The sequence below is a fragment of the Aotus nancymaae genome, unplaced genomic scaffold (assembly GCF_030222135.1).
Source record: "Aotus nancymaae isolate 86718 unplaced genomic scaffold, 86718_ANA_hifiasm-v0.15.2.pri h1tg000040l, whole genome shotgun sequence".
In the NCBI taxonomy this organism is placed as follows: Eukaryota; Metazoa; Chordata; class Mammalia; order Primates; family Aotidae; genus Aotus; species Aotus nancymaae.
The window spans coordinates 53199003-53466235 of NW_026988454.1; the positions used below are offsets into that span (position 1 = coordinate 53199003).

Sequence of the window (267233 nt, forward strand, 5' to 3'; positions counted from 1 at the left end):
CCTCATGTAAAGAAATATTTCCTAGAGACTTCATCAACCTGACTTAGAAATTCGGCAGCAAAATGTAGCACCTGCATATCAAAAATGGAGTTAGTAATGATATCACTTGATGCAATGTTTAGAAAAAATAGTCAATTAAAGCAATAGGAATGCAACCAGAATGCTCTGCAGGAAGCATCATGTAATTCTGACTTCACAATGACATGAAATTTTAAATGACAACTGTGCTGAATCAGGGAGCAGCAAACCCAAGCCAAGTTTAAATTTAGTAACACTGAAAATAACTTTCTCCATAGCAGATTATCTATGAATTAAAGGTGACCAACCACTTGTTTTTCTGTTCTGTTTAGAGATAATCAAGTACTCACTGTCTGCAGCATTGGTGTCTTCTCTTCTCAACGGCATTTCTGGCAGCTACCCCAAGAGTCGCCTGGAAATTAAAGAGAGAATCTACTACATATATTCCTTTGAAAGTTTTCACCATATATGTTGAAAATTTTCTGAATGAGCACAAGGATTTGAAGGTAAGTGAATTTGTGGGGTAACACACATTCTTGCATAACTCTTAGTAACATCAAAAGTAATGATTATTTAAATAAAATATAAGAAAGTGAAAGTAACTATTAAATGTAGGAAAAAATATCCATGTATGTGTAGTTTCACAGTAAAAAGGGGAAATAAATAAAACATAATATTTAAAAATTGTTATATGTCATGTAAATGTAAATACAGGAAGATTAAAGTAGAGACCTTTACATTTGATAATCAGTATTACATTAAAAAGTGTAACATACTGTGGTTCTCAAAGTTTAACGTGCATGGGAGTCACATGAAGTTGGCAAGAGGGATCCTTAAAATGCTGATCCCTAGGGATAGTTCACAGAAACGTAGATCCACAAGGGATGGGATGTGGCCTAAGATATGTATTTTTACATTTACCCACTCCCAGGTCATCCTGATGCCTGTGTGTCTTAGGCCTTTGAGAAACACTGAAATTGACATTCAATACAATCTATTTCTCATTTTCAAACTTTATACTAAACATGATCTGTTATGTTGCTTGTGTCCTATAGTCATAAGAATAAATAAGGAAGGGGTAATTTTGTTACAGAAATGCTAAATTGATGCTCCCTTTTGACACCCCTAATTTGAGTTATTAATTTTCATTAATATTCCCTTTTAAAGTTCATTATGATGAGCTAATTTCCAGACTTCACTATCTCTCTTTCAGAGTGATAGCCCTGTCATTGTTCTCTTTAGCTGTCGCTCTGTTCTGTGTATTGTTTCAATTTATTGAGATTTTTAGGGTTATTGTATCTAATAATAAGAAATTTCTAAAAGATGAAAAGAATGAGTAATTACTAGGATTGGCAAAGTATTTCTAAATTTTGAGGATCGTATCTTTTTCTCTTCATTTTGAAAGGCCAGCCTTAGATTTCAAAAAAACAAATCTGCTTAATACCTCTTTCCATTACATTTTTTCTTAGCAAATAAGAACTTACAAATCATGTGATATATTATGGATACTTACATGCACATTTGGTGAATATCACTTTATTGTATTTCTGTTTCCTCTATGTAATTTAGCAACTTCATTTTTATAATTTGTAATTTTAAGTTTACAAAAGACTTTTTTTTTTTAATTCCAGTGAATGTATTTAGGAGGGACATATTCAGATCTTAAATTGTGATGATTTTTTTAAAGGTTCAATCTGATATTATCTTTATAGTGAAGAATGAAGTTTTTAATTAAAATCCTTTGATTGGATTTCAGGCTTATAGACATTTTTGTCTCTATTAGTCTTTGCGTACACTTGTTCACATTGTGTAGAATTTTTTATCCATAATGTATCAAAAGGCAACCATAAACCTTTCATCAAAAAGAAGTATATCTTAATAGTGCCGATTAGCTACACATGTTAGCTGTTAGTTTTATGCATAGAGAATTGAATATGGTCATACGCATAAAATAATGGAGTACTTTTTTCAAGTAATCAAAATTAAAAATTTACAGAATTGGGTTAACTATAATAATGAAGTTTCACTTGCACTTGTTATTACACTTGTGCTCGTTAGTAAGATTGTCATACCCGAATGTAGCCTAAAATTTGTAGTTCACAAGTTTATATTGGATAAAGTCTCCAAATAAAATTTCATAAAGCTTTAGTGGAAATAATCTGCATATTTCAATTTCAGACAAACATATCTTTCCTTTTCTCTCTCTTTATTTTTTCTTTTTATTATTTTTTCTGGAAAAAGGAAGAGGTAGAGAAAAATTAATTGTGTCTTAAAGTGAATCGTATTCATTATCATTAGTGTATTTATCAGACTATGTTTTTACATTGCAATTTCTTGAAGAGAACTCACAATGTAGTTTCGGAGAACCTGAACAAGACAGTCTCAATATGCAGGAACCAAAACATGCATCAAAAGAATAAATTGCAGAAAATATATAGAATCATAGAAACATAAAGTTTCAGAGCAGAAATGGACCACTGAGACCTTCTAGTCTGGTCCCCTCATGTATAATCACATTTTCTCTTCCAAACCTGCCATACAAAGTCTAACGCAATAGCAGTAAAAAACAATCTGATTAGGGATGACATCAACAAAGAGAAGCTAAGTGAATGTTTTTCAGTATTGATTTCTTCAGTAAGAAAAGTAGGGGAAAATTTTCCTCCAAGATGAAGACTGAAGATTTAGGTACCTAAGTACTTAAAGTTGAATTTAAAATTATCTTAGTTATCAGGGGATAATCTTTTATGTCATTAATCTGGAAATGAAAATAGCAAATTTAGGTTTAATTCAGGGTTGACTAGCTTTATCTGAATATGTGATATTGAGAGGGAAGAATAACAAAAAGCAACATATACAGCTTTAGAACAGCAGAGCCACATGGGGCCATCAGTATAGGAGAAAGTAGAATTAAATACATAAGTTATTGGGAGCATTGGTGTTATTATGAAACAATATAATAATGAAATCTGTAAGATATGCAAAATGATCAAAATGTGTTTATTATTCTCAACTTAAGGAGTTGGGAAGTCATTAAAGTTTATATAGTAAAATTATTGACATAAAGAAATGTTCATATTATATTGTAAATGAAAGCAAGAAGTTGCAAATCCATAATATAATGGGGTCCCATTTTATATTATTTTAAATACAGATGCACTGGGAGAAAGTTGAAATCAATCAAAACAATATTTACTCAAAACAATATTGATGGTTATCCTCAGTCGATAAAATTATGATTGATATTTATCATTTCTCAGGGTTTGTGATACTTTTTTTCTAAAGTACATATTATTGATGTAGCTTCAAAAAATATGTATTATTAATGTCAGTTTAAAATATTTCTAAAGGGCCAGGAAAATATCCAGTTATCTGAAAAATTCACTTTTATAGATCCATAAGGGAGTCCTGTTAATGATTGTTTAAAAGAACCTTAAAGCGAGGTTCTTGTATCTTTTAGAACTAAACTTGAGTATGAGAACACTATGTCCAATTAGATCAAAATAATTTTTAGACATAATTCTTCATTTGTGGATTATTGTAGTGGAACAAAATTTTCCATGTTTTCTTCTTCATTAAACACGGATCATTTCAAATTATGACAATTAATTCCTTGGAAAGATTCTTTATTTCTTGTAACAATAAGACAATGTACTTTCAAGAATTCTCTAACTATAATAGTTTGTTCCATTTGGAGGATAATGTTATATGTTTGGTTGCATTAGTGTTAATATGTCTTTGTTCTTTAATTCTCTAGTGTAACATACAGTTAGTTTCACCATTATTACGACCAGCTGCAGTTGGCCTATGATTTCATTCATTCTCTCTGAATCCAAAGTAATTAGCTCTTTAGTTTAATGACAATATTTGTTAATGGGTTTTTAGGGCCAAATTCTGCTGTTAGAGAGTGGGTGGTATATTTGAAGATAAAATCTGGCCCTTATGTTGTAAGCATAAGCTGTGTAATTTTATTTCAAAATGATGGTTTACAGAGTTTGGGGTAGGAAAACTAACTGTTCATTTGCCTGAAGTATCTCATTTTCAAGAAACAAAATAAAAGTGACAGTTTATGTAGATGAACAGCAAACCCACTGAAAGTTCCCTGATACAGCTATCCTGCATGTGTTATTCTATAGCTAGAATGCAGAACAAAATAATTATCAAATAGACTTTAGATACATTCTTTTATGTGACAGGATACACATCGAGTTTTTTAAGTGTAGAGCAACAGTTTTGATCCCTCTATTTTTGAAGGACTTGCTGAAGTGGAAAGAATCATTGCCTGGGAGTCACTGGGGTGTTCAAAGTCTGACTCAGATTCCTAGTAGTGGCATGACTTTAAGAAAATATATTCACCTTTGCCTGAACCTGTTTCTTCATCCTAAAATGAGACTTTTACACCAGATGATCCCAGAGGGCCCTTCCAGCCCTAAAATGATAAGTCTAACTTGCTTTAAAAGAACACTAAAAGGATGGTTGGGAAGACACAGTGACTTGAGCTAACTGAACAAACAAAACATCAAATCTACTAGAAGGTACTTGGGGACATTTTGGCCTTAAGAATTTTCCTTCAACACCTTGTTACTTTTATCCTGGAGTAGAGAAATATTTGAAAGGTTTTATGTAGAAGCTAAGCCCATGCTATTGGAAGTTTCAAAAAGATGAATTTTGACAAAACATGAAAAAAGCCTCCAAAACTAGTAACAGTTGAGATATCCAACAATGAATATGATGCCATGGTAGATAATGAATTCACCATCCCTTATGGGTACCAAAGGTTTCATGACCTGCCACACTGCCCTTCTAGGTGTAAAGGCTAGAGGCAATTTTCTGAGCATTACAGGAACCTGGGAAATATTGTTATGAAGAACCCTTCTTGAAGCAACCATTAGAGCCCTTCTTGAAGCAACTATTTTCTATCCAGCCAATAAGTGATTATAGAAACTACTGCAAAAAAACTGATTGTGTGCACTCAATATTTAACTCTAGCACTAAATCTAAGATAAATATGGAGATCAGGGTGACATAATAGAATATAAAAGTATAATGTCCTGACAATGTAGAACTAAAACAACTAAGAAAAATTAGGAAAGACATCAGAAAGAAGTTGATGTATATGTATATATATATATATATATATAAAATAAGTTATTTGATTATTCTCAATATCAAGGAATCAATGGATAGTTTATAAACTGACAATCAAACTATAGAAGTATAAGCAGATTTAAGAGTACAAAAACGATACCAAAAAAGGGGATATTTTTATTGCCGAAAAATAACTGGTAAAAAATGTGAGGAAAGAGAGAACTTTTCTTTCACTCATAATAGGAAAATAGTAAATATTTTAAAGAGATAAATGATCAAGGTTATGAGGTTATAGAAATGATAGACTTTATTATATTAACCTATAAACATTATGAATTAAAAGAAAATTTATATTTTTTAAAGTTACAAATATTAAGCAAGCAAAATGGACCACATCATGAAATATTTTTTCAAATCATTTAATGGAAAATGTAAAATATTATGACAGTATGTTTTTGTTATATCTTCTACATCAATAATTATAAAAAAACACATTTATTTAAAATATTTTCAAATTGTATCATAATATGAAACCCAATTGTAAGTTATACAAGTATACAACCAAAAGAAGCTAATTCAAAACTTTAAAAGTGAAAGTGTAGGCAAAGGTGTTCTGGGAAAATGCTATCTAAAGAAATTAGGAATTAAAAATCTTTTTTAAAATATATTTTATTGCATTTTAGGTTTTGGGTTACATGTGAAGAACATGCAAGTTTGTTGCATAGGTACATACATGGCAATGTGGTTTGCTGCCTTCAGATGAATCACCTATATCTGGCATTTCTCCCCATGTTATCCCTCCCCAACTCTGCACCCTCAACTGTCCCTCTCCTAGTTGCCCCCCACAGACCTCAGTGTGTGATGCTCCCCTCCCTGTGTCCATGTGTTCTCACTGTTCAACACTTGCCTATGAGTGAGAACATGAGGTGTTTGATTTTCTGTTCTTGTGTCAGTTTGCTGAGAATGATGGTTTCCAGGTTCAACCCTGTCCCTACAAAGGACACGAACTCATTGTCTTTTATGGCTGCATAGTATTCCATGGTGTATATGTGCCACATTTTCCCTGTCCAGTCTATTAGTGATGGGCATTTGGATTGGTTCCAAGTCTTTGCTATTGTAAACAGTGCTGCAATGAACATTTGTGTGCATGTGTCCCAAAAGCATTTATTAACACAAAAGAGGGACTCTATAATAAATGCTGATAGGTATAATATGTAATGAAGGTATATGATCATGAATAAATAATAGCTTTAAGAACTACCATAGGAGTTCGTTCAGCAAATATACTTCTGAAAACATGCCAAGAAATAGAAATAGTCCAATTTTTAGGTGGTGGACTAAGTTTAAAAACTCAACTGCTGTATTATGAAGCCAAATATTTATATTGAAATTTATTTTCAAGAAATGATATTTCTATATCAAAGATAATTAAAACTACTTATTAACCAAAAAATAGGTCCTTGACCAGTCACAAAATTTTTTTCATTATCAACAAGAAGAGATTCCAAGTAGCTTCCCTTTTGAAAAGAAAGAAAGCAAGCTTCCAGTAAGGCTGTAAAAGTATGCATAAAACTTATTTGATTTGAAGAAAAATTGAATGTTTGAACTCCCCCTACCCCACACAGCTATTCTACACAGCAGGATATAAATTTCAGAGTTTTTGCAGTCAAGAGGTTTCTGCTGAGCAGAAATTCTTGTTCAATTTAGAAATGCAGATGATAATAATTTTCCTATCCTTCTCGCAGCAGGTTTCCTGCCTTCATTTTGCAGATTCCTAAGCTCAGTCAAAAACAAGTAGGGGATCTTTGACAACCTGACAAAAACAAGCAATGGGGAAAGGATTCCCTATTTAATAAAGTGTTGAGAAAACTGACTAGTCATATGCAGAAAACTGAAACTGGAACCCTTCCTTACACCTTATGCAAAAATTAACTCACAATGAATTTAATATTTAAATGTAAGACCTAAAACCTTAAAAGCCCTAGAAGAAAACCTAGGCAATACCATTCAGGACATAGGTGTGGGCAAAGACTTCTTGATTAAAACACCAAAAGCAATGACAACAAAAGCCAAAATTGACAAATGGTATCTAATTAAATTAAAGAGCTTCTGCACAGCAAAAGAAACTATCATCAGAGTGAACAAGGAACCTACAAAATAGGATAAAATTTTTGCAATCTATCCCTCTGACAAAGGGCTAATATCCAAAATCTACAAAGGACTGAAACAAATTTACAGGAAAAACAAACAAACAAACAACCCTGTCAAAAAGTGGGCAAAGGATATGAACAGACACTGCTCAAAAGAAGACATTTATGCAGCCAACAAACCTATGAAAAAAAGCTCATCATCACTGGTCATTAGAGAAATGCAAATCAAAACCACGTTGAGATACCATCTCACACCAGTTAGAATGGCAATCATTAAAAAGTCAGGAAACAACAGATGCTGGAGAGGATGCGGAGAAATAGGAACACTTTTACACTGTTGACGGGGGTGTAAATTAGTTCAACCATTGTGGAAGGCAGTGTGGTGATTCCTCAAATATCTAGAACCAGAAATACCATTTGATCCAGCAATCCCTTTACTGGGTATATACCCAAAAATATATAAATCATTCTACTATAAAGACACATGCACATGTATGTTTATTGCAGCATTGTCCACAATAGCAAAGACTTGGAACCAACCCAAATGCACATCAATGATAGACTGGATAAAGAAAATGTGGCACATATACACCATGGAATACTATGCAGCCATTAATAAGGATGAGTTCATGTCCTTTGCGGGGACATGGATGAAACATTCTCAGTAAACCAACACAGGAACAAAAAACCAAACACCACATGTTCTCACTCATAAGTGGGACTTGAACAATGAGAACACATGGACACAGGGAAGAGAACATCACACATTGGACCTGTCGGGGAGTGGGGGACTAGGGGAGGGATAGCATTAGGAGAAATACCTAATGTAGATGATGGATTGATGAGTGCAGCAAACTACCATGGCATGTGTATACCTATGCAACAAACCTGCATGTCTGCACATGTACCCCAAAACTTAAAGTAAAATTTTTTTAAAAAAGTAGGGAACTTTAGTTCCAGGTAACGCATTCTTCAAACATAGTCCCATTAACCCAACTTTGTTATCATGCAAAACCACTTACATTTACTAGTGAAATGGAATACAGTTGAATTGCTTTCTAATGTAATACCTATTTGTGATAAATGCAAAGTGGTTTATGATGGCAAATTTTATAGAGCATGAAAAATTATGAGAAAAGAAGCTTATATTTTCTAACCTAAAATTATGAAGAAATGTCATATATGTTGGGATGGAATACTATTAAAAGGAAAAAATACTCAAAAATGAAAATTTAATACCTGGCCTTTATTACATATACCTCAGCAAAATAAATTTAAATCAAACTATTATATTTTATAGTAACATTTTTCCTGGATTGCACATTCTAATTTACATAAATTAATTTATTTCATTCTACTGGATCTCAACCATGTGGCCCAAAATTTCCTTACGTTGTTTGGGAAAACAAAGATTGCTCAAATACAGCTTTTGTCTGCTGATACAAGAATAATCTTTTCTGTATAAATGCAATTTAAACTATCTAAACCACACATTACTACAGAATAGGTCACTAAGACATTGAACTTAACCTTCGAATAAGTAAATTCTAGATGATAGTTTCCTCAGGTTGATGAAAGTCATTTGATAAGATGATTGTTGTAGCCAACATTTTACAGCTACAAACCGTTCTATCTTCATTCCTTGCTCAGTAACTCACTTTGTTCTTCCATTCATTGCTCTTCCTTCATGAGTTGGGTACATATACACTGTGCCATAGCAACCACATTTCTATCATGCCTCATCAACATTGCCAAATTTAATGATTGATTTTAATAACAGAAAAAGTAAGTTTCCAGCCAGCTCAATAGGAACTTTAGAAACAATAGTGGCTTGATGTGTGTGAGTGTTCTGAGGCAGGAGAGATGTACATTTGTTATGCATTGTATAGTGATTTCAGCTGAGAATCAAGACCCATTCCTATATACATTGTCATTCAATGCATTCTTCATTTATTCATTCATTCAACAGGCATGTGGTTAATAACTACTTTGTGGTAGGCTGTTCTAAGACCTGAGATACATCATTGAATAAAGCAAATGAAAAGCTCTATTTTTGTGGCCTTGTTGAGGAGTGACAGCAATAAAAACAATCATAACAAATAAATGAATTATGTGGTACTATGGGCTGCAATAACGTATAAAAGAAAGAAAACCTACATAAAAATAAAATGGATGAGAAACAATATGACAAGATATGGAAAGTGAGATCAGATCCTATACTTTGTTCCAGCTCTTCTGGCTGATGTTTTCAATGTTCATTCTGGTTGTCTTAAAAACAGAGTAAGTGAATTAGATTTGGAGGGTGGAGTCTTTATTAAATGAGTGTCGCACAAATTTTCAATGTTTAATGATCAGCTTCTCTACATTGATATTCATATTTAAGATACTTACAAGTTATCTCCAGGCAATACTGTGGGATTTCCAAAAGGGTCTAACAATGAAGAATTTTAAATTTAAATTTATTTTCTTTTTCCTGATAGTTTAGAACACATGGAGTAATTTAAAATTATTATAGTATCACTCTAACTGTAATCCTTGTCAGTCATGTTAAGCAAAGCCTAATTAGTTCAAAAAGACACAAACATCGGGTAAAAATATGTTAACTTTTAGAATCTACCTGGATTTTGAAGGTATATCATTATGAAACCATTAGATAAAATTCTTACTTGATTATCAGAAAAATTAGGACTGAACTTTAAATTTGAATACATATTTTTATGTATTTTATGTATCTTTTTAAAATTATCTATTTTGTAGGTAATTTTCAGTAAAATTTAGTAAATTTAGAACCCGTGGAATAATTTTAAATTATTATAGTATCACTATAAATGTAATCCCGGTCAGTGGTGTTAAGCAAAGTCCAATTAGTTCAAAAAGACTCAAATGTCAGGTAAGAGTATTTTAACTTTTAGAATTTACTTTGATTTTGAAGGTATGTCATTATGGAACCATTAAATAAAATTGTTACTTGATTATCAGAAAAATAAGGACTGAAATTTAAATTTGAATACATATTTTATGTACTTAATGAATTTATTAATTTACCCATAGTAATTTTATAGGTACTTTCAGTAAAATTTAGGTAATAATAGTAAAATGATGCCACTTTTAGACTTATTTTTATGTTAATTACCATGTAAATTCCTACCTACCAATGCTGTAGAGTCACAGACGGATTGAGCTGGAAGTAATTCCAGAATTTCTACTCCAACTGCCTTTGTTTGTCAGGTGAGAAAACTGAGTTTCAGAGAGGGAAAGTAATCTGGGCAGGTTAGATGGTGTGTGCAAATCCCACAAGTCAGTTAATAGTAGAACTGGGATGGAAAGGAAACCTATTATTTTAAATCACAACCCAATATGTTCTTTAGTACTTGACTCTACTTGAGATTTTTCATTGCCTACTATCAAAATAATGTTTCCCTTAAAATTAAGGAGAGTTGACCATATCTTTGCATTTCTTAAAGTTTTCTGATTACTGAGTGTACCTAAGCTCCCTGAAATAGCCTTGCTTATTTAAAAACATCTTCAGCACAACTGAAATTAAACTTAAAAAAAATGAGAATGATCTTATCTATAGCCATGCCACCTTAAACGTGTCCAATTTCATCGGATCTTGGAAGCTAAGCAGGGTCAGAGCTGGTTAGTATTTGGACTGAAGAAATGATCTTTGGAGATTTTTTTCTTTGATTTTAAATTAAATTATTTATGAAGCCATGAAATGACTTACCTATTAATCAATATATATGGCACAAATAAAATACAACAATATTGTTTTTCAATGAATTTTGAAAGAAGAAAATACTAAGTAATAAAGTGCTGAGTTTAGAAAAAAATTTAAGTAACGTCTGTGCCCTGGGTTCCTCAGAGTCCTTAAGAAGTGATAGTCACATGAAGACTCTCTGAACCCTCATATGGGAAAATTACATAACTCACTGGAAAATTTCAGTAGATTTAATAGAGCAGAGAGGTAATATATTCAAAATACAAAGAAAAGTATAAAAGACTGTCTGCTAAGTCAGGGAGTTTCATATGCAAAAAATTAAACAATTAAAGCCGTATCAGTTTATTTTCCAAGACAGTTCTGAGTTTAAGCATTATAATACATCTTAAAATATTATACATTTGGTGCTTAGAAATGGATTCTAAATTTCCTTGAAATGAAAGATAAAACCATGGCTTTATATAATGGTAAAATGAAGCTTTCTCATTGCACAGAATAGAATTTTCATATGTGTTTTCAGGCACACCATTTATTAAACCAATATGATTTGAATTATAAGGAAATTTAAAAATATGTATAATATTAGATACAGGGATCTAAATGATTTGATAAAGATGATTATGGAAACAACTTTAAACACCTAGAGTCCTGAAGAGTTAATAAGTTCTTTGTGACTTTTCAAGGTTTTGATGGTTTTTCTGAGAGCAAATGAAGTAGAAAAATAAATAATTCACCCAGCTTTTACTTTGGTTGTTGTACATTTGTAAATCATACAAAACTAAGAAGCTAAAAACTGGATCTTCTATCTGTTCCAATATGCGTGGCACTGTTCAATTAAAGTCTTCTATTAATAAGTAAAGCTAATTGAAAATCATAGTTTAAAACTGCATCTGGTTCATATTAATGTGATGCCCAATCATTAGCATTCTAGCATTAGACATTTTAGACTAATTGTTTATTATTTCCAATAATAACAAAAAATGCTTAAAAATACAAAGCTAATATATTTCAGATTATCAATGAAAGAAAAACTGTGAAAATAACTAATTTATGCTTATTTTTGATGGATTGAATTCATTTTGTCTGAAGCCCTTAGTGATGTCCTTGGAAATGTCTATCCCTCTCCTTTCCCTCTCCCGCTTTCCCCTGTGAATATGTATGTGATTTAGAAGGCTACATTTTTTTGCATATTATTTTCCCAAAGGAACTTTTTTTTCATTTTTAATCAGTTCATAGTTGAATTGTCCTCTGATCAACAAGGGGATTAGTTGGCCACACATCCTCTCTACATAAACCTGTGTAGTCCAAGAGTGTTGTATTTCGCCTCTTAGACTGAGTAAAATCAAATATACCTTTGGCTTTCATTGTTTTTCACACATTATGTAAATTGGTAAGAATAAAAATAATGTTATTGGAAGTACAGCTTGACAGACAATATAATGTAATGTAATATCCAAATACTTATGAGGTAGCAATAGTGCCTTGGGGCACCACATTTATTGTGAATGAGGATTTGCATTTACACATTTTTCTCTACAGTTTAGATTGCATACTAAATTGCTCTGTGGAAAGTAGAATTGTTTTAAAACATTCTACTTAACCACTCTAAGGGTAACAAAGAAATGCCAAATCCAGTTTCAATCAAATTTGGGAAGTAAAGTACAGAGGCACAAGAAGTCACATTACACAAGAGTTAACAATAAATAGAAATTTCTGTATGGATTGACATGACCATTATAAATTATCCTTCTATATTTCATATATAAGTAAATTCAGTGTGTTCAGAAGTTTAAGCAAAAAAATAGATCAGAAAAAGTTTAATTAGTGATTTAACAACAAAAGTATAATTCCTAATGATTTAGGCTTTGTACATAGGAAAGTTATGTGTTTGATTCTGAACAGGGATCAAATAATACAACTGATTCTAGGCTACTCAGTGCATGGTATTTTTCATTTCTTTTGGGTAGGCTGTTTAAATACCAGCTGTTTAAATGCCAGTTCACTCCTAGCTCATCATAAAACCATATCATTCTTTCAAAACCTGGCACCTACTGATGAGCTTAGTAGCCTTTCAACTTAGTTTTTCAGTTTTCCAAAAGAAGCAAAATTTTTAACATTGAGGTTTTGAGAACTGTTTAGTTTCTGGAGAGAATTATTCATACCAATATGTGTTTGTGTAAATACCAAAGACATTTGTCACTGAAACCAGAACTACTTAGTTGTTCAGGTAACAAAATGAAAATATTCTTTTCCACTTTGTTTTGCACCTTAGCATTGAGAGTCATCACTTATGGGAAACAAGATATTTAAATACTTATGTAGACCAGGCGCAGTGGCTCACGCCTGTAATCCCAGCACTTTGGGAGACCAAGGCAGGCGGATCACTTGACACCAAGAGTTCGAGACTGGCCAACATGGGGAAACCCTGTCTCTACTAAAAATACAAAAATTAGCTGGGTTTGGTGGCAGGCACCTGTAATTCCAGCTACTCAAAAGACTGAGGCAGGAGAATAGCTTGAACCTAGGAGGCAGAGGTTGCAGTGAGCAAGATCGTGCCACTGCACTCCAGCCTGAGCAACGCAGCAAGACTGCCTCTCAAAAAAAATAAAAGAAAGAAAGAAAGAAAAGATAAATATGAATGCGGTTTAATGTTTGTTACAATCATACAAGATGATAACTTACATATTTAGGTTAATATTAAACTCATTTTAATGCAAAAAGAATGAGGGAAGTGAGCCCTACTTTTTCCAGGTCAGTGGTAGAGCCATCTGTGGCTGAGTTTTCTGATAACATACAAGGTAGTATAGAATAGTGATTATGAATATGAGCTCTGGAATCAGATGGCCTAAATTCAAGTCCCCAGTTCTACTACTTACTAGCTGTGGGACCCTGGACACCTTCAGTTTGCTAAGTCTCAATTTCTTCATCTGTAAAATGCAGATTATAACATTGCCAACATCTTAGGATTATTAGAATTTTAAAAAGATGATTCATGTAAAGTACATTGTAAGGCTCAATAGATACAGACTATTCTCATTTCTGCTATGCCATATGGTCACTCCTGTCATCTCAAAACTGAAATCTTGCCATGAACACTTTGAACCCTGATTGCTGCTTCATTTTCATTATCTTCATTGACTTGAAAATGAAGAAACTGTTAATATACAACTTTATATAATTATATAACTGTATATGAATAGTATAAACATATACATATGCATATAATGAGTGGTGAAAATATTCAAGTAAGATTGTTAAATAGAATACTTTTATTCTCAGGATAGTGGTTGCTTTAAACCTGCAGCTTTGGAAAAGGATTAAAATGGCAACCTAATGACTTTGTCATCATAACCACATAAAAGGTCTGGCAAGATTTGTAAATTTGGGCACATGGGCATGGTTGGCAAGACCTTTGAGTTGAAATTGAACTCACCCAACAAGTTGTTGCATGAAAACATTGCCTGGAAATGTTTTTATCTTACTACATGGTCGTTGGCTTTCCAGCTAAACCCGTCAGTGAATGGAGAACATGGCCAGTTAGAATAGTATGAATAGTTGAATTCATAGTATGAATATGAATAGTTAGAATCTCCTGAGGCAGGAGATTCTGTTCGTCCAAATTGTTGAGCAGCTGGAGCAAGTGAGTCATGCTAACTGACACTGGACAGCTGTCCATCAGCTCATAATCATGAGAAGAGCTTCATGAAGCAGCAACTGGCTTCGGCACCACAGCATTATCAGAGAAATGCAACTGCCTGAAATAACCCAAGCTTTTCTCCCATCCTTGTCTACCCTGAGAGACCTTTAACCTGCTCTGGGAAGCCATAAATCCTTCCCCAACTAAAACCATGCAACCTTCCATCAAGGAAAGTATTCTCTAGGAGTTTTCTTGCACTTTCAGCTTTTCTTTCTTTCTTTCTTTCTTCCTTCCTTTTTTTTGGAGGATGATTCTATTTGCTATCTCTGGGTTTTTTTTCCTGAAGGTTTTATTAGTCAGAATAAGAAGTTCATAAGAAATGATTTTGATGAAATAAACTAGCCTGCCTGCACACATTAGTTTATTCTCTAGTTCATTTTTTTTCAACTTCCTGTATATAGTAAAGCAACGAATATGCAATGGGAAGATGTAAGTGTGTCTATATGTGTGTCTACTGGAGTGTAAACATATTGATGAGTGGAATTGTTCTTTTAGCAAAGATTAAAGGAATGCCTCCTGATTGGCATCAATGAAGCTTTGTTTACTATTTTGGGACCACAGAGTATAAAAAAATTAACAGCTTGTATCATAACTGAAGGTGCATGCATTTATGATATGCTGGTTTTATTTGTGCATTGTTGCACTGGGCTTTGCCAGATTGCTGAGAAGAGACTGCTGCAAGTTAACAAGTCACAGGGCTGCCTGAATGATTTGATTTACTCCAGGGTCTAGCCAGTGCATTCTGCTTTATTTGTTAACCTAGCAGAACATTATTTATTAATGAGCTCTTCATGCTTTATTAAGCCTAATGTCAAAACACCTCTCTGGGACTTTACTAGGCGTGTTTCCTCTTTGTGGTAAGGCTTCCAAAGAAAATGAAAAATTATTCAGTAGAGCCGCAGTTAAAACCCAGCAGATATCAGTTCAATTTTCCGTGATCCTGTCAGATGGTATTTCTGAATCTTTGTGAAAGATCAGAATATGATGCAGTATGGAACTGAAATTAAAGTCCTTCAGATGTCAGTAATTAGATCTAACCAAAATGAAACAAAGCTTCTGTGGCCCCAGAAGATGGGTAGACGCTTCGCAGGCTACATATAACCAATTCAATAGGAGGGGAAAAGTACAGATGCCGTCTGTAATGAGGAGGTATAGGCTTATGCAGATATCACAGTGATTTAAGATTAATAACAAAATGAAATAACTAAAGATAGCTGCGGCATAGGGGGAACGGACTCTATTCTGAATATACCATTCAGTCTGCTGGCATTTTGCAGTAGGGGCCTGTGCGAAAGGAGGGGAAGCCTTGATGGCCAAGGAGGACAACCAATAGGTATGACAACATACAAAAGGCAAAAGGCAAAAGGCATAGAACTGTCAACTGAGGATTCTCCTGGCTTCCTGGGGGAGAAGTGGGACTCAATGGGGCAGAAGGGTCATATCCATAGGGAAATCCAGGCAGCAGGGGGATATCAAAGGGTAGGTGAGTATTGACATCCTGGTTTAAGGCATCATGACATACTCATCAATCACTTGCAGGGAGAACCAGAAATGGAACTGTAAGGTTTGAATGAAGCACCCGAGGTTCGAATGAGGCAACTGAGGCCAGTTACTGGAATAAAGAAATTTAATCGGCTCCTGGGCGAGTTTCTGCGGTCCGACAGGAGGGGCCGGAGAAGTCGCGCGGACTCGTCTCAGAGGTGGGGTTTTATAGGGAGTAGAGGCGTTTGATTGATTGTGGGAGAGCAGGATGTGGACGTGACAAGCTGCTATTGGCAGGTAGGCGGGATTTCCGATGAGCGGCCGCCCAGGGGGAGTGGGACCTGGACGGGACAAAATGCTATTGGGCAGGTTCTGGCGGGGCTTCTTTTGAATTTTGGCGGGGTTTTCCAATGGCGGACTAGGTGCTGAGTGCAGAGCCTAGTGTTGCGTGCAGATTTGAGTGCTGAGTGCAAAAGTGGGCAAAGAAAGTTACGTTGCAGAGCTAGGTGCTGAGTGTGGGGCTTGGTGCTGGGCGTGGAGTGGTGACGTAATTTCTAGGCGTGGAGAGGGGTGCGCATGTCTGAGCTCCCGGTGAGGCAACTGGCCTTACAGGAACACCGGGGTTTGGAGTCCCACACAAGAAGACTTGATTTCTCTGTCCTGAGTTTTTATCAAAAAGCTACAGGACAGAAACCAAGATTTAGAAATAATAGGGAGTAAATTACTCTAGCTCAGTAGTCGGTGCAAATATCCAGGACTCATCTCTGTCACAGAATACATGAGGTCTATTGGTAGTGAGATCCAACAGCAAGTCATGCTAGATGCTGGACTGAGGCTGTGTCTGCCCTTTCTACTGGCCACCAGATTTCCATATGTCATGATTAGCTTAAGAGTTGAAAGCATCAGTGATTCCTGTGCTGGGGCCTAGAGAAATGGGGCTCAGAAATAGTGTCTGAAAAGAGAGTTGTCTATATTACAATTTCTCAGTCTTGCACTCTACCTTTTGTAAAACCTTAAATTCTGTGTGGCATATAACTCAGTATTTAATTATGTAGATTTTGTTACTGTCCTTTCTAATTGTTTCTGACATGTAGTTAAGGAGTAATTATGAGCTCCTATCATGTGCTGGACACACAGGGAATTAAAAACGTGTCTCAGTGACAAATCTTACGAGAAACTTACAACAGAGTAAGGAAATATACATGTCCAAATGTAAGGCTATTATAAGTTAAAAAGTTGTCAAGGTCATGAAAGATTTTAAAACACTGAGGAACTGATACACTCTAAAGGAGACTAGGGAGATGTGACAGTTAAATGCAATGTGGGATCCTGAACTGGCTCCTAGAAGAGAAAAAGTACATTACTGGAAAAACTGGTGAAATTCAAATAAATTCTAATGTTTAGTTAAAAGTATTGTGAGATATTAACATTGGGAGAAGCTGGCTAAAGGGTATAATAAGAACTCTGCAACTTGTCTGCAAGTCTACATTTATTTCAAATTAAAAGTTTAAAAAGCGATAAATGCTATAGGGAAGATGCAGATGACTATCTTTGGATGTTCGGAGAAAGAAAGCTTTACTTCAGTTGGTGAAATAAAGCTTCAAAAAGAGGCAGTTAGATATCCAAAGGTAAGATAAGAGACATTTCCTGGGAGATAAAGCAGGAATGAAGGCTTAAAAACAGGAAAAGGGAAAACTACTCCAGGAAAGACAAACAGAATAAGTAAAATGAAGAGCATTGTAGGCCTTTAGAAAGAACTTAAGATCCAATTTATAGGTAAAGAGAGAGGCAGGAACATGCAGGAAGATTAGTAAGCAATTTGACTTGCCAGAGTTCACTATATATGAACTGAGACTGAGTGGAGATCAAAGATGAATTGGGAAGAACTTAAGATCCAATTTATAGGTAAAGAGAGAGGCAGGAACCTGCAGGAAGATTAGTAAGCAATTTGACTTGCCAGAGTTCACTATATATGAACTGAGACTGAGTGGAGATCAAAGATGAATTGGGGATTGTAGAGAGAAAATTGTGAAAGATTTTGAATACCAAGTAAGGAGTTTTTCATGCCTCTTCTATGCAGCAAGATAGCCCTGCATGTGTTTCACCTTGTTCTCTAGAAGACTATGGATGGGTATGATAAATCCAGGATTGTATCTTATCTTGAGATACCTGCAGACAGGTATACAGGAGGAAATATCTTAAATTGGAATGTTACAAAGAAAAGAGAGGAAGCTGTAGAGAATGCTTTAATCTGAAAGCCAGAAGGCAATACTGTGCCTGGGAGAAAGGTTAAAAGTGATAATGGATAGGAGGCAGGAAATACTAGACAGAGAAGGGCAGAGTCCCCGGTGAAACCCCACCCTAAAGTCTGGATCTGTGGCCCAAAGTGAGAACATACATTCCTGTTTTCCCACCCAAATGTTGCCCTTTCCAAAACCAGCCTTGCCTGCGCCATCCCCATTCTGTACACATAAAAACCCCGGGCTCTAGTGGCAGCAGAGCAGCAAAGAAACAGAGAAGAGAAGAAGCAGGCAGGCGTCAGAAAGGAGAAACAGCTTGACTTCAAAGGGACGGCTTGATGGTAGGACTTCAAAGAAGAGTTAGGCCAGGGATGGCAGAACTTCAGGGAAAGGCCACCTTCCCACTCCATCCCTTTTCCAGTTCCCCATCCCACTGAGACCCACTTTCATTGGCAATAAAATCCTCTGCATTTACCATCTTCAATTGGATCGTGTGACCTGATTCTTCCTGTATGCTGAACAAGAGCTCGGGATACAGAGGACTGTCACATTGAGCTGTTAAACACTCAAGCCATCTACAGACAGCAAAGCTAAAAGGGCACACTATGACACATGCCCTCTGGGGCTCCGAGGGTCATGGATAACCTGCTAGATGCTGCCACAGGGCTGCACAGAGTTCTATTCCCGTCAGCACCCAGAAGCACTCACCCCAGCCCCTGCACTCGTTCAACTGCATGCTCTCCCTCCCATGAGGGGTTGAGAGCCACAGGCTGAGTAAAGGAGCCACCCCTTTCACGAGTACCTCAAAGGGGTCAAGGGAGCTATCCCATTTCAAAAGAACTTATTAACTAGAATGAAGGCTCTTACTAATCTACTGCAACAAGCAAGTTAAGAGTGTTTAAACACAGGCAATATATTTAGTTAACTGCCTTAAAATTTTTCAAGAGATAAAATGGAGAGAGCTTTCTTTGATGGAATTACAAAAGTAAACATGTCTAAGTTAACAAGAGGACTATTAAAATGCTAAATAATACTGGGAATTCTCTAAATATATAAAAGCATTTACAGTCTAATTAATGCTGTTTTTAATAGGGAATGTAAACTGCAACTCATGTTTTGTTTTCCCCATCAAAATCTATAGAATATGAATGTTGGCTTCATGGTGGTAGGGTTCAAAAGGAGAAGTGATAAATTAGAGGGGTGCTCATTACTCTGGAGCACCAAGTGAGAAAAGAGCAATGAAACATCAACATCATTATGTATCCATGCATCTCCCAACTGAACAGCAGAAGCTCTCCATAGAGAAAATATATAAAGAATTTGGAATATCCACCATCACTATACTACAACTTTGCAGTAGGCCAGCTTGCCCTCATTGAGGAAAGCTCTGTGTATCCTAGAGAGGAGACTCCCTGTGGTGATAATGATTCTATTAACTCCCAGTCAGTTACTAAGAAGCCTGGTTATAAGTGAACAGCATATCTGTTAGCAAACAGGGACTCCATTAACACAAACCCCTTTAATAAGGGATCTAGGAGAGACTGTTAGAGACCACGCCCACAGCCATGCTTGAAATATTGCACTCTGGTTGCCAGTTCTCACAAAATCATTCCAAAATGTGACAGTATGTCTTTCTATCATATTTCCCACCCAGTTGTAGAACAATGTGGGGCACATAACATGTGTACATGTTACTTGAGGGTATTTTTCCTATTCATTATTTTTTAGCCATTAGCAATTACCTTGCATGATCTTTCAATAATTCCAAAGCCTCTGAGCATTCAGAGTCTATTTTGAATCCTATTTGATTCTTCTTGCTTAGTCTGTTAGGCCAAATATTTTCTGAACCACTACAGTGTCATAAATGGAAACAATTTTCTGGTCCTTCTATGTAATTCAGGAATATATTAATGAAAGCTGGTTTTAACACATTTTTCCCTGACATATATAAAGTTAAATGCTTGCCTTGGTAAATGGAGTCTTTATATTAATAGAATGTGGCATAATTTTAGGAAATATATTCATGAGTCTCATAAAAAATTCCTAAAGTTACTAAAAAGAAAAATCATTTATATAGCCATCATATAAAATGTTTGTATAATTTTACCTTTAATTTTATTATTGTGAAATGGCTTTTAGAATGAGTCATAAGAACCAGTGGCTCTCTGGAAATAAAACTTATGGATGTCATGAAACTGAGGAATAACTCACACAGTGGAAGTCAGGATCAAGACTCAGAAAGAGGCCGGGCGCGGTGACTCAAGCCTGTAATCCCAGAACTTTGGGAGGCCGAGGCGGGTGGATCACGAGGTCAAGAGATCGAGACCATCCTGGTCAACATGGTGAAACCCCGTCTCTACTAATACAAAAAATTAGCTGGGCACGGTGGCGCGTGCCTGTAATCCCAGCTACTCAGGAGGCTGAGGCAGGAGAATTGCCTGAACCCAGGAGGCGGAGGTTGCGGTGAGCCGAGATCGCGCCATTGCACTCCAGCCTGGGTAACAAGAGCGAAACTCCGTCTCAAAAAAAAAAAAAAAAAAAAAAAAAAGACTCAGAAAGATCTGTTTGTCTACAAAACTGGGCTAAATCTGAGGAAATAAGATGAAATGGGAATAAATGTCAAGTCCCATTCTCCAATTAAAAAATTAAAAACTAAATTGGGAGGAACTTGGAAAAAAACATGTATGAAAGATTCTGGGCATTCATTTAATAATTAATTCAGTATAAGTTAGAGATGTGATGTAATTGCCTAAAAGCTCATAGGATGTTAGATTATATTTGCAGTAAGAATGTGTCCAGCATGACAGCCTCCCTTATTCTAGGTTGGTCACACCTACAGCCATGCCGAAAGTAGTACATTATGTTTTGAAAGCTGCAATTTACTGAAGCAGAGACAAAATGTGTTCAGAGTAGCTCACCTAGGATTATAAAAGGGTTGAGGAGTACCCTGAAGGAAATGGGAACCTGTAGCCTGGAGGAGGTAAGGTATAGTGGGGGACTGAAAATGGTCTTCAATATTTGAAGGCTGACTTGGAGAATATGGAATTCAGACATAGGATAGAACAGGGAGAAAAGTATGGGATGTTATGTAAATCTTGTCTCAGTTTGCATGGGGATTTTATAATAACTATGGCCAAAATGCCTAGCAAGTAGCAATGGTCCTGAGTTGGGCAAAGACCAATCACTGCTCATTGCAAATGCTGAGCCGGCTATCTCTAAATGTAGTTTGTCTGGAACAGAGTGCCTTGTCTTTGGTACCTTCTAAACCTAGATCTGAATACACAGAAGTGGTCCAGACCTTAATTGGGTATAGTACATGCTCTTATGAATAAATCAGAGAGTCCTTTTGTCTCCTGGAAATGTAATGAATATCAGTTTAACATTCATAGTAAGCCATTGAATGAAGCCACTGTTAATCCAGTTCATATTAGTGAAGTTCACATTGCCACTGCTTAAGCTGGAGAATTGCTAACAGTTTTCTTGTCCATTTTTTCAGAAACCACAGCAGCTGCTACAATAACTAAAATAAGCTAAAATCCCTTAAGACATGAATTGTGATCACAGATTTTTTAATGCATTTTTTGTCCATATAACTGAGGTCCAAGTCTACAACAGGCTTTTGCTTTCAAATTATGCAATGAAAATGTAGAATATACCTAGAGGGGCATACAAATGAATGGAGTTACAAAATCACTACTGCTCATATGGAATTTTTATTTCCTAATTTCAGTTTGTAATTACTACTAGTAATGAATGTTTTGTCTAGGTGTTTTTGCAACCTTTCCATTTATTTCATTTGGTTCATTCACAATAGAGTATTTATGTTTTTTGCCTTAGACGACATATCAATTTTGTTACTTGGGCCTTCAACAAAAATATCAAAGGCTGTGAACAACCTGGTATGGTGTCAGAATTCTATTTGAATAATAAGTTTCATAGATTTTTTTAAAAAGCCCAAGATACATTGAAAGTTCACCTTATGCTATTGCCTGAGAATTTTCTCTTTATACATTACCCTGAAAGGACAACAAACTTGAACTTCATGCTACTGTTCACCAACATACATAAGTATTCATATGTGTTTGTATTTTCACTTCCTTTCTTCCCTCTCCCACTTCTCCCATTTCTTTCTTCCCCCTTCTGACTTCCAATCATTCACCCAAGATATTTGAAGTTGTATTCTTTAACTGACATAGGCGATTTATTTCTAACCAACTTAAATTAATAATTAATTGCATGCTAGCTCCTACTATGATGGATAGCAAAATAAAAATTGGAACAGTTACAAGTAATTTTCATCTTCTGCTTAATGGCTTTCCTTTTATTACAATAAGAATCCAGAATTTGAATACCAAATTATTTATTCTAACACTGCTTAATAAGTTGGTGAAAAGATAAACAATACTCAATAGAAAAGCCGAAAGAATACAGGAAGGAAAAATGTAGGAAGAGGAAACTTTAAAAAAATAGAAAATTGGATCAGAGGAAAATAATCTTGAAAATTATGCATGGGAACATTGTTAAAAAAAAAAGAAGAAGGTTAGAAAAAATAAACAAGTTTCTTTTTCAGTAATAAAAAAGGAACTCAAAATGCATATTTTAAAAAAATTTAAAATATATAATTAGTAATTTCCAAAATAAAAACAGTGCCAAAATTTAGCATGTGCTTAATGAAACTTTGCTTAATTGGATTGAATTGACTGCAGAAAATGTACAATCTCACTGACAGTGCAGAATGTGGAAAAATATTATACCCGTTTTAGTTTGGCAATGATGAAGTGATTCTGAAAACCTCTCTACAGCCCAGATTCCAACAGCCCCCACACCTTATAATTCCAGTTTAATTGAACTGCTGTTTACATGCCAGCAGTTGCTATAATCCCTTGTGGATTTAATTCCTATTCTCCTTGTTTGGCTTTGGCTAAACTCCTTGCCTTCATTGTCCAGGACTATTTAGTGAGCTTATAGTGTAGCCTTGTAAGCACTATATTTAGGAATAAGCACATAACCCAAGACAATCCCTAAACCTTAAAAAAGCCGATTAAAATAATAATACCTTTTTGCACCATGATTTACAGTGAACAAAACACCTTGCATAAAATTGTATAAAGATGTTAAAGCAGGCATTATCATCTCCTCCTCAAAACTGAAAGAGCTAAAGCTTAGAGAAGTCAAAAGACTCATCCAGGGTCACTGAGTAAGTAAAGGAGGCCAGATTGTTTCTTTCCTACAATACAACGCTAAGAAACATATCTGTAGCTTTTATTAATGTATGGACTGGTCAGATTCAGCGTCAACACAGCAATTTGAGAGGATGGGGTCTCCTGGTGGGTTGCACACTCGCCCCTGCAATGATCCTTTCTTAAGTTCTCATAAGCAAATGATTCTTTGTACTATTCTCCCGCGGGAGGAAGCATTTGGCCTTGATCTTATTGGTGGTCACAAAGATTGAATGATACCATTGGCATTTAGTACTCAGGGTCAAGGGACAATAATTGTCCAGGTGAATGATCAGTGCCCACAATGAAGAGTTCTCCAACCCCAAATATGGACAGTGGCCATGTTGAAAGCACTTTGGGGGTGAAATACAAATAGTGAATTATGATATTTTTAAAAATTAGGCCCTCATAAACTAAAATTGATGATTGTCAGAATTTATCGAGAACTTGCCTAAGAATGGGCCACCACCACTCAGAAGCCCCCGCACATCCATACACAACATGGGAGTGTCCCCAGTTTTTAGAAAGAGCACATTATTGGTGTCTCAATGAAGAATTTTTCAGTTGGTTAGGGTTTTTAATTGCTACTATTTCTAGTTTTAATTTATCATTATCTATTTAGGTTATTATGAGCTATTTGGTTAACCCTGAAGTGTTTAGTAGTCCCTACTTTGGTGAATGATATTTTTGGCCTAACTTAGAGTAACTATACTATAGTAAGACATGGTATATATTGTGGTTCAAAGAAGGATCACTCTTCCTTGCATCACTAGAGTAGATATATGCGCAAACTTCCTTTCAGAATTACACAGCATAGCACAATACAGAGTAGTATAGTACAGCACAGTATAAAACATATGGTATAGAATGGTATCATTGCATAGTAGTAAGATACATTAACAGTATAGTATAGTAGTACTATAGATAATACAGTATAATGTAGCAACAGTATAGTGTAATACAGTAAGGTATTATGTATCACCAAGATTTTTTTTTTCCATTGGAAAGTGGTAAAAGACAAATGGGTGGTTGGGGGCAGGGAGGTCTTTTTTCCAACCAAAGTCAGTTAAAAGAGAGAGAGTGAGAGAGAGCTCCTGTGTTAGAGATAGAGCAGCATAACCTGAATTTGGACTTTTCACTGAGAATGCTTGGCATAAAACAGTAGGAATGAGCTATCTTCACCATGACTGTCCTTAGGGGCATCCACTAGGCTGCTCTAATGCTGCTCTTTATGCTTTTCTATTTCTAATGAAGTGCTGTGAGACACTGTAGCAGAGATAGTATTGTTTTTTGTTTCAATATCAACTGGTACCTTTTGTCTACAGTGAAAAATGTTTTGTCTATAATACTTACACCTTGTCTCTGGTTTTATTGTTGAAAACCACCTGACTTGCGCTCCTTTTCTTTTCAACATTTTTTATTAAGAAAATATTTGGAAGGAAACAATAATACTTAATTGCAGAATTACAAAAGGGCAGCTTATACAGCTAAATTTTAAGATACTCTAAGGGACAAAGAAATAAAGCCACTGATGCTAGGTATGAAAAATGTGTGACGAATGGAAGTATGCAATGTGATTTACTTGGCTGGCTACTATGTAGGAGAATAAATTCTATAATCTTGCCAAAACCTAAGGGAAATGTGAATTGAATAGCAATAAATAACCTTATTGGAAACAGTTGAATGTGTTATACTGTATCCTCTAGCCTTAATACATGAAAATGTCTCATTGATTGCAGCATCAGACCCAAGTAGACTGAAGATGGGGCAATTTTTAATGTACTCCACAATGTCCCTTCTGTTCCCTGCCACAGCCTTCTCAAACTTGATGAGTTAGAAGGTCAGGTTAAGCTACGTATGCTACTCCAAGCTTTTCAGCCTCTTTCAGGATTAAATAAAACATAGCAAATGTTTTACTCTGTTCCTTTTCATTTTGCTGTTCGGAAGCCATTCTTATGTTTATAAATACTGTATAAACCCATTTAGTAACATTATAATTTAGTTTAGTAACATTTTAATTTCTCTTATTCGACTAATGTTTTAAAGGTATGACCACTTTAGTACATTTTCTTTTTCAACCCTCACAGTATTGCTGTGTGCTAAAAGAGGGTATTATTTTTCCTGCATGTTTACAGTTGAGAACATTCAGGCTTAGAGTATTATGCAACTTGTTCAATCATATGTAGCAAGTAAGTGGCCAGTCTGGGGCCAGATATCTGGTTTCTACATCCCAAAACTGAATTAATAAGAATATTTTCATGTGAATGATTATAATTTATGATAGTTTTATTTCTGTTGAAATGTCTAATAATATCATATTTTTATTACTGAGCAATGTTATAGACTAATAAAATGCAATTTGCTTGCTTCATTCAGACAGTTTCTCATTTATTTAAAAAATGTGAGTATCAAGAGGAAAAAAGAAAAACAGATACAAAAACTGCCCTCAAGGAGTTCACAATCCAGAGGGAAAGTAAATAAATAAATATGTTCACTGCAATACCATAACAATTTGTGTGGTACAATAAAAAATGCATTTGGTCTTTGTCCTTCCTCCACCCCAATAAAGCTCCTAATAACTGTTAGAATTTCCTGAGTGATAGGAGTGTCTTTTTGTCTGTTAATTAGATGACTCAAGAGTGAAGAGGGGGTGGGAAGATCTAGAAAAATAAATACAAATAGAGAACCCAGAAACACATGCAGGAATTAGAGCAGGGGTCCCCAAACCCCTGGTACCAGCCCATGGCCTGTTAGGAACCAGGCCACACAGCAGGAGGTGAGTGGTGGGGTGGGGATGTGGGATGGGGAAAAAAGTCTTGGCGATACATAATACCTTACTATATTATACTATACTGTTGCTATATTATATTGTACTATATATAGTACTACTATACTGTTAATATACCTTGCTACTATGTAATATAATTGTACCATTCTATACCATATGTCTTATGCTGTGCTGTACTATACTACTCTGTATTTTACTGTGCTGTGTAATTCTGAAGGGAAGTTTGTGCATATATCTACTCTAGTAACAGGGTAGATGCATATGTCTACTCTAGTTTGTTGGGTGGGGAATTCCTAATAAGTGTTAGAATTTCCTGAGTGATAGGAATGTCTTTTTGTCTGTTAATTAGATGACTCAAGAGTGAAGAGGGTGTGGGAAGGTCTAGAAAAATGGATTCAAAATAGAGAACTCAGAAATACATGCAGGAATTAGAGCAAGGGTCCCCAGCCCCCTGGTACCAGTCTGTGGTCTGTTAGGAACCAGGCTACTCAGCAGGAGGTGAGTGATGGGGTTTGGGGTGGGAACATGAGCATTACCTCCTGAGCTCTGCCTCCTGTCAGATCCATGCCAGCATTAGATTCTCATAGGAGCATGCTCTTGTGAACTGCACATGTGAGGGATCTAGGTTGCCTGTTATTCATGAGCATCTAATGACAGATGATCTGAAATAGAACAGTTTCCTCCCAAAACCATACTTCATGACTACCCCAAGTCTGTTAAAAAATTGATCCCTTTCACAAAACAGGTCCCTGGTGCCAAAAAGTTTGGGGACTACCAAATTAGAGGGTTAACACTTTCTGCTCCACTAATTGATGTCCAGGAAGGAGAGAAGGGCTGATGATTGAGTTAAATCATCAGTGACCAATGATCTCATCAACTGTGTCTATGAAATGTAACTCCAGGCCGGGCGCAGTGGCTCACGCCTGTAATCTCAGCACTTTGGGAGGCCGAGGCGGGTGGATCACGAGGTCAAGAGATCGAGACCATCCTGGTCAACATGGTGAAACCCCGTCTCTACTAAAAATACAAAAAATTAGCTGGGCATGGTGACACATGCCTGTAATCCCAGCTACTCAGGAGGCTGAGGCAGGAGAATTGCCTGAACCCAGGAGGCGGAGGTTGCAGTGAGCCGAGATTGCGCCATTGCACTCCAGCCTGGGTAACAAGAGTGAAACTCCGTCTCAAAAAAAAAAAAGAAATGTAATTCCAGTTAAAAACTTTGAGACATAAAGACAAGAACCTTCCAGAATGGTGGATGTGTTGATACACTGCGAGGGTAGAGTGCCTGGAGAGGGAATGGAAGCTCCGTGTCCCCCAGCTCCCTATACCTTGCCCTATGCCTCTCTTCCATTTGGCTTCTCCTGAGTTGCATCTTTAATAATAAGCTGGTAATTGTAAGTACAGTCTAATGTTTTCCTGAGTTCCATGAGTCATTCTAGCAAATAATTATACCTAAAGACCAGTTATCAAAAACTCTAAATTTGTAATCAAATCAGACAGAAATCCAGGTACCCAGAGGACCCAGGATTTGAAATTGCATCTGAAGTGGGGCAGTCTTGCAGAACTGAGCCCTTAACTTGTGGGGTCTGCACTAATTCTAAGTAGTTAGTATCAAAATGGAATTAAATTGTTGGAAACCCAGTTTGTGTTAGAAAATTATAGAATTAGGTGTTGTTTGGAAAAAAACAGCAACGTTCACCATGCCCTCAACAAAAAGCCTTGAGCATGGTTCAAGGCACAAGGAGTATACATGGCCAGCATGAAACACTTTTGATTACCATGCATTTATGTTTCTACGAGGTATGTTGTGTACTTACCAAGAACTGGAAGAGTTTGTTCCAAGGCTACTTGTGCCAATAGTATTCTCGGTATAGTTGTATATTTTAGTTAAATGTTTAATAGGTTCTAGAAATATAAGTACAAAATGAAAGAGTAGTTTCTACGAAAATTAAATAAATTTTTTGGAAAGACTCAATAAAGGCAAGTTGCAAAAAAGATCTATCAAAATGGACAAGACAACTCAAAGATTAAAGAAAAAATAATTCTAGAAAGTTTAAAAATAAAGTGTATTTTATACTATAAGAGTAAATCTTACTAGAGTATAAAAAAAACCAAAAAATGACATTAAAACATATGTATAGAGCTTTCAAAAAAATTATACAAATATGAAGTTTTAGATTTAAAAACTGAAAGGAATCAACCCTAAAAATTCTTCAGCAGTGTCTATAGTATTATTTTGAAGATATGAACCTGGAATTTGTAGATGGTTAAATATGGGTTGTGATTTAGCAAGGAAGAAAATAAAGAGTACCAATATCTCCAAGGCCTCTGTTCCATTCCATTGGTCTATATCTCTATTTTGGTACTAGTATCATACTGTTTTGATTACTGTAGCCTTGTAGTATAGTTTGAAGTTAGGTAGCATGATGCCTCCAGCTTTGTTCTTTTTACTTAGGATTGCCTTGGCTATGCAGGCTCTCTTTTGGTTCCATATGAAGTTTAACGTGGTTTTTTCCAGTTCTGTAAAGAGGGTTATTGGTAGCTTAATGGGGATAGTGTTGAATCTGTACATTACTTTGGGCAGTATGGCCATTTTCACAATATTGATTCTTCCTAACCATGAGTATGGAATGTTTTTCCATCTGTTTGTGTCCTCTCTTATTTCATTGAGCAGTGGTTTGTAGTTCTCCTTGAAGAGGTCCTTCAAATCCTTTCTTAGTTATATTCCTAGGTATTTTATTCTCTTTGTAGAAATTGTGAATGGGAGTTCGCTCTTGATTTGGCTCTCTTTTAGTCTGGTATTTGTGTATAGGAATGCTTGTGATTTCTGCACATTGATTTTGTATCCTGAGACTTTGCTGAAGTTCTTATCAGTTTAAGGAAATTTTGGGCTAAGACAATGGGGTCTTCTAAATATACAATCATGTCATCTGCAAATAGAGATAATTTGACTTCCTTCTTTCCTGATTGAATCCCCTTTATTTCTTTTTCTCACCTGATTGCTCTGGCTAGAACTTCCAATACTATATTGAATAGGAGTGGTGAGAGAAGGCATCCTTGTCTTGTGCCAGATTTCAAAGGGAATGCTTCCAGATTTTGCCCATTTAGTATAATGTTGGCTGTGGATTTGTCATAAATAGCTTTTATTGTGTTGAGATATGTTCCATCAATACCTAGTTTATTGAGAGTTTTTAGCATAAAGGGCGGTTGAATTTTGTTGAAGGCCTTCTCTGCATCTATTGAGATAATCGTGGTTTTTGTCTTTGGTTGTGTTTATGTGGTGGTTTACATTTATAGACTGTGTTTGTTGAACCAGCCTTGCATCTCTGGGTTGAAGCCTACTTGATCCTGATGGATAAGCTTTTTGATGTGCTGTTGCAATTGGTTTGCCAGTATTTTATTGAAGATTCATCTGATCTTTGACAAACCTAACCAAAACAAGCAATGGGGAAAGGATTCCCTGTTATATAAATGGTGTTGGGATAACTGGCTAGCCATATGCAGAAAGCAGAAACAGGACCCCTTCCTGACACTTTACACTAAAATTAACTTCAGATGGATTAAAGACTTAAACATAAGACCTAACACCATAAAAACCCTAGAAGAAAACCTAGGTGAAATCATTCAGGACATAGGCATCGGCAAGGACTTCATGACTAAAACACCAAAAGCAATGGCAACAAAAGCCAAAATAGACAAATGGGATCTAATTAAACTCCAGAGCTTCTGTACAGCAAAACAAACAGTCGTTAGAGTGAACTGGCAACCAACAGAATGGGAAAAAATGTTTGCAATCTACCCATCTGACAAAGGGCTAATATCCAGAATCTACAAAGAACTAAAACAGATTTACAAGAAAAAAGGAAACAAACCCATTCAAAATTAGGCAAAGGATATGAACAGACACTTTTCTTTTTTCTTTTTTTTTTTTTTTTTGGAGATGGAGTTTTGCTCTTGTTACCCAGGCCGGAGTGCAATGGCACAATCTCGGTTCACCGCAACCTCTGCCTCCTGGGTTCAGGCAATTCTCCTGCCTCAGCCTCCTGAGTAGCTGGGATTACAGGTACACGCCACCATGCCCAGCTAATTTTTTGTATTTTTAGTAGAGACGGGGTTTCACCATGTTGACCAGGATGGTCTCGATCTCTTGACCTTGTGATCCACCCGCCTCGGCCTCCCAAAGTGCTGGGATTACAGGCATGAGCCACCGCGCCCGGCATGAACAGACACTTTTCAAAAGAAGACATATATGAGGCCAACAAACATATGAAAAAATGCTCATCATCACTGGTCATTAGAGAAATGCATATCAAAACCACAATGAGATACCATCTCACGCCAGTTAGAATGGCGATCATTAAAAAGTCAGGAAACAACAGATGCTAGAGAGGATGTGGAGAAATAGGAACACTTTTACACTGTTGGTGGGAGTGTAAATTAGTTCAACCATTGTGGAAGACAGTGTGGCGATTCCTCAAGGACCTAGAATAGAAATTCCATTTGATCCAGCAATCCCATTACTGTGTATATACCCAAAGGACTCTAAATTGTTCTATTATAAAGACACATGCACACATATGTTCATTGCAGCACTGTTTGCAATAGCAAAGACCTGGAACCAACCCAAATGTCCATCAATGATAGACTGGACAAAGAAATTGTGGCGTGGAATACTATGCAGCCATAAAAAATGATGAGTTTGTGTCCTTTATAGGGACATGGATGAATCTGGAAACCATCATTCTCAACAAACTGACACAAGAACAGAAAATCAAACACCACATGTTCTCACTCATAGGCTAGTGTTAAACAATGAGAACACATGGACACAGGGAGGGGAGCATCACACACTGGGGTCTGTTGTGGGGCTAGGGGAGGGACAGCAGTGGGTGGGGAAGTTGGGGAGGGATAACATGGGGAGAAATGCCAGATATAGGTGACGGGGGGATGGAGGCAGCAAACCACCTTGCCATGTATGTACCTATGCAACAATCCTGCACGATCTGCACATGTACCCTAGAACCTAAAGTACAATAAAAAAATATATATATATGTATACACACACATATATATATAAAGAGTACTAATATCCAGTCCTACATTCAAAAGATGATTCATGTGTATGTTGGGACTTAGAAACTGATACCTCAAAATGTGGCATTTTGACATGCAGAACTGAAGAAGCCTCAAGATCACTCTGACCTTCTACCCAACCACTGTCTCTCCCAAAGCCTTTATCTGCCTGAGATCCAGACCCACCAAAAGGAATAATTGTTATTTTTCCCTTCCCTGTAAGACCAAGAATGTAACCACACCTGAACAAAGCTTTTCACAAGAAAACGTACAAGCTAATCTCTGTTCCTTATCCATTCATTCTCCCTAGTAATCCCCTTACAGAATTCCTCTTCTCTCCACTCCCATAACCTGTTTTGCCAGGATGGTATACAAGCTTCCAAACCCTGTTGTAGGGTGGGGAATCACTCTGTGTTTCTCCCAACGTGCACATTAATAAATTTGTGTGCCTTTTCTTTTATTGTAACTGCCCAATGGGTTCTTCTCGCCTGCTACACAGAAAATCCAATCACACTAAGACAGTGGTAGAGAAAATGTTTAATTATTGCTAAGCCAGCCAAACAAAAGGACAGGAGACCTTTCTCAAATCTGCCTCCCCAAAAGCTCACAGGCTAGGATTTGTAAGGATAATTTGGCAGAGAGGGGCTAGGGAATGGGTGCAGTTGATGGTTGAGGATGAAATCAGAGTGTTCAAACTGTCTTTGTGTGCTGAGTCAGTTTCAGGGGAGAGGGAGTAGTCACAGGACCAGTTGATTTAGTTCCTTGGTATGAGTTCCTTGATATGACTTCGTTCCTTGATGTGCATTCAGGTGGTCACCAGAATGCAAAAGCCTGAACAATATCTCAAAGGCCAATCTTAGACACTGTTTTACAATAGTGATGTTATCTAAAGGAGCAATTGGGGAAGTTACAAATCTTGTGACCTCCAGAAAATGGGAGTTATCATTTAATTATGCCTACATCTTAGTAGAATTCAGGGTTCCCAAATACTCCTAACCTTGTGGCCTTTCATTAGTCTTACAAAGGTGGTTCAGTCTCCAAGCAAGGAGGCAGTTAATTTTAGGAAGGAACTGTTACCATCTTTGTGTTAAAGCCAGTTAGCTTGTGAGGTTAGAAGCCAGATGGAGTCAGTTAGGTTAGATTTCCCTCACTGTTATAATTTTTAAAACTACAAAGGCAGTTTCACAGTTTATCTTTTTTAAGTGCAGCAAACCTTTAAAGGGAGAAGGGGAGGTTTCCCTGGGCCCCTACATGTTTTAAGTTAAAGTGAAATGTACAAATATACAAAGTATTAATTATCGATTTCCCACCTTAGCCACTTTTGCAGTTAACTAACCAGCCACCAGTTCTGATTAAAAACAAGAGTTGGCCATGCCTCAGCTATTCTGTTTTTGGTTAAAAAATTCGAAGTTATAGCCTGAAAGCCTAGAAGATAATGTCAAAATTTAAATTATTTGCAACACCATTTTGTCAGAAGGGAATTATGACTTCAGTTTTCATTTGAGGAGAGTTAATCAAATTTTATTGAGTATATTACTCTCATATTTATTTTGAAATAAAAAGCATAGCCCTCAAATTTTTTTCTTTTCTTCTCCCAAATTATTTATAGAAAAATAGAGCTCTCTGTACCAAATGTCTGCTTCATTACTCTTCCTCCAGTCGGGCTTCCCCTAACTATTCTAGACTGCGTAGGAATGTGCTCTAGGCTCATAATTTCCTAAAAGAGAATTCTGTGACTTTGTTCATTTACCTGTAAATGAGCCTGACAACCAACCTATTGGGATTTTAATTTTCCACGCATCAAACCTTAGTCTCACCTGCTGCAGTTTCAAACTCCACTTGTTTAATTTGTTCAAATATTCATTGACTTTTTCTATGTAACAGGAACCCTCTGGGTATTTGAAATACAAAGATTCCTACCTTCATGGTACTTATATTTTAAAGGGTTGAGGAGAAGATAATCAGAAAATAGCAATAAATACAACAGGAAAATTAGTTATCTAGTATATTAGAAAAAGGAAAGTACAATGGGAGGAAAGCAGCAGGATAAGGGGGGTCAGGAGGACCAAGGATTGGAGAATGGGGTTGCATGGTTTTTAAAAAATTTTTATAAAGACGAGATCTTGCTATGTTGCCCAGGCTGGTCTCAAACTCCTGGTCTCAAGCAACCCTACTTCTCAGCCTTGCAAATTGCTAGGATTACAGGTGTGACCCATTGTGCCTGGTCTTTTAAATTTTTTTGAAAAACTTTTTTATAGGGGTTGCAGTTTTAAATAGAGTAGTCAAGATGGCCTCCTATGTGGTTTGGCTGTGTCCCCACCCAAATCTCATCTTGAATTGTAGTTCCCATAATCCCCATGTGTCATGAAAGAGAACCTATGGGAGGTAATTGAATCATGGGGCAGCTCCCCTCATGCTGCTATTTTTGTTCTAGTGACTGATTTCTCACAAGATCTGATGGTTTTATAAGGGACTTTTCTCCCTTTTGCTTGGCACTTCTTGCAGGTGCCATGTAAAAAAAAGACATGTTTGCTTCCACTTCTCCCATGATTGTAAGTTTCCTGAGGTCCCCCTAGTCATGCTGAACTGTGAGTCAAACCTCTTTCCTTTATAAATTACTCAGTCACAGATATGTCTTTATTAGCAGCATGAGAACAGACCAGCGCAACCTCATTGAGAAGCTGATGTTTAGGCAAAGACTTGAAGAACGTGAGAAATGCAGCCATGTGAAGGAATACTACAGAGGGAGCAGTGAATGCAGAAACTCTAAGGTCAAAGGTGCCTAGCATATTTGAATATAGCAAGGCAGAAAGTGTACCTGGATGAGGTCAGATAGGTAACTGTTAAGAAAACAGTCTGACTACCCTTCTAAGGATGGCAGGACAAGAGAGGGCCAATGGTAAGAGTAGGGAGACTAGTAAACGACTATTGGAATAACAAGTAGGAGATGATGGTTTCTCACTCCTGGGTGATATCAGAGGAGATAATGAGGAGTGGCCGGTTCTAGACATATTTAGAAGGTAGAAACAACAAGATTTCTTTACTATCTGTGAAAAAGAGGGGTCAAGGATGACTGCAAGGTTTTTGTATCTGACAACTAGAAGAATTGAGTTGCCATCAAGTGAGATAGAGGAAATAGTTTGAGGAGCAGATTTGTGGAGAAAGATCAAATTTCGTACTGGACCTATTAAGCTGGGATTTTTATTAGACATCCAAGTGGAAATGTCAAGTCAGCAATTGCATGTATGAGTCTAAAGTTCAGAAGAAGAGTCATCAGTTTATAGACTGCTGTTTTCATAGAGGAGCCGATAATCAGCCAGTCAACTGGAGTTTCACGAGAGAATTAAGCCCTCTCTCCTTGAAACATCTCTTGTATGTAATAAATTAAGTTCTCTCTTACATTTACAGAATAGTACTGGTTATGGAGTATCCTTGAGAAAATTGATAATCTTTGTGTGTGTGTGTTCTCTGAGGTACAGATGAGGAAGCCCAAATGAGAAATGCTACTTGCATGCCTAAAGAAACTTGTTATTTTGTCTCTTTCTCAAATTTTTTAAAATTCTCATTCTTAAGATAATTGGAATCTTAAAATATTTGAAGTCATCTTATAAAACCTTAAATAGAAGACCAGGTGTGGTGGTTCACACCTGTAATCCCAGCACTTTGGGAGGCCAAGGCGGGCGAATCACAAGATCAGGAGTTCGAGACCAGCCTGTCCAACATGGTGAAACCCATCTCTACTAAAAATACAGAAAATTAGCTGGGCGTGGTGGCAGGTGCCTGTAATCCCAGCTACTCAGGAAGCCGAGGTGGGAGAATCACTTGAACCTGGGAGGCAGAGGTTGCAGTGAGCCAAGATTGTGCCACTGCACTCCAGCCCAGGCAACAATGCAAGACTCCATGTCAAAACAAAACAAAACAAAACAAAACAAAACAAAAACCTAAACAGAATACCATAAATCGTTGTTTCTCAAAATGTCCACAATTTCATTTGGTGTTTCCAAAAAGGTATGTATGTGAGGGTTGGGGGCTAAGGGAGCTCAGACATGTATAGTGTCTGGAAAGTAAAATTAGAATTAAATATTTTACCAACTCAGAAATCTCCTCCACAAAGGTATAGAACAAGAAAATACTTTTATTAATGAATATGTATTAAACCAAAATGTGATACACATCACAGGTAATTCACTGTGATAGCCACTAAGATATTGCAAAGACAAAAAGGAATCTCACTGCCTTGTATAGCTGAGCATTTACAAACCCATTACATATGTTTTCAAGATAAACAATAGCTCTCAAATGAGAGGACTGAGGACTTGCTAACACCTTTTGTCACACATAGTGTGGTAATTGGGGTGATCATCTGCGTTTGCTTATTGTCTTTAACCAAAAGAAAACAAATGTCATTTTTTTTGGAGACAAAGTTTCACTCTTGTTGCCCAAGCTGGAGTGCAGTGGTGCCATCCCAGCTCACTACAAATTCTGCCTCCCGTGTTCAAGTGATTCTCATGCCTTAGCCTCGTGAGTAACTGGGATTACAGGCATGCTCTACCACACCTGGATAATTTTGTTTTAGTAGAGACGAGGTTACACCATGTTGGTCAGACTGGTCTCTAACTCCTGATCTCAGGTGACCTGCCCACCTCAGCCTCCCAAAGTGCTGGAAATACAGGCGTGAGCCACCATGCCTTGCCCAAAACTCATATCTTTATGAAAGGAGGTAGCTTTGCAAATTGGAGCAAGGTACCCATTGAAGTTAAGCTCCTACTTTGCCACAAAACTGGAAGATAAGAGATGCTATCTTTTATGGTGTTTGCGTTTCAACAAGATGCTTCTCGTGTTCTTATAGAAAACATTTTTGGGACATAAAGGTGACAAAAGACCTATCTAGTTCTCAAACAGGTTTATAGACTTTTTTTTTTAAAGGAGAAAGTATTTATTAATAAAATGGTAAGTTTTATAAAGTAGATGTTCTTTAAAAAAAAGGCATGGGGGGTAAAGTATCTCTTCCCTTATTTTCAACAGGAAGATTTTGACTCTTATTTTTAATTTTTATTTGTCCTTATAATGGTTAACTCTGGATGTAAAATAAAGATAAACTTTTTTTACTATGGGACTTCTCAGAGCCCTTAATGTGCTTGCGTGTATTACCAAATACCAAAGGAGAAATATGTTTAGCAACATTTCTCAAACTTACTTCAGCACAGAACTTTTTTAATGGAGCATTTCTTAGGAAAAATATTCCACAAATTCACATACTGGAAAATGCCATATTGACCAAACAGAGACCTAATTCCAGAAAGAGTGGGAGTATTTATTTTGTTCCAGTACATTATCCTGTGTTGGCATCCTGTATGGCCATAAAAACTTAAGTTGTTTTTGCAGTCAAATTTGTAGTTTCTTGTTTTCCCTATTTATTTCGGTGTATGGTATGCTATTTTAATGTTCCTAGTTTTATATTTGGCTAAAACATAAACATTCTATATTTCTATTTTATCACTTTGATAATAATGGCATCAATATTTTATGACTCTAATATTTTCACCCCTACCACTATTCCCTCAGTCCTACTTCTAGACAGTTACCCTATGTCTTGGAGGTGCCTTGGTATCTATTTGAAAATCGTATGTAGTATTTAAAGTTTGTAAAATATTTGTGATTCTAAAAACAATCCTTTATAGACCAATTTACTGCTCAAGGGCACTGAGTCTCTAGGTAGCTACACCCAGTAATAGAGGTGTGTGTGTATATGTCATAAACAGATGTTTGGTCATCATGAGAATTAGGCATACATCAATTATCTAACAAACTTATTTAAAAAAAAAACTTGTACTAAGTAGCAGATATTTCCATTAATCTCTAACTCTTACTTATAACCACAAGATTTACAAAGTAAAGTCCACAATCAATATAGAAATCTTCCAACTATGCACAATTATTTCTTTAGCTTACTTAATTGTGCATTGAATTTTGTGAATTTAGAGTTTTCTCATAATTTCTTCATACAACCTAGCCAATCACTTTCTGTTACAGCTCTGCTGATGTGTAGAACAGAAGGTGCTAACTGTCCCTTATACTTATTCCCTATTTTTCTGCATTAACTCTGATGTTCCTTTGGATTGATCTTGGAAATTCTGATGATTGTGTAGTATCTCGCAGAGGTTCTCTATTTCTTGTATTTCCATGTTGACCTCTCTAGCAAGATTGGGGACATTTTCACTGATTATATTCTCAAATATGTTTTCCAAGTTGCTTACTCTCTCTCTTTTCTCTCCAGAATGCCAGAGTCATAGGTTTCGTTACTTTATATAATACCATATATCTCAAAGGTATTGCTCATTTTTTAAAGATCCCTTTTTCTTTATTTTTGTCTGACTGTATTGATTTGAAGGATCAATCTTTGAGCTCTGAAATTCTTTCCTCTGCCTGGTCTAGTCTGTTAGTAAGGCTTCCAACTCTATTTTGAAATTTCTCTAGTGAACTTTTCCATTCCAAAAGTTCAATTTACTTGTTTCTTAATATGGTTATGTTATCTTTCAAATCTCAGCTCATTCTAACTTCCTTGGATTGAATTTCAACTTTCTCTTGGATCTCCTTGAGCTTCCTTGCCATCCAGATTCTGAATTCTATGTCCGTCAACTTAGACATTTAAATTTGGTTAGGATCCACTGCTAGGGAGCTAGTGTGATCATTTGGAGGCAACAAAACACTCTGACTTTTTGAATTGCTGGAGTTCTTGTGCTGATTTTTTCTCATCTGAGGGAGCTGGCATTTCCATTTTTTTGAAATAATGTCCTTTGCAGCAACATAGATACAGCTGGAGGCCATTATCCCAAGCAAATTAACACAGAAAAATAAAACCAAATATCACATGTTCTCATTTATAAGTGGGTGCTAAATCTTGAGTACACACAAAGATGGGAACAGTAGACACTGAGGACTCCAAAAGGAGGGAGGGAGGGAGGAAGGGAGTGGGTAAGGGCTGAAAAACTTCCTATTGGGTACATATTCCCCGTCTGGGTGTTGGGATCAATAGAAGCCCAAAATTCAGCATTATACAATATATCATTGTAACAAACCTGCATATCTATCCCCATAATCTAAATAAAAATGGAAATTATAATAAATATACAATGATATTTGTTTAATTGACAAATGATTATAAAATTCACCTGGGGCCGGGCGCGGTGGCTCAAGCCTGTAATCCCAGCACTTTGGGAGGCCGAGGCGGGTGGATCACGAGGTCAAGAGATCGAGACCATCCTGGTCAACATGGTGAAACCCCGTCTCTACTAATACAAAAAATTAGCTGGGCACGGTGGCGCGTGCCTGTAATCCCAGCTACTCAGGAGGCTGAGGCAGGAGAATTGCCTGAACCCAGGAGGCGGAGGTTGCGGTGAGCCGAGATCGCGCCATTGCGCTCCAGCCTGGGTATCAAGAGCGAAACTCCGTCTCAAAAAAAAAAAAAAAAAAAAAAAAAAAATTCACCTGGAGGATAAATGTGTAAGAATAGTTGGAAAATGTTTTATACTGCAATGAATTATTGTAGAGTATATGGGAAGCCATCATAACCTAAGAGATATTAAAATGTTTTTAAGGTGCAGTTATTAAATTCATATGGGACTGACAACAAATCAAACATAAAGATCAATAATACAGAATATATAGTCTTGAACAGGACCAAATATGTGCAAGAACTTGGTAAGTGATTTTGGGCAGTTCATTCATTTGTCTATTCAAAAAATAAAATACTCATTAAAAAAAAAATACTGTTTCATGGAAAAGAGAGGTCACTTCTCATTTTAACTAAAAATGGCTAGTTCTTGACCAGCTGGTTGGATCCGTAGGAACTTGGGCTTTCTCAAACCTCCAGCTAAACTTAGCTTTTCAAGGGAACAACTACAAAAAACACAACCTTGCATCTTTACTTCTTTGTATTTCAATAGAATGTTTTTCCTCAGTCATTACTCTTTTCACTCAATGTTTCATTTTTTTTTTTTTTTTTTTTTTTTTTTTTTTTTTTGAGACGGAGTTTCGCTCGTTACCCAGGCTGGAGTGCAATGGCGCGATCTCGGCTCACCGCAACCTCCGCCTCCTGGGTTCAGGCAATTCTCCTGCCTCAGTCTCCTGAGTAGCTGGGATTACAGGCACGCGCCACCATGCCCAGCTAATTTTTTGTATTAGTAGAGACGGGGTTTCACCATGTTGACCAGGATGGTCTCGATCTCTTGACCTCGTGATCCACCCGCCTCGGCCTCCCAAAGTGCTGGGATTACAGGCTCATTTTTTTTTAATTTACAAACTTGCCCAGACTTTAGTTTTTCCTTCCTAAGGACACCAAATCCCCTCCTTTAAAAACAAAATCTTTCAAAACAACATTAAACAAAACAGTTACTTCAAAAAATAAACATGTAGTAGCTTATTGTCATCATACATGTTAAATTCCATATCAAGTAACTGTTACTTTCTAGGCTAAGATGCTACTTCTACGGAATTTTAGGTGAATTTTTTTTTTTTTTTTTTTTTTTTTTGGAGCCCCAGCCTGTCTAAGAGGTGCTTACAATGGTGCTAATAATTGAGTTTTAGGCAAGTAATGGAGGAGACTTCATGAGGGCCACTCCCTGGTTATTTGGTTTTCTCTTTAGAATTGGGCAGCATATTATCCATTTGCCCTTTCAAAGAGTAAATACAAAGAAATGAAATAAGCTAAAAGAAGCTACCATAAGGATGTAATATCTCATTCTTTTCCAAAAGCTCCACTCAGTGGAAGGACCGTTTTGGAAAGATCTTTTTGCTTTTTTGCTCAACCCCCTCTCCCTGCACCCCAATTCATGGGCATAACAGAAAATCCTAAGAACAAACTGGCAAAACTAGAGAATATAGACCCCCATATTAACTCCCCTAATTTAACGTGGATCTTACTGTTACAGTCTCGCCAATGCACCACAATGTAGCAGTCTCACTCTGTGAGGTATCACCTGTAGTTCTTCAACTCACAACCAAGACAATTAAGAAGTATGGACACAAAGGGTGAGATTGGAGCGAAAGTTTAATAAGCGAAAGAAGAAAGCTCTCTGCTGTGGAGAGGAGGCCTGGAAGAGGGTTGCTGATTTTACAGTTGAACACAAAATCTTTTATAAGAAACTGAAGTGGGCTGGGCATCTTATTTGCATAAGGCACCATTTTCTGGTAGCTCCTCCCCTGTCCTTTTAGTGCACATACAGGCCCTTAAGCTTGAGTTACTCCATGTTGCTTTGCTCCCCTTACTGCACATATGTTAGAGGATGGAACTTTCCATTGAGGGCATGTCTTGGGCAAGCCCCTCTGTCCCAGTTCCCTTATCTGTGTCTACAGCTTGATCTTTCAGGATGTTCTTTTGTTTGAAAGAATTCGACCAAAGACCCACCTTATCTGCCTGCTTGACCAGTTTCTCCCTTTCTCCTCTCTCCAACTGAAGTTCACTCTATCCTTCCTGAGGACATACAACTATAAATTCTATTCCTTCAGTTTATCTACCTAATTGCATATTTATTAACAAATGGTACTATCAATTCTGCCCCTTGTGTGATTTCTCCCCTCTCAGCATGGACCAGAGGCCGTAAACCCACAGGATTATAAAACAGACAAAATTCTGGTCCTGGACACAGGTGTGTTTAGTGTGGCTTGTGCAATGTTGTAACATTTTTTTTTAATTTGTATTCCTTTATTGGGGCAGGCATACTCCAAGCCTGACCTCACCACTCTCTGTTGGCTTACAACAGCCTAATGCACACATTTACCTGCTTAGTGACTTGGGCAGTGAGGAGCTATAGCTCTTCAGTTTGACTCATATTCATGTATATCTTTTTCTCCAGTATACAGGATTTCTTTGCGTCTAGCTGCAACTTCCCGTCACCAAAATGATCATTTTCCCCTTTCTCAGATGGCCTGACCTAGAAAACTACAGAAGATCTCTTGACTGTGGAACTTGGTCATCTTTGGGGAAACAGCTCCCTCTGAATCTGCTGACATCAGCCAAACAGCAGTTCCTTAATGGCTGTCTGGACTTAATAATTACTTAAAAATCTCATGTAAAGTGGTGGAATGTGGTATCTAAACATCAAGGTTATGTGTCCCATCCACTTTCTTTGTATCTTTCAGTGGTGTCTATTGAAGTAGGTCAGCTGAAGAATGACAAGGTTCATACATGTGGAAACAAGAGCATTATTTCTCATAAAGGGTTGCAGCCTGCAAGGTGACTGTTCTAACAGGCTGAGAGGCACAACCTCTAGCCAGAAGCCAGAAACAGACTGCTTTGAGAGTGGGATGAATAAGACAAGGATTTATGCTGAATGAGGTGGCTAAATATACATACTCAATAAAATATTGGAGGAGTCATAAATATTCATGTAAGGAGAAACCTGCCGATGTGCAACTGAGTTTCATGCCTCTCCATGGGACCCCATCCAGTTGGAAGGAGGCTTAGAATTTTATTTTTATTTATGAAGTGATCACAATTATTTAATATTATTCAGCTAAAGGGAGTTAGCTTTTAGGAAATTAATTTCTTTGGGTCTTTCTTGCATCCAAATGCCAGATTTAGTCAATGAAAAAGATATCTGTGTCAAATCAGTTGAAATTAGAGGATTGATTTCTGAGTTTTTCAGCCTGAATAACTTGTTTCTCTCAGTATGATTCTGTTCTGTCCAAAAGATAAACTTTAGGTATCTTGATGAATACATGCCTCCTCCTAAAGTATGTACATAAGGTACCTAGTGACAGTATGTTCCTTGCAATTATTTTTATATGCCCATTTATCAACTTACTTTATAATTTAGGAGATCTGAATGCTTCAATGGGATGTGAAACAGTTATTCAGACACCATTCAGAATATATGACTTGGAAGCTGCCCCAAGGAATAGATTTCTGATTTGTACCTGTCCAAAGCAATGTATAACATAATCTAATATTGCTTATTGTTAGTGTGAAGACGTGTGGAGGAAATTTCACTCATGGTGGTGATATTGATTAGTCAAAAAGTACTTGTCTCTTTAGGATAATAGTACTGATAGTTAACATTTTTAACTGTTTATTATGTGACAGGCATTACAGTACTATTTTGTTTAACCCTTAAAAACCCCACAGTTTAGGTGCTGTTTATTTTGCTATTAAATAAATAAGAAAATTAAGCCACAAAGAAATTTATAATGAATTTGTTCAAGGTCAGTGCCAGGGTTCATACCAGGGAGAATGATGCCAGAGTCTAGTGTCTAAACCTTCATGTGACACTGCTTCATCTACCACAGCCATTGTAGTTCCCCAGACACACCAAACTGTGTTCTGTGAGGTTTTCTCTTTATCAATAATAACCTTTACTCACCAGGTCCATCTTTTGGCATGTTACATATCCTTTAAAATATGGTTCATATCACCTCATCTATAAGGACTTCCCTGACTTTTCTAACAGAATTATTATAGCTCTTTTCTTCAGCTCCCATAACACTGTGAGTGTGTGTGTGTGTGTGTGTGTGTGTCTGTTTGTCTGTCTATGTGTTTGTCTTCCACCAGTGCTGCTTAAGTCAAGAAGCAGGTAGCTTTCATCACCAGGGTTCCACCCATTAGTGATTAATAGAAGCTTGCTAATTTAAAGTGCTCCATGAATGGGTAAACAGGATATTAACCACTTGGTCCTGGTTTAATAAAGACTGCTGTGATGATAACATGACAGAACCTGAAGAAGAAGAAAAAAAACCCACAGATACATACCCATGCTCTGATTAAGTTAAACTTTTAAAAAGGTGGGGGCAGGTGGGAGAAATGAGAAAAAAAAACTTAGATGATAATAACCTTCTATGAAATGCATGGTTATAGCAGTTGGAGAAAATAATAAAATCACATTCTGTTGCATAGAAGCTTGCAATATGACAGCTTTCAGAGAAACTGGTAGCCAATATATATTTTTTACTGATATTAGAGTATCTTATTTCTCTTTACTTTACAATCCTAGGGTAGAAGCTATGACTCTGGGACCAATTTTCTCCAAATCATATACTTCTGAGGTCTCTAGCTGTGGCCCTCCCTCTGAGGCAGTCTTCTAAATTTTCTAAAATGGAATGCCACCCTTGTTCCTGGGTCTTGCCTTTTTAATTGACACTGTAGAATTACAAGACAGTTGGCTCTTGTCTTGTAATTTTGACAAGACAAAGCTTTGTTTTGTAAGTTTGAATGTATCATTATTCAAAGTCCTCCAAAAAATCCAGGGTGGAAGAGGTGATTAAAAAAAAATTATCCTAAATATATATGCACCCAATACAGGAGCACCCAGATACATAAGGCAAGTTCTTCATGACTTACAAAGAGAATTAGACTCCCACACAATAATAGTGGGAGACTTTAACACTCCACTGTCAATATTAGACAGATCAACGAGACAGAAAATTAACAAGGATATCCAGGACTTGAACTCAGACCTGGAGCAAGCAAACCTAATAGACATTTACAGAACTCTCCACTCCAAATCCACAGAATATACATTCTTGTCAGCACCACATCACACCTACTCTAATATTGACCACATAATTGGAGTAAATCACTCCTCAGCAAATGCAAAAGAATGGAAATCATAACAAACACTCTCTCAGACCACAGTGCAATCAAGTTAGAACTCAGAATTCAGAAACCAACCCAGAACCACACAGCTTCATGGAAACTGAACAACTTTCTCTTGAATGTTGACTGGATAAACAATGAAATGAAGGCAGAAATAAAGACGTTCTTCGAAACCAACAAGAACGAAGACACCACATACCAGAATCTCTGGGACACATTTAAAGCAGTCTCTAGAGGAAAATATATAGCAAGAAGTGCCCACATGAGAAGCAAGGAGAGATCTAAAATTGACACTCTATTGTCAAAATTGAAAGAACTAGAGGAGCAAGATCAAAAAACCTCAAAACCTAGCAGAATACAAGAAATAACTAAGATCAGAGCAGAACTGAAGGAGATAGAGACACAAAAAAACCCTACAAAAAATCAATAAATCTAGGAGCTGGTTTTTTGAAAAGATCAACAAAATAGACCACTAGCCAGATTAATAAAAAAGGAAAGAGAGAATAACCAAATAGATGCAATAAAAAACGATAAAGGAGATATCACCACAGATTCCACAGAAATTCAAACCATCATCAGAGATTATTACAAACAACTCTATGCACATAAACTAGGAAACCTGGAAGTAATGGATAAATTCCTGGACACTTGCCTCCTCCCAAGCCTAAACCAGGAAGAAGTCGAAACCCTGAATAGACCAATAACAAGGTCTGAAGTCGAGGCAGCAAATAAGAGCCTACCACCCAAAACAAGCCCAGGTCTAGATGGGTTCACAGCCGAATTCTACCAGACATACAAAGAGGAGCTGGTACCATTCCTTCTGAAACTATTCCAAACAATCCAAAAAGAGGGAATCCTTCCCAAATCATTTTATGAGACCAACAACATCCTGATACCAAAACCCGGCAGAGACTCAACAAGAAAAGAAAACTACAGGCCAATATCCATGATGAACATAGATGCAAAAATCTTCAATAAAATACTGGCAAGCTGATTGCAACAGCACATCAAAAAACCATGATCAAGTAGGATTCATCCCGGGGATGCAAGGCTGGTTCAACATACACAAGTCTATAAACGTAATTCACCACATAAACAGAATCAAAGACAAAAACCACATGATTATCTCAATTGATGCAGAGAAGGCCTTCAACAAAATACAACAGCCCTTTATGCTAAAAACCCTCAATAAACTAGGTATTGACGGAACGTATCTCAAAATAATAAAAGCTATTTATGACAAACCAACAGCCAGTATCATACTGAATGGGCAAAAACTGGAAGCATTCCCTTTGAAATCTGGCACTAGACAAGGATGCCCTCTCTCACCACTCCTATTCAATAGAGTACTGGAAGTTCTAGCCAGAGCAATCAGGCAAGAAAAAGAAATAAAGGGAATTCAATTAGGAAAGGAGGAAGTCAAATTGTCTCTATTTGCAGACGACATGATTGTATATCTAGAAGACCCCATCATCTCAGCCCAATATCTCCTGAAACTGATAAGCAACTTCAGCAAATTCTCAGGATACAAAATCAATGTGCAAAAATCACAAGAATTCCTATAAACCAATAACAGACTTAAAGAGAGCCAAATCAAGAACGAACTGCCATTCACAATTGCTACAAAGAGAAAAAAATGCCTAGGAATACAACTAACAAGGAACATAAAGGACCTCTTCAAGGAGAACTACAAACCACTGCTCAATGAAATAAGAGAGGACACAAACAGATGGAGAAACATTCCATGTTCATGGTTAGGAAGAATCAATATCTTGAAAATGGCCATACTGCCCAAAGTATTTTACAGATTCAATGCTATCCCCATCAAGCTACCAAAGACCTTCTTCACAGAACTGGAAAAAAACACCTTAAACTTCATATGGAGCCAAAAGAGAGCCCACATAGCCAAGTCAATTCTAAGCAAAAAGAACAAAGTGGGAGGCATCACACTACCGACTTCAAACTATACTATAAGGCTACAGTAATCAAAACAGCATGGTACTGGTACCAAAACAGAGATATAGACCAATGGAACAGAACAGAGGCCTCAGAGGCAACACAACATATCTACAACCATCTGATCTTTGACAAACCTGATAAAAACAATCAATGGAGAAAGGATTCCCTGTTTAATAAATGGTGTTGGGAAAACTGGCTAGCCATATGCAGAAAGCAGAAACTGGACGCCTTCCTGACACCTGACACTAAAATTAACTACAGATGGATTAAAGACTTAAACATAAGACCTAACACCATAAAAACCATAGAAGAAAATCTAGGCAAAACCATTCAGGACATAGGCGTAGGCAAGGACTTCATGACCAAAACACCAAAAGCATTGTCAACAAAAGCCAAAATAGGCAAATGGGACCTAATCAAACTGCACAGCTTCTGCACGGCAAAAGAAACAGTCATTAGAGTGAATCAGCAACCAACAGAATGGGAAAAACTTTTTGCAGTTTACCCATCTGACAAAGGGCTGATATCCAGAATTTACAAAGAACTAAAACAGATTTACAAGAAAAAAACAAGCCCTTTCAAAAGTGGGCGAAGGATATGAACAGATACTTTACAAAAGAAGACATACATGAGGCCAACAAACATATGAAAAAATGTTCATGATCACTGATCATTAGAGGAATGCATATCAAAACTACATTGAGATACCATCTCACGCCAGTTAAAATGGTGATCATTAACAAATCTGGAGACAACAGATGCTAGAGAGGATGTGGAGAAATAGGAACACTTTTACACTGTTGGTGAGAGTGTAAATTAGTTCAACCATTGTGGAAGACAGTGTGGCGATTCCTCAAGGACCTAGAAATAGAAATTCCATTTGACCCATCAATCCCATTACTGGGTATATATCCAAAGGATTATAAATCGTTCTACTATAAGGACACATGCACACGAATGTTCATTGCAGCACAGTTTACAATAGCAAAGACCTGGAACCAACCCAAATGCCCATAGATGATAGACTGGACAGGGGAAATGTGGCACATATACACCATGGAATATTATGCAGCCATCAAAAACTATGAGTTTGTGTCCTTTGTAGGGACATGGATGAACCTGGAAACCATCATTCTCAGCAAACTGACACAAGAACAGAAAATCAAATACCGCGTGTTCTCATTCATAGGCAGGTGTTGAACAATGAGAACACATGGACACAGGGAGGGGAGCACTACACACTGGGGTCTGTTGGGGGAAATAGGGGAAGGACAGTGGGGGGTGGGGAGTTGGGGAGAGATAGCATGGGGAGAAATGCCAGATATAGGTGAAGGGGAGGAAGGCAGCAAATCACACTGCCATGTATGCACCTATGCAACAATCTTGCATGTTCTTCACATGTACCCCAAAACCTAAAATGCAATTTAAAAGAAAAGAAAACAAAAAACAAAAACAAGCTAGGCAAAAAAAAGTGGAATTCACTTTAAACAGACAGGCTTTGCCTTGTCCTTTGCCACTTAACAGCCTTGTAATGTTGAGAAAGATACCTCTCTGTGAGAGAGTTCCCTCATCTATAAAATGAGATAAAAGTTTTCTATATCTTGTAGTTATTAAGAGGATTAAATGAGTTCTGTTTGCAAAGTGCTTAGAACACTCAACCATCATCATCAAGTTACTTAGAAATCTATATGCATACATTAAATCTCAACAAAAATGCGTTCAAAAATTATTACAATTCTATGCCTTCCACTTACTAAAAGTGATAGAAAACCCTGTGAAAACATTTCTCCATGTTTTAAAACCCTGGTTCAACATAACATCCATTATGTTGCTTAATTTCATTATGTTGTTTCTTATATAAGGATTGCATGACAAATTCAACTTTAGTTAGTAACAGAAAAATATTTTCTCTCTTGAAGAACAGATAACTGTTTCTATAAAATATTAAAATGTATATATTACCTTTTGCTTTGGGGAACAATTTGCCAACAGAATACAAGGTAACAAACTTTAGTGGAAACTGAAATTTAAATGCCTGTGTTGACAAGATACATATGCCTTCATGATCGATTAAATGAAAATAGGATTAAATTTTGATCGCAGAAACTAAGGAGTGTAATCAAGCAATATGCCTCAAAGATGGTCAATAGCACCTAGAGTGAAGGTGGGCCAGGGCCACCGCAGTGGACAGGGCCAAACATTTCCTCAGAAAATAGTTCCCTCCACACACAGCCCAGAGTAATTGTCAAGCCCCAGCTTCTGACACTGCAAGGCACTAACGACATGGATATTTATTTGACTTCGCCTGAGGATTATCCTCACTCAATGCTGAAACCAAAATGAAGATAAAGTCTCTGCCACCTAGCCAGCATCCATTGTTTCCTCTTCAGAGCCTAGGAATTACCTGCCTCAACACTGCTTCTCATAGAATTTGATTCTCAGGTCATCTTTCCCTGGGCCTAACCTGATGTTTATTTCAGAAAAAATAAGTATAGTTTGTAATTACCTGTTCAACTATTTCTCTAATAAAGCAAGGGATCTATTTTCATGTGTTTTTTCTTCAAACAGAGTAAAAAGTCTAATTGTACAGTATTGTATGTTAATAGCCAATGAGGCAGAATCGAGTGACAATAATTATACATTTAAGTATATTTTTGCATTATAGTAATTATTACTCTGTAATTGAAAATAACATAAGGAGAGAAATCAAAAGAGAGCGCACACAAGTACATGGAAAATACATTGTGAAGAACTTCCCATAGAAGGAAAACTGTCAGGATATATCCAGTGGGATCCTTTTGTGAGTCTATGTTTTTCTTTGTCCCATGTTTTCTATACTTAATATTATTAGACCACCATTAAGTCTGTACCAAGGACATGTGTCAACAGTTGAAGTCATTTTCTCTTTGGCCACAGCTGCAGTTTGAGGTTATTCATGATGACCCCGTATTCAAAGGGCTGCAATAAAGTGACCTTCATCACCCAAGAATCTATTCAAACAACTAATATACATATTAAGTGGAAACCAGGACAGATGGCAATATCAGCCAGAGAAGCTCTTGTCATTGTTGGAGTCTGGTATTCTGTTTCAGTCTAGATGGTGTATTCATGCCAAAAAGTTATCTTCACGATAGCGAAGTTCTAAAAGACCGAGAGCTCCATGCACAGCTTTATGTTAAGATAGCAAAGAATATGTAATATCTAAATTTTTGGAGAAATATACATAGGGCCCATACAGAGACTTTGCTTAATTGGTGAAACCTTATTCACTTAAGGAAAATGAAAAGAATTATGCATAATGATGATTCTTTCACTCAGTTGACAAATACTTATCAGGGGCCTTCTAAATCCCTGGCACTGTATTCTGTTCTGAGGATGCCATCATAAGCAAGGTAGTCACGGTGCATTAACTACCTTCCAACCCCCAGTGAAATGACTTTTAAAAGGAGTTTTTTAAAGGCACACACATGTGCCAAAAAGCATGTACTAGGAGACAATAACAACAAATCATTTAAGCTGGAAAGCAGATGTAACAATAGAAGTAAATTTTTGGAAACCCCAAAATGCTGAATTCTAAAACCAGAAGAGGAGAAAGTCCAGGTGCAATCCGGTTTCCACCCAAACACTTCCAAAAACTCAGAAAATGGCCTCATTATGTGTCTCTGGAACTGTGAAGCAAGGGTGAGCTTAATAACAGGAAGATTAAAATCAACTAGACACTCTCCATCTCCCACTCTTCCATGTAGCTGGGACACTGAAGTTTTGTTCCATGACTAGGGAAAAACAGAATCAATGAACTTGGAATCATTAGGCAGAAGAGTAAACAAAGTACCAAACTGAAAATAGTGGATTTAGCTAAGAGTTTACCTACAGACTATTGAGACTCACAGCTTTCTTCCTCACTGGACTTAGAGAATCCTGGCAATCAGATTTTTGAAGAAGGATACTTAATCAGTTTTCTTTGGGGAATTTGGTCAGTTCTAAGTGAAAAACCTAATGATACTAAGATCAGGGATTCCATAAGGAAATAGCCCAACCAGATCACTCTAGAATGAGAGCACAATTGACCCATTTATTGCACACTCAAAACGTCTTTATTCAAAAATTAGTAGATAACAGTGGATCAATACATGTTTAAGAAAGGCATCTAATGTGACAAACAAAAACAGACAGTAACACGTCGCAGGAAGCAGAGACTATGTGAAGAGATAAGATATTGCCTCAGTGGAAAAAAGAGTATGGTATAAAAGAGGCACATTCAGAAAACAAAAGAAAAATATGTGTGGAAATTAAAATTATAATGGAAGAAATGAAAAACTAAATATAAAAGTAAAGTTAGAGTTGAGACATTTTTCCAGCAAATATAGCAAAATGATAAAGAGATGGAAAAGAGCAGAGATTTTTTAAGAATTAGTCCAAGGAAACTACTTCTGAATAATAATTCTCCAGTATGAGAATTTTTTTATTGGAGGAGAAAAACCATCAAAGGAATATTCTCAGAATTAGAGAACAGTTTCCCAACTGAGGGGACCATGGAGTGCCCAGCACACTGAATAAAAATAGACCATATTTATTTGGAAATTTTACAACATTGAGGACAAAGAAAAATCTTAACAAATTCTAGAGCAAAAATGCAAATGGCATAGAGTGGATAAAGTGTCAAATGGTGTCAGACTTCTCAATAGCAATACAGGGTAGCTACAAGATAATAAATGCCTTCAAAATTCAGAAGAAAAAATATTTCTAACCTAAATTTACACTAAATATTATTATTGATCATTTCAGAGGGCAGAAATATCTCACAATACCAGGTTTTTATATACAGAAAATTTTACTACATATACACCCTTTCTCGAGAAGCCCTTACAGCATGTACTTCACCAAACAGGAGAGAAACAACAATAAAACAAGCAGAATATATGTGATTTAAGGAATCAAGAAACATGAGATTTAATCCAAGAGAAAGCATGGAGAATCCTAGGATGATGTCTGTGCATCAGCTAGTTTTGAATGGAACAAGGCAGAAGATTCAAAGAGATTTCTACAAAAGAGGGAAATTGGCTGAGCGCAGTGGTTCATGCCTGTAATGGATCACCTGACATCAGGAATTCAAGACCAGCCTGGCCAAACAGGTGAAACTCTGTCTCTACTAAAAATACAAAAAATTAGCTGGGCATGGTGGCAGGTGCCTGTAATCCCAGCTACTTGGGAAGGCTGAAGTAGGAGAATCACTTGAGGGAGGCAGAGGTTGCAATGAGCTGAGATTGTACCATTGCACTCCAGCCTGGGCGACAGAGTGATTCTCTGTCCAAAAAAAAAAAAAAGAGGGAAATTAACATAATACTTAATGCTATGTGACTCAGATGAGAATGGTACTACATGGCAGTCATACTGTATCATTAATAGTTATAATAATCACTACTGACCCAACCATATTGAGAGAATAAGATGACAGAAAGTGTTGCGTGGTAAGTGTAGGGAGAGTGTGGAAAAAGAATGAAAGCCTTTTCTTCCACGAGTGACACAAGTAATCAATGCCTAAAGCCAAAATTTCAAGACCTACTTGAAAGTAATATAAGCATGATATTTACAAAGATAATAAAAAATGCCACAATATTCAGCTATAAGAATTTCAAGTAGTTGCTTCGGGGAGCTGAAAATGCTGTTGGAAGAGACAGGGAGCTCCTGTTTTCCATAATAGCCCTTGTAGCTCTGTCTCTTTAAGATACGATCATTTGTTACCTTGAAAAAATAAAGACCAAATTTTTTTTAAAAACTTGCTTAAACTTAGTTGTCTGGGAGTTTACGCCCCAACAGTGAGACAGATATGATGCAGTTGTATGAACATGTAACTACCAATTGTGCTAAATTCTGTGGCAGAGATTTTTTTTCAGAATTGTGTAAGCCCCTATAAAAAGAGATGTGGCTCAGTGTAGAAGGAGACCAAAAAATTTTCCCTGAGAGAGTGACATCCTGGCACCTTATGGGATAAGAGTTGACTTATGCCAGCTGAGCTTTCAGCTTCTGTGGCATCTGCTAGGCTGTATTAGTTAGCTTGGGCTGCCATAACAAAGCACAGGCATACCTTGAAGATATTGCAGGTTCCATTGCAGACCACCACAATAAAGTGAGTCACATGAATTTTTTTGGTTTTCCAGTATATATAACAGTTAAATTTACACAATGCTGTAATCAATTGAATGTGTAATAGCAGTATGTCTAAAAAATATACATACTTTAATTAAAGGTAATTTATTACTAACCATCATCTGACCTTCAGTGAGTCCTAAGCTTTTTGCTGGTGGAGGGTCCTGTCTCAATGCTGATGACAGCTGACTGGTCAGGTCTGTGGTTGCTGAAGGTTGGGTGGCTGTGGCAGTTTCTTAAAATAAGACAATAAAGTTTGCCACATAGATGGACTCTTCCTTTCATGAAAGATTTATCTGTAGCATGTGATGCTGTTTGATACACCTTTTACCCAGAGCAGAACTTCTTTCAAAACTCAAGTCAGTCTTCTCAACCCCTGTTGCTACTTTGTCAGCTACGTTTATGTAATGTTTTAAAATTTTTATTCTTATTTCATCAATGTTCACAGCATCTTCAGCAGGAGTTGATTTCATCTCAAAAATTCACTTTCTTTGCTCATTTGTAAGAAGCAACTCCTTATCTGTTTAAGTTTGATCATGATATTGCAGCAATTAAGTCACATCTTCAGGGTCCACTTCTGTTTCTAGTTCTCCTGTTAATTTCCACCATATCTGCAGTCACTTCCTCCACTGAAATCTTGAAACCCTCAAAGTCATCCATGAGGGCTGGAATCAACTTCTTGCAAAGTCTTATTGATGTTGATATTTTGAACTCCTCCCATGTATCATCATTGTTCTCAATGGCATATATAATGGTGACTCCTTGCCAGAAGATTTCTAATTTATTTTGCCCAGATTTATCAGAGGAATCACTAAATATGGCAGCTATAACTTTATGAAATATATTTCTTAATTAATAAGACTGGAAAGTCAAAATGACACTTTGATCCATGGACTGCAGAATGAATGTTGTGTTAGCAGGCATGAAAACAAGATTAACCTCCTTGTACATCACCATCAGAACTCTTGGGTGTCTAGGTGCATTGTCAATGGGCAGTGATCTTTTAGAAGGAATATTTTTGTCTGAATAGTAAATCTCAACGGTGGCCTTAAAACATTTAGTAAACAATGCTATAAACTGATATGCTGTAATCCAGGCTTTGTTGTTCCATTTATAGAGCACAGGCAGAGTAGATTTGGCATAATTCTTAAGGGCCCTAGTATGCTCAGAATAGTAAATGAGCATTGGCATCAATGTAAAATCATCAGCTACTATGGCTTCAAAATAAAGTCATTAGCCGCTAACAAGAGAGTCAGTCTAGTCTTTGAAGATTTGAAGCCAGGCATTGTCTTCTAACTATAGAAGTCCTAGATGGCATCTTTTTCCAATAGAAGGTTGTTTTTTCTGCATTTAAAATTTGTTGTTTGGCATGGCTACCTTCATTATTTATCTTAGCTAGGTCTTCCAGATAACTTGCTGCCACCTCTGTATCAACACTCGCTGCTTCACCTTGAATTTTATGTTATGGAGAGAGCTTCTGTTTATAAACCTAATGAACCAACCTCTGCTAGTTTTAACCTTTTCTCTTGCAGCTTCTTCACCCTTCTCAGCCTTCATAGAATTAAATAGTTAGGACCTTTCTCTAGATTAGGCTTTAACTTAGGGAAGGTTATGGCTGGTTTGATCTTCTCTCCTGACCAGTCAGACTTTCTCCACATTGGCAATGAGGCTGTTTCACTTTCTTATTATTCATGAGTTTGCTGGAGTAGCAATTTTTAATTTCCTTGAAGAACTTTTTCTGTTGCTTGCACAACTTGGCTAATTGTTTGGTGTAAGAGGACTAGTTTTTTAACCTATCTTGGCTTTTGACATGTCTTTCTCATTAAATTTAATCATTTTTAGCTTTTGATTTAAGGTGAAAGATATGACTCTTTCACTTGAATACTTAGAGGCCACTGTAGGGTTAGTAAGTGGCCAAATTTTAATACTAATATGTTTCACAGAATAGGGAGGCCCAAGGAGAGGAAGAGAGATGGGAGAATGGCCAGTGATTGGAGCAGTTAGAACACATAACATTTATTGATTAAGTTCTCTGCCTTATATGAGTGTGGTTCATGGTTCCTCAAAATAATTACAGTGGTAACATCAAAGATCACAGATCACAGCTTGAGGCAAAATAGGGAGACCCTGTCTCTACTAATAAAAGTTAGTTGGACAAGATGGTGTGTGTCTGTAGTCCCAGCCGCTCTGGAGGCCAAGGCAGGAGAATCACTTGAGCCTAGGAGTTTGAGCCTGCAGTGAGCTAGGATTACACCACTGCACTCCAGCCTCAGTGACAGAGCAAGACCCTTTCTCAAAAAAAGAAAAGAAAAAGACACTACTTCTCATAACAGATATAATAGTAATTAAAAAGTTTGATATATTGTAAGTATTACCCAATTAAGACACAGAGACAAGAAGTGAGCACATGATTTTAGAAAAATGGCGCAAATAAACTTGCTTGATGGAGGGTTGCCGTGAACCTTCCCTTTGTAAAAAATGTAATATCTGTGGAGTGCAATAAAGTGAAGCACAATAAAACGAGGTATGCCTGGTACCATAAACTGGGTGGCTTACACGATGAACATTTATTTCTCACAGATCTGGAAGTTGGAAGTCCAAGATCAGAGTGCCAGCAGGGTTAGGTTCTTGATGAGGCCCCTTATCCTGGCTTATGGACTTCTTTGCTGTGTCTTCACATGGCAGAAGGAGGGAGAGAAGGCTCTCTGGGGTCATTTTTATGAGATTACTAATTCTATTCATGAGGGTTCTACTTTCATGACCTAATTATTTCCCCAACGCTCCACACATTATATCGGGGACTAGGATTTTAACATATGCATTTGGGGGAGGAGCACAAACATTCAGCCCATAACATTCTACCCTTATCCTCTCAAAACTCATGCCTATTTCATGTACAAAATACATTCATTTCATTCCAACAGCCCCAGAAGTCTTAACTTGTTCCAGCTTCAATTCCTAAGTCTAAAGTCCAGGGCATCATCTAAATATCATATAAATCTGATTTGGGTGTCTCAAGGAATGATTCATCTTGAGGCAAAATTCTTCTCCAACTATGAACCAGTAAAACCAAACATGTTATATGCTTCCAAAACACAATGATGGGACAGGCACAGGAAATACATTCCCATTTCAAAAGACAGAAGTGGGGAAGAAGGAAGGGGTGACGAGTCCCAAGCAAGTCCAAAACCTATTAAGGCAAACTCCGTTAAGGTTTTAAGGCTGGAGAACAATCATCTTTAGCTCTATACTCAGCCCTCCAGACCCACTGGGTCAGCAATCCCACCTTTTGGCCCCACCGAGGTAGCAGTCCTGTCCCCATGGTTCTACCTGGCAGGAAATGAGCCTCCACAACTTTGGACAGAGATCTTATTGCCTATTGAAAACAAGGCAATGACCCCTCATTTTGAAACCAGGGAGGCAGCCATGATAATTTCTGAATCAGTTTGCCTTCATTCTTTTCTTGTAAAACAGACTATGTTCATAGCCAAATATCTCTATGGTCACATCCTGTAAAATCCAAGAAGTCTGATGCCTTCCTTCATTTCTTTCCTTCTCTTTCTCTTTTAGTTCAGATTGGCAATTGCTTTGCTGGGGTAGCTAATTAAATCCATGGTTCACACCCATACTAATCTCCATACTGAACAGTCTCTTGGCTGTATCTACAGTACTCTCTTGTGAACATGGTTTCTCATTTTTTTGCCTTATGGATAAGCTGAGGATCTTCTAAATCTCTCAGTTCTAGTTCCTTTTGCTTAATAATTCTGTCTTCAAGTTATTTTTCTCTCCTTACATTTTACTATAAGCAATGAGGAGGAACCAACTCACTGCCTAAACACTTTGCTTAGAAATCTTCTCAGCTAAATATCCTATTTCATTGCTTGCAAATTCTACTTTCCACGAGGCACTAGAACATGAACACAATTTAGGCAAGTTCTTTGCTGCTTTACAACAAAGCTCACTGATTTTTCATTGTTTAATAACATATTCCTCATTTTCAGCTGAGACCTTATCAGAATGACCATTTTTACTATCTGTGTATCTACCTACACTCTGTCCACAATTATTTGTTTATTCTCTAATAAGATGGAGGCTTCCTCTACATCTCTCCTTTTTCCTTCCTGAGCCCTCAAATAACTGCCTTTAAAAATCCCTTTATGACCATCTCAGTTTCTTCAAGCAAGCACTTCAAAATTCTTCCAACCTCTACTTACTACCCAATTCCCAAGTCACTTTCACATTTGTAGGTGTTTGTTACAATAGCCCCTCACTTCTCAGTACCAGTGTCTGCATTAGTCAGGACTCTCCCTCCAGAGAAACAGAACCAATAGGAGATTATATATCCATATAAAATGAGGAATTGGCTGTATTAGTCCATTTTCATGCTTCTAAGAAAGACATATCGGAAACTGGGCAATTTACAATGGAAAGAGTTTTAATGGACTCACAATTCCATGTAGGTGGGGAGGCCTCACAATCACGGTAAAAGGCAAAGGCATATCTCACATGGCAGCAGACAAGAGAAGAGAATGACAGCAGGCAAAAGGGATTTCCCTTTATAAAACTATTGATCTCATGAGACTTACTCACTACCATGAGAACAGTATAGTGGAGACAGCTCCCATGATTCAATATCTCCCACTGGGTCCCTCCCACAACTTGAGAGAATTATGGGAGCTACAATTCAAGATGAGATTTGGGTGGGAATACAGCCAAACCATATCATTGGCTTATGAGGTTATGGAGGTTGAGAAGTCCCATGATCTGCCATTTGCAATTAGAGACCCAGGAAAGATAGTGATGTTATTCCAGTCTGAGTCCAAAGGCCTGAGAACTAAAAGAGCCAATGGTGTAAATCTCAGTCCAAGGGCAGAAGAAGACCAATATCCCAGCTCAAGCAGGCAGGTAAGGGGACAAATCCTCTCCTACTCAATTTTTGTTCTATTTAGACCCTTAGCTAATTGGATAATGTTCACCCACATTGAGGAGGGCCATCTGTTTTACTGAGTTCACCAATTCAAATATGAATCTCATCTGGGAAGACCCTCACACACATACCCAGAAATTACATTTCATCTGAGCACCATGTGGCCCAGTCAAGGTGACATGTAAAATTAACCATCACAGGCTGGTATAAGTGGAGGGTGCCACCTGGAATGTGCTGTTTAATAATAATGACAAGCTTAGCCCCTGTAACCACATGTAGGATAATATTCACCTGAGATAATCTTTACTGTTTTTGTTCATGGAGATTCATTCCATTGATTCTATTGCAGGAATAACCACCTAGAATTACAGACTGGGAGAACCTAAAGGTCTTCAGAGCTCTAATCTTCTTATACTCTCCCTTTGCAGACAGGAAAACTTAGGCTCCAGGAGGTTTGGTAATCTGCTTAAGGTATCAGAGCTATTTAATTCCAGAGCCAAAACAAGAACTCAAATCTTCAAGTTTATTTTCTATGACTGTTCTCTATAATTATTTTCTTATAACATGACCTTTTAAAGAAAGTGGTTCTCTCAGCATTGCCCAACAACAGAAAACTTTAAATTTCTTTTTTCAATGATGAAAGAAAACATTGCAAAACATGATTACTTTTTCTACTTGAGTATTCCATTATTGTCTAAATTTAGTACTTGATAGCAGCTTAGGGATCTTCAATCTCTTCTTTATAAAATAAGTAATGTTCTATTTTATACTCATAAATAATTATGTGAAACACTAACAGTAATAACTTATTATATTTCTAAGAATTCCTATAAATATGGCAATATATATGACTTGCATAAATTCTCAATCTATTTTAAATAATGGCTTTGCATTTACTGTGAATATTTATATTTTAATAGTTTCAATCTTATGTTAAAAAACACATTATCATATCTTAAAATATAAAGCTAATGAAACATATAAGGAAATATCTCTCCTCCAGAAAAATTTTGCAATTCAAGATAGTCTGTGTGTGTGTGCACACACACACAGACACACACACACACACAGACAGACACACACACACACACACACACACACATCCCTAAGTTCCGTGATGAAGAATATTCATGAGTAAGGAAGTCTGCTTTTGCCAGAAAATAAAGCACTCTTTTAAAACTTTCGTACTGCTTTATCAGAACTCCTTGACATTTTAGTAATCTCTAAAATGGCCAAATCTACAGCATTTTGAAATCTTGGTGTAGGCCATGATGCCATGTTCTCTGCTCTTCTTCAGGATTCCCTACCACACCATTAGCAGCTTAATGCAAGGTTAGAGAACAAGACTATTATTACTAACAGAGCATGTTACAGGCTTTATTTTTTTAACCTGTGATAAGGAAGCTTTGTAATAACTAGGTCAGCCTATATTTCTGATTTTGAGATTCAATTTGGAAAATTCAAAAAAATACTTATGATATCCCAAAGAATAATTGAGAGTTGTGTAAACTTCATGGATTATTGTCTCTTCAGAACAGGAATTCTACATTTTCTTACAGAATATGTAAGAAAATAGCATATAGATGTAATGACCATTGGAAACTATATTAATCCACATTGTATCTATGAAATTTCATTCTGGGAAACATCAGATATCTATGGTTTGGGTGATTCAGGAAAACAATAACTTAAAAGTATATACTTTCTGATTTTTACAGTGTTCCCAGGGTCACACAGATAGAAAGAGGGATAGGATTCAGGTCTTGACACTGAATCTATGTTCTCTTCAGCAATGCTAACTCTGATAATGTGATGACTAGGATGAAGGTCTGGAAAGATCAAGAAACCCCTGAGGAACTACTTTTGGAAAAGTACATCAGCAGAAAAATTTAGCTACAGAGAGAGTTTTAACAGTTCTTCAAATCCAATACACATTTAAACTAGATATGGACATTGAAACTCTACATTACTGAGATCGAAATATTGCAAGAACCCCCAAGTTGGCAAAAGTTATTGCAGCCAAGTGTGACAGTGAATCCTTTAATTAAAGTACAGAAATTGAACGTGTCTGGTTGTTCTTGTCTTTGATAGGTTAGCTCTGAGGGATACTTGCTGTGAACTGAATTGTGTACCCCAAAATTCATATGTTGAAACCATACCTCAGCAATGTATTTGGACATAGAACTTTTAGGAAGTAGTTAAGGTTAAATGAAGTCATAAGGATATGGTCCTAATCTGATAAATTAGTAGCTTTATTAGAATAAAGAGAGGGATCTCTCCACAATCATACACTAAGGTAAGGCCATGTAAACACACAGTGAATAGATGCACATCAGTAAGCCAGGAAGAGAGCTCTCATGAGAACCCAACCATGCTGCCACCTTGATCTTAGACATACAAACCTCCAGAATAATGCGAAAACAAATATCTATTATTTAAGCCATTCAATCCATGGCATTTTGTTATGGCAGTCCAAGCAGAGAAAGACCTCCCGAGCATGCCATACATGGGGAGACTGGAGTGTTGAAGCAAGGTTTGCATTATGTGCAGTACAGTATCTTCAGAGTTAGAGAGCAGGATTGTGATGGTTAATATTAAGTGTCAACTTGATTGGATTGAAGGTTGCAAAGTATTGTTTCTGAGTGTATCTGGGTGTTTCTGGGTGTTGCCAGAGGAGATTAACATTTGAGTCAGTGGACTGAGAGAGGAAGACTCACCTCAGGAAAACCCACCCACATTAAGGTTGCCAGCACAACTAGAAAAAGCAAGCAGAAGAAGGTGGAAGAAGCTGACTTGCAGAGTCTTCCGGCCTTCATCTTTCTCCTGTGCCAGATGTTTCCTGCCCTCAAACATCAGACTCCAAGTTCTTCAGCTTTTTGGACTCTTGGTCTTACACTAGTGGTATGCCAGGGGTTCTCTGGCCTTCAGCTACAGACTGAAAACTGTACTGTCAGCTTCCCTGCTTTTGAGGTTTTGGCTGGCTTCCTGGCTTCTCAGCCTGCAGATAGCCTATTGTGGGACTTGAACTTGTGATTGTGTGAGTCAATTATCCTTAACAACAACAACAAAAAAAACCTGGCTAATACAGGGGTTTACAAGAGGCCAAATTTCAAAATCCAAGGAAATTTTGAGACTGCAGATCAGAGTCACTGACTAAGCAGTACTGAACCAGTATTTAGCATAGTAAGTAAAATAGGTTAATTTCCTTCTACAAGCAGTAAGATTTTAATTAAGTTGCTTAACTCCCTCATTCTAACTTGGGTACTTTATGAATCCTACAGCAGAGATAATAATGTCTTTATCACATAGTTGTTGTGAGGATGAAATGATTAGATATTAAATGATTAGTACTTGGCACAGTGTCTGGCATATGCTCACATGTCAGTGAATTGGTAACTACATATAGCTACCAAAGTTAGAGAATGTGAAATCTGAACTGCATTCATTTATTCATACCCCAAATATTTATTGCTTACTTTTTGCCAGGCAAGATTTTACGTGCTAAAGATACAGCAGTAAGCAAAACAGAAAAACAAATAAAAATTTTTAAAAACCCACCTTCATGGAGCTTACACACTGGAGTGATGAGGGTAATGACAAATCCAGGAGTTGGCAGGCTCCCAGCTATGCACCATATACTAAAAGGAAACTCATAAAGTTCTTGACTGGGAGTGGCTAGCTATATGGAAAAAGAGACAAAGAAAATGTATGCTGTCAAATAGCTTGTCAAATATATGATATTACTGTTTTTCTTTTTTTTTCAAAAGTGCATGAAGGACTCTTGTTTGACATGGCATTTTGTTAAAAGCTACTTGTCACCCTTTTTTTTTTTTTTTTTTTTTTTTTACCCTCTCAACCTAGCTTTCCCAACTCCAGGAAGAACCAGGAAGAGAAGCTATAACCCTTATTTTCTAAAAGCCTTTCTTCTCTCTCATCTTTCCCCTTTAAAAAGAAGGGCTTTTAAGGACATGGATGAATCTGGAAACCATCATTCTCAGCAAACTGACACAAGAACAGAAAACCAAACACCACATGTTCTCACTCATAGGCGGGTGTTGAACAATTAGAACACGTGGACACAGGGAGGGGAGCATCACACACTGCAGTCAGTTGGAGGGGATTAGGGGAGGGACGGCAGGGTGTGGAGAGGGTGGGGAGGAATAACGTGGGGAGAAATACCAGATATGGGTGATGGGGGGATGAAGGCAGCAAACCACCTTGCCATATATGTACCTATGCAACAATCCTGCATGATCTGCACATGTACCCCAGAACCTAAAGTACAATAAAAATTAAAAAAAAAAGAAGGGCTTTATATAAAGCCAGCCTCCTTAGCCTAAACAGAAATATACCTTGATCTGCCCATTGTCCTGTAATGTTTTGTTTGCTCTCCTGAAACTCATCTCTGAAAGATTTCAGCCTAACACAAAAGCAAACAGGTTTTAAAACACTTTTGAGAATTAAAACTTCACAATATCACACTTCCAAAAGGACCCCTGTCCAACTGCAGACTCCTTTTCTTAACCTTTGTGGAAGCCTGTCTAGGGCAGCTCTGGGAACCTTCTGGCATTGCTATGTGTGTGTTTTCCCTTGTCGCCATTCATCTTTCCTTCTGGACTCAGAAGGCAAGTTAAAGTAGTGAACTTTTGCTGCATAAATAGAGAGTACATTTTGCTTTGTTTTGCAGTCATTTATTATGTACTTTGTGATGTTTGTAATTATTTTCTAACCCATGTGCAGGGCTGATTAATAAATGGATTTGGTTATGAATAATAAACCAGCTTTCACATCTAAAAATTCATTCACCAAAAGAGGGTCTGTAGTGAGAAGATGACAAAACAGGTTGTTCTTTTGTTTCTTTAGAAATATCTCTTATTTTCCTTTATTATTTGGGCCTACCTTTGTTCATGTATATAGAATCCAGTCAGAACAGCTAAGGGAAGCACTGATATCAGTTGCCAATCATTGTATGCTTAAATAAAACAAAGCCAAAAAATGTTAAGAGTAAGTCTTTTTGCAAAATATCAATGAATAAGCAATTGTGGTAAATATATAACCACTAGAAACAATGCTGAAAGCAAACTGGACTTATTCCAAAAAATTTTCATGTTTAAACAAAGTTTTGAATTTCTTTTCCTCTTCACTTATAAATGTGTAAATATACCACTTTTTCTCAGCTATAAAAAAAATTCTTATTTAAGTAAATTTCCTTCTTTTAAGTTTACCATATGGATCATGGATAAAGTATAATTTTATAGAGTTTCTTGCTTTTATTGCACATTTATAAATTTATAGTACCAAATAAATATAGCCTTTCAAATAACAAACTCTTATGAAAGGAAATTCTTCTTTCATAACTAGAACACCTCTCACAGGACTAAGTTTTTTGTTAGTAAGATAAATTCCAGAAATTGATTTCAGAATAAAGACCTCAGTGTTTTTATTCTTGTGAAACCAATCAAGTGCTGACAAAGAGTGCTATAATCTGCCACCATAGTTTAGAAATAAGGCACATTTAAGAGTGTTCTTTATTGCCTTTTGAGAGTTAGATATTGCTAACCTTAGCCGCACTACCATAGAAGATACTTTGCATTAGCAGGAGCAGGGTGGTTAGATTCGTTTGAGCCCCACCTGCATGTCACATACACATTAAAAAATGTCAAACCTTTAGGAACATTGGAGCGATTATCATACCATGGCATTATGTTCCCATAGGTTTAAGTCTGAAATATACTGAATTTCAAAGATGAAAAGGTATGGCTATCATAATATATGTTTCCATCATTCTTCGTATCATTTATTTCCTATAAAATTGCAACCCATGTCAAAAGGCCTATTTCAAGGATTATTCTTGTGGATACAAAAATGTAGAATTATTTTGATGCATATTTGCCTCGTTGAATCTGGATGTTAAAATGTATGATACTTCCCATTCAAACTACAGTAGAATCACATTACAATTCTGAGGAAAAGAGAGGGAAATGGAATAGGAAAATACAAACTAATTTTCAAGCCCTGGTGAAAGGACTAAGATTGTGAAGGAAATGCAGGTTGCACAGATGACTGAAAACAGGAAATGGGTAGGGAGTTTGTTGCTAAAATGCAGAGCAGAAGAGGGCTTAAGAATGGGATTCCCAAGTTTAGCTTCAGAATCAGCTGGAGAGCAGACCAGTTCTTGGGAGTGACTCGCATCTAAGCTAAGACCACAGGAAAGAACTGGTATATAGGAAATAAAAATAGATTTATACCCCAGAGCCTTTCTCTATGCTTTTTAGAACACCTATACTGCATATGTTGAACACTTATACCTTGTCTTGTTTTGGGGAAGATAACGTGGGGTGAAGAAGTAGATTTTTTTAAAAAAATCATTTATCCTGAGTAGGCATTCAGTAAATGCTTTGTTGCCAATCTGACTCCATTTCTAGCCGCAGCCCCGAGGAGTTGAGTTGAATGATATCTATACCTGCAGGTAAGCATGCATGTAGATATAATGCTTGTAGTGAATGAAAAGCAAAATTAGTTCCTTCGAAAATGTTAGCTTGGCTCTGATTAAAGATAAAAATAAAAAGCTATAGCTTTCTGCAAATGATACAAGTGACTTTTTCTTACAAGGTACCCATTTATATTTTCGACGGCATTTGTCCTTCTTGAGAAAGTCCTTGTTTCAAGAACCACATTGCAACCGTGGATCATTTATGTATAACTTTGTAGATGATAGATATTTGAAATTACTGTGACAGGTGTGTTTACATTGTTTCTGCTGATCTGAGAAAAGGTGCATTGCCAGAAAAGAGTGTGGAGAACTCAAATTCCTCAGAATCAATTTGAAGCAGTCTTTTGAAATAAGAATTGCTATAAAGAAGCATTTTGGAAAGGGGTGGGGTGGGGAGAATGGTTCTTGAGATGAAAATACAGTTCAGTAAAACAAATTTATTATTTGATGAGGACTGCATATACACTGTGCTTTAATTTATTCATCATTATCATTGCCTTGAAGTTGTTTTTTGTTACCATTCATATTATGGCTTCAGGAGGCCCAGAAGAGAGCCAATAAAAATAATTCCATGTGTGTTACTAGTGAAATATTTCATTATTCTTCAAGATAAGGAATAAGAGACAAAAGAACACCAAAAGCTGAAGACTAAAAAATACAGAGAAAGAATGTCTTTTACATAGAATGTCCCATTAGTGCTAGCACTAATCTGTAAAACCAGTAGCAGTTATAAGTAATTTATGTGGGAATAAGAATTGTTTTTATGTTACTTTTGCTGTGGACGACAACATTCCATAAGCCCATTGTATTTTTAATCTTGACTTAAGAAAAGTACTGCTGTGGCAATTATTAAAATAAGAGTTCCACTTATCTTTGTGGAAGTTGCTTCTTCTCCTCCTCCTGTATCCTCCTCCCTCACATAGCTCCCTGGCCTAACTCCATCCCTCCTCCCCCTTAGCCAAAGGCATTTGTGAAATATAGAAGCAGTTATGTCATGCTGTTATTTGGGGTATTCTTAATAAATGTTTACTGTATTTCAGAGGTGGTCTGAGGAGGTAAGCTAATGCAATTTCACTTTGATTACTTATTTGAATTTTGGATGCAAAGAACCCTGAACCAATTCCCTGAATCTGTCATAATCATAATTCAGTTATCCACAGCTGCTTCATTAGATTTAAGTCTCTTTCAAAAGGATATTGATTATTCTACTTCTTTATTATTTAATAACAATATTCATAAGATGCCCTGTTCTCCATCTTCATTTCCTTGACCCACTAATGGGTACTGGTTTCAAATTTTCTTTTCCAATCACAATATCCTCTTTAAAGTTCTGTGATTATAGTGACACAGCAATATAAGGCAACACCTTCAGCCACTTCAGCTGTTATATATTGGATTTCAAAAATTCTTTCTGCCCCTTTCAATACACCTTTGCTGTTACCATTAGAAGTCTGTATCTATAACTCAAATCCTAGTGTGGCGTTCCAGAGCTTAACATCCTTCAATGCTCCTATTATCTACTTTGTACTTTTCTTTATAGAGATAGGTGGTATGAGAAAGGTCTTAAACCAAAATGAGAAATTCGTTCTAGCTAAATGAAATAACCAAATGGGAACATTAATGTTATCATATACTGAAGTAGGTAAGTTATTTTTAAGAAAAGCCAAAATAGACATATGGGACCTAATTAAGCTCCAGAGCTTCTGTACAGCCAAAGAAACAATCATTAGAGTGAACCGGCAACCAACAGAATGGGAAAAAATTTTTGCAATCTACCCATCTGACAAAGGGCTAATATCCGGAATCTACAAAGAACTAAAACAGATTTACAAGAAAAAAATAAACAAACCCATCCAAAAGTAGGTGAAGGATATGAACAGACACTTTACAAAAAAATACATATATGAGGCCAACAAATATATGAAAATATGCTCATCATCACTGATTATTAGAGAAATGCAAATCAAAACCACATTGAGATACCACCTCACGCCAGTTAGAATGGTGATCATTAAAAAATCTGGAGACAACAGATGCTGGAGAGGATGTGGAGAAATAGGAACACTTTTACACTGTTGTTGGGCATGTAAACTAGTTCAACCATTGTGGAAGACAGTGTGGTGCTTCCTCAAGGACCTAGAAATAGAAATTCCATTTGACCCAGCAATCCCATTACTGGGTACATACCCAAAGGATTATACATCGTTCTACTATAAAGACACATGCACATGTATGTTCATTGCAGCACTGTTTACCATAGCAAAGACCTAGAACCAACCCAAATGTCCATCGACAATAGACTAGACAAGAAAAATGTGGCACATATACACCATGGAATACTATGCAGCCATAAAAAATGATGAGTTGGTGTCCTTTTTAGGGACATGGACGAATCTGAAAACCATCATTCTCAGCAAACTGACACAAGAACAGAAAATCAAACACAGCATGTTCTCACTCATAGGTGCATGTTGAACAACGAGAACACATGGACACAGGGAGGGGAGCATCACACACTGGGGTCTGTTGAGGGGGGCCAAGGGAGGGACAGCTGGGTGGTGGGGAGGTCAGGGAGGGATAACACCCGGAGAAATGCTAGATGTAGGCGACAGGGGGATGGAGGCAGCAAACCACATTGCCATGTGTGTACCTATGCAATAATTCTGCATGATCTGCACATGTACCCCAGAACCTAAAGTACAATTAAAAAAAAATGTGGTGATATTTGACAGTTTGTATTATTGCCAAAAAGAAAAAGAAACACATTCATCATATATAAACTTCTCATTTAAATGATTCATTAATCTTTTTAACAAAGTTGTTTTGAGAATATTCTAAGCACTGGTCTAAACGATAGAGATTTAACTGTAAAAAGATAGACATGGTCTTAGAACTTACACTGCTTACACTCTGTTGGGGGTACAGGCCAGTAAAGAGGCAATCACATCACTCTGTGACAGGGACTTTGGTTGGAGAGAACAGAGTTGTAAGGATCTAGAGAAAGGACAGCTGGAAAAAGAATTATCAGAGAAATCTTCCTGAGGAAAGTGACATCCAAGCTGAGACTGAAGAGGAGAAATTAGCCAGACTGATTGCCTAGGCAGAGGAGCAAAGCGCAATGTATTTAAGGCATTGGAAGAAGCTCTGGATGAATGGATGGGTCAGGCAGGGTGAAGTGGGGACAGATGAAGTTGAAGAGCAATTAGGACCCCAGTCATGCAAGGTCACAATCAGGGGAAAGGGAAGTTTTGAGGGAGCCAGAGAGGTCTTTGAAGGTTGATTTGAGGTGCCTGTAGGTATCCAAGCAAGGTTTCCAGTACTCAGAGCCTGCATTGACAATAAACAAACCATTTGATTTGGTTTTTGTTTTTTGAGACAGTCTCGCTCTATCACCCAGGCTGGAGTGCAGTGGCGCCATCTCAGCTCACTGCAACCTCCGCCTCCTGGGTTCAAGCCATTCTTCTGCCTCAGCCTCCCAAATAGCTGGGACTGCAGGTCCCTGCCACCATGCCCAGCTAATTTTTGTGTTTTTAGTAGAGATTAGGTTTTGCCATGTTGGCAAGGCTGATTTTAGACTCCTGATCTCAGATGATCCACCCACCTCCGTCTCCCAAAGTGCTGGGATTACAGGCATGAACCACCGCAGCCGACCAGCTTTTGATTTTGAAATTTATAGTTTGGTAGCTACATTTAATTAAGAGGTAGCTAAATTTCTTGAGATTCCTTGGCTAGTTTATTAGAAATTTCTTTGATTTACTTCATATTACTAATTTATAATTGACTTAGTTCTACATTTGTAGCTCCCTTTCTCAAAAATTTTTAGAATATAAAAATGAGTAGTTACTTAACTCATCAATAAAATATTTTATGTGCTTAAAAATATTTTATTGATGAATTAATTACTCATTTTTAATTTCTTTGTACTTTTTTCAACTATAAGTTGACATAATTTAAAATGTTGTGGCTTGCCATAAGAAGTACAAAATTGAGAATATAAAATTGATTGTAGCATTATATTAGAAGAGTTGATTCTGTGAAAGTTTAATTCCTCATGCTTGTCAAAAGTTGTTAAAACATTGCTAGCCTTTTTTGAATATAAAATGTGGGCAGACATGTACTAATATATCAAAAAATGACACTTTGTCAAAGAAGGCTTTCATGGAAGAATGTTCTGAATAAAATGTTTTCTTTTAAAAAGAACCCGACCTGTTTAACATTCCAAAGCAAACACAAAAGAACACAAAATGCCTGAACTTACTGCCAGTCACAACAGTTAGTTTCATTTACCCTTTAATGCTTTTTTTTTATATTCTAAAAATAGCTCCCCAAAAGAATTAACAGTTTTATTCCATGATAATCCTGGCTTGAAGTAAAATAAAAGTAGCTCTGACCCTCGTCAAAATAGATTCTTTTCAGACTTACTAGCACTTCTAATAGTATGATGATAATATAGTTGGCTATGTCCACCGTTAGTCTCAATGTAATTATATGTGAAGCAACAATTCCCTTATCTATTAGGAACACTTGCTGCGGTTAACTGCATTTCACTGTCTGGCAGATGAAATACAGAATTAAAATTTCAAACTATTTCTCAAAGTTTTTCCCCCCGAGTCATTTTAAAATCTTTTAGCCTAGGGGAAGATGGTAGCTCAAAAGAATGAGAAACCAGATGGCATTTAAAGGCTTTAGCAAGATTTACCAGGCAGATGTGCCTGTATTCTTGCTATTCTACCTATTCTTGCTCCTCAAACAGGTCCTCTCTGGTATAATTGCTTTGCAATTGTTCCAATCCTTTAAACGTTCTCAGGATGTCCAGAGTTAAGATAATGTTTGATAGTTGAAATGTTAAATTGAAAATCAATAGATAATTGGCTTTGATTACTACCTAATACTGTCTTATCTAAATAGGCGGGATATTTGTATGTGTTACTCATACTCTTTGCAGAAGACACACTGAAGCATAGCTCTTGAGTGCGGATATCATTCATTGGAAGAAACAGAAACAGATGGCAGTTGTGGTAATTGAAATACAGCATAGCTTAAAGGCATCCTGGAATGCCACCGAATAATTCTAGTGTAAAAAGGAAAGAAATATTCTGCACAACTTACTTGATGTGTAAGCTGAGTCTGATTTTACAGCCTTATAGCCTGCTCACAATTAAAATGCCCCAAGGGTTATTGGTGGTATTTAAGGTAGAGATTGTGCAAGGTTTTGAGCTAATGTCAGAGAATGGTGGCAACAAATCTCCCCAACTATAGAGGTTTGTTGGAGAATAGAAAGCCCAGGTTTTAATAAAATATTAGAAAATTCTGCAAATATTAATATTTGTATGAAAGGACACTAAGACTGGTGACAACATATTTTAATTACTAATAGTCAAGCCAAATGTGTTACTTTTACCTTTTCATTAATTTACACTATTACTGCAAGGGAGAACTATTTTGTTGTTATTTGTGGTGGCGGGGGTTGCAAGCATCTCACAATTGGGAATGCCTTCTTAGTCCTCTGAGATGGGAGCTGAAGACAGTGAGGGGCAGCACTGTGAATTGAGGTTTTGAGTCTTGCCTCTATAACTTACAAATTATATGTATGAATTATGTATGCCTTAGTCGCTCCAAGCCTCACTTCATTCATCTGTAAAAATGGGCTGAATCCAACTTGATTAGGCATTTAGTTCAGTGCCTAATACATATTCAGCACCTAAAAAATGGTAGTAATCATCATTAATAGACAAATGTGCACAGATTAATAGATTTTTCCACCAAGCACACTAAGGATTGTAGGGCATTCACGGATATTACTTTTTACTGCACCAGGAAAACCCTTCCAAATAGATACGGGACTGTTTCAGGATATCCTCTGAATCTATAGACCAGGAAACATTGTTGTGCATCACTATCCACTGTTTAAACTGTTTGTTTAAATACAAGTTAAAAGCAGGTTTCCTTGCAAACACTTTCTGATCACGTTTATTGGACTAACTCATAAGAAATCTTATCACACTGATTGTTACACACTTACAAATCATTTGCTAAAACCAGTGTTCTCTCCTAAATATATTAAGGCAAAAATTAATTTCTAAAACTTACATTGCTTTAAAGTTTAAACAATCATATCTTTAACTATGAACTATTATTTCCTGGAAGGTTAAAGAATATATCCTATGTGCAAAGGAAATGTCAAGGACATATCAATATTTGATTTCATTACACATTAGCTATCCCAGAGACCCTGCAGTCCTACCTAATGTAAACAGCGCACTAGGAATCTACAACTGAAACCAACAAAAGATGCAGATTGATCCCGCTATATTTTAATATTAAATTTTACAGTACTTTTTGAACTATTTTATGAATTAATTAATTTCAAAATGGATGAGGCAGTAACATTAAACTTTAATTATGTTTAAATTAAATATAAGCATTTAAAATAACCATTTTAATTAAATACAAGGTACAGGCAGCTAATCATTAAAAGTGGAATTGGTAATTTGAGATTTATCATTCTGAAACCACTTGTACCACATTTCTAATGAGTTATTTCCTCTACTTAAATGAAGGACTAAATTTATTTCCCCAATGTGGCAGCTAGTAAAAGATAACCCTTTCTCAGGTCGTGGTTGTCAATTTGATGTTGAATCAGAGTAAAGAAATCTGTTTTGCTATACTCACTTTGATCCAAAACAGTGTTTACTATTTGCTAATTCATTTCCAACTTACAGTACTTTAGTTCTACAAACACCTAAGAAAAACCCCACTAGCTGAAATAGCATTTACTACTGCAACAGAAAATAGTTATATTTTGTAAAGGAAATTGATCCGTTGTACAGAGGAGACTCTGAGGAATAAAATCTAAATAATTTTGAGATTAAATTTTTTAAATTATATTACAACTTCAAGAATGATGACTAACACTCAACAAACTTCATTTTATAAATTATGGACATATACACTCTATACTTTATATTTGTAACAATATACATATATATACATATATATATAAATTTGTATGTTTTTTTAAAACCATCAGCTAGTTTTTCTAGTGCCATGTAATTATCATTTAGCATAAACTCTGACACTTAATAAATGTTTGTAAATAAGTGAATAAATGATAAGTGATAAATTTTATAGAATGTCTTTCAAGGGCTCTCTTTCAAAATCATTTTTTGCTAGATCTTACCTTCTACTTTAACCTTCTCCATTGAAAGGGCTGATAAAGCTGAAGTGCATCTCCTCACAGCTTTGAAGGTTGTGTATTTTTCTCTTATCTGTTGCTTTCCTGTATTCTGGAATTAGTACAAATGCTAAGAATCAAAAGAGAGCAGAACCTCTGGTGACTGAAAGGGCAATTCAAAGGCAAGTTTGCATGTTTTGTTCCTTGAACTAAATATCTGGAACTACCGATTGCCACATTTTTCTTCTGTTGTAAAAACTGAATCAATTGAAGGTACTACCTGTAAGAGACAAGCTCTATAGCATAATGAATGTTAAGTGTCCTCTTGAGTGTAGCATTTTAATTTGTTATAATTATAATAATGTCTATTTATTTGAAAACTTTGGAAATAATTCTAGTTTATTAAACAAATTGAGAAACAGAGTAGTTGTTATGTTTCATATTGAGGTCAGCTTGCTTGTGGATATGCCAAGAAGTTCTCACAAGCAATGGAGCCAGTTTTCTAGGCATGACTGATAGGTGCCATGTTCTAAAATAGCTGAATGTGCTTGTTTCTACTCACGCTCTGATTTCTCTAGAACTATGCGGCAGTATTGGGGTTGTGAGGTAAAAAACTGACAAGAACTCAACTGGAAGAAATTGGAAATAATTTATGAAAATATATTAATCAGAGAGGAGACACAATAGACTCAATAGCAGGCCATTAGCCAAGTGTATAAATTTTTAAGAACTTTTCCTTTACTTGAAAGAGGTGTGTGTGTCTGTGTGTGTGTGCACACTTTGTACCCTAAATATATTTGCATAAAACAGATCCAAGTAAAAGATCGATTTCTGGGCCGTTACAGACCAAAATAATCTTTTTGTCAACTGCAATTGGATATATATTAGTGAAATGATGCATTAGGATCCTATAATCTGTTTAGATATCATATGCACTCTTAATAGTAGCCTGAAATAGAAATTAAATATTACTTTAAAAAAGAGCTTGGCATTGCACTCTGTTTCATTTTTCTCATCTCTTTCTTTGTTTTTATCCTACTAATACAGCACTGTAGTTTTAGAACCAAACATGTACTCTGCAGCTAGAGAATTAGAATTACTAGTAGCTTCAACTTAGAAAGAGGCAGTAACTGCATAATATATTCAAATAGTAGCAAATGTAAGAATAATTGATATAAATAATCATACGGATATCTACAGGTCAGTCTGAAGATACACAATACATAATATTTTTAAGGAAAATAACTTTAACCACTTTCACCTAAAATTCTCAGCAGCCAGATCAGAAACGAGGTTCTGCTATACAAATGTTATTTAAAAGTACATGTGGGTAGCTCCCCATTTCCTAGCCCATCTCTGATCAAGGGAAATTAGCAATTACATATGCCAGAGTTAAGCTCAAATATGATTTCTGCTCTTCCTCTGCAAATTGTTCAACAAGAGACTGGAAGTACCATGAAAAAAGAAAAAGAGAAAGAAATGTTCTTATGATCCACAATATACTTCTTCTCACAGCAAATCTAACCACAGCTAGGAAAGAACAGCAAAAGCAAACAAATGAAACACTAATTGGAAAATCACTTTCCCTCCGTGTCCACCCCCAGGTGCTAACAAGCAGGGGACAAACCAGAAGGACAGCCAGTAGGTGAGGAGAGGCCATGGAATACCCACCAACAAGATAATCATCGCTGGAATAATAGGGAAGTGTCTGAATGTAGGTATGTGCACTGAAGACTTCTGCGCACTCTCGCAATCCATTATCTGGCTTTCCCTACTTTTATCCGTGTTATATGCCTACCATCTCATCACTCACAGCCACTTAGAACCCCCCTGGTGGCCCTCCAGCAGGAGGTCTTTCTCCTCTCTTGAGCTTTTAAAACACTGTACAAAATCACTTTAAACTGCCTCCTGCTATACCCTCAGTGTTCCCCGTATAGAAAACTTCCTCATCACTGAAATGGATTCTTTTGTTAAAGTTTTTTTTATTTATTTTCTTATGTGTGTGTCATTTTGTGTGTGTGTGTTTTTGTCAAGCTGCAGTTATCATGAAATGGATTATTTCCTAAATGCAGAGATCCTTTGTCTTTGCTGTCCCTATTGTCTGAAATATCTTTCCCAACTACTCTTTGATGGTTTTAGGTCTGTTTACTGTTAAAGGCCAAAGTCAAGGTCCACCTACAAACCAACAATCTTGCTGATTTCCTCATCCCCATTATTTCCTTTCTTCCAAACTTCTGTAGAACTTGTCATATGCCTCCTCTGACATTTGACAAGTTCTACCGTGCTTTTCATCCATATGTGAATATATCCTGTGTCCTTGGTGTAACAACTGTTTCTTTCTGGAAAAGACGGGATCTGTTGTGTTGCGGTATAACAGAATCCAAGAAGAGGGAAAACAAGCAAGTCACGAGCTGCTGTGACCGGGTGAGGCAGCGCAGGGGAATAACTCAAAGCATAGACTCTGGAGCTAGACTGCCTGCGTTTGAGATCCCGCTCAGCAAATTACTAGCTGGGTGATCTTGGCAAGGGTTTTTGTTAAAAACTGTTTATGCCTTAATATCTCTAAAATATGGATAATAACACTATGCATCTCATTGGGTTATGATTAAATGAGTTGATTAGAAAAGTGTCTAACACATAGTAAACACTCAAAATTATTACCTACTTACTACTGTGTCTACAGTAACATTCCATCTGAATTAATTTTCTCCATAATGCTATAAAATATATGCCATTGATCCCATTCTCAAAACAGGAACACTATGTCCCTGCCTAAAAATACTAAAGGAAGCAAAATCAGAACTAAAGTGTCTGGTCTTAAACCCTAGGCTGTATCATTTTGAACATTGCCTCACACACATGTACACAGTGACCAGTTGCTATTGATAACAATAGAATTTATTCTTCTCCAGCCATGCATGGTTGCATGTGCCTGTAGTCCCAGCTGCTCAGGAGACTGAGGCAGGAGAAAGACCTGAGCCCAGGTGTTTGAGGCCGCAGTGAGCTGTGATCGCATTGCTACACTTCAGTGTGGGTGACAGAGCAATATTCTATCTCAAGAAGAAAAAAAATATTCTCTTCTGTTCTTACAGTTTTAAACTAAAGTATGCTGAGATTTCACTGATTTGTATTTAAAAATATTCAGAAGATGAAATGGTTTCACTTAACTGTAAATACCTTTTTTTTTAGTGGACTAATTCAAATGGGATGGAATCATTACTACTTTTTTTTTTGGTCTCAGAGGCTAAAATGCCACTCAGTAAGTATTTATGTTCAGAGGCATTGAGTGAAAAGGAGGGAGAAAAACCAAATGGTCATTCCTACCCTAGGGTATTTTAAATCTAGGTGACTCAGTAATGGAAACACTGCAGAAACACTGAACTCTCATTCCTAGGTTCACTATGAGATTTGTCCTTTTACTGTCTCTCCCTCACCCTGTGTAATAGTGCAGGTTGGATACAGTATCATTGTCTACAAAAAAATAACATTTTGGGATTTGGTGGAATATGCCATTTAAAAGTAAACTATACAATTTTTATGAAGTAGTTTTAAAATTACTTTATTCTATTTGAAATTATTTTGGAGAATTTACAAAGACCTTGGTTAAATGGAGCATGCCAGCCACTCTTGGAATCTCTTTATTGTCTAGAAAATCATTAAGTCTTGTTCTTGTCACTTGCAAAATTCCTTGGCTGCTGCTATTTCTTTGTGCATCTGAAATACTGAGCACTGTGCCTGGACGTGGCAGATGACTGATAAATCCTTAGATGACTGGTAAATATTTTACCACCCTACTGATGCATTAAGTGTGCCATGCCCTCCAGCCCAACACCAAATTCCAGAGTAGCTTCATAGACTCTCAGTAGACCTAAGGAAACTACCTTTAGGTAAAGCATGACCAAGAGTAGGGATTAGAAGGATGAGCAGTTTTGATCACTTAAACTTATTCTAGGTTTTGTACCTTATTATCTTTATTTATTATTTTTTAAATTTTTTTAGAGACAAGGTCTTGCTGTGTTACCCAGGTGGATCTTGAACTCCTGTCCTCAAGGGATCTTCCTGCTCAGCCTTCTGAGTAGCAGGATCATAGGCAGGAGCCAGCATGCCTGGCTTCGGCATTTAACTTTACACACAAATAACTCTATGAAGTAGGCATTATTGTCGCCATTTACCAAGGAGGAAGCTAAAATCCAGAGAGTTTAACTAATATATTTAAAAATCACACAGCTGGTGAGAAAGAATTTCTGGTGCAAGTCTAGTCCAAAGACCAAACAAATGATGTAGCAGTCATGGGGGTGAAGTAAGTGCTAGATTTAGCGTCCTGAGGCAGGTGCTGTGTTCTAATGCTGATGTCAAGTTGCCTCAGGCATATTATGGAACTTCCTCATGCCTCAGTTTTCTCATCTCACATGACATTACTATGAAGATCAAGATATTTTATTTGTGATATAGCTTTGAAATGATCAAAGGTACTATAAACATTAATTATAGTTATAAGTTTGGTAAATATAAACATTGGCACAATTAAAACATTCCCAAAGGATTTCAAAACCCTGGCAGGCTATGGGGAGGAGGTGGAAGTAACAAGAGAAACAAAGACCAAAGATGTAGAAATCCCATGCCTGTGCAGAGATTCTGGGAGCAAATCTAGACAAGACTGCCCCTAGTGGTCTATCACTGATGCTGACCCAATGCTACGTAGTTCTCAGTTACTAAGCGGCAATTACCCTTATAATATGTTAGATCATGTATTAAAATGTAGGTATAATGGCCATAAGCACTAAACTAAGGACTGGACATAGGACAAAACATTAAACATCAGAACTGTTGCATATGGAGCCCTGTACCTTGTATAAAGAATGGTTGTATGGCAAGCTTTTCATTTGGAGCGTTAAGAGTAATACTATCCATCTATACATGGTTTTAAAAGTACATCTGCACCTCCCAGTGTCCCTGAAACACCCCAGGTACCTCAATGGGATACAGCCTGGTGCTTCTTGGAACAATCTCTTTAACAGTTTTTCAAAGGAATTAATGACACTTCAAGTTATGGCTGATCACTGGTTTTGACCTTGTAGATGTTGAAGGGAAGTAAATGTATTTGATGAGTTATTAAGCACATGCTTCAGTTATTATGATAGTAAAAACAGCTCAGTCTTATAAAACTGTGAGGTGCTTTCTGTTTCTTAGCACTTAATTGCATTCCTACTGAGTTTAGATAATGTCATTAATCTCAGCATGTGACACAGTATATTTATTTAATTAAGAAAGTTACCCACATTTCTTTCTATTCTTTTGTTTACACTTATGTAAGCTTACTTCAGAATTACTTACTAGATTTTTTTAAGAATTGTATTTTAACCCAAATGAGAACAGGCAACTTAACTGATACTTTAGATGATATTTTAGAAGTCAAAAAGAAGTTAAGAAATCAGTTTTAGATGTCCTTTGTCAAAGCCTTCCTAGAGGAGGCCTTTGCTTCCAAGATATACTGCTGAGATGGAGAATCTATGATCAATTGCTCAATTTCATCTGGCCAATTTCAACTGTCAAGTATTACTAAAAATATAGGCCTATGACAATAACACATTGGACTTTTTTCATAGCCTCCTTAGTATTTGCAGTTTATCATTATTGTTAATTATTAAGCATTTTGTTGGCAGAATGGGTTGCCAGAATAATGATCACAGTCACACCACAACAAACGGCTAATTCGGGGGTACAGTTCTCAGTTACAAAGGTATTTCATAAACTGTAAGTCACTATACCAATATTATTTATAGGAATAATTTTTATAAGACCAAATTATGTTTTTCTGCAAGATAATGAAGCATAATAGAGAAAAAAAATCCTACATATTTTACTTTAAAAGTATTCATGAGCATGCGTTCTTCAATACATAACAGGATGTCTGTAAGAATTATGAGAATTGTAATAATATCTGCTCTTAATAAAGTACCTGCTCTATGCCAGACACTTTAAAATAGATCATTCTTAGTCTTCAGAACATTACTGCAAGAAGATTTTGTTATCTTCTTATACAGCTGAGAAAACTGAAGCTGTGATAGGTTAATAAGTAGATTGGTAAACTAAAAAATGGTAGAGCTACAATTCAAACCCAGATCTTTTAGACTCCTCTGCCCATGCACTTTAACTATAAGAGAGCTAGGAGGTAAGGAGTGTAAAAGAAAAACTCTCAAACAGAAACAATGATCGATTAATTAATTAATTAGTTAATTGATAGTAGCTACCATTTATTAACATGCCAGGTACTAGGTTAAGTGCCTTAGGGACCTTAAGTCTATTATCCTAGTAAACAGCTCAACAGGGTTCATTCATCTCATATTTTTCAAATAAATTAGAAATTAATATTCTTATTTGCCTTATGAGAAGTTTAAGGTTCAAAGACATTAAGTAACTGACACAAGATGACACACCTAGTGAAGAGCAGATTTAAGTTACCAATTCAGGTCTTGTCAAGTTCTAAAAATCCATATTCTTTCTATTAAAGAATACTATATGCTAAAACATATGTCCTAGTTATACAGTAAAGACTCTGGAGTACTATGTAATTACCTTTTTTTCTTTTAACATATTCTTCGGATTATTTCAGTTTATTTAAAACTTACTGAGCTTTATGATATTAAAGAACTTTCAGATAGTTAGTATTAGTTCGACGAATATTTACTAGTTTGTGTTTATTCTAATGCTGTCCATGCTTCCCGAGTCAGATTGTTACATTATAAATCTCATGTGCTCAGCTTGTATTTCATAGTCTACACTTTCACTAAGAACTTAAAAATGAAAGAGAATGTATTAAACTCAGGAAAACTGCCTCATATATGTAAATTGCTGCTCTGAAATACCACAAGTTACAAACGCAACTGAACAGTTTTCATCCTAATCATATAACATGCCTAGAACAGCACTTTGCATTCACTCATTAAACAAGTGTCCACTGATAGCCAACCATTTTTATAACGTTGTGCTGGGGACATTGGCAGATAATAATTCAAAACCCCCTGCCTTCAAAGAACTTTACAAATTAATTAGGGAGAAAAGGCAGGGTAACCGTTAAGTAACAAAAGCCAAAATTACATAATATTGCAACTGTGAAATAAATCATGCTTAAAAAAAAAGAGTGAAAGTGTTCCAACTTCATGGCTGGAGGTGCTGACTATGGGTTGAAGTGGTCAAAAGGACTCCAGGAAGGAAGGTAACAATCAGCAGAGAGGATGGACAGCACTGACCAGGCAGATGTATGTGGTGGAGGTGGCCAAGAAGCAAATTCATTTGTTGTTCTGAAGGTTTGTGCAGGGGAACTGGAGAAGACTGGAAAAGGAGGTGAGGCCAGACAGCCAAAGGCTTTGATTTTAGCTAAAGACTCAGGCCTTTGGCCTCCAGGTGACTGGGAGTCATTGTACATTTTTGAGCAGGGAGTGACATCATTAAAGTAGTGCTTTAAAAAAGATTAATCTGGTAGGACTAGGCAGGATGGATTGGTGGAGAAAGAACAGGAGCAAAGAAACTACTGCAATAATTCAGGTATAAGGTGATGAGGTTCTGGGCAGATGTGACAATAGGAACAGAAGGAAAGAAATAAATGTAAGAGATAGTTCAAAGGAAGACATGACAGAAGGTGATGACTAGATGTGGGAGGAGAACAGACAAAATACACTAGTTTTAAATCCTATTTGGAAACTTTTATAGTTTACAAAGTATATAGAGTTCATGAGACATTATAGATAATATTCCTGGTCTGAGATACCATTGGATCCAAGGAAGATGTTGCTTTTACTCGATGTAGCATTTCTTTTAGCAAAATCTAAAGGCAACTGCTGCATTTTAAGAGATAATAAATTCTATTATAAAAATTACTGAGAGAATAATTTTATCTTTATGTCACAATAACAATAGTAATAACTGCAGTTACAGAATGTCAGTGCAATTAGATGAAAATTCAGCTAAACAATGATGTTTCATTTACCTCCAAAATTCTATTTTATTAATTTAGCTGTTGTTATATTTTCTACCAAATTGACTTTTTAAAATTGTGAATTGATTAAGTCTAGATTGGATTATTTTCACAAATATGTTAATATTATTTTCCAGTAACTTGGGGGTTTTTGTATCTTCATTGTAGGAATAATTCTACTGTCTTCGAAATGTCTTTGTATAATAATTATCTTACTTTCCAGATGGAAAAATGGAGCCATAGAGAAAGTGATTTAATGATTTATCCAAAGTAGTGTGAGAGGTCAAGAATCTCTTCCTATGGGTCCAGTGGGCTATATTAATAGATAAAAAAGATTAGAAAGCAAGAAATATTATTTTTGATTGCTTATACTTAATGAAAATATTGAGTGCCAGGCAATGCAACCTTCTTCCCTGACACACACACACACACCATTGCATTACTATGATATATATATTAGTTACTTCAGAAAGCAAGTGTCATTTTAGAATTACTTACATTCTGTTTTTAATGCATCAAGTAAAACATATTGTGGCTTCTAATATTAATTCATTCTCCACTTAGCATTGTTAAAAATATTTATGATCTAGTGTAGAGCAAAACATATTGTTATCCATTTTCCCCGGCTTTGATATAAAAGCATTCTTCAGTTGCTTCCTAAGGAGAAATGTTGTCAAAGTTTGATGGTAATTTATGTTGTCAGTCCATTAAGTTGATTTTATGGCAGCCAACACAACTATTGTCCATTTATGAGAAACCCGAGGACCACTCTAGGTCTCCACGAAGGCCGTTTGATACCTGCCCTCTCATATGGCTGACCTTGAGGGGAGTTGAGTTTGGTAATTTATGGCAAATACCATCTAGGAAGTCCCATTTGCAAGATTCACTGTCATTTAGTGCTAAATGATCATTGCTGAGTCCAGAGACAATCTGAGCTCCTGACAGAGCAATCCCATAAAAAATATTGCCTACCCACCCAGGTGTCCTTTCCAATTATCTGGAGTAGAAATTAATACTTTTAAAAGCTGCTAGTTTTTGAAAGGTTATTACAATTTATTCCAGCGGTTTCTTTTGCACATTATGATGAATTAGTTTATTACGCCATTATTTTCCATGTCAGCTTTTTAGAAGATTGAACCATAATGTTGAAACATTAGTGTGAATGGCAAACATACTATTTTACAGCTGAGTAATATATTTCTTTGAGAAAAATGTGCTTAGTTTTTAATAACAGGTAATTTTATGTTTATGTTCCCTAATGCTGTTGTCAGATATTATTTATTTCTTTTTGGTAAGAACTAGAGAACTTTCTTTTAAAATGTTAATGGTGCATTAGACATATTTTAGAGTCATAGTAAGAATATATTACTGAAAAATAAAAAATATAAATTGTAAGTGTTTTTCCCTGAAAGCTAATATCTTCTAAGGTTTTCTTGACACTGATTTAATATATGCTTACTTCCATGGAGAATCATACTTCTGTCTCAATATTTTCTCTAAATGTAGTTGGAGGAGAAGGAATCTAATTCATTTTTCTGAGATATCAAGTTTTTCTTTAATGAAACTTCTTTATCTTAAATGACTGGCTTCATATGTCATTTGGAAGTATTTTGTAAGATAATATAAATTAATTAGGACTTTGATAGAGATGTTTTTTGGTCATTCTCCATTGAAGTAGGATACTGGGAAAGTATTAGTAATTTCCTATTTAGCCAAGTATTAAAAATAATCATTGTGTTAACAAAGATTGATTAGAAGTATTCTAAAGAGTACCCTATATAGTATCTTCCTTCCTATAACAAATGCATGCCTATTGCATGCCAGGCATCATACAACTGTGTGAAGCTGAGACACATCCGTAACAACATTCTAGAAATGCAATCTTTCTATTCCCATTACAATTACTTTTATCCTTACAGTATTTAAAAATGTAATGCAGCTTTAAAAAATTCTGAATCTTGTGTAAACTGAGCATGTAAGCAAATTCAGTAACACTTCAGAAGTTTTACATTTGCTACCTCCAATCCAACAAGTACTTGCCAAAGGAAATACTGATTTTTGTTTTCCCATCAAACACATTTGTTTCTTTAGCAAATGTTTGCAATATTGAAGTATTTGTTTGTATTGATATGACTGGAACAAATATTAGTTTTAGCAGAATTAAGATTCAAAGCATTTCATAAATTTTTCCCATTGTGCCAGAAAAAAAAATTTGATCATGAGTTCTCAGGTTTCTTTTCTAATGTTTATTGAAATCTAGCATATATACAGAGAAATGTATACATTGTAAGTATATAGCTCCCTGGATTTTCACAAGGTGAGCCCACCTGTGTAACTAGAATTTGTATCAAGAAACAGAAATCACCAGTATCCAACAAACACTTCTGTGTCCCCTTCCAGTTGTCACCTTCCAGCCCTGATAACCAATCTCCTGACTCATGACACTACAGATTAGATTATCCTGTTTTTATGAACTCAATATAAACAGTCATAGCTTTTGATTGGGATAATGTTTTTGGCATTTATTTACTTGGTTGTATGTACTTATACTTTGTTCCCATTGCTGCATGGTATATTCCATTGTTTAAATGTATTTTACTTACCCAGCCTACTATTGATGATCACTATCTTGATTCTAGTTTGGGGTTATTGCAAAAAACATGCTACTGTGAGCATTATTATATATGTCTTTTGGCAAAATATGAAGGCATGTCTGTTGGGTCTCTTCTGAGAAGTGGAATAGATGGGCCACAGAATAGATAGAGGTTCAGCTTTCATAGATATGGCCAACCAGTTTTCATGAGTACTGGTAGTCTAGCAGTTACTATTTTCCTTTGGACTTCAGGCTTAAACACAACTGGGAAGAACTGGACAAATAATTTCTAGGTTTCTCTCAGGCCTAGAATTCTGTAATTCAGTACTTGTTTACAGTGGAGAGCACTGGCATAGATTTCAACAAAAGGTAGATAATGAGAATCTGCCATTTGGTTTTCTACTGTATTTCTCTATCTGCATTTGCATCTGGATTTGACTTATTAATAAACCTGAGAAGTCACATTTTATATAAATAAATGAAACTGCAGTATTGAATGCAGAAGAGCTGGAAATTTTTTTGATTTCATATGCTTTCCTATAATACAGAAACTTTTTTTGTTAAGCTGGTGGTAATAACTAGCTAAATGCAATTTCTTCTCTTCGGGGTTCCTAGTTATTCTCACTGAAGCAGAGCAGGAATTGTATGTATGCATCCTTTGTGGTATTTTGCAAAGAAGAAGTCCTCAATACATTTTGGTTGAACGTATTTATCTACCTTGTCAAATGGTTTTTTATGGGCTTTGGGGATTGCATAGAATCCTAGCTCTGCCAACTGACTTTTGCCAAATGCTTTATCTCCCTTAATCTCATTTTATATGTTATATGGAGAAAATAATAGTCCCTGCCTCCCAGATCACTGTGAGAACAAAATGACATAGCACACATGATGCACTTCACACATGTTAATAATAATAAAGTCTACACATGATAAATAGTAAGTGTTGGGTGGTGTTATAATTGATTTTCAATTTTAAGGTGAGTAGTCTTTCAACCTCTGCCTAAGATACTAAAGATTCTGCTGCTCAGAATTTATGGATAGACAGACATGCTATACAATAACTAGAATTTGACAATTAGCTTTTATTATTTCTCTTATTAATATTTCCACAGATATTTATTGAGTACCTTCTACAAGCTGTGCACTATGTAAGACACAGGGATTCCCAAAAATAGTTTAGACACTATCCGCAGACATCCAAAACTGTCGAGGCTTGCAAGTCCATGGACAGTTATAGTGCCATGGGACCAGGCATGAAGGGAGGATCCAGACACTATGGGTTTGCACAGGGGAGGTGTTACTTCACTTCAGGAAGGTTTCCTGGAAGAAGTAACAGCTCCATTGATAGCTGACAGATGCAAAGGAATTAATCAGGTTAGGGAGGAGTAAGGAATGTACAGAAACAAGAATGCAACAGGCAGAAGAGGCAGCATTAGAGGACAGGAAGATTTCAAGAAAGCCTGGAGCTTAGAAGCCTAGGTATGCGAGGTGAGGTGGGGAGGAAAAGTGTCAGAAAGAAAGGGGTAATGCTAAAAAAGCGAGCATTAAGGTTTTATAAACTGGACCCTTGGACTCTGGGCTTTGTCCTGAGGTTAATTAGAAGCCACTGATGGTTTCATTATTTTTAAATTTGTAAATTAAGGTATGATTGGCAAATAAAAATTTTATATATTTATGGTCTGTGTAATATTTTGATATATGTATAGATTGTGAAATGATTAAATCAAGCTAATTAACATATCACCTCACATACTTATCATTTATTGTCATGAGAACATTTAAGATCTACTTTCTTAGCAATTTTTGAATATATAGTATACTATTATTAACCACAGTCACCATGCTGTGCAATAAATCTCCCAAACTTATTTCTCCTATCTAATTAAAACTTTGTACCATTTGACCAACATCTTTCAATTCTCCTGCAACTCCCAGCCCCTGGCAACAACCATTATACTCTCAGATAAGCCATTAAATGGATTTGAATTTGAGTGTCTTGATCATATTTGTATATTAGGAAGAACATCATTGGTACAAAGTAAAGAATGAATTGGAAGGTAATGAGACAGGAGGCAGGAAGACCAGTTAAGAGGCTGGGGCAGTAAACAGAGTGGAAGGTTACACTGGTCTGAATTCAGGTCTCAGCAGTGGGAACAGGGAGAAGAGGATGAGTAGAAAGTAGAAAGTATCTCACTTAGAAATCTAGGATGGCACCTGTAATCCCAGCCTGGACAATGGGGTGGATAGTCATGGTAGTCATGGGAGGAAAGGATGCCAAAGGAAGAGAAGGTGAAGGGTGGAAGACAATGCATTTCACTGGGGCATGTCAAGGTTGAAGTGCCTGTTATTATCTAAATGCAAAAGACATGTAAACGTTGAATAAATAGCTTTGAGTTCAGGTGAGAAAACTTTGATGAAGATGTCAATAACATGGTAATTCCAGCATCCTTGGACACAGGACAGGTTGCTTAAGCAGAGCTTGGAGTGAGAGGAGAAAGGCATAGAACAGAGCCCTGAGGAAAAGCCATATTTAAGACAATAAGTGGAAGAAGAGGAACCTCAAAGGACACTGAGAAGGAACAGCTACAGAGGTGGTAGGAAAATGTGAAGAGGTGGTTATCATGATGACCACTGAGATGAAATGTTTCTAGAAGAAGGGAATGAATGGTCAGCAGTGCCAGATGCTGCCAAGATGTGAAACAAGTTGGATATTGAGAAGTGTAACCACCAGATTTGCCAAAAAGAAGATCTGTGGAAACTCTGCTTAGAAGAGGCTGGCTTTGAGCAAACCAGGGTACAAATAATAACTGGAACCACAACTAAAAGTTGATGAAATTCCAGGTAAATGTGATTACTCAATACAATAGCTTAAATAACTGTATATTTAAGATAATTACACTACTCATTGTCTGTTAAATACGTATTTTTTAACTTAAGCACAACTACAAAATACATACCAATTTTGATCACAATAGGTTTTCCATCACTGTTTTGACATTTACCTTTGAATCATGCAAACATTCTTTAGAAAAATATGAATTTTAATGCGCTAAACCAATTGTTAGAAATTTGCCTCTTGGTGAACCTCAGCTGAGGATTCTGAAGAACTAGGAATGAGGTCAGGAAGAAAATTCTCTTTGGAGAAATTTCTTTTGGAGATTTTTTGTTAAGTTTGGAAAGAATAGGATGTGGATGCATAGTGTAGAAAAATTCCACACGGAAGGAAAGGTCCTGTCCTTGCATGTACATATATGCAGAGTCAAACTCAGAGAATAGACTCCTTGGAGAAAAAGTCAGTGATTCATTATTGTGAGTTAAGAAAGGACATACTATAAATCACAAGCAGAGAAACACAGTTCTGCTTTCTCTGCTCTGTTCCATGGTTGAAAATTAATTTTCCTCAGGATTTTTTTTCCTGGTGGCTGTTATTTACAGTGTCGTCCACCCAGACTAGCTTATTCATTCTGCAGGCAGTTCCTGTTGGTGCACCAAGGTAGAAGCCTAGCAAATTAGTTTAGGGTGTTGTAGGAACTCTGTGTGAAAGCACTGCTTCCATTTCAATCTGCAAATGTAGGATGTGTTTATTACCACATTTCCCACCAAGCCCAAGCCAGGTCAGTACGTGACATTTGTGTTTAGAAGAGATTCAAAGGGATAGGGTTTGGGTACATTTCCATTAAAAATATGTATATATGTCACTTAGGTGTATGATATAATGGGTCCCTTCATGAACTCTGCATCTTCACAGAGTGGTTTTGTTGCTTCACGGGTAGATGAGGTCAACAGTATAATTATATCTGTTTTATAGAAAGGGAAAGTTGGAATCTGAGAAATTAAGTAATTTGCCTAAGTACACATCTGGTAAGTAACAAGACCCAGATTCAAAACCAGATTTTTTTCACAACTGCCTGGTAAAACTAAAGAATTGTGTGCTTGTCTTTTTTCCTTTTCTTCTCTTTTTTCCAAGTTTTGAATAGAATCCATTGGCTTGATTAACAGAAGACTAATCTTTTTGTTTTCTAATTCTACCATGGACTTCACTTACTCTCTATTCTTTTTCTTCTTTCCTCTTTATTTACATCCTATTATTTATATCTCTGCAGGTCACTTAAAATTGGTATAGGGGATGAAGAAGATGACACTTTATTAAGTCACAAGATAATGTAGTCATTAACCAAATTTCGCGTCATAACAAAATATGACATATAAAAAGGAGAGTTAAACGCGTTAGCATTAACCATGAGATATATTGTTCTACAGATAATTAGCATAAATTGGTTCAACAAATACATCTCAAGCACCTCCTACTCTTAGGGTGCCTCTCCATGCTGGGTCAATGGCAGAGCACAGAATGCATAGCCTGCCTACCCAGAGCAGACATTCCAGCTGGGGGTGGGTGGTGAAGGGGAGGCAGAGAGTAAATGCATATGTAACCAGTGCAATCAGGAAAGATAAGACAAAGTCAAGTGGATAGAAGATGCCCAGAGAATGGGAGGAAAGAGGCTGCCTTCCTATGTATGGCAGTCAGGGAAGACTTATCAGTGAGATGACATTTGACACAGACCACAGGAAGCAAACTCTGCCCACATCTGCGTGAAGCTCATCCCAGGAAGGGGCAACATGACCAGAAAATGCCAGAGGCAGGAATTGCTACATATCTATGTGCCCCTAATTCCGCCTTCCCCCAAGCAAAGTGAGCAGATGAAGTGGGTGAGGGGAAGGGAGAATGGCAAGAGACTAAATCAGATGTGATGGGGGGGCAGTAGTCTGACTTGTACGGCCTGGTACAATCCCCTCAAGGATTTATTCAAATATAATAAGTCACAGTTACAATGAATATTGCTTTGATACATCTAATCCAAGTCTTTTTTTTTTTTTAATTTTAAAAACAATAGACATGGGGTCTTGCTATGTTGTTCAGGCTGGTTTCAAACCTCTGGGCTAAAGCAGTCCTCCTGCCTCAGCCTCCACAATGCTGGGATTACAGGTGTGAGCCACCACACTCAGTCTCAATCCAAGTTTTACCACCTTGTTTCTCTTTTGGGTTCCTTTTTCAGCTCTAAATAGTGCCCACTGGAGTATTATTGAGCAGGATCAGAAAATAAGCATGCTTTCACCCCCACCCTTCCCACTGAGGCAGGCAGCAATAATTGATCACAGATTCCTCCAGTCACACCGCAAAAAGTTGGAGCTGGCCAAGAAATGAACCATTCCAGACATAGCCTTGAATACTCAGACATCTCCTTTCCCTTCTTACCTCTCCTTCATTAATAGACTACAGTCCCAAGAGCCAAGCCTCCAGCATCTGGATCTGCCTTTGCTTCTGCCCACTTGTTTGAGACCCAGGAACTAAAACTTCCTGCAATCTCCTCTGCTCCCTAGGAAACCTCCTGTTGGCCCTGTGTACATGCAGTCCCCCTGCGTCCCCTAGATAACTCTTCCCTGCTCATCATTGTCCAGTTGAAGGGGCGCAAACAGTAATGAGCTAAAAGCAAAATAATCTTGACCTTTCTGCATCTTAGTTTCTTCATCTGCAAAATGGGCCTCAGCATGCCCAGCCTGCAGGATTGCTGTGAGTACTGACAGTAGCTATTAATAAGATGACTATAGCTGACACCGCAAGAGTCCTTGATCTCTTCAGAGGAAAAGAGAGGAGAAAAGAAGGCTCCAGGAACTTGAAACAGAAGAAACAGAGGTGAAAATTACTTACATTTTGTATTGGCCTCCTAGTTTCACTACACTGCCACTTCTAGCATACTTCACTGAGCACAGAGGAGCAAATGAATGAGATAAGACAGAAAATATGATAGTCCAGGACACAAATTTCATCTCTCCACCAATATGGTAGGATGGGAGTCTACCCCACTGAGAAAATAAATATGAAGATCAGTATGAAACAAATCTTGCCATGGAGAGAGGACAGGATTTTTCAGCAGGTGGGTGGAAAAAAGGAGTAGATCAGTGCAAATGTAGAAACAGATCATATATAAATTTAGGAAATATAATGGAATTCCAATAGAACAAGTAAATATTTCCACTTATACCTATTGTTATTTAATGGGGATTACTGGACATTATTCTGGACATAATTACTGGACATATTATTTAATGAGGATGACTGGAGGAGGGCTGACCCAGGTTTAGGACCTAGCACTCCAACACCACCATGGAACATACAAAAGGATATATCCCAGCTGTTGGTATATATTTAAAGAAGTTGGTATATATATTTAAGGAAGTCTAAACCAGGAGACAGAGCCCAGGATCCAAACGGCAGCACTGCCCATGTTAACACTACCATAGGCATCAGGCAGTAAAGGGATGTTTCAGTGAAAAAGTTAAATACTGCAACTGGGAATATTCAAGTAGATATGTAAAGTCTCAACCATTGGCTAGGGATCAGAGGCAAGACTTCAACTCCTTGTAGAGTCAAGAAGGATGTGAGGGCTGAGAGAAAGACTAGGACTAGCACAAAGCAAAATAAAGAGCGTGAAAATTATTAAGCAGATCCCCAAGCAGATTCAGTTAACAAAACTGGGAGCCAATAATTCAAGACAAGGAATATTTGTAATAACAGCTCAGGGCACAGGCCAAAGCATTGAGCAGCAAAGGCTTCATGGTGCTGAGCTGCCACCTCCCTCCCTGCTCAAGGGGCAGGCCACTTGGGATTGCGCCTACACTGGGAGGTTGGACCACAGAAAGAGAAAATGTGTCCAGGCGGAGAACTAAGCCAGCGCTGGCCCCTCTAACTTGACAACCTCCCAGCAAAATCCACTTTAGCCCTTGGACTTTCCTGAGCTGTAAGATGAAATTCTGAGAAGAAAGATGAGAAAAGTAAATCTGTAGAAAGTTGCCGGGAGGTTTCACAGTTCTCCTTCGTTATAAAAACCAGTTTCTGCTTAGCTTAGGTCATAACAGAATTATTTCTAATTACCTAAAATTTCACATCTAACTGGATTTCAGCAGGAAATGATACCCTCCAAAGCTTAAATTTCTGGAATCAAAAATGTTAAAAGTTAAGAATGTAGGAGTATTAATAATGAACTATTAACTATTAAGAGTTGTATGTGCAGCGTAGATGTGTACACTGAGAGAAGTGTGTGCTTGCAAGGATCAATTCTTTTTCTTTAAAAATAGAAAGTGCATGCTAATATTAAGAATAGAAACTGAAATTTATTTTGAATAAGTTAAAACATAAATTTGAAATTGTCAGCATATAATTAACCTAGCCACAAAGAATAGGAGATAAGATTATAGCTGAATGTATTAAACTAAAAATAATGACCTTAAAAACACTGGCACAAGAATTTATATTTTTCCATTTTAATTTATAGATTATGAAGTGTTGATATAATTTTCTACATTTTACATAATTTGGGAGTGTCTTATTTCAAAGAAGCTTTAAATATATTGGAATTTATTAGGCAACTGCTAACTCAGAAGCAAGTGGTTGTCCATCTATTGGCTTCCAGAGAGAGGTTGCACTGGTTCATTTAGGCAACTGGAATACCATTTACCAGAAAGCTAATCAACAAGATGGCTAGTTACATTTATGAGTATTTCTTTTAGAGGCATTTAGTTTCAATCCCACAGATGGTAGCTGCAGTCCATTAGTTTCTGAGCCAAGCTTTTCAGTGTCCTATTGTACTTAGCAAGATTGCTATTGCAGCAACACAATTATTCCAAATTCAGCGAGAGTCAGCGGGCCTAAAACAAAGCTATGCCATAACAATTTAATCCCAGCTCACCTTCCCCTTTGCTAGATAAACAATCAAACACCTGCTGAATTCAGTTCCATATAATGAGAACATCTGAGCAACAAAGATCAAAGAACACTGACATTTGATCTTAAAGTAGAACCCCATTATTAAAAACAGATTTTTATTACATGGTGTCGGATAGCTATTTTGCGGGTCAGATCATGCTGGGACAGAAAAACAATACCAAAAAATCCTAACTCAACATGATTAATTCGTAAGGCATGGGTCATTCCTTTGCCTCAGCATCAACATTTTTGAGTGCTTCATTCTATCGGAGTCAGCCGTCTTTTGAATGACTTGAAAAAGTTATTTAAAATTTACAGGGGCAAGCAAATATGTGCCTTTGGTTTTTTATTCGTGCTTTTAAAAAAGCCGTAAAAATTCAAGGTGAAAGGAGATTAAGGATGTTTATCTTTCTAGTTACACTAGAATTCCCACTTTCAAGAACAAGCAAAATAGTTCAAGCTTTGAAAATGTCCAAAACACAAGTTTTCTGATGTAATTCACATAAGACAACTGGATGATTCCTTCTGGGGCTTCTTTTCATAGTTGTAGTGAATGAATAAATATTAGCACAAATGAAAATGCTTTTTTTCAGGATTTTATTATAATTACTGAATACATCTCCTACACTCAGGCATTGCCTCCTTCTCCGAATCTTTTTAAAAAATTATTGCTTGTATGCTGTAGAATGCAAATCCTCCTCTCCTCCCATCACACCGAGACAGTTTGTGAAACCTCATGTTCTTCATAAAACCTCTCTCAAATGAAAATGAAATAGGGCTTTCACCTTCAGTCCTTCATATAAAGGTCTAATTGAAACAGCTTTCCCCAGATTCTCTTCTCTCTAAAGGGCATTTGTACTATTTCTCATATATGAAGTAAATACTTATTTTGATGTATTTAGTCAAAAGGGCAGCTGGGTCTCTATACATTTGCTTATGAGATTGCCTGTCTTAGGAAACTTTAAGAAATCAAGCATTGAACAACGATCCTTTTGCACTGTGTGCCACTGGAGCTTAATAGAGCTCAATGGTGTTTTTTATATTAGCGGTTGTGTGAACGTAGGCTATGTAACATCTAGATCTGTGTGAATACCACAGTGTGCACAAATAACAGTACAAATTAAAAAACTTGACAGGACATCCAAAGCCATTAATTGTACTGGAAGTGTTGTTAAATTAATTCCATTTATGTGACAGTATTGAGCAGAAGACTAGTTTTCAGTAAGAATATTTGATGGTCATCAAGAAAAACATAATTAGTCATTCCTTACTCCCTATAGAATACAAATTCTTGTATTTATAATTAACACTAGCCAAAAGTGCCAGAGCATCCTCCTAACATAAATAACCTCACTTATCTTTTGGCTAAATATTGATCTAACCAACAAAGGGAGCCTGTTTTAAGCCTTTCTCTTCTTGATATGGGAGGATGCAGAATTACTACAATTTTGGACAGTATTTTAATTCTTTCAGTACTACTTTTGAGTAGTTGATAAAAACTAAACTTTTGCATATGTGTATTACACTTTTTTCCATGTAATATCAGGGAGGTGATATACCCGAGATTTGTGGAGGCAGCAAACCACATTGCCATGTGTGTACCTATGCAACAATCCTGCATGATCTGCACATGTACCCCAGAACCTAAAGTACAATAAAAAAATTAACACTAAAAAAAAACTTCTGACCTAAGAATTTATAATGTCTAGAAAAATGATTTTATGGTACCTAGAACTGAAATTTCTAATTCAAATTATTCTAGAAGTAATGTTTATATTTGTTCTTATATCAAATCATTATGAAATTATGATTTTATGCATTGGGATGACTTTTAATTGCTACAACAGATCAAAAGTGACAGAAACTTAGCTCTAAGAGACGTTTATTTCTCTGCCAGGCACAGAGGCTCACACCTGTAATTCCAGCACTTTGGGAGACCAAAGTGGGAGAGCACTTGAGGTCAGGAGTTCAAGACCAGCCTGGCCAACATGGTGAAACCCTGTCTCTACTAAAAATACAAAAATTGGCCAGGCATGGTGGCACACACCTGTAGTCCCAGCTACTTGGGAGGCTGAGGCAGGAGTATCACCTGAGACTGGGAGGTGGAGTTTGCAGTGAATCGAGCTCATGCCACTGCACTCAAGCCTGGGTGACATGGCGAGACTCTGAGACTTCCCCTCCACTGATCTATGCCCCCCAAGAAAGGAAGTTTATTTCTCACTGACCTAACAATTTAGAGTGAGTAGTCCATATTGGTAGCTTGGCTCTGCTCCATTAAGTTATTCTACGTCCCAGGTTTCTTCTGTTTCAATCATTTTTGTCTTCGTGGTTGAAGTAAGGTCACTGCCATGCCAGTGTCCCTGTGCATGGAGGACCAGAAATGAAGGGCAAACAACTTTCTTTTAAGTGATATGGAAGTTGCACACATCACTTCAGCTCACATTCCATCAGTGAGAATTCAGTCACGTGGCCACATCTAGCTGCAGGGGAGACTGGAAAATAGTCTGTGGCATCCTCGTCTGAGTTCATACCCCAAATAGCCAAATAACTATGTACTTTCAAAAATCCCACTTGGTCTCTGCATCTAGCACAAAGTCATGTACTGACTTTTCCATCAAGAGCAGAGATAGCTCCTATGAATCTCCTAGGAATCTTAACTATTAATGTCTAAATAGTTAAGATTCCTGACTTTACCTACAGAGTCCCCCTATCTAGTGTTGGTGTGGTAATAGGATAATGCAACAAAATCCCCCATTCAGAAAAGAAAGAAAGGGAAACACATAGTAGTCCCTGATCCATACCAGTGATGAGACTCTTGCTCGTGTGTTAGGCCATTCTTGCAATGCCATAAAGAAATACCTGCGCAAACCACCATGACACATGTATACCTACATAACAAACCTGCACATTCTGAACATGTATCTCAGAACTTAAAGTATAATTAAAAAAAGAAAGAAAGAAAAACCTGCAACTGGGTAATTTATAAAGAAAAGAGGTTTAATTGGCTCACAGTTCTGCAGACACAAGTATGGCAGTGACATCACTCAGCTTCCCGGGAGACCTCAGGGAACTTTTGCTCATGACAGAGGGTAAAGCAGGAGTAGGCATATCCCATGGTGAAAACAAGAGTGAGGGAATGGGGGAAGGTGCCATACACTTTTTTGTTTTTGTTTTGTTTTGTTTGTTTGTTTGTTTGTTTGTTTTTGAGACAAAGTCTTGCTCTATCGCCAGGCTGGAGTGCAGTGGCAGGATCCCGGCTCACTGCAACTTCCGTTTTCTGGTTTCAAGCAATTCTCCTGCCTCAGCCTCCTGAGTAGCTGGGACTACAGGCAGGCACCGCCACGCCCAGCTAATTCTTTGTATTTTTAGTAGAGACGGGGTTTCACCATGTTGGCCAGGATGGTCTCGATCTCTTGAAGTCGTGATCTGCCCGCCCCAGCCTCCCAAAGTGCTGAGATCATAGGCGTGAGCCACCGCACCCGGCCTTTGTTTTTATTTTTTGTTTTGTTTTGTTTTTAAAATGGAATCTCACTCTGTCACCTAGGCTGGAGTGCAATGGCGTGATCTCTGTTCACTGCAACCTCCGCCCCTCAGGTTCAAGCAATTGTCTGCCTCAGCCTCCCGAGTAGCTGGGATTACAGGCGCCCACCACTGCACCCAGCTAGTTTTTTGTGTTTTTAGTAGAGACGGGGTTTCACCATTTTGACCAGGCTGGTCTTGAACTCCTGAGCTTGTGATCCACCTGCCTCGACCTCCCAAAGTGCTAGGATTACAGGTGTGACTCACCACGCCTGACCAGTTCCATACACTTTTAAATGATCAAATCTCATGAAAATTCACCAAATCTTACAAAGATAGCACCAAGCCATAAGGGATCCACCCCCATGATCCAAACATCTCCCACCAGGCCCCAGTTCCACTCAGTAATTACAATTCAGCATGAGATTTGGGCAGGAACAAATACACAAACAGTATCACGTAGGAACAGCCTCCCTGCCCTTCCAGGGGTTGATGCCCTTTGCTTAGACCCTGGTGGACATTCTTGGCCATTGGCCTCCATGGCCTCTGACTTTCCCCTTTGGAGGATCTTCCTTGCCGGTATTCTCCTTAGCCACATGTGAGGTGAGACAGAGAGAATAACCTCCTTTGGGAGCCTCGTTTAGGGATTGAACAATTGTAAGACTTTATAAGCCAATCTTCTACTTTCTTTAACTATATGATTCTCTCAAAACTTAGTCAATTTAGGTCAGTCAACTGTCTCTTCTGTAAGGGAAGAACAAAGTTGATTACCTTAAAAAAAAAAACTTATTCTTTGACAGTGCTCACAGATTTCTAGCTCAAATATCCTACTTAGCTGTCTTTGTGGCTGGTCATTAGGATAAAGCTCTCTACTCTCAAAGATTGCTTCTTGTAGAACTGTGGTTTATAGAAAAAGACAACTGAACTCTAATTTTTTTTAATTTTAGTAGAAATGCTAACGGTGATTTTATTTTATTTTAAAATCAGACTTTTTTTTTCTATTAAAAATTATGAGTTTGGACCCATTTAGTTGGCCAGTATTGAATAACAATTCATTTCATTGCATTAGGAAGATGTACTTTCCTTTCAGCTGTCCATTGGTTTAAAGGTGATGAGACATCTCAAAGGTATTAACTCAATTAAGGTCACTTACCACAAATTCTTTAAATTCAGCTCTGGTAGGTACAACACTACTGTCAGAAATTATCCTTTCAGAGCAGTGGGCTGTGGCTTGGGGGCAGATAACCATGTTCCTGCCGAGTGAAGAAGGCCGTTGCCTTCCCACAGCATCCCCATGTGAGAACTCCCTCCCCTGTGCAATTCCCATCAGCTCAAGACTCAACTCTTCACTTCTGCATCTGCTGTTTTTGTTTGCTTTGGTGTCCTTCACCCTGCCTGCTCCGCATACCTGGCCCCTCTCATTGAACCTTTACAGTTTTGACATCTCTCATTTTTCATCCATGTAAACTACCGTGGCCACTTTCTCCAGACTCCCTCCATCTAATCAGGCAGGCTTTATGTCCCCATGTGAACATTCCTGTCATTCCTCTGATTTGGGGACCTGCCTTTCCAAACCCAATGTTGTCATTTCATTTCAGCCTTGCCTTAAACCAAGGCTCAGATAAGCCAGGCTTAGTGTTGGGACCACTGCAAATAACACCTGAGATGAAACCTGAAGCACACTAAGCCATTTTGAGGAAGAAACTTCCATAATAAAGAAACTCTATTCCTGGAGAGATGATGAAATATCAGCATGAGGTGTTTTGTTTTGTTTTAGCAAGGCAGCCTTTAAGCTGTATGAGATAGGACTGGAATGCGCTATCAGAACCAACCTAGAAGTTCAAAGCCAAGCCCTGTGTCCAGGGCTTGTAGGAACGTGGACAGATACCAGAACCTAGTTGGTATAAAAGGCATGAAGTCAGGTTCAAAGCCAAGATTCTCAAGGCAAACAGTGAGGAATGCCAAGAAGTAAGGGTCAGGTCAGGAGCAAAAATCAACAGAGAGTGGAGGAACTGAAGTGAAGTTGAAGCGCAAGTGAGAGTAATGAGCATCAGCTGAGATGTTTGAATGGCCTGGGCTCTGCAGGCATAGGTCTGTCGCTACCTGGCCAAGGCCCCCATGGTTCAGGTCCCGACTAACAGCAGAGCAACGAGCTGGGCAGACATAAACATTCACTCAATAGTTGTTACATGTCAGGCACTGCCAAGGGAGCTATACAAAGGTTACTCATTTAATTCTAACAACAATACTTTGTAGTAGGTATCAACTCTTAGCCTTTTACAGATGAATAAACTGTAACATAGTTCAGATGACCTAGCTGGTAAGTGTCAGAGCTAAGATTAGTGCTCAGTTCTACCTAATGCCAATGGCTTTGCCTTTTCTGTCCAGCAGGGGTTAAAGTATGTTTAAAACAATCTATAGATTTTGGGGGCCTGCTACCGCCAGTTTCCATGTGCCTATGTCCTGTAGATACATTTATTTGAGGACTATCTTCTGGATAGAAGCTCATGTTTGGTCATACGGTAGGAACTTTTGGAGAGTTTAATTTTAGGCTATGTGGGACCGTTATGCAACTTACCAAAGACAGTCCCGAAGCTGAAAGAGTTTACTTTCTTTATGATGTAACTAAAAATGTCTTTATCAGGCTTTGATTTTATCTGTGAAATTTCAGTCTTTGAACAATGACTGGTGGGAAATACAGTTAATAATGTGATCTCTTCATCCAAAGATGATGAGAGGTCTGTCAATGTTTGGGAATGCTTCATGCTTGTCTCTGTACAGTCCAAAACAGAATGAAATCTTTCAGCCTAAAAACACGAGAAAGCAGCTCTCCTATATTCATCAGTCTGGTCAGGGGCAGTTCTGGGCCAGTCTGCCCAGGCTACAGAGTAGAGTGCTGAACACAGTTGCCACTGGGAACTCTGGGAGTGCATTTACACTGCCTGCTGGCTTCCCACTCACTTAAAATCTCATACCCCTGTCAACATAAAAAATAGAGATGAGTCTCTTAAGTAAAAATTGTTTTATTTGAGAATACTATACAAGAAGTAAGACTGGAATCTGGGACATATATACAGACCAGATTGGCCTCTGGAGTGTCCACAGAATAAAGGAAAAGGTTAGGGTTTATTGAGTTAAGTGGAGGTTATGTGTTGGTTTTGGAAAAAGCTTATTGGTGCTGGCAGCAACAAAAGAGCTAGTGAGTTCTAACTGGCGAGTGTCAGTAGTTATTAGGTAGGACTTGTAATCCTGGAGTTACAGTTAGGCCCTTGTAGTTTTACACTGGGCTTGTGAGACTGTGTCAGGCACGTGTCCTTGTATAAGCAGCTAGCTGTCCTTATGCTGCAACCTGTCCTTGTGTGACCCATGTAGTAAGCTGCAGTTTGGAAAAATTTCTTCTGATAGTTTCTGTTATCAAGCAAATCATGCATGAGATCCCTCCCTTCATGGCCCTCCTGCACTCCATTTGCATGGGTTTGACACAAGTGACTCTTTTTTGAATCTTACAACTTTCACACCCCAAACTCTAGTATTGGAATAGTAATGATACTGCATATCTAATCACCTCCTATTCTGCAATGGACATGCACAAGTTCCTAAGAGGAACACAAATCCAGAAAAGGAATTAGACAATGATTATATATAGTGATCTCCCACTGAACATGACATATGTGTTATTAACAATGATAATCATTATTACACCAGACATTTATGCTGTGCTTATTACATGCCAGGCATTATTCTCATACTTTATGGATATTAACTCATTTAACCTTTACAACAGTCTCACGAAGTAGGTATTATTATTCCAATATTACAGATGAGAAAAGCAATGCATAGAACAGTTAAGTAATTTGCTCAAGGCCACGTGTCTAGTGAAAACAACCACTAAAATTATGCTTCCTGTTTGAAAGAACTGATGATGAGACAGATTTAATGAGTGACAAGTACTTTGGAATCAGTAAAGGGAAAAGAGAGAGCATGATAAACTTACACATAGAACTTAGTCTAAGTTACCCCACTCTTCCCTGTAGCCACCTTCCACCACTTATAGCTCTTCTCCAAAAACATGAATACTTTTCTCTGTGAATGTGTTTATGCAAATACAATTGCTGTGACACTAACGTGGCAATTGGTGAGTGAGGAGAGAAGATAACTTTTATAGAGTAGCAGTCCAGAAGAAATGACACCGTTCTTCACAGGACTCCTCCCTTAAGCTTCCCTATACCCTATAACTGGATAGACATCCAGGAAAGCCTTGGTATAGGACTATTCTTTGTGTAGAGCTCATGAAGACTAGATTGGTTAAGGGCAATTTTTTAGATTCTTTTATGAGACTTTGAAATAGTTTTATTATACAGAATGATTTCTGTAAATGGCATTTGCCTGTAAGAGGAAAAAGATGATTATATCTATTGGTGATATAATTATTCATCTTTACAAACATTTTTCAAAGATTATCACATTTAAATTCTGTCTAGCTCACAAGGCTTGTGTTATCCTCACCCACCCACGCAGTAACTGCACCCTCCTTTCTCACAACCACGCTTACCTCCCATGACTCATGAGCCTGCCACGTGACCATATTCAGAGCTTCCACAGGGAATAGGTTTTTAATGAAAAAGACATAGAAGGTTGTTGACTTTCTGATGTTACTTTATTTTACTTATTCCCTTCATTGGTTTACCAATCCCAAACTGTAGACCTTATTTGACCCAGGACTTTTTCTGTGTTTTAAACCTTCATTACAATTGTACAGCTTCTACTAATGCATGTTCCTCATACCCCCATCTAAATTCTATACAGAGATGGGTGGTTGTTATCCTTGAAATAATCAGACAGTAATGCCCCAAGCAGAAAAGCTTAAGGAATAAGGATGATAAAAAAAGACAGTACACAAATGGGAAAATTAAAAGGAAGGACATTAGTTTGTGAGAGAAAAAAGAAAAATAAACTGGAAACAAAGAAATATCATGAATATTACAAACAACCAGCTGTAGGAAATGAGGAAAAAAATACAATATGGAACATGAAGCAGGGAAGCATTTGTTTTATTCAAATAGATAAGGATCTGAGAGCCATTAGCATGGCAGGCCTGTATGCAAAATACACGCACACACACACACACACACACGCACACTAATTATCATCCTAGCTAGAACAGGAAGGTGACAAAGTGGCAAGTTGCTGAGAACACTGGCAGTCCAGAACCCATGTCTGTAGCACAGGAGCCAATGGGCAGGAAGGGCGCACTCACCTTCTCAGCCTCGCCTTCCAAGCAGCCCCTACTGCCTTGTCACATTCCAACTGAGTTTCATGCATTTGGTATTGTACATACTGTTAAAATGAAAATTAAAAGTGTCATACTTGGGTGGCTCAGGCACATTTATAATTTATCACTTTCCTTTACAGTTAAAAAGAACAACCAGGGAAATGCAGCTTAGCTCTCACTCACAAACTCTCAGCACTGCATAAAGCATGCTTGAGCCTCATAGGACAGATATGCTGCACACATTTAGCATATTTATTTCTCCCCTTGTGGAACTTTTTCTTATCTCTCATATGCTTAGCTTTAAATATATTCAGAGGCTATAAATATTACATGGAATTTTGAGATCTAAAAAATAACTTCTTTATGCTGATTTACTGATATGCTGAAGAACAAATTTAGTATCTGTATTTACATGACAAAAATTTTCAGTTAATACACTGGACTGCTTTTAGCCATCCGTGGCAATGCTGTGATTACATTTCAATCGTTGAGTGAAGGAAAGAAAAGGATCCAATTTAGAATGAACCCAGGTTTGTGGATATGTGAAGATTTGCTGAAGTTGGGGAGGCAGGAAGAGACACAGGTTTCCAGTGGTAAAGTTGATAAGTACATTTTAATGAGGCACTGTTGCCAGCGATGTCCTCTTGATATTTAAAGTATGTATAATGCACTCATTTGCAAAATGCCATTTTGTTTCCTTCTGAATAAAATAATACTTACTACTTATTGAGTACTTGATTTGTTACAGGCATTGTTTCTCACTCTATCTTATTTAATCCTTATAACAACCTTGTGGGCATATTTCTTCAGTTTGCATATGAGGAAACTGAAGCAGAAAGAAATTAAATGAACAAACAACTGGTAAATGCAAAGAACTGCCAGACTGCAAGATCTTGCCTTTGCCTCTGCCCTGTACTGCTTCCAATTTGAAAAATAACAAACTGGCCATTTTTGACAGAACAGTCACATTTCTCCCTAGTGGCTCAATCTCAGAGCAGCCCTCTCTGCATTCCTCATTGTGCTCCTCTGTCCAACCTGCTCTTCTATGTGGCATTGGATCAGATCTGAACATGACACTAATGTCCTGTGTTGGATTCACAGCCAAGGTGAGGGTGGAAAAGAGTCAGCAAGGTCCAATGCTTTCTAAGTCTTTATTTGTGTTACAAATGATCTTAAAACATTATAACAAGCAAGAAGTGGGTGGACCTTAGAAAACTTCTAATTCATCTCAAACATCATATACATCTAAGTTTCAGCCAGTCACACACCACCTTTGTGATTTTGGCCAGATCTACCCACCACTTTGACAATTATTTAATACATCATTTAAGTAAACTTTTTAACACTTCAAATGCATTTATGTTAAAAAAAATTATATCACTATTATAAATGGCAAGTCGGTATCACTTTTCATAAACTAAAGATGACCATTAAAAAGTACAAAAAATAACATTATGAAATTCTAGAAAATAACATTGTGAAATTCTAATATTGCCACAACTCTTTAAAACTCATAGCTAGTATATATTAGACATTATTTAAGAGGCATAAAAGATACTGTAGCATCAAACTGTTTTGAGTTTTCCCCTTGAATAAATAGAAGATTAAAAAAGAAGTAGGAAATTACTCTTTCCCCAGGTGTTCAGTGTTACTTAATGCCATGTCTGTGCATTACTTACAGTCACCTCTAGCATCACCAGCGGTTTGTATTCACCACTTAGGAATATCTGGGGAATAGATAATCCCCTCATTAAAAAAAAAAAGACTAAGGTCCAGAAAGGTGAAATGTTTATGTGTCTGATACCTACATCTAGCAAGTACTAGATGTTCAATGAGTGAATAAATGAGATATTTGGACATATTTCCACTTTAAAATCAAATATGGTTTCTAATTTTGTAACTGCCACTTCCAGTATGACCAAAACCCAGGTAGTCTCTTGACTTTCAACAATGTTCTTGTTAATGCCACATACTGCTCCACAAGTTGATGATGATGCATAAATGGTAGTTGAGAGCTAGATGCAGATTCTACAACAAGTCTAAGTTCTACAAGGCAAAACCTAGCACAGAGTTGGGAATATAGTATGTATTAAATAAGTAATAGGGTACAAATCTTTAAATAGATAGACAGGAATCTCGTTATCTCCTTCCTTCTGAATTCAACAATTAAGTTCAACTTCTGTTTACTGAGGATACCTATGTTACCGACACTATTCATATAGAGTAGAAGCAGATAAATGGGTCTACTCATGCTGAATTACCCAGAAGGTGAAGTGACCAACAAATGCACTCTGCCTCCTTCATCATCCTTTTTTCTTTCTTTCTTTTCTTTTTTTCTTTTTTCTTCTTTTGACCTTTTTTTGCTAATGTCATTTGGAAGAGTTTAAAATTCTGAGCTCTTCAGACTTTTCCAACCATTTTTCTCACCTACTTCAGTCTCTTCAACCACAGTAGCCCAAGAGTGGTCACCATTAGGCTATTATGTTAATTATCCCAGATAGCCTAACTGTTCAACACCAAAGCTCAGGAGTAGTTGGAAACTAAACACTCCTTCAGTCATTGCAGGGAGAACAAGATAAGTGCACCTGAAAGGAGAGTGGGGAGAAGGTCAAGGCAGCGGGGCAAAGATAATCCTGTGGGACTGAATGGTGCTGCTCTTGGCAGAGTGCACTCCTGCTATAGACTGAATGTTGTTTTCCCTTCAGTATTTTTATGTTGAAATCCTAACCCCAAGGCGATGACATTAGGCGGTGGGGCTTTCTGAAGCCCTAATGAATGGGATTAGTAGCTTTATAAAAAGAGATCTGAGAGAGCTCCCTTGCTCCTTCCACATGAGGATGCAGCAAGAAGAGGCCTTCTATGAACCAGGAATCAAGCTCTTACCAGACACTGAATCTACCAATCCTCCAAAACTAAGAAATACATTGCTGTTGTTTATAAGCTACCCAGTCCATGGTATTTTGTTATAGCAGCTCACAGGGACTAAGACAACTCACCATTACTATCTTTGGTAGCGTTCACATTCCATTCCAAAAGCTGGAGCTTGAAGAAATGTTTCAGATAAATTATTACTCTGGATTTTTACCAGAAGAGCCATGAAGATGGGTTAGGTGCAAAGGACTGTCAAGTGTCATATTTTCAGCCATTCTGAGAGAAGCTAGGAAGGAAATTAAAGTATATATTAGATATTCTTAAATGGTTACCTGCTCATTCCAACCCAGCTTCTCCTAACTCTGGGTTCTGTTTTTATGTGGCCTCTTCAGGAATCAAGACCTTTTGCCCACATTTCCAGCATTCTATTATTTAAGTAGCAACTGCTCTAACAGTAATAGCAGGAAGAATCTTACTAACCCAAATATATTTTGTCTTTAATTATGTTAGTACCATAGTATACATCTTTTTTTAGAGAACAAAGGAAATCCAAAAGCCATTTTGTGAAGAGAATAATTTTTTCCAGTGAACAGTTGAAGGCAATATGCCCTCACTGTATGAAATCAGTGACTCTGTTCTTTTCCCAGCACCTAGAACTATCATGGGTTATAGTAGATGTTCGATAAGTACTTCTTCAATGAACGAATGTAAATTTGGACACATAATGGACTAAGGAATCAGAAATGAGTGCTAATTTAATTGCTACTACTTTTCCATGTGACCAGTATGACTTCAGACAAGGTACCTAACTCTCAGAACCTCTTTTTTTAAAACCTGTAAAATGCTAGTGTTATTTTTCAGATTCAAGATAAAGTAGTGCATCTAACACAGCACCTGGCTCCTAAGAAGGATTTAATAAATGGCAGCTCTTATTATTACACTTATAAGCGGATCTATTTGCAGGTATTGAAGAACTCTAAAAATTCCTTTAATCTCAAAGACCTAACAATCCTTTAATCATCAGTGCCACCAACAGGGCACAGCATTGGATGCCAGAGAAGACAGCAGAAGCAGGAAATGGGAAGAGTGGGCGGGATGAAGTAAGAATAAAGGAATGGATAGGAAAGGGAGGCAAAGAAGGGAGGCTCAGTGGAGGAGCAGTGACTTGCCACGGATCCCTGCCTTGTTAGCACTTGGGAGAGTGGGACCTATCCACATAAGAAATCTCATTTCCCTTCCTTAAGAGTCCACTCATACTACAGGAGAGACACAACTTGATGATTTTTGAATGGCCACCTGAAAAAAGTCCTCTTATTTTCTGCCACTCTTTTGTGTTTCATTCTTTCATTTGGTCTACTTAATATTAACTGTTTCAATTTAGCAAATATTTCTGGAGCAACACCAAGTTCAAAACCCAGATCTTGGCACTCAAGCAATGATATACTAAATATTTTTCACCTAGGCCTAGAGAAGATCTTATATCCCTGTGACACCTATAGGTGTGTATTTCTCTTACCACCTTGACAAAATTAAGTGGCTTTCTCATATGCAAGGAGAATTATACCTTCTAGTATCCAAGTGTTAAAGTGCCAGCATACTGTTACTTTTAAACTATAAATGGGATATGTGGGGGTGAGGGTGGGGGAGAAGAAGAAATGGGAATTGCTATCATTAAAGGAAAAATAGTCTTTTCCAGATAACCTATTCAAGAAGAGATAATTCTCAGGTTTCCACTTTGGAGACTGCTATTATTCAGAAAGTCATTGAAACAAGATTGCTATGATACATTATATTGTTATATCCACATATCCATTTCAGAAAAAAATACTTTGGCAATAGTTATTCGGCAGAATTCATTATGTTCTCTGAATGAGTAAGATTGAGAAGACAAAATATCGAAGAATGATATTCTCTCCAAAAGTAATTCTTCATAAAAACACCAGGACTTTTGGCACTCTATAAATATCATTTTTGTAACAATTATAATTAAAAGAGCCAAAAGGAGGTCAGAAAAATGTAGAGCCCAATAAAAAAATGCCCCCATGCCTTACTCCATGAAAATGTCTAGAATAATTTTAAGTACTTGGAATATGCAAATGAATGAGGAATATTCCACAACCTCCACTTGAACAAAACAAGGCTTTTGAATTGGCACAAATTTCTTGAATAGTATTTGAAGTGAGTCTCTGCAAAAAATATAAAATAAGAGCAGCACATTACAGTAACCAACAATCAAACAAACAAACTGGCCCTTCAGGAGAAACTGGAGGATTTCAAGCTAATGCTCAATTCACTTCAATACAAAAAAAAATGTTAACTTTTAAGGTGTTGTGAGAGATGCAAGGGTGTATTGGTCTGTTCTCACACTGCTAATAAAGACATACCCATGACTGGGTAATTTATAAAGGAAAGAGGTTTAATTGACTCACAGTTCCACATGGCTGGAGAGGCCTCAGAATTATGGCTGAAGGAGAATGAAGAGTAGAGTCACGTCTTACATGGCAGCAGGCAAAAGAGCATGTGCAGGGGAACTCTTCTTTATAAAACCAGCAGATCTTGTGAGACTTATTCACTATCACGAGAATAGCATGGGAAAGGCCCGTCCCCAAGATTCAATTACTCCCACTGGGTCCCTCCCATGACACGTGGGACTTATTGAAGTTACAATTCAAGATGAGATTTAGATGGGGACACAGCCAAACCATATCAAAGGGGGATGTAGCCTGGTTCCTGTTTTGTGAGGCTTGTAATCTAATGAGTTAGACAGACAGCTACCCTTGCAATTACAACACAAGCCAGGATTGATTTATTCATTCAAGCGATAGGCACTGAGCACCTAGTGTGTGTTCATCTTTGTTCTAAGTGTTAGACATAAAGCAAAGAACAAGGATCTGTGTCTTTCTGGTGTGGGATTCTGACATGTGGTTTGTTGGAATGACCATGACTGATGTGGAGGAAAACAGACAAGGGGGAAGCAACGTGGGCTTCAATGATAAAGACCTGAAGCAGGTAAAGGAGTAAGTCATTAGGATCACTGAGGAAGAGACTTCCAGGCAGAGGAAAAAGCAAGGACAGAGTAAACACTATGCCTGGCATGTGCAAGAAACAGCAATAAATAAACGCCACAAGGAAGAAGAAATTAATCTTGACTGTAGGAGAAAACATCACAGAAAAAGATGACATCTAACCTAAATCTTGAAACAGTGCCCTAAGTGAAGAGAGGGAGGACAGTGACATGCAGAGTGACCAGCATGAGCAAGGAGCAGAATGAGAATGAGACACAGGTCAGCTGTGCTGGCACCCGCCTGTCCTTTCCAACTCAGTTCCGTGGGTTAGTGGTATTCATTACTTCGTCAACAACTCCCTGCTTTTTCTTTCTGCCATTCACATCCTCATCTACCTCTTGGTTTTTTCCCTGCCTGGGGAACACTGTGGTCATCACCCCTTCTTCCTCCTGTCTCTCAGCCTAGTCCCTGCCCCCAGAAAACCCATCTGTTTTCTCACCTGACTTAACTTATATATCAGGTATCCCCAGGTCAGTGTCTGAGTCACAATCTAATCAATAGTGCTGTGAATTATGATCAGGGTGTAGGAAACATTTGCAATTACCTGTAGGAAGAGCAGCTGTCAACAGTGGGACCACTGTAGCCTGCAAGTGTCCACAGGAGCTCAGAAGAAAGAAAGAGTTCCTGGTGTACTCTCCACATTATCTATTTGCCAGTTTAGGCTGCTATATCTCTTATGCTGCTTCCACACTGGTTCCCCAATCTAGAGAAAACCAGTGTCACCAAGTTCACACATGTCTCTCTCCACCTGCTCCTCTTGTGTCTCAGAGCTTCCTCACCCTTGTACAGCCCTTGTGCCTGGACACCCATATGGTAAGCAGGGATGGCAGACTTGTAAGCTGTGACCATAATGTGGGCTTAAGATCACTTTAGAGGATTCCACACTGAAATGCACACAAATTTTCAGGACACTGGAGGAAAAGAGAGAAATTGACGGAGGCCAGGGACAAAGAGGAATGCATACAGGGTAGCAGGTAAGGCACCTCCCCTCAGCCCTGGCAGTCCCAGCACAGAAGGAGGTGGGTAAAAATGATGATTTCCAGCACCCCCGGCTGCACACTAGAAACACCTGAAGAGCTTTTAGAAAACTGATTCTCCATCCCTAAGTAAATGAGAATCTCTGGGGTAAGGTCCAAGCAAGTATTTCCTTGGCAGTTCCATGTGCAGCCTAGGCTGAAAACCACTGAGCTAGAATCAAAGCTGCCTTTTTCTCACTGCAGATCCTGCTTCCCATGCAACTCTATGTAAAGGATTCCACCTGCCTGGGAAGGACTCCCCCTTTAGCCTCTCTACCACTCCTGTATCTCCCAAGTGGGGTTTCAACCAGACAGTTCTTTAGAGGAGAGGAAAATAGATGACTAAGTGTTAGAACCTTGGATCACACCTTGGATCCAAGCCAGCTGTGCAACCTTGGGTGAATTATTTAACTTCCCCTGGCCTTGGTTTCTTCACCTGTAACCAGATGGCTATAATACCCACCTTATGGGGTTGTGATGATTCCATGATATTGTAAGTGCACAGCTCCTCACCGAGTGCCTGGCACACAGTAGGAGGCTATTTGCTGTCAGTGTTGTGTGTCTTAATCGGGCTTATGCAAGTCCTTACCCTGCCCTCTTGACTCAATGCATTCTCAAACTAGAATTGTTTTAAATTTCTCTCTCCTCCTCCTCCTCCTTTTTGCCCACCACCTCCTGGTACAGCCTACACCCTCCTCTGTCTGTCTCTCTCTCTCTCATGCTCCCACATACACACTGTGGTGTCTGTCTCATACCTGTCTTGCTCCCTCTGCCTGGCCTGGCCTCTCTCTGTCCTTTAGGCATGGACCCATACGCATGCTCAAGATTCATCTTATACTCACCTCCCTGCAAACTGTCCGTGAACAAGCCCCTGTACCCTATCTCAACCAGAATCTTCTGTTCCGTGCTTCTGAAATGTACTGTACATATCTCTAACTCTGCATTTACCACATCATATTCTGTCTGTGCATGTAGCTCTTGCCCCCACTATAATGAGCATTTTAAAGTAAATTATTTGTCTTATACTTTTGGTGCCTGAAACAATGTCTGGTGCACAATAAGCACTCAATAAATGCTGACTGACTGAATAAATACTCTAAAATATCTTTCCTGGTGAGATATTAGGACATCTGGTCCCCTCCTCCTAGCCTAAAATTTATACATTGGCATCATTTCCCTGGGTTAAACAAGGAAAACACCACCACATATTCTCTATGCAAATCTAGCTAAAATGCAACTGTGTGTACACATGCACACACAGACATATGATACTACGGAGGAGCAAGGACTATCTACTGCAGCCATCCTCATCACCTCCCTGTTCATTGGTGTCCTCTGAGGAACAGTGGGGTCATAGGCTAGAGAACCTCTCAGAGTCTCTCCAATCCTGGAACTTCGTGGAGACAGGCTCAGGTCTTTGGGAAGTTCAAAGAAGCTGACTCTGAGGGAGGAAAAATGGAGAACTGAATAGGGCAGTGAGGAACCAGACCCATTGTCATCCCTCGATGGGCAAAAGACAAGATTGGAATGATGAGATCTGTGCAAGAAGATCATTCGGGAAGGGCAGATCTAGATGCAGTATCTAGAGGAAATGGAGAGGGAGGTGAGAAATAGCGAGTAAGAGGAGGATGAGGTCCTCTCAGAGCAAGCACAGTGGAAGGGTTTGGAGTGGGGGAAAGATGAAAATGGAGGGTTGATTGGGGATCAAGGTGACAAAAACAGGATGTAGGTAAGAGAACAAGGAGGACAGAACAATGAAAATGTCATGTAAGGCACATTAACATTAGCCTGAAAATCTTCTGGAAGAAAGTCAAAATTCAAGTCCTCTGAATTCAGACTGGCTTGAAAGAGAGGCTGGGCTTCTGGCAGTGATTGGGACAGGAGCCTCAGGGTCTGATCATTAGCCTCCCCTTCAGACCTACCAAAACCCAGCCTTCATTCACAGTAGGTACATACACATTATTTGGTGAAGACCTTATTCAGTACTTACAGAGATGATAACTATTTATAAGTCTGCCTTTTCTCCCTTGAATCTGGCCAAAACCTTTGCTTAAATTGGACCAGGCACTCTCCATTGCTCCAGGCCATAACACTGTTCTGTTTGCTGTTGCTCTTAGATTATAGGTGAACAGCATGGAAAATGCTACTTGTGACCATGAGCACGTTTCTGGAAAATGCCTGCCCTGCTGGTATTTGGCTGAATTTTGAATAGCTGTCTGACTACCTTGGCCAGCCAGCTGCTATGCAAACAAGAGGGTGACCTTTACTCATTTCCAACATTTATATGGCATAATAAGATATGACAAATTTTATAGGAAGCTATGCATAAATTGATATCAAAAATGGATGCATTGGTTGTCTGAAAACAATATCACATTTGCTGATAAGTTTTAATTCATTGTGGGAACAAGCAATAAAATGAAGGTTTCCTTTGGCAAAGTTTTACTGGAAATTCATAAAATCATGCAAGTGTACTGATTACAGATCAACTATCTATACCATACCATGCACAGATATAATCATTGCACAGCCCTCATCTTTCTCATTTTGTCACTTTTGGCACCAGTTCGTGTTTGAGAACCTCTCAACTATGATATAAGCTATGAGAATATTGTAAAAGGGAATTATTAATATGCAAAAAATAAATTAAAATTTAGGGTGCAAATAAGATAACAATTCAAAGGATGTATAAGGTAAAATATTGAAGGGAAAAACATATTAAATGATAATGAGAGAGGAATTTCCAAATGGAAGCATATACCACAATCACTCCCTTGGCACCAGTGAAAGGGCACATTGGAATATTAAATGCCCACAGGGTTACAGGCAAGGCTTATTGTGAGCACTGATAATGAATTTTACTAATCAGAAAGAGAAGTACAGAGACAAACAACAGCAAGGAATGATTTCACATAAGTGAAATTCATGGATTTTTTATTTTTACATAAAAAGAAAGTTAATCAGATAAAGATACTGAGTAGGTATCTGACTTCTTAGGCCCAAGAGCAAACTCTACAATAGATTGTTCAAGCTTTTCAAAATTCCTAAAAGAGGTTTTTAAAATATTTTTTTAAATCCCAAATTGTCCCCATTCTCCCACTTTTTAATAATGATGTAACACCATGTTCCCTAAGAAGTTTAAGAACACTTTTTTCTCTATATGGCATATTCTTTTAAAATACATCTTTTAAGATCTAATATTTTACATATTTTATACCATGAAAAACTATTGTCAAAGAGGGAAATGCTTTGCAGTTTTTTACTTCCTACATTTACAGGAAAAGTCACTTTTTAAAAGTTTACTTTTATAACTTTTTAAGAAAGCAATAAAACCTATATTTCCTCTTTTGTAACCTACTTTATGAATTCTCTCCAGAAATATAGTCTGCTTAAATTTCACTTATCTCCTTTTTTTTCTTTTTGATAATCTTTACCAGATATTTGCATTAGATTGCTCCTGAAATGTATGACAATTGGAACATAAAAATGGTTTCCACCTCCATTTCCAAAAATTACCTGTGCAACTTTGATGCATTTGCAAAGTTAGGCATTCAGTGATGAGGCTTGCATGATTTTTAATGTGAAACATTTTTTTTGTGTGCCGAGTTAGATTTTTCTGTTTATTTATTTTTTAAAGACAAGATCTTGCTCTGTTGCCCAACCTGGAGTGCAGTGGCATGATCATAGTTCACTGCAGCCTTGAGTTCCTGGACTTAAGCAGTTCTCCCTGCCTCAGCCTCCTGAGTAGCTAGGACTATAGGGGTGCACCATCATGCTCAGCTAATTTTTTAAATGTTTTTTGTAACAACAGGTTCTCCCTATATTGCCCAGGCTGATCTCAAACTCCTGGCCTCAAGCAATCCTCCTGCCTTGGCCTCCCAAAGCACTGGGATTACAGGCATGAGCCACCATCTCCCACCCCAGATATTTCTATAAACTAGCAGTTGCATAAGTAACTTTAGAAGTACATTTGAAAAATTTGGTAACAACATTAAACAAGATTTTTATTCATTCTGAAATGCTTTCAGTAGTGACTGAAAGTTACTTTTCTTTCTCATTGTGTAGCACTAACACAGTGCAACTCAACAGAAGGTTTTAGCATGATGAAAATGTTCTGTAAATGTGGTGCTTGATAAGGGAGGTGCTGATCACATTGAACAATCGAAAGGTTATTAGTTTAACCAGGGAATTAATTTTTAAATTTTTATTTAATTATAATTACTTTAAATTTAAATAGCCAAATATGGCTAGTGGCTACCATACTGGACAACACAGAACAAATAAATGTGGCTTGTTGTCCATATACTTCGTTTCATTGAGATGGAACCTTTGTTACTTAACCCATGTGCTCCTCAATTTTCTTACCTAGATGAAAGTGTAGACTATGTGACTTCTAATACTGTTTATAGCTGAAACTTGTCTGATTCTCCTCTTTATCCCAAAATATCACACTCTTTACAACCAGTTTTAATTCTATCTCATTTCTAACTGTCAAATTGAATAATATGAGCCTTCAATATCCATCAGAATTATCCTATATGTTTGAGTTTTATATAAAATCTTCGAAATCAACATTATCATAATTACTTTTCACAAAGGTGGCAGAAAATATTGTTTCTGAAAGTACCTTTGCACAATTGCAATTACATAAAAAATACTGGCAAAACCTTCTTCTTAATAGCTCACCTAACCTTCCTTTCTCTCTTCTCTCCACTCCAGAGAACTCCTTTTTGGTGATGTTACTGAGCCCTCCTTATAATAGCAAGCATAATGCTTCATTTGTTTGGCATCCCACCCTCTACTAGATGTTATATTAAGATACTTGTTAGACGGGTGGATCACGAGGTCAAGAGATCGAGACCGTTCTGGTCAACATGGTGAAACCCCGTCTCTACTAATACAAAAAATTAGCTGGGCATGGTGGCGCGTGCCTGTAATCCCAGCTACTCAGGAGGCTGAGGCAGGAGAATTGCCTGAACCCAGGAGGCGGAGGTTGCGGTGAGCCGTGATCGCGCCATTGCACTCCAGCCTGGGTAACGAGCGAAACTTCGCCTCAAAAAAAAAAAAAAAAAAAAAAAAAAAAAAAAAAAAAAGATACTTGTTGTAGGTGTGTGTCTCAATTGTCTTTGCATCTCCAGCTTCTGGGAAGGAAGGTACCTGGCCAGTGATGAGACTAATATACCAATGATGTTAATTAACATTTACTAAGAGCTTATTATGTACCAAGCATTGTGCTAAAGGATTTATATTCTCACTTCTCACTCACAGCATCTATGAGGTAGAGACTATTACAGTTTCTGTGCAATAAATGTATGATAAGTGGACAAAGAAGTCAGAAACTTGGCTTTTTCTTTTTCTGGAGTTTGGCTTGTGCATTACAGAAAGACAAAGAGAATTTATCAGCAGCTTTTCCTACAATGACAAAGCCTTAGCAGCAGTTTTTCTTCACTGCAAAACGTATGTGTCTACCTAATATTTTTGACAACTAAGTGTTCAAAGAGCAACAGTGAGAGCTATAAGGTGCTGGATCTATTCATCGACATTCACACTGGACTGGAGCTAGTCACTTGCTCTCTTTTTCTGTACTTTTTACTCTCAGCAGTTGTCTTAATCACCTGGCATGCTCCTAAACTAGTTCAGTACTCTCAATTAAATACAAGATGAAAATGTAAGTTGTAAAATCTACAGGTTTATTTTGTTTTGATTTGTTTTACTTCTTTAACTCTTAGACTCTAATGTGTGCCTATTAAGTAGTGTTTATTTTTTAATGAAAACCTTCTTACACATCATTAACTTTTCTCTGAGATCCCTTCTACTAGTGCATAAGATTCGTGACTTGAGGGGCTTTGTCTGGCTTGTTCATCTCTGCATATATCCCCAGCCTTGGAAAAGTGCCTGGCATGTAGGCACCCAATCAACATTAGTTACATTTAAAAAAATATTTAGAACCTAGTTCTAAATATTTACATGGTTGTACTATGTTCCTCTGCCCCACTTTTTTTTTTTTTGGTGCAATTTTGCCACCTTTTAAAAATGTTTTATGATTTACATAAAATAATCTGAACATTGACCAAAAAAGGTAGTATACAAAATTAAAAGTGTTAAAAATTCTTAAAACATCAATTATTTAAGTAGATTAAGATGTGATCACAGAAACTTGTCAGTGCTTAACCAGAGGTATGTATCAGAATTATCTAGAAGAGCTTTTTAAAACTACAGAGGCTCAAGTCTTTCCCCAAGAGATACTGATATAGTAAGTCCAGGGTATAGTTTGAAAATCCACATTTTCATAGAGAATCCCAGATGATTGATTTTACTTTTTCCCTTTTCAGCCAGCTGTATGGTTGTATTAGAGAGAGGACAACAGGCTATATATATACACACATATATATACATATATATATATAGCCTGTTGTGTGTATATATATATGTGTGTGTGTGTGTGTGTGTGTATATACACACACACATATATATACACACACATATATATATGCACACATATATATTTATTTTATATATGTATATTTCTTATATGTAAAATAAATTTTTATATATGGAATATATATAGATACAAATACAGATACAGATACAGATACAGATACAGATACAGATACAGATATAGATATAGATATAGATATAGATATAGATATAGATAGAATGAGATTTTAAGAAATTGGCTCATGCAGTAGTAGGGAACATATCTGAAATTTGCAGGACAATCGAGCAGGTTGGAAGTTCCTGAAAGAGTTGGTGTTACAGTCTTGAGTAGTCTGGAATCAGAATTCCTTTCCCTTTGGGGGGCATCAATCTTTTAAGGCCTTCAACTGATTGCAGGAGACTCACTCACACTATGGAAGATGTATTAGTGTTCCCAGATAAATAGAACCAATAGGATGTATGTGTGTATGCACTTGTGTGTGTATGAGAGAGAATTCTATGTATATAAAATTATATATAGATAGGTGGACAAAATCATTCATAGTTAGATAGATAGATCTGAGAGAGAGATTGATTTTAAGTAATTGGCTTACATAAGTATGGAGGCTGAGAAGTCCTGGATAGTCAGCAGCTGAAGACCAAGGAGAGCTGATGTGCAGTTCCAGTCCACATCTGAAGGCCTGAGAAGCAGAAGAGCCAGTGGTGAAGGTTCCAGTCCAAAAGCCAGCTGGCCCAAGACCCAAAAAGAGTCTATGTCTCTGTGTAAGTGCAAAGGCTGGAAAAGACCAGTGTTCTTTCTCAAGCAGTCAGTTGGCAGGAACTCCCTCTCTCAGACTTTTTGTTCTATTCAGTTCTTCAGTGGATTGGATGAGGCCCACTCACATTAGGGAGGGCAGTGTGGTTTACTCAGTTTACAAACTTAAATGTTCATCTCATCCAGAAAACATCCTCACAGACACATTCAGAAAAATGTTTGGCCAAATGTCTGGGTACCCTGTGGCCCAGTCAAGTTGACACATAAAATTAATCATCACAGGAGGTAATCTACTTTACTCAAAACCTACTGATTGATATGTTAATCACATCTAAAAGTCTAGACTGGTGTATAGCCAAACAACTCAGCATCATAGTCTAGCCAAGTTGACATTACAATTAAGTATAATTTACATATAATAAAATCTAGCCATTTTGAGTATACAGTTAAATGAGATTTGAAAAACGTATACTCCCTATATCATGAAATGTGTACTACTTTATTCAAGATATATTTTCTTCATCCCAGCAATTCTCTCTTGGACTTTTGCAACCACTATGTTTGGTCACTATAGATTAAGTCTCTCTGTTCAAGAACTTTCCATAAATTGAGTCAGATAGTATGTCTATTTTTGCCTGGCTTATTTCTGTTCTTGCTATTGTTTTTGTTATTTTCATAGTAAAAATATGCATAACATAGAATTGATCATTTTAACTATTTTTGACTATACAGTTTTATGGCAATAAGTACATTCACATTGTTGTACAACCATTACCATCATCCATCTCCAGAACCTTTCATCTTCCCCAACTGAAACTCTACACTCATTCAACAATAACTCCTCATACCCACAACCCCCAACTTCTGGTAACCACCATCCTACTTTGTCTCTATGAATTTGATTACTCTAGCTACCCATAATAAGTATTTGTCCTTTTTGACTGATTGATTTTACTTAGCATAATATATTCAAGATTCATCCATGTTGTAGCATGTGTCAGAATTTCCTTCTTTTTTAAGGCTGAATAATATTTCATTGGTATGTACAGATCACATTTGGTTGATCAATTCATCTCTTCATGGACACTTGTATGCCTGGCTTCTTTTAATAGTCATAGTGTTTTAAGATTCACCCCTTTTATGGCTTGCATCTGTGCTTATTTGCCCAGGTAGTTTTGATAGTTCTCAAACTCTGCAAGCCATATGAATGCAGAAATCCCCAAACTTGGAATCGAAATTGTTTTGAGTTAAATGTGTGTGTATTTTCTTTCCTTCTCTGGTTTATTCTTGACCAGTTAGGTTACTGTTTATTTCTCAATGGTAAGAAATTTGTATTACTCTTAGGTCATGTTACATAACAAAGGAAAGGAATGGCTCATGGTAATAATTTATAGTTGTATAGCACTGACCATTGAGAGCGCTCATTTTCATGCCTATTTCCAGAATCATCTACAACAAAGGCTATTCCTAAGAAATTGGTAATTAAGTATAATTTTCTTCCAATAATGGAGGAATTTGTTTTTTGTTTTTGTTTTTAATAGAGACGGGGTTTCACCATGTTGACCAAGCTGGTCTCGAATTTCTAACCTCAAGTGATCAGTCCACCTCAGCCACCCAAAGTGCTGGGGTTACAGGCATGAGGATATTTCTATTTTAAAGAGGTTTCTAGAGGATTGGAGAACACGCTGGACTAAAAGATGTCATTTTTATGCCTTGTGTCATGTAACCCTCTTATTAACCTCTTACATGTCTTATAATGACCTCTTATATGTCATTATCCCCACCTTATTTATGAGAAAGCCTAGACCATGAAGGATTAGGTAGTAATTTGCCTAAGGTTCACACAGTTGGCAAGTGGTAAAACAATCATTTGAACCTAATTCTTCTGATCCAGATTCACTGCTCATGGCTTCCTATGCATCTATTTGAAAGGTTCAAGGAAGGCTCCCATGACAGAAATTAACTCACCCACCAGCCCAGCAGGGTGCCTGAAATGCCTGAAGTAAATTGATATTTTTTAGTCCTGAGAGTTCTCCAATCCTCCAGAAACCACTTTAAAATAGAAATACCCTATGGATGAGTTGCAGTGACAGCAAATTCACCCAGGAGGAATCAGTTTATAGCAATAAAAACAACAGCCATTTATTGAACCTGTTCCTACATACATTAGATACCTCACTTCATTCTCAAAATAATTGTTTGAGGTCAGTATTATTATCCCCGTGTTACAAATGAATGAACTGGCCCAAAAATACTTAACTGCTTCAAAGTTACACAGCACATAGCTGGAGAATCCTGCTTCTTAATCTCAAATCTGCATATCTGTATAGATAGTGCTTTTCATACTATCTCTTATCAGACATTCTTCCAATAAGACGCTGAACAGAGGAAATGAAAGGTTGAGACACCTTGAGGCAAGTGTCTGGGAAAAGGAGACAATTTGGGCTTCGTGTATAAGCGTGTCTGGAGCTGGCGTGAATTACTATTTATGAATGACTAGCTATAAAAAAACTTATAAAGGCCTCTCTGTTTTTTTATTTTTACTCTTTTTAAAAACATCTCCCTCTACACTGAATTCTTTGCTTGTGTAGAATGTGTATTTGGCACATTTTTCTTGGTCTATCCAGGGAGTATTTTTGAAATGCTTTTCCTTACTGAGCACCCTAAGGAACTGATGATATTAATTGTGGTGAAGAAAGAACAAGAATATAAGATTCATGCTGCTCTTTGATTAAAGCTTCTTAGATAGAATTTTACCTCAAGAGCTTTGTTGTCTTAATGGGCTCCTATAGGTATTTTTCTGAGTGGTCTCTGAGGATTTTGTTTCCTAGTTCCCTGTAATACTGCCTGTCAGCTTCCAGGGTGCATGTATTTCACTTCAAAACAGAGCCTGGGTAATTTGCCTAGTTCTGCATTTTAGAGCAGAGTCAAACAATGCCAAATGGGCTATCATGTGTTGACAAGAAGTCAGCAGGAAAGGCTAGTCAGGTAATCATCAAGTTGATATATTTGAGATGCTGTGCTATGATTTCAGCTTTGCATCAACTATGTAATCTCCCTGCATAGTGGATATTGATTAATCAGGAGGAGTTCAGCTTAGGGTCCCAGTTATGCTGTTGGTTGTCTTAGTGCCTTAAATAGCAATGTGTGCTATAAGGCTTCGTTATGGGAATAAAACTCTATCTATTACCAATTTCTTAAGAATTGCCTTTGATGTAGATGATGCTGGAAATAGAGTGCCTTTTGATCCTGCTGAATATTTAACAACCTTCATAAAGATAAAAATTTAGAAAACTAGTTTACTAGGATTCAATGACTCTTGCTGAACCAAAATAGTTTTATATATTTAAAACTATTTTTGATATATTGCCCTACATTTTACAACTAATTTTCTCAGAATATTCAAACTTTTTAAGTGAACTTTAGAATTTTAAGCTCCAGTAAGGAATTCTACTAAAAACATAAAAGTTTTTAAGTTGTATGTGCTTTTGCTAATTGAAAGGCATATGTTAGAGTGCTCTTGATATGTGATGCCAGAAAGTTCAAATCATAATTCTTTCTAAAGATATTTCAACTTCAGAAGTGTTTTGTATTTTAAAAAATAAAATCATTTATTGAATATATTTTATTTTACATATTTCAGTGGAAAATCACATCTTCCAGAGAAAAATCAATTATATTTTATTTGCTCTCCTCAGACTGAGTTTAATGATAACTCAAGATATATAAACTTATATCCTGGCTGCTTTTCTTAAGAGATTTCCAGCAAAAGCAGCCACCCCAGCAAATTGCTTATGCCACACAACTAGACTCACCCCATGGATCAAGCTTTGAAACATTACATCTTACCAGCTCATTTTACAGAATATTTTCTTTACTAATCAAGCAATTGTCTGGAGAGAAATGTACCAAATGGCCCAAAACAATGTAAATCTGAAAATTGATAGCTGATTGTTAATAATGCAATCTAAAAGAGAGATTTCACTTACATTGTCTCACGGACCAAGAAAGCAGGACAATAATATTAAATTCTTTGTGTGATTTTTTTTTTCTCTGATTATCAGGGTTTATTTTCATTAGCTGGTCCCATTTGATTAAAAAAAAAAAGAGCTAATCCTGGACAGAGTTACTTGCCAAAAAACTGAACCACAGTAAGGGAAAAGTATTAATATAAGCTAGGATATTTCCAAAACATATTCACCTAAATGTCTGTTTGATACAGGCAAACACAAAAACAAAACACAAAAAACCTCACTTATTATTTTAGTCACATATGTGGTTGGGTGCCAGGGAATGGGTATGGTTAGTTGAAGCCCTTGTAAAATAGGAAGCTATCAACTGAGAGGAATGAAAGAATTGATAAGCTGCTTTAGGAGTTTCAGTCTGGCCAGTATGCATCTTTGGCATACCCTGCTTTCCAGCGTTTCATATTCCTTATGAGGTCCAGGGCAGGTCTGACCTGGGCTGGGACTCAGGAGCTGGGATTCAAATGGGATTGTTAGCCCAGTACTATGGTGCAACATCAGGAAGAACTGGGGTCTAAGGTATCAGATCCACAGTGGTTGTCAGTCACAGCAAGAGCTAGACAAAAAGGCAGGAACTGAAATGGGAAAAATCAAAGCTAGGAAGTTCAGAAGCACTCCAGAGGCGACTTGAAGCCAGGGGAGGAAGATCATTACGGCAGGATACCTCTTGGTGGAAGGGAGATGTTAAGGGCATTGCCAGCTTTGACCTCAGACTTAGAGAGTGGATGTGATAATGATCATGATAAAGATCAAGAAGAGAGCTGGTATCTTTATATAATTCTTGAAAAAAGAAATACAGAGAGCAACAATGAATTATCCCTAGTGCATCCTGACAAGTTCACAGGGTTGTAAAATCTTGGAAGAAAAAATAATTGTCTTGGAGTTACCAAATACCAACATATGCAAAGAATTATTAAATTTCCAAAGTAACATTTGTACATGCAAATGAATATGTGTTCCATACAGAGTACATTTTAGCCGAAGCTCCATAGCCACAGGACCCACTTGTCTGGAAGGCAGGCTGAATTTCTGAACTAGGCATGAAGCTGGTCAAGCCATAGATTAGCATGCTGAATGGGATCATGGATCTATATGCTTGTGCTCAAAAAGTGAGTTGGCTGGAGAAGTTTCCTAACCTTATGTTAGGAAGAAAAAGAAATTGACCTTGAATGTCGGGCTAAAGAGTTTGGATTTTATTTAATTGGACAATTATTCTCATTTTCTTGATACTTTTTGAAGAATTATCCTCTTGGGTATATACCTTGTTCTGTTCAGTTGTTTGTTTGTTTTGCGACAAAGTCTTGCTCTTGTCACCCAGGCTGGAGTGCAATGGCGCAATCTCGGCCCACTGCGACCTCCGCATCCTGGGTTCAAGCAATTCTCCTGCCTCAGCCTCCCAAGTAGCTGGGATTATAGGTGCCTGCCACCAGGCCAGGCTAATTTTTTTATTTTTAGTAGAGACGGGGTTTCACCACGTTGGCCAGGTGGGTTTCGAACTTCTGACCTCAGGCAATCTGCCCACCTTGGTCTCCCAAAGTGCTGGGATTACAGGCATGAGCCACTATGCCCAGCCCTGTTCAGTTTTTAGTCAGACATACTCTTAATTGCTTTTGGACATTCAAATTCTGAAGTGGGAAAACCTCAATCCATTTAATGCTGGCTTAGTTTTCTTGTTTCTACAATGAATGTGTTGGACTAGAAGATATTTGAGTGTCTCTTCCAACTTAGAGTGTTGAGTCTGGGCAGTGTAAAAACAGTCTGTATATACACTTGACATTGAAAGAAGAGAAGAGAAAATTTTTCACTGGCTTAATGATTCAGTATCTAAAAATAAATATCATTGCTGATTGGGAGTTCAGAGTATCAGATGTTAAAATCTTGTTTACGTAACAATAATGTTATGACCCACAAGTCATCCCCATGTTCCTTGCTTCTGTCTTCACACATTACCTATAATACACACATTCCTCCAAGGTAGGGAAGGTGGACATGGTGAAGGCATAGTTGGCTTTTCATGTTGTAATGTATTCGTAACATATGTTAACAGAAGGGTGGGTTTAACATCCTAGGGGAATTATTCTCTTCCAATCTTGAGTTAACAAGGAGTACCATGAATGTAAGAGAGAAAATCAGTGTAATAAAAATACCAAATGCCACAATTGTTCCAAACTAAATGTAATCTACCATCCTGTTGAAAATGAATTCAGAGATTTTCTAACTGGTTGCAATAAATGCCTTCTTTCTTGGCTCAGAATTCCCTGGGAGTTCTGAAACTTAGACCCACTCCATGAAGGTAGAGTTTATGTTATTCACACTTGTATCTCCAGGTCCAGACAAAAATCTACCAAAAAGTAGGATCTCACTAAATTGTGCCATAGGTGAATAAATAAGTGCTTATATGAATGATGAAATGTTTATGCACAACCCCCAAAGGTCAGCCTCAAAGGATGGTATGGGTATCCTGCACAGTGGCTCCTGAGGGCTCCAGGTAGCAAAGCATGACTCTAAGTGCTCATCACACATTCTGAAAACTGTCAGCTTAGCAAGTCTTGCTAAGCAGAGTGACAGACAATTCCAGCTGGACCTTCCCTTCAAGCATTATGCCAGACAGGTTCATCCCCAGGGACAGGGGGTGATGTCTGAACTGGACCAGGGAAGAGCCCCAGTCTCAGTAAGGAGTGAGGCAAGGGCATAGAAGGTAGCAGCCCCTGGCATCTAGCACCCAGGTGGGGCCTGGAGCATGACTTCCAGCAGGAAGAAGGTAGGACACGCCGTCAGAACTAAGATCTAATACTAATTAGCTCCTTATCACCCAAAATTGTATTCCCACCTCCAAAATGTTATTTTTAACGTTTGCTAAAAATAAATAAATATACAGATAAATAAATAATTTTTAAAATAAACATTCAACTTGTTTTATGGCAGATATGCTTAAGGAATGATGTGATAATAACCAAATGGAGACAAACTTAAATATTCAAATATAGTGACTGGTTTTTTAAAAATATAGAAAAGCCATGCACTAATACTATACATCTATGTTAAATGATCTGTGAATATTCTTTTAACATGTGATTAAGTAAAAAAAAAAAGGCAATACATATTAGTATTGTATTTTTTATAAAAAGAAAATGTAATTTATCTACAAAGAAAAGGGTTTGGAAAGTCACAAACCAAGGTATTTCCAATGTTTTTTCTGTTAGGTAATTAGATAATACATTTTTCCTTTTTTTGCTTATTTAGAAATTTAAATTTTTCTTTAATGCAAAAAATTTAAAAGAACCAACAGGCAGCAAATTTGTCCTTGAAGCACTGAGTTGCAGAAAGAACCCTGAGTGGAATGAATATCACATGTCTTTTAGATGTCCTAGGAAGTGAGTTGACACTGTGGTGGTTGCTTGTGTTAGCTGGAGCGAGCAATATCACAGAAACCTCCCACATAGAGATTTCTATTTCTATTGTATTTGAAAACTTAGAACACTGTTATGTGGTATATAAACTGTGGGTCAGAACAGTAATACAAAAATAATAAGAGTAGTTTTGCTTCAAGAAATCCAACTTAATTTAAAGTGACTGGATTCTGATTTATAAGCCTGAGGTACATTAGAATTTGAACGTTTTTTGTTTCCTTTCAAATGTACATTTATATTTGGCTCAATGCTCATAGGGAAGCAATTCAGCGCCAAAGGTGCAATTTTTCTTCCAGAATGCTAAAATCAATTTAGCTGTTTGGCTTATAATAAATGCTGAGTTATGTTCTCAGATGCCAAAATTCCTCCAATTATAGGTGTACATTACTAGGACTTCTGTAAAAAGAAATATGTAAGACCTCCCTTTTTAATTTGTGGAATTCAAGCCCTGAAGAAAAAGAACAAAATCCTCTTAAAAATAAGAAAATTTCTACCCTCACCTATAAATTTGTAAAACCGGTTTGATCATTGCTTATATATTTAGAGAGGATTTTGTTATTTTTCTCTAAGAGTATCCTTTTTTCTTCTATTAAATATTTTTAGACTCTTTGCTGAAAAGCAACTTTATATCTCACATGTGACTTACTAGAAAGATTCTCAAATCATAGCCTATAAATCATTAATGTCCCCTGATTTTCTATAGCTATTTTCCAATTAAACTGAAAAAAAAAATGGCCAAAATAATCACATAAAGAGATATTTTTTTGTGTGTAAGGTAAATCCATTGTTCATTTTGTGCGCACACACACACATTTTTAAAATGTAAAACAGTATATGTAATCTCAAAATTAGATGTGAAAGGCATCAAAGTATAGTTGAAAGAATAGACATTGAAATCATAGAAGACTGACTTCCTGTCATAGTTTGGACAATTACTGCATAAATGTAGGGCTAAATTACTTCGTTTCTCTGTGCCTGTGTCTCCTGTTTACGATGAGAATTACTCCTACGTAGCAGGCTTATAGTTAGGGGAAAAAGTTACATAATCACTAACAAATACCAAATATTTAATAAGTGCTACCGGGGGCTTGTCTGTTTATTACTTGTTTGTTTGTGTTGTTGTTTTTTGATGTTTTTTTTTTTTTGAGATGGAGTCTCATTCTATCACTCAGGCTGGAGTGCGATGGTGTGATCTCGGCTCACTACAACCTCCCTTCCCAGTTCAAGCGATTCTCCTGCCTCAGCCTCCTGAGTTGCTGGGATTACATCAAGCACCACCACACCTGGCTAATTTTTGTATTTTTAGTAGAGACGGAGTATCACCATGTTGGCCAGGCTGGTCTCGAACTCCTGACCTCGTGATTCCCCCACCTTGGCCTCCCAAAGTGCTGGGATTACTTTATTTTTATTGTCCTCTTTGAGCCCCAACATTTTGACATAATTTCTAACTCCCAGTACTTACTTGATAAACATTTGTTGAATTAATTAGTGAAGCATATAGTATCCTGCAAAAATTGAGGGCTCCTAATCAGGATTACTTGTGACTATATTGTAATAGAATATACTAAATCTTCCCATCCTGCCAGAGTTCCAAACCCTTTTAAAATTTATAATTATGATGTCACAAATATCTCTTGTCTAAATCTTTTGTATTCACTTCTCTAAAAGCTGGAGTGCAATTCTGTGTGCAGTGCTCTTCCTATTTCAGTTGCTACTTAATCTCCTAGGTTTTTCATGTTGTCCTTAACATTAAGCAATTCTTCCTTATTAAGGCAGTTTAATTTCAATTTGCAATTCTCACTGCCTCCCCCATTTTTGAAAGACCACATTGTTAGTTTTGAAAGAAAGGTCACATTATTTACTGGAAGTCAAGAATTTATCAGAGTCTGCATTTTATCAGAACAAAAGTTCTGACATCTTTCAAATGGATGAAGTCTCCCAATGATGGTCCAACCTCCATGCCAGTGGTGCCATCTGTGTAAGGAAAGACTTTGGCTGAATCACCCCAGTGAGATAACTTCTCTACTGCCTTATCTTTCCTCAGGTACTTTGCATTCTACTTTTCCCTTTAGGTTGTGGACATCCATTCACTGTGTGCCTCTTCTTATGCTTTGCTGCTCTTACTCCTTTAGTGTATTTGTTCTTTTCGAAGCAGGTGAATTGCCTCATAGCAACAGTATATGTTATGCTTTGATTACAACAACCCTCCAATCTAAGTGGTTTATAAGATATGTTTTTCTCTTTCTCAAGCTACATACTATCATGGCTTAGGTACTCCTGTGTTCCTCTGGCCTTAGCCCAGGACAAGGCAAACAGAACTGCCATTATCTGGAGCATTCCCAGACAGCAGACATGGTGGCAGAGGGAAAGAGTTCCCACATTTCACACTAACTCTTAAAGTTCTCACCTAGAAGTGCCATTTCTGCTCATGTTTTCTTGGTCAGAACAGTCCTATTCTACTCCTGTATTTAATAGGGGATGGATAGAAGATACTCTCCTACCACCTGTCAGAAAGAAGAACTGTAAACATCTTGTGAAGAGATTGATGACTGAGACATACACCTTTCTATCAATTCATTTTGGTCATGAGGCCTGTCCCACCTGTGGGAACTCATATTTACTTCCATGTTTTAAACTTTCAAGTTTACCTGATTTGTTCACTATATACTCTTGAGTAGAGAAATGAGAACCAGTAGTCAAGATAATGGTAAATAATGGTAGCAACCCCATATAATTGCTTTCTTCTTTTCTTTTTTTTTTTTTTTTTTTTTTTTTTTTGTTTTGAGACGGAGTTTTGCTCTTGTCGCCCAGCCTGGAGTGCAGTGGCACAATCTCGGCTCACTGCAATCTCCACCTCCCGAGTTCAAGCAGTTCTGCTGCCTCAGCCTCCCGAATAGCTGGGATTTACAAGTGCCCACCACCACCTCTGGCTAATTTTTGTATTTTTAGTAGAGATGGGGTTTTGCCATGTTGGCTAGGCTTGGCTCGAAGATCTGACCTCAGGTGATCCATCTGCCTGGGCCTTCCAAACTGCTGGGATTATAGGCGTGAGCCACCGCGCCTGGCCATAATTGCTTCTTATATACAGATTGTTTGTAATGCAGTTTGTTATGTATTTCCTTAAGAAATACATAAAGTATTTAAGAATCACAGGTCTCCAAGAAAGAATGTCAAACTCTTAAAGACAAAACACAGATTTGCCCTCGCGTCTCTTCTTTGTATTACTTGCCTGACTATAGATCAAGGGCTCCTTTCTACATGCCATTTTTTTCTGCTGAAAATTACACCTAGCTATGACTTATGTGGAAATGACTAAGCCGGCAATAATTGTATAGGTGTCCATACACGCCCCCTCAGAGCCTCAATGGTACCTCAAAGTCATCTGCCTTGAGGACTGGTAAATCTGGTCATAATATAGATAATTTACAACTGGAGAAATAAAGGAGTTCTCCTTGCCATGCGAAGAAGGCCCTTTGAATGTTAGTTTTGGCATTAATTCCCTTTATGACCTGAGGCAAATCACTTAATTGCTAGCTGTCTTCTTTTTCTGATCCAAGGATAATATTAACATACTTCTCGAGGTCCTTGTGAAGCATAATATGTAGAATTGATTGCAAAGGCATTTTCAGAATATGACACACTATAGAGACACTTGATGCACTCTGAATTCCCTACGTTGCCCACAGTGCCACTCCTAGAGGTAGATGCCTTGGTAGAGAGTGAAATATTTGAGGCAAGTGGTAGTTATACAGGGCAGAGATGTCTATTTCTGAATTCCCAATTAGCCTAAGTCAGTTATCTATGTTGTGGATTATATCTGCCTGCTTGATGCACTGATCTTCCTCCTTTCTTTAGACATTTTTCTGGTTTCTTTTTACTTAGCAGAGGAGATAAAATTCAAATAGGTCTTTTTTTGCCTGGTATAGTATCTCCAGGAAGAAGTTAGATTGAATAGCCAATTTATAAACGATACTGACGCTTTGGGTTTAGGGTCAGAGTTTAGAGTAATAGCATACTTGTTTAGCATTTAGCTGTTTTGAAGTGCTTTCACATTATGTATCATGTACCTGAGACTCGGCATAACTTTGTAAGCTGAGTATTCCCTAATTTACAGAAGAGAAGACCGAGGTTCAAAAGATTCAGTATGTTGTCCAATGTCATCACACTAAGAAATGACAAATTCAAACCCATATTTTCTGATTTTGCATGAAGTAATATTTTTTTCCATTATTCCAGGCTACCTCTGTGTTTTCTAGCAGAGATAAGTGATGCCCAGTTGTATCCCATGGTCAGATGGAACCAAGATAGGGTTGATTGAAAAATCAGGAGAACAGATCCAAGATGGCTGATCACTAGCAGCTTGGGCTCCTAGCTCCCAGTGAAAGCGCAGAGAACGAGAGGACGCCACACTTTCAGACGAATATTTGTTGCTCACGGACCAGGAGATTCCCAGCAGAGGAGCCCCACGGGTCACCAGGGCGACTCTTGTGGCCGGCGCAGAGGTTTTGCTGGTGCCTTAGCGCGCCAGTTTTTGGTGCAGAGTCTGGAGATTCCTGGGCAGAAAAGCACCATCAATCTTAACACCGCTATTTTGGCCTGCGCAGTGGACTGCTCAGATTTCGGCGCTGGGAATCAACAAGTTGGATGTCTGCTCAGAGACCTAGTTAGAAAGTCGGTAATTACAAAGACAACAGACAGATAAATATATAATGAAGGGAAGAAATCAGCGTAAAAAGGCAGAGAATGCTCAAAATCAGAATGCCTCTCCCTCTACAGGGGATCGCAATTCCTCATCAATAACGGAACAAGGCTTAATAGATTACGAGTGTGTTCCAATAACAGAAGCAGACTTCAAAACGTGGGTGATAAGAAACTTTTGTGAATTAAAAGAACTTGTTCTAACCCAATGCAAAGAAACTAAGAACCTTGAAAAAAGGTTTGACGAAATGTTAACGAGAATGGACAATTTAGAGAGGAATATAAGTGAATTGATGGAGCTGAAAAACACAACACGAGAACTTCGCGAAGCATGCACAAGTTTAAACAGTCGAATTGATCAAGTAGAAGAAAGGACATCAGAAGTCGAGAACCAGCTCAGTGAAATGAAACGAGAAGACAAGATTGGAGAAAAAAGGATGAAAAGGAATGAGCAACGTCTCCAGGAAATATGGGACTATGTGAAAAGACCTAATTTACGTTTGATAGGTGTACCTGAATGTGACGAAGAGAATGAATCCAAGTTGGAAAATACTCTTCAGGATATCATTCAGGAAAACTTTCCCAACCTGGCAAGGCAGGGTAATATTCAACTCCAGGTAATACAGAGAACACCACAAAGATATTCTTCAAGAAGACCAACCCCAAGGCACATAATTGCCAGATTTATTAGGGTTGAAATGAAGGAGAAAATACTAAGGGCAGCCAGAGAGAAAGGTCAGGTTACCCATAAAGGGAAACCTATCAGACTTACAGCAGATCTCTCAGCAGAAACCCTACAAGCCAGAAAAGAGTGGGGACCAATATTTAACACCCTTAAAGAAAAAAACTTTCAACCCAGAATTTCCTATCCAGCCAAACTAAGCTTTATAATCGAAGGAAAAATTAAATCCTTTGCGAACAAACAAGTATTTAGAGAGTTCACCATTACCAGGCCTGCTTTACAAGAGCTTCTGAAAGAAGCACTATACATATAAAGGAACAACCAATATCAGCCTTTCCAAAAATATATCAAAAAGAAAAGAACATTAACACAACGAAAAATTTACACTAACTAATGGGCAAAACAGCCAGCTAGCATCAAATGCTAGCATTAAAGTTATATATATTCTAATTGGATAAAAAGCCAAAACCCATTGCTATGCTGCATCCAGACCCATCTCACATGCAAGGATACACAAAGACTCAAAACAAAGAGAAGGAGGAAGATTTATCAACCAATCAGAGGGTAAAAATAAACAAATAAAAAGCAGGAGATGCAATTCTCGCCTCTGATAAAGTAGACTTTAAAGTAACAAAGAGCAAAAGAGGCAAAGAAGGACATTACATAATGGCAAAAGGATCAATGTAACAAGAAGAGCTAACGATTTTATAGATCAACGAGACAGAAAATTAACAAAGACATCCAGGACTTGAACTCAGACCCGGAACAAGTAAACTTAATAAACATTTATAGAACTCTCCACTTCAAATACATAAAACATACATTACCACCTCACACCTATTCCATAAGTGACTACATAATTGGAAGTAAATCACTCCTCAGTAATCGCATAGCATTTCATAGGTTTAAATGAAATATTGGTTGGCTGCTCGTTTGTTATTTTCTTCCCTTATTCCTTCCTGTTTACATCAAGTATAATTATTGGTATAAAAGAGGTTTTCAATACCCATTACTAAACTGCATTCTAGCCTGGGCAAGAAAGCAATACTCCCATTCTCTCTCTCTCTTTCTCTTCCTTTTTCCTCCTCTTCTTTATTCTTTTTCTTTCTTTCAAAAAACAAAACAAAACAAAAAAAGGAGACTAGTAGTATACATTTTGTTTATCTAAAAAAAAAAAAGAAAAAAAAGACATATAGAACAATACTCTAATACATAATTATCTGTAGTTCAAAACAAAAAAAAAAAAAGAAAAAGAAAAATCAGCCCAAAGGAACTTATTATTTGAAGTCAAATTCAAGATCTTTTGCTTAGAAAGTAAAAGGAATGAACTATTCCTTCAAGATTAATTTTAGTATTCTAATGAATTAAAATTAATTCAGTTAATTAATTAGTTATTTTCCACCAGAGCATTCAGCTGGAATGGGGAGGAGGAGGCATTTTGAATTCCTGGTAAAAATGATGACTTGATTTCTTGATGATGGTATTAGCCAATGACTCAACTCCATCTCCCCTTCCCCTATAATAATAGGAATAAGAAGAGTTGATTTTCATGCATTCATTATTCATTTGCTACCCTTTGCCAAGAAGTGTTAGTCTAATGGAGAAAGGGAGGGGGAGAACAAAATAAGTAAAGATTATTATAATACAATAAGTGCTAAAATGTAACAAAGGATGGCACCAAACCCAAAAGGAAGGGCAGCAATCAAGGTGAAGTAAGCCATTACTTAAGCTCATTAAGTAAGAGTTAGGTCAGTGGTGGGGGAAAAATGGAGTTCTAGCTATTAGGGCAGAAGCTCCATTAGTTCTGGATTTCAAGAGAATGGGGAATGAGCTGGGAAGTGGAAGGAGATAGGCAAGGTAAGAGGTAAGCAAGGGTTAAACCTTGAAAGACCTCTATGGCCTGCTAAGAAATTTAACTTTATTCTTAATGCTCTTCGAGATGCTGCTGAAACAAAAATAGAAAGGTCTGTGAGGTAAATGGATTTGGAGACCTGGTAAGTTTGTCAGCTGACTCAGAAGCACTCCAGATTGTTAGTAAAATCCAACCAAGAAAAGACCAGGTAAGGAGAGGTTATATGGTCTTTGCTGCAAATCATTTAGCTCCTATCTGGGCAAACTGGAACTGGGGTCTCCTAATTCTTAGACTGGCATTTCTTTCTCCCATCCCACATTGCCTTCCCATCTCTTTGGCATTTTCTTCCTTTAGAGAATTTTATTCCTTCAGAGTATATGCTAAGATGCTAGAATATGTTTAAAGGTAATCTCATTCTCCACTAAAAACAGATCTTTATCATGATGATATTAACATTTAGACAGTTCTTACCAGCAGTCTCATTCATGAGATCTCAGTTGGTTTTCTTCTGAGAATGCTAAAGTCTTTTTACTTCTCTGGGTAAAAATAAAGATACCCTAAATTTCTCTAGTGGAATACTTTAAACTTCAAGCAGTGCCTTTTCTTTACATTGCAGTTTGGAGAATAAAGCAAAAAAAAAGTTTTATTTTATTCTTTAGTATCAAAAAATAACTGCTCATTGTTAATGAGAATTGTAGGTCCAGTTCAACTGCAGTGATAAGTTCAGAGCATGAAAGATCATATATCACCATGACCTCACTAACTTTCTCTGTGCTAAATGACAAACTGCTAGGAATAGCCTTTGGATCAGGTCACAGAGACACTAAAATACTTACCCTTCACCACAGAACTCTATTGAACCCTATCTGTCATTTACCACCATCAATCATAGAAGCCTGCTTCAATGCTAAATCGAATTTCAAACAAAAAAAATAAAAGGAGAGAGAACTTCCTTCAAATAGTTGAACTTCTGATTTTATTTAGTGCCTTTCTGGACATTTGAAATAACATGGGGGAAGATCACAGCAAGTTAACCATGCTTTTTGCATTTGTGGAGGGATTGTGTATAAGGGAAAGAACAGGATTTTAGAGCCAGTGGGATTCAATCTGGCATCTGTGATTCATTCCCCTTCCATAAGAGATTAACAGTGTATCATTGTTATAATGATAGGACAGATATATGACATTATTCTTTTCTTTAGCAGGACTAGACCAAGCTAATAGAGACTTGGTTAGCTTTTAAGAGAAAAAAAAATCATGTAATTTAGCCAAAAGGTTCTGAGACTGCCAACCTCATGCTATACATACTTGCTGCAAAGATTTATTCCTCAACTTCACATAAATGACATTGTTTCTTGTTTGTTAATGTGTCTATGAGAGACTTTTCCAATCTTATTAGAAAATCAAAAATTTTTTTAAATTATCTTCAGGAAAATAAGCATACCCTTCAACCACCATCAAACACTCTAAAATTCATGTGTTACTTTCATGCCTTTTTCATGTGAGAGAGAAATATTTGGGATGACGTAAAAAATAAAATATATTCTCATATAGGTTTTGAAGTTCATAATTTACCAACTGGTAATTACTGAGATTTCACATTATACATAGCATTTATGCATTTGATTTTGGGACCAGCACTCTGGCTCACTGCAGAAAAAATACTGAACCATATCAACACTGTCCTTGCATTTATAAAACTTATAAGGATAATATCAAAGGTGACATGTTAAGTGAATGAATGAATTCACATAACCTTTGTGTTCTCATAGGCTTTTAACACAAAAAGAGTACATTTTGCTATGGCCGAGTCTAAGTTACTGCAAAGCAACTGATCAATAAGAGCTTTTAAAAAAATAACTTATAATTTTGACTTCAGCATTTTCTTTAAACATTGTCCTCTCAATAATATCTATTGCTTCATTTATGTATTATACTATGATTAATTCAGGCAAGAAAGGAAAAATCAAAACATGAATATTGTGCCAATCATAAAAATACATGTATAATAATAATAGTATTGACCTACTATCTGCACATAATCTGTTTTTAAAGAGCAGTTTTGTAAGTGGGAAAACGTGTGACTTTATATTGTCAATGACTGAGGTCTCCTAGCATTCCTGATTTTGCAAACCATGCTGTAAGAGATCACATTATTACATGATCCTATTGGATCTTCAGTAGCTAAGACTCTATTGAAAGGTTCTTAGAATTTGTATGTCATTACCATCAAGAAAACTTCAGTAACATTCTATTCTGTAAATCAGAAATGGGAGGAATTATTACCCCACTTACTGTTAACACTTGAAAATAACAGCACAATGGATAAAGTAAAAGGTGAGTGCATTGTTAGGCATGAAGGAAAGGAAGGCTCCAGTGAGGCAAGAAGTATTAATGACTCCATAGAAAATTCATCAGTGAATCAAACTGGTCAGAGAATCTGCTACATGTTGGCACTATACTGATTTAAAGAACTATAACTGTTTCCACCACCCAGGTTACTCCATTTTAGTCTCAGAAACCAAAGCAGTGCATCTATAACAAACGCAGAGAAAGCCAACAGCTTGTCATTGTAATGGTAGAACAAAATTAAAACATAAGCACTCCCAGTTAGGTGTAAACTATTCATTGGAGGTAATCATTGCTGTCACTTGTCCTGTCACAGAATCAAATTAGAAACAAAGAAAGATGGGTAGATGCTGCATCTGGCCAGCCTTATTTCTAATGATAACAGTGTAATGATACACAGTCATCCTACTTTCATACTACTTCCAAAAACAAGTAAATGATCACATAACAAAGACTTTGACAGTTATCTTTCTTCAATCGAATCTTTCTTCAACCAAGTTAATTCTGGAGTGTTAACTTACAGACTCCCATAAGAGTTAGTCATAAAAAGTTTATTGAAAGACTGTATGCCAGGCATGCATTCTGGTGGGTCAAGCAGACAATAAATGGATGGTGTTTTAGTTAATAATCAGTGAGAGTTTGGATACAGACATATGCTATGAGTAATGTAACAGAACAACTTTATGTTAAAATTAAGCCAATTAATAACCCTACAATGGTCTCTAAGTCTTTAAATGAAAGGAAGAATGAAATTACTTCACTAATCTTAATCATTTCTAGTTTTTCATTTAAAGATTACTTAGGTTTACTTGTAACATCAATGAAGTCTTCTTAGAAGAGGTGACACTTGAATTGAGACATCAATGAGAAGAAGGCAGCCATCCACTGAAGGAGAGGAAGATCATTCCGAGCAGAAGGAATAGCAAATACAACTGTCCTGGGTGGAAACAAGCCTGTTTAATGTGAGCTACAGAAAGAGGCCAGTGTGACTGGAGTAAATGAAGGGAAAAGTTGTAATGAGGCTGGAGTAAACAGCTGTCCAGTTACATATATTTTCATATCGCATGCTAGAGTTTGGATTTTTTACTGCTTTTAGTGGAGAGACTTTTGAAGATTATGGATGAAGGAACAGTTTAATCTACACTTTAGAAAGAAGTACTAAGGCCATAGAACAGTGGAGAGTGAAGATAGGAAGGCTATTGCATCCAACCAGGTGAGAGATGAAGAAGAACTGAACCAAGCTGTGGTAGTCTCATCTCTAGATAGCAGAAGCAACTGGACTCAGGGCATATATGGTGTGGGGACCACAGGAATTACCAGTACATTTGGATTTGGCATTCCAGAAGAAAAGTGGAATTAAGACTTTGGCATATTTTGCTTGAGCTACTAAGTGTTACTGCCATTAGGGAAGACCCTGAGAAGTCAAGAGGGATGGGATCCAGGACTCAATGGAAGAGATTGGCTTTTAATTCGCTTGTGGACAGTTCATCTACTACTATAGCATGTGGAAAACAAAGCACCTGTGCAGCAATGCAAACAGATTAGGAAAATGGTAGGAACATGTGGTATTTTTTAATTATTAATCATTGTTTTTGTCTATAAAGTCAGAAGCATAGCTAAGAGTTAATTGAGGAAAGGCAGTGATGGAGATTTAAGGAAAGAGAAGTTGTTAAATAATTATCTTGGAGGAGAAAGAGAAGTGTGATAAGATTGTCTGGAAATGTCAAGAGGCCAATTTTGATACGTAGCCATATTTGAAGTGAGGCCAACTAGTGTGATGGTATGCTTTTTTGCAATAATCAACTCTGTAGATGCTGGCAGAGAGTAAGTAGATTGTTGAATTTAACCATGGGCATTAGTTTTCTATTGTTTCTATAACATATTCAGACTTAGTGACTTAAGGAACACAAATTTATTACCTTGCTACAGGTCGGAAGTCCAAAATGGGTATTACTGTGCTAAATGCAAGAAGTCAGCAGGGCTACATATTTTCTGGAGGAAATAAGAAATAATCCACTTCTTTGCCTTTTCCAACTTCTAGAGCTCATCTCTTGGCTTTGTTGGATTTCTCCCACCTTCAAAGCCAGCAATGGCTGCCATACCTCTTCTTCTCCCTCCTCTACTGCCCATGAAATTACACAGGGCCCACCTGGGTAATGCAAGGCCATCTCTCAAGGCCAGCTATTAGTAACCTTCATTCCTTCTGCAGTTTTAATTCCCCTTCACCATATAATCTGACATACTCACACATTCAGGGATTGGCTCATGGCATCTTTGCGTAGCCATTATTCTGCCCACCTCACCATGGTTGACGTTTTGCCAAATGAAGAGAATGGAAAAGAGTGATGGTGTTTATAAGGGATAATTATACAGTGGAACCATGGACTCCAAACCAAGGAGAAAGTGAGGTTATGAGAAGGACGGTGAGGAGGGAACACACTAGCCATGTCAAGGAATGGTGGGTCTCAAGGAGATCAGAAAATTTCTGGAGTGGAGTGCTGAAATCAGTAAACTGGATGAATAGGACATGATGGTTGAGGCAGGAGATTTCAAAGTAGGATTTCAGAGATGTGAAGTTGTTGGAGATGGTAAAGTTTATAAGTTTTGAAACTGAAAAACCCAAGGAAATGAGTAACAAGTCATTTTCCTCTAAAATAAGTCAAATACCTAGCATTGGCCCCAAGGTTATGGTAAGGTTCTAGGATGCTTATCTAATAGAATATGCACAGTTTATTGATTCCTGAAAAGTAAACCCAGTTTCACATTCTGTGCCTGGCCCTTAGATCTCTCTCAAGAGGAAGTTATTCCCCAGCATTAGCTGTGTGAGAAGTAGGGAATGCAGCGTGTAGAGAGGAAGTTCTGTCACCCAGGGAAGCAGAGGCCAAAAGACCTAGGCAGGAGACCCATGCTCTGTGTGAGGAAGACAGGACATTCTGTTTGAGGACTAGTAAATGGGTTAGAAAATAATGTGTAAATCCTTCCACTAAAGTGTGATAGTGTTATCTGGGATGTCTTTACAGCACCTAGGGAACGTTTTGCATCTAATTTGCTAAGGATGTTCCTGTTTTGAACTTAAACTGTTTCATGATGTATTTTGCAATACAAATATGGGCCATCTCATTGCAGTGTTCATTGAAAGATTTCTCTCTAGTGTACTATGCCCAGAAAGCATTGAATTAGTTATGCTCCATTGAAACCAGTACAAAATGGTCTGAGAAGTGTATAGTTTCCATGTCAAATTATTAAAATATCATTTTCTTCCAGGCCCATGCATATGCATAAAAAAATGACAGTTTACTAAAAATAAGAGGTCAGGTTTGCATGTTTTCTATAATTTTGGGGGTGAATATGAGTTGGATAAGAGATCTAAATAAAACTAGAGAATAGATGAAATGATGCATTATGTATTCCAAGGTCAAGAATTAATTAAGTGTAATTACCACAATGATACTATTAGAAAATAAGAATTTGCCCTATGCTTTTTGAAGAGAATGAAATTTGATTAATAGTTAGATAATAGTACACTATATATATTTTAAATATTTTATGAAACTAATAGAAGCTACTACATTATAGAATATGCAAATACAAGTTGTAGTTTTTAAAAATTCATGTGATTAATTCCATGACACTTGTAGTAGCCTCACCTGTCTCATCCCACATCACGCCTTCTTGCATTCTCTTATATCCACTCTCTCCAAACCCTTCCTTCAACTTTTTGATTTCTAAATATCCTATGAAGCCTAGCTCTTCCACAGAAAGTCCTTTGACTGTAAGGCCCAAACACTATTCATTTTCGACTTTGTTTTGGCCTTAGGTTTAGTACCACCATTCCAAAGCAAATGGTCTCTACTGGCTAGTTTTCACATTTAACAATCTGAGGTTTGTAAGGACAAATTGAATTCCTACATGGCTCTTCCACATCCCTACAGAATCAGCCTGGTCCTGGGCACAGAGTCATGCTCAAAAGCATGTTTTATTGATTGATCTAATGATAATTAATGCATGTCTCAACTCACCACCCAACCTTCAGCACACCCTAGCTACCTTTTAATAAGTGTCTAGTTTGAAATTCATTTTGTGATGGCAGTGATAACAGTGGCAGGGAAATAAAACAATGTCTAGACTCTAGGACACAGTTACACAGTATTTCATCAACAACAATTTTAATTACTTTTTGACAGATTAATTTAAAGTAGGCTAGGGGAAAATCAAACCAATTCTCTAATAAGCCCTCATCTATCAAAAGGTTATCCCAAGAGGTGAATATTTTGTATGTACATGCGTGCATATGTAAATGGCATCATTGTACTCCATCGTTTCTGAGTCCCTACCCTTGAGGAGCTTCCAGTGATTCTGGTTTGAAGAATGACATGGCATGTTGAGAGAGAAATCACCATATTATATCCATTTGACCATGATATAAGTCCAGCTAAGTTGGGATTTTTGTTTATGGTTTCTGCAGTTTCTCCTAAAAGGTAAGCACCATGAAGGCAAAGGCTATGTCCGCATTGTTCATGGTTGTAGCTTTCGTTGCTAACACAATACTTGCATATACTAGGCAATAAATAAATATTAAATTAATGCTGAATTGCTATTTCACATAAAGAAGACTGGGGGGATGAGAAAGGGAGGGCAGTCAGTATGTTCTAAGACTGCAAAGGTAGCAAACACTGTGGTAACATGGTGTATTATCTAAACCTCTCATGCACAGTAGCCATGGACCAGGTCCTTCCAGAAAGGAAAGCAATGAGGGTCCAGGGATATCCTTTAGCCAGGAACCAAGACATGGCCGGAGAAGAAGGGAAGGAGTGCTGTGCTGCAGCCAGAAAGCCAGAGCTCATGAACACTAAATATCTGTTAAGACTGGCCCTGGGGAAGTCCAGCCTTGGCTCCGGAGCCTCTGGATTTTGGCAAGAGAGGTGTTTAAATTCTTGGTCCCACTGAACAGGCAGAAGGAAGTGAGCTTTCCCAGCCAAACTGGGCTCCTGAGCTGTGGATCTGAAGGTGGAGCCCTTAGGGGATGTCACCCTGAGGAATAGTCCTTAATGGTCAGCAATTTTGCTCTTGGTATGAAAAATAATACATAAATGGATATGTATTATTGTACTGTAGCCTTGACCTCCCAGGCTTAAGCAATCTTCCTGCCTCAGCTTCCTGAGTAGCTGGGACCACAAGCACCTGCCACCACGCCTGGCTAATTTTTGTCCTTTTTGTAGAGATGAGATTTTACCATGTTGCCCAGGCTGGTCTCCAACTCCAGAACTCAAGCCGTCCACCAGCCTCAGTCTCCCAAAGTGCTGAGATTACAGGAGTGAGCCACTGTGTTCGACCAGATACATTTTTGCCAGCTTTACTAAGGTAGATGACATATAATAAATGGCACACATTTTAATTGTATAATTTGATAAGTTTTGACATATGTACATACCTGTCACCACAGTCAAGATAATGAATGTATCCATCACCCTTTCCTTCTAAAATGTCCTTATGCCTCTTTGTTATCTATGCGTGCCAGTTAATGATTTATTACCTCTCAGCTCCAAATATATTTTTTGCCTGCTCCATGAAAATGGACGTAGGCCCTTTAAGTATTTTCCCTTTGGAGCTGTCAGCATGTTAAGCTTTGTCGGTAGAGGGCGCTAGAGATATATTGCCAGAGAAAAGGGTTTCCCTTCTGGGTTCCAGTATGAGTACTAGATAAGCTCTTGCAGGGGCTGGCAGCACCAGGTGGCCAGAAGCTCCCTGCAATACTTCCTCCGGCATTTTCATAGGTGAATGCCTCTGGTGAGACACGTTCTATGAATAGCTCCCCTGGCACCCTAGAAAGTGGGTTTCAAGCAACTTGCATCAGTGCTGCTCCACAGCAACTTCCTTTGCTGTCCAGTGACCCAAGACTATGCCCTTTCCAATAAGGGCTGTATCTCAGCCTTATTGAGGCGGTGGCGGGAGCGAGGAGTGTGGCTTTTTCTCCGGTGCTCTGCCTCAGCATTCAAGAGTGTTAGCTGCTCCTTATAGCTGCTATTCCTGTAGAGTTCTCTTTACCACTGGTTGCTCCAATCCCCTATTATAGCTAGTAATTCTTTATATTAAGCTTTCTCTGTTTGAATTACTGTACAGATTCCCTCTTTCGATTGGACCCAGACCATATCTACCTTCTTGTATATCTATATCTACATGCAGACACACACACATACACGTATCTGCTTATATTTGTATACCTATATCTGCCTTCCCATGTGAATTTCCATATGAATTTTAGAACTCCTAACAATTTCTACCAAAAAAAAAAAAGCCTACTGGAATATTGATTAGGAATACATTAAACCTATAAATTAATATAAGGAGAATTGACAGATTGGCAATATTGAGTTTTTTCACCCATGAACAAGTTATACTGATCCATTTATACACAGATCTTTAATTTCTCTTGGTAATATTTTGTAATTATCAGTGTACAGGTTTTGCATTTTCTTTGTCAAAGTTATTTCCTAAATATGCCACACATTCATGTTATTGTAATGACACTGAATTTCATATTGATCACTGCTCGTCTATAGAAATACAGCTGAGTTTCTATGTTGAACTTGTATTCTGCAACCCCACTAAATTAATTTATTCTAGTAACATTTTTATAAATTCCATTAGTCTTTCTATGTAATCATGTCATCTGCAAACAAAGACAGTTTTACCACTCCCTTTCCAATCTGTCTTTTCTTTTTCTTTATTTTCTGATTTTAGGAGGAAAGCATTAAGTCTTATTAAGTATGATGTTAGCTGCAGGTTTTTTGGTGATGATCTTTATCAGATCAAGGAAATTCTCTTCAATTTCTCATTTGCTGAGAGTTTTCATCAGGAATGAATATTGGATTTTCTCAAATGCTTTCTTAGCATCTCTACTAAGGTGATCATATGGTTTTTCTTTTGTAGTCTATTACTCTGGTAAGTTTAATTATTTGATTTTCAAATGTGAAACCATCCTTGGGATAAACTCCACTTGTTCATGATGAATTATTTTTTAAATGTTTTTTCTATTTTTCTTCTCAAAAAGGCAGAATATAAAATTTTGGGGAAGGGAAAAAACAGTGAGAAAAATACGGTGATGCCTTCTTAATCTCTTACTCAATTTTAGTAAGTAATTTGAGCTTTGAGGAAGAATAGAATCAATGTTTGCTTCCCATTACTTCTCAGCATCATTTCCTACCCAAGTCTTTTTGTTCAGTTTCTGAGATGGGCTTAATAAACCTTTTTTAATATGCCATTGTCTTCTAATTTTAACATCAGTAACAAAGTCTGAAATATGATAAAATGCATAACAATCTTATAGAGCTTTATCTTACCTGGTAACTTTTCTCCAGCAGAACTAATATTGAAGTAGTTTTTCCTTGTTAATTATTTTCTAGGAATAGATGATTGTATATGTTCTCAGAATCTTGTTTTGATTTTCAACTTTTATACATTTTTGTACCTTGCATTTCATAATTACCTTGAATAAGTGATTTCAGTAATGGTATAAGCTTCAACTCTAAACCAGCAAGGAAGTTTTTTCAAAAGGAAAGTTTAACTTCATGTTAAATATTCTCCCAACTTCTAGACAGTCATTTTACTATATTTGCCACAATTATTTTATATAGTTGCCACAACTATTTTGCTATAGTTGCCACAAATCAATATCTTATTTTCATGTACCTCATAAGAGGTTGTTATAGACATATTTTTAAAGTATGAATATGTGCCCATTATATGTAGTTTTTACTCTGTACTGTTATTTACAGAAAAGTACAAATAGAAAATATCGTAAGTGGGAAAGGAAGAATTTCTTTTTTGGAGGTCTTTTTGTTCATTCAAATCAAGGAACGTTTATGGAATGCCAACTCTACACAGGGTTCTTTTGTTAATAGTATTTCTTAATTTGTTATCCTTTTCCTAAGTGACAGTATTTTATCATTTTATTCGATGGGTCTATTTTAACAGAGAGATGGCTACTCCTAGATTAGTCATATGATGGATGATCATGTAATTTATTTCATTCAAGTAGGGATAGTTCCTTCATTTCTGGGAATCTCATTATTTTGAAAACTTTGCCCTATTGTCTTCTTCTTTTCATGAAATTACCTCCTTAGCTTAATTACAAGTGTAGTGTTTTCCCACAGGCAATATAATATCTACTTTCCCTAAATACCCCAAAGTAAAGAAAACTTAAGAGTGTTAAGTAAAATTGATTGGTTGAGCCCAAATCGAAAACAACATTACAGCTTACTGGTTAATCAATGTAAATTTCACTTATGCCACAAGGAGTCAAATCCATTTGTAAAAGAACATGTGTGCAATCTATTTCATAAACGTATATCATATGCAATGTTAATTTGATCTCACTAAAGTAGTTCTGTGAGACAAAAAGAATATTACTTCAAAATACTCTAATAGTTGTATAACATGAATTATGTCCAGTTAGGGCAGGAGATGTGTACAGAGTTATATAGAAACATTTATTGACAAAGAAAACAGCTGTTTATAAATTTGATCGGTTAGTTATTATAGCAAATTCATAGTGCACTTATCCTAAGGAAAATCTACTCAATAATGACCACAAGAACAGAAGTCTCTACTTTTTACCAAATGTAATTCTTGAACATTGTTTCTAAGGTGACAACAATATTTCTCCACAGGGAGAAAATATTATTGTGGTTACATTTCACTATCAAATAAATATTTGGTATCAAATAAATAAAAAATATAATCAATATTGTATCACAGTAGCAATCATACAACAAATAGAAATTTCTTTGGTGAGATAAAATGGTAAAATTATGCCACCAATCATATAAAACAGCACAGATTGATTACTTGCTCCTCAGGAGGTCAAAAATCCCACTCCTTGTACACATAATTCCTAACAGTGCTACTCTACTGCATGGTTACCTAAAGTAGTATACTAGCTGAAACATGCATTGGCTAAAATTTTACTGACATTTCTTTGGCTTAGAATTTAGGAGGATTTGGAGGGATTATATATCATTTTTCAGTTCTCCTGAAGCTATCCATAGACATTTGAGCTGCTGCATTCTTTTTCCTAATGTATCTTCCCTCTAGCAAGCAAAAGTGTTCATTCATAGTTATTCCTTTGACCTTAAAACCGCCTCAAAATAGTGTAGGCACTGGTTACTCAATGGTTCTGTTGACAGCTATGAGAGTAGTTCACATTGTATGGGGAGACCATGAGAAAAAAAAAATCACCAGGTCATTAGCACAAACTTTTTTTTTTCCTTTTCCTGTGGATGTTTAAAAGTGCTCTTGGAAACCATGAAAATGACTGGGATCCCAGAGCACAGGTACCTGCTTCAAAATCTGTCAAAGCTTTAAGTGAATGGACAAAAGTGGTAAAAATTGAGATTTGGGTGTTAATTGAGCCTGAACTAAGGAAAATGATATTCAAAGCCACAAAAACTAGTCTTGTGACATAACCCTTAATCCATGGGTAACTTGAACCAAAAGTATTCTCCTTCTTCTGTGTATTTGTTCTCAACCCCCAATTCCTCATTACTTTCTAAGTAAGTAGGGTTAAAAAAAAAAAAAAAAAGGTCAGGGCTGCCTGGGGAGGCTACATTCACTTCTAACGGCTTGTACCTGCATATTTCATGCCTGACATGTTGAACATAACCGAGTAAAGTGCCAGAATAAAATCAGCTCTGTCCAAGTGGTACCAGGAGTGCTGCTGAAACGAAGGTAAGTGTAGGATTCTGCAGGATCCAAGACAGTCCAGGGAACTGGGACCAATTCTGGGAAACCTCAAAGCTGAGCATATTTGAAGAAAATGCAGAGTGAAATGGCTATGGGGGGCCCAGGAGGTCTGGATTTGAGGTACTAAGGACTACTGATATAAACACTTACTGATGCTCAGAAAAAGAGATAGTGAGTCTGTATTTGTGTCTCTTGAGACCTAATTTAACCTATAATTATTCACCAGAGGTAAGAGGCAAGGTGTATCTACTTGCTGAATATTTGAATGTACACAGTTCTCCAGTCGTTAGTATTTTTTAAAAATATACCACTCAGACTAGGGGTCAGAGGATCTGGGTTTAATTTCAAGCCCTGTCACTTACTTGTTATGATTTTTGTAGCTTATAAAAATCTCTACAGTTTAAACATTTTCTTAAAAAGTCAAATACTCCCCCTTCTTGGATAACAGGATTGTTTTAAATATCAAAAGGAATGAAATTTGTAAGAGTGCTTTGAAAATTAGAATACTAGATAAGACGTTAAGAATACAGTTAGGCTTGAGGCCAGGAGTTTGAGACAGGCAACAGAGTGAGACCCTGTCTCTATTTAAAAAAAAAAATTAATTTTAAAAAAGGAAAGATAAAGAAAGGAATATAGTCAATCAATAAGAAACGAATTGCTATGTTCTCTAAAGTCAGCTGGCTGATGTTCATGAGCTTTTCCATCTCTTCTTATCATCTATACAATTATTTAATTTTTTTCTTAAATCAACTCATTTTTCCCATTTTGCACCCACATTACTCTTATCCTAAAACATAGTATTCATAAAATCAGAGGTTGATGTGTTTATAATTTTTTATTTTTAGTTTTTAAGAATCAGGGTCTTGCTCTGTTGCCCAGGCCAGAGTGCAGTGGTGCGATCATAGCTCACTGCAGTCTCTAATTCCTGGGCTCAAACGATCTTCCTGCCTCAGCCTCCCAATAATTCTAATATGTATTAAAATGAATTCATACTTATTAAAAGTTTTAAAAGTTCTGTATATCATGCTAGAAAAGAAGAAGGCCTTAAAATACGGGCAAGTAGATGAGACTAAACAGGGTAAGAAACAGAAGCCGTAAAAGAGTTGAACAATTGTTATTTGATCCTTTTTCAGATACCATCACTCTCCTCTTTAAAAGTACAGCATTGATTTTTAACTTAATTTGAATTAGAAATATTTTTTTAATTCTCTTTTTCAAAAAAAATTATTCAGTCACTAAAGTCATCTGGTAGTGTAGTATCTGAATAAAAATTTTTATCTGAGGTTTAACATTTTATCTTGGTCTGTCAACTTCTGTTTTGTCAAAGGAAGGGGTGATATTGGGACATTTTGCAATTCAGAATTTTTCTCTAATGCATGTTTAAGAAGCCAGATTTTAAACTCTTTACACAGCTCTACCTGTGGCTCAATATGTTAGCATTATGATGTGATTTTAAGGATAGAGTTTGAAGTAAGGTTGTAGTGTGTGATTTTTGGCACAGGCATTCAGTCCAATAAACTGAGTGTTCAAAAAAGGAAAATAAAGACCATGTAAATCTCTTCCAGCCAGAATGTCTACCTCTTGCTTCTTTGGGTATAGCTATTGTGGTCAGAGTTTATTACATTTAAGTTTCCCCTATCTGTACCCTCCTCTATCATGGCAAAATTCTACCTAAGCCTCTAAGGCATAGGGGACCCATCATGATAATGTTCAAAAGGTCTGGAACACCGGTCCTCCTACTCCGGATGGGGGAAGGCAGACGAAAACCAGTGAGCTCCTTCAGATCCACAAATTAGCTCCCATTTCTGTGCCAAATGTCAGAGATTCCAGAAGGAGCTTATGTTCTGGGAATGCCAAAGTTCTGAGGTAGAAAGAACTCTGTACAACCATTTCTAAGCCAGAAGGCAGTAACATATTGAATGGTTAGGCAATAGAGGCAACTCTGCAGTTAATACACATTTTTTAAACTTTTATTTTAGGTTCATGACTACATGTACAGGTTCATAATATAGGTAAATTGTGTGTCGTGGAGGTTTGGTATACAGATTTTGTCACCCAGATACTAAGCATAAGCTTAGTACCCAATAGGTAGTTGTTTTAATCCTCACCCTCCTCCCATCCCTCACCTTCAAGTAGGCCCCAGTGTCTCTTGTTCCCTTCTTTGCGTCCAGGTGCACTCAGTGTTTAGCTACAACTTATAAGTGAGAACGTGTGGTATTTGGTTTTCTGTTCCTGAGTTGGTTTGCTCTCCATCCATGTTGCTGCACAGGACATAATCTCATTCATTTTTACAGCTGCATAGTATTCCATGGTGTATATGTACCACATTTTCTTTACCCAGTCTACCATTGATGGGCATTTAGGTTGATTCCATGTCTTTACTATTGTGCATACTGCTGTGATGAACATACATGTGCATGTGTCCTCATGGTAAAATAATTTCTGTTCTTTAGATATATACCCAATAATGGGATTCCTGGGTCAAATGGTAACTCTGTTTTAAGTTCTTTGAGAAATTGCCAAACTACTTTCCACAATGGCCAAACTAATTTGCATTCCCACTAGCAGTGTATAAGCATTCCCTTTTCTCTGCAGCCTCACAGGCATCATACACAGTTTTCTTTATTGAAGATATTTTTGGAGCCTTTGATATACCCACAGGTACTGTAAATGACTAAAAGGGGCACTCTGTCCTCAATTAAATCATTTTTTTTAACCACATAGTGCTTTTTTGGGGTGCATGTGAGGAGAATAGCATCCCAAGAGAGTCCTATTCTAAAAAGATATTGCTGTTGGGACAGTATAAATATAATGCAATATAACATAGGAGGTTGTCTTTTTGTATATTTTTAAAACATGTTACTTTTGTGCTTTGGAGTTGCCCTAGATAAATATGTGGTAAACCTTTGTGAGTCTCTGCTTATTTGGCTTAATAACCCTTTTGTGGCTTCTGAATAATGTAAGAATTTGATTCATTATTTAGAAATCTCAGTTGCTGCAGCAATGAACTATATACTACATTTAACTGAGACTGCTAATACTGCACAGATTGCCAGTCTCACATGGCATCAGACCTAACTCAATTTTCCTGCTAGCTTTAGAAAAAAAGACAGAAAAATAATTCATTCCAAAAGTTAGAGAAAACATTTTGCCAATTACTAGTGACCTTTGATATGACTTTTAATTTATAGAAAGGCCCAGATTGTTTTCAAACCAAAAGCGACTAACTCTTAGCTAGCACTTTAATTTTAAACAAATCTTCTACTCCATCTTGACTATGAGTTCGTACCTACAGAGTGATAAGCCTTCTAATGATGCCTGGCATAGTGTCAGCTTTAGAAGCGATATACTGTATATGTTTGGAACTAAATATTTCTTCTTTCCATTGACTCTTGACCCCCTTAGAACAACTGTCACCTTCTTCAAATGCTTTCACTAAGTAAAAAGTCAATTGGCTGTAAGTGGTGATGAAGAAAATGTCGTGTGATTAATGCTACAGTTTAGGCTGTTGTGATTAGTCACAGGAAAAACAGTTAAACTTCCTCCCCCAAGAAACATGGTATGTTAACAGCAAATGGCCTGCCTGAAGCCCAATAGGAAGAAATAGTTGGGCAGTGTTAAAAGCTGCCTATTGATTTGTGCCCCGACTGAAAGCCATGTGCTGATGTAAATGAAAATGTGTCAAGAGTTGATATCGATTTTTTTTTTTTAAATCAGACCATCTCTAGGGAAATACTGCTAGCCATACTACTGCTCGTCTATGAGTGAAATAAGGTTCCTTTCCACAAGACTGCACATGTCCAGACATCAAATTTTTCTCTTTAACTGAGGTGTGGTAGGATGCCTCTCTATCATCTGCAATCTTTGCATGGAGAACGTGGCCCAGAGAACATAAAGATTGTCTTGATGAAAGATATGTATGTGGAAAAGGGTGTGAGCTCAGGCCACCTATCTACACATTGGTCTGTTTGTGTATGGTTCATAACACACATGTAGGCTTAAGCTAGGAATTGTCATCCTGTGTCTCCTAGAATAAATCATTGCAGAAGAATAGATTTATTTTTAGAAAATTCTATTCAAAGAGAACCACAATATAGGATGAAAGGTAAAATATATTAGAATATAAACCATGAAGTTGGGGTCTTTCTTTTCCTTCAAACTGTAGGAAAACTAGCCACTTTTTTTTTTTCATTTCTTAGGAGTTATTCCCTGAGCTGTACCTTATTCATAGACTGCAGTGCTTGTAAATATTGACTACCTATATACGAAAAGGCCAAGAGTCATAATAATCATGCAGCTTTGGGTCATATCTGTGGGGATTTCAGCTGCCTAGGTAAGGCTGCATTCGTGACTCAGCTGGTATAAAGCACGGACACTAATATTAGGCGATTAGAATGGAATGGAATGGATTAGAATGGAATTAGGCGATTAAAATGGAAAATTAGTGTGTAAGAGGAGAGAGGTCATCACCTGGCAATATATGTGGATTATTTGGAATCAACTATTGGGATTAGAGAAAACCCTAATGAACTAATAAAGGAAATGGTCTTTCCTTCCATGCTAGCTTAGAGAGCTAAATCCACTTAGTTTGATTTATTGGCCTTGGGTACAGACACATGATGAAAACTTCACTTTGCAAATTGATTAACTTTTTGTTGATTACTCAATGATTTTTGCAGTACTCTAAATTTTATGATCTGTGTGCCTTGTGCTCAGGATTAAAAGAAAAACAATGATCTCAAATAGACCTTAAGGGAACAGGAATTACTATGATAAGATCATTTTATACTGAAAGTTCTGCATTAAAATTTAGGAGTGTGTAGCAAAAACTTTCAGAAGACAGTTTGTTACTGGTAACTGGGAAGACAAATGAGATCTTACAAATGATCTAAGTAGATGGAACTTTTCAATTAGGACTGCTGCCTTAAAATACTTAAAATTAATTTGTACTTCTTAAAACAGGTGTAGCTTGATGGCCCTGTAGCTTGGCTAACAAGCTAAGGCTTATGGCTGACCTTGTAGTGTCCTTAAGGTGGCTAGCTACAAGAGCAGTTCTTTCTGCAACATGGGAGATCAGCACTGACTCAGAGATCTTTGCCTGTCTATGGGGAGTTCTAGACCAGCTCTTGACTCTTCTACCTCCCATCATTTCTTGTATTGTTATTTAACTTTTAGTATATATATTTATTAAGTATCTCCAGCAGGACATTAAACTCAATAAAAACATGCATTATAGTTCATTGTGTTGGCAGCAGTACATAAATTCATAACTGCTCAAGGAAAAAATACACAAATATGCATATATTCATGTACACATATATGTGTGCATGTGTATATATATATATAATTTTTTTTTTTTTGAGATGGAGTTTCACTCTTGTTACCCAGGCTGGAGTGCAATGGCACTATCTGGGCTCACCGCAACCTCTGCCTCCTGGGTTCAAGCAATTCTCCTGCCTCAGCCTCCTGAGTAGCTGGGACTACAGGCGTGTGCCACCATGCCCAGCTAATTTTTGTATTTTTAGTAGAGACGGGGTTTCACCATGTTGACCAGGATGGTCTCGATCTCTTGACCTCGTGATCTACCCACCTTGGCCTCCCAAAGTTCTGGGATGTATGTATATATTTTTAATGCAAGATAAGCTAGTCTCCTTATGACATTAAATTATTTAATCACTTTTTACACTGAAATCAAAGGAATACACACCAATGGCTTTACACAGTTATTCATTCTAAGATGAATACAAAAAACCTCATAAAATATCCAGAATAACAATAAATGTTTATTATTTCTTCTTATGATTTATATAGCTGCTTAATATGTCCATTCACCAAGTATTTCCTAGTTGCCTTTCATGCTCAGTCATATACATATTTTCAAATGTGTATTAAATATTACATATATTAAATTATATATATTAAAGTATATATTTGAAAATTATAAATATATACATATATATACTTGAGATGAGAAAAATAATTTGAGAGTGGCCATAAAGTCTGAAAATATAGGCAATTTATCATCTATATGTAATATAATATTAATACATCATTCGTCATATGTTTTGTTTCCCGATTTAGTGACCACTCAGTGTTTGCAAATATATTGTAAAGGTATACATTTAACAAATTAACTGATCTTCTGATTTTGACTTGAGTTACCAAGTTGAAGATTTTTCTTTACTTGCTTTTTTTGTTTTAAATAAAAGAAAGCAAATGATTTTAGCAACAGAATTGTCACAGCCAAAAACTTCCAGGTTAAGCAAAAGATCATAATAACTTTATCTTACCAACTACCTTGAATGTTTTAGTATGTTCTTCACCACTTAGTAAAAAGTCTGAATTAGAAAGCATATACTACTATTTAATTCCCAGCCTTTCCTTTTAGGAGCCATCTTCACTTCTCCACATACTGTACTAGTAGTGAAAGAAGCACTTGTACACAGTTATGCATTTGTCTTTTGATTGTAGAGAAGAAAAAGAAAATACATATATATACATATAAACCTAAAAATAAGAATGAATTATTTGCCAGCCCACAAGATTTATCATATTCTTTTTTGTACTTTGGGGGTAGAGTTAGTTAAAAATCTATATTTAGGCCGGGCGCGGTGGCTCAAGCCTGTAATCCCAGCACTTTGGGAGGCCGAGGCGGGTGGATCACGAGGTCAAGAGATCGAGACCATCCTGGTCAACATGGTGAAACCCCGTCTCTACTAATACAAAAAATTAGCTGGGCACAGTGGTGCGTGCCTGTAATCCCAGCTACTCAGGAGGCTGAGGCAGGAGAATTGCCTGAACCCAGGAAGCGGAGATTGCGGTGAGCCGAGATCGCGCCATTGCTCTCCAGCCTGGGTATCAAGAGCGAAACTCCGTCTCAAAAAAAAAAAAAAAATCTATATTTAAAAATGTGGTTTGCAGTTAATAATCTGAGATAGGAAACCAGAAAATAATGAGAATACATACTGTATTTTGATTTTTTAAAAAATAAAGAAAAGAATAAGGAAGTAAAGCTCAGAAGAATTACCTTCCTTTTCTCATTCCCCAAATCTCCTATCCCTGAAATAATTTTGATTACTTCAATTCAACATGTTCCTATTTTCCAGAGCACAAAATAGACTCCAAATATAGTTCTATGTAGAATTTTATATATTTATGCCACAACATTTGACAATCATAGAAAAATGCAGCACAGGACTCTTATAATTGGAACATATTTAAAAGCATGGAAACAAACATAAATTACAATAGACAACATAAAGGATGCTAAATACCCAATATTTCCTTCCCTAGTAATAATGCTTTTGTTATAAATATGTTTTAATGTTCCTGGGAAAAGTTGTTAAACAAATTTTGCATTTTGCATGTCTTAGAAGAAAAAATGAAATATATCCTAATAAGTTACCTCTTTTCTTAAGTATATCCACATAGAACCAGCCTTTTAATGAATTCCTTTAACTGGTAATATATTAGTATTTACAACTTGAAAGTTTTATTCTTTATGTTCCATTGAATAAGGTTAAACAACCTAAAATCCAATTATATGTATGTATAGAGATACGTATTTCATATCTATAAATAGCGAACTATTAATTGATGGAATAATTCAGGTGGCAAAAATTTTAAACATTTTGTTTTGTATTACTCAGGAGGAAAATAATCAGGAAACTAGAGGAAGCTCTTTTTTCCCCCCTTTTATTACACCAAAGAAATTGAATGCAATGAAGTACATTATGGCTTTCTTTATCAGGTGTGTATTTACATTTGCATTGCTAAACTATTTACCATAAATACATTTTTTAACTCTAGAAACCCTTAAAATAATAAAGTTCCATTTTTCAGGCTTTATGCAAACATGCAAATGTTAATGTGACTAAGGGATATACTTTAAATTACAGAGCATTTTTATTCATTATTCTATTACCCTTGCTGTGATATTCAGGCCTCCCAACTACGGAATATTAGAGAGCCCCCTAGTGGCACCTACATTTCTATTAAATTTCCAAACTAAGAATAAAGTTAGTTGTTTTCCTTACTAAGTGCTTGGACCAGTTTTGATACCGTATTTTGCTGACTTTTTTCCCCATTTTTTAAAGCCCAAGTTGACTTCCTTTTATGTACCACAAAAATTGTGCACGTTTATGGCATCAAAAATGGAATATCATCTCTGGATATTCAAATGCTCAGTTGCTAAAAATCTCTTTTCATTTTTTCTCACCTGGTAACCTTTCCAGTCATCTCAGAAACCATTTGGAGATTCACTGTGAAAAATATTTTTATGGGAAATAAAAGTCCTACATTAAATGGTAAAAGCAAACACCTACCCAAATAGATGTTATTTTAATGTTATTGTAGTAAAGAGGCATGTCTTCATTATACTTTCATGTAGCCAGAGGAAAAGATACACAAAATGGTAGCTAAGATGCCTTATCACTGAGGCAGCTATCTAACATGTTTGGAATTTTTAACAGTACATTAGTTATGGTCAAGATTTGATGATGGGCTCAAGGGTGATGTTCCCTTGGATTAGTGAACAATTTGCAGTAGTTTTGATGCTTTTTCAACTGGATCCCCACAAAGCCTCTGCCCTTGCCTAAAATTATCCTTCTTAACAGGTGAGTGAATGCTTCCTAAATGTTTAAAATACACCCATGGACTCTTAAAAGGTAAGGTAAAATTAGACTTACAAATGCTGAAGAAGAATGTTCTTCACAGTGAAAATAACTTCAATAGGAATATGGAGATGAAAATAGCATGAGTATACCCTGGAAACTATAAACAATTAGTATCAATGAAACACAGAATGAGAGGTAGAGCATAGGACAGGAGACGTATCCAGAGATGTAACAAGGACCCACTAGACTAGGGAAGGCTTTGGGACTAGAGTAAGGGGTTTTAGTTTATCCTAGATACTAGTAGAAAATATTGTAAGATAAACCAGATTTCTATTTTAGGAACTCAGTCTGGAAATAGACTAGAGGATAAATTAGAGGGGGAATAAGATTTCAAGTCAGAATGAACATTTGGTTCAAGCAGGAAACAATGAGAGTGATAGAGAAAGTTGTCAAAAGTGCCTCTGCAGGAAAGTGAGGTCACTTCTGTGCTACCGATGCCCCGACAACAGTCGAATTAACTGGAGTCTGAGCAAGGGCCTTGGCACCACCATGCCTCAGTTTAGTATCACATCAGTGTTGTCTTATTTGCTTATTTGCACCTTACCCTTGGCAATTCTGCTGCCTCCCTCCCTCTCCCATACTCTTGTGAACATCTTGCAGCCATCAGCCCCAATGAAAGGCATGAGTTGTATAGTCTGAGCTTCACTATTTTCAACAGTATGAAGCATAGAAAAGAAAAACTGGTTGAAAGGGAAGATTTTGGAATATGCAGAGTGGTTAGATGCTAGATGTTGGGCATAAGGGACAGGGAGAATGTCGGAATGACTCCAGGGTCTCTGGCATAGCAGCTGGGAAGATGGAAGCACTAATCACTGTTTATACAGCCAATAAAAGAGGAGGGTCGAAAGTGAACTGTTTTGCTTTCTATGCTGTGTTACAAATTCTCACAAAGTTAGCAGCTTAAAACAACACACATTTACTATCTTACCACTCTTATAAGGGCATGAGTTTGGGCATGGCTTAGCTGAGTTCCTGATTCAGAGTCTCACAAGACTGCAATCAAAGTGTCATCCATGCCTTGGTTCTCATCCAGAGGCTCAACTAAGGAAGGGTTGTTGACAGCATTCAGTTTCTAGCAGCCAAAGGTTCATGGCAGCTTCCTCCTTTAAAGCCAGCAACAGAGATAGAGACTCCACAGTAAGCCTTCTAGAAGGACCATCTTATGTCATGTATCAATATCACAAGGCTGACATCCCATCACCTTTGCTATGTGGGCTAGACACAAGTCACAGGTCCTGCCCATACTCACAGGAAGGGATTATAGAAAATCATGAACATCAGAGACCAGGGATCACGACAGCCACCATGTCTATCATAGGAGTCTTTTTACAACGTTTACAGAATGTGAAATTTCTGAGTGTTTTTACCTCCAACTATCAATTCAAGGAAATTATATTATACTATAACTTGGATTGTTGTTATATAGGCTTAGGATTATTAGAGTAAATGTCCCAAAAATAGCTACTATACAGGAGAGGAAAAAAAGGAATAACTCCATTCTTTCTGATCTTTACCCTTGTTCGGAAGGATTCCTACATTTCTAACAGGAATTTGTTCTTCAGTGTCTCATATACCTCTGAGAAATCTCAGTTCATGGTTTGGAAACTATCAAAGAGCAAAATCCAAGAATACTCAATGCTAAATAACATTATACCATTGGATTGTTGCTGGTTGCTTTCCTATCCATTGTGAAGTTTACTTGATGTAAATATTTAGTGAAGTATCAAAACTAACCTTAAATTCTTTCCTTGTGCACCTCTTCAACTCCCCCAAAGTCATCTAGATTTTTTAAAAACTAGGGCAGTCCTAAAATTGCATATATTATATCCAATCTTATTCTAATTCCTAATGACTCTCTTTAAAATATTAATACTGGCTCTACCCCATCCCCTTTTTTCTATTTACACACCTTCTCAACACTAGTGCAAGCTGTTACTGTCTTATGTCTGGATAAATCAGCGTCAACCTCCTATTTGGTATCCTTATTCTCCTTTCCCTTCCCTCTTCTGTCAGAGCTATTCAAGATTGAATTTTTATTCTATATATAAACAGCTTTGAACATGCAGTTTCTTTTTTCAGTCATGTGTGCTGGTGCTCCATTTCCTGCACTACCATCTACATGCCCATGTCTGCCTTTTTAGAAGGTCTGTCATCTAATGTACCTCCTTAGTCAACCGTATTCCCATTTGTAACACAAACTACATTTTCTCTTCCAAATTATTTTCTCCTGGCCTCTATACAAAGCGGGCTTGTTTCTGTTTCTTTATGTCTGCTCAGATTTACTTTCAGCTTGGGTTGTCCATGCATCTGTCATCATACCTACCCTAAGCCTCAATGAATAGATATTGCACGATGGGGAGCCCAGGTAAAGAGTAAGAGGAAGGCAGATGTCTAGAAAAGAAAAGGAGAAAGACGAGATGAACCTTTAACAGAACTCAGAAGGCAGAGCCCATGGCAGAGCCAGAAGGTTGGAAGAAGGTAGGCGAAATGAACAGTAATAGTACATTCTAGAAGTCAAAACCAATCCAAGCCCGGTAGGTTAGCCAGGACAAATGTAAATATCAAGGGTGGAGACAAGCAAAGAGGGGCAGACAGAAAACACACACACACACACACAAATCCCAGAAGGCAAAAGAGATAAAAGGTCATATATGAGGTTATTCTTAGGCCTTATAGGAATGAATGAGGAAAGAGAACAGGCAGGTGCATATCCACCAGGAGCAGCTTGATAAGAGAGGCCACATTTGTTCTGAAAGCCAGGTTCTTTAACAATCTAGTGTACTTCGTGTTCAGGCAGACTGTTGCATGTGGAGTATTACAGTCTTTTAAGACAGTCAGACATGGGTTCAAATTCCTCTTCTGCCATTTGTTAACTCTGTGGCCTAGGACTTGTTACTGAACTTCCCCAACCCTCACTTCACTAATCTGTAACATGTGGATCATTATATCAATCTCATGGGGTTAGAAGAATTAAATGTGAATACATAAACTATATGAAATGCCTGACATCGGCCAGGCGCGGTGGCTCATGCCTGTAATCCCAGTACTTTGGGAGCTGGGTGAGGATGGATCACCTGAGGTCAGGAGTTCAAGACACCCCTGGCCAACATGGCATGTCTACTAAAAATACAAAATTAGATGGGCGTGGTGGCACGCACCTGTAATTCCAGCTACTCAGGAGGCTGAGGCAGGAGAATCACTTGAACCCAGGAGGTGGAAGTTGCAGTGAGCCAAGACCACACCATTGCACTCCAGCCTGGGCAAAAAGAGTAAAACTCTGTCTCAAAAAAAAAAAAAAAAAGCCTGACATCTGGCAAATATGCAACATATATGTTGATTTTTATTATTTTATTTTTATTTCCATTTTCCTATCTGTTAAAACCAAAATGGCTGCCAAATTGTAGCTATCCTTTTATGAGGTCTGCATGACTTTCTGTAACCTCTTGTGATCCATAAAATCTGTCTTATACATTGGGCCACTTACCACAGAATGTTCTTTATTTGTGCTAAGTTTCAGGTTATTTAAGCTAATTTCTTCAATGATATTAAAAGGTCTTTAGGGAGAGATTTCCCAGTGCTGAACTCATCGTACTCAGCCTGCACTGGAGACTACAATGCATTTCAAGGCCCCGCTTCATTCACCCATTCAACAGGCATGTATTCAGCACACACCATGTGTGATGTGTTGGGGATGAAAAAGAAGACAAGCTTGGCCTCCCAGAGCTAGGCATAGGTTATATCACTAAAGTAAGAGCATTATCATCTTAAAAATGGAATGACCCTAAGAGATTATCTATCCCAGCTCTTTACTTTTACAAAGATGCAATTGAGAATCACAGAAATGACAGTGGCATATAATTTCTTATTCACTGACCTCTTTTTGCCTTGTTGAATCACTGTCATTTGGAAAAACAAAGAGAAAAAATTCTAGGATGTTTTAACTGAGTGACAGTTTCAGAATGAATTGTTTTGCCTTCTGCCACGTCACTGTAAAACAGAGGCCACTTGTCTCAGACAACATTGCCAGCAAATGTGCATGGCATACCCTCCTGCAAGTCTCTACCAGAAAACTCAAGACTACTCTGTGGCTGCTATGCTCTGACCTCTTTGTTCCCCAGTGTGAGGGAAAAAAAAATCATCATAGGAAGAAACACAGGTAATTCAGGAAACATGCAAAGACACTTCCTGCTTTCTTTGTTGGGGAAGCCCAACATGGTGGCTTTTTCCAGTGGTCATTCCAGACCACTGCTTAGTACATTTAAAAAGACACATCTAAGCATTTGTATGTAGGGATGCATTTGAATCAATACCATGAGACTGGCATCTGAAGAGTCAGTGGCTTTAATCAAACTGTTTGCTCAACATCCTTCAATACTTGATCCACAAACTTATTTCAAGATAAGAATGCCAAGGTGAAGATTAACACCTCTAGTTCAGTGGGGCTAATGAGACATGACTTATTAATCCTACAAGAAAATCTTAATTAGGCACTGGAGCACTGCTTGTTTTATTGTTAAATACTACCCAATCCCCAAAGAAATGGAAAATAAATAGGGACTAAAATAGAAAGGAGTGTTATAATTAGGCCCACTGAAATGAAAGAAACAGTCTTTTCCTCCCCACAGAAAGTATTTGGCACTTTTTTTCCCTAAATAGCCCGTATTAGCATTTGTAACAAAAGTTTGATACAAACATTCTTGAAATAGCTAGACATGTGGACACCAGAAAAAGAGGAAAGTCTGACGCACCAGAACTCTGCTAAGAAGGCAGTTGTACTGCTGAGTTTCAGCTGCAGCAAAACTCAGGTCACCCGTCCAGGTTAATTAGCAAGATGACTTCATTATTATTTACTTCTTGTTCATTTAATAGACACTTCCATTAAGATACACTCATTTTTAACACTAAGGATTTCATGATGCAAGTTGAAAAAGAATTGCTTCACTTTATTTCATTGGCATTTTTTTCAAACTATCCATAGTACCCAAAAAGCAAATGGGAGAAGGGAGGGGCTGCAAGACAAGGGAATAGCAGACATTTACCCAAGCTTCCTTAAAACTGAAAGGCTGGAACGTAGCATACCCATGGTAACCCACATGAACAACAAGTTCTCCCATAATATTTGGTGTTCTAAAACTTGTTTTCTTTAGTGGATTAAAGATAAATGTAGAAAAGAAAAAAGAAAGAAAGAGAAAAGAAGAGGGTGAAGAAAGAAGCAGGTAGGGAGAGTGGGAGAGAATCTTTGTGGCATTCATTTACTACTTCAGAGTAAGTCACCTTGTTAAGTTACAGCCAGAAAAAAATATCATTGGCATTCGACATACAATATGTTACAAAGTATACTCATAAACCAGATTGCCAAATTATGTCAGTCACATCTAAATAACAACAAGCAAATTGCCTTACACAGATGGAGAATGTGTAAGATGCATAGATTTCCTGTGTAGGCAACCACAACTAAGACTTATTGATTAATGTTGTCCTACTTGTTTATTCTGTTCAAAATCAAAATCATGGACTGTGTTATTTTTGCCTTCTTTTTTTTTTAAAAAAAAAAAAGGTAAAACCCTTAACCTAAGCCCCATGTTGCAAAATCTTGAAGCTTTAAATAAAGTTTCCTTATCTTTGGCAGAGGGAAGATGTACAGGGTTCTCAAAGAAATGTCAGTGACTACCTTCCCAACACCAGAGCTTCAGAAATGCAAGAGTGTCCTCAATTAAAGTTTTAAGAAGCCAGTTTAGCAATTATTCTGATTATTGTTATATTGGGTAAAATTATTAAAAGAAAGGTTATTTTCTTTCCATGTACACTAAACCACCAAACTTGTGTTTGAAGGGAATAAATAATAATAAATTATCTGGGGATACTGAGATCATGAGATTGCCCAACGGCTTCCCTCTGTTCAATGGCCACAAATTATACCCCTTGCCTCAGCATAATGAATCTGTGTTATTATTCAATACAAGTAACAATGGGAAGCAATCAGAGAAGCAATCATAATATTTGAAAATAATATAGAAGACACACACAGCTCCAATATTTCTTAGCTATGTGATGTTTGATCAGTTTACGTTAACTTCTCTCAGTCTTTGGTTCCACATGTCAAAGTGGAGGTGCTAATAAGACCTAATAAATTTGCTTTGAGAATTTGATGATACAGAATACATAAGACAGGAACCCTGTAAAATATCAAGCAACAAATAAATGTATGAAAGGGACCAGGACATGAAAGGATAGGGGGATCAATGAAAATCCATCACTGATAATTAGGAAAATTATTGAAAACATACATATACTCTTTTCTGCACAGATAAATTCCAGCAAGATCAGCACTAACAAACTTGGAAAGGGTCATTTGAAAAGGAAGGAAAGGTATAATTAACTCTTGTGAATCCACAGGTACCTAGATGTCATTGCCAGCAAAACTGTTAAACTGTTAAATTTAATAGTTGGCTAAAATTCTGTTTTAAATATAACTCCCCATTGCTTCCCAACTTTCCTTCCCCTCTCTACGTGTTAGAGTGAAAATATCACTATTCTGAGAATCAGGAGCTATGTAGCCTAGTTTGAGTTCACTAGATGTGTTTACTTTGCATTGTTCATTTATTCTTCATTCATTCATCCAGCCAATGTTTATTGACCTCTTGAGTATCAGGTCCTGTACTGACTGCAGGAGATAGAGCAGTATACCTCTAATGTGCCTTCCCATCTAGCAGGGGTCTCTTAAATTCTCCAGCCTCAGCTCCTTCATCTGTAAGAAGAGGGAAGTGAGTGCAGTGCTCTCTACAGCATCTTCCAGCCCTAATGTTCTCAGTGTTGATTCTTTCAGAAGATTTTCATTCTTTATTCTTCTCTGAAGACCTACATAATCTTGCTGATTCTTTCCCTCTTCATTAATTATGAAATGTTGAATCTGTATGTATGTATATATATTTATATACATGAACATATATATAAACACATACATCTGTATATAGCCTATAACCTATTTTCTAAATAGAATTCCTCCCTTCAGTTTACATATTTCACATTTTTTGAGGGTTATCGAGGGAAGTCACTATGCTATTTATAGAGGCAGATGCAGATAGGTGTATTAAATAGTCCCTATCTTCTAAGTACGTATAACATAATAGACGAGACAAGATAAATATACAATAAATACATATCAGAATCCTTCCTTTAGAAGAAATCCCTTTCCATTAGTGGGATGAGAGGAGGCTTCTTCCAAGCAGTGAAGCTAAAGTGAGTTTGGAGGAAAGGATAAGATATTAATAAGCAAAATTTTTAAAGAAGAGAGATCATCCAGGGAATAGTATGGGCAGAAGAAAAGAATAAGAAAGCACAGAGTCTCTGAAAAAATACTGGTCATGGTGGACGTTTCATATGTGGGATATGAGAGTTGAGACAAGTAGAGGAGATTGCAGCCAGATGTGAATTACAGCGCCAAATTCAGGTGCTGGGATTTTATGCTCTAGGCTAGCACATCCCAATGGAGTATAATATAAGCCACAAATGCAAACCACATATGTAATTTACAGTTTTAGAGGCCTCATTAGAAAAGGTAAAAAGAAACAGGGGAAATTAATTTTAGTGATATATTTTCTTTACCCAGTATAGGCATCTCAACATAAAATCAATATATTTGACATTTGTTTTTTTCATACTATGTCTTTGAAATCCAGTGAACATTTAACACTTTTGGTACATCTCGAGCTGTGCTCATGGCTAGGGGCTAGTGACTACCATATTAGACCATGCAGTCCTAGGCTATGGAAAGTTATTACAGGGGTCTTGGAGAGTGGTTTAGTAAAAGCAATTTTTAGGCAGCTGAATGAGGCTTTTGTATGTAGATGTGTATCAGATTGTGAGGATGTTGAAATCATCTGGTTTTGAAGTAATTGCCTTGGAAGTATCGACTTACAGGTTATGAAAACTTGGGAGAAACATTGGGGCTACACAATCCAGTTGAAGAGAAAGTAGTGAGCAATATGCTGACTCATTAAAAAAAATAGAACTATTCTTTTGCACCTGATTATTTTGTTTATCTCACTGGGCCTGAGTCACATTAGGTTCACTCAATTCCACAAACAAGGACCAAACATCTAACTGTGCCAGGCTTTGGGGATTCATAGACATACAAGCCATTGTTCTTAATGTCAGTAACTTAATTTCAAGGCAATTACACAACAGAGGGTGAAAGCTATTTTTGAAGGCTTTGGAAACACAAAATAGGAACTATCATATTCTGCCTGGAAGAATCAAGAAACAATTGGAGCAAGTGACACCTGAGCTGAATATTGAACGATAACTACAATTTCTACAGGTGGAAATGGAGGAATGGGCCTCATGCAGGGAAGGAAGAACATGCTGGAAATTAGGAAAGCATCTGGCATGTCTGGGAAACAATGAATATTTTTCCAATTTAGGGTCTATGTGGACATATCAGAACTGAAGTTAGAAAGGCAATTAAGGGTGAATTGAAGGAAGAGGGAGGTCAACACGTAGCTAAATGCGAAGTGGCTCCACTTGGCTTCAGAGACCTAGAACCTCATCAAGGAGAGAGGGCACTTCCAGAGCCCACAGGTGAGGCCTGGGGAACATGACTTTTACCTGAGAAAAGACAGAGGGGAGTCAGCTCTGTGAGAGTAATGTGAAGACAATGGCTTACAGATTATAACCCAGAATACCGACTTGGTGTCAGCTGTAATGATCTGCCTTTTCACTGAAAAGTATTTGACATTTCACTGAATTGACCTCTGCCTGCCAATAGCAAACTCAATTGCATTATCTTTTCTGTTCAAAGTTTAAGCATATAAGCCATTATAGTCATAGGCACAATGTAGCTCTTGAAGGTGAGCTTTTGTCGTTTGGGATTCTGTGTTCCCCGAACGAAAAGCTTCAGGGAAAAAAAATCACTAGTTTTTTTTTTTCTTAAAGCTACAGGTGACGGAGAAATATGCCTTGCCTACAATATTGCTGCATAACAAATGGAAACTTAACATTCATTTATTAGCACATAGTTCTTTAGGTCAGAAGTCCAAGTAAGCTCAACTGGATTCTCTGCTGAGCGTCTTACAAGGCTGAAATCAAGGTATCAGTTGGATCATGCTCTTGCCAAGAGATTCCAGGGAAGAATCTGTTTCCAAGTTCATTCTTGTGGTTGGCAGAATCGAGTTCCTTGTGGTTGTAGGAATGAGATCCCAGTCCCGGTTTTCTTTTATTATTTTCTTTTTTTTTTTTTTTTTTTGAGACAGAGTTTCGCTCTTGTTACCCAGGCTGGAGTGCAATGGCACGATCTCGGCTCACCGCAACCTCCGTCTCCTGGGTTCAAGCAATTCTCCTGTCTCAGCCTCCCGAGTAGTTGGGACTACAGGTGTGCGCCACCATGCCCAGCTAATTTTTGTATTTTTAGTCAAGACGGGGTTTCACCATGTTGACCAGGATGGTCTCAATCTCTTGGAGGTCCTGGTTTTCTTGCTGGCTATTGGCTACGGGTTGCAACTCCTAGAGGCTGCTTTCCAAATTTTTGCATCTTCAAACTTGCAGCACTGTGTCAATCCTTCTCTCGCCTCTAATTAATCCTTCTGCTATTTGCCAGAGAAAATACTCTGCTGTTAAAGGGTTTATCTGATTAAATTAGACCCACCTGAATGATCTATCTTAAGTTCAACTGATTAGTAACATTAATTACAATCTGCAAAATCTTTTGCCTTGTAATGTATCGCATTGTAGTAACACCAGACAAAGGTTATGGGAGCCATGTACAATTCCACACTCCCTTTAATAGCATGTCAGAGTACATTTCAAATAGAACCATTTGATTTTTCCCTGTAAACTGAAAGAAGCTTTTGTTGCTAAAAAATGAAACAAAAACAAAACAAAATATTTGAATGTCCATAAAAGGACAGATATAGATTTTTTTTTCTAAGTGGCTGATTAAATGGGGGGAGGGAGTCAATAAATTTATATGAGTTTAAGAGAAAATCAATAAAATAAAAGCAATTTATATTTCTGACAGTATGGTAGAATAGGTCCCCATATCATCTATATCACCCTCACTGTTGAAATAACGTATATGGTGAAATAATTAAAATACATGTCTATATCTGTATATATACAACTATATGAGGCTGCTTAAAGTAAGGAGTCAACAGATCCCCAAAATAAAATAAAATCAGGAAACCTGATTGGTAAGCAAGTTCCTAAGTGGGGATTGCTGTGAGAATTTTTGCTAAACCCTAGAATTCTTTGGCTTCCATTTTGATGGTTGTGTGGGACCAACTATGAGATACAGCCTAGGTCTTGGTCAGTGCAGGGAATCTAACATGAGGCATTCATAAAAACAGTATTCTAGAGAGCTATACTGTCAAGGTAAGAATGAATTAGCAGCAAACCCTGATATTTCACAAGCAAATTGATTTTGGCATAGCATGAGAGGACAGAATTTTTTGAGGATTCATAATCCCAAATTGATCTTTGCTTGAGTTTGGGTTCTGATTCATACTGCATGTATGGTCCATAAAACTTCAAGCATGATCCCAGAAGACCATATCCTCAGGTGACTAGCCGAAAAAAAATGTATAACTTCTTTGAAAGAACTCAACTTGAGCCCAGGTTTCAAGATACCACAAATAAAGTTCCCTATAAAATGAGCAGTCAAGAGTGAAGAATCACAAAACGATAAAAGAAGTGAGGCACTGTGCGTAAAACAACAGACCACAAAATCCTCATATAATAGAATTTTTTGACATGGAATATAAAACAGTTATGTTTAAAGAAATTTTCTAAGAGTTTGAAAATATGCTGAAGTTTGTTGCTGACACTGGAGCCACTCCAATTGCTGGCCACTGCACTCCTGGAACCTTCACTAACCAGATACAGGCAGCCTTCTGGGAGCCACGGCCTCTTGTGGCTGCTGACCCCAGAGCTGACCACCAGCCTCTCACAGAAGCATCTTATATTAACCTATCTACCACTACTCTGTGTAACACAGATTGCCCTCTGCACTATGTGGACATTGCCATTCCATGCAACAACATGAGAGCTCACTCAGTGGGTTTGATGTGGTGGATGCTGGTTCGGGAAGTTCTGCGCATGTGTGACACCATTTCCCGTGAACACGCGTAGAAGGTCATGCCTGGTCTCTAAGTGATCCTGAAGAGATTGAAAAAGAAGAGCAGGCTGCTGCTGAAAAGCATGTGACCAAGGAGGAATTTCAGGGTGAATGGACTGCTCCAGCCCCTGAGTTCACTGCTACTCAGCCTGAGGTTGCAGACTGGTCTGAAGGCGTGCTGATGCCCTCTGTGACTATTCAGCAGTTCCCTACTGGAGACTGGAAAGCCCAGCCTACCATGGAAGACTGGTCTGCAGCTCCCACTGCTTGGGCTACTGAATGGTAGGAGCAACCAATTAATGGTCTTAAGCTGTTCTTGCACGGGCTCTTAAGCCACATGGAAATAAGGTTGATGGAAAATAAACAACAGTTTCTAAAAGGAAAGAAAGAAAGAAAATGTGAGAAGGGAACTTAAGACCATAAAAAAAGACCCAAGTGTTTGTATAGTATTAGATTCTGCAAAGTAACATATAATAATTAAAATTTATAATGCAATTGATAATGCCATTCAACATATTAGATATAATGAAGATAGTGAACTGGAAAATCAATTGTAAGACGCAAACTAGAATTCAGTCCAGAGAGATGAAAGATAGAAAACATGAAACATAAGAAGGTTTAGCATACACCTAATCAGAGTTTCAGGAGGAGATAATAGAGATAATGGAGAAGAGGAATATTCAATGAGGTGATAAGAATTTCCCTAAATTGGCGGAGTTCAGTGGCTCACGCCTGTAATCTCAGCACTTTGGGAGGCCAAGGCAGGCAGATAACTAGGTCAGGAGTTCAAGACCAGCCTGACCAACATGGTGAAATCCTGTCTCTACTAAAAATACAAAAATTAGACAGACGCGGTGACGCACACCTGTAATCCCAGCTACTCAGGAAGCTGACGCGGGAGAATCGCTTGAACCCGGAGGTTGCAGAGAGCAGAGATCGCACCACCGCACTCCAGCCTAGACGACAGACCCAGACTCTATCTCAAAAAGGAAAAAAAAAGAATTTCCCCAAATTGCTAAAAGATACCAATCCTAGAACTGGGAAAACTAGTGGGTCCCAAACAAGATTAATGAAAAGATTTCCACACCAAGACATATTAAAGAAAAGCTTCAGAACACCAAAATAAAAGAGAAGATCTTAAAAGTGGAAACAGTGAAAAGAGAGATTTCTTTCTAAGTCCCAATAGTTAGCCTGATTATAAACTGCCTTTTTGAGAAGTAAATCTTCTACCACCCAGAGCTGTCTCCTTAATGACCTGGAGCTGTCTCTTTGACCTCAAAGGAGGAAGTGTGAGTTCCCCACCCATCCTCAACCCTCACTCCCTCAGCTTCCACTCTGTCTCCTGTCTTCTTACCTCCTTCTTGTTCTTTTGCCTTCCAGGCTCCCTGGGAGGGTAAGGGACTAATTTCCATGGATGCCTTACCCAATTTGCAAAACTACCTCCTGTCCTGGAGATAGGAAGTTTGTTTCTTCTCCATGTAAATGCCAATTAATAAACCAGATGGCCTGATTATATTGACCAAGTCTCTTCTTGTTTTTTGTAATTTTCCACTTCCCTGACTCTGTTGGACCTGCCGCTAGTTTCTCCCTCCGTTTCATCAGTCTCTCTTTAAACCACCATCACACCTACACAATTGGAGTTGAGCTCAGTTTTATACTGAAGTCTCTCTCCAGGGTGACTAGAGTTGTATTACAGACTAGAACCTATCTTTACCACCTTTGACTAGTGTCTGGCTTTGTTTTTCTTTAATACCGCTCAATAAATGTGAACTTTATTCTGACATCTCAACATATTTCCCTGGTTCCAGTGAAGGCTCCTGGATGCTGACTCTTTACAAGTTTCTGTCTTATTTATAGTTTGGAGGTGATTACTAACCTAAGAGGTCTTTACCAAACACTAAACATCTTAAAATCCAGTTATGAAAAAGAGAGTAAGACTAATTTTTGGAGGAGAAAATTTTAGTAACTTATTCTTTTAAACCCAGCTTCAACTCACTACAGCTGACAGATCTTTCAAGAATTAATTCATCCTAGTGAAGAAAACAGCTCAAATAAAGAAGTCCTACATATTTTTGCCTTGGGGAATGAGAAGAAATTAAGGAAAATATTTCTGCATTTGGTTTGAAATGTCACAATTTTTGTTTGCTGGATGTAAGGAAATTCTAATTCTGGCAAAGGAAAGTGAAAGAGCTGAGATGCAAGAAGGAATAAGGAGACAGAAACTAGATTAGTGGTTGCCAAGGGCTGGGAGGGAAAGATGGAGAAATGGGGTAGACTGCTAAAGGGTACAGTGTTTTTGGGAGGGTCATGAAAATGTAAATGTAAAGTTGATTATGGTGATGATTGCGCAATACTGTGAATATGTTAAAATCTAAGTGCACTTTTAAATGAGTGAGTTGTATGTGAATTATCTCTCAGTAAAGCTGAGACCAATATAAAAGGAATAGTAAGTGACAGTATTGAAAAATGTAGATAAATCTAAAACAAATATTGTCTAAAACAGCAATAAAAATAATGTCTCATATGGGGGATTTGGAGAATCAGTCTAGAATGAAATTTCTGACTAATGTACATATTAGTGAGGAGGAGATATTGGAGTTGGTGTGCTAATTCTACCATTGTCATAATGATTAATCTCTGAAATTATTCATGCAACTAGTTTATTTTCTCTTTTGCTACCCTTGATGAATCTATAATAATCCTTCTCATTCTAGCATGATATTTTTATGAGAGGAGCCATTGATCCATCCAGAGAGAGTGAGAAAGACTATTAACACTTGTTAATTTCAAATTATTTGACACCTCTTTCATTTCTTCCGCGTTCTGCACTTTAACAAAAATTATTCCAGCTCTCTTTTAAAATCTATTTAGGCATACCTTGTTTTACTGTACTTTATTCTGCTTCACAGATACTGCTTTTCTTTTTTTTAATTGAAGGTGTGTTGCAACCCTGCATTGAGCAAGTCTACCAGCACCATTTCTCCAAAGGCATACATGTGATCATTTCATGCCTCTGTGCCACATTTTGGTAATTCTCTCAGTATTTTAAACTTTTTTCTTATTTCATCTGTTATGGTGATCTGTGATCAGTGATCTTTGATGTTACTGCTGTTATTGTTTTGGGTGCCACAAACTACACCCATATAAGACACAACAATATTGAAACTGAGCCAGTTAATAGTCTTACAATGGCCTCTAAGTGTTCAAGTTAGAGTTACACATCTCTCACTTTATTTTGTATTACTTTTGTTGTAATATTAATTTTTATTTTAGATTTGGGGTACATGTACAAGTTGTTACCTGAGTATATTGTACTCTAAGGTCTAGGGTACAAATGGTCTCATCACCCAAGAACTGAGCCTAATACCCAATAGTTAGTTTTTCAGCCCTTGCCCTTATCTCCCTCCTCCCTCTAGTAGTCTGCAGTGTCTATTGTTCCTATGTTTATGTCCATGGGTGCTCATTGTTTAGCTCCCACATATGAGAACAGGCAGTATTTTGTTTTCTATTCCTACATTAAGGCACTTAGGACGATGGCCTCAAGCTACACCCACATTACTGCAAATAACATGATTTCATTTTTTATGGCTGCATACTATTCCATAGTGTATATGTAACACATTTTCTTTATCCAGTCCACTACTAATGGGCAGGTTAATTCCACGTCTTTGCTGTTGTGAGTAGCACTGCAATAAATATATGAGTACATATTTATTTTCATAGAACAATTTAATTTCTTTTGGATGTATATCCAGTAATGGGACTTCTGGGTCAAATGGTAGTTCTGTTTTATGTTCTGTGATGTGTCTCACTTTAAATGAAAAGCATTTTAAAGATATGTGTAAATATCACATCTGTTTACATTGTTTACTGAATGTGTTTAAGCTCACTGTTGACACCTACTGCTCAAAAAAAAAAGGCTCCTTACAAAAGATTACTGTTCATTGACAGTGCACCTAATCACTCAAGAGTCCTGTTGGAGATGTACAAGATTAATGTCACTTTCATGCCTTCTATTACAATATCCATTCTACAGTACATGGATCAAGGTGTAATTTCAACTTTCAAGTTCTATTATTTAAGAAATACATTTCATAAGGCTATAGCTGTCATTGTGATTCCTCTCATAGATTTAGGCAAAGCAAATTGAAAACCTTCTGGAAAGGATTCACCATTCAAGCTGCTATTAAGAACGTCTGTGATTCATGAAAGGTGGTCAAAATATCAACCTTAACAGGTGTTTGGCAGATGTTAATATCAACCCTCATGAATGACTTTGGGGAGTTCAAGACTTTAGTGGAGGAAGTAACTGCAGATGTGATAGAAATAGCAAGAGAACCAGTGGAACCTGAAGATGTGACTGAATTGCTACAGTCTGATGATCAAACTTGAAAGGATGAGGAGTTGCTTCTTATGGCTGAGCAAAGAAAATGATTTCTTGAAATGGAATTTACTCCTAGTGAAGATGCTGTGAACATCGTTGAGATGACAACAGTGGGTTTAGAATATTACATAAACTTCATTAATAAAGCAGAGACATATTTTGAGAGGAGGACTGACCCCAATTTTGAAAGAAATTCTGCTGTGGGTAAAATGCTGTCAAAAAATATTGCATGCTAGGCCGGGTGCCGTGGCCCACGCCTGCAATCCCAGCACTTTGGGAGGCCAAAGCAGGTGGATCATGAGGTCAAGAGATTGAGACCATCCTGGCCAACACAGTGAAACCCCATCCCTACTAAAATACAAAAATTAGCTGGGCGTGGTGGCACTTGCCTGTAGTCCCAGCTACTCAGAGGCTGAGGCAGGAGAATTGCCTGAACCCAGGAGGCGGAGGTTGCAGTGAGTTGAGATTGTGCCACTGCACTCCAGCCTGGCGCCTGGTGACAGAGCAAGACTCTGTCTCCAAAAAAAAAAAAAAAAAAAATATATATATATATATATATATATATATATATATATATGTAACTTTTATATGCTTGGGAAAGCAAATGATTTGTGAGACTCACTTTACTGCCATTTTTTCTTTATTGTGGTACTCTGGAACCAAATCCACATCTCCAAGGTATGCCTGTACTGCTCAAGGATTAGATTTGCACCAATGAATGCATAGCCAGTCCTAGAACGAAATAATGACAAATCTTCATAGAAAGAGGATGAATATACCTAGCACAAATACTGAAGGTAAATACAGCTAGACTGTATTTTGAACTCTGCCAGTATTAACTAGGTAGCCGTGTGCACCACACCTTAATGATGTCTTGGCTTCCTCATCTATAGAAGGGAGAATAAAATAGTCTTGTGTCCCTTATATTTTTGTTGTAAAAGTCCAATAAAAAATGTTTAAACTAGTGCTTTAAAAACTGAAAAGCGCTATACGAATGGAGAGTAGTATTTTGAAAACTGTGTGTTTATGTTTATTAAGTGGACAGTAGGTTATCCGTCTCAAGTTTTCAGGAGGTTGTACTTTTATACAAATTTGCTAAAAATTTATATTAAACATGTTTAATTTCTGGATCTAACTTGGTAATTTGAATATGATACATTCAGATTTCTGCACAGTCTGCTAATGGTTTAATTCTTCACAGAACATACTTAATGTTAAAACTCAGCATACATCATCAGTCATTACAAAAGAAATATATAGCATAGTATTATGGAAATTAAAAAGGAGAAAAAAGTCACTGCAGAGAGACAATGATAAAAACTACAATGAAATGAAGCTTGATGATAAACCTTCATACTTCTAATATATTTATGGCATTAAAAACCATTTATATATATATATTTGCATTATTTCTTTGGTCTTCATTAAAAACAAAAACAAAGCTTGAGGTAAATAAAATTTAAAAGTTGGCTTTCTGTCTGGTAGTGAATACAACCCTTGATTTAAAAATAGATACTTTTAACTATTAATGGATATGACAAGTAGAACTAATATACTATATTATATAATATAATATACTATATATGATGTTTGCTACATGGAGCAGAGGGAAGAGCTTAATCCAGTTTACTGGAACTCTTTAACTGCAGGAGCCTAAATCACTAGAATGATGTTTGGACCATGTATATTAATTTAATTAACTATATAATTGTTACCTCTCCAAGTCACACTTTTCTATATAAATACAAGATTAAAGAAGGAAAGATTCTGCTTCTGAACTTACTAGTAGGTCAAATTTACTAAACTAACAACTGTTTAATGCAGTGAAAAGAAATTTTGGGGAGGAGTGGATAAACATTAGTTTATCCCTTCTATAAACTAGTTACCTATACCAGTGAGATACTGGGATTAAGAGTAATTGGGATTCCAGGCCCAAACAAAATTCGGTTCCCGTATTTTTTCTTAAGACATTATTCTACTAAATGAGACCCCTGAACAGAAGCAGAATTAACTGGCTCCTTTTAAGTTTGGTAATTACAAATGCAAAATGAATATCCTCCTGCAGACAGAGAGCCAGAGGACTACTCAAGCTCGCACAATAATGGGAGCTGTGATAAATAATGTATGTCTGATATGGAAAGCTGAATGGAGGGAAGAAATAGAGAATCCATATGAAAATTTGGAATCTGCTCAAAGCTACCCCCACTATAACTCCAGGGAGGATAAGCACAGAGCAGTATTCAACTCTGCAGTTCTGTATAATTTATCAACCTTTTTCATTTCTAACATTGACCCTTCATGGTTAACTAAAGAAACAAAGAGCTGAACATCTTCCTTAGCCATTTGATAGAGCAGTTATGAACATCCTGACTGATATACTTTCTGCTTAATCTACTAACAAATGGTGTCCATTTTCTCTTAATCTCTACCCCATCTCCACATTCGACTTGACACATGCACAACACCACTTTCTGTGCCCTGTTCCTGTGCCCCCTCTTCATTTGTTTCTTTCTCATTACAGCTCTCTTATGTGATCATTATAATAGAAGGAAAACGAATCCTTTATGACAATTTTCCTCAGCTGCCCTTGCTTAATTTTTTCAAAATGTGATTTCTATGGGCTCCCTGACAGCAGGGCAAATTGAAAGCTCATCAGTAGAATCTTTCTTAAGTGTCAGTATCTTTTCTAAGAAATTGTATGTCTTAGGACGAGAGGATTGTTTCTCCCAGTAATAGGCAGTCTGATGTGGTGCAGCCATCTTTAAAGAGGTCAGAACTATTTAAAACTGGGGGCTATTAAGACATTAAATATTAAAATTTACCTCAGGCACTAATTTCCCCCCACAATACAGTTGTCTTTACTTCCTTATGCATTAATCTCTCATTTTAAGAACATTCATTTTTTTCCCTAGAATAAGAGAGTTTTAGGCCCAGAGGGATTGCTGACCTCATCCCTTCTCAGGCTTTTTTTTCTAGGATGAAGAAACAGAAGATCAGGGGGGTTAAGTGGTTTACACAAAGTCACAGAGCAGCAGGGTAACATAGTTTGAGCTTCCTGTTTTGTTTTTATCTTGAAGGGAACATGAAATGGAGACATAATTTCCTGCCCCGCAGAAGGAGCAGATGTCCTCAAGTTTCTGCATTTTCTTACCTATTTGATAGATACTGTCCTCTTCACCTCACAGGATTTCCCCCACTAATCTATTGTGATGAAACCCTTTCTTCTGGAGGCGTGTGTGTGTGTATCTCACAGCACTACCTTGTGTGGCACATACTCTGCTATGGTTATTGTGCTTAGAATTCTAAGGCTTTGTGGAGAGCTACCATGTTCTCAAAGGCAGACAGCATTTTCAGTGTTAGGTACCCAAGGAAGAGATGAGCCTCATGGAAGACCACAGAACTGAGAGGGAGAAATAAAAGAGAGAGAAAATCCCAGCTCTGTAAAAATATGTGAAGGGTCATGTTCCTGTGTGATGGGGTTAAGAAAGTGTCTGTCTCTTAAAGCTCAGTGTCTGAAGAAGAAAGGAGGTGCCACTGTGAAGAGCCACAGCCCCCACTCAAGTAATCTATTCTCAGAGACCGAAATGTCTGGCTACAGAATCAGGTACATAATTTGTGGGGCACAGGGCAAAATGAAAATGCAGAGAATTCTAAGACAGTGATAACAGAGCATTAAATCAAACATAGGGCCTTTCTGAGTAGAGAGCCCCATGTAAATGTACAGGTACCAGCTCGTGTCTCACCACAAGTAGCTACTTTAGTACTGTCTGGTCTAAACATACCCAGTGAAGAAAAGAGTCTTGTTGAAGGAAGAGTTGTGCTTTTTGGAGAGTAGTTTGATTGTGGCTACTTGGGTAGGAGGCAAGGACTCTTCAAGGTGTATTTTAGAGCTGGGAGGTGAGATTCTGAAGTGCAGCAGATCCTGCCTTTGTAGGGATTCTTACTTCACTGGCAATCTAAGAGAATCTGAGGCTGCAGCCACACCACCCTGAATGCGCCTGAACTCGCCCCAAAGGATCTAAGATCTGTGTTCAACAGATGATACAGTTTCTTTAGATGTATATTAAGAGTTGAACACTAGCTACCAAAGTAATGAGGTAGAATCTGTGTCTCTTGTCCATATTATTTCTGGCATCTGCGGTTCCTGATGCATGGTAGGTCCTCAGTTAACTATTTGTTGATGACTGGCAATAGTTGGTTATCTTAGGGTTGAAATTTGGCGGAGTACTTCTGGCTCTAAAAGGAAGATCAGAGATTCAGAGAAGAAAGATGCCTCTGTTAATCAAAAGAAAAAAGTTTGAAGCATGTTAAATATGCTAATTTTAATACTGCAATTTAAGAAAATGTTAGCACGCCTAAGAAGGGGAAACTTTTAGTATCATTTTGCATACACGCTAATTATATATTATTTTATAGATTTGTTAAATATACCATTTGCTAAGATGTTTAGCTATACTTTAGCTAGCAATGTTACTTAAGAATATTATCTTGGCAGTCTTTTCTTTTTAGGTTCTTTTATTTAAAGAACATAGTCAGTGGCAGGGTGTAGGGAGAAGCAAAAAAGCTGAGAAGAAAGACTTAGAAAAGAAAAGGAGCATAGTGGTCTCAGAAATGAAAACAGGCCCCTGGAAAAAGGCAGAATGGAGAGGGAGGCCCCCCCTTTTTTATTATGAGTACTTGGCACCATACTGCACATTTGATGGGAACTTGGGAAATACTTTATTATTGAATGTGCAAAAGAAAAATGAATGGGGCATAATCAGCTGTGTCCTGGTAAATACTTAACAACTAGTTTTTGGAAAGGGGGCTGTGATTTGTAGTGTTTGTCTATTTCTATTGCATAAATTCTTCAGGGTCAATTTTAAGCTACCAACATGAATGGACTGAATATGAAATTTTAAGCTACCAAGATAAATTCACTAAATGTGAAATTGGGAAGAGATGTGTAGTATCCCATTGTACAGATGCAACAGACTTAACCTTAAGACCATAGATAATAGTAAAATGGAGTAAGATAATTAGGAAATAAGGAGTTTTTCAAATGTATTACCTTTGCTTTAATCTATTTAATTACAAATTTATATAATAAAATTTTAATTTTCAATAATGACTTCAACAACTGGCTTGCAAAGTAGGAGCCAGCTGTAGCATGCCAGTGGATGGGCATCACCACATGCCTCTACCATTTGTGTTAAAATATAGAAAGAGCTTTTTCAATTTTTTTTCTTTCTTTAAAGGAATTGAGAAAAGTATAATAGGAGACAGGACAAGAATCTCCTAAGAGTATTTTTTTTCACCACTTTGCCAAAGGTTTTTTTTTTTTTTAAACACTCAACTCAGAATTTGCAGGTTGAAAGTTTAGACAAAAATGAGGGCTACATCTGTTTCTACCAATAAAACCTGCAGTATTTTCAACTTTACATGAACTTCATAGAGAGGCAGAGTGGTGCAATGTAGAAAGCCCCAATATAATTATTTACAACCCCAGACTAAGTAGTGTGAAGCTTTGAGCAGGTCATTTCACCTCCCTAGGCTTTGAGACAGGAATGCCCACTGCCCCACTTTTATCACAGGGCAATATGTGGATGTCAGGTGGGGGCTTCTAACATGCTACAGTGTTGAGATCTGCCACTTAGTTTTAATGGTTCCATAAAAGTAATATGTGCTTCTATAGAGACAGATAAATATGGCAAAACATTAACAATCAGTGAATATGGGCAAAGGATATATGAGTATTCAATTTATTTCAAAATAAAAGGTAGAAAAACTAAGGTCACTTATACACAGGCAGCACTTGGCAAACCGGCTAAGTAGTATACAAAGACAAAGGAGTAGTAACTAAAGAGATGTGGTATCCAGAGGCCGTAATCTTAGGATATTCAAAGTTCATTTCATCTGATTGGATTTTTCAGCAATCATTTACTGAGTATCAATAACCATAAATGCTGGAGATAATTCAATACACAATACATACTTCTTAATCTCACAGAATTTAATCTAGTTAGAGTTACACGCAAGTAAACAGACAATTACAATATGGCTTAAATAGAATTAAGTAGAGAGTACTGTGGTGCATATAGGGAAGAACATCTAAACCAGCCCTAAGTGATCAAGAAAGACTTTTCCAAGGAACCAAGAAGAGAACCTAAGATCTAAAACATAGGAATTAAACCAAGGCCTGAGAAGGAGAGGAAGCATCCACCGACATGTCTAGCATTTATACTATGAGCCAAGCAACACCTGCCCCTTTACTCCTCACAGCAGTGCTGTGGGGCAGATTATTGGTATCCTATTCAACAGATCTGATAAATGGAGCACAGAGTAGGTGTTTTCAAGCAGTGGAAATCTTATGAAGAAAGACCCTGAAGCAAAACTGACCGAAAGAAATAAAGGGTCTTGTGGATGATAGGCATGCATTAAAGGGTATTAAGCCTGGAGACGATCCACTGGGAAAGATTACTCTGGCATCAGTATGGAGAATAAATTGAGGCGGGAACAAAACTAATAGTGGGAAGACCACTTGGGAGCTCATAAGTAGTCTAAAAGAGACAGTGGCCTGAACCAAGGCAGTCACAAGTGATGGCAGCAATTGGGTGGATTCTAACAGTACTGGAGGTAGATTCTTACTGGCCGATTGGACATGGAAACAGGGTGGAGCCAAGAATGACAACTTCCGAGGTTTTTGGCATGGGTAAGGAGCAGATGGAGAGCCATTTACTGAGATATTGAGAGGAAGTGCTGTGGGAAGAGGTGGGTAGGGATTGGAGGATAATGAGAGGGCAAAAGACAGATTTAATCAAGATCTTAGGAACACCAGCACATAAGAATCTGAGTCTGTGACAAGTGGCAGCCAATCCCAATGGTATTTTGACCATCCACTATAAATCTTTCTAAGAGAAAGTTCTTGAGTTTTGGGGAGAAAAAGTGGGATATCCATGATCCTGGTCAGTTTAAATTATAAGTGGCTTAGTGAATATGAAAAACCCTTAGTAAATTATGAAAATATTAACTTTCATTATAATTGCTGCTATCATTACTTATGAGTATTTTCTCTCTGCTTTCATCAGGTTCAAACCACCTAAATGGTCTCTTTTACCTGCCCTTTTATGGAAACATTTTTCCTCTTCATTTTTTTTTAATCTCCTCATCCTCTAACTCAAGGTTCAATGTCAGGTAATTTGGGTGGAGTTAAGTGGTTTTTGTCTGCTCTGAATCAATGAACAAATATTTATTAAGAATATCCCAGAAGCTAAACTATGAAGACAGAAAAGCATAAAAGTGATAGAATGGACTTTGGGGACTGGGTTGGGGAAGGCTGGGAGAGAGGTGAGGGATAAAAGACTACATATTGGGTGCAGCGTGCCTCTGCTCGGGTGACAAATGCATTAAAATCTCAGAAATCACTACTAGAGGACTTACCTATATAACAAGACAACATATAACCACCTGTACCCCCAGAACTATTGAAATTATTTTTTAAAAAGTCTCCCATGTATGTGTAAATCACCACTAGATGACTTATCCATATAACAAGATAACATATAACCACCTGTACCCCCAAAACTATTGAAGTTATTATTTTTTTATTGCATTTTAGGTTTTGGGGTACATGTGAAGAACATGCAAGATTGTTGCATAGGTGCATACATGGCAGTGTGATTTGCTGCCTTCCTCCCCTTCACCTATATTTTTTAAAAAGTCTCCCATGTAAGTGTAAATCACCACTAGATGACTTATCCATATAACAAGATAACATATAAACACCTGAAATTAGTGAAAACTATTGAAATTAGTTTTTTAAAGTTTCCCATGTAACTATCCAAAGTTCTATGACTGGTGCTATAATCATGGGATCATGTTCTTTGGAGTCAGATAATTATGAATTTAAATCTTCCATCTGCATTTACCAGCCACAGCCCTTGGGTAAAAAATCTGCTCATGTCTCTGCTCAGTTTCCATTAAAAAAAAAAGATAATATTACAGAGTTCTGTGGTATCATATGAGATAGTAAATATAAAAGAAAGTAACACAGAGCTGAGTGCTCAATAAATGTAGTTCCTGTCCACCTCATAAGGCTGTTGCCCAGGATAAATGAGCTAATACTCAAAAGAGGGTTATGATTTCCTTGGAATAATTCTGCTATATAAGTTCAGTCATTTTTAATGAACTTTGCTGCTATTGTTCCTCTTATTATTTTTACTGGTACCAAGGGTTTGTGGTAACCATGTCTACAATCCTTTGAACAGCACTTGAACACATCTTTATTATTATTATTTTTGAATCTCCTTATTTCTTTGTTTCATCTGGGGAATCATTTCTTTCTTTGCTTCGTGCTGCTTTAGAGAAACAGCCAGATGTCTCCACAATTTGTCGTTTCTGGCCACATACTATATTATTTAGATACTCTGCTTTGTTCAGCCAAGATACTGTGTCTGTTAAAACTTTAGGAGTCTGAAGAAACTAATTGTGCTGCTCTTGGCAGGCAAAATGAAAGACACTGAGAGATAAAAAACTGGAGATGGTGGAGGGCTTTAATGTCACTGTAGGTCTTCAACCATTTTTTATATAAAAAGCAATAAACTTCAAAAAAAACTTTAGTTTTATATAAATTTCCCATTACCAGTATAACTGCTTTGATGAAAGATTATTAAAATGCTTAAAGCTGGCATAGCTAAAGGGATGAGATTTGGGGGTTTGTGAAGCAGTTAACATTCTACCCAGTTTAACAGCATTGTCCATAAGGATCGAATGGTGTGGCTTTTCTTTGTCTTACATTCCTAGACCAAAAGCAACAACCTCCAGCTTTTAACCCTACCATCCTGGCAAATTCAAATGCTTTATAATGTTATAGATAGCCAAAGAGGCATTTTCTAAGTTAAATTAACCAGATATCTTTGGTTTTCCCTGGGGCAGGTTTATTCAGAGCTGCTATGAGATTGTCACTTAGCACATAGTCTGAGACTGATTACAAAACAGAATGAGATTTCACTGTCTGCTAGGGAGCCTCATTAGAAACTTTTGACTTGGCCTCCTCATTTCTCAAAAATTCCAAGAGATTTCAGCTCAACAAGAGAAATATTGACTTTGTATATGTATTTATGTGTGTGTGTCTGTGCATGTGTGTGTATGCATGCACCATCTTATTTTGAACAAAAATTATAGCATTAGTATTCTAATTCTTAATAAGAATTTCCATTAAAAGTGATTTATACTTAAAAATACAGTTTTTCATAATTCAATTATACTATTTATGAGAACTGCATTTATTTCATTCTTTTTCTCTTTACAATGCATTGTAATAATCTGCCTCCTGAAGCTATTAATTATGCTTCATTTTTATACAATGCACAAACCTTCACAAAGTTCCATCCTACTGTTTTACTCAGTGCTCACATCATAAGAGCCCTGTGAGATAGACATTATTATAATTTTATGGATGAGGAAAACAAAAATTCAGAAATTTTTTATTATAAAACGAAACCAAAATGTCATCCAGGGTCTTTTGACTCCCAATCCAGTGGTTTTTCCACTTCACTATAAGTGGCTCACTCACATTAGTTGAGATCTTCAGTGAAAATACTAGTTCTTCTCAGTATTACAGTAGATAGGAAGGTACCTTGGAGTGCATACTGGGCCTTCCATAACCAGAAGGGGGCAGTGTAGGGAGCCAGGCCAGCCCTGCAAACAAAACACTGGAGAAATCAGGTCTCCTGATGAGAGAAAAACTTCAGTGGGCATATTTAAGGCATCTCAGGCACAGAGAAACTAGACTGGCAGTAGTATCTTATCCCACAGAACAAAACCTCTATTGTAATAACTGGGTTTATTATAAAGGAAGAGTTAGGTTTAATAGCCTAGTATATACCAGATGACGTGTGCACTGCAATTGGATGCTGATAGTTTTGTTGTCATAGTCTCCTAAATCTTGCACTACTTCCTCAATAGGCTTCACACTCTGTCATTGTTTTCTTCTTTTTCCTGTCTGCTAAACTTGAACAAATTAATCATGAGGTCGTTTTATAACTTCACTCACTCCTACATGCAAAAGCCTTCCAAGTTTTATTCTTGAGCCAAGCTATTATCCTTTGGTCCTGTAATTATTTATACAATGGCCATGACCCATGCCTACCCACCAGTGAAATGTGTATTGGGATTTTTTTCCCCTAAACTCCACATCCACCAAGATCAGAATCACTTCCTAGGAAGGTACCAGTAGGATCTAGAAGTCTTGAAGGAGACATAGGAAAGATATCCCAGGCCAGCAAGGAAGCTGATGATTGCACAGAGGTAAGAGAAAAGGCATATGGGGAACAGTGCAGGGGCCGACCTGACAAGCACAGAGGCTGGTGTGAGTGACTTAATAAGAGAGGGAGAAGCTGACTGTCCACACTGGGACCTCAGAAGGAAGGGCATAGACTTTTAAGAGGAAGAAATTGAGCTTGATCCAGTGAATAACCAAAAATAGATAAAGGAAAAAATAACTTCTATTAGGAAGATTAATTGTACTATACAGTGCCATAGAAAATGAACAAGGAGAGCATATCCAAATGTTAAGGGACAAGGGAGGCCCTAAGTGCCTGCACAGGACAAAGCAAGAAGAAATTAAGGAGAAATCATTTTTACTGATGTTGGCGACTGAAGATACAAAAGATGGTAGAAAACGATAAGCTTTATGACTTTGTTCTAGTTTGTTTTGTTTTGTTGTTGTTTTTTTTTTTTTTTTTGAGACGGAGTTTCGCTCTTGATACCCAGGCTGGAGCGCAATGGCGCGATCTCGGCTCACCGCAATCTCCGCCTCCTGGGTTCAGGCAATTCTCCTGCCTCAGCCTCCTGAGTAGCTGGGATTACAGGCACGCGCCACCGTGCCCAGCTAATTTTTTGTATTAGTAGAGACGGGGTTTCACCATGTTGACCAGGATGGTCTCGATCTCTTGACCTCGTGATCCACCCGCCTCGGCCTCCCAAAGTGCTGGGATTACAGGCTTGAGCCACCGCGCCCAGCCTGTTGTTGTTTTTTGAGACAGAGTCTTGCTCTGTTGCTCAGGCTGAAGTGGAGTAGTGTGATCTCAGCTCACTACAGCCTCCGCTTCCTGGCTTCAAGTGATTCTCCTGCCTCAGCCTCCTGAGCAGCTGGGATTACAGGCACCCGCCATCAGGCCCAGCTAATTTTTGTATTTTTGTAAAGACAGGGTTTCACCATGTTGGCCAGGCTGGTCTAACTCCTCACCTCAGGACATCCACCCACCTCGGCCTCCCAAAGTGTTGGGATTACAGGTGTGAGCCACCATGCCTGGCGTATTCTAGTTTCATAAATACAAGATTAATGCACACCTGTTGAATCAGAATATCTGAGGGTGGTAGCAAGTGTGTGTTTTTTTTTTGTTTGTTTGTTTGTTTTTTGTTTTGAGAAGGAGTTTCGCTCTTGTTACCCAGGCTGGAGTGCAATGGCACGATCTCGGCTCACTGCAACCTCCGCCTCCTGGGTTCAGGCAATTCTCCTGCCTCAGCCTCCTGAGTAGCTGGGATTACAGGCACGCGCCACCGTGCCCAGCTAATTTTTTGTATTTTTAATAGAGACGGGGTTTCACCGTGTTGACCAGGATGGTCTCGATCTCTTGACCTCGTGATCCACCCGCCTTGGCCTCCCAAAGTGCTGGGATTACAGGCGTGAGCCACCGCGCCCGGCCCAACAAGTGTGTGTTTTTTAAAGGTTCTGCAAACTTGCCATAAAGAATCATTGGTCTGTGTAGCAAAGCAGATTCTAGGCTTAGTACCTTTCTGTAAGCTTTCTAGTGCTTCTCAGTCAGTCAGTAGGTTTAGCCCATTGCTAGGAGATGGTGATAATACACACCAAAGAAGCAGCTAACACTAATCAAACGCTTTATGCACAATGAAATGCCTAACTGCGGTTCTGACTGTAAGAACAAGAGTTAGTGGAGGTGGGGGCAATCCTAGACTGGAAGCTGGAGAAGGCTTCCCGGAGGAACTGTGATATAGCCCAGACCCTAAAGAATGGGTGGACTGAACCTAAAAACAGACAGATGAACCAAGGACCTCATGAAAGTGGATGTAGCATTGTGCAGCATAGTTTTAAGCAGGAGGGTGTGGGAACTATATTTAAATAGCAGAGAAGGTAGATAACTTCCCTAGCTTCCCTCTGAATTGGTCTCCTGTTTTGAGGCTGGAGACACTTGTAAAGGCCATGAGGCAAGCACATTTTTCTTTTATTTTTTCCATCCCTTCCCTTTGCAGCTTAGCCACAGAGAAGCCGTATTCCCTCACATTACTCATTTGTGAATGCACACTAAATTCATTCATGCTAAGATACAAATGACACATAATCCTTTGCATTAGTCTGGCAAGCTAATACACCTTTATATAGCTGTGTCACTTATAGAAACATCATTTCATTCTGACTACAGCACTATGGAGTGGGGAGGCCAAAGGTGGTCCTCATATTGTAGATAAGAAAAGGAAACCCCAGAGAATCCAACCTCAAAACCATAAAGCTACTAAGGGGAGAATTAAATTGGGGGGCTTGAACAGTTTTCTTTCTGCCACCTTGTTCTGCAGCTTGCTGCAGTATTTGCATTTCAACAAGGATCAGAGCCCAAAGCACATGGATCTAACTGAGGACTTCAGACATCAACCTGTAGATAGGGTTCTTTCAATGAAGCTCTGAATCACATTACATAGGTAACTGTCTTTACCTTCACATTATCTGTCAGTTGTATGATCACAGGCAAGTTGGAGAAAATTGTGAGCTTCACTTGACCTATGAAATGCAAATAACTCCATCTACTTCATAGAGTTTTTGAGAATTTCCTGAAATACCACCTGGACAATGTCCTTGCTACACAGTAAGTCTCAAGAAACCTCGCTCTCCTCTTCCCCATTTTATCTACACACAAGGCAAGCCCTGCTACATCAAAACCACAGGCTCACCCAGCCCCCCTGCAAATATCTGTCTTTGCTCTCTCTTTGCTTTTGCTCTTAGCCTTTTCTCTCTTTCCCTCTGTCTTTGTCCAGCCACAACTGCCTTCCTTCACTTCTTTTTTTTTTTTTAAGCCTTCACTTCTAAAACAAGCTGCGCATTTCCCTCCTCGGTCCCTCATGCTCGCTCGTGTCTCCTTGCTCCTCCTCCAGGTGTCAGCCAAGTCTTATTTCTTCAGGAAGGACTAACTAGGTTCTTCCTGTTACTCTTTCTCATTAGATCCTGTAAACTTCTTTTGTCATACTTAATACAGTTTGTAAGTATGCATTAATCCTGTATGTAGGCTTGATACCTGTCTTCTCAGTAGACTGTGGACTCCAACAGGGAAGAACATGTCTGTTTAATTGGCCACTATTCTCCATAGTACCCAATACAGAATCTAGCACATAAGACATATTCCGTAAGAATTTGTCAACTGTGTGTTGGATGAATGCTGCTCTTATCTCTCCCTCTTAGGATGCCCTCCTATTTTCTCCTCACCAATTCATACACACACAAAAATATCTACCGTGCCCACATTCTCTGACCTTTTCCTTAATTTTTTTCCCCCAACACTTACTCATACATTATCATGAATTGAGTAACGTTCTTTGGTTGTTTCATGATTCCCTAATCACATTATCGGTTTTCTAAGGACTAAAACCCCTTGGAGATCTGTTTTGAAATCTCCTATAAACCTAGTATAATAGTTGAAAATGCTTTGGGTGCTCAGTGATTTCTTGATGAATGAATGAATCGATTAATCAATCAATCCTAGTATATCCCTTTTGCACAAAGAAAATCTTCCCATAGCCATACAAAGATACCGTTGCAGCAAAACAATTTCTAACCATGACTCATTGTTATAGATATAGATTCCTTCTTCATTACTATTTTGAGTTTCAATAAGAGACAAACAATCTTATCTTGAAAGGGGGATTGAATTTATTTTTAATAAGAAAGGCTGAATTGGGAGCTTACATTTTTCCCCAAAATTTAATAACAGTACTAGTAAAGCCCTATATTCCTCAGCTGGCCTTATTTCAGGTATAAGAGAACAGTGTTCCAGGTAAGCGTCTTTCATGATCTAAGAGTGAGACCAATGTCACCAAACCTGTCTAAATTCATTGACAGCCAGGGGAGGTCACGTAGCAAAAGCATCTAGTCTGAACATGTTTTGGAACCCAGGACTGGGCTGAGGACATGGAGGGAAACATCAGGTTCCCCAAGGCCATTGTCCTCAAGCATGTGAATCCTGATAGTTACCACTGATAACCTCAGTAAGTATCACTTTGATTTCACCCCCTTCTTCCGCTCACAACTAAAACAAAACAAAAAATATGTAATTAAAATATGTCATTGCTATGCTCAAAATGATAACTTACAAACTGGGATTTCAAATGCATCCTGTTATTCCGAAGCAGAGCCTTCAGTTTATGGTTGCCCTGCTGCGAAGCCTCAAGTTGCTCTTTTGTTGTTGTTTTGTTGTTGTTTTCTTTTTTGAGATAGGGTCTTACTCTGTCACCAGGCTGGAGTGCAGTGGTGCGATCTTGGCTCACTGCAACCTCTGCCTCCCAGGTTCAAGTGATTCCCCTGCCTCAGCCTCCCTAGTAGCTGGGAATACAGGTGCCCGCAATTGCACCAGGCTAATTTTTGCATTTTTAGTACAGATGGGGTTCACCATGTCAGCCAGACTGGTCTCAAATTCCTGACCTCAGGTGATCCACCCACCTCAGCCTTCCAAAGTACTGGGATTACAGGCATGAGCTACTGCGCCTGGCCAAGCAGCTCATTTTATCCATATTCTTTGAATCATTATGTGTATACACACACACACGCACACACATACACACACACACACACAATATGTTATATGCATTTTAATTTACTTTGACAATTATCTAACAGGTTCTGTCTAGTTAGTATCTTTCCCCCTAGAGTTGCTATTTGATCTTATAACATGGGCCAGGAAAAGAAAGGTAAGTTTTGCTAAATAGCTGTTACATCATGACAATTGTCAGAGTTGGTATGGGATCTGCTCTTTGTGCAATGTCACTTATCACCTGTCTTCCACCTCTGCTTAGCTCTGTGACAACCAACAGAGCTTCTAAGAGATGCCCGCTGATGAGTCCTTCTATCTCAGGCTGCAGCAGTCCTGAAGGTTGATGGAGGGCCATGCTATTCAAACAGCAGGCGTGGCTGAGACAGAAGCTCCTGGTGCTGGGAAGCCTTGCCGTTGGGAGTCTCCTGTATCTAGTTGCCAGAGTTGGGAGCTTGGATAGGTGGGTACTTAAATACATGCTTATACCCCTGTGACTGTAAGTCTTGATTTAAACTTGTTTAGGACATAATTTTAAGTCTATCCACTTGTTTTTCTCCCTCGAAATTCCCAGGAAACATGCTTTTCTGCAGTATTGATTTTGATTTATTGAGCCTTTAAAAGAAAGAGATCCAAGTTGCTCAAACCAAGGTGTTCTGTCAAGATCCATTTGTATTCCGTGTGCATTGACACTTGTTTTCAGGGAAGGAATAAAGCTGTGTACAGTAAAAAAAAGTCATTTACTAGAGCTCAGTGTAGTCTGCATGCATCTGGTGTTGACCTCTGGCTGTAGCAAAACAGTGATGATGTATCTATGTATCTTCATTTTGAAATTTATGAGTGGACACTTAATGTGCTACTAGGAGCATTAAAATTATGTATGAGCCTCTAAAGGAGCTCATCAAGTTTGCAATCTATTGCCCTGGAAAGATGGCTGCAGGCATGGGGAGTGTTAACTATGTTAATTAGCTCTGGTTTTCAGGGGCTCAACGTGTCAGACAAGAAGGCTGTTGCTCAGAATAACTACCCAGAAAGCAATGGGAAATCCATGAGAAAATTACAGTGCTAGGGTTTAGCTCTAAATAGGCAAACACTTGAGAGGTATTGGACTTGCAGAGGTCGCAGCAACATCAGCTGGCTTCACATTAAATGTTTCTGGTGTGTTCTATGTCTAGTCTAATGGGCAAGGACAGAGAAGTGAGAAGCTTCCTTTTTTTGCACTTAAAAAAAAATTTTTTTTGAGACAGAGTTTCCCTCTTATTGCCCAGGCTAGAGTGTAATGGTGCAATCTTGGCTCACTGTAATCTCCACCTCCCAGGTTCAAGTGATTCTCCTGCTTCAGCCTCCAAAGGAGCTGGGATTATAGGCATGCACCCACACACATGGCTAATTTTGTATTGTTAGTAGAGACAGCGTTTCACCATGTTGCCCAGGCTGGTTTCGAACTCCTCACCTCAGAAGATCCACCTGCCTCGGCCTCCCAAAGTGCTGGGATTACAGGCATGAGCCACTGTGCCCGGCCAGCCCTTTAAAATTAATTCCTGCACTGGAAAGACTGAAATGTGTTTTCCATGAGTTCAGTTCTCACAGTCAGTGAAAACGCATACAAACTTGAAAATGTCTTCTTTGCAGTTTTCTTTTCCTTCTGAAATTTAAGCTAATCTATAGACCTTATCGCTTAGATATTTAGAAATAACATAGCAGTGATCTTTGTTTTCCTTCACTTGGTGTCATCTTGACTGGTAAAGTGAACTCCTTTGATGCTTCTCAAATCAAAATTCCTCAGTAAATGTCCCATTCACTAACGTAATCAGAGCTTATCACTGACTTCCAGTAGTTTCCTAGAGTAGCACTTGATGGTTAATGAGAAGTCTTGAGGTGGTGCCATTGTTCTACCTTTTATATCCGGCTCTTCCCAGCTGACCTCTAGTTAGCTCCCATTTACCTTTTCTTAGTAATTGATCTAATGATCACTAATGCATTATTATTTAGTTGATGATTCTTTTCATTTTTTTTTTTTTTTTTTTTTTTTGAGACGGAATTTCGCTCGTTACCCAGGCTGGAGTGCAATGGCGCGATCTCGGCTCACCGCAACCTCCACCTCCTGGGTTCAGGCAATTCTCCTGCCTCAGCCTCCTGAGTAGCTGGGATTACAGGCACGCGCCACCATGCCCAGCTAATTTTTTGTGTTAGTAGAGACGGGGTTTCACCATGTTGACCAGGATGGTCTCGATCTCCTGACCTTGTGATCCACCCGCCTTGGTCTCCCAAAGTGCTGGGATTACAGGCTTGAGCCACCGCGCCTGGCCTGATTCTTTTCATTTTTTAACTCTGTCTCTAGTCTCTAAGGGGATAGCTTTTATTTGGAATTGAATTGTTTGGTGGGCTTTCTAAAAGCCTCTCACTTGAGACTTTGAGAAGATTATGTCTGAAGTTAACACAGGCTTATTTAGGCCCACCTTCCAGCAACTGAAGACCCTGCTTTTTGGGAGGAAGGCAGAAGTTACTTCTACCATCCCTTCTGATCCGAAACTTGTATGATATTCAGTCTGGGATCCATACTCAGAATCTACGCTTTTGGAAGTGGAAAAGAATGTGATATTTTCTCATATTTTCACATCGCATCTTGAGTTAGGGAGTCCAAAAGCGACTGTTCTGCAGGGTATGATCTCCCAGGGTGGAAGGTAGAAAGAGGAAGGAAGTAAAGAAGGAAAATGACCCTTTCTGTAAGTAGGGAAATTCCATTTTACCTCAAACAAAGCAGAGACTATCTTTGTCAGCCACTCTCAGCCTGGGTACTATGAGAGAATTACATCCTACAAAAGAGAATTTGAGTGACTATTTCTTCAATTCTTCCAAGGATGGTACTAGCATCATTCTAGTGGCTTAGGGCAGAAATCCATCAATGGATGCCTTACGGGATTAGAGCTTAATTCTCAACCATAACCCAAGAAGAACTGAAAGATGAATTTGTAATATCCCAATCAATGCCTCAATTAAAAGCATCTTTGCCTATGTATCTATTGATAATTTTATGTCTTCCATTTAAAGCCCTAGTACATTAATCTCATTAACAAATTTATTTTAAAAATTCATGTTTCTCTAAACTATAAACTGGGTTTAACCCTGTTTTTTAAAAGTTGTCTAGGCCAGGTGCAGTGGTTCAGGCCTGTAATCTCAGCGCTTGGTGAGGCTAAGGTGGGAGGATCACGAGGTTAAGAGTTCAAGACCAGTCTAGCCAACATGGTGAAACCCCGTCTCTACTAAAAATACAAAACTTAGCTGGGTGTGGTAGCGCATATCTGTAATCCCAGCTACTCAGGAAGCTGAGGCAGGAGAATCCCCACTTGATCTTAGCCAAAATGCCAAAAAATGATTGGCAGGAGAATCTCTTGAACCCAGGAAGCAGAGGTTGTAGTGAGCCAAGATTGCGCCACTGCACTCCAGCCTGGACGACAGAGCAAGACTCTGTCTCAAAAAAAAAAAGAAAAAAAAAGTTGTCTATATTTTCATACTTTCCACAATGAGCATGAATTCTTTTAAAAATCATAAAAAAGAAATTGTGAAAAGTAATATACATTTAAGCATTATGAAAAGTAATATACATTTCTCCTTAAGCATTATTATAGCTGTTTAAACAGAGCACAGACCAAGACCATGCTTTTCAATGTTGCAGAACAGGCTGGGTGTATCAGTCCATTTTCACACTGCTATAAAGACATACCTGAGACTGCGTAATTTATAAAGAAAAAAGGTTTAATTGACTCACAGTTCTGCATGGCTGGGGAAGCCTCAGAAAACTTACAATCACGGCAGAAGGAAAAGGAGAAGCAAGGCTCCTCTTACATGGTGGCAGGAGCGAGAGAGAGCTTGCAGAGGGAGGTGCCACACAGTTTTAAACCATTAAATATCGTGAGATCTCACTATCATGAAAACAATGGGGAAATCCACCCCCATAATCCAGTTACCTCCCACCAAGCAAGCCCCTCTTCCGACATGTGGGGATTACAATTCAGAATGAGATTTGAGTGCGGACACAGAGCCAACCATGTCACTTGGCATGATCTTGAGGTCGTTTCTCATCTCAGAAATCAAGAAAGATGCAATAATGTCTCTTAGGAAAAGCAAGCAACACCCTCTTTGCCACAGAGAGGGAGACGCAAACTCCAAATTATTAGGATAACTGAAAGCTTTCAGGTGTAAGAACTGGTTTAATAGCCTTTTTGACTGATACTATTTCCCTTTACCAAGAAGGCTAAAATGCCCTCACAGATCAACTTAGGGAAATTATAATGAACTTCAGTTCCATTTCAGACTATACCTAAAAGAAAACTCAATTTGCTAACCATATATGTTAGCCATAACAAATTAAACAGTCACCATAGTCTACTATCATTGTGACTGTTACCACATCTTTCTCCCTGAGAAAAGCAGAGATGGTTGTTCACTATTCAGGATAATATTGAAGTGGAAATCCTCCTTTCTGGTTATATCTATTGCATTCCTTCCTTTATGAGCTTGAGTTCCTGATTTTAACGGGCTTGGCAATGAGGGCTTGCAGTTTCTGGCCTTGTCAGGGTCTTGTTGACGCCTGGTCCCAGGTGTGGTAGGTGATATACAGCACTTGCTGATGGCAATTGGGTTTGATCCTATATTCAGCAAAGTGGAAACATAATCCTGACCTCTTTAGACAGAAAGAGAAAGAGAGGCAGAAGAAATATAGTATTCTTCTGGCTATCCTCGAGGCCAAGGGCAGAGAGTCTCAGAATGAAAAGCTCAGCACGTCCCAAGATTGGAATTTTGCAGGTTGATGATGCAAACAGTCCAGGGCAGAGACTGGGACCTCCTTTCAGATTATATCTCAAAGAGTTTCAAGAGCCATATGAGTGCTACCGAGCTTCAGGAAAATAATACCACAGGAAACGTGAAACACGTGGCCTCCCTGCTGCCCTTCCACCTCCCAGCCCAGTTGAAGATTATAATCTTCTGCCTTTCACTTTTTCTTAATGATTTTAACTGGCGAGCTATTAAAAAGCTATTAGTATGGCTGGTGTCACTTGTCTATCCTGTACTGAGAACAGAAGTACACGCCGTAGTCAATTAAGTGCTTGGTGAATAAAAAATTTTAAGGAGCACTAATAAAAAAATCTCATCAATTATGTGTGCTCCATTTAATACACGGTTGCTTAAAATAAAATTTCCCAAACATATGTTCATTATGGATTGTACCAGGCTGGGAACCAGTGGCTTTATTTGTGCATTTAAAGTCTTGGTCTGAATGGGGAACCAGAAAAATAAGAATTTAGTTGCAGTGAGCCTAAAGTGTCTCTGTCTTGCTTGCAGGCTACAACCCATTTGCCCCATTGAAGGTCGACTGGGTGGAGCCCGCAGTCAGGCTGAATTCCCACTCCGCGCCCTGCAGTTTAAGCGTGGCCTGCTGCATGAGTTCCGGAAGGGCAACGCTTCCAAGGATCAGCTTCGCCTCCATGACCTGGTCCAGCAGCTCCCCAAGGCCATTATCATTGGGGTGCGGAAAGGAGGCACAAGAGCCCTGCTTGAAATGCTGAACCTACATCCGGCAGTGGTCAAAGCCTCTCAAGAAATCCACTTTTTTGATAATGATGAGAATTATGGTAAGGGCATTGAGTGGTATAGGAAAAAGATGCCTTTTTCCTACCCACAGCAAATCACAATTGAAAAAAGCCCAGCATATTTTATCACAGAGGAGGTTCCAGAAAGGATTTACAAAATGAACTCATCCATCAAGTTGTTGATCATTGTCAGGGAGCCAACCACAAGAGCTATTTCTGATTATACTCAGGTGCTAGAGGGGAAGGAGAGGAAGAACAAAACTTATTACAAGTTTGAGAAGCTGGCCATAGACCCTAACACATGCGAAGTGAACACAAAATACAAGGCAGTAAGAACCAGTATCTACACCAAACATCTGGAAAGGTGGCTGAAATACTTTCCAATTGAGCAATTTCATGTCGTCGATGGAGATCGCCTCATCACGGAACCTCTGCCAGAACTTCAACTCGTGGAGAAGTTCCTAAATCTTCCTCCAAGGATAAGTCAATACAATTTATACTTCAATGCTACCAGAGGGTTTTACTGCTTGCGGTTTAACATTATCTTTAATAAGTGCCTGGCGGGCAGCAAGGGGCGCATTCATCCGGAGGTGGACCCCTCTGTCATTACCAAATTGCGCAAGTTCTTTCATCCTTTTAATCAAAAATTTTACCAGATCACTGGGAGGACATTGAACTGGCCCTAAAATAATATGTCATACAACACTATGTGTTGCACCTGGAGACACTCAATGTCTCCTGTAGATTAAAATATGCACTTTTCCTAGACAGAGCTATCCAAGTCATTTTTCCATGTATACTTGTACATATGCAGTGTGTGACCAAATATAAGATCAGTTCTTTTTCTACTGAAAATTTACAAAAAAAAAAAAATTGCTGTCTACATAGTTGCATCTTTTAAGCTATTTACAAAAAAGAAGAGGTGATGGTATTGGGAGAAAGTGACTTCTGTTCTCAAAGAGTTAGTCTTCCTTTGATTCAGCATTTGTCACCCACCATTTTCATAGATTTAAGCCAAAAGATAAATGTGTGAAAATGTACCAATGGCTGTGAAGTTTCAGGAAGTAGAGGATCCAGTGATGCATTTTTTCTTCCTAAGGGAAAGCTGGCTCTTTAATTCAGATGCTGAATTGGTGCCATGAAAACAGAAAATGCTATTTTCTTATTATTTAAAAGAATGTCTTATCTCATGAAATTAACATTGTTCCAAAGTTCCTGTGGTGATTTTGCACTATTGTTTCCTCGTAGGGACCATGGTGTCACTTGTAGCATGTCAATCACACATTGGAAAGTCAAGTCCTTTTACTTCCATGTTGTATGTCGACAGAGAGAAATGTCATGTACATAATGTATATTGTTGTAAATACTGGTTTCACACTAAGTAATTCTATTTTGTAAACTGAATATGGCTATTTAATTTATTGTGAAATTAAATTTATTGTGGTATTTAAAAACGGAATGGATTAAAATTACTCTATGTGCAATTTTTTTTTTTTTACCTATTTTGTTTTACATGCCCCCTGCTGGCTTCCAAAATGGAAGCTGTTTACATGCATATGAGAGCACTTGGAAAGATGTGCTTCTCTGCTGGATTTCTGTACCCTTGTGAAAATGTATTTATGAAGTGAGGTTGAGTATATTAAAAAAGAAAAACCTCAACCATCTGGAAGTCAAGTGTAATAGCCATCTCAAAGAGCCCTAGTGCTTCTCTGCTACAACTTTGTAACAATTAATTTTACTTGCAGTTGCTGCTGTGCAGGGAGAGAGACAAGGAATATTTTAACAGAATCAAGACATAGAAGAATCACAATTTTATTTGAACCTCTAATCAGAGTCAGACCAGTAGAGAAATAAAATAAAATAAGATTAGAAAACTTGTGTGGCCTCTACTGAAAGCTGCTGATGCTTCAAAAATGAATACAAGATCTCAGAACTCTCCCTGTTAGATGAAAATCTATCAGTTTGCTCAAAAATGCTTCAATTGCCTAGTGTTGCCATTACTAACATAAACATATGGCTCATATTTCCATCCAGAGAAATTAATGCTAAATTGGTGCCTCACTAACATTAGATACACTGTATTATGCTTAAATATATTCAGTAAAAAGCGGAAAGGGGTATTAACAACAACAAAAAGATGGATTTTTTTCTCACAGTCACAGTTGCTAATCCAGTAGGAGATATTTGAGAGTTTTGTTCAACATCACAGTGAGAGTGCCTAGAGAAATCAGCAAATTACAATGGATCTCCCTTTGATTGTAGTAAGTGTTGATTTTCTCCATGAGTTGTTTATCCTGTCCAGTGATTTGATGGTGAACTCTTCTAAATAAATCGCCCTTTCCCCTCCAGTGTTGGTATGTATTGCTTCTCAAGCCACCGCCTTGGTAATCATCTCTATTGTTTGAATTAGCAGTGATGCTGTTCTCTCAGCATGAAGCAGGCATGACACCAACGCATGCTGGCAGGCCAGCTCCTCCCTCACTGTGGGATGACTCTAGAGTGAGAGCCTCAGGTCTAAATGTCAGCCACTTCTCCCCTAAGCCATGAATGAAGTCAATATAAGGATCCTGCTGTCAGATTTCTCTGTGCCTCAACTCTCCACTAACTGTCAGTATAAACTCTTCGAATACAATGTTCAAGGACACAATCACTGTATTTTCATTAATTTCATAAAAGTATTCCGAGACAGCACTATATAGCCAATATGATTTTGTACCAGTCACTGTCAAGTTACGCTCCATTGGAACACTGATGTTTCAAAAACTCAGATCAGGTATGCCATCAGTAAAATAAAAATGGTCATCTTTTCCCAGATTCATAGAGGAACAAAAAAATAAGTTAAAAAATTTAAATTTCTCAGTAATCATCTTTTATGTTACCAGTTTTTCTTAGACTTTGCTACTGCTACCAATAGTGTATATCAGACTTTATTCTAAGATTCTATTTGACTTACGCCAACTTTTATCTTAATAAGCCAATGTTTCTTCATATTCGGGGGCAGGGGGAGGGAAGCACTGTGATTTCTAGTTGTTCCACTTCCTATGTAAGTTTGAGATTGTTTTAAATCTTTAAGCCTCCCCATGGAGATCTAAAGCAAGGGCCTATGTTGGGAGAATTTTTTGGGTGACAGGTTTCATTTCACTGAAAAAAACAGTCACAGCCGCTGCTGATCGAGCTAGGTAGAGAGAAAGAAAAATGCTATGATTTAATAGCACAGCTCTCGTGGAGATTTTAAACCTGCTTGTTTAGAAAACTGTTTCCTGTTGTTATCAGACGGACAACAGAGCTCTAGAGAAATCTTCACCTCATTACAATAGCGCCACTAGGGCCCTCTTTAATAAGTTACTTCTTTTATGTCATAAACACCTTGCATTTTTTCCAGAGGTACAGTGGAACCATACAACTTTGTGAAATAGTTCTAGCTACAAAGAGAAAAATTGTTTAAGCAATGGTGAAGATTCTGCTGGACCATAAAGCTGAAACTACACCATTTCTGGAAGCTAAGGAATTCCAGTTATTATACAAATAGCCCAAGAGACAGAGAGAGACTAGGGATCAGAGAGATTTTAGAACAGTAATATAAATAGATAGATAGCCTCAAAGTCCAAGTCTGTCTCCTACCCACCTGAAACCACTATCCATAAACACTTAATTAAGGTACTAAACTTTTCTTAATAATTGCAGTATTAAATAACAGAATCCCAAGACATTTTGGTTCTGAGTTAATGTGTGATCAAGCAAAGGCTTGTAAACTCCTCTGAGGTTTATAACCCCATCTGATCTTAGATTTGGTAACTCTTATGTTGATGGAGCAGTGAGAAGTCATTAATTGGCAGCCCAGTTCCTCCTCAGGAGTGTTTCATGGGCGTGCTTCCTGGAGTGCTGCCCCTGATATGAAGGCTCCTCTGGAAGACAAGCTTCAAGGCCTGTGGGGGGCATCACCTGGGACACTGCAGATGTGCTGCTGCTCAGGGAAGGTGAGAACCAGGGACAAGAGCAGTCCAAAGTCCAGCCCTGCTGATCGGCTTTTCCTTCATCCAATTAGCTATTTGCCAAATCAAATTGCATTTATAAGCCTAATTTGAGAATTTGCCAGCAATGGAGAATTTCAAATGATTGTAGTGTCTTCCTGCTGAAGTTTTTTATACTCTTTCCACACACTCAGCAGCCATTTTCCACTAAAAATAGTCTACAGTCTAGGATAAAAAGAAAAGCATTCCCCCTCAAAATTACTAAACATAGCAAAATATTAGCAATTTGGGCTAACACAGTGAAAATATAAAATATTTTTAAACAAATTCGTTGCAATTATTGCCAAGTAGACAGAGCATCAAACTGGGAGACCGAGGGGGGCGGATCACAAGGTCAGGAGTTTGAGACCAGCCTGACCAACATGGTAAAACTCCCTCTCCACTAAAAATACAAAAATTAGCCGGTCGTGGTGGCAGATTCCTGTAATCCCAGCTACTCAGGAGGCTGAGGCAGGAGAATCACTTGAACCCGAGAGGCAGAGGTTGCGGTGAGCTGAGATCGTGCCACTGCCCTCCTGCCTGGGCAGCAGAGCAACACTCTGTCTCAAAAAAAAAGCAAAAAAGAAAAATATCAATTGTGCCTGCTTTGCCAGGTCAAAGCCTCTTAATTGGCATATTGCATTTTTTTCCAAATTGATATTATTCAAGTATTTTAAAACAGTCTGTCCTCTTAAGTAGGTTATTCAAGCCCCCTAGCATCTGTTTATCAATTTTTATAGCACACCTTTCTGTTATAGCTTGTGTTAAGAGTGAAATTTAGGCCAAAATATGATCATTTGGTAAGGTTCTAATTAATGATGCCTTACTATACATCTTATGAAAATGATTTCTTTACATTTGAGCTTTCAAAAAATTCTTTTCAGTTACATTTTATTGCACCTTTTAGGAATAAGAGTGCTATTTCATAATGATTAGAAACAGATTGAGGAGTTGAAAGGCAGAACTGAACTGCTAGCAATATGTGGCTCCCATAGAAAGCACCTGATTGGTATTTCAAAATCAAGTGTCTGTTATTTAAAGCTGGTTCAGTTAAAAAGCAGTGCCCTTTCAGTCATATCAAGTAGGCAATAGCATGGTTGGTATTTGATCAGGCTAGATCCATTGATAAATTTATGAACCATATCAGTCTACCGGGTTTGCAGTAGGTGTGGGTGAAAGGCTTTATTGTTTCTAAAGATATGTGTCATCCTCTCTCAAAAATAGTCGGTCGAGAAGGTGAGTGTCTCCCAGTAGATGGGTAGCACCATTTCAAAGAGGTGGCTTACCTTACACATATCTAAAGACACATGTCTCTGCTTTGCATTTCCATTTCTTTGATGACACCAGAGAACATCCTTAAGACCAACTCTAAAACTGCCTGTTTCCTTGGTAAAGCCTCACTAAGACTCACCTAAAGGTTTGGGCATAAATTATAAAAGAAGTTGCAATTGCTACTGGTCAGGTAATCTAACACTAGGTCCTGTAAATAAACTTAATGCAACTCTTTAAAGGTGAGGCTTTCTGGCAATGCCAGATGACAGTATTGCCATACCAAGTAGAACAAGTGAGTCACAGTTCAGAAACTGTAGGAAAGATAAATAAACAGCTCAGTCTGGAAGAATCAGAGAAGGCTTCCATGAGGCCACATTTGAAGATCATGACATCCCACCAGGCAGACAAACAGGAAAAGCATCCTCCAGGATGTGGGAAATGGACAAAAGTACCACGTGTGAAAAAGACTAGCAACTCCGGTGGAGCTGGACAGTAGGTCATCAGAGAAGGTGGAATGTGAGAATGGAAACTGCAACAGAGCTTCCTACGCCCTGAGCGAGTCCTTCCACCACAGCCCTGAGGGGACGCTGCTAGATACCAGGCCAGGCCTACCACACTGAGTCTACACCCAGCTGATAGAAGAGATGGTAAAATTAATAAGCCAAGGTTTTCAAAGAGAAAAAAAATCAAATGATTGATGCCCATAGAATCATCATTTTCCTTCCTTTACTCTTCTCTTTGCTTCTCTCACTTCTCTCTATGGCCAGTAGCTGCAGCTGATGGGATCTTCCATATTTGGCTCATTTATCTCCTGAGATTGAGGAAAAAGTGTTTCTAGGGATATACTGACCATGGAAGAGTCATATTGTCTCCTTGCCACTGAGCTTCTTGCCAAAACTTCACCCATCCTGAGATTACATCAGGAGACATGGGAATGAAAAGAAAACCAAGCACAATATTCTCCTGCAAGATAGGCATAAGAGTCTTCTCAAAAAAAAAAAAGCAGGAAGCATACTCATTTTATTATAAATAAAGCAAATAAAGTCATGCATCACTTAATGACAAGGTATGTTCTAAGAAATGCATCATTAGGTAATTTTGTAATTATGTGAACAACATAGAGTGTACTTACACAAACCTAGATGATATAGCCTGCTAGACACCTAGGCTATATGGCATAGCCTATTGCTCCTAGGCTACAAACCTGTACAGCATGTCACTATTGAATTCTGCAGGAAATTGTAGCACAATGATAAAGATCTGTCTATCTAAACATCTAAACATCGAAAAGGAACAGTGCAAATGTGGTATAAAACATTTTACCCAGGCACAGTGGCTCACTCCTGTAATCCCAGCACTTTGGAAGGCTGAGGCAGGTGGATCATCTGAGGTCAGGAGTTCGAGACCAGCCTGGCCAACATAGTGAAACCCTGTCTCTTCTAAAAATACAAAAAATTAACTGGGCGTGGTTGTGGTTCCCTGTAATCCCAGCTACTAAGGAGGCTAAGGCAGGAGAATCACTTGAACCTGGGAGGTGAAGGTAGCAGTGAGCTGAGTTTGCACCATTGCACTCCAGCCTAGGCAACAAGAGCAAAACTTTATCTCAAAAAAAATTTTTTTAAACCCTACACCTGTATAATTAGGGCACTTATCATGAATGGAACTTGCAGAACTGGAAATTGTTCTGGGTGTCAATGAGTAAGAGGTGAGTAAATGTGAAGGCCTGGGACATTGCACCACTGTAGAGTTTATATATAAACACTGTACACTTAGGCTACACTAAATTTGTAAAAGAATATTTTCCTTTCTTCAATAATGAATTAACATTAGCTTACTGTAATTTTTACTTTATAACATTTTTAATTTTTTATTTTTGTCTTTTGTAATAACACCTACCTTAAAACACAAACAATACGTTGTACAGCTGTACAAAAATATTTTCTTTCTTTATATCCTTATTCTATAAGCTTTTTTCTACTTCTATATGTTTTCATTCTTTTACTTTTTGAACTTTATTTGTTAAAAACTAAGACACAACACATACATTCGCCTAGACAGGATGAGAATCATCGATATCACTGTCTTCCACCTCCGTATCTTGTTCCACAGGAAGGTCTTCAGGGACAGTGACAGGCATGGAGCTGTCATCTCTTGTGATAACAATGCCTTCTTCTGGAATACTCCTGAAGGACCTGCCTGAGGCTGTTTCCAGTTTTTTTTTTAAATAAGTAGAAGGAGAACACTCTAAAATAATGATAAAAAGTAAATACACAAACCAGCGACATAGTCATCTATTATCATTGTCAAGTACTATATACTGTACATAATTACATGTTCTATACTTTGATACACCCAGCAGCACAGTCGGTTTGTTTCTATCAGCATCACCACAAATGTAATGCATCGTGCCACAACATTACCATGGCTACGAGGTCACAAGGCAACAGGAATTTTTCAGCTCCACCTGTCACATATGTGGTCCATTGTATTTATATAAATGGTCCATTTATATTTAGCTTATACAGTGATGTGCCACATAAAGATACATTGACCCCAAAGTATCTTTATGTGGCACATCACTGTATAAGCTAAACTTTCAGGATGAAACAGGCAAGCCATTTTTTTCTTTTTGAGGTTCCCATTAAATAGGAGAATCAGAACAGGGAATTTTTACGCTCCTTCCTATGACATTATACCATTACATGAAAGTGATTATTGGAGCATTTCTTGTGACATTGAACATCCACAGAGTCAGGGCACAAAGGTGGAGAAGGAAGGAGGGGTCAGACTCAATGTACCTTCCTGTACTTGTGCAAACAATCTCTCCAAAAAAGCCTTGTCTATGATTTTGCCTTTAAGAGCTCTTGTTTGTCACCATTCCCTTGCAACTAAACTTTCTTTAATTCAACCTTATTCTCAACTTTGATTTCTAGTTTACCTATCCCTTCCCACATTAATTAACTTTTGCCACACATTCAACCATCCCCCCAAAATTTAATCTGGTTCATAATTCTGTTGTTCAGCTGGGCAATTCTTCTGGTCTGGCCCAGCTTGTCTTCCATCTGCTGGCCTCTTTCACATACCTGTGGTTTCTGTCGGGTCAGTTGCTGCCTGGATTATCTCAGGTGGCCTCATCTAAATGTCTGGTGGCTTGTGCTGCTTAGTGATTGGTGCTACCTCCCTGTATTAGCTATTGGCTTGGTGACAAAGGTACCTAGGTTACATGTATCTTCTCACTTAGTATATGCACCAGGCCTCTTCACGTGGTAGTCAGAAAGGGCTGAAGAGTACAAGAGAGGGCAAGTCCCAGTGTGAAAGCACTTTTCAAGTATCTGCTTCCATCACGTTTGCAATCGTCTCACTGGACAAAGTATGTCATATGGCCAAGCTTAGAGTCCACATGAGAGGAGATTCCATAACAGTGTTGATACAGGAAAGGAAATTATTATTTTTTAAATGTTTTGGCCAGGCATGGTGGCTCATGCCTGTAATCCCAGCACTGTGGGAGGCTGAGGCAGGTTGATCACATGAGCCCAGGAGTTCAAGACCAGCCTCAGCAAAAAAGTTTTTTTTTTTTTTTAAGAAAGAGAGAAAGAAAAAAAAAAGAATGAAGGAGAGGAAGAAAAAGGAAGAGAAAGAGAGAGAATGGGAGTATTGCTTTATTTCCTAGGCTAGAATGCAGTCTAAAAATGGGAATTGAAAACCTCTTTTATACCAATAATTGTGCTTAACAATGGAGACAGGAAGGAATAAGGGAAGAAAATAACAAACAAGCAGTCAACCAATATTTCATTTAAACCTATGAAATGCTATGCGATTATTGAGGAGTGATTTACTTCCAGTTATGTAGTCACTTTTAGAATAGATGTGATATGATACTGATAAGAATGTATGTTTTATGTATTTGAAGTGGAGCGTTCTATAAATGTTTATTAAGTTTACTTGTTCCGGGTCTGAGTTCAAGTCCTGGATATCCTTGTTAATTTTCTATCTCATTGATCTGTCTAGTATTGACAATGTGATGTTACAGTCTCCCACTATTATTGTGTGGGAGGCTAAGTCTCTTTATAAGTCATTAAGAACTTGTCTTATGTATCTGGGTGCTCCTGTATTGGGTGCATGTATATTTAGGATCGTTAGCTCTTCTTGTTGCATTGATCCTTTTACCATTATGTAATGTGCTTCTTTGCCTCTTTTGATCTTTGTTGCTTTAAAGTCTATTTTATCAGAGGTGAGAATTGCAACTCTTGCCTTTTGTTTATTTATTTATTTATTTTTGCTCTCCGTTTGGTTGAAAATTATTTATTTTTTTGCTCTCCGTTTGCTTGGAAAAAATATTTATTTTTGCTCTCCATTTTTTTTTTAATTAGCTAGGTGTGGTGGCGTGTACCTGTAGTCCCAGCTAGTCAGGAGGCTGAAATGGGAGGATCACCTGGGACTAGGAGGCAGAGCTTGCAGTGAGACAAGACCATGTCTCTGCACTCCAGCCTGGGCAACAGATTAAGATCCTGTTTTTAAAAAAACAAAATACAAAAAAATTTTTGAAGAGAGGGAATCTTAGTTGCCTAGGCTGGTCTTGAATTCCTTGCTTCAAGCAATCCTTCCCCCTACCTCATCATGAGCTGCCATGTCCAATAGGAAAGGAAATTATTGTGGCCATTTTTGCAAACATCTACTACACTTCAACTTCGATTTTATCATGATGAAAATTATAACATAGTAATAAGTTTTATGTTTCTTAATTTTTAAAGAAATACATAATCTAAATTAGAACAGTGGTAGGCAGAATATTGCCCCTCCCTCAAAGATCTCTACATCCTAATCTCGGGAACATGTGAATATGTTCCCTTACTTGGCAAGAGGGACTTTGCAGATAGGATGAAGTTAAGGGCCCTGAGATGAGGAGAGTATCGAGGATTATCTGAGTGGTCCTGATGTAACCACAAGGGTCCCTAAAGGCAGAAAAGTGAGGCATTAAGGGACAGTTAATGGAATGATAAGAATTGAAGAATGGGTTTACACTTCAAGGACCTTGAGGGAGATGCAACAGTGCTGGCTTTGAAGATGTAGAAAGGAGGCTATGAGCCAAGGAATGTGCGCAGCCTTCAGAAACTGGAAAAGGCAAGGGGAGAGATGCCCCCCAGGGGCCTCCAGCAGGAAACATAGCCCTGCCAATTTGATTTCAGCCTGGTGAGACCTGGGTTGGATTTCTAAACCTACAGAAATGCAAGATAACAAGTTCATGTTGTTCTAAGCCACTAAATGTGTGGTGATTTATTATGGCAGCCATAGAAAACTAATACAAGAAGCAAGAGGAAACGGAGGGCTCACAAAACGTCTGTTCAATCAGCTTATTCCCCTTCATTATGAATGAGTGATGCAGCAAGAGCCATCAATCACAAAGAACATTTCCAAACAATCCAAACAGAAGTCCTGAAGGACAGGAGAACCTTTGCAAATTCCCGAAGACTGAACAGGCCTAGTGAATGCAGGCAGAGTGACCCTGCAGGACACAATCCCCTGGTGATAGAAACACCAAGCAAGCAAGCCTCATTTCTTCTGGGACACCTTCACTGTAGCTCAAAGAGTAAAAAATTATTTTAATGGTAAATTTCAGATAAGTTTATGCAAGGTGCAGATTCCATGATTGTTTAATATCTTTAACATTATGGTTTCTATACTGAAAAAAGAACACTTTTTTTTCTTACAAATTTGTAGTATCTCACCTTGATCCAGAAAATCTGAAATCCCCAAAGTTCAGAGCCAGGAGCCTCTGTCATTTCCCATGTTCATCCCAAGATTTCCTCTAAATGGCATTGAAAATCATCCTGTGGGAAAAAGAAAGACCTGAAATGCTTTTTCCTGGACTTAATGAAATTCAAAGGTATTTATTGATCATCTAATATGTTTCTAGCTCCTGAAGAATCCATCAATTACTAAAAGTCACAAGGAAAATCAGAGTTAGGGGTGTGACCAGAATACAGCCCTCCAGAATTCCAGCCCAGGGCCACTTATTAAGAAAAGTCTCTAAGTGGTTCTATTTCTTATTTATACCTGCCTACTTCCTAAATGAATTTGAGGTGGCAATTTTCTAATTAAAATGTGTTTCTAATCTCTTTCTAGTCTTGTTTTATTGAGTACATTTTAATCCCTTGTACTTAACCTTGAATAGAAACATGTACTGAATCTGTATAAAAATATGAATTAGCCAGGTGCGGCGGCACATGCCTATAATCCCAACTACTTGGGAGGCTGAGGTGGGGGAATTGCTTGAACCCAGGAGTTCAAGACCGGCCTGAGCAACATAGCAAGACCTCATCTCAAATATATATATATATATATATATATATATATATATATGCACACACACACACACACACATATATAAATTAGCATTAAAATTAAGATGTACATGCATTTAATATACATATAATATATATGAACACATATATTTTTATTTATAAGCCTGTTAAAAGAAGCTAATGATAATGGTTCCTCCTGGAACCAATTCATACATTCTTTTGCTAACAATTACCTGTCAAATTTGCCCAGTTGCCTTTTTAAAAAGTATATTCCAAAGGCAAAATAGTCCAGACAAACAAAGTATAAGAGAAAAAAATAGAAAAACTCAATAAATTGATATTTCAAAAGCACATCAACCAATCTGGAAAGAAATACTTTGATAAAAGAGTATAGCTTGGTCGGGTGAAGTGGCTCATGGTTGTAATCCCAGCACTTTGGGAGGCCAAGGCGGGCAGATCACCTGAGGTCGGGACTTCAAGACCAACCTGACCAACATGGAGACTGATCATCTAATATGTTTCTAGCTCCTGAAGAATTACTAAAAATACAAAAATGCAAAAAATACAAAAATTAGCTGGATGTCGTGATGCATGCCTGTAATCCAAGCTAATCAGGAGGCTGAGGCAGGAGAATCATTTGAACCTGGGAGTCAGAGGTTGCAGTGAGCCGAGATTGTGCCTCTTCAGCCTGGGCAACAGGAGTGAAATTCCATCTTAATACATATATATATATGTGTATATATATATATATAGTGCCACTATATAGTGTAGGAAGTTTCAATGGTAAAAGGCAGATGTCTTCTAATCCGAGGATACTGAAAGTGCTATACGTGCAACATGAAAGTATTATACATACAACTGTTGTCTGTATGTGCATGTGATTTTCAGCAATTCTTTAACTGGTTCATTCCATTGTGATGATTACGTTACCTTTCATCCTGACCATCACTACAAGTCTTCAACCTTGAAACTGTATCAGCTTTCTCTGAAAGCACAATTATATTTAAAGATAAATTTAAGACAAAGTGTTTATTAGGTATTATTATCTGCTTATATTGCATTTGAGTTCTCCTTCATTAATATAAAGTGATAAATTAGTAAGAACACAAACTCAAGCCTGAAACTCTGAGAACAGAGTATTGATAATTTTCTCTGAGACCCTGAAATGTCCTTAGGAACTCTGAGCCAAAGATCCAACCAATTATTGAAAGCGAAAAGTGTTTGCGGTGAGGGATCAGAATCATAGAGACAAAAGAACCCCAACACAGACACCCACTGACACCCATTAGCAACTGTGTTTATGCTCGCAGACGAACCAGCCAAATCCAGCCACACAAGCCATTATTTTGGATGCAGTTTGTTAAGTTGGTCAAATTATTGGTTACATGATCATCCTAAAAAAGTTTTACTCCAAGTCTTTCTAGTATCTGTCTCAAATAATGTTTTTGAAATATCTGGAGAAAGAACTTAAGAATTCTTAGTGTGAAATTAATTCTTTGTCAATCTCTTTGGCTCCCTCATGCCCCACATGGGCCTCAGTCCCTGTAAATATACTCCCAAAGCATTTTCAGGAGTCCTCGGGCACTTCTAAGCTCTCCTGCACACAAGCCAGTCAGCACTACGCAGCATCTGTCAAGTGTGGTTGCCCTCCTTCTGTGTGCCTCAGTGTCTGTTCAGTACTACAGCCGATTCTGTTCAGGCAGTGTGACTTCCCTAGTCAGGCATTGCCACAGTCTCCAAATAACCAAAGACCAACGACAATGTGTGTGTGTTTGTGTGTGTGTGTGCGTGTGTGTGGATGGGGGCAGGTAATTATTTCTCCCCTATGTAATATTCCCTTTTAAAAAGTACCAAAGCTACACTATGGAGATATAACAGGAAAGCTGCTCTTTCAGTTCCTACATTCCGAATCTACCCCTGACCTTAATAGGGACAGGCTGCAGTGGAAGATAAATTGGGGTAATAGACACAATGTTAAACTCAGAAGCTCATGATAGGTGTTTAATAGACATTTATGGAGTGAGTGAATGAATCACTCTTTCATTATAATGACAAAGACATCACTAGTGGGTTAAACTTATCAGTCTCTTTCTTCCCTTCTATTGGGTTCTCTGTGAAGAGAACCTAAAATTCTTTATGCAAATAGATTTCTGGTGCCCAGTCCACCAAAGAGCAAGCCACATGCCCCTAGCAATGAACAGAGGAACTCAGCAGGATTTTGCTGAGTTCCTGAATGCCCATTATACTTTTCATGCATTGTAAGACTCAAACACAAAGAACCAAGGGCCAGCTTCAAACTCTGCTCTTCAAAGGGTTTCTCATGCCAGGTACCAGCATGACATTTCAAGTCACTTTGCTCCCTTATGCCTTGTGATTTACTTCAGTGAGGTGGTAGATGTCAACTCCTATTTATGTAAGAATCCTTGTCCCTCAATAACATGTATCCCTAAATTTTCTCTATTAAGCTGTTAAATTTTACATTTAATTAAGCATGAGTTAAAATTGTGAGTTTCCAAAACCATAACCCAAACAATAAATGAAGTGCCGCTTTCATCATATTAAATCAATGTTCTGAATATTCAGTGTTTAGGGTTTTATGATATTAAAAGTGAGCATCTTAGTTCACTAGAGGATGGAAGCTAGAGCTAGTTTTTGTTATTGTTGTTTTGAGATGGAGTCTCGCTCTGTTGCCAGGCTGGAGTGCAGTGGCGCGATTTCAGTTCACTGCAAACTCTACCTCCCGGGTTCAAGCGATTCTCCTGCCTTGGCCTCCCAAGTATATGGCACTACAGGCACATGCCACCACACCCAGCTAATTTTTGTATTTTTAGTAGAGACAGATGGTCTTGATCTCCTGACCTTGTGATCTGCCCGCCTCGGCCTCCCAAAGTCCTGGGATTACAGGCGTGAGCCACTGCGCCCTGCCACTGTTGTTTTAAATTACACTTGAATTCTATCTTTTTTTTTTTCATGTTAATGCATCTTAGCCTGCCAAAGTGCCAGACACAGTCCAGTGGACCCAGAGAGAAACAGGCAGTTCATAGGACACAATGCCTCCGGAGAGTAATAGGGATCTACACACACACAACTTCCTAGTCATAGATTAGGAGAAACACTTTTATTTACTTTGACATATTTAGGAAATCACTATTAGACCTTAATTAAAGAAGGATTAAGGCTAATTATTTGCACAAGGCTCTGTGTGTACAAATGAAATAATCAGACCATGGATGATCCACTTATTTCTATTCTCTAATGGTGGAAATAGCCGCAAATTGAAATTGTCATTCTCTGAGTCTAGTTATTATTGCATCTCAGTTGATTAGTTACATCATATAGACACAGGCAAATCTTTTAGGAATATACTTTAATGCATGAATAACTTTGAAAAATTCACCAAATGAAGAGGCAGCAGCTGTGAATACATGAAAAACTATTGGCTTTGATATCCACCTGAGTCAATGGAGATACTTCTGTCAAGGCACGATGGATAATAAGGTTACCATCTACCCTCCAAACTGCTTATTTCAGCATTTTACAGGCAATTCTGGCAGAGACTCCAAAGAAATGTTTATGTCAGTTCCCACCCTCATATGGCAGAGGAGAAAACTGGGATGCAGAAAGGTTCAATGACCTGCCTAAGCTCACACAACAGATAATGACAAAGCTGGGACCAGATCCCCCAGGATTCAGATTCCCACCACTCCAGGAACCCAGCTGTTCTTATCATATATTTGGTCCATTGTTATGATTACACTCAGGAAGAGTGGCTATTTTGTGGCAATTCATGATTTTAAAAAAAATTAAAAAGGTAGAGAGTAGGAAGAAGAGGCATATCCACATCTTGGAAGTACCAGGTAGAATTCTTCAAAATCTGGGATTACAGCACACAGGCAGGGAACAGGCTTCTCAAACGTTTTCATGCCACAGCATACATACATATATGTGATAATATTTGTTTGGCAACTTAGAGTCCACACCTATAGTACATACAAAGCTATTATTCCTGACCCTGAAGACTGGCTATCCAGACCCCATCCAGGTGCTCAGAGGGCATTAATTTATCCTCTGAGGACAACAATTTATCCTGTCACATATTTAACCCATTCACAATTCACCCAGATAACTTGGACCATAAATAGGAAACCTTGCCAGATTGTAATTATTCTTTTAATTATTAGAATTAAATGTAAAAACTGAAATGACTGTGGCTTCTTGGCTTTTATTGTTCTTTACTAAAGAGCATATCAAGTAAAAAAAAAGTTTAGAGAAGCTAAAAATATAAGGGGATACCTTGTTTACAAAAAATTGTCAAGAATCTCTGAAGTTCATTATTTGCTGAAAAATAGCTTCTGATGCAAAATAGCTCTCAAAGAGCACATGGATGGTGTTAGACATAGGCCTTTAGTGCAGAACCCGTCACAGGAGTGCAAGAAGGGCCATTTGTTCCAAGTCTCACATTGACAACAGTTCCAACTTTAGAGCAGTGACATTATACCTCCAAATAAGATTATACTGTTTTCTTTGAAAAACTCTGACACATACCACATATGTTGACTTTTTTTTTAATAGACGGAGTCTTGCTCTGCCACCAGGCTGGAGTGCAGTGGTGCGATCTCAACTCACTGCAACCTCCAACTCCCTGATTCAAGCAATTCTCCTGCCTCAGCCTCCTGAGTAGCTGGAATTACAAGCACAGGCCACCACGCCCAGGTAATTTTTGTATTTTTTGTAGAGACAGGGTTTCACCATGTTGGCCAGGATGGTCTCAATCTCCTGACCTCACGATCCGCCTGTCTCGGCCTCCCAAAGTGCTGTGATTACAGGTGTGAGCCACTGCACCCAGTCGACTTTTTTTTAAAGGTCCCTGGAATCACAAAAAACAGTAGTGGCCCCTGGACCTCTGAGAGTCAACAATCTCATACATATGGGACTTCATAACAGGATTGTCAATAGAGAAGGTGCCCTTTAGGTATTCACTTTGCTCACCCTTGTCAATTCGATTGAGGAACAAAAGCATGGGATCCACAGATCTGCAGGAGAATGTGCTTTTGAACAGATCAAGTGCAAATGGGAGAAAAGGTACAGGAACACTAATCCACATTCCCATAGAAATGCTCAGGTTTCAATATTCCTTTTGAAAAATGTAGTTTCTCTAGTAAGTTGGTCACACTCCAAGAGGAATTAAGCTTGAAAGATAAGCAGAACTTCAAAAGCCAAGTTGAAAAGACCAGACCTGAGGCAGTGAAGAGCATTCAGAAGAAAGAAGAGTTTTAACTCAGCTTTCAAAGCATGTTCTCCTTCCTCTTTGAAAGTTTCTGACACTTTCAGGGTTGCTGAAGATATTCCCACCCGTGACATCTTTCATCAGAAAAGCATGAAATAACAAAAATCTCTCTCCAGGTAGAATAGGGAGAAAATGTGAAAGTAAGTTAAAGTAAGTTGCTTCTTGTTCCGCTTCTTCTTGAGCTTAATGAGTCATCTCCAAGAAAATTGCTTGAGCCTGTCTCAATGCAAATTAGCAAGATGCAAATTCTACTATGTAGGGGAACTGAGGCCCCAAATAACTGGTCCCAAAAGGAAGCAGAGGCAGGCTGCCAGCCATGTGTTTCCATGACTCATTTTTCAGAAATGGCCAAAAAACAAAACAACCACAACAACAAAACTGTAGTAAAAAACCTAGAAGGTAACAATAAAAGGTGTACTTAAGACTCGATAATTACATCTGTGGCTTTTAAAGGCTACTTCCATTATCAGTAATCCCCTGTTGTCCTGAATTTACCTGCGTAAGCTCTGCTGATCCTCCAAGGCTCATCTGAGAATCATTCCAATTACTACTGGGTGCCAGGCCAAGAGCTGAGCACAAGGAACATGAGAATGATATGCATGGTGCAAGGTACCTCCCTTCAGGGAGCTGTTGCCAGACTCAGTGCTGGGTGCATGGGACATGATGATATACAAGACGAGCCCCAATGAGCTGAGAACAGGTTGACTGCTAGACACAAAATATGTGACACACGGAGACCCCATCTCTACAAAAAATAAAAAATAAATTAGCTGGATGTGGTGGATCATGCCTGTAGTTCTAGCTACTCAGGAGGCTGAGGCTGGGGGATTCCTTGAGCCCAGAAGTTCAAGGCTACAGTGAGCTAGGATCACACCACTGTACTCCAGCCTGGGTGACAGAGCAAGACCCTGTCTCTTTAAAAAAAGAGACAGAAATGTGACAATGTGCACAATACAAGATTGCTGCTCATAAAGAGATGTGTGCCAGGCTCAATATGAGCAAAATTATGGTACGCAGTGCAAGGGGCCACATCCCAAGGAGCTGCCTTCCCTGAACCCCTGGCCTAATCATTGCTTTCAGACCCCCATTTATACCCTGATGAACATCAGAATTTTTGAGTGAAATATTTTCGGTGCCTGTTTCCCCCACTGACCATAAGGATATTGAGGGCATTAATTATAACTTGTTTCTGCTTGTATCCCTGACACTAAACATAGTGGCTGCCAAAAAACAAAACAATCGCCACCAATTTCAACACAGATGTGTGTAGCACTGAACAAAATTACTCAATTTCTGCTCAAGAAAGGTCAATAAGGTTTTAAGGGAACAGCTTATCTGCTAACATCTGTGTAGTATTTTTACATCAATATTCATGAGTGATATTGGTCTGTGGTTTTCTTTGTACCCTCTTTATCTGACTTATACAGCAGTGTCATACTTGTTTCACAAAAGGAGTTAGATTTCTTTCCGTTTCAGTGCTCCAGAGCAGGTATCAGCACATTTTTCTTTATAATAGGTCAGACAGTAAATATTTTAGTCTTTGTGGTCCATATAGTCTCTGTTGTAACTACTCAACTTTGCCTGAAAGCAGCCATATACAATGAGGAAACAAATAGGGTGGTTGTGTTCCAATTAAACTTTATAAAAAATAAAACAGGTGGCTGGGGCTGAATTTGGTCAGTGGCTGATACCTGCTCTGGAATAATTTATACACTACTTGAATCATGTGGCCTTCAAAGGGTTGATAAATGCTATAGACTAAATGTTTATGTCCCTGTAAAATTCACATGTTAAAACCTAATCCCTAGTGTAATTCTGTTACAAGGTGGGGCCTTTGGGACATGATTAGTTCATGGGGGCAGAACCCTCACAAATGGAATTAGTGCCTTTGTAAAAGAGACTTCATGGTTTCAAGCTACCATTATGTAGTCGCTGAATACAGAGCTGAGAAGAAATATGCCTTGGAACACCATAATATGCCCTTTCTATCACACAGAAACAATCCACGTAAAAAAACCTCAGAGTAGGCCGGGCCTGCTGGCTCACCACCTGTAATCCCAGCACTTTGGGAGGCCGAGATGGGCAGATCACCTGAGGTTAGGAGTTCAAGACCAGTCTGACCAACATGCAGAAACCCCGTCTCTACTAAAAATACAAAATTAGCAGGGTGTGGTGGCGCATGCCTGTAATCCCAGCTACTGAGGAAGCTGAGGAAGGAGAATCACTTAAACCTGGGAGGCGGAGGTTGCAGTAAACCAAGATCACGCCATTTCACTCTAGCCTAGGCAACAAGAGTGAAACTCCATCTGAAAAAAAAAAAATCAGATTATAGATATTAGTTATAAGTAAGTGATAAGCTTTAAGTATTCGTTACATTTATTTTTAATTTAATTTTGCATAATGCCCATGTTTAACAATCGACTCTCAAAATTTCTAATTTATCAATCAGTTTTTGAGGGTTTATATAGGTCAGCTATAACATACCACTGACCATTACCTATTGTCTGCCAGTCACCATGATTGGCATTTTAGATACATTCTTTTATTAACCCTCACTGTCCCCTTCTGGAATAATTACTTTACAGATGGATAAAAGATCTCAGAAAGATTAAATAACTTGCCTGGATTCACATAGCTAAAGTCTGGTTGTATGACTTCCACCCTCTAAATCTCCATATTCAATTATATCACACAGTCACTCATATAACAGAAATTTGCTTTTAAATTATTTTATTCTTTATCTAAGAGAATAGATTGTGTTCCACATAAGCTGGAGTCCTCTGAATTCAGTGAGTTTCTGAACATTGATGTGCATTTGGGTTCATTGACACTGAGTAATCTGGTTACAGAAAATACCGTTAAGCTGGATTAGAAACCCAGTGTTAGGCAGGACCTAAACTGTATGGTGTTATGGAGGATGACCATGAGGAGCTGACTATGCCATACAGTCTTCTACCCAGAGACGCTAGAATCACTTCAAGCTGTCCTCTCATTTTCCTTTCTTTTCCTTAAGTTAACTCCAACTCAACAAAATGAATTCCTTTTTGAGCAAGTCTCTTTTCTTGCACAATGAACCTAAAGGTATACTATCCAATAACATTTCGACCACTATTTTCAACTAACTCATATTTGTTACTATTGTAATTTTTGTGCCAAAAAAATGTGTTAATGTTTTCTAAGTTTAGTTTCTTCTTACAACATAACATGATGGTATTTTTTTCATTATTTAGAGAATACTTTATTAATTTCTGTAATCAAACCCACGTAGATAAGACCTTACATATTTATTACAAGGGTTACCCCTGTGCAAATGGAAAAAAAATTAAGTTTAACATTTCTAGACAAATGTGGTAGTTAATTTATGTATGATGTCAATTCAATGTGATAAACTGGGATACTTTTTCCAAAGTTCACAGTAGAGCCAAAGTTTCCAAAAATTCAAATTTTATATATATGGACCAATAATAGCAGCATATTATGCATCAATAGCAGCAACAGCTTGTCCAGGTTCTGCAGTCAACTGAACAAAATTATAGAGACACCCAGCACACTCCATGTAAAGAAAAGGCAGAAAAAAGGGAAGAACCAAAATCCCAGAAAATTGCAAGTTCTGTTACTGTTTTGGTACCTGGCACCATTTTTAAAAATTAGTTTCTAGGCCAGGCACAGTGGCTCACACCTGTAATCCCAGCACTTTGGGAGGCTGAGGCAAGCAGATCACAAGATCAGGAGATCGAGACCATCCTGGCTAACAAGATGAAACCCCGTCTCTACTAAAAATACGAAAAAAAAATTAGCTGGGCATAGTGGCATGTGCCTGTAATCCCAGCTCCTCAGGAGGCTGAGGCTGGAGCATCACTTGAACCCAGGAGGCTGAGGTTGCAGTGAGCCAAGATCACGCCACTGCACTCAAACCTGGGCAACAGAGTGAGACTCTGTCTTCAAAAAAAAGAAAAATTAGTTTCTGAATTATTATCTGGAAAGAAAACATTCTAAAATAACATTATTGCAAACAACTTTGATAAAGCATGGTCACTACTACACATCATAAAGCAGGTACAAGACATTTTGCATTCACAGAGGTATGATATAGGACTGCCCCACATATATATTGCTAGAAGATACGATTAAAAAGGCATTATCTCAGACTCGATTCTACTTTTTCTAGCAGAGGGCCCAAAGGATGGTATGACACAGCTCTGTAAAGGAATGCTCCTTCTTAGGATTGCCTTCATTAGTGACACAGTTCTAGGTACTCACTGTTTTTCATGAACATCAACTAAAAACTGTTTTTTAAAAAAACAGATCACATTTTCTTTATCTGGTCTATCATTAATGGAAATTTAGGTGGATTGAATGTCTTTGTTATTGTGAATAGCGCTGCAATGAACATAGGTGCACACGTGTCTTTATAAAACACTAGTTTATATTCCTTTGGGTATATACCCAGTAATGGGATTGCTAGGTTAAATGGTATTTCTGTCTTTAAGTATTTGAGGAATTGCCAAACTATCTTCCATAATGGCTGAACTAATTGACACTGCCACCAAGGGTGTACAAGTGTTTCTTTTTCTCGGCAACCTTGTCAGCATCTGTTGTTTTTTTGACTTTTAATATTAGTCATTCTGACTGGTGTGAGATGGCATCTCATTGTGGTTTTGATTTGCATTTTTCTAATGATCAGTGATGTTGAGATTTTTTTCATATGATTGTTGACCACATGTATGTCTTCTTTAGAAAGTGTCTGTTTATGTCTCTTATCCACTTTTGTATGGGGTTGTTTTTTTCTTGTAAATTTGTGTAAGTTTCTTATAGATGTGGGCTATTAGACCTCTGTTAGATGCATAGTTTGCAAAAATTTACTCCCATTCTGTAAATCGTCTGTTTACTCTATTGATAGTTTATTTTGCTGGGCAGAAGCTTTTTAGTTTAATTAAATCCCATTTGTCAATTTTTGTTTTTTGGCAATTGCTTTTGGTGTCTTCATCATGAAATCTTTGCCCATGCTTATGTCCTGAGAATGGTATTGCCTAGGTTATCTTCCAGGGTTTTTATAGTTTTGGGTTTAACATTTAAGTCCTTAATCCATGTTGAGTTAATTTTTGTTTATGGTATAAGAAAGGAGTCTAGTTTCAATCTTCTGCATGTGGCTGGCCAGTTATCCCAACACCATTTATTGAATAGGGAATCCTTTCCCCATTGCTTGTTTTTGTCAGATTTGTTGAAGATCAGATAGTTGTAGGTGTGTGGTCTTATTTCTGGGTTCTCTATTCTGTTTCATTGGTCTGTGTATCTGTTCTTTTTTTTTTTTTGGATGCAGAGTTTCACTCTGTCATTCAGGCTGGAATGCAGTGGCATGATCTTGGCTCACTGCAACCTCCACCTCCCAGATTCAAGGGATTTTCATGCCTCAGCCTCCCAAAGTGCTAGGATTACAAGTGTGAGGCACCACACTGGCTTGTGTGTCTGTTCCTGTACCAGTACCATGCTGTTTTGGTTACTTCAGCCCTGTAGTATAGTTTGAAGTCAAGTAGCATAATGCCTCCAGCTTTGTTCTTGTTGCTTAGAATTGCCTTGGCTATTTGGGATTTTTTGGTTTCATATAAATTTTAAAATTGTTTTTACTAGTTCTGTGAAGAATGTCAGTGGTAGTTTAATAGGAAGAGCATTGAATCTATAAATTGCTTTGGGCAATATGGCCATTTTAAAAATATTTATTCTTCCTATCCATTAGCATGGAATGTTTTTCCATTTGTTTGTGTCACATGATGGTTTTTTTTTAAAATCTAATAAGCAGCATCACTGTAAAGTTAGAATAGAAGCCCCTGGGAACAAAATAATTTTTAAAAAATTAATAATGCATTTTCTATCAAATAGAAAGAGTTTCCAGAATAAACACACAATTTTTTAAAAAGTTAGTAGATACTTACTGGATAATATTTAAACCTTTATATTATCTGCCTGAAAGGTTAAAAGGCAATTGGTTGTAATCATGAGTGACCAGCCTTGCCAGAAAGAAGACAGATATTAAAATTGACTAGTATCATCTACTACATCTATTACATAAAAAATGTAGCAATACATTTTTTAAATACTGGTACTGCTCTGAAAAATAATTTTCTCTATCATTAATTGGTTAAATTATTCTCATATGCCTTTACTGTAAAGTCATGTTAGGTCTCGGGAAGAATGTAATATATTACTTTTAATTACAGCATCAATTCAGAATGTTGTTTTTCCCTTTTTATTTGCTTCAGGGACCACAAAGGAAGCTCTACAGAATGTGTGCAGCCTAGAAGCCTAACTTGATATTAAATGTGTTTCCTCTTATTTCATCATTCCTGCTTCTCTGTCCTCTGCCTTCAGTTATACCCCTCTTTTATTCTCTCTCTGATACTCTCATTTCCTCCTTGCTCTTCTCCATTTCTCTCCTGGCATTCAGTAAGGGAGTACATGGAAAACAAGAAAGAATGGATATGTGTCTTTGATCTCAGTGTGCCCAGAGCCTGGCACAGTACCTACCACATCAGGGGATCCCAAGAAATGAGTGACTGAAGGGATAGAGAGCACATTGAACAAGGGACAGAGAACTGTTATTCTGGTCCATATCTTTCATGATGCACATATATATATATATATATGGGTTTTTTTTTTGCATTGAAATAGAGGACATAATGAAGGGATGGAGTGAGGAAAGATATAAAATAGAGTAAAGAAGTTGACGTTATTGGGGCTATTGAGAAAAGAGTAAAATTTACTGAACCAGGTCATAACTCAGGACAAAAGGCGCTGATGATGAATAATGGAACGGGATCTTCCATTTTATTTAATATATTTGTTTTATTTAAAAGCTCTATAAAGATGAATTTAGCCATTTGAAGATGAAGTTTAGGAATGATTACCCAAGAAACATTTCCTGTACATTGCTGAATAAATTGGTTTCAGCATCTTCATAATGTTCCTTCCTACCAACGAATAAAAATAATACTAATAATAACTTAAAATAATAATTACTGACATTGAGCACTTATTATGTGACAAAAACTGTTCTAAAGACTATATGCATGATTTCTCACGTCTATGCAATATGAACTATTTTATTATTCTAACTTTATAGTTAACTGAAGAATGAAGAGATTACTAACTTGTGTAATAGTTTTGCATTATTCTAAAGATAAACTCCAGTACCTTAGGCTTTCAATCAGACCCTTCACAACCCACTCTTACGAATACTACCTTATAATTTCTCTTGACTTTTTGTCTTATATTATCATTTAAATGACCATATTGGATTTTTGTTTCTCCAACTAGCATGTTAATTTGGTATAAATCATGTCTCCATAATGTATCCACAGTGCCCAGCTAAGTTCTCAGTATGCATAGTTATCCTCAATGACTTTTTTGTTAAAGTAATGTATCGTATAGCATATACAGAAATTATGCATGTCATCAGAACATATTCTATTCTTCTTGGAGCCTCACTTCACATACCTTCAGAGTGAAGAATGTTCATAGGCCCAAAGATTATACCCATTCTGGTAAAAATAATTGATGATATTTATCTATTAATCAGAATATTTACTACCCCAACCCATATTTTATTGTATTTTCATATTCTATAAAAAAAACAGAATACTAAAAAAATTCCCACTTTAAGCGAACTGGCTATTTGAAAAATAATACTGAGAAAACTTGCAACTTAGGCAAGAAATAAGAAATTAAATAAATTTTCTTTTAATGATATACTAAACCAAGGGTCAGGCAATTGTAAGACAAGGGGTTTGCCATACTCTACTGGACTTTTTTTTTCCCCCTCAGGCTGGAGTCCAGTGGCAGGATCTCGGCTCACTGCAACCTTTGCCTTCCAGGTTCAAGTGATTCTCCTGCCTCAGTCTCCCAAGTAAGTAGTTGAGATTACAGGCACTCATCACCACTCCTGATAATTTTTGTATTTTTAGCAGAGATGGGGTTTCACCATGTTGCCCAGGCTGGTTTCGAACTCCAGATCTCAAGTGATCTGCCCTCCTCAACCTCCCAAAGTGCTGGGATTACAGGCATGAGCTACCGCTCCCGACTTACTGCACTCATTTTTAATAACCTTAAAGATCCCTGGAGAAGGAGAAGTAACAAACATCTAAATTTTAAAAAAAGAAAAGGCCAGGCACAGAGTTCAAGACCAGCCTGGCCAAGATGGTGAAACCCTGTCGCTACTAAAAATACAAAAATTAGCTGGGCGTGGTGGCAGGCACCTGTAATCCCCGCTGCTCAGGAGGCTGAGGCAGGAGAATTGCTTGAACCTTGGAGGCGGAGGCTGCAGGAGCCAAGACTGCACCACTGCACTCTAGCCTGGGCAACAGAGCAAGACTCCATCTCAAAAAAATAAAAATAAAAAATTAAGATTTTTTTATGGCAAGTGAATTAGGAAGTTTGGAAAACTTTCAGGACAGTAGTTCACAGCTTTCTCAACATATTTTAATGAGGTGGAAACTGACAAAATTGAATTATTTTGGAAAACTTGCCCAAGGCAGACAAGGAACAGATGGGAGAATTATGCCAAGGAACATATCACATGCTACTTAACTCATTTGGGGATGGACCGTTAGGCTAAAGATGAGAAAACAAACAAACAAACCAACCTTTAACTCCAAATGAAAGAAACGAGCTAGTTGCTTTTAATCTGCTCTGCGTGATTTTATTTCAAACTGCTCTTTAGGGATCAGAAGTACATTCGTTTCTTTGAAAAGGCAGTGAAAATCATCTCTGTGTCCCTCATAGGCTGATTTGCTCATAAAACAAGAGCATGAACAAGACTGCAGTGTCGACATTTACTGTCACATTATCAAAATTAGTGGTCATTTTAAAAGGTCCTGATTAAGCCGGGCAGCTCATGCCTGTAATCCCAACACTTTGGGAGGCCAAGGCAGGTGGATCACTTGATCCCCCAGGATTTCATTGAGACCAGCCTGGGCAACATGGCAAAACTCAATCTCTACCAAAAAAGATACTAAAATTAGTTGGGCCTGGTGTTGCACACCTATGGTCTCAGCCTCTCTGGAGGCTGAGATGGGAGGATTGCTTGAACTCAGTGTAAGGCTGGCTGCCTCACTGGGAGCCGAGTGGACACGCCCTTCTCTCTCCGTGCCTGAAAACGTCACCATTCTGAGCACATTACTCAGCATTTGCCCTCTCCACGCAGGCTCCCCGTACCCGTTTCCGCATTCCAATCTCAGCCCTGCACCCGCCAAAATTTTAAAAAAGCCTGCCAAAGACCTGCCCTATGGCAAGCTTGCCCCGTACATCCTCAACCAGCCCCTCGTCCATGCCCAGTCCCTTCATATCCAGTGAAATTACCTCCTCTTTGTTTCCCTGCAGTCAATCAGCTACCTCCACTCCCTATAAAACCCCACGCCCCAAGAAGAGAAGTGCGACTTCTCCGGCCCCTCCTGTCGGACCGTAGAACCTCGCCCAGGAGCTGATTAAATTTCTTTATTCCAATAACTGGCCTCAGTTGCCTCATTTAAATCTCAGTTGCTTCACTCAAACCTTACACCAGGGAGCAAAGGTGCAGTGAGCTGAGATTGCAGCACTGCACTCCAGCGTGGGTGACAGAGCGAGAGCCTGTCTCAAAAAAAAAAAAAAAAAAGTCCTGATTAGAAAAATTCCTAGCACAACACTTAAACACCAAGGTGATTTAATTGGAATAACATCAGCCAATGATTCAGGAAAAATTCTTGAGGAACTGAAATTAGGTAACAATAACAACAGACCAAGAATGCTCTAGCTTCAGAAAATTGTGGATGGGCTAGTTTAACTTCTGTCCTAAAGAAATTATTAGGCTTTATTTTTAGAAACCAATTGGGAATACTAATGGACAAAGATTCCCTTCATTAAGAAGAACTAGCCTGGTTGCAGGAAAAACACAGTCACTTTCACTAACAGGTGTAATAAGAGATGCCATTTAAAGATATTAGAATAGAGGCACACAAAAAAGAAAAGCCAACATCATAATTAGATTGCCATGAAGAGTATGAGAGCATTTCATGCTCAGAGTAAAATGTAAAGGCCAAAGTCAGGGAAATGCTACTAATGACACGCCAAGCACTCAATGTTAACACTCAGTGCAAGATAGAAAGATGCTGTAACCTCAGAATCTTAGAAAGTCTGCGTGGTAGTACCCTATGTGTGAAATTGTTATGTACCAAGGAGCAATTTTTATTAAATATAAATAGTAGCTTATAACTTGCCCAAAAAACATGTTCTAATATGATAGACAATATGATATGAAGAATGGTAACTTAATAAGGAAAATTCAATCCAACACAAAACTTGGTAAATCAGGGCTATTTCTCATCTGTACTGCTTTCTGAAGAAGGTGTAAGCAGACAGAAACATATCTAGAAACTTCTGAGCAAAAATAAATGTCCTACATTCCTTGTCACAGACTTTCACTCTAAAAATACACATTGGCTTTGAACAGAACAGCTGGCCGATTCAGTCCAAAGTTCCATCAATCATCAGAGTGCTCCCAGGCAGCTGGATTAATGACCTTTTTCATGTATTGACTCTCCATTTTGGTGTCCTGAGATTATTCAAGGGCATAAGTGACTTCTTAAGAAAGTCGGTCCTTTGATGGACATGTTAACTCTTTTATCTCCTAGACTTTGAAACAGCATATATAACTAGATTTTTCACCATCACCAAATGTTTACTAAGACAAAACCAGCATACGTAAGAATATATACTGAAAATGCTGGGTGCAGTGGCTCATGCCTATAATCCCTGCACTCTGGGAGCCCAAGGTGGGTGGATCACCTGAGGTCAGGAGTTTGAGACCTGCCTGGTTGATATGGTAAAACCCCATCTCTATGAAAAATACAAAAATTAGCTGGGCATGGTGGCACACACCTGTAATCCCAGCCACTAGGGAGGCTGAGGCAAGACAATCGCTTGAACCCCAGAGGCAGAGGTTGCAGCGAGCTGAGATCATGCCATTGCACTCCAGCCAGAGTGACAAGAGCAAAACTCTGTCTCAAAAAAAAAAAAAAAAAAAAAAGAAAAAGAAGAAGAAGAATGTGTATTGAAAATAGCTAAGAGTATAAACTACCTACCAAAAGAATGCTAAGGAAAACAAATGCTACCTAAAGAGGTAACATCTTGCTCTAGAGAGGTCAACGAAGAATTCGCAGAGAATGTAGACATGAAGTGAGTTTGAAAGTACTGGAAGCATTGGACAAATGAAGAAGAGGAACATAGGCAACCAGGGTAAGAAAAGCATGTCAGCAAAGGGCCAGAGATTGAAATTCATCTGGCTTGTCTAATTTGAATACAGTCAGGATTCCTGTAGCAGATGTAATGGAAAATACAAGTGAAAAGGTAATTAAGAGCAAAATGATGTAATGTCATGAGTGTCAGGCTTAGCAATTTGTACTTTATTCTGCAGATAAATGGACTGATGACTTAGGAAGATTAAGGTAATACCTGGGAACTAGATAGGTTAAAAGCATGAAGGTAGAAAAACCAGCATAAAAACTACTTCAATAATTCAAACCAATGAAACCAAATTCATACACTTTTGCTCATGGGCCCAATCTGGCCCATAGCCACTTTTATTTGGCCCAGATACTTTTTAAAAAAATCAAAATAAGTTGCCAATATTAAAAATATAATATTGCACATTCTAACCTGCATTTGCAACTTCTCCAGAAAAGCTGTTTCAAGGCCTTCAAAGTCTTTAAGGCCGAGACGCTGAGTTTGGAGGCCCAACTCCAAAGAAACCCCATGTTTAAATCAAACATCTCAAAGTGAACCCAAATACCACACTAAACATGATTTATATACAATGGTATAGAAGTTGACTAGCACTTAATTAGTTGATATTTTAGGTCTCACAGAAAACCTCACTCTACCTCCTTTTTTACTCAAAACGCTTAGTAGGAAAATGGAGTTCAGTAGTTATAATTAGTTTTAACAGCTCAGCTCTACTTCCTCAAATGTTGCACAATACCTAGACCAGACCACATGGACCCTGAACTTATCTGATGCAGAAAAAAATAATGATGCATTTCATTTAAGTAGAAAAATCAGAAAGAAAAAGGGAATAGAATAAATAATTTTAGATATGTTGAATTTCAGGTGTTAGCAGGAAAATCTATGTTAAAATATTCAACAGGCCACTGTGGACACACAATTAGACTTTGAAACAGATTAGGTTTGGAGATTTAAATTTTATACTCATTTACACAAAACTAACAATTGGGCAGAGTGCAGTGGCTCATGCCAGTAATCCCAGCACTTTGGGAGGCTGAGGCAGGTGGATCACCTGAGGTCAAGAGTTTGAGACCAGCCTGGCCAACATGGCAAAACTCTGTTTCTGCTAAAACTACAAAAAATTAGCCAGGCATGGTGACAGGCACCTGTAATCCCAGCTACTCGGGGGGCTGAGGCAGGAGAATCACTTGAACCCAGGAAGTGGAGGTTGCAGTGAGCTGAGATCACGTCATTGTGCTTCAGCCTGGTCAACAAGAATGAAACTCCATCTCAAAAAAAAAGTAACAATTGAAGTTATTCAAAATAAGCCTTGGAGAATATGAGGATTAGCAGACTGGAGGAAGTAGAGGAGTCAATGAAAAAGAGAGAAGAGCAAAAGAAACAGTATCTTCTAGGGGTTGGAAGCCAGGAGGATAATGAGTTTTAAGATGAGTCAAACTCTGAGTCCAAATCAGCTTGCACTCCCATATATATTTGCTTATTGAGTCCATGCAACAGTCCTTCAAGATGTGTCATTATACCCATTTGACAGATAATAATACCAAAAAACAGAAAGATTCCCTAAGTAATCTGATGGCACACAGCTAAGAAGTGATGTCTTAGCTATGGGTGTGTCTCAGTGTGTCTCAACTATGGGTGATTTTGCTCCACACAAGACATTTGGCAACATCTGGAGATATTTATGGCTGTTACAACTGGGAATGGAAGGGAGAAAAGAAGTGAGGAGAGAGGAGAGGAGAGAATTGCTATTAGCAACTAGTGGATAGAGGCCAGGGATGCTGTTAAATATCCTACAATGCCCAGGACAGAAGAATTAACCAAAGAATTATCTAACCCCAAATATCAATGTTGCTGATCTAGCACACACTCTTGCAAATGTGATGTCTAGTCTTGCCATAAGGCTGTTCTAGCCAAGCTTCAACCAGGTTTCTGCACTACTGCCAAAATTAGTCTAAAGGAGTCTTGACAGAGGTTTATAATTTTCTTTTAAAGAGACAGGATCTCGCTATGTTGCCCTTGCCAGAACCAAACTCCTGGGCTCAAGTGATTCTCCCACCTCAGCCTCCTGATTAGCTAGTATTATTGGTGCATGCCATCATGCCCAGCTCTGGAATATGTTTTTTGGGTAGCACAAAAAACTGAAAATCTGGAAGTGGGGCCCAGCAGTCTGTGTTTTTAAAAGCCTTCAAGGTAATTCTGGTACATTCCAAAGTTTGATAACCAGCAAACTTTAAAATAATAAGTCTGATGAATTTGGCAGTTTGAAAGCCATCATGGCTTGTTGAGTATGTACTTTTTGAGAAGGTGCATTGGGGAGAAGTACATGCTTCAGCTGGGCATGGTGGCTCACATCTTTAATCTCAGCACTTTGGGAGGCTGAGATGGGAGGATGGCTTGAGGCTAGGAGTTTGAGACCAGCCTGGGCAACATAGCAAGACCCCATCTTGAATAAAAAAGAGAGGAAGAAGAGGAAAAAGAAGAGAAAAAGGAGGAGGATGAGGAGGAGAAGAAGAAGAAAAAGAAAATACTGGAGGCAAAAAAAAAAAGAATGTTAATAAGGAAACATAATTCTATCTAGTTAGGCTCTAGTGGATAGAATCCTGCCTTGCGTTTACATAATAGTATCCCTTATTATTTCTCATATAGTATTGTAGCCTGATTACTCAAAGGCAGAAAACATATCTTACACATTTATAGATTTCCCTTGGTACTAAGCACAAAATACCATGTAGTCAGTATTTAATAAATATTTGATGAGTGAAATTAATCAAACTTTAAAAGTCCTGCTTTGTGTTTTGAGCAAGCTGGTGTTTACCTTTACCTTCACAAGGCCTAGAATATACTCATTCTCTCAGCCTGATTCTCTGACATATGGGTCAGAAGTAAAGCAATCAAGAAAATTCCCAAATAAATTTATTAGGATAAGAGAATTTGTAAATAAGGGAAAAAAAATTGTTTCTATGCGCTCATTGGGTTTCTTTTTAGCCCATACAGAATTATGCAAGATAATTTGGTTATTTCAGTATCATAGCTATTCATTCTCAAAGAATTGCATGTTTGCTTTGTTCTAGTTACAGTGCTAAGATCTAGCAATACAAAGACCAGTACTTTATGGACCTTGACCTCTAACAACCCAGTCACTTAGATTGAGAACAAACATGAAAACAAGAGTGTATAGCTGTTTGAGATCTAGATGGAGTGCAGTGGGGCACTAAAGGTACAGCTAGGTATGAGAAAGGGGATTATTAATACTCTAAAATGAAGCAAATAAAAATCCAGTGAAGTTAGCTGAAAAAAAAGTTAATGATTTAGGGGTGTCTGATGAATCCCAAATCCAGTGATGCTGCTGGACTTCAAAGACAGGGACCAAAAAGTAGGGCAAGAGTTGAGGACAAAGGCTTCTTACACAACATGGTTACTAAAATCCCACCACTGAAAGGAAAAACTTCATCATAAAGATTATTCACATGACTAGGTTGCAAAGAGGAGAAAGCATTTGTCCTGCAGAAGAGCTATAAGAGGGCCTCCTAGGCAAGAAAGCTAAATGAGCAAAAGTATGGAGACCTGTATCAGCATGGACCATGTTAGGGTAACAACAAGCAGCTTAGGGTGACTAGAGGACAGCCAGGGAAATGCTGGCAGGGGAGGGGCCAGTTCGGAGGGCAGAATTGAATAGATTGGCAGTATAGGCAGGAGGCGGATCATAGAGCTATCAAAAGAGGTCAGGGCGCTAAAGAGTTTCAAACATGAAAATACCGGAATTAGATACACATTTAAAAAATTGACTCGGTCAGCTGTCTGGAGGGTAGATTTAAGTAGGATATGAGGCTGGAAAAAAGTTGGGAGTATGCTATTATGTTCACGTTATCAGTGGTGTCCAAGGTGGGAAGAGTATACCCTAGGAGAGGTGCAAGCCTATCCATTTTAGTGGAAATCAAAACTTCAGAACTTTTTTCTTTTTTATTCTTTTCTTTTGAGACAGGGTCTTGCTTTGTCATCCAGGCTGGAGTGCAGTGGTACCATCATGACTCACTGCAGCCTCAAACTCCTGGGCTCAAGCGGTCCTCCCACCTCAGCCTCCCAGTAGCTGGGACTATGGGCTCCCTGCACCATAATGCCCAGCTAATTTTTAAATTCAGAACTTCTTTTGATATGTTATTTGTTATATTTATTGTTATCTAAAACATTAAAGTTTATTAGTAGTACATGAATTAATACTGAAACCTTTCCTTGGTCCATATGCGAGAGGGCCATGTGCTATTTACTCTGATGGTAGAGTGAAGAGAGCTCTATGGTGTAGAACCATTAACAGTGACACTCTCCATCTCACATACTTCAGAGTGCCTAGTTCAGCTAAGATGTGACCAGTGGATTTATGGCTCTATTATCTAATTTAAGCTAAACTAGCCCTCAAAAAATGAGCACATGATTTTTAAAAGATTCCTGCAAAGAGACATTAGATTGAAGATAATATGAATAATTCAAGCACAAGGAAATGGCAGAGCTGAAGCCTCTTCTGCTAGCTGAAGCTCTTTCTCAACCACATTGTTAAAAGCAGTGGCCACATAGATCTAACAAGAAATTGACCAAAACAGTCTAAATTATCTATAAGTCTATTTAAAATATTGTTTTACGTCCTTAAAGATAAATGTTACCCAAATTTTTTATTGTGCTTTGAGATGTCAGCTATTAGTTATTGGTACTACAAAGTCACCAGAATTAGTAGGATGTTTAAACAGTGAGGATGAAAATATATATTGCTACTCACAGCAAAATGAACGAATCTCAGAAACTTCACATTGAGTAAAAGAGGTCAGACACAAAAAAGGATTTGCCATTGATGAAATTTATATATAAAGTTCAAAACAAGTAAAACATAGCTGTGGCAGCAGAGGTCAGGCTAGTGGTTATCCTTGGTGATGGGGGAGGAGAATGAGTCACTGAAGAGGTCATGAGGGGAGCTTGTAGGTACCGGCAATATTCCATATCCTGGTCCTAATTTAAACTACATGCTCACATGCTGTGTCCACTTTATGAAAATTCATCCAGCTGCACATTCACAATGTATCACCTTTTCTACATATATGCTGTTGTTGAATAAAAGTTTATTTGAAATACAGTTTTAAAAGTAAGATGTTTAACTATTTTGGGTACCATATATTAAAAAAATTATATGGTATTTGTCCTTTTGTTACTAGCTTATTTCAATTGCATAATATCCTCCAGGTTAATCCATGTTGTCAAAAATAGGATTTCTTTCTTTTTAAAGGCTGAATAAAATTCCATTTTGCATTTTGCATGTGTGTGTGTGTGTGTATAAATACCACACTTTGTTAGTTTGTCTATTGATTCCACTGATATGAGGCACCTAAAATAGTCAAACTCATGACGCAGAGAATAGAATGGTGGTTACAGAAGCCGGGAGAGGAGAAAGAGCTGTTATTCAATGGTATAAAGTCACAGTTACACAAGATGAATTTGTTGTAGAGATCTACTACATGGCATAGAACCTATAGTCAACACAGTCAACAATACTGTATTATGCACTTAAAAATCCATTAAAAGGATAGATCTCATGTTAAATGTTCTTATCACACACACAAAAAAAGGATGCTAGGAAACTTTTGGAGGTGATGGATATGGATATGTCTATTACCTTGAGTATGGTGATGGACAAGTGGATGCACATGTCTACACTTCAAACTGTACGTACTTAATATGTTTAATTTTTTGTATATCAACTATATCTTAATAAGGCTGTCTAAAAAAATAGATTAAAAAATAAAATTTATTTTCTTCTAAAAAAGATGTTTAATAATTATCAAGAGCATTGACAAATTTCTATAATTTATGACATAACTGCATTTGTGCTGTTAATAAATACAATTTCTAAAACACTATTTCATTATCTCATCTTCTAAAATTTATATTTGTAATGTATAAAATATTAGACAAATAATACTTGTATTTAATCTCATCATTTCATCAAATATAATTTATTGGAGAGTTTGAACACGTCAGTTTACTGAAGAGGATGTGCCAAAAAAAGCCTACCCATCCAAACTAGAGCTGATAAGAGTTTGAACTATGTCAATAGTATTGGGAATGAGAAAAGAGGGATGGAGAGAAGAGATGACAAGAAGAAAAAAAATCTACAGGACCTGATAATTGATGTTTGGGATGAATAAAAGGAAAGAATCTCTGGTGGATCCAGGTTTCCATGTAGACTCTGAGAGTCTGGTAATGACCTTCACCAAGAGAGGAAATCCAGGAAGACAGTGGGGATGAGGAATTAGAATATGGAAACCACACATCTTTATTTAAATACACAGCAGTGACCCCTTGTTATATAGTCAGCCCTTAAAAATGATGAATTCATTATTTTCTAAAGACACACAAAGAAATGTCACTCCTAAGAGGAAATCTCAACTAATTAATGTTGTATACTTATGATTACACTATAAGTATAAGGTATAACAAGCAATGAAGTACATTTGCTTTTGAAAGAAGGTCTAGGAAAAATTATTCTAAAATCGAATGCTGTAATTATTTTCATAAGTATGGAAAAAATACAGTGTTTTATTATCAGGTCTATGAAAAAGGGCAGTGCAATTAATCATCAATTATATTCTTAAAATTAGACTTCTTTTAAAACATAAAAGTCAAAGAAATGCATTTATTTTTAATTGAGGCTCTAAGAATATTTTTTAAATTAGTATCATGAAAGTGTTATTAGGACAAAAATCATTGGCATTGCCCACAAAAGACCCCATTTTCAGTAATGTGCATCAAGTGTATTATCCATAATAAGACTTCGCCCTGGCTTGGCTTTTTTTTTTTTTTTAATTTAAAAAGCTTTAATTTCTTTACATATATTTATCCAGTGTCCCTGTGCCTCATGAGGCTACTTATCTGGGAAATTAAACCGCAAAAAGATGCCTGCCTTTCCCCCAAGTCACACGAGGCACAAGAATAAGAGACACCCCGAGGCGAGACTTCTTGGCATTCCATGTTGTTCTCTTTACTTCAGTAAAAAAAGATTCCACTAAGTTATGAAATTTAGATGGGAGCCCCTCACATGCTGGAGGCCAGAAAAAAATATCACTAAGAAGAAAGGGGCCAGGCACAGTGTCTCACACTTGTAATCCCAGCACTTTGCAGGCCACGGTGGGCAGATCACCTGAGGTCAGGAGTTCGAGCCCAGCCTTGGCCAACATGGTGAAACCCATCTGTACTAAAAATACAAAAATTAGCCGGGCATGGCGGTGGGCACCTGTAATCACAGCTACTCTGGAGGCTGAGACAGGAGCATCACTTGAACCTGGGAAGCGGAGGTTGCAGTGAGCCGAGATCGAGCCACTGCACTCCAGCCTGGGTGACAGAGTGAGACTCAGTCTAGAAAAAAAAGAAGAAGAAAGGATATTGGAGGAAGAAAGAAAAACCTGGCTCCAGCATTTAAAGGATCACTCTCTGCCATAATCTCTTACTCTTATTTGAAGTGTTTCCTTTCTATTACATTAATTCTTCATAACTAACAGAAGTTTCCTTTCCTTCCTTTTCTCTTCCTTTTCTTCTGTCCTTTCCTTTTCTTCCTTTCTTTTCCTTTCTTCTGCAGTCAGTACCCTGCGAGGTATTGGTGATGTCAGCATAACAAGAACACATTCACATCCTCAAGGAGCTCAGAGCTGAGTCAGGAACCTAAGATTTAGGGAAATACATGCCTTTTATTCACTGTTTTTTTTTTTAATTGACAGATAAAATGGTATATATTTATCATGTACAGCATGAGTTTTAAAGTATATATACATTGTGGAATGACTGAATTTAGCTAATTGACATACACGTTACCATACAGAGTTATCATTTTTGTGGTGAGAACACATAACATCCACTCTGTTAGCATTTTTCAAAAGTATAACATATCATTAACTATAGTCATGGTGTTGTACAGTAGATCCCTTGAACCTTTTCCTCCTGTCTAACTGAAGTTTTGGTTTTGCCCAACATCACCTCCCCACCACCTCCAAGAGCTCCAGCCTCAGAGAAACACCATTCTACTCTTTTCTTCTGAGTTCAACTTGTTTAGATTCAGTATTATCTTTCTGTGCCTTGCTTATTTTACTTAACATAATGTCCTCCAGTTTAATCCATATAGGAGAATTTCTTTGGTTTTATTTGTGACTGAATAGCATTCTATTGTGTATATGCACAGCATTTTCTTTATCCATTCATCTGTTGATGGCCACTCAGGTTGATTTCATAGCTTGCTACTGTGAGTAATGCTGCAACAAACATGGGGGTGCAGATATCTCTTCAACACATGGGTTTTATCTCCTTTGGATACATACCCAGTAGTGAAATTGTGAAGTATATAGTAGTTCTATTTTTAATTTTCTTAAGGAACATCCATATTGTTTTCTGTAATGACTGCATTAGTTTACATTCCTACCAACGGTGTGCAAGGTTTCCCTTTTTTACATATCTTCATCAACATTTACCTTTTGTCTTTTTTATAACAGCCATTCTAACAGGTGTGAGGTGGTATCTCATTGCGCTTTTAATTTGCATTTGTTCAATTCTTGGCCCAGGGAACATTTGCAATTTTTATTTTGACCAGAAAACTATGAATATTTTCACTTTTAAATCTTCAAATACTGATAGATTGGCATCTTAAAAGCAAATGCCGCTTAGAGGAGGCAGGCATGATGCTGCTTTGGCCCAGGGCCTCCCCGACGGGCCTGCGCCACGGCCTGGCCTCACCCTCAAGCAGCAGAGGCGCCTGGCTGCCAGGGCCAGCATGCCTGCACCAGGACCGGCACCCCTTCCTGCAGCTGTGCCTGCGCCTTGACTTCACGCCCGACATCTGGGCGCTACAGGACTAGAGCGCCTGCCTCACACCTTTCATGTGCGCAGCCACTCGTCACTCCCACACGGCCTCCTTACTGCGCTGCCTCTGCGAGCCGCTGCCCATTTACCCTGAGTTGGCCAGGGTGGTGGGCTGCCAGTGGTCATCTTCATCAGTTGCAGCTGAGAGTTTCTTATCAGGAGAAATGTGGCTGGCACCCCCACAGTTCTACGAAATAAGACTTGAAAACTTGGCCTCTCTCCCTGACTTGTACTAATTTAGTTTGGATGGTGCATTATAGAAGGATAGAAAAGATGGCTGCCGATCACCTTGTTAACTGCTGATGGGAGGCTCCACATTTTTCGAGGTGACGAGTTACACTTGGAAAATTCAGGCATTTTAGATAATCTTTTGTCTACTGAAAAAAAAAAAAAAAAAGACTGGGCTGGGAGCGGGGGCTCAGGCCCGTAATCCCAGCATTTTGTGAGGCCAAGACGGGAGGAAAACCTGAGGTCAGGAGTTCGAGACCAGCCTGGCCAACATGGTGAAACCCCTTCTCTACTAAAAATACAAAAATTAGCTGAGCGTGGTGGTGCACGCCTGTAGTCACAGCTACTCAGGAGGCTGAGACAGAATTGCTTGAACCCGGGAGGTGGAGGCTGTAGTGAGCAGAGATCGTGCCGCCACTGCACTCCAGCCTGGGTAACAGAGTGAGACTCTGTCTCAAAAAAAAAAAAAAAAAAAAAAAAAAAAAAAAAAAAAGACTGAAGAAATCATGAAGGCAGGCAACAAATTTTACCAAATAGTGATGTCCAATCGACATCTTTATGATATCTACATGACTGTTCAAAGTGTAAACACATTTATCGCGAGAACCCTTTCTCAAGAAAGAGCCAACTGTAGGGTCTTGGTGCTTGTTTGTAAACTGGCTTACTTGGAGTCCTTGTGAATAATGAGGTTTGAATTTCAATTTGCTTGAAACTTAAGAAACATTGTGCCTATGAAAGTTATAATAACGCGCTATTTCTCATTTCAAGTGTTTTAGGGAGCTCTCTTGCTTGTTTTACTCTTTAAACCTTGCAGTGTGCCATCATTTATAAATGATGTTTATAAAGTATTAGTGATCTTGTTAACCAAAATAAGAAAAATATTTCACAAGGTTCCCACTTCTGTATTGCTTTATTATCTTAAAAGTTTAAACAAGATGTTCTGTTGTTATTGTTTTTCTTGCCATCCACTATATTAGCACTTTCCCTCATGTGCCTTGGAGGTTGATCCATGAATTTCGCAGACATTTTGCTGGAATTACATTCAGGGTGTCTGATTAGATGGTGAAGAGGAGACTGAGGCAAACTAAAAATGACCAACCACGTCATTGTTTTCTTGCTATGTTTTTAGCTTGATGATTAAGATACTATTCCTTTTAAAACCAAGTGACATTTTATGTTTCCCAAATTAGAAATCTATTTTAGTTAATATTAAAAAAAAAAAGAAGCCATAACAAAAACTGTCATTGCTTTTACTGCAGAGTGTTAATGAATGTAGAGATTAGAGAGACGTAGTGTTTAATTAATGACGTTTATTTTTACTATATTTAGTAACTTTTTATTGTCTTTAAAGATAAAAAAATTTATTGATTAAAAGTGATAAATGATAGTTAAGACACCCATTGTGTCAAGATCTTTGACTGTATTATGCATTATACAATTGATTTCATTTTGAGGCAGGAAAATGGGGTCTGGAGGCAAGGGAATATAAGACTGATTCACACTTCGGTAGGACAGGAAATATCCTCTCCATAGGGCATACACTGAGTAAATGACTTTGTAACTTTACTTCATTTCTCCACTTACATAGGGCATACTCCCAAGTAACCTATGGAATCTTCTAGATCGTATTTAAATCCCCACAAATTCTGTAATGGCACCCTATGCTCAGGCCCACTCCCACATTGTGGAATGTACCTTTATTTTCAATAAATCTTTCATTACTTCCTTGCTTTGTGCATTTTGTTTAATTCTTTGTTCAAGATGTCGAGAACCTGGACACCTTCCACTGGTAACATATTTTGAGGAGCCAATCGGGAGAAATTTCAGGAGAAGGTAGGTCCAAAGTTAGGGATTTATTTTTCTCCATTCCCCTTTCTGCTCTTTACAGGGGAGTCTCCCTTTCTCTCTGTTCCTTTCCAACTCAGGACCCTTGGTGGGCAGCACTAAAATGAGGAAGCAACTGCAGGTTTCTAGCTATGGCCGGTGAAACTAAGGGGTTTCCATGTGAAGGTGCCTAACTGCCACCGCCCAGTTGGCTTAAGGGACCAGGGTCTTTTTCATGTTTTTCCTTTCTTTCTGTTTCAGTCTTTCAGTGGCTGTTTCCTAGAAGCTCCTTGGAAATTGAGGGCAATTGGCTGGCGTCACTCCCTAGTATTGCCAGAAGGCCTAGGAATGAATGGGAATAACTGCCCTGCCCAGGAGGGGGAAAGACAGTTTTTTAAAAATCTTTCCTGGGTGTGGTCCCTCATCCCTACTTGTAGCACAGCTCAGAGCAAACTCACGTTTCAGGTGACTTAAACCTTCTTTTCTTATGCTATATTCTTCCCTTCCCCTATTCAACTGGCTAAGGGCAAAAGAAGCCTACCCGGCCTCCAGTTCCTATCATTAAAGTTTGTAGAAAAGGAAGCATGGGAAAGTGTGGCCTTATCAAATTATAAGGATGCTAAAAGTCAGGGCACACCCAGGTCCCAAAGGAAAGCTCATAGTAGGCTCTGGAGGGAAAGCATGAAAAGTGGCACCGGTGCCCACCTAAGGTCAGCGACATCTGACACTCTAAGATTGCACCCCACAGGAGGACACTCTGGGGGATCCTGTGGACCTCAGCCTCCCCAAAGGGGACACTCTTGACAGAGATTCTGAGGTCTAGTCATAAGCCCTCCTTAGAATTTTCTCACAGTTGCAACGCTGCTTGGCCCCAAAATTGTTTAGAATGTGGAGTTTACTGTCTAATGAGAGAGTGGGATGGCGTTGCAGGTATGCAGGCTTTTGTGCTAAGCAGAGGGCCTGGTTAACTGACATTTGATGCTCTCATTTGGTGCTGTTTAGCTCCACTGTTCTTTGGAGTCTAGGGAGGTTTGGCCTTTAAGAATCAAACTGCTATCAAAACTTCTTTACCTGAAATTTTGGTTCACAGCCTCCATTGGATTATCTACTGGGGCAAACAAATTAAAACCAGTGAGCTTTTATTGCTATCTCATGACTAGGGTTCTAAGCTACTGGATCTTCATTTATGCCTGTGTATACATGCCTAGATGTGTTTATTTATATGTACACTTATTGTTATATCTAAAAGTTAGTTCAAATTACAGATTTGAAAAGGTTATTTATGAAACAATGTAGTAATGAATCATTAAGTAGGGGAGAAACGTGGAAAAAGTTTAAATAATAAAATATTCTTTAAAACCTGATAGAGAATTGGAGACAATTGGCTAATTAATATTTTCAAGCTCTTAGTCTTGATTAAAGTAAAATAAGAAGTATTGTAAAGAAATGACAGTTTACGCTCTAGCTATGACAGGGAATATCCTCTCCATAGGGTATATGTCGAGTAAATGACTTTGTAATTTCACTTCATCCTCTTCATTTACATAGGGTGTGCCCCAAGTAACCAATAGAATTCTTTAGAGGGCATTTAAACCTCCACAAATTCTGTAATGAAGCCCTTGAGCCCCTATGCTCGAACCACTCCCACTCTGTGGAATTTACCTTCATTTTCAATAAATGCCTTCATTCCTTCCTTGCTTTGTTTGTGCATTTTGTTCAATTATTTGTTCCAGATGCCAAGAAACTGTACACCCTTCACCGGTAACAATTTTCATGAAATGACTTAGTTATTCTGCCATAAAATAAAGACAATGGGCCTGACACAGTGGCTCAGGCCTGTAATCCCAGCACTTTGGGAGGCTGACTGGGGTGGATCACCTGAGGTCTGGAGTTTGAGACCAGCCTGACCAATATGGAGAAACCCCATCTCTACTAAAAATAGAAAATTAGCCGCGTGTGGTGGCGCATGCCTGTAATCCCAGTTACTCGGGAGGCTGAGGTAGGAGAATCACTTGAACCCAAAAAGCGGAGGTTGTGGTGAGCTAATGTGCTATAGCTGACCTAGAGCCAGAACCTGAGCAACGCCATTTTATAAGACAAAGCTGTGTCTCCAAAAATGAGTTGTAACTGCTGCCCCGTTTTCCTTGCAATAACTGCTGACCTTGGCTTCTGTGAATAAAAACAGCTAGCTTGCTGTAAAGTTGCTTGTCCTGCATCCCCTCACCCCCTTGGTCCTAAAACCAGGATGTGGTTTTTCAGTCTAAAAACCCTGCTCCCCCTGAGCTCGGGGCCACAGGTTGGAGAGACGTGAGTCCTCTGTGGTCGCCGGCATAATAAATGACCCAGCAATTTGGTATACTTTTGTCTTGGTAATAATTTTCTACGCTCGGTCCATTACAACACTAAGATCACACCATTGCGCTCCAGCCTGGGCAACAAAAGTGAAACTCCATCTCAAAAAATAATAATAATAAAGACGATTAATTTTTAAAAATGCCTACTTGGACTGGTCTTTTGTTAAATAAATGCCTTTTACAAAGAACTAAAAGGCAAGAAAAGTCTACTGTACCTGTGGATGGTGTCTTTCCATAGCTGGAAGTGACTTTTTTTAAATATAGTGATTTTTTAGTGATACTGATGCACACTGCAAACATTTCAGAGTGACACTCTAAAACCCCAGGCTTTATAGCTTTAAAAATTCAAGTTATTTATTCTCCTTTGCCCACATTTTTTGGTCATACTAAGACTATTTATTAAGCACAGGCACAGCAAGCATGCTTTCCTTCTAATAGGCACTGCAATTTTCCTGAACTGCGATTTCCCTCCTTATTCCTCAGCTCACTATTAAAGTTGAAAAACAGGGGCTTTCCTTACATGGGGCAGGGATTTTCTGGAACCTCACATTGGGTTCTGAAGTTGGTAACTGATGCTTTTTTTTTTTTCTTTTTCTTTTTGAGACAGTCTGGCTCTGTCTCCAGGCTGGAGAGCAGTGGTGCGATCTCAGCTCACTACAACCTCTGCCTCCCAGGTTCAAGCTATTCTCTCCTGCCTTAGCCTCCCAAGTAGCTGGGACTACAGGAGTGCACCACCACACCCAACTAATTTTTGTATTTTTAGTAGAGGGGGGGTTTCACCATGTTGGCCAGGATGGTCTCAATTTATTGATCTCATGATCCACCTGCCTCAGCCTCCCAAAGTGCTGGGATTACAGGCATGAGCCACCACTCCTAGGCAACTGATGGATTTTTAATGCAGCAACCACCCCATTGTTTTCAGGACTTAGGGTTGATGTTGAATATAATGAGATGAATAAGTAAACATTAGCCAGTACACTTAAGCATCCTCCCTTAAGGCTCTGTGGTGTAGAAGTGCTTTCATGTGGTGGGAGAATGAGACACCCCCATGGGCTGCTTCTGCTCCCCAGCATGGAGTAAGCGTCTTCCAGTGACATAGTAAAATGAAAAGGAACCACAATCGTTGTGCAGATGAAGCAGATTTTTGGGTAGTGACCTGTTGTAAAATGTAATCAGAGCTTTCCTTTAATGGACTGAAAATCCAAACCAATTAAAATACTCTCTGACCCAAACCATAGTTCAGATCAGACTGTGAGAGGCTATTGTCTTTAATGTACTTCACCTCTCCTCTGAAACAAGCCCTGCTTCTTTTGAAAAGGTTAAAATTATGTCCATGCAGCAAAACTGTAAATGGCCTGCCTTAAAAGGAGTAAGCATCCGAAAGATATCCTGAATCCTCACTCTTAGCAGGATGAAAGAGCAGACACTAGAGAAGAATGCCTGCTTATATTTCAGACAAAGGATGTGAAATAGGGAAAGAAAAATTTTACTAAGTTGACATTTATTCAAATCATAACGGGAGGAGTTTTAGATGTTTTTCATTGTGTTATTCAGAAAGTCAGCCCATATCACTGCATGTCCATACACACAGGGAAGAATTCTCCACTTTCCAACAAGAGATGCATGGATATCATGGGACCATCCATGAATTCAAACTGAAGGGCCTGGAAAATCAAACTGAATGTCAGGGTGCATGAACAACAGAGATAATGCCTCCATGATCCTCTCTTCAAACGTATGATAAGACTGAGAAGGAATTCATTTTGAAAAAAAAAAATAAAGGTAGACAAAAGAAGCCAAAATATTGTTTTCTCCAGCTGAATCATCTGCCACTCCATCTGGTTCCATGAAAGTCCTGAGCAGACTGGCAAGAAAAAAACTCAAGTATTGCCTCAAGAGCTTATGGACCAACATGGCTGAAGCAGAATGAATGAGGGAACTAATTCTAACCAATGAGGTCAAAAAGGAGCGAAGAGAACAACTGTGAAACAGAAAGCCCTTATCCCAGTGCCTAAGACTTGCTCCTTAAATGCTACCTACAGCAGCCGCCTGTGGGACTGTGAGCTCCTAACAGAGACAGAAGCCCTCAGAGCAGGAATCCATCCTCTTTGCTTTCATATTTCCAGCACCTATGGTAGTTCCCAGCACAAAGAAAGGGCTGAATGAATGAGGAACAAATTATTTACTCTAATTACAGTCACGAGACTGTTATGTGAGGTCAGAACATGAAGTTACTAATTTATAACATGTGATACACCTCTCTAACGTACTAATTATGTCAGGTGGCTATCCAGGGCACTTTCTACCAGATATCAAAGTAGTTAAGTAGCCTAATTAATCAAAAGGAAACTGCTTAATAAGCATGGAATAAGGTCAAAGAAAGCTGGATTGTCTTAAGAGATGTTACTTGCAATCTTGTCTTCTTTGCCCTGGCAATTTTACATATCAGAAGACGGATCTGGCTAATAAATTGGGTCAAAACAGGAAATAGAACAAACACACCAGAAGGACTCTGTTGATTAACTATCTAAGGCTCACCCCCTCTTCCTGTCCCCTAGTTGGTAGCTAACAGATTCCAGGGGGGACCTACTTCAGAGGGGGCTGGGCCCTGCCTCAGCCCCAGGGTGTGAATCACAGTTGATCTGGTCTAATCACAGTAACCCCCTTCCCTTTGATAGGGATTATTTAGGCAAAAGCATGGGATATAATTTTGACTAATAAGACATATGGAGATAACTACTGGGGAGCTTCTGGGAAAGATTTCTTCACTCTTAAACAAATTTTCATGAGAAGCTGACTTTTCTGCTTGATACAGCTGCATGAGGAAGTAGCCCTTGGATTAGAATTCTGCTTAATACAGCACTCTTGCTTCCAGGTATGGACAAACCCTAGGTTAAAAGTCAACATTCTAAGGATGGCAGAGCAGAAAGATAGAAAGAGCCTGGGTCTTCATTTACATTATCCAGCTGTTATTTAATCAATCATGAAAATATCTTTTCAATGTTATATGAGATGATAAATTTGCTTATTTTTTAGCAATTTTGTGTGGGTCTTGTACTAGTCAGGTCAGGCTGCCAACACAAAATACCACATACTGGGTAGCTTAAATAACAGATATTTATTTTCTGACAGTCCTGGTGACTAGAAGCCCAAGATCAAGGCATCAACAGGTTCGGTTTCTCCTGAGGCTTCTCTGCTTGGCTTGTAGACAGCTATGTTCTCACTGTGTTCTCATATGGCCTTTTCTCTGTGTGCAGGCATCTCTGTGTCTCTTCCTCTTCTTCTAAGGACACAAGTACTATTGGATTAAGACTCCACTCTTATGACCTCATTTAACTTTAATTACCTCTTGGCCGGGCACGGTGGCTCATGTCTGTAATCCCAGCACTTTGGGAGTCCAAGGTCAGGGGATCACCTGAGTTCAGGAGTTTGATACCAGCCTGGCCAACATTTTGTGAAACCCTGCCCATCTCTACTAAAAATACAAAAATTAACTGAGCCTGGTGGCATGAGCCTGTAGTCCCAGCTATTCAGGAGACTGAGGCAGGAGAATCACTTGAACCCAGGTGGCAGAATTGCAGTGAGCCAAGATTGCACCACCGCACTCCAACCTGGGCGACAGAGCTAGACTCTGTCTAAAAACAAAACAAAACAAAACAAAAAACTTTAATTACCTCTTTAAAAACTCTATCTCCAAATTACTCGAATGTCCAAATATCTCCTGCCTCCTTAAAGGCCCTATCACATTTAGGGTTAGAATTTCAACATGAATTTGAGAGAGACACAATTCAGCCCATAACAGCTTGCCTCTTACTAATAACATACTGTTTATTTAGTCATTGTGATAATAATTTCAGAGAGTCAGTGTAAGCCCACTATCACAACATCTAATGCACAACAGCGATTATAGGTTGTACATCAAATTTTTAATTTGGATAACATAAGCAGGAGATTAGACTAGATGACCTTTAAGGTCCCTCCCAACTCTGAGACTCCATGGGTACATCTGTTAACTGCTAATATTTTTAAAATTATGATTGTTTATTTGATACCAGTTGAATTATGTTTAGGTACAAGGATCAGAAAAATCTAGAGAAATGCATCTAACAGTGACTTAAGCTGCATTATGTAAAAAGCATTCCAGGAGTAAAGAAGTTCCAGATTAGTTAATAAAGTTGCTTAACAAATCATCAGAGCCAGGGTTCTTTCCATCTTTCCAGCCTTCCAGTCATCAATGTGCCAGCAGTTTCCCCATGGTCACAAAATGACTGCATGAGCTCCAGGTATCACATCATTACAAAGCCTCCACAGGCAATACAAAGAAAAAGTGAAACATCTTTGCTTCTTTCCATTTTTTTAAGAATAAAGAAAGCATTTCATAAAACTCCCCATTGGGCTTCTCATTGGTCAGATTTTTTCACCTATGTACTATAATTGGTTTAAATCAGCAGCCATCCCCTCATTTCTCATTGCTAGAACTAAGTAACATATAGTACGCACCAAATCAATAGGGAATGAAGAAGAGACCACTTTCCTTTGGAGCATCTGTAGGTCAGCCAGGCAGTGTGACTGACATCTCCAGTTAAACAATTAAATCAGGGGAACTCAGTCAGAAGACATGCCAGTAGATAGCTTCATTATCTGGTTTGGAGATCTTCAGTGAGTCAATAAATTGACAATTGTTTCATATTTGCTTTATATAATATGATCATAGCCTATATTTCTTTTAATTTGTAAGTAAATGTTAGTAATTATGAGAGACACTTTTCAAGCACACTGGAGTTCTGATGCAATTAGCTTCTTGAGTGAAAACAACTCCAATAGATAGAAATACCTAGGAATCCACCATCTTCCCTCCCATAAAATAAACTCCCTTTAGAATCCATGAATCATGACCGTCCAGCCCATTTTTAATAGCTTCTGTTGGAGACATTTCAAAATAAAGGGCAGTTATTATTTATTGTTTGTAATGAAGCCTATTCAGCCCAGAGAGACATTATGAGGATCACTGTCAGATTTTGGAAAATGCCTTTGGCTTTTCAATGGAAAGGTACTATATATGTTAATAAAAGGAATAGCAGGCCGGGCGCGGTGGCTCAAGCCTGTAATCCCAGCACTTTGGGAGGCCGAGGCGGGTGGATCACGAGGTCAAGAGATCGAGACCATCCTGGTCAACATGGTGAAACCCCGTCTCTACCAATACAAAAAATTAGCTGGGCATGGTGGTGCGTGCCTGTAATCCCAGCTACTCAGGAGGCTGAGGCAGGAGAATTGCCTGAACCCAGGAGGCGGAGGTTGCGGTGAGCCAAGATCGCGCCATTGCACTCCAGCCTGGGTAACAAGAGCGAAACTTCGTCTCAAAAAAAAAAAAAAAAAAAAAAAGGAATAGCAATAATATTCTTGCACAATCTTGACACTGAGTTCATCTTTGTCTTAAAAAATGAGTTCATTTTTAGGCCTTATGGGGATTACTGAATTCAATTTGTCCTAAGAATGCTGAGGCTGGTGAAAAAAAAGATGCTCATTATAAAAGCACTTTCTCCATTTTCTGCTCCGTTCAATATACATTGTTCTTAACTTTTGTGTATATGCAAGAGTTGACTATTTCTTGTAAGTGTACAATGGTACCAGGTTGATGCAAAAGTTACGGCAAAAACTGCCATGGCAAAAATTGGTGGGTTTTTGCCATTACTTTTGCACCAACCTAATAATTGAAATTTGAACTCTATAAAAATTATAGAATGGCATAGAAAGAAATTTTTAGGTGAAACTTTGCAAATGTTTCCCAGACTCACATACATGTACTCACATGCTCAGGCATTTCTATGCATACACATGAGAAAGAGACAAAAATAAGAAAAGGAGATGTGAAGTGAGAATTTTAAGAAAAATATTATATTCATAGCTATATATAGATTGTGTTTATATAGTCTTACAAAGCACTTCTGTACACATTATTTCATTTGATTCTCACTATAAACTTTGGAGCTAGGTGGGAAGGTGAGACTTGCCTAGCTCTTTTGCCCTGGGCACTGTAAAATTCAAAGGCAGATTTTCCAGAGAACAGGGCTGCCCGACGTTTCATGCTGGACAGAAAGGGAAAGACTCTGTGGAAGCACAGAAAGCCAACGAACCCAGACATCATTGCTCTCCATCAGGTCTCAATGTAGATTTCCAACTGCTTTTCCTTTAACCTTGCCAACGGTGAGGAGAAGGATGCATTGTGAGGCAGAGACAGTTGAAGGGGTTACATCACTTGGATTATTCATTTCTTGTCAATTTTCGGGAAGCAACTGAGACCAAGATACTTAGTGCAAGCCACAGAGCTTAAAGTAAGGCAACCTGAGGAGGCCAGGAGAGAGAGATCGTTTCAAATCTGAGCTTTATGCACAGGCTCCTGTGGTCAGTTCTCTATGACTTTAAGTCTGACTCACATATTTGATGTGCAGTTAATTCTCTATAAACAAACAAGCTATTTGATATGGTTTGGCTGTGTCCCCACCCCAATCTCATTTTGAATTGAAGCTCCCAAAATTCCCATGTATCATGGGAGGGACCTGGTGGGAGATAATTGAATCATGGGGGCAGGTCTTTCCTGTGCTGTTCTCATGATAGTGAATAAATCTCACTAGATCTGATGGTTTTATAAAGTGGAGTTTTCCTGCACAAGTTCTTTCTTGCCTGCCATCATGTAAGATGTGTCTTTCACCTTCGGCCATGATTGTGAGGCCACCCCAGCCATGTGGAACTGTGAGTCCATTAAACCTTTTTATCTTTATAAATTACCCAGTCTCAGGTACGTCTTTATCTGCAGCGTGAAAACGGACTAATGCTGTTTTGACCAAATCACAACAAATAATGAAGTAACTGCCCCCAGAGAAGTTGCCCAAGGCTTTTGCTTCTGCAGGTACCCCTACCATCAACTCCTGCCTCTTGTGAATGATCACACTGCTCGAGTTTTTTTAATTCCCACTTTTCAAAAATTCCAGGCTGTCTCAAACGAGGCAACCTAGCAACTTTCTCCCTATAGAAAACTTCACCTTGTCATTCTGCCACTTCTAAATCTAATTCAGAATTGCTTTTCTGGTTTTTACAACTCTTCATTGGTTTGCTCCTCTCTGCTTTTCCAAATTCATTTCTTTTTGTCTGCATCAATCTGTCACCTTCAACACCACCTCGTCACTCCACTTCTTGGCTTTTCAGGCAGTTACTGTTTGAATAAGAAGATTGAAAATCTCATTTCTCACTTTTCAGAACTCTTACAGGAACATATTGCAAAGCCTCCCTCACACCCGAGAGAGAGGAAGAGAGAGAGCATGACACCTCAAAAAGAATGTCTAAAGTGGGAGTAGCCCTAAAATAGAGCACAATAAAAATGTGCTGCTATGTTTTCTTTAAAAAAACAAAAACAAAGCAAAATCTCATAATGGAACTTTCCCGCAGTAGATGAGCTATTATCAAAGTATTCTAGAAAAATTCCATAAATTGCTAAATTCTCTTTTAAAAAAACCAAAAACCCATGCCGTTCTAACCACCGCAACAAGCCACAAGGGAAAAAAGGCTGCAAAGACAAAGCCCATTCTCACTTGGTACCAGCGCTACCCTGGTATATGTTACACCACTGAGAAGACTTGTCAATTCAAGCAACTGTTCTAAGGCACACTTCACCATCAGAACTGGTACTCCATTCATATTCCTTCCTTCCACAGGCTTGACAGATGGATGAATTCCTAATGGCCCCAGATTACATTCAAATAGTTGCAATAACCACCTCCTCCTTAGTGAACACTGCTTTCCCCCCAGGCAATAAAATGGAGATAATGGTAGAGGGGTATAAAATAACATAAATTGGGAATCTAGGCTCAAAATCCAACATTTTCCCTGCTGGCAGGAACACCAGACGGTGGTGTCTTGATCCTGCCATGTACATATTCCATGAGTGACAACAGGCAATGAGATGTGAAGGAAAAGAGAAAGACGTGCCCACCAGGTCCCTCCCTAAGGGCAGCCAAGTGTTTTGTCTGAACTACCTTGTGGCTTATTGGAGTCAGAACCGCATGTTTCGTAGAAAGCTGTCTGCCACCATGTTAGGATCTTTACTGATTATCACCAAAGGTCTTTTGTCTTCGGAATGCAATGAAAAATAACTCCTGTAAAGGAAGGTGGTATAAGCTGGGAAATGCAGGCTACTATGTCAGAGTCATGTGGATAGATGTGTTCTGCTCACAGGCTTCCATTTTACTCTATAACAGAAAAGAAAGATAAAATTTCCAGGAAAAAGAAATTAAAACTGCTGCCAGTGAAAAGAATTTCTACCAGCAAGTCAAGTAAGCTGGGGTCTCCACTTACAGATGATTACCATAGACTGTGGATTAAACCATGTCCGCATATCCACATCAGAAGTCTCTATTTGGTCTTTCCCCTCATAGTCTTTCTTATATTATAATCTTCCAGTTTTGATTTTTGCTCTAAGTTGGCATGAGATTCACATTTCTAGGGACGTCAGGTTGTAAGTATAGAAATGAATTTCATTCTAATTTCTTTTTGTGTATGAAAGTAAATGTAGAATGCAGATGTATACACTATGATTAAAAGAGGCTGTGAAGAATATCTTCTAGTGAAGAATTTGCTTCCTGTAGTTTTGTGGCCTCTGGTGTTATAATAGAGGGTAATCCATTTATATATTTTGATTAAAATTTATTCATAGTCTTGTCATATCTCTTTCCATAATGTGCCAATATTCTTGTCCTATCCACTATCAAAATGAACTTAAAACATGTATTTTTTAAAAGGTTGCATGGTATTGAGTTTCCATGTTTTCTATTGATATATTTGTCCTCTGCACCTTCTTTTCCCCTCTTGTCAACTGCTATTCCTAGTCACATTTGGCTTTGCATTACATTTCCCCAATTTTAACATTCCCATTTGTTTTCATTATACTCTGATTTCTTTACTAATTCCCTGGAGAGAAAGAAATTCTATTGTTGTTATTTTCTTTTTTCTTCTAAAGATTGGAGAATAGAGCTGAAATATTTGTGAAATGACTAGTTCCATAAATATCAAGAAGGGTGTAATAAGTGGAAACTGTTCTTGGAATCCCAACTCCTAGGGTGTGGTCTATTTTTAGTAGACCACATAATAAATGGGTGGACACAAAAATCCAAGTGCCTCTAATATTGGGGGTGAGCTGAAATCAAATCAGATTTCTTGATGGTAATTGATCATAAAGTAATTTCACCCACAATGACAACAAATTGATGAGTCAATTTGAGAAATACATTAACTTATTTTTATAATTAAGAATCTCTCAACAGATTTCTGTAAATACTACAAAAACAAAACTCTAAAAAACAAAAGTAGTTTAATTTTGTTAATAAGATAGAGCTTTCATTTTTAAATTTTTCTTTCTTTCTTTTTTTTTCTGAGATGGAGTCTAACTCTGTTGTCCAGGCTGGAGTGCAGTGGGATGATCTTGGCTCACTGCAGCCTCCACCTCCTGGGTTCAAGTGATTTTCCTGCCTCAGTCTCCCAAGTAGCTGGGATTACAGGTGCCTGTCACCACACTAGGCTATTTTTTTTTTGTATTTTTAGTAGAGTTGGGGTTTTGCCATGCTGGCCAGGCTAGTCTCGAACTCCTGACTTCAAGTGATCTGCCCTCCTCAGCCTCCCAAAGTGCTGGGGTTACAGGCGTGAGCCATCACACCTGGCCTCATTTTTTTTTAAGATAAAATTGGCCTCTTAGCTAAGTGATTATCTTTCAGCGTGGTAACTGAGGACTCAGCTGCTGCTGACCATTTTATGTTATCAGTGGACCAAAAGGTTGCTTAAAACCTGCTTTGATGCCAGGTGTGGTGGCTCACACTGCAATCCCAGCACTTTGCGAGGCTGAGGCGGGCGGATCACTTGAGGTCAGGAGTTTGAGGCCAGCCTGACCAACATAGTAAAACTCCACCTCTACTAAAAATACAAAAATCAGCTGAGTGTGGTGGTGGGCGCCTGTAATCCCAGCTACTCAGGAGGCTCAGATAGGAGAACCGCTTGAACCTGGGAGGCAGAGGTTGCAGTGAGCTGAGATGACACCACTGCACTCCAGCCTGGGTGCCAGAACAAGACTCCATCTCAAAAAAAAAAAAAAAAGAACCAAAAACTCCACCTGATTTGATACAGTTTCATGATGATTTTTGTTTTGTTTACTGCGGAGATTTAAAATGGTTGCTTACTTTAAGAGAAACAGAGTGTGGTTGTAAAATGTAACTGTAGGAGCAAAGCATGGACCCAAGGGAGCGGAGGGTGAGCACACAGGAGGCCACAGCTACTCTCTGCTGTGTTATAGGGGAGGGTAGAGCCAGCTGGCAGACAGCAGGCTGGAAGCCAGCAGTTAGAAGTAGCAGCTGAGGGTGACCTCGGCTGGGAGAAATGAGAAGGATCCCTGGAGTGGAGAGATGTGACGGCAATGCTCATAAAACGATTGTTGCCTTTACTGAAACAGTAGAGGTCAGGTGTCCTCAGACATTAGAGCACAGAAAAGTCACGTAAGCAGCTTAAAAATTCAAATTCCTTGTCCTATTTGAGTCTTGGGACCCGAAAATCTTTATGTTAAATCATCAACACAGTGACTCTGATCCAGCTCTTCTAGGAACTACACTTTAAAAATCCATGGACTAAGGTGCAGCATCTGTGAAAATAAAACACAAAGATCTATGACAATTTTGCAGGTGATAAGACTACATATTTCTCCTTAGGGATTTGGCTTTTGTTTAACCTTTTTTAAAAGCCTCACTTACCCATAATATTGAATTACTTCAGGGTTGTTTAATTAAGTAAGACACTTCCATTTTGATATTCTGACCTCTTGTCAGACAATGTGTCCCCATTTGGAGTGTTCTAAATAGAATCCTCATTTTAGAAGAAACTGCGCTTTTTGCTGTTACAGCAGTTGTTTATATTTGTTGCTGTTTTATTCTTTAAAAATAAAACCATATGGAGATACATGCACAATTCCTGCTTCTCTCAGTTACCTACCCAGAAATAAAATAATTCTAGCTATAATTGAGTCTAAGCTATGCCAAGCCTATCTGGTAGCCACTGTTTGAAACGCCTGCACAAAGCCTTGAAGGAGTCTATTTTTCTTCAAAGTGCCAGCTGTACATACTGCCATTTCCTGCATGGCTTCTGCCACTCAGGAGTGCTGCACCCTGGTGGTTCTTTAGTGGTGTCCTTTTTCTCCATTGCTTCATTGTGGGGTGCAGAGTGTCTGTCTGAAGATGCTCCACCACAGCTCAAGAGCACCATCTTGGGATGCTCATTTTTGCAACAGATAGAGGATTTGAGTGGCATAGAATTCGATAACTGCTAGAGGCAAGTTCAGTAAACCTAGAACAAAAAATCAAAAGAAAGAAAGAAAAGGGGTGCTGGGGCAGTTGCTTTAACCATGTGCATTAGCTTGGAACACCTCTTAGAGTTGTTCTTGGTAGGAGATGCAGACTTCATCTGAGACAGACAGTGCTGCTGCCTTCCAAAAAATTTACATTTTGTGGCTGGGTGTGGTGGTTCACACTTGTAATCTCAGCACATTGGGAGGCCGAGGCGGGTGGATAACCTGAAGTCAGGAGTTCGGGACCAGCCTGACCAACATGGAGAAACTCCATCACTACTAAAAATACAAAATTAGCCGGGCGTGATGGCACAAGCCTGTAATCCCAGCTACTTGGGAGGCTGAGGCAGGAGAATCACTTGAACCTGGGAGGTGGAGGTTGCAGTGAGCCAAGATCACGCCATTGCACTCCAGCCTGGGCAACAAGAACAATACTTCATCTCAAAAAAAAAATTATATTTTGCTATTGTTGTATGCAGGTCTAAGTCACAGTCAGCCTTGAAAGAATCCACTATAAATCTAATCAGTGGCAAAGAAACTTAGAGGGCTTTATGGAAAAGTAAGTTCTTTCCAGATAGCCTGCAAAAATGTGCTGCCCCTAAATCACCAATTACACTGTAATATTTGAGATATGCAAGCAAACCACTGAATTGGGGGAACATTCCCAGAAAAACAAAAATATAAAAGTACTTCGATTTTCAAACCTCTAAAGAGAATCGTCACTGATTTATCACATAATCTAAGGGTCTGACAAACTGGAGCATTGCACTTTGAATGCATATGTTTAGAAATTCTGCGATGGAGTCTCATTTGGCCTTTGGTTTTTTTTGGCTAGGGTTTTCAGCACCGATGTCTTATGCTGGCTCTCCCTCAGCTGCCCACACATCTTATGGGAATGGAACAGATGAGACAGTTGGTGGATGCAGGAAAGAAAAGTGAGACTAATAAGAGGGATCAGACTGGGAGGAAATTCATGCTTTTCCTCGTGGTAATTAGAGAGCTTGATGCATACGCAAATCCATATACATTTCTTTAGGTTGCCATAGACAATATTCAACATTCAATATTCCCTTTCATCCTCAAATTCTCTCCCTCAGCACAGGCAAACTATATAACAACGCCAATGCCAATCTGTGTGCAGAACACCAACTAGAAAAAAACGTTGGATGGCATTAATTTCACATGTGAAGTGATCTGAAGAAAGCAACTAGGAGTAAGCCACTACTGGCTGGGCACAGTGGCTTACACCCAGTATTTTGGGAGGCCCAGACAGATGGATCGCCTGAGGTCAGCAGTTTGAGACTAGCCTGGCCAACATGTTGAAACCCCATTTCTACTAAATATACAAAAATTAGCTGGGTGTGGTGCACACCTGTAATCCTAGCTACTTGGGAGGAGGCTGAGACAAAAGTCACTTGAGCCCAGGAGGCTGAAGTTGTAGTGAGCCAAGATCGTGCCACTGCACTCCAGCTTGGGCTTGGGTGACAGAGCAAGACAGCATCTCAAAAAAAAAAAAAAAAAAAAAGAAAAAAGAAAAGGAAAGGAAAGGAAAAAGAAGATACCAATACTATCTCCCAGCCCCCTTGGTATCTAGGCTGCTCTGGAAGAATGAGCAGCCTGTCTTCCAGAAGCTTGAGAGGAACTGGACTCCTCGGGGAGAAGCAGGAGACGAAATTTAATGCAAGAAGTTTGAGGATGTAAGGAAATTGATTAGGTATCAGTTAGGGTAATGCTAGACAAATGCTAACGAATAAGCCCCCACATTTCAGTGGTTGCATCACACCCAGGTTAAGAATCCAATGCAGGTGTTCTTCATTGGCTACAGCTTTTCCCCATGGACTAATTCAGAGATCCAAGCTCCTTCCATCTTGTGGCTTCCATCCTGTGGCTCTGAATCCTTTCTATTCAGACAGGATAAGAGAGTAGGAGAAACAATGATACTTTTTAAAAATCCCATCTGGGAGGTGACATAAATCTCTTTCTCATTTCATTGATGAAAACTAGTCACATGGCATCATCTGGATACAGGAAAGGCTGGAAGATGTGGTCTCTGGCTGGGCAGCCAAATTGAACTGACATCGCTACACTGTGAAAGGGGATGTTAAATTTTAGGGGACAGCTGGCCATCTCTACCATGCAAAGTTTTGATAAGGCATAGTGGACAGGACTGAGAAGGAAACCAGCAGAAGAACACACAGAATATTATGGGAACTGGACAAGACAGTTAACTAAAAGGAATTGCATTTGCTAGTGGCCTGACATAACAAAGATGAGACATGATTGAAGCAATTATCTTTGAAATTTGGGGGTAAGGCAGTCTAAGAATTCAGGCATGATGAGATTAGGAGGCTTTGCTCAGTGTTCAAAGAGGATATAATCAAGAACCCGGCTGGGTGTGGTGGTTCACGCCTGTAATCCCAGCACTTTGGGAGGCTCAGGTGGGCAGATTGTCAGGCCTCCAAGTCCAAGCCTGGCCTTATAGCCTTGGTAACCCACAAGTACACCTCTGGATGGTCCCCAGGAGTCAGGAAGTCTGAAGTGACCACAAATAACCAGGTGACCACAGAAAGAAGTATAACAACTTGTTCCTGCCTCAACTAATTGCTCCCCCACTGCAACCTGCAACCATTGTTCCTGTTCAGTCTTGTGAAAATTTCACCCTAGGACATTGGGTTTCTCAAGATCCCCACCCCTGAACTATGTAATTTACTGCACCCTCCCCTCTGCTTGCAACTGATACCCCCACAACCCTTACGATCATGCCTGTTTGTAATAAATGACATCTACCCTTGTGATCATGTAGCGCATGACGCCCTTCCCCTCCCCAAAATAGATTACCAACCCCTACCCTTGTAATCATGCATCCCATGATGCCCTTCCCCTCCCTAAGATAGATTACCACCTTTAACTGATCATTTGCCCCAACCTATATAACCAATTCCCTTTCCTACCCCCTTTGCCTAACTCCTTTTTTGGACTTGGCCTGCTTGCACCTGAGTGCGAAATAAACGACCTTGTTGCCCACACAAAGCCTGCCTGGTGGTCTCTTCATGCATGATGAGATTAGGAGGCTTTGCTCAGTGTTCAAATGGGATATAATTAACAACTAGGCTGGGTGTGGTGGCTCATACCTGTAATCCCAGCACTATGGAAGGCTGAGGTGGGCAGATCACTTGAGGTCAGGAGTCCAAGGTCAGCCTGGCCAACATGGCAGAACCCCATCCCTACTAAAAATACAAAAATTAGTGGAGCGTGGTAGTGCACACCTGTAGTCCTAGCTACTTGGGAGGCTGAGGTATGAGAATCCTTTTGAGACCAGGTTCCAGGACTTGGAGGAGGCTCAGCTCCCCTGCTTGGATGTGTTCTTCCAGGCTCTTGGTCCATCACTCACCCAAGAATGGGAGAGAGGACCCTGCTGGGTGTCGTGCGCTTCTAAGTAAATATTGGGCCCCAAAGAGTTTTGCAGAAAGTGATTTATTTAGGCAGAAAGAGAAAAAGAAGAAAGAAATACATAGAGAGCAGCTCCCACGAGGTCATGGAAGGGGGTCCAGTAATGGAGTCCGCCCGCATGTGGGAGAAGGGGACTTTTAACCTGGGAGTAATTCCTGCCCCATTCAATTTTTCTGTCCTATGAAAGGAGTTCCTTTAAACTTCTGCTAGAGTGATTGATCTCTGACTTCTTCCCAGGGGTGCGAAAGTTAAACAAAGAACTCTTAAGATCCCGGATGGAGACATAGGTGGAGGTATGGCGCTGGGAAGTTCTTGGCCCTGAAACTACACCCCCTTGTGGACCTGGGAAGAGAATACATTCCCTCACTTTGAACCTGGGAGGCGGAGGTTGCAGTGTGCCAAGATCACACCACTGCACTCCAGCCTGGGCAACAGAGCAAGACCCTGTCTCAAAAAAAAAAAAAAAAAAAAAAAAAAGAACCAGCTCCAGGGCCTCCAAAAAATTTTTTTCCAGGTTATTGGAGGACAAAGTGAGATGTTTTCTAGTTGTTTATGTCCCAAAGAAATGTACTGTTTCTGTAGCTGGAACACTTGGACTTTTGCTGGTAGAACCAAAAGTAACTTTAGAGGAGAGGTGTCCACTATGTCTGCAATGAGGGAAATGTTCTGTATCTTTACTGTATCTACATCAATACAGTAGCCACTAGCCACATGTGGCTACTGAGCACTTGAGAGGAGGGTAATGTGTCTAAGGAAATTTTAAGGAATTTACATTTACAATTATATAACTACATGTGGCCAGTGCCTACCATTTTAGACAGCTCAACTCTAGAGGGATGTAATGGGCACCTCTTATGTCGTCTGCCCAGGCCTCCCCTTTCTCTGTAAACCTGACCCCTTCCCCTGCAAGCTTACTCAGGTGGCTCTGGACAGCCAGGCTGATAATGTTTTTCCTTTTCACCAGCATGGTTGCTTAATCCTCGGGTGATCAATATACCAACATTTAAGCCAGTTAGTCTCTTCACAGACACTGGGGGAATAACAGAGTAGTCAATCTCCCTGCAGGTGGATTCAGAAGCTGTTGGTAGCCATTTTTTTTGCATGGGGATTCAAGAAGCAGAGGATGCCAATCTGCAGAGAGATGAATGAAGCAGGCATGAAGAGAACAATGAGATGAGAGAGAAAGCCAGAATCCTGGCTGCTGTTCTAGCCTCTGATTCTAAACTATTTCTAAAACAGGGCTGCAGCTGGCCCTCAGGGAATGATGGCATGTCCCTATAGCCCCAACTACTTGGGAGGATAAAGTGGGAGAATCTCTTGCACCCAGGAGTTTGAGGCTGCAGTGAGCCATGATCATACCATTGCTTTGTGGTGTGGATGACGGAGTGAGATCCTGTCTCTAAAATTAAAACAACAAAAACAAAAAAATCGTTAACTCAGTTTGGAATGTCTGACTGCCATCTCTACTTATCAAAATCCTACCAATATTTCAAGGCCCATTTCAAAGGACTTCTCCTCCTCTATCCTCTTTTTTCTTTTATTTTACTTTTTGACTACTTTGAGCACATGGCCTTCATTGTTTTATAATTGCTTATAGATGGTTTGTAGGTGCAATACTCCAAAACCTTCTCAAGAAATTTTTATTAATGAAGTCTAAAATGGCATTCAATTTTCCGGTAGCTACTTCACATTTTCATCTCATATTGAGTTTTGTGGCCAATCAAGACCCTCAATGTCATAATTATTGAGCAGTGAGGCCAGAGCATGCTAGGACCTCATTGGCAGGCTGACAAGAAAGTAGAGGGAGGGAGAAGAGGAGCACAGTACAGGGAACTTGGTATTAATCTGGAAGTACTAACATGGGATTGACATCTGCTAATGGTCTGTGAAAGATTTAACACTTTATGTAGTGGTATTCTATTCTTTTTTTTCTGAGATGAAATCTCGCTCTGTCACCTAGGCTAGAGTGCAGTGGCATGATTTCGACTCCCTGCAACCTCCACCTCCCAGGTTCAAGTGATTCTCCTGCCTCAGCCTCCAGAGTAGTTGGGACTACAGGCATGCACTACTATGCCCGGCTAATTTTTGTATTTTTAGTAGAGATGGGGTTTCACTATATTGGCCAGGCTGGTCTTGAACTCCTGACCTCATGATCTGCCCACCTTGGTCTCCCAAAGTGTTGGGATTACAGACTTGAGCCACCACACCTGGCCAGTAGTGGTATTCTTCACACCTTGATTAATTTTTCATGATGTATACATTTCTAACAATGCATAATTATAGAATCACTTTTTTTTTTAGTTTAAAATAACAAAAACAAACACTGGATTGATTTAAGTGAGTGGGAAACAGCAGCAGGTAATTCTGGACAGCCACAACATCTGGAGTCACTCGGCTAACCATTCTGTGGTCCAAGGTCCATTAGAGTTGGACAAAAATCTAGCCAACAGACAATGGGGTTTGGGAAAAAGCTCCAGGCCTGGACCTGAGAAAGGTGGTTAAAGACAGGATGGGCCCTTTGGGGCTCAGCATACAGGTAAGTTAGGTAGGAGAATCATTAGTTGCAGGGCCAGACTGACTAAGATTTTTGTCCTGGGTGGGACTTGGAAGAAGTCACGTCACTTCTCTAAGCCTGTTGTCTTATCTGTAAAATTAGGAAAAAATGTCTTTTGTGGGATTGGGTGAGATTACTTGAAGGGGAAAATATATACCTGCTCCAGAGTAGACACTGAATATATAACAGGTAAGGACTTGGTGGGTTGTATGTTTTGAGCTAGGCTGGATTTCAGGCAGAACCATGCTCAGTAGAGGAATCAGAGATCAGATATATATATACTTTAAGTTCTGGGGAACATGTGCAGATCGTGCAGGTTTACTACATAGGTATACACGTGCCATGGTGGTTGTTTGCTGCATCCATCACCCCGTCATCTACATTAGGTATTTCTCCTAATGCTATCCCTCCCCAATCCCCCTACCTCCTACTATTCCTCCCCTAGCCCCTCACATCCCAGGCCCCGGTGTGTGATGTTCCCCTCCCTGTGTCCATGTGTTCTCATTATGTAACACTCACTTATGAGTGAGAACATGCGGTGTTTGGTTTTCTGTTCTTGTGTCAGTTTACTGAGAATGATGGCTTCCATTTTCATCCATGTCCCTGCAAAGGACATGAACTCATCCTTTTTTTATGGCTGTGTAGTGTTCCATGGTGTATATGTGACACATTTTCTTTATCCAATCTATCATTGATGGGCATTTGGGTTGATTCCAAGTCTCTGTTATTGTGAACAGTGCTACGATAAACATACATGGGCATGTGTCTTTGTAACAGAACGATTTATAATCCTTCGGGTATATATCCAGTAATGGGATTGCTGGGTCAAATGGTATTTTGCTGAAGCAGAACCCACAACCGCCCCTTTTCCCAGGTGCTCTGTCCCAGGAAAGTTGAGGCTTTGTAAGTCCTGATGGGCTGCTGTCTTTTTTTTTCTGAGATGCCCTGCCCAGCAAGAAGGGAATCTACTTGACAGGCTGACCGCAGAGGCCTTCCTGAGCTGCAGTGCTGGGCTCTGCCCAGCTGCTGTGTAAGCTTTGGCTTTGTTTACACAGACAATGTTGAAGCCGCCTACTGGAACCTCAGCAATGACGGGCACCTCTTCCCCCACCAAGCTGGACCATCCCAGGTCGAGCTCAGACTGCTGTGATGGCTGCAAGAATTTCAAGCCAGTGTATTTTAGCTTGCCGGTCTCTGTGGGGGTGGGACCCGCCAAGCCAGCTCGCTTGATTCCCTGGCTTCAGCCCCTTTTTTCAGGGGAATAGGCAGTTCTGTCTCGCTGGTGTTCCAGGTGCCACTCGGCTAAAACGGGCACCCAGTTTTGTGCTGGAAATCCCGGGCGCTGGCACGGTAGGCGCCAGAGGGAATCTCCTGGTCTGTGGGTTGTGTAGACCATGGGAAACGTGAAGTATCTGAGCCGGAGTGTTGGAAAAGTCCCTAATGTCTTCCCATGGCTGGGAGTGAGGGTACGGCCCCTTGCGCCTCCCGGGTGAGGCAGTGCGCCACCCTGCTTCAGGTTTCCCACCTTGGGCTGTTCACTGTCTAACCAGTCCCAATGAGATGAACCTAGTACCTCAGTTGGAAATGTGGCGATCACTTGTCTTCTCGCTGGGAACTGCAGACCGGAGCTATTACTATTCGCCATCTTGGTGGAAGTTTTACTGTTCTTTTTTAAAACAAATTTTTTTTTATTTTACTTTTTCTGGGTACATGTGTAGAATATGCAGGTTTGTTACATAGGTACACATGTGCCATGGTGGTTTGCTGCACCTATCAACCCGTCTTCTAGGTTTTAAGCCCTGCATGCATTAGGTATTTGTCCTAATGCTCTCCCTCCCTTGTCGCCCAGCCCCTGACAGGGCCCAGTTTGTGATGTTCCCCTCCCTGTGTCCATGTGTTCCATTGTTCAATACCCACTCGTAGTATGAGTGAGAACATGTTTGGTTTTCTGTTCCTGTGTTAGTTTGCTGAGAATGATGGCTTCCAGCTTCATCCATGTCCCTGCAAAGGACATGACCTCATTATTTTTTATGACTGCATAGTATTCCATGGTATGTATGTGTCACATTTTCTTTATCCAGTTTAACATTGATGGGCATTTGGGTTGGTTCCAAGTCTTTGCTATTGTATATAGTGCTGCAGTAAACATATATGTGCATTTGTCTTTATAGTAGAATGATTTATAATCCTTTGGGTATATACCCAGTAATGAGATTGCTGGGTCAAATGGTGTTTCTGGTTCTAGATCTTCGAGGAATCGCCACACTGTCTTCCACAATAATCAAACTAATTTACAATCCCACCAACAGTGTAAAAGCGTTCCTATTTCTTCACGTCCTCACCAGTATCTTTTCTTTCCTGACTTTTTAATGATCAACATTCTAACTGGTGTGAGATGGTATCTTATTGTGGTTTTGATTTGCATTTCTCTAATGACCAGTGATAATGAGCTTTTTTTCTATGCTTGTTGGATGCATAAATGTCTTCTTTTGAGAAGTGTCTGTTCATATCCTTTGCCCACCTTTTTATGGTTTTTTTTTCTTGTAAATTTAAGTTCCTTGTAGATTCTGGATATTAGATCTTTGTCAGATGGATAGATTGCAAAAGTTTTCTCCCATTCTGTAAGTTGCCTGTTCACTCTGAAGCTTGTATCTTTCGCTGTGAAGAAGCTCTTTAGTTTATTTAGATCTCATTTGTCAATTTTGGCTTTTGTTGCAATTGCTTTGGGTGTTTTAGTCATGAAGTCTTTGCCCATGCCTGTGTCCTGAATGGTATTGCCTAGCTTTTCTTCTAGGGTTTTTATGATTTAGGTTTTATGTTTAAGTCTTTCATCCATCTTGAGTTAATTTTTGTATAAGGCATTAAGAAGGGGTCCAGTTTCTGTTTTCTACATATGGCTAGCCAGTTTCCCCCACACCATTTATTAAATAGGGAATCCTTTCTCTATTGCTTGTTTGTGTAAGCTTTGTTGAAGATCAAATGGTTGTAGGTGTGTGGTGTTATTTCTGAGGACTCCGTTCTGTTCCATTGGTCTATATCTCTGTTTTGGTACCAGTATCATGCTATTTTGGTTACTGTAGCCTTGCGGTATAGTTTGAAGACAGGTAGCATAAAGCCTCCAGCTTTATTCCTTTTGCTTAGGACTGTCTTGACTATGCGGGCTCTCTTCTGGTTCCATATGAAATTTAAAGTATTTTTTTTCTAATTCTGTGAAGAAGTCACTGGTAGCTTGATGAGGATAGCATTGAATCTGTAAATTACTTTGGGAAGTATGGCCATTTTCACCATATTGATTCTTCCTATCTGTGAGCATGGAATTTTTTTCCATTTGTTTGTACTGGTCCTGTAATAGGGAATAAGTCCCATGAGATCTGATGGTTTTATAAAGGGCAATTCCCCTGCATACTTCCCTGCTACCATGTAAGAGGTGCCTTCGCTCCTCCTTCACCTTCCACCATGATTGTGAGGACTTTCCAACCATGTGGAACTGCAAGTCCATTAAACCTCTTTTTCTTTATAAATTACCCAGTCTCAGGCATGTCTTTATTAGTAGCATGAGAACAGACTAATACACTGTTGAATCATAAATACTGATCCAACAAACAATTTTCAGCACCTCTGATATGTGATCACTCTGCTGCAGCTGACACCAGCTACATCTCCAACTCCTCTTGGCTTCTGTGCCTCCATTGACACCATGCTTCCACATGGCCTCCTCCTACTCTAATGCTCCCACAGTCTCCTCTCCAGCAGGAAGTTCTTCATCTCCTCTTATAAATACTGCTGTTCCTTGCAGTTCTGTTCCGGGCCTCTTGTCTTCCGATTTCACACATTCTTCCCCAGTGATCTCATCCACATACCTTTGATTGATTTTCCGCTATTTGCTACTGACTCCCAGATCTTACTTCCAGTTAATTACTCATAACTCGAAACCCCTCAAAGTTCTCTTGGAATCTTTGCATTGTGGTGTTATTTCTGAGGCCTCTGTTCTGTTCCATTGGCCTATATATCTGTTATGCCTTTAATCTTCGGCCTGCCACCTCCTTGTTTTTCCTGAACTAGAGCTCTGGTTCAAAAATAACAACTGCTATGGTTTGAAGTTTCTCCCCTAACCCTCCTAATTCATATGTTAACCCCTAAGGTGATGGTATCAGGAGGTGGGGCCATTGGGAGGTGATTAGGTTATGAGAGTGAAGCCCTCATTAATGGGATCAGTACTCTTATAAAGAGGATCCCAGAGAGCTCCCTCTCCTTTTGACTATGTGAGGACACAGAAGTTGGCTGTCTATGAACCAAGAACAGGCCCTCACCAGTGTCTGGTGCCTTCATCTTGGACTGCCCAAGCCTCCAAAACTGTGAGACAAAATGTCTGTTCTTAATAAGCTATTTAGTTTATGGTATTTTGTCACAGCAGCCCAAACAGACTAAAACAACCACTGAGCAGCTAAGTCATCACCATAATCGCTGTAATCAATCCTATTATATCCCAGGGTTTTAAAAACTGTTTATCATGACCCATTACTAGTCCTAGAATTAATTTTGTGGGCCATAACCAACTTTTTAAAGAATAGAACAAATAATAAAATGGAATGGAATAGAAATAGCAGAATGCTTTCCTCCCTAGTAAGTATTGTTTTAAGATTTTTTAGTGTGTGTGCATTAGGTTATAATAAAAATTATATTTTTTTATTGTGGCTTATTAAAAAAAGTTTAGTACCCACTGGATTAGACCACTGTGTCTTTCAGAGCATCCTGAATCAAATTACAAGAAAAAAATTTGGGAACTAAATTTTCCAGGCTCAGTCACAGGGTTCTGGTGCTTACTTGCTGTGTTTTCTTAGGCAAATGACTTAACCTCTCTATTTCTCAATTTTCTCATCTGGAAAATGGATTTAAAAATTGTATCTCCTCATGGACCTACAGCAAAGATTAAATGAATTAATATAGTTCTTGCCTGACACGGATGAATGCTTTCTAAGTATCATCTACTCTAAAACAATAAAATATCTAAATACTTTATTAAAGATATTAAAGTCATGAAAGTACATGAGAGATATTGAAACATAAACATATTATATGTAATATGAAAAGAAAAAATTCATCAGATTGCTTTACCTAAAACAATCACACTTTGAAAGACTTTGTATTCATTCAGTGTCCTTTCTTGGCTTGGGAATCTTCTTCACCATTTTAAAGATTTTTTAATCACTTCTTTTGAGGAAATTTTGACTTAATTTTTATAGGTCTAATAAATGATGATCAGATTTGAATTTTATTTATATCCTGTAGGCATGGAGGTTATTTATGCATCATCCATGCCTCCTTCTTCCTTCTTACCCTGATATTAGTAAAAAATACACTTCCTGATATTAGTAAGAGATATGCTTCTGTTCTACACATCCCCATGCTTCTAGGAAGGGACTGTATTCATCACCTAAGGCAATGCTTCCAGCTTTTTTTTTTGTAAGTGACAAATTAAAAACAAAAACAAACAACAACAACAAAACAGTGCTTTTATAGCAGTGTAGGATAAAAGGAAGAGGCCACTATGCTTGGAGATGACTGGCCAGATGTGACAGTGGCTTTGGGGCAAGAACAAATGGCAGCCCCAAGGCCTGAAGGGATCGATATCTCTACACGTGTAACCCATTCTCAGCATAAGGTGGAAACCTCTGGACTCTAAACCAAGAAGTGCATGTCTTTCCGACTGTCACAATTACCAGTTCAGCATGGGCCTGTGATCAAGGCTGGCCAAGGAAACTGACAAGAAGAACTTAGACCCCATCATATCTTCCTCTGTCTTACTAGATGAGAAGGAGGATGACCATTGCCCTAATTGATGCCAACCTTAGGATGACACTAACTCTGTGGATGGTAGAAAAAGTCATCTAAGGAACCTGGCTCTGACAAAGCTGCAGAGCTGCTGCATCAGTCAACCTTGAAACCTACCCTATTCCAGATTCCCTGTTAAGGAGATAATAAATGTCTTTATTGTTTAAGCCATTTTGAATTATGATTTCAGTTACATTCAGCCCAAAACATTTTAGCTGATTCAATGGCTTGTTCTATTTTATAGATTTTTCAACAGTATAATTCACAGAATTATACTGTACTGTGAAATATAAAGTATTACACACAACTTTGATAATTAGTGTTATGGATCACAGAGCACAGATAATCACAAGTGTTTAAATTTGGGATTTTAGTTTCTTCTCAGACCCCCATTAACCCTTCCTTGGAAAAGGTTACTGCTAACTAGAGGTTTTTTGCTCCATCTACACCTCATTTACATTCTTCAGCTTTTTGGTGGAATCAAAAAGCACTTCCCTAAGTCTGGGTAATTTCTGCATGTAAGCTGCTGGAAGCCACAATGACACCTATCTGAGTAACTGCTTTTTTTGGTAGTCCATAGGGCACTCTGGCTTAGCAATTTCATATTTACTATAAAAATATTTAAGTTCATAAAACCAATAACTGTGGGCATTAGTCCATTTTCATACTGCTATAAGAACTGCCTGAGACTGGGTAATGTATAAAGGAAAGGTTTAGTTGACCTATAATTCAGCATGGCTGGGAGGCCTCAGGAAACATACAACCATGGTAGAAGATGAAGAGGAAGCAAGCACCTTCTTCACAAGGCAGCAGGAAGGAGAAGTGCTGAGCTAAGTGGGGAAGAGACTCATGAGAACTCAGTCTATCACAAAAATGGCATGGGGGAACCACCCCCATGATCTGATTACCTCCACCTGGTCTCTCCCTTGACAAGTGGGGATTATGGGGATTATAATTCAAGATGAGATCTGGGTGGGGATACAAAGCCTAACCATATCGACATGTAAGCGCTTTGCCCTCAAAATGGCCCATGATCAATTGTGCTGGCTCTCATGGTACGGCTATCTTGAATGTGTCAAAACTCTACAACTGCCACAAGTAGGAAAATGCCAGGGCAAGCACCATGGGAGCTTTTTTGTATGTCGGCCATTGCTCTCCCAGCTCTTCTTCAGGCTGCTACCTGGCATCATCCTCCAAATGTATTGGCACACATAGATGCACCCATGGAGCAGACAGCCTGGGAACTCACAAAAACATCCTATATGGCCACCATTTCAAAGCCCCCCCTCACTGACAGAGAATGGGTAATGGGTTCCAGCTCCTGCTTGTGTCTCAGCAGGCGAGCGTATGCTAAAGGAGAGGAGGGGACTTAGTTTCCACAGCCCTAAACAGTGGTTGGGACAGTAACAAAGCAGCTCTGAAGGTCCCAACCACACAGTTGCCCCTACATTTTCAGGCAGCTTTGGATGACAAATGGTAGCAAACTCACATCTTTGGCTTTGCAATCGCTGCAGAGGAACTTCCTCCTTCTCTGCCACTGAAATTCATCTAGAAGAAGCACATCTAGATATGAGTAGGGGTCACTGAATTGGCTAGCTTATTCTTAACAAACTCCCAGACTACTTTTTGTGTGTGTATCTAATATTAGAAATATTAAGGAGCTGAAGAGCCTTGGCTGCTCTGACCCCTAAACTTCCCTTATGCATTAGGATAGCCTCCACTCCTAACTCGGCTGTTTGAATTTAACATCCACAGAGCCACTACCCCCAGGGAAGGATGACTGAGATGGGACAGGTTTTGGGGTTCCCTTCATGAGAACCTCTGTATTCCCATCACTTGAAGATACAGAGAGGCCAGTCATCTACCTATCCCAAGGCCAGTTCCAAGTTCTTGTCCCCAGGGTGCGTGATGCTTCTTTGAGGAAAACGTAATATACATATTTGTTTCAACCAGGGAATGCCCTTCTGCACAGTTAATGGCAGTTTCAGCAGTTGGACTTGATGCCCTTCATTCTTAAAAAATGTTATGAAATTATTTATAAAAGTAAAGTAAGTAACCATTCATTGTCCTCAGAGATTAGTTTGAGGTCACTTAAATCTAAGGCAGATGCTAAAGCCTAGGATTTTAAAGATTTTGGAGAACAATAAACATCGATTAAATGCAGATTTAGACCCTTCCCTGATAAAACAAACAAACAAACAAAGAAAACAGAAGAAAAGATTTTCAATAGAGGAAAACTTAGGTGGTGGCCCTCTTATGAAATTATTTATTATTGAAGACCTACATTTTGAGAATTATACTATCATTTACAGCACTGCTTTTCTAGGCCATAATGTCCTTGACTATTTATATGGAGCAAATAATTTATATTGAGTGAAAAGAAATAGACTATGTATATTCTTGGATATAAATTGAGAAGACAGCACCTGTTCTGGGCAGAACATGTGGCCGATGCCAGGGCCCTTCCTTTCCTGGCACCTTGAAGACCCCCTGATGGGACCAGCAACAGCAGCAGCAAATGGTTGCTTCAGGGGACCATTAGATTTCCTGACAATGTAACTATGGCCTTTTTAGACAAAGCACCTCAGTATTCTTAAATGTATCACTGAGGAGATCCTGAAGAGATCAAAGGATAGATAGAATGGGAGTCTCTAAGAAATAAATATGACTTCATTTTTATCCCCCAACCTGTGAATTGAAATATTCATATTATAAGAATGTGTAATGGATATATACTCAGTACTCTTTATTTTTTGTTTAATTAAGGTGTAACTGATGTGCAACATGCTGCACTGTACACATTTAAAATATACAATTTGATGTTTTGACCTGTATATACACCTATGAAATCACCCTCACAATCGCAATAATGAATATATCCATAAATTCCAAAAATCTCCTCTTGCCTCTTTGTAATCCTTCCCTTTCTGCTCCTCCCACTGCTCCTCCCATCTCCAAGCAACCACTGATTTACTATCACTACAGTTTGCATTTTCTAGAATTTAATATAAATGAAATTATACGGAATGTATTTATTTTTGTCCAGCTTCTTTTACTCAGCATGATTGAGACTCAGCTATGTTGCTTCATGTATCAACAGTTCATTTTTTAATGCAGAATAGTATTCTGTTGCATGGCTATATCGCAGTTTAGCCATTCACTTGTTAATAGGCAGGTTGTTGGGGTTTTTTTTCAAGTCTTTTGCTATTATAAATTAAGCCCCTATGAACATTCATGTACAAATCTTTATATGCTTGTATCCTCTTATTTCTGTTAAATAAATACTTAGGTATGGAATAGCTGGATCACAAGATAGATGTTTAACTTTAAAAAAAAATTAGAGACAAATTTTGCCCTAGCTGGCCTGAAAATCGGGGGCTCAAGCAATACTCCTGCATAAGGTTCCCGAAAAGCTGAGACTATAGGCACATGCCACTGTGCCTGGTTGTCAAATGTTTAACTTTTAAAAGAAATGGTCAAATTGTTTTCCATAGTGGTTGTGTCATTTTACATTCTCACCAGTGGTGTGTAAGAGTTCAAATTTTTTTTTGTCTTTGTTAACACTTGAGGTGATTACTTGAGGTTCTAACTCTGGCCACTGTAACAGGTGTATAGTGGCATCTCATTGTGGTTTTGATGTGCACTTCCCCAGTTGACTGAGGTTGAGCACCTTTTAAAAAACTTGACATCTGTAAATCTTTGATGAAGTGTCCTTTCAAATTTTTTGCCAATTTGTAGTGTACATATATTTACAATATTCTTTCATAAAAACATTTATTTTTGGCTACCTCATACTAGATTAATATGATGAAGCAAATTACTACCTTTACCAACCTCTTATCCTCACAGCTGCTAAATACACTTTACAAGTAGAAAATTTGCAAAGTCTCATCCCATTCAAGGAGTAGAACATAGAGTTCTATTCTATGTTTGAAACACAGAGTTCCAAAAGTTTCCACTGCCTCGGTAATCATATACATAACGGGAATTTAGATGGTCTTGGGGCAGAGGGTGGGAAAAGTCAATTGCGAGTTATGCATATAGATCCTAGGACCAGTGTGTACAAGTGGCATCCAAAGAGAACTGAAAATCAAGGAGGTTAGAAAGTCAACTGCTGGACTGGGCATGGTGGCTCATGCCTGTAATCCCAGCACTCTGGGAAGCCAAAGTGGGTGAATCATAAGGCCAGGTCAGGAGCTCAATACTGGCCTGGACAACATGGTGAAACCCTGTCTCTACTAAAAATACAAAAAATTAGCTGGGCATGGTGGAGGATACCTGTAATCCCAGCTACTGGAGAGGCTGAGGCTGGAGAATTGCTTGAACCTGGGAGGCAGAGGTTGCAGTGAGCCGAGATCATGCCACTGCACTCCAGCCTGGGGCGACAGTGCAAGACTCTGTCTCAAAAAAAAAAAAAAAAGAAAAAAAGAAAAAGAAAAAGAAAAAAAAACTCAACTGCTGTTTTTAAGTGGCTCTGGGTTAAAGGGCAAAAATAGGGTCTTTTTTATTTGCCTTTGTTCTCTTTTCTAACATGACTCACAGGAGGGTGCCACCCCTCATCTTCTGCTTCACTGCATGGTGGCAGCAAGAGGCACATGAGATGACTGGGCGCCAACAAATTCACTGAATGTTAATCCCAGGGCTCTCTTGAAAATGACAATCTTAAGAGGGTTCACAGAGGCCTAAACTTAAACAGACTGGACACGCAGAGTGGGAGGGGTGGTACTGCTGGGAGTAAGTGGCTATGGTTCAGTAGGTATGATACTGCCCAGTGTGGCCAACAGAGTATTTCAAAGATGGCTGCAATAATCCTTTCAATCCATAATGTTTTTCTGAAATGTGGCCTTGACATTGGAGTAGTGGGCTCTATGTCACCCCACCTTAAATTCGGGTGCACCTTTGTGACTGCTTCATCCAAGAAAGTGCTGTAGAGGTGAAGTTACATGACTTCTGAGGCAAGATCATAAAAATGCCATCTTCTTCAACTTTACTGGTACATCCATTCTTAGAACTCATCTAACCACTCTGTGAGAAACAGTGAGGAACCACATGGGGAGTCTTAAAGTCTATTCCCACAAATAACTTTGCAAAGGGAAAAATGAAAACTACACAGTGGAGAAACCTGGTAGATACCACCTTGACCTAGTTATCAAAGTTAACAAGACCAATAGATAAGGAAAATAGATAAATGTGTCTCCTGTTACGATCACTAAGGAAACAGTATCACTCCTGTGATATTTCTGCAGATATCACAGCTAAATGTAATACATGATCTTGGATTGGACGTGAAATTAGCAGAAAAAATAGCAGTAAAAAAACTATTGGGATAGTTTGTAGAAATTTTAGTACAAACCCTGAATTAGATAACAGTTTTATATAGATTTCCTAATTTTGATGACTCTGATTATGTAAGGGAATGTCTTAGTTCTTAGGAAATACACATAGAAATGTTTCCAACCTGCTTCTAAGTGGTTTAGAAAAAAAAAATGTGTATGTGAATAATTGGTGAATCCGAGGAAATGGTATACAGAAGTTTCTCATACTATTCTTGCAATTATTCTGAAAGTTTAAAATTATATCAAAATTGAAAGCTCTCCCCAACCCTCTAAAAGAAGGTAAGGACTTAAGCGTTCATGGGATAGGGCTGGTTTGGACATGGGCAACACTTACTCCTAGATGCTTCCCTGGATCCAGCAATGCTCTCAGGCTGGCTGTGTTTTAGAAAATAACAGATGATCCTCAGGGAATGGGAATAGACTAGAGAGTGATGTCATGGATATTCAGACAGGGGTTTAGACCAACAAGGATCTCCCTACAGCAGAGGGTGGCCAGTCTGTGCAAGCTCTTCCTTCTGTGACACCTTGTGGCAATAAAGAGGTATTGCGGACTTCAGTGCCCTCTGTTCCCCAGGACTGACCTCTTTTTAATTCTGTCATTTAGAGTTCTTCCACAGTTTGAGAGGAAAGATGTTTAGGAAGAGATACAATGCTTTCAGTTTGTATATGGCATGTGAAACTTCAAACTAGACATGGGAAAAATAACAGATGTAACAGTGTTTGCGTCCTTAGTTTATAAATAATGCCAATCACACTTCCATAGCTTTATATGCTCCTGTACAACAACTGTGTCAAAAACCATGCAAGTACTAAGAGATATGACAAAAGTATAATTGAACAGTTCTCTCAAATGGGAAAAGTGCAACTGCAAAGCAAAGTTACGTAATACTGTCCTTTGCATTTTAATGTGTTCTTGAAAAGCTATGAGTGAACTGAACTTTTATAACTGCAACCATATCTTCACTACACCTTGAGAAGAATTTAAAACAATAGTATACAATAACATTTTGAAATGTAAAGCCATAGAAACTTATCTAAATACTCAGTCTTTGAAAAAATGTTTTGCTAAAGTGCAGTATTCATACAAAGTTAGATAGTTACATAGTTAAAAGTCAGTGATAAAGCACATAAGCTTAAACACTTACATGTTTTATAACTGTGGACCACATACTAGGAAATTAGTTTGTATAGTTATTAAAATAATTTATTGATAAGAAGGGTGAATTTTTGTATTTTATTTTGAATTTGCATTATATGTTAATGAGAGCTGTTTTGGTTATAAATAAGAGAGATCCACACCAACTGGTTAAAGCAAAAAATGGGAATTTATTGGCCCATATAACTGGGGAGTTTAGAGGTAGTGCTACCTTTCAGGCATGGCTTGATCCTGGGGCTCCAGTGTTTTCTTTCTAGCTAGCTAACTGGCTACCTCTTCTTCTATCTATCATTTATATCTCTTTGCTTCCCTTTGTATTTTTCTCAGTTCCTCTTTGTACAAACAGGCTTCTCCTTAAGGTCAGGGAAGATAGCCAAAAGCAAATAGAGTAAGCTTCTCCAGTGTGCTCTATCAGCAATGTCTGGGGAAAATATTCTGGCCAAATTTGGATCACAAGCACATGCCTGGGCTGGGAGGAGGGAGCCCATGTACATTACAACCCTACCAGGATCCTGGCCCAGGATGAGTGGCAGAGCAGGATGTTAGGAGTTATGGTTCACCTATAAGAACCATAAAGATGAGAAAAAAAAAAAAGGTAGTAAAGATGAAAAAAAAACGTAGTAAACAGACAAAAGCTATAGTTACAACTGTCCCCTATGCTTCATTAATGTACACTTTTATAATTCTAATGGACATAAGTATAGATAACTATGTATCAAAAGCTTTTTAAGCTAAATATTGGACAAATGCATGAACACGTATTTTAAGAGATTCAAAGAAAGTACTATTTGTAAGAGCCAAAAATGTTTTTTTTTTTTTGAGATGGAGTTTCACTCTTGTTACCCAGGCTGGAGTGCAATGGCGCAATCTCGGCTCACTGCAACCTCCGCCTCCTGGGTTCAAGCAATTCTCCTGCCTCAGCCTCCTGAGTAGCTGGGACTACAGGCGCGCGCCACCATGCCCAGTTAATTTTTGTATTTTTAGTAGAGACAGGGTTTCACCATGTAGACCGGGATGGTCTCGATCTCTTGACCTCGTGATCCACCTGCCTCGGCCTCCCAAAGTGCTGGGATTATAGGCGTGAACCACCGCGCCCAGCCAAAAATGTTTTAATCTAATAGGGTTTAGTTAAATCTTAATTTATTCTCGAAATGTTTTTGCATGTATTTATACAGAGATGTATTATTGAGAAAGGAAAGGCAAATTTAATACATTATGTATTTATAAGACAGTATATAAACAGTAAGTCCCAATTTTTGTTTCACAACATATATCCTCACCTGCTTACATAGACATATGCATTTCAAAAGTAAGTAAGTACGTGCAGCAAAATGATATTAAGGGCTGGGAAGAGATGCATGATAGATTTGTTTCCTTTTTGTATTTTCTTATTTTCTATTAAATAACATATAAAACAAAACTCAAATTCTATATAACTCAAAGTTTTATGCATTCAACCCTAGTTACAAATACTAATCCATTCCCGGCCAAGTGCAGTGGCTCATGCCTGTAATCCCAGCACTTTGGGAGGTTGAGGCAGGTGGATCACCTGAGGTCAGGAGTTTGGGACCAGCCCGGCCAACACGGTAAAAATCTGTCTCTACTAAAAATACAAAAATTAGCCGGGCATGGTGGCACATGCCTGTAATCCCAGCTACTTGGGAGGCTAAGGCAGGAGAATCGTTTGAATATGGGAGGCAGGGGTTGTGGTGAGCTGAGACCGCGCCACTGCACTCCAACCTGGGTGACAGCACAAGACTCCATCTCAAATAATAATAATAATAATAATAAATAATAAAAATAAAAAGCAAACACTAATCCATTCCAAACTATCAGTGCCTAGTGGCAAAAGTCAGAAGTCAGGTCCCACTAATTTACCCAGTTAACATGAGCTAAATGATTCAATTTATAAGAAAAGTTTGGCTAAACACCTAAGTGGGCTGCACTGACCTGCAGAAAATGTTTGGATACCAAGCATTAGTAATGTTTAGATACCATGCATTTGTTAGTAAGTGGATCTTGGCTCATCTATATCAAAATCACTTTGAGAAGCTTGTTAAAATGCAGACACAGCCGGGCACGGTGGCTCACACCTGTAATCTCAGCACTTTGGGAAGCCAGGGCGGGCAGATCACCCGAGGGTGGGAATTCGAGACCAGCCTGACCAACACCGAGAAACTCCATCTCTGCTAAAAATACAAAATTAGACAGGCATCATGGCACACGACTGTAATCCCTGCTACTTGGGAGGCTGAGGCAGGAGAATCACTTGTTCCTAGGAGGTGGAGGTTGCAGTGAGCCCAGATCGTGCCATTGCATTCCAAAACTCTGTCTCAAAAAAAAAAAAAAAAAAAAAAAAAATGCAGACTCCCCGGGTCTCAGTCCAGATCTTCCAATTCAGAAATATAGAAGGTAGGCCAAGGAACTGGCATTTTCAATCCATTCCCAGGGGATTTTTATATACACTGAAGCATGAAAACTGTTTCAGAAATGATAAGGTAGGAACAGTATAAAAGGGAAGTGATCAGTCTGCCAAGACAGACTTCCCCACATCCTTTATGTTACAATTGTTATTAATAGCACAGTTCTTTTGTATAACATTTTGACTATGAAACATTAATCAGAAAAGTGTAAAGTTGCCATTAAACATTTGAAAAATACAGTAATTTTATTACATATAGGTCTCAACATTTTTTTCCCAGTAAAATATACTTCAAATTTTTAGGGATTAAAATTCATAAAAATCAGAAAATTCTTACTAAAATAACCATTCTAGGATCACATCTATGTTGTTAACAAAACAGTCTTGAAAATATTACAGTTCTTGAAAAAAAAAAAAAAAGGAATGTAAGGAAGAAGGGAGGAAAGAAAGAAAAACTTGTCAGAATTTTGCTGGGCACCAAAAAAGAACTTAGGGCAAGTACTTTTACAGTGATAAAATTCCATCAAGGGTAGTCTCTAAATGATTCAAAATATAATTTTAATATACCAAATTTCAATTTATAAATTAACTTATGAGGACTCTACAATTTTAGAGAATACCTATTATCCTAAAATTTTACGATAATAAAATGAAGAAATAATAAAATTATCCAATTAACCTTGCGCTTCAACCCTTTACCTAGCCAATGGGCATTTGCAAGTATATTGTAATGGAAAGCAGTGAGTAATAAAGGAAACAAACGGAAAATTTTTGTTTAATAGAGTAAAATGAGTTAAGCTAAATTCTGGTAAATCTTTATTATAAAGATACTGAATAATTTTCTATTGGAAAGAGCAAAAATCTTTCTTGCCTGTACTTGGAAATATATTAAAGGAAAACTCAGCAAAATACAAAAATTATGTGAACTTTTCAGTTATTTCCTTCTTTAGTTTCTATAGTGTCCTAATAAAGAAAAATTTTAAGGTGGGAGAACTGCAGTGTACCAGATTGCAATTATGCATCACACAGCTTATTCTTAAATGACATAGTACCAATTCTTTTACTATGATTGCATTAGTAGAGTTCTCCAGAGAAACAGGACCAATAGAATATATATATTTGTATATTCTCACTATATAAATATAGTGAGAGAGAAAGAGATTACTTTAAGGAATTGACTGTTGTGATGATGGAGGCTGGTACATCCAAAATCTATGGGGTGGACTGGCAAGCTAGAGACCCAGGAAAGAGCCAACGGTGCAGTTTTCCGTCCAAAAGCCATCTGCTGGCAATTTCCTCTAAGTAGGAGGGGGTAAATCTTTGGTTCTAGTCAAGACTACAACTGATTGGATGAGGCCCTCTCACATTATGAAGGACAGTCTGCTTTACTCAGTCTACAAATGTTAATCACATCCAGAAACAGCCTCATGGACACACCCAAAATAATCTTTCACCAAATATCTGGGCACCCCATGGCCCAGTTAAGTTCACACATAAAACTACAGATCACACAGAAACATCCAAAATAATGTTTGACTACGTATCTAGGCATTGTGGCCCAATCAAGCTGACTTATACAATTAATCATCACAATAAATTGGATCTGACATTTATCCATATTTTTTTTACTTTATTCATAAATAGTTCCTTTTCCAGTTGAAAATTTTATAATAGGAATTAAGGTTTTCAAGTTATTTTATAAAAAGAAAGATGAGTCTTTCAATATGATAGGACAGAGAAAACCATTAGAGTTAGTCATATCAGCCATTTGAATCAAGAGACTGGACATTTTTGGGCAGTCCACTATCTCGGCCCTCTTATGTTTGCATCTCCCACCAAAAAGTCAGGCACCCACTCCAGTTGATTCCTGACAGAACTTTTATTTTGAAGTGAATGACATAGAGAAGGGAGGAAGTTTAGAACTTATCCTGGTGATGACAATGGCAGCTGACTCCAGAGCCTGGCACTGGTGGTAATGTTGTTATCAATGGCAGTTTTCAGTGCGCACTATGGAAGCGTCATTGTAACCAGACTTCTCGCATGAAGATATTTGGCTGTGGTTCTGCCTGTCTTGCATCATTTGATTCCCATCAATTATCCAGCCAATCCTGTTCCTTGGGCCTTCCTATCAGTATTGTGAGCTACCTATACCTTTCTAGTATATTCCTTTCACTTATGGTAGCTAGAATTGACAACCACAAATCCTGACTAGTGGAATACTCATGTCTAGAAAGGTTCAAGAAAAGTCATTGTGACATATTTTATAAAGTAATTATAGAATAAGTGGAGCCATTATGATATGTCACATAGCCTGGATTAATCTCAGAATATACTGACTTGTACACATTTATAGTCATCCCAAATCTGAAGACAAGTAAGTTTCCCTGATGCTATGGGTTAAACTGTGCCCTCCTTAAAATTCTTATGTTGAAGTATTAACCCCCAATACTTCAGAACATGACTCTCTTTGGAGATAGGGCCCTTAAGGAGAAAGTTACATTAAAATGGGGTTATTAGAGTGGGCTGTAATCCAATATGACTAGTGTTTTTATAAGAAGAGGATATGAAGACACAACACCACAGAGAGAGAGATGATTACACGATTATCAGTGAAAAAGCAGCAATCTGTAAGCCAAGGAAAGACGCCTCAGAAAATAAAACACAAAAAAATCTGCTCACATCTTGATATTGGACTTCTAGCCTCCAGGATTGTGGGAAAATTTCTGTTGTTTAAATCATCCATCTATGGTATTTTGTTATGGCAGCCCTAGTAAAGTAATACACCTGACTTGAAGGATCTCACAGTTTTGTAAAGGGAGATATTTATATGTGAACAAATATGATAAGTTGCATAAAGGATAGTAGAGGACAAATGCAGAGATTTAGGAAAGAGGTTAGAAAATGCTATATAATTTAGATATTGTTCATGTCTTATTTATAAGCAAGACCTTTTCTTGAACCTAATATAAATACTGCTTGTTTAAGCTTAAGAAAAAATGAAAATGTGTTTGGCTAATTAATCTACCATCATGAATGAAAAGGAGGTTTTTGGGAGGCTGAGGTGGGAGGATCGCTTGAGTCCAGGAGTTCAACACCAGTCTGCCCAACATAGTGAGACATTGTCTCTACAAACATTTTTTTTTTAAATTAGCCAAGGCTGGTGGTGCACACCTTTAGTCCCAGCTACTCGGGAGGATGAGGTGGGAGGATTGCTTGAGCCGGGATGGCTGAGGCTACAATAAGCCGAGGCCACGCCACTGCACTCCAGCCTGGGCAACAGAGTGAGCCCCTGTGTCAAAAATTTAAAAAGACAAGTAAGTTTTCATGCATCATAAAAGTAAACTATCAAGCAACTAAAGGAGGAGAAAAAATAAGCCTCAACATCTTATTTTTAATGTTGTGTTTGAAAGACACTTTCTAACATATTAATATACTAACAGATGTAAAATAAACATTTATTATGTCGATAGATAGAAAATAAAACTAGCATCAAACTCTCCCCACAAAGCAAGGTGGCCAGATTATTATTATTATTATTATTATTTTTTGAGATGGAGTTTCGCTCTTGTTACCCAGGCTGGAGTGCAATGGTGCGATCTCGGCTCACTGCAACCTCTGCCTCCTGGGTTCAGGCAATTCTCCTGCCTCAGCCTCCTGAGTAGCTGGGATTACAGGCATGTGCCACTATGCCCAGCTAATTTTTTGTATTTTTAGTAGAGGCGGGGTTTCACCATGTTGACCAGGATGGTCTTGATCTCTTGACCCCATGATCCACCCGCCTCGGCCTCCCAAAGTGCTGGATTACAGGCTTGAGCCACCGCGCCTGGCAAGGTGGCCAGATTATGATGATCCTAGGCCCTCACACTGAAGAACCTATGAAGAAAGATTGTTACCAGCACAACCAAGGCCAGAGTCCATAGTGAAAAGTTCAATGCCTTAGAAAATGTGAAATTTTATTTTAGTCAAGAGTTAGCAGCATCAAAGAAAACAGAGTCTCTATGATTGTGCACACCCAGGTAGAAGTTATTGTTTTATTAAGGAAGGTATAGTAATTTCTTGGGACACAGTAATATAAAATTTGAGTGAAAAGGAAAGCAAGGTCAATTAGAAAAGGGAGAAGGATTGCAAACAACTCTATGCACATAAATTAGAAAACCTGGAAGAAATGGATAAATTCCTGGACAGTAGCCTCCTCCCATGCCTAAACCAGGAAGAAGTCGAAACCCTGAACAGACCAATAACAAGGTCTGAAGTCGAGGCAGCAATTAAGAGCCTACCACCCAAAAAAAGCCCAGGCCCAGATGGGTTCACAGCCGAATTCTACCAGACATACAAAGAGGAACTGGTACCATTCCTACTGAAACTATTCCAAATAATCCAAAAAGAGGGAATCTTTCCCAAATCATTTTATGAGACCAACATCATCCTAATACCAAAACCAGGCAGGGACTCAACAAAAAAAGAAAATTACAGGCCAATATCCATGATGAACATAGATGCAAAAATCTTCAATAAAATACTGGCAAGCCGATCACAACAGCACATCAAAAAGCTTATCCACCATGATCAAGTAGGATTCATCCCGGGGATGCAAGGCTGGTTCAATATACGCAAGTCTATAAATGTAATTCACCACATAAACAGAACCAAAAACAAAAACCACATGATTATCTCAATTGATGCAGAGAAGGCCTTTGACAAAATTCAACAGCCCTTTATGCTAAAAACTCTCAATAAACTAGGTATTGACGGAACGTATCTCAAAATAATAAAAGCTATTTATGACAAACCGACAGCCAATATCATACTGAATGGGCAAAAACTGGAAGCATTTCCTTTGAAATCTGGCACTAGACAAGGATGCCCTCTCTCACCACTCCTATTCAATATAGTACTAGAAGTTCTAGACAGAGCAATCAGGCAAGAAAAAGAAATAAAGGGTATTCAATTAGGAAAGGAGGAAGTCAAATTGTCTCTATTTGCAGACGACATGATTGTACATCTAGAAGACCCTATCATCTCAGCCCAAAATCTCCTGAAACTGATAAGCAACTTCAGCAAAGTCTCAGGATACAAAATCAATGTGCAAAAATCACAAGCATTCCTATACACTAATAACAGACTTAAAGAGAGCCAAATCAAGAACGAACTGCCATTCACAATTGCTACAAAGAGAATAAAATACCTAGGAATACAACTAACAAGGAACGTAAAGGACCTCTTCAAGGAGAACTACAAATCACTGCTCAACGAAATAAGAGAGGACACAAACAGATGGAGAAACATTCCATGTTCATGGTTAGGAAGAATTAATATCGTGAAAATGGCCATACTGCCCAAAGTAATTTACAGATTCAACGCTATCCCCATCAAGCTACTAATGACCTTCCTCACAGAACTGGAAAAAACCACCTTAAACTTCATATGGAACCAAAAGAGAGCCCACATAGCCAAGTCAATTCTAAGCAAAAAGAACAAAGTGGGAGGCATCACACTACCGGACATCAAACTCTACTACAAGGCTACAGTAATCAAAACAGCATGGTACTGGTACCAAAACAGAGATATAGACCAATGGAACAGAACAGAGGCGTCGGAGGCGACACAACATATCTACAACCACCCGATCTTTGACAAACCTGAAAAAAACAAGCAATGGGGAAAGGATTCCCTGTTCAATAAGTGGTGTTGGGAAAACTGGCTAGCCATATGCAGAAAGCAGAAACTGGACCCCTTCCTGACACCTTACACTAAAATTGACTCCAGATGGATTAAAGACTTAAACATAAGACCTAACACCATAAAAATCCTAGAAGGAAACCTAGGCAAAACCATTCAGGACATAGACGTAGGCAAGGACTTTATGACCAAAACACCAAAAGCATTGGCAACAAAAGCCAAAATAGACAAATGGGACCTAATCAAACTCCACAGCTTCTGCACGGCAAAAGAAACAGTCAATAGAGTGAATCGGCAACCAACACAATGGGAAAAAATTTTTGCAGCCTACCCGTCTGACAAAGGGCTGATATCTAGAATTTACAACGAGCTAAAAAAGATTTACAAGAAAAAAACAAACAAGCCCATTCAAAAATGGGCGAAGGATGTGAACAGATACTTTACAAAAGAAGACATACATGAGGCCAACAAACATATGAAAAAATGCTCATCATCACTGGTCATTAGAGAAATGCAAAAACTACATTGAGATACCATCTCACGCCAGTTAGAATGGCGATCATTAAAAAATCTGGAGAAAACAGATGCTGAAGAGGATGTGGAGAAATAGGAACACTTTTACACTGTTGGTGGGAGTGTAAATTAGTTCAACCACTGTGGAAGACAGTGTGGCGATTCCTCAAGGACCTAGAAATAGAAATTCCATTTGACCCAGCAATCTCATTACTGGGCATATATCCAAAGGATTATAAATCGCTCTACTATAAGGACACATGCACACGAATGTTCATTGCAGCACAGTTTACAATAGCAAAGACCTGGAACCAACCCAAATGCCCATCGATGATAGACTGGACAGGAAAAATGTGGCACATATACACCATGGAATATTATGCAGCCATTAAAAACGAGGAGTTCACGTCCTTTGTAGGGACATGGATGAACCTGGAAACCATCATTCTCAGCAAACTGACACAAGAACACAAAATCAAACACCACATGTTCTCACTCATAGGCGGGTATTGAACAAGGAGAACACATGGACACAGGGAGGGGAGCACTATACACGGGGGTCTGCTGGGGGGGAGGAGGGGACGGGGGGGGTGGGGAGTTGGGCAGGGATAGCATGGGGAGAAATGCCAGATATAGGTGAAGGGGAGGGAGGCAGCAAATCACACTGCCACGTATGCACCTATTCAACAACCTTGCATGTTTTTCACATGTACCCCAAAACCTAAAATGCAATTAAAAAAAAAAAAAAAAGAAAGAAAAGGGAGAAGGTAGGAAAAGGTCAGTTGGTATAATCTAACCTGGTAATATTACTGCTGCTCAATAATATCACTTCTAGATTATCAGCATTCCCTGTTCATGTTCCTATAAAAAAGACAAATCTTCGATAGTGTATGATTCTATTCAAATGCTTTCCTTTAAAAACTTTTTAATATTAACATTAGCACAAACAGCATTATCAATTTTTCTGTTCTATCAATCTGATGGAGGTTTCCAATTAAACCTATCCAAAACTTACATAAAGTTTCCTAGGAATTTTCTGTTTTCCACCTATGATCAGAAAGAAGAATCTAGGCATCATTCTTATTTGGATGAATAAAATATCCAAATTAGGATGACTCCTAGATTCTGTGCGTTTATAGTATAAGAAAATTCTCATTGCTTACAATGCTTTGGCATTACAGCTGACCCTTGAACAAAACAGGTTTGAACCATGTTGTATTCCTGTTCAACCAAAAGGAGCATTCCATGGATATAAAACCCATGTATATGGCGGGTCAACTTTTTTTATACTTGGGTTCCGCAAGACCAACAGTGGGACTTGAATATGAATGGATTTTGATATATGCAGGAGGTTCTAGAACCAATCTTCAGGTATACTGAGGGAGAGATGACTGCATTTTGTCATGAACTGTAAAGCATTTAAGATTTCCCCCTTCTTGGAAGCTAATAAATTAATCTGCTGGTTTCATGGACGCTGGCAGAAGTCACAAAAATCCTGGTTAGGAGACAAAGTACTTTATTGCTTACAGCACAGAAAGCAGCATGAGCATCAGTGTATGTGTCAGTTCCTCTTGCCCCCAATGCCATTGTACGGTTACCCTGACCCACTTAGTTGTCTGTGTGTCTAGCTACAAAATTGCTCAGTCTCAGGAGACAGATAAGACTTGCAATCTGACATACTTAGCAAGGACACTCAGGACCAAGACAGATCTTCCTCTTCTAACCATCCACCCTTATACGTTCTTGGCAGAACTCAAAATTTCACATGAATATGTGACTCCACTGACCACTGTGATTAATCTGACTTATAGAGGCTTAATTCCATTTGTCTTATATAGCACTTAATTAAGGTACTATCAACAATACCCAAGCAACAGGACGGAGTATTGACTTTAATCATGACCCCCAGAGTTCTGAATACCATAAACCAACAGGGTCTACCTTGGAAAGTCAGTGGCTTTCTCCTTAAGGCTTAAATTTGATCTTTCTATTTGGTTTGTGGCATTTATCTACTGGATGTTTTAGGGATGGTTCGGAATCTGACACCTGTTGCAATTCTATCTATAACAATTCTGGTCAGTGAGTTGAGTAGGAGCTGACTGCCTTCTAAAGCCCGAGTGATATTATTGATCACTTCAGCTGAACTCAGGAACAATTTTTTTTTTGAGACAGAGTCTCACTCTGTTGCCAGGCTGGAGTGCAGTGGCACAATCTTGGCTCACTGCAACCTCTGCCTCCCCGGTTCAAGAGATTCTCCTGCCTCAGCCTCCCAAGTACCTGGAACTACAGGCACGCGCCACTATGCCTGGCTAATTTTTTGCATTTTAGTAGAGACGGTGTTTCACCATATTGGCCAGGATGGTCTCCATCTCCTGACCTTGTGATCCACCCACCTCAGCTTCCCAAAGTGTTGGGATTACAGGCATGAGCCACCACGCCCAGCCTCAGGAACAAATTCTTACCACCTTTTCTAATTATCTGACTCCCAGCATTGGGACAACCAACCACAAAGTACATATATATGAGTTTGCTTTCCCTCTGGAAAGTTCCTCCAAGTAACTAAAGGTGGCCCTATTTCAGAGAGATCCCCACAGTCATCTGAGGACTATGTAATCTATTCCAGGTTCCTTAAGCAATCAAAAGCCTTATATGACCATACCTAGGGTACAAGTTACTATGATCTTGGAAGAAAAAAAATTAGTGCTTCGTTTCCACACAAGATGTACAGTCCTTGGGGTGAAAAGATGTCCCTAGAAAGCGTTGATTAACGGCCGGGCATAGGGGCTCATGCCTGTAATCCCAGCACTTTGGGAGGCTAAGGTGGGTGGATCACCTGAGGTCAGGAGTCTGAGATCAGCCTGACCAACATGGAGAAACCCCGTTTCTACTAAATATACAAAATTAGCCAGGCATGATGGTGCATGCCTGTAATCCCAGCTACCCTGCAGACTGAGGCAGGAGAATCTCTTGAACCTGGGAGGGAGAGGTTGTGGTGAGCCAAGATTGCTCCACTACACTCCAGCCTGGGCAACAAGAGCAAAACTCCATCTCCAAAAAAAAGTGTTGATTACAATAGTTGGGGGCTCCCTGGTGGGATCAACATAACCGAGAACACAGGTTCAGTGCCTCCAACATGATGAGAAAGTCTCCCCATCCAGAAAAAAGTTACACCAATCAGGATGCTGTCTTTAAGTCTACTTTCTGGTATTTAGCCTTCAAAGTCATTCCCCCAACCCCAATTCCTTACTATTAGCAGGTAATAAATCGGAGGACCATTTATTTTCCAGTTGTCCATACAATTTGTTTGGTATGTTTACTACCAAATCCTGCGGACTTTCCTCAAATTCTGCTAGTTGGCTAACAAACCCCTTACGCTTCCTTTTTCAGACAGCTATGTCTCTGTCGGCATCTTTTCATCATCACCAAAAACTGCTAAGGAATGTAAACTCTGAAATTTTACCCTATTTGCAAGCTAACAAGCTAGCTAGCCACAGTTTCGCCATGCTAGCATCAGACCCAAGACTCCTGTGTTAAGGGATAATTTATTATTCATGGCAACAGCAGTGACCAGAGCAACAGTATTAATTTTTGTGCTGCTGTTCTGAACCCCAATTCCCATATGCCAACATGAAGATGCCACATAATACTTGGACTGGCAATGAACTGTATTATAGTACAGGAACCCTAAACTTAGAGAATCTGACTCTTTTATAATGGTTAGTAATCATGCTTGTTCTTTGTTCCAGAGGGAGTCATTTTCTCTATCCTGGAATGCCATTCACTACAAGAACATCACTGAAAAGATAGTTTCAGACAAAGCCAGTACCTCTGTTCTCAAGATATGCAGAAACCCAGAGAAATGCCTCCCAAGGGAAGCCTGTAGTTAGTAGAAATTACCAGAAACCACTAACTTCTAATTCAGATTTTGCATGAGTAGGATGATAATTCAGCCACTTATAACAAAATCCCAATTACAGTGGTTTACCTAAATGTGTTTTGTTTGTTTCATTTTTCTTCCTGCATGTAACCAGAGTCCAGAGGTGGACTGTCCAGGTCTGAAACAGCTACAAATGAGGTCATCAAGGACCCAGGTCCCATCCTTCTGCTCCACTATTCTCGTCATGTGGCTTTCCACCCCACGGTCACA

General features: G+C 38.2%; 1 protein-coding gene and 1 pseudogene across 3 annotated transcripts; both read left to right on the forward strand.

Annotated features, from left to right (window-relative positions):
- Positions 1 to 314: 314 nt before the first annotated feature.
- HS3ST5 (heparan sulfate-glucosamine 3-sulfotransferase 5) lies at positions 315 to 185686 on the forward strand. 3 transcript variants are annotated; one of them, XM_012460402.2, is made up of 4 exons: positions 315 to 524; positions 72367 to 72480; positions 178073 to 178211; positions 183092 to 185686. In XM_012460402.2, exons 3-4 carry the CDS (start codon positions 178105 to 178107, stop codon positions 184023 to 184025), a joined length of 1041 nt encoding a protein of 346 aa, XP_012315825.1. In that variant the 5' UTR covers positions 315 to 524; positions 72367 to 72480; positions 178073 to 178104; the 3' UTR covers positions 184026 to 185686. The 3 variants fall into 3 exon arrangements, with proteins under 3 accessions (XP_012315825.1, XP_012315826.1, XP_064216836.1); XM_012460403.2 differs by having other exon boundaries at positions 72367 to 72476; XM_064360766.1 differs by lacking the exons at positions 178073 to 178211; positions 183092 to 185686 and adding an exon at positions 123702 to 131979.
- On the forward strand, positions 157364 to 158887 carry LOC105722729 (small ribosomal subunit protein uS2B-like; annotated as a pseudogene).
- Positions 185687 to 267233: the final 81547 nt, after the last annotated feature.

Bases quoted from the DNA above. Each gene is read 5' to 3' on its own strand.
- HS3ST5 (XM_012460402.2), top strand. From the start codon at position 178,105: ATGCTATTCAAACAGCAGGCGTGGCTGAGACAGAAGCTCCTGGTGCTG. The intron at 178,212-183,091 runs GTGGGTACTTAA...TCTTGCTTGCAG, and splicing joins AGAGTTGGGAGCTTGGATAG to GCTACAACCCATTTGCCCCA.